Source organism: Archocentrus centrarchus, chromosome 6, assembly GCF_007364275.1.
Source record: "Archocentrus centrarchus isolate MPI-CPG fArcCen1 chromosome 6, fArcCen1, whole genome shotgun sequence".
Taxonomy (NCBI): Eukaryota; Metazoa; Chordata; class Actinopteri; order Cichliformes; family Cichlidae; genus Archocentrus; species Archocentrus centrarchus.
Genome location: NC_044351.1, coordinates 27,911,367 through 28,152,454, shown reverse-complemented (window position 1 = coordinate 28,152,454; position 241,088 = coordinate 27,911,367). Strand labels below are relative to the sequence as shown.

The 241,088-nt window shown below is 41.0% G+C and overlaps 7 protein-coding genes and 1 long non-coding RNA gene across 15 annotated transcripts; 1 reads left to right on the top strand and 7 right to left on the bottom strand.

Moving 5' to 3' along the window:
- Positions 1-16,099: 16,099 nt before the first annotated feature.
- On the bottom strand, positions 16,100-32,302 carry tshz3a (teashirt zinc finger homeobox 3a). 2 transcript variants are annotated; one of them, XM_030732489.1, is made up of 2 exons: positions 31,962-32,302; positions 16,100-20,286 (listed from the first exon to the last, which is right to left on the bottom strand). In XM_030732489.1, the coding sequence occupies exons 1-2, from the start codon at positions 31,999-32,001 to the stop codon at positions 16,973-16,975; spliced, it is 3,354 nt and encodes a 1,117-aa protein (XP_030588349.1). In that variant the 5' UTR covers positions 32,002-32,302; the 3' UTR covers positions 16,100-16,972. The 2 variants fall into 2 exon arrangements, with proteins under 2 accessions (XP_030588349.1, XP_030588350.1); XM_030732490.1 differs by lacking the exon at positions 31,962-32,302 and adding an exon at positions 29,912-29,965.
- Positions 32,303-69,623: 37,321 nt separating this feature from the next.
- Positions 69,624-170,363, bottom strand: LOC115782200 (neural-cadherin-like). Its single transcript, XM_030732267.1, has 33 exons — positions 169,330-170,363; positions 134,534-134,731; positions 128,801-129,026; positions 127,734-127,938; positions 126,401-126,512; positions 122,827-123,076; positions 119,197-119,339; positions 117,500-117,672; positions 115,650-115,818; positions 114,873-115,043; positions 114,381-114,553; positions 110,977-111,144; positions 106,963-107,212; positions 106,598-106,725; positions 106,073-106,259; positions 102,756-102,899; positions 101,118-101,401; positions 99,022-100,630; positions 98,198-98,291; positions 97,210-97,394; positions 95,211-95,440; positions 94,440-94,717; positions 92,268-92,482; positions 90,712-90,839; positions 90,403-90,530; positions 86,772-86,895; positions 85,484-85,667; positions 85,087-85,253; positions 82,520-82,784; positions 80,856-81,039; positions 78,026-78,273; positions 71,690-71,844; positions 69,624-70,604 (listed from the first exon to the last, which is right to left on the bottom strand). Exons 1-33 carry the CDS (start codon positions 170,327-170,329, stop codon positions 70,038-70,040), a joined length of 8,742 nt encoding a protein of 2,913 aa, XP_030588127.1. The 5' UTR covers positions 170,330-170,363; the 3' UTR covers positions 69,624-70,037.
- Positions 170,364-175,341: 4,978 nt separating this feature from the next.
- Positions 175,342-198,702, bottom strand: mtss1la (MTSS I-BAR domain containing 2a). Of its 5 annotated transcripts, XM_030732197.1 has the most exons (16): positions 198,131-198,199; positions 195,177-195,238; positions 194,997-195,070; positions 185,177-185,261; positions 184,877-184,968; positions 184,710-184,784; positions 184,273-184,281; positions 181,525-181,682; positions 181,285-181,392; positions 180,756-180,853; positions 178,796-178,928; positions 178,242-178,316; positions 177,863-178,018; positions 177,320-177,496; positions 177,008-177,173; positions 175,342-176,707 (listed from the first exon to the last, which is right to left on the bottom strand). In XM_030732197.1, the coding sequence occupies exons 1-16, from the start codon at positions 198,197-198,199 to the stop codon at positions 175,884-175,886; spliced, it is 2,361 nt and encodes a 786-aa protein (XP_030588057.1). In that variant the 3' UTR covers positions 175,342-175,883. The 5 variants fall into 5 exon arrangements, with proteins under 5 accessions (XP_030588057.1, XP_030588059.1, XP_030588058.1 ...); XM_030732199.1 differs by lacking the exon at positions 177,863-178,018 and having other exon boundaries at positions 175,884-176,707; positions 198,131-198,702; XM_030732198.1 differs by lacking the exon at positions 184,273-184,281 and having other exon boundaries at positions 175,884-176,707; positions 198,131-198,702.
- A 4,612-nt stretch (positions 198,703-203,314) lies between these two features.
- LOC115782156 (uncharacterized) lies at positions 203,315-210,702 on the top strand. The gene is made up of 5 exons (XR_004020119.1): positions 203,315-203,388; positions 205,915-205,960; positions 210,040-210,193; positions 210,290-210,479; positions 210,568-210,702. It is a non-coding gene; the product is annotated as an uncharacterized LOC115782156 (long non-coding RNA).
- Positions 207,645-216,210, bottom strand: mapk12a (mitogen-activated protein kinase 12a). The gene is made up of 12 exons (XM_030732202.1): positions 215,967-216,210; positions 213,478-213,607; positions 213,224-213,282; positions 212,982-213,093; positions 212,860-212,889; positions 212,663-212,710; positions 212,345-212,459; positions 208,852-208,923; positions 208,618-208,697; positions 208,374-208,452; positions 208,105-208,278; positions 207,645-207,934 (listed from the first exon to the last, which is right to left on the bottom strand). Exons 1-12 carry the CDS (start codon positions 216,083-216,085, stop codon positions 207,867-207,869), a joined length of 1,086 nt encoding a protein of 361 aa, XP_030588062.1. The 5' UTR covers positions 216,086-216,210; the 3' UTR covers positions 207,645-207,866.
- Positions 216,211-216,989: 779 nt separating this feature from the next.
- On the bottom strand, positions 216,990-224,513 carry selenoo1 (selenoprotein O1). The gene is made up of 9 exons (XM_030730884.1): positions 223,822-224,513; positions 223,450-223,653; positions 223,184-223,361; positions 222,678-222,808; positions 222,231-222,508; positions 221,851-222,019; positions 218,796-218,981; positions 218,448-218,604; positions 216,990-218,237 (listed from the first exon to the last, which is right to left on the bottom strand). The coding sequence occupies exons 1-9, from the start codon at positions 224,373-224,375 to the stop codon at positions 218,016-218,018; spliced, it is 2,079 nt and encodes a 692-aa protein (XP_030586744.1). The 5' UTR covers positions 224,376-224,513; the 3' UTR covers positions 216,990-218,015.
- A 1,994-nt stretch (positions 224,514-226,507) lies between these two features.
- Positions 226,508-231,894, bottom strand: trabd (TraB domain containing). 2 transcript variants are annotated; one of them, XM_030730885.1, is made up of 10 exons: positions 231,810-231,894; positions 231,221-231,261; positions 230,708-230,762; positions 230,053-230,219; positions 229,578-229,718; positions 229,033-229,143; positions 228,787-228,926; positions 227,627-227,799; positions 226,858-226,954; positions 226,508-226,743 (listed from the first exon to the last, which is right to left on the bottom strand). In XM_030730885.1, exons 2-10 carry the CDS (start codon positions 231,242-231,244, stop codon positions 226,572-226,574), a joined length of 1,080 nt encoding a protein of 359 aa, XP_030586745.1. In that variant the 5' UTR covers positions 231,245-231,261; positions 231,810-231,894; the 3' UTR covers positions 226,508-226,571. The 2 variants fall into 2 exon arrangements, with proteins under 2 accessions (XP_030586745.1, XP_030586746.1); XM_030730886.1 differs by having other exon boundaries at positions 231,799-231,874.
- Positions 231,895-231,992: 98 nt separating this feature from the next.
- panx2 (pannexin 2) lies at positions 231,993-240,883 on the bottom strand. Of its 2 annotated transcripts, XM_030731810.1 has the most exons (6): positions 240,809-240,883; positions 238,050-238,731; positions 235,655-236,769; positions 235,231-235,366; positions 234,054-234,239; positions 231,993-233,853 (listed from the first exon to the last, which is right to left on the bottom strand). In XM_030731810.1, exons 2-6 carry the CDS (start codon positions 238,276-238,278, stop codon positions 233,537-233,539), a joined length of 1,983 nt encoding a protein of 660 aa, XP_030587670.1. In that variant the 5' UTR covers positions 238,279-238,731; positions 240,809-240,883; the 3' UTR covers positions 231,993-233,536. The 2 variants fall into 2 exon arrangements, with proteins under 2 accessions (XP_030587670.1, XP_030587671.1); XM_030731811.1 differs by lacking the exon at positions 240,809-240,883 and having other exon boundaries at positions 238,050-239,079.
- Between the last annotated feature and the right edge of the window lie 205 nt (positions 240,884-241,088).

Below are 241,088 nucleotides of genomic sequence, written 5' to 3'. Positions count from 1 at the left end.
GTCTTTATGAAAGAGGACTCACAAGATACACTATATATCTATTGTTAAATGCTGAGCGCATATGAATTCCTTGCATGTTTTTATATGCTATAGTACAGTGTAGCATGTGTGCATGCGTGTATGTGTGTGTGTTGTGTGTGTCTGTGTGTGTATTTCAGTAAAGTCTACAAAACACAATGCATTGTCCAGAAAGTCTCAGGAGGGATTAGTTTCATGTCCCCTCCTCTTCCTCCTCCTCCTCCACCCTCAGGAATGGACGACTTTTCTTGTGAGAACAAACCTTTAATTGTCTGCCCCCAACGACGTGTAAGAGAAGTGATGCGTTATATTATATCATCAAGCTGCCTGACGCCCCCCAAATGACCCCAGAATTCAATGATTTGGCTAAATAAACCTATGTTAGCCCTACATTAATCTTAAAATTCATTCATCTGTTGAAATGTGTGATTTTGCGTCTATATTTTACTGAAATCACTAAATCTGATTGAGACTGACTCTGGCTGGCCCAGCACATCCTCTCCTACAGGCCGTAGTCGATGGAAAACATTCACCATCTTGGTCGAGCCTGAAACTATTAGTGCTCTTTTTCTTTTGTTCTCTATCTTTGTGGCTGCACCAGAGGGGAGAGCAGAAGAGGGACTGCAGCTGAGTGACAACACTGACTGAATTACCCTTCACCCCATGAGGGTGCAAGTTTGGGTCAGTTACTATTGACAAGCCTCTGCTGAGCTCTGGAGTAGCTGGAGGGAAGAAGCGAGGCATTGTGTCTTCTTTGTGCTGCTATTATTGGTCCAAATGTTGCTGCAGTTAGACAAAACACACAACACTACAACTTGCCAAAGAAAGTAAAGTGAGCATACGAATTCTCTGGAGCGGAGGGTGGAGGGGCACATCTTTCCAGTGACTGACAACTAAATCAGCTGTGGAATTACAACGCTATTTCTCCTTTTGTACATGTTTGCCTTACACAAGCCAGGCTCGTATTGGATAACTAATTAGGCAAAAGAAAGTTAAAGCGTGAAATTCTGCATTGCTGAAAGGTTTGAGAAGGGGAAACGGCAATGCATTCTCAGACAAGCGACTGTTTGGTGGACCTTATTGATTCCGAGGCAGAGAGGCAGAGATCAATGAAAAGAACAGACTGAGACAAAGAGTGGCATTTAAGGGTGGAAAAACCTGACATTTTCTCCATCACTGTCACAGCAGCAGCCATAAAGCAGCAGCAAATATTTAAAACATTTCTCATCTGCGCGGGAGTATTGGCAGCAGAAATTGTTTTCTCCGCGGTGTGATACTCAGGCTGAACTCCCAGTAGAATCCCCAGGGACTGCAGATTGGTGCCTGTGACATATCGGCACCAGCATTTACACACACCTGCCACTCATTCTCAAACAGCCCAGGAGCAGGGCTGTTGTAGGGAGAGGGAGATAGCAGCCGAGGAGGCTGTCGGTTGGACTGCTTGTCAGGTGGGTAGGTGTGGTGGAATTCATCACTGATAACACGCTTATGTTTGCAGGCCTCATAGAGTGCTTCTATTAGTCAGCAATGCCCTCGGCGCTTTATGCTGGTTATGCATATGTAATGAGCATGTGTGTCTATGTATGTGTGAATGATGTTTCTTATCTGCAACCATGGGTTCTTGTGTTTATTCAGCACCATTAGTGGAGAGCACAGGCATGTGGATAAAATATAATGTATGTTTATGTGTGTGCGCTAACCGTTGTACTGTAATTAGGAGTGTGGTCCTGTCCCTTCAAGTGCACTCCCCATAATCTTGAACTCTAGTGACACGGGTACTGCAGGGTCATGTGGTCTACTTTGTGGGATACATGATATTATGCTACACTAAGAGAATTACACAGATGGATGTCCCTTGGAGTCACCAGGCTCAGCAATCAGTCATAGTTACTTTGCTGCGTCTCTTAAGCCCCTCATATCTGTACTCATCCGCTGGTCTGATGAACGGGTGTTAAATGGATCCTAGACCACATCCCATCATTATGAGCTTATGATTTCAGCCTTATGACTGAAGCGAGAAGAGAGATGAGAGGGAAATGAAAACAACAGAGAAAGAAATTAAGAGAAAGATATCATTTAACAAATACAGAAGATTCATTATTGCACACTTTCTGTGTGCACAATCACACATATTTCCCACATCCTAACTCATAATCCCCTTCATCTCATCTCCCTGTTTTCATTCTCTTTTATCCATTCCTCCCATTTGTCTCCTCTCCTGCTCTGTCTTTTCTAAAACCTGCACTCCTCCCTCCCATCCTGGCTGGCAACTCTTCTTTCGCCTCCCTCCCTTCTCCCAACTCCTTCCCTCACTCCTTCGCTCTCCCTTGGTGGTATTTGATAGCAGTAAAGCAGGAAGCAGGAGAGCAAACAGCAGGTGAACCCACTTTAATACTCAGCTGTGCCATCTGCTGTGGTCACATGACTGAGCTGCAAAACCCGCTGTAACACCATGATGCCCCATCATACCTGACACATCGATCAATCATGGCCAAAGAGCAACAGAGAGAGAAGATGGCGGGAGTGAGAGAGAAAGTGAGAGAATGAAAAGAAATCAAAGCAACAGCGTGTACCATGAAATTCAGCCAGTTATGATTAAATATATAATCTTATTTTGACTTGCAATTTTGGCATTTAATCTGGGCTTTTTAGTGTTCTTAAAACCGGTTCTATGTACAGCAAATTGAATAAACTGAATGATTTTGTCAATTTATTTATCAAAATAAAATGTATATACAATTTAGTATATAATATGATTCAGAAAGAAACAACAATTTATGCACTTATTTGCAACGTAAAAGTTGTTTCTGAAAAAAAGGAAGTCTTATTGAGGAAGTAACAGTCGATGTGTGATTAACTGGTGTAATTTAGTTTTAAAGATAATGCATAATGATATATATTTCACAACGCGATCACTGAAATTCAATTAGGGGTACATCCATTCAACAAATACGCAAACAGATGCTAGTGGCAGAAATGAAGCCAGAAAAATTCTTATTTCACCAAACAAAAGAACTAATTAAAGGAAAACCAACAAACCTCTTCTGTTTCAATCCAAAGGTCTTGATCGGGTGTGAAGAACACATTCAATTACAGCACACAGTAGCCACAGGAAATGATTTCAGTCAAAGCTGTCCCTACCACAATTAAGCTGTGTTAATTATGTATTTCATTAAGTAAGTGGATTAGAAGCAGTGCTGATGAAATCATAACAGGGTTTGCTGGAGGCCAGGCCGCAGAGAACAGACAGGAAACGACTGATATCTCTCGCTCTTACTTACACTCCTCTGTTATACCCTGAAATAACCCTATAAATACTTAACACTTTTACCGTCCTATCTAGGTTGTCTTCATTCCTACAGAGTCACCTGGTCTCTATCTGCATACCACTTTTGTGCAGGACCATATAGTGTAATTGTGCCATAGATACTGTTGACATCCACATGCTGTTTGCAAGTCCTCTGGAAACGATGAAGTCTCTCAGTCTCATCTAAGCCAGTTCATTACCATTCAGGTGCAAAAAGGAGATAAAGCAAAATGCAGATCGCTCTCTCTGTCTCCCCCTCTTTCACACCCATACTCTCTCACTCACTTACATGCACTCTTTCATTCTATCTCTCTCTCTCTCCCGTTCTCTGTGTTCTCTGATGTTTTATTTGATATCCCACAATAAAGCCTCTCTTTGAACTGCCATCAATTGTGTATGGATTTTTCCTCTGAGGAGAAACAGAGAGCTGTCTGAAAGGGCTCCAGTCCCGCAGGCTGCCTTCATATTGATGCAGAGGAGTATTGCCATCCTCATTGCTGGATCAATCACTCACGTCACTGTTGTTTTATAGCTGGGGCCACTTCACAGAAAGAAGCCTGACAACATCACCGCAGAGGTTTGCAAAACGATACAGCTCTGATAGTTGAGGAGGGTGGAAGGGGCGGTGGAGAGATGCAGGAGGATTTCGGAGGCAATAGGGGATGAATTTAGATTTTGTAACTGTCACACACATGCACTTGCACATATCTCTCTTCTCTACAGCAGTGAGAGACTCTGGTTTATTGTTTGGTGTGGTTAAGTCAAAGAGAAAGCAGTGAGGCTATGGGATGCTGTCAAAGCTTGATGTGATCTGGGTCACCTTGTGGATGCAAAATCTCTGCGCTGTCTAACTCTTTAAATGCACTAAGTTCTTGTTCTGGTCTTAGTGCTTTTTAGATGGTGCTGAGTTTACTTGTATCACTGAGATGTTAATCAGCTAGCAGTGCTTGATATCTTGACAGTGTTTTGATATTTATTCCTGTCCTCTTAAAAAAACAAAAAACAAACTGACTACCTATCCAAATTCCATTTGAGTTAAACGGTCACAACACTCGCACCATCATGGTGATTGGGTCTGTGTCACTGTAGCGGTTCAGATGCTTGCATATACAATTCACAACTGTCTCATGTTTTCTATCTTTTCTCAGAGTTGAATATACTAAATGTAAAAAAGTTTCAAGAGCGACCTGTCCAGGGTATCTCCCACCTCTCGCCCTGTGACATCTGTAATTGACTCCAGCCCCTTCCAGCGACCCTGAACTAAACAGCAGTTTAAAAAAATGGAGATAATTAGAAAGTACAGAAAGTAGAAGTACAGTAAAGTACTTGATTCTAAAAGTTTCATTTATATTATGACGTAATTGTGCTAAACCATAGCCTTAAACGTGCAACAACATTAGAGTTTACTGGAAGAGGTCTGTGTCATGGGGAAATCACAAGCTTTAAAGCATAAAAATACAGCACTTAATGTTTGCAGCTGGTTGAGGTTGGCTTTAATAGGCAGTGCGGTCCAGTGGTTCCCATAGGATTTCGGCACTAAGATATAACTGATGAGTCACGATGTAGTAAATTAAAAGAGGAAAGACAAAATATCATCTAAATTTTTCAAGTTGCTGTCTCAGCTGAGAAAGAGCAGATTTTCCATGATCCAGTTAACGACAGTCTCAGTGCGCTGTGATCGAAGTCCAGCTCTGGATGTCCGTGGTCCAGTCTCAACTTGACCAGGCCTGTTCACAGTCAGTGAAGCCTGGTCTTTGAGGTCCAGCAACCAACACCAGAGTCCCTCTACAGCCATAAGTTAGTGCTCTCCCTTTGAACTCTATATGACCTTCCTCTCTACTCTGGAAGACTCGTTGGCTCTGTAGACTCTGGCATCTCCATACTCAGGATCTACTTCTTTATGAATAAATATTAATTCAAGAGTTCTTTTACCAGCACCTACAAGGTATCAGAACTGACCAGAAAGGAATAAAAGCAGGGTGAGAGGGAAGTTGTGAGGCCTGGCCAAAAAGAAGTGGAAGTCTCCATATCTGGTGAATGGCCCTTTAATTCCCTCTCCTGACAGAAGGGAATGGCAGCCTGGAGGAGGGTCAGGACACCAGTTGGCATGAATAGACACATTTTTTGTCTCATCTCAACTTTCTCTGCTCTGTGCCTCCACTGACGTACATCTCATTTTTTCCCCCAAGCTGGAAGTCTCAACAGCCATTCTCTTGTCATTGGAAGGCGGGCAGCAGCTTTCTGTCTCTTCACGCACAGATGAATAGAAAACATTGTGCCAAAAGCTTCAAAATCACAAGCTGTTTTCGATTGCATATAAAACACAGAATTCTAGAACATGTTTGAAAATGACAGGCTGATTGGCTGTGGTCATTTCAGGCTGTGTGGGCCTCATTTTTTACCTGTGTTTCATCAGTGGGTGCAGTCATCCATTCAGGATAGATTGAAGCAGTAGCCTTTAATAAAGTCACTAGGCTTGAAAATATATGAATAAAATGACATCCCTGCCTGGATGGATCAAATTGACTTATCCTGGTAATAGCCCAAGGATAATGTGTGCGTGTATGCGAGCGAAAATAGTGTGTGTCTGTGCAGAAAGAGAAAGGAAAAAGAGAAAAGGGCAGAAAACAGAGATGGATATAGTAGGTAGGACAAGGCAGGAAAGAATATCAGAGAAATAAAACAAACTTGACCTAAGGGGACAGAATCAATGAAAACCTGCAGCTGGACACATGGCTTGAATCTTATTTGTATTGGTGAAAGTGACCCATCTCAGGCGCAAGCATTATTAGGGATGCTAGGAAGGAGAAAAACAAAGCCATTAAAGGAGTGAGCACAAGAGAAAGAGTGACAAACTTGATCCTAACATAGTTAAAGGGTTATTCAAACACAAAACATCAAAATTATGAGTCCAATTTCTCCAATTCTGCAGCAATTTGATCTCGCTGAGCCACAGAGGATTCCCAAATCCAATGATAAAACAGAGGAGGCGTTGAAACAAAAGGAAAAGAGTTGAAAAAAAAGGAACCACGATGACAACAAAAGTTTCATGTTTCAGTCAATTACAAGAAAAAAGCCCTCTTTCTCTCTCTCTCTCTCTCACATGCACACAATCTCATATCTTGACCATCTCCTTTCCTACCATTTCCCCTATTTTTTCATGTTTGGCAGATGCGTGTCAGACTGTGGTTTTGATGGAGTATTTGTGTACCACAATAATGACAGTCAGAAAGCGATGGGCTGTACAAGGAGACACATGTCTGTTCTCTGTCTTCAAACATCAAGCTTAAACTCCTGCTATGTGTGAATAAAGAGGACAGGAAGTGGCAGTTTGGCAGCTTCCAACCAGGAGTGTCACTCTCAATTGCGTCCCCTGCCAGCTCCAGACACATCGCACGGCCGAAAGAGGTCATGGGTCTGACTCTCTCCTCTTTTTCTCTCCCTCTTCTTTCCCTCTCTTTCCTTTTCTCCCTTCTTTCATCTGTTTTCCAGGACATTCCATTTCAATGCAACCTACGCGTCGCATAACAGTCAGAAAGAAGACAGAATGATGTACGGAAGACACGAGCGAGAGCGACGGCGGCACATTTTTTTTCTGAACGCACCGATTAAAACATGAAGCTGGTCTTGTCAGATTACCCTGATACCCTGTGTCAAAATCTCTGCCATGTCTCCGTGAAGCAGAGAAGCAGATGTCCTGAGTTTGCCTTGCTACTCTGGACAGAGCTGTCAAGATTTGCTCATGAAGGACACTGAAGACACTACCAACAGAAGAAATTAGATCTCTGAAGTTTACCTTTTTCTCTGAATTTTATGATGGCAAATGGTAAACTCTCTGTTTTAAATGTTCATTGACTTTCTGTTACAGAGTTTTGCTTTTACGAAAACACATAGCTTAATGCTATTTTTTTTTTTAAAGTATTCTATATGCACATAACATAAACATAAAGTCTGTCAAACTGCCTTTTCTTTTAAGCATCACTTCCTTAATAAAGTCCCTTACTTGCCTTAATTTTAGGCGAGTGACATTTACTTGAGAAAAATCCCCTTAAACACGTCAATTTTACACAGCTGACATTATGACACCAAAGGGCACTACTGAAATGCGGGCAAATGAAAATTTTTAACAGTTAGTAGTATTTTAAATCTTAGACTTTGCCAAACTGTAAAAAAAAAAAAACATTAATTTACAGCAGCTATTTGACACAAATTAGTAGGTAAGAGGAGGTGTTATTAATGACATAATTAGGGTTCAGTTATATTTAAGTGCAGAACCTTAATTAATGTCATTAGTGACCCCTGTATTTACCTGCAATTTCATGTCAAAATAGCTGCTATGAAATACAAAATTAGGGAGAAGTCTCCCTCATTTCTTATTTTTTCCTTTCAGGGACCCAGACTTCTTGTCACTTTTTAAAGTGCCATTGAGGCGACTGTTTGTTGTGATTTGGCGCTACATAAATCAAACTGAATTGAATTAAAGTGGTATTGAGCAATAGTTCTAGCTAATATAGTCCAGTCCTTGTACCTAACCATTTTCAAAGGCACATTTTTTTAGTCAAATCTTTGATATTATTATTACCATTAAAACCAATCAAATAGTTTTAAAATCATGCTTAAAAAGTCCTAGATAGGAAACCAAGGCATATTCATCACATTCATAACATCCTGAGTAAATATAACATTTTAAGCTTTAAGAACTTACTTTGTATCTCAGATGTGTGACCTATTATTAAAATTGTTCAGAATATTACACCCCCACCTCTGAAAAGCTGAATGAGCTTTGCTCATACAACCAGAGCCATGAGATCAGCAGTTTTGAGGGGACTGTAAAGTTCCTACAAGAAATATGCTTTCTCTCAATCTGCCTTTTCTTGTAAAGCTATTGGGAAATGGAGCAAACTTCCTGAATCATTGAAAATTAACACATCTTTTCATTTTTTTTCTGAAAAGGGGGATTTTGAGAAATCAGATCTGTCAACAGTAATCGCGTACTAGCTTGAAATTTCTTTTTTTAGATTTAATGTTTATGATATATTTTTATATGTATTGTTGTATATGAATAGGGTATTGTATTAGGGTCTATGTGGTTAGGAAGCAATTTTAGTTAAGGTGTATAGTGGACTATGCTGAATTGCCAATTTGCATTTGTATTAACATAATTTGTTCCTTGATGATCTGATTTTTTGTGTATTCTTATTTGTTGTTTGACCTGCCCAAGTACTGCAGATGGAAATTAGCTAGCAGCTAAATGTGGTACAACACATCTCTTCTCTTAGGAGATTATTTTTTGTACATGATCCCTGGAAAATCAAAAAATACAAAACCAAAATACCAAAGAACTATTAGCTGAAAACTTGGCATGTCTCAGCATGGTGTGCAATGTATCCTTAAAAAAATCTGAGGAAACTGGACAAGTGGGAGAACAAAAGAAGAAATGGCAGGCCTAAAAAATCTATGTACAGCAGATGAACAGTCTACTTTGAATGTCTTTCAAGAAGCCCGGAGAACTATTCCAGAAACTTAAAGAAATTACAAGAAAGCTTGTCTAAAGAGTTCAGGCGGTGTTGAATAAAGATGGTGATACCAAATAGTGATGTTCAAGTTTGTTAGAACTGGGAAGCAGGGAAGAAAAGGTTGAGGTATTCCAAATTAGTTTGGGGGGGGTGACAGGAGGAGAGAAGCTGCAGACAGACATGTAAATTGCAACTCTGCTTCCTGGTCTCAATCACAATAAAGTCCATGCGACGCAAAGACGATGATTGTTAGTATTAAAGGAGGCTGAGGAGAAAGTAAACATCTGACACACTGAGCAGGAAGTGCGGTAGGGACAGGACAACAGTGACGTCTAATCTGACTACTTTTTTCAGTAACGAGTAATCGAGTAATTGCTATTTGCAATCTAGTAATCAGATTAAAGTTACTTATCCAAGTCACTGTGCGTTACTATTTCTGTCATTTTCCTTAGTAAAAAGTTATATTTTTGCTTTCTTCTTGCGTCTTGGGGAGTGACGTCTGGCCGACAATTAAGTCCCGTTTTCAGCATGAGGACAATAATAACACACAGCGACACCAACGTAAACAATGGAGGGAGGCGAGAGATGCGCGTTTTCTAGCTGGAAATACAAATTGTGTCAGCTAAAGATGACAATATCAAAGTTAGTTGTGCACTCTGTGCTGGCGACAAAGTGCTATCTAGCTTCAAAAACACAACGTCAACGTTTTAGCAAAATCTGGAGTCGCAGCACGGCACAGTCAAACTTACAGAGCAAGTCCCACCAGGTGGTGCGAAAGTGATTCCGATGTTTCTATGTGCTTTTATGTGTAATGTATTTGCTTATATTGGTAAATAGAGTGCAGTCAGCATGATTTATGAAGGGCTTATATATAAAATAAAACCTGTTTTGCAACAATCTTAGCAGTCTGTGTTATTGTACCTACATTATCCAGTGCTTTTTGGCCACTTAAAATATCTTTATAGAACCTTGATGCTATATTTGTTGTGATTTCTGCAGCCTTCTTAGCCAGATTTCTGTTTAAAAAGACATTTTTAATGTCAATGACAGTTTTTACCTTGATAAAAAAACCTAATATATAAAAGTAACTTTGCCAAAAATGAGTGCAGCTTCTACTTTGTGATAGAAATGCTGTTTCTCGCTTAAAAGGACTTGATATCATGAGAGATATGTTGGACACATGTTTGACAGATTATAGGTCAACAAGTCATTTACAGCCGTTTAAATACAGACGATCACTTGCCAGTGTTGTGCCAATAATTATTGGCACAACACTGGCAGCTGTTGAATGTAACTAATAAACTAACTTGTAATCTAACTTACCGTATTTTTCGGACTATACGTCGCTCCGGAGTATAGGTCGCACCAGCCAAAAAATGCATAATAAAGAAGAAAAAAACATATATAGGTCGCACTGGACTATAAGTCGCACTTTTTTTGGGGGAGGGGGGGGTTGATAGAATCCGAGACCCAGAGCAGAAATTCCATCTTGAACGGCAATTTAAAATAATAATGGATTAAAGAACAGGACGAACACGGTTACACCTACGTTATGCTAACGTAGCACATTCAGCTACATGACGCACAACGAACACGTGTTCGGTATGTTAACGTAACATTAAGTTATTCAGATAACCATAGCATAAAGAACATACTAACAAGTTAACCAAACCATCAATCCATTGAATTCTTCATCCTCGGTGTCACTTCTAAACAATTCCGTACACTCCGTAGACGAAGCGCCGCTTCCTCTTCTGTGTCGCGTTAGTCAGACTCGTCGTCAGCTGCAGTTCCAATTATTCCAGCCTTTCTGAATCCCAACAGGATGGTTTGGTTGTCACTGAAGCCCATGTATTCTTGATCCATCCAATGACTTCCAGGAAAGTTGGGTGGCACATTCTCCCAGTTGCCGTTAAGCTGTGCTCTCCATCCATCATCCACTGCGCCCACAGGTTACGCAAGACTGCCTTAAAGCTGCAGTTCACGGAGATGTCAAGTGGCTGGAGTATTTTGGTTCATGTATTATAAATGTCACATATACGTCGCTCCGGAGTATAGGTCGCACCCCCAGCCAAACTATGAAAAAAAGTGCGACTTATACTCCGGAAAATACGGTAGTTACTTCTAAAATTAAGTAATCAGTAAAGTAATTAAGTTATTTTTTACAGGAGTAATCAGTAATCAGATTACTTTTTCAAGGTCACTATGCCATCACTGCAGGAGAAGAAGCCATGCTGTTAGTGACCCGGCTAAGAGCTAAGCTAATAGTTACACAAAGCTAGCAAATGCCTAGCTATACAATAAATGAATAATAGGGACATAATTTACAGGTGATTCAGTAGAGAGTGTTATTTGGATAAAGCACATGAAGATTACACTATGAAATAAGTTCTAAAAGTTTTGTAATTAAACGAGCTACACAAAATACCACTGTGCGCTTTAACACAAACTGGAAGGGATGCAACACCGCAGTGAGAGCCTGTCAAACTGTGTTATCTTTGGCATTTCATTTTATTTTTAATTTTTGTGGATTTGACTAAAGAATGGAACACTTTATGTGTTTTTGCAACAGGCTGCAAGTAACAACTGCCTAAAGATACAACTTAAAATGGTTCTTTGTCAAGTTTCTGTTACGTGTAGACGCAATACTGGTCCATTCCTTGAGTTAGTTGCCTTTTTTATGCTTGAATGATTCATAAGTACTGTTAAGTGATTCAACAACAACAAAACATTCCTCTGATGGTCAGGTACAAGGCCTGGACTGAAAATGAGTAAAAAAGCAGCCTGTCCAAAGAAAAAGACCTCCAGAAAGACTAGAAAACTATTGCTCAAAATAATTAAAAAAAAAATGACAAGAAAGCCTTGCTCCTTGGTAGAAAGAAATGAGTCACATGTACAGTACTGTACATATGACAGAAAATTAAAAAAAATCTTAATAGGCCAACTTTAAATCCAGGAGCCTAGATAGTAATGCACTCATAAATGTCATTTGTGTCGGATAAGAAACAGTTCTTGATGATAATATGCCTTCGCCAAACAGAAGGGAAGTCAAATGGATTTTGATTCAACTCCAAATCAGTCAGTAGCTTCCCGCTAATGTAACTTGATCAGAGCACTCTCAAACACGAGCTCTGTGAAATGACAGTTGAGATTAATTTTGTCAGCCTTGTAATCGCGCCTTATTGATGTGTTTCCTGTGAAATGGCACATTGGAAAGAGCAACTTCAGCCACGGGGCAACTGTGTTTCATAGAGTAGTCATGGATGGACATTTGATGATGACCTCTTGATCGCACACCTTCATATCATCAGGCAGGCAGGCACGCACACACACTCACAGGTAATGCTCTATTATGCTGATTTATTGAAGGTTAATTTAATCACTCTTGTAATACCTGACCAGAGGGTGTTCTTACCCGTGAAAAACCCAAGTAGCAGGAAAAAACAGGAGGAAAACATGACAACAAATCAAAAAGTGATTTCATGAAGGTGGCACTAGAGACAGGCCAATCCATCAGAAGGGTGGCAGAGTGTGGACGTGTTGCCACGCGTGGTGCCAGGCGAGGTGCCAGGCGGTCCAAGGCACATCCTCCATGCCAGAGCCCTGAGGCTGAATGTCCCCGTCACAAGGACAGAGAGGTCGTTAGGACCAACTGCACTAAATCACGTACCTCCTCCCACCCTCTGTCGTGGCCAACGAAGCAGGTTGATGCAGAAATACTGGGAGAGGCAGAGCAGCTACTGGTGGAATCCACTGGTTTGTTACAACTAATGCACATCATACCCTCTTATTCCAATTGATACAGTGATATATGATGTTGTTATGACACTTCCCCTGCTTTTGAGAGCACCCCAATGTCAACAAGGCTTTACACCCAGTGAATGATTCCTCCTAAATGCATTTTAGAGTTTTGCACAAATACATTTTCAGAGCTAAGTAAACAATGCGGGCCATTATCTAGATGTATTGTTTATGCATTTTGAGCTCCATGGCTTGGATGAGCAAGTGAGCGAGTGAGCAGCAAAGAGAGGCAAGGAGAGACAAAGAAGCAGAGAGAGAGAGAGAGAGAGAGAGAGAGAGAGAGAGAGAGACACTCTTTCTCCAAAACACATCAGTTCTCTGAGCAGCACTGGCAGATTTTCCATTCAGTCAGCATTTTTCTTTACATGCTGAACAGATAGCTAAAGGTACCACTTAATGTGATGGGAGACAGGATCTAATGGATTGATACACAGGTTTTGACATGCTATTTGAGCATGGAGCTCGCTATAATTGGTCATGTCATTGTGCATTAAACTAACAATATATAGAGTACTGCCCTGAGACGAGTGTCTTTAGCAAATCTGTCAGATATCACACCAAAATACCTCTGACAGCTATCTCAGGCAATGCCAGAACGCTGCAACACAGCAGCATTAAAACTTCTTCCTGCAAAAGAAGGCACATTTGGAAATCTAGACACCTTAAACTCACTTTGTCTTTTTCCCTTGGTCTGCTTTCTGCTTTCCAATTTCTGTACCACTTGCTTTCGTAACCTCTGCATTTTGTGGATAACTCAAATCTATTTACTGTTGCTTTTTTAATATGGAGGCAGCTAAAGAAAATAGTTCCTTTTTGCACAAATGTTGACAGGGCAATGACCTCTGTATTGTTTATCATAGATGCGTGTGACTCCTCCCATACATTAGCGACAGGGGTTAAAGGTCCAAGGTGAAGCTAACTTGACTCTACCCATGACTCCTGCACTGCTGTCAGAAGACATTGTATCACCTTTGGTATGGAGGCTGTTTGAATAGGCCACACTTTGTCTTCCATCTCATCACGCAAGGATGTGGGGAGCTTTTTTGGAGCCAGCAACATCATATATGATGTCAGGTTAGAAACACTTTTTTTGTCCTTCTTTAAGTAATTTTATCCTCTTGACCTGTTGATATTTTAAGACTTTCTCTGATTAAAAAAAGAAAAGAAAAAAAAAAAGAAAAGAAAGCTGGCTTTTTATAAACCTTACTGAAATTGCAATTTCTGAATTTCCAGAAATGCACAAGCTGCAGCCTGGATCAGTTTAACTGTTCAAGCACACTGAGACAGGAATGATATATATCACTGTGCTCTAAAGACATCCACCACTATTTTGGCAGCCATTTTGTTTTCCTAAATACATAGTTTCTCCTCCTCAGCTGTCTGTCTGCTGGCACTGTCAGCCACTCTTGTGTGATTGGTCTGATGGTCTTGATGCTCATCACTCTGTCAGGCTAGGCTCGCCTTTCATTAGTCTGGGCCCCTCCATCCGCCACACTCACACAAATCACATTGACATCCAAACTCCTCAGATCCACAGAGCAATTTAACTGATATTCATTAGAGGGATGACAAGAGCTGATGGGAGATCTGTGGAGTGGAGGAGTGGGGGGACTCATTGTCCTCCTATCCTATCCCTGTCCTGTCCGCCTCCTTCCTTCCCCCTTCACTGCTGACTTTGTTTTAGGAGCATCGAGGCGCATCGGCGTCTGTAACTACCCAACCCTCAAGGAAAGTCAAGACAAAAGAACAATGGATAACACATCTAATCTCCTCTTTATTATTGCAGAAAAATACAACTGAGAGGAGGTTTGTGTTTTTCATGCTAAATAATTGGCTTTAGTAAATCTGCTGCTTCTACATTGCTCTCAAGCAGCCACTATAATGCTCATTCAAGCAGAAGTCCAATCATTTAGCCTTCTCCCTCCAGCCCCTCATTAACCCCCAAAGTGTCAACCATCTCATTAATGTCCCCAACCATCCTCACCCCAAGTCCATCACTAAGCCTAAAGCATTATCAACACATACAGTGGTGAAAAAAAAAAAACTGATCATGTCTGAGAGGTAATTTTATATCTGCAAGGACTCAGTAAGCTCTGGAAACTCACAAGATATTCAATAAGGCCGCTCAGCCTTTTTCATTTGCATTATCAATGGCTACCGGCCTGAATCCCATCTTTCAATTATCATCCTTTGTTAAGGGCTTTATTCTGCTTGTCAGATGTGAGTCATCGCTGGGTTCTCCCACAACGTTTCACCAATGTATCCTAAACGTCGGAGGGCTGGGAGCAAGTCTGAGGCGGTAATGAGTTTGTGTGAGAAGACGGGGTCAGGACACAGTGTGTGTGTGTTAATTAATCTGTTCCCGGGTGGGAGGAACTGAAGCGAGATGATGAGATTTAAGAGAGTAAATGGGTGTGCTGCACTCGAGCTGTCCTCTGTTGAGTGAACGAGCAGGGTTAGAGGCTGGGCAAATGGCCGTCACCATAGTAACCATATAACTTCCCCAGCCCTGAGTCACTTAGTCAGTCAGTCATGACAAGCAAAGGTGGGAACATCAAACACAAAGAACATGATGTCCCCAGGCGTCTTCAAATAAGACTAAGGTAGATTGGTCAAAATTTAAAAAGTAAATATGAGTGTGCGAGTATGCGTGTGAGCGCGTGTTTGTGTGCCTTCATCGTGAATACTGAAAAATATTTAAAAAAAAAGAAAAACCCTCTCATTACATGGCACTGAGCCTGAATTGTGACTACTCTGATAGCATCAACACCTGCCAGTAATATTGTTAGATCCAAAAGCCTGCTTTGAGGGAATAGCACCTGTCTGTGCATTCTGCACCACTGTCAACTTGTCTCGGTGCGCGTATATAGGATCCGCTTTATTTTTTTCAAGGGACAGTCTTGGAGTCCAGGTGTGTGCCAGATCTGCTGTCTATGCCCAGGGCTCCTGATGGCATCCAAGCCCCCGTGGTAATCAGCCCACTCTGCCTGCTGTTGCAGCTCGCCTGCCTCCTCCTCCTCCTCCAGTGGCTCGTTTCAGAAACATCTGGTGGTTTACATGCAGCACACACCACCTGCCAGACGCCTTGCAGGCAGTGGCACCGCTCGCACCTCTACAGTCCGCTCCACAACAACGCAACGACATAGAAATCACCATGAACACTTGACAAATTGTGGCTGTGAAGACGACCGCGCTGCAAAATGTTGAGGCTTTTAAAGTTCTCTTTACTGTATCTGCAGACGTATCCTCGTGAGCAAGCCAGTTTGTAAATGCTTAGTCAATATGGGACAAAAGAAGGGAGGGTTAAGGTTTTCTTTTTGCAAATCAGAATGATCAGATGAACATTTTGGCCAATACTGTGATTTTTTTTTTTTTTGTATTCATTTATAAACTGCTTCTATATTTAAAATGCACTCTGATCAACAAATATAAAAGAAAACAATGTACTTTTGCAGCAGTTAATTCAATTTAATCATAGAAGCACAAGGCATTAACATATCTGTATTGTTTTTTTTTTTTATCAAATAACATTTATAAAACTATTGTGCAAAACAGTGTCCTTTTTAATTTTCTTCAAAGGCTCTGCACCAGTGGATAGTCATAGTCCTCTTAAATTAGGAAATATAACAAGTATGCATAATTTAAACAGCAAATTGTAAGCTTACACACTATATGTACATTTTTACACAGACCTGGATTTTAAGTGCCCCTTAATCAGTGATAAAGAACAAGGCAGCTTTTACAATCAGCAAGAAAACCAGACTGCACAGAGAAAACTATAAAACAAGCAATGAACTTCTGTTGTTTGGCAGATTCTTTCAAGGAGCTTTCCCAGGCGTTTGGCTGTTTTAATGTGTTGATGACCAGTTTGGAAGGGCATTTTAAAATCTAGACAGGACAGGACTGTACAAACGGAACAGTAAAACATGCAGTCTACCAGCAGATCAAAAAACAAACTCACAAAAATACAAAATAAATACAATAAAATTAGTACATTTCAAGTTAATAGTTGACCTTTTGAGTCAAAAGTTTCACCGTGATCATGAAATAATCCGTCTCACAAAGGCGAACACAGATTGAGGGCGCTGAATAGCTTTGACCTACAGTATATTTTAAAGTGAAATGAACGTCTTTTGAAATACAGAGAAATCAGAAATGTGTATAGGGTGAATAGATGTAAACACCTTGTGCTGAAAATTTTTAACAGTAGTTCATGGCAATTTTGTGCATTACCACACTTTTCAAATATTCTGTTTTTTAAATTATTTTTTTTTTTAAACAGTCTGTCATTCTACATATGTTTTACAGTATTTCTACTGCTAAGAGTGATTTAACATTTCTCTGTTTCACACACGTATAGCAGATGGTCCTCTGGAGACTTCCCATGGCTCTTGCTGAGGTGAAGCTTGATGGCATGCTTAGTGGCAAACTTACGGACACAGAGCTGGCAGCGATAAACCGCCCCATTACTACTGCAGTCATCTTGTGACTGTGGAGGAAGAAAGGACTCCAGGGGCACTACTTTCTCAGTGAGAGTCTGAGAGTCCCTGACAGTCTGTTTGGGTGAAAGCTTGGCCAGGTCCCTGATTCTGAACCCCAAGTGGGCTTCCAGGTGGCATACATAAGCTGCTGGGGTTCGAATCTGTGAGGCACAGTCACTGCAGAAGAATATAGGTTGACCGGAATCTAGGTTCTTGAGGAACTTCGTTCTGCCCGTCCTCCTTAGCTGGTACTTGACATTGGCCAGCCAGTGGCTGATGGTGGTCATGGAGAGACCTGTGAAACGAGATATGTGCATTCTTTCTTGTGGGCTGAGGTCATTGATGATATATTTCCCCTCTGTTGTCTGCCTCAAGCTTGAGGCAAATTGGGCCTGCAGCAGAAGGAGGTGCTGTGGGTTCCAGTTGGAATGACGCCCCTTGCGTTTGTGGCCATGCAGGGACACATCATCATCGTCGTGGGTAGAGCCCACAACTTCAGTTTTATCCGTTATTCGTGGGCGTGAAGTTGGCTTTGTGACATGGTGAGATTGTGTCAGGTTTCTCAGCATGTCTGAGATATCTGACAGTGCATTTTCATGTAGCGGGCTGCTGGATGTGTAGGGAGAGACCACTGTTAGTTTTGCAGGAGTAACAAGAGAGATAGGGGAGACTGAGGCTGTGGATGAGGGTGTTAGAGGAGCTGAGTTTACAGAGCCCCCTCTATCACTTTTCCCTTTTGTAAGGTCCATGGGTTGGTCATCACTTGGCTGGCAAAAACTATTATCAGCTACACTTTCTTGCTTTTTGGTCTGTGATGGAGGAGCAGCCACAGCGGCCTTCTCAGCCATGCTCTGGCTGAGCCTAGAGAGGAGACTCAGGGGATCTTGGTTTGGCAAAGAGGGCTTGGCTGCTTTCCCCAAATGAATGTTCATTACTGACTGAAGAGCACTTAGAGGGTTGACGAAGGGCTGCTCTGGAGGAGTGTGACCAGTGATAATGGCAGTGCTGCCTCTCAGTGTAGAGGCAAGCGGGGATTTCACTGCCGTTTCTCTCTTGGGTTCAGTTGCTGGAGATGCTCTGTCACCATGGCTTCCCCTGTCACTATTGGTCGGGGTAACTTCCCTCCATTCCCGAGGCGAGTCTGCCTCTCCTCCCTTGTGTGATTCTCCGGCCTCGCTACTGCAGGGGGAGAAATGGTTCTCCCTCTTTGGAGACAACTGCTTAACTCTTTGTTCTACTTTTGCTACCTTCTCAGTGACTTTTTTCACCAAGTCCTCCATTGCCTGAAAGTTGTTGCTGGGAAAGAGTGAGGACTGACTAAGTGGTGGGGAAATGAGGGGCTGGTTCTTGGCAAGGGAGGACAGCGCTCCATCTCCTCCATTGAACAAGAACTTCATTTGTGAATTCTTTTCCATGCTTCCTTGCTTAAGGGCATTGGGGAACTGGTAGGCGGCATGGATGCTAGGGTAGCCTCCCCAGCTTGGATTGCCGCTCTGTGCCTTGTTGATGGCTGATGTCACAGTGTTTTCCAGTGATTTGAGAATATCCAATCCCCCTTTAGGGCTCTCTTTTAGGTCCTCTTCGGTAAGATAGTTATATTTTGAAATGTCATATTTTTCCTCCCTCTCAGTATCCTCCTCCTTACCAACAGTAACTGCAACATGCTTTTCATTTCCAGCTGCCTCCTGCTTAGTGCACTCCTCTTCAACCTCTTCCTTCTTGATCTCCTTGAGAGGAGGGGAGGTGGCAGGGGGAGTTGTGGTAGGTTGAGTTTGAAGAGGTGGAGGAGAGAAAGTAGAGGGTGCAAGAGGTACAGACTGGACCCGCTGTTCTGTAGGTGTGGTAACTCTCCTGGGATTGGGGGAGGTAGCCTCAGGAAGTGTTTTGATTCTCCTTCCCACAGAGCTGGTCACCCTCAGGAAGTGTCCTGTCACCATCATGTGGGTCCTCAGCTCTTGGAGTGTGTTATGGGAACTCCCACACTCCATACACTTAAGGATTTGAAATTTGTTGGATTCAAATTGCCAAGCATAGCTAGCACCGTTCTGGTGTCCATAGCGGTTATTTTGGGTGTTGTATGGGCTGGAGGAACGTTTCTGTGAGGTTTCTCTAAGTTCTGCTTGTGAGTGCTTGGCTTTAGGGGTTCCTTCTCTAGAACGTGGTGTAGCACTGAGGTCCAACCCCACAAGTCCCCTTTTCTTTGAAGACATGATTTTGGCTGCCACAGGGGCCATGGGCTCCTTCAAAGGCACTTTCTGGTAGTGTTTGGTCTTGATCATATGGACACTGAGGTCCTGGAGGGATTCAAAGGAATGGCCACAATACATGCACTTCAGAACTTTCTGGGCATCCTCTTTTCCCTCCATCTCCAACAGGGACCGCTTACGTGGTTTAGACCAGCGCTTTGCGCCGCTGCCTGCCTTGTCCTGGTTGTCATCACGGTAGTGGCCTGTATCATTCATGTGAACTGTCAGCTCCACCAGAGTGTCATAAGCAGCGCTACAGCCCTTACAGCGGAATTTACTGGCCCCAGTAAATATTGAGCCAAACAACTTTGGGTTTTGCCTGTGGAGTTGGACTGTACTAAAGAGGCTGGGCTCTGACTGAGCGGGGTGACGGCTCTGAGGAGGATGCTGTTGTAGTGTCTTTGCCACTGCAGTTTGGTGCCAGTCATAGCTACCACTGCTACAGCTACTGCTGCTACTAGTGCTGTTACTGCGAGCTGGTTTCTCTGTAGAAGCTGAAGACTGTGCCTGTAGAGGTGTGGAGTTAAAATTTAGTGGTGACCACAAGGGACTGGCAAGAAAGCTGGAGTAGATAGCCTTCATTTGTTCTAAGGTGTCCAGGCCTTTGGGAGGTGTCTTATTGCCAGCATTCAGAGATGCTGTGACCACGCTCCCCTCAACTTTTCTGGAGGGGCTCTCGAAGTCTGACAGACGGTCACTAGTCTCACTTACGTGTGACTCACTGTCCATGTCTTGTCCTGAGAGCTCTGTGGTCTCAGCTGATTCCTGGTCACATGGCTGCTCCTTGGCGGTCCCTACACTTCGCTCCACAAGCTCATCTTTCATGGGAAGGTCATCCTGAGGGGTTGAGGGCAGGTCGTCCGCTTCTGCTTCCTCATCCTCCACATGGTGCTCTGTCAGCTCTTCAGGAGAATAAGCTGCAAGGAGAATGGAGACAAAGAGAGAAGGAAAGAGATGAGTTAAATTGCAGAGAGTGAACACGCTATGTTAGAATAACTGGAGAAAAAGTTTCCCTGCTATGTGTGCCCGAGGACTCCCAGGGATAAATGAGCCATCTGTGTGGGAGCCTTTAAAGCTGAGCTGAGAAATTACAGTCATCCCATTTCACCTCATCAACCGTTGAGGTGTTATTTTCCTCTAGGCGAGCCTGTATTTATATACTACCCCAGCCACACGGAACTTATGCCTCCCCTCTTTTCACTCCTTCTATTGGAGGAAAACAAAAAAGAAATATCTTGGCAAAAACATAATGCACCATTTTATTTATCTCAGGGCGCAACAGCTTGAAATGAAAACTAAATCTGAAATTAATGAAGCCCAATCTCACTGTGGCATTCTCCTCTGGGGTAATAAATGAGTTGGATCAACCTCCATCTGTCAGTTAATATGTCTGACGCCTCTTCATCTGCCTCTTCTCTGATTACACACACATGCATAGTGACACACACGCACACAGGCAAAGAGCATGTCTTCAAGAATTTCAAGAAAGGGATGTCAAAATTTTGTTGGTGAAATGTAGATATGTTGAGTAGACATCTCACAGTTTCATCTGCTCTAAAGTAAGTTCACACATTTTTTTTTAAATATAATAGTTAATCAGTACTCCTGTTTCAAATTATATACCAGAAAAAACAAAAAACAAATGGGTGTAAAATGCCAAATATAATAAATCTTTCAAAAGACAAAGAAATGAACATAATAAAGGATGGAATAAAATTAGAATCAAGGGACGCAGGGATAAAGACAACGAGGCGAGACTGAGGATGGCTGACATGATGGCGATGCATAAGTGACCTGTCACTTTGCTGTTGGCGCCTACAGCTCACATGAAGAGAGATGAGTGTAGGTGTTAAATGTCTTTATGTGTATGTGTACCACTGCACACCCCACCCTTATGCACACACAAATTGACACAACTCCTATGCCTTGTGTGATGATGAGTCTACCCACGTAGCGCCAACTCACCCAGCACTCACCCCCTCTTCTGCAGTGTCACCAAGCCCCTGCTCCCTCACTTCCTGACCACCCCGCTTACAAAACCACTCAACTTAAGGAAAAACAAATACTCTCAGAAAATAGTGGATGGCCTGTGGACAGGTCTGAGGCCATTTGGACAATATTGTAAACTAAGACAAATGCAACAGCAAGAACCTTTAGGTATAGACTAAATGGTGTGAGCACTCACACACAGTCGAGCCTGTGTGTGGACACAAATGCACACACAAACACACAGACATGCGCTGTGACTAAATCCTTCATTCCCCCCCCCACCTCTCCATGCACTCACATCCAGTCTAAACAAAAATGTCATAGCTGAAATAACTCTCATTTCCAGTGCTAACAGCCAATCTCTAGGCAGCCATGCGGCTGGCGCTGGTCTGATTTGGGCCCTGGGGGCACAGTCAGCAGGCAGCCCAACTGAGAGGCCAGCCTAATGGAGACCTGGCAGGTGCGGCCCACTCTCCGTCCTCCCGGAGATTTGGTTTGTCACTGGGTATCCATTACCTGCCATTCTCCGCTGATAGGCCCCGACAGCCCTGATCAAAAGATGTCGTTGGGCCCCAGTCCGCTTGGCAGTCAGTGGCATGTCGTTTGTAAAAAGGGCCAAGCAGGGTGTAAATAAAATGACATGATCACTTCCCCGGCCCCTCATGTTCTGGACACAATTATGATAATGTGGACGTTGAAGGGAAGGGAGGGGTCTGGGAGGGTGGTGAAGTGGGTGAGGAGGTAAATTGCTCACCCTCAGGAAAACATGGAAGAGAGATATCTCTGTACTACCAGTGCTGAATAGTGACTTCCCGCATCCTCCTTTCTTTTGCTTTTGAAAGGTCACATCAGATTCTAATTCAAACTAAAACCAGCCAGAATGAGGTAGTTAAAACATTTTTGACTAGCTACATTGACTACATTGACATCACGCACATCACTTGACCAAGTTGTCAGGTCTCCTTTCTCATCCTTGACACAAAAACATTCCAGAAATGTCTTCACATTGTCTAGATATTTCAACAAACTGTCGCTTTAACGAATTCTTTGCCATGCTATCACATTCGTAACCCTTCCCAGGTCCCTCTCTGTTCCTTAACCTAGTAGTAAATGTTTTACATTTTATACTAATAGAGCTTCAGCCCTTCATTTGTCATGGAGCCCAGAAAGCACCGAAAGAGGGAGTGAAGTCCAAAAGGACCAACTATAAAAACCTATAGAGTCGAACCATGCTCCCAGGCAATTTAAAATGCAAAACAAAAACCATTATGTCTGAGCACTATCTGTTAATTTAATCCCCAATGACTGATAATCCATCACACAAGGCGACAACCACATCCAATTATTCTCCCTGCCTTGACTGACAACAGAGGTGATTTATCAAGCTAATAAAAGGTGATGGGAGTATAGAGGCTCCCTTAGAATAAATTATGAATATTATGAATACAACAATACTCTTGGATGCAGTCTTAACTAATATCTAAGCATATGGTGTAGGGCCAATGTATGAATTTTCCTTGTGTGCGATGGGTGTGAGAAAAAGAAAAAAAAAGGGATGTGTGTGTGTGTGTGTGTGTGTGTGTGTGTTCATGTAATGATAAACTGAGTTGAAGCCATGTGGGGGAAAGACAAGAATCATTAGGTTCTATGAATGATTCTTTTAGGGAGGGGAAAGGGGGTGGAGGGGTTAAGAGGGGTAGGAGGTGCACATTCACACACTTAACAGCTCAGTCACAGCTCACACAGAAATAGCAATAACGACTTCACACAAACACACAAACTGCAGAAAATCTAACTCTTGCAAGCAGAAACACACTTTTCACCTAACATACACAACCTCAAATACACCCCCACATAATTATGAACACTCAGTCAGTTATGACCCCCCCCCCCCCCCCCAACAAACACAAACACACTTGTACACGCATGTAGATGCAAGCGATGAGGAAAGACAGTGACATCTTGGCATGCAGGAGGCATTCCTGTGGAGTATCATTTTCATAAACATAAGGGCCGCAGACGAGGAGGGAGAGATCATCTGATAGAAATACTGCAGTGCTGCTCTGACGATCAGGAACAACAGAGAGGGCAGGGACAGGGGGTGATTAAGCAGGAAGGTGCTGTGGCTGCCTGTAAAGCAGAGGCTTTAAGTGTCTCTCTCTGTCTGTCTCCTTCCCTCTGTCCTTTGGGTTATTTCTTCTCAACTGCTGTTGAAAACATTGTTTTTGATGCTGTTTAAAACAGGCCATGTATGCATAAGGAAAATGCTGCATGCGTTCCTGCAATTTCACTGTATACATCTGGAAAGGAAGAGAGACTCAGTATAGCCTGCACCATAAAGTATTTATTAGCAAATGCAAATTTGTAAAAACACAAATAAGTCTTCATCGAGCTACAAATAAATCCAGTCCCCTTTCTTGAGTAACCCCCTTGATGACCAAAGGGAGTGTTTGTGATCTGGTTTTCACAGCTGGGGAAACAGTCTGGGAGCCGGATCACACCCAACACAAGCAAGGTAAACAGGATGTGTCATTAAAATCTCTACCTGTGTCTGACCCTTATACTCAAATGACTGCCTCGTCAAAAACACAACCTTGCCAGAGGCATCGCAGGAGAGTCCTTTGTGCGGTCATCGTGGGTACAATATTTCATCTGTGCTTTTTTTTTTTTTGTACTAAAAAGGGCACTGCGTGTATAACAGATGTCTGTAAATTGTAGGACAAATGCACTGCATCCTCATTTCTTTTCCAAAAATTAATGTGCTAAACTGCTACTATTAGAAATAAGCTGTAAAAATTATGTATTTTTTTGGTATACTACAAACTGATTTTCCTCTCTGCATTACATTAGTGTGTATATTACATGGTATTACTTAGACAGAAAAGAGAAGTAACCAGTATAATCTTAACATTCTTTCTCAGGAAAATCTAACAGAAATTAATCCTACTGAAGGAGCATTGTTTATGTGGGTTTTATAGCTAGATCACCTTTAGTGCACAAAGACACAACCGGGATCCAGGGAGGGAACAGGAAGTTGTCCACATGAGTGGTCTCTAATAGTTTACAGTAAAGGAAAAGTTTTGCAGTCTTATTCAAACAAAAGGCTAAAAGTAGCTTCAAATACAAAAAAGATCAGAAAGCGCAGCTCTGAAAGGAGAGGGTTAAATCTGTATCAAAATGTGGCGTGTGTGGCTTGACGTGTCAGTATTTTAGCTGGAACTTGACATACTTAAACCAACACAAACCCCCAGCGGGGGTGCTCTTACCAACAGGAAAAACCTCCAGCACATTGAAGAAGAGGAAGTAACCTTCAACAAAACCCACAAACCACTGCCTTTTGCGCAAGTTTTGCAGTGATCTAAATCTCTTTTAATAGATTAGAATAATTTAGTCTAAAACAGCCCCATTCTGTCAAAATAGCAGCAGATCAGGAACATACCTAAAATGCCTTTCTCTTGTACACATTTGTCAAAGTAACACACTCAATCAAACTTAGCTCTCTTACTCTTTTCCCTTTGATCCTCACAAGCTGGCTGAAAGTCCCATGAGGAAAAAAATGGAACAGGTGATGTGTGATTATTTTAAAAATTAACAAGCTCTGACATAAGTCGCTATTTCAGATATGACCAGAGAAGACTATGTTGTGCTGCTCTCTTTTTGTAGGTTTTTAATACCTTGCTCTGCGGCTTCATTGTGCTTATGCAGGCTATCGTGTTACAGGCGATCGTGGATGTCTTTGTCAGTTTTTATTTGTGTGTGTTCTCTACCCCCTGATGGCATTGTGAATACATTGTGTCCGCCGATTGTAGTGCAGGATGTGTGATATGGGAGATGGGAAAAACAGAGAGATCATTCTGGCCCCAGGCAAAGCTTAGGGCTGAACCTTGTCAATGCACATGGTAAGAGGAGGGAGAGAGAAAGTGAATAGAGTCAACCCTCAGCTGCTTGTTGTGTTATGACTGGACTTCAAAGCTGCCAGCTGCATATACAGACCTACAAGACCTGAAAATTCATCTAGTTTATCTGGAATGAGGTGAGCCACAAGCACACGAAGGCCTCCTGTTTCTTACTCTAATCTATTTAATACAGAACAGAACGAGTTGACCAAAGTTCTATTTCAAAGCAGCCACAATAGGTGATAACATTTTAAAGAAGAGAAAAAAAATATGCACAAACTGCTTCCACAGGCACAGATATAAAAGGCAGTAATAAGGACTGAGGCTCCAGAGGAAGGTGATGTTCCAGTCTGATGTGCACATCAAGCCTGTCTCGTCTGATGATACGTAGTCAGTCAAACTTCCTCCAACTATCCCACATCTCCCCTCATTCTTTCCATCATTCTTTATATATGCCTTACTTGAGCAGCTCTCAAGCAAAGTTTCACGAAGCAGAACTGCTGCTCATTCCCACATTCCTTGAACTGTTTAGGCCTCATATAACAATGTTGTTAAAAGGTCACTGGGCTGTGTGAATGGGGCAAACAGAAAGACAGCTGAAAGCTGGACCAAAGCTAAGCTAAGGATATCAAACCAGGCTCAAATACTGGGGCAACTTTAGTTTAGACTTTCTGACATTTTGGATTTATTGCTGATTCCAATTTATTTCTGCAACCTGCAACAGTTTTTTGTAGTGAGGGGACGTGTCCTTGCACCTGAACCTGTAGCAAACAAACCGCGGTTATCTGTAAATGTAGTTCAGTGTACCGGAACGCTTGCTTATAATTCATTCATGTCATTCTATTGCAAGACAGTACGCAGTAAAACCACATTAGGACGGTAGATCAAAGCTATAACAATTTGCAATGGCTAGCTTAGTTAATCATTTTGATGATGATATCACTCTGACATCACGGCAGCGCCACCCCAAGGGGCACATGCATGTAGTTTTTTGTTGTTGTTTTCTTGCTTCATTGCAAGTAGGTTGAGTTAAATATTTACATGACTGGACAGAAAAACTGACTTTACAGTCTTGAGAGCCTGCTGTTCAATGAGAGTTAAAAAGATACACAGTTATTTTAGGCTAAATGAAGGCCTAATATAGGTACAAAGAGTGAGAATCCATACTCTCGAGCTAAAGGACGGGCTCTGGGAAGTTTTTAGCTGGAGCTAAAACTAGAGGCTCTGTTTAAAGTTGAAACTTTGGGTACGGGCACAAGGTGAAGGGTATAAAATCAGGACGGGGGGAGTGGGATGACCAAACCCCTCTCACAACACACAGCTGCTGCCATGATCGCCTAGCAACGAGGAGGTGATGGACGCAGCCTGAAGATGGATGGCCACCATAAATCACAGGAGTGTGTAGGAGGAGGAGGTAGGAGACACAGAGGAGGCAACATGAAGAGGACAAAAACAAAAATGTGTTTTTCACTTTTCTGCAGCAGCAGCAGCAGAGCTGGCTCTACTTTTCATGATTGTTGGGGAATGATGTGGGTCTGGGGACTCTTCTGGGCAAAACTAAATGGAAATTTTTGGGTAATCACTACACTCAGTTATACTTGATCCAGTGGATTACTGTATAATGCATAATTGCAATAAACTCTATAGTGGCTTTTACCTGCCCTTTAATGTCTGGGGAGTTTTTTCTTGATCCAACTAACTTTTTTAAAGATGATAAAAATGACAGACTATACCTTTCATAAAGCAACCCTTCAGGCAAGGCAATCTGGGTAGTGTAGTTGCGGGATAAACATCCCTGGGCTATCTGATTATGGCTTACTGCAGCGGCACTGGTGTCTAGTAACACTCAGAGAGAGCGCTCAGCCATCCATCACACAGTGAGTGTCTGTCTAAGGCTTTCCACCCTGCTTCTTCTCGTCCTGGCTCTCCAGTTACAGCCATACACGGCCGGCCTAAATAATATTCTTCATGATAAATGGCACTATAAGCCTGGTATCCATCATTAATCTGATTTTTAAAGAAGCATCCATCTTGGAGAGAGCCTGTTAGGGCCACGGGAGAGCAGAGCAGCTCGGGTTCATTTAAAGGCCAGGCTGCTGCATGAGTGATACCTGTCAGCCCTGTTCATCAGGGAGCAGCACACACACTCACGCAGCATTAAACACTGGCGCCATATGGCCACATCTGCGCACAGACACACACACACACACACACACACACACACACACACACACACACACACACTCACACACCTCTACAATGCCTCTATGCATGCTCGTTGTGCATATATTATGAGTAAACAACACTAACACACTTGTCGGACTTGTATACTCACAAAGCATATTTCTCCCCTTCATTCAGACATCCAGAGATGTGTCATGGAAGAACATTCTGTCACTCATCAAAACACAACTCAGTGTAACTCAATCCTCCCTGTCATCTCGAAAAAATCTCCCCTCCCAAACGCTTCTCCTTAAGGGTTTCAGGAAAACTCACTTTTCCCTGGAAAAATTCTCTCCCACTCATACACAAACAACAGTTTGTGTGTCAAACTTCACTGACTTTACACCTCATACTCCTTCTCTTTGTTTCTCTCAGTGCAATCTCTGTCTTGTTTTCCTCTCTTTCACTCTCTCTTTCTCTCTGCCCCCTATCCACCTCCCTTCTCTGTGTGTCTGGTAAAGCCCGTTTGATAAATGACACACGTCAGCGTGTCAGAAGCGAAGGGTGGGTCAGTGATAAATGACTCTGTTGAAAAGGAAATCGGCTCTCTGGCATGGCCGGGCTATTCTCCTCCTGGATTGGGTTTCAGGACCCCTGAAGACCGGAGCAGCTCAGTTTCCCCGAAAAGAGCACACATCCCACCAGGCTCTAACGCTCTCTACCTCTGGGAGGGGTGGGTGTGTGGTGGGGCTGGAAGGATCCAGCCTGTCCCAATTGTCGCCACGGTGCAGCTGCATCTATCACAACAGCAGTGGGACTATTTTTACAAAGCCTCCAACTCGGTGCCCAGACAGCAGTCTCAGCTGAAAACCTCGGCTGAAAGCGCACTGAAAGCTGAAAGGGAAGAGTGGATGGCTAACGGTTTTCTATTTGTGACACTACTACAGCACTTACACTCTTCTTTTTCTCTTAGAGCCCAACCCAATGGGTTGACATCTGCCAAGTGTGTGTTAAAAAGGAGAGAAGGCCCATTTCAGCGCCCTTGCCCCCCCCCCCCCCCCCCCCTTCTCCCAACCACCACTACCTCCTCCCCTTACTCCCCCTCTGCCCTCGTTCCCTCTTCTCTTACACTATCTCTTTCAGTCACTTGCTGGCAGGGTGGCACTGTTATCATTACACAGGCAGGATTTATGGAGTCAAGGCCTATGGCAAAAACAAAAAGGCGTCTGTCAATACCTGTGGGAAACATTCTGTCAGCCTTCCTCCTCCTCCTTCCACTGGTGCTCACAGCCTCATTAGGTATGCACTTATCAGACACATAGATCACAGACGTGACTCAACCTCACCGGAATCCAGCCACAGGACTTTCATTAGCAACGGGCCCTGCAAGGCCAAAACACTTGCCTTGCTCACACCTGCAAACAACGGCAGCATAGGAGACGTATTGTTGTTCGAGCTCGCTAGCGCTGTCAGTGCGTATGTCGGTTGAACAATTAAGTCCAAACTTGCGGTCCCCTGCTGCTTCCAAAAGGGCGTGCTTTTCACACATAAACAACAGGAAGGCAGACAGATATAAAAGCTTACTTCATTTGACTTGCTGCTTTTACAACCCATTCAGAACATATGGGCGTGTGTCTGCAATGTGTGCTGTAAATGCTTGTAGCTTAACTGGAGTGTGTTTGTTGTTTTTTAAGCTGGCATACACACAGATGATGTGCTAAGACAGAGGTGGGAAGAGAAGAAAAAGTGGAGACTTTCGGGGGCAGCCTGCAGGGTTCAGAGAATTACAAACTGACCCCAGCAGGTGGTTTGTAGTTACCATTCCTGTCATTAGTATCACAAGCCAAACCACACACTCATTCAAACCCAACAAAGTCAAAAGGTGCATGCCCACTTATTTGAGTGTATACTCACTCACCCGCTCATAGACAGACATAAGTGATGGCTGCCAGTCTGGCAGCTATAACCCTGACCCTGCAGAAAGAAGAAACTGTTGCTGTGGAGGCCTGTGGAAATCAGACCAACTTCCCCACCCTTCTCCGTCTATATCAGACTCTCCCAGACTCACTGTTACACAAATAAGCAAAGCACAGGGTTTTGACAGTGAAAAGGGCAGGATGGATTTCACTGCAGCGATGTGACGATGCACTGACACAAGCTGCAAATAGCTGCGTCTTTGCCCACATGTTGTAACGCCTATGTCGACTTCCTGCTAAATTGATGGAGTATTTCAACTTTCTGAAGCCATTTCAAAAGACCCTGAGCTTGTGGCAAAGCCAATCATCAGCCACTAAGGAAAGCAGTCTGTATTTCCACAGCCGGGAAAGTCTCACTCTCTCATGTTTGCTCGGCTGTTTGCGTGGCCAGCTGCCCTTGGCTGTTAAGAGCACTCAGACCTGACCCAGGTACGCAGGACCATTTGTCACCTGCAGCAGAAAATTGAGTTACAGCACAACCAAAGGCGAGCGGCTCTGTGTAATATCAAGTTGATTACATCAAAGTGGTGGCAAACCTCATTGGGCTGGGCACCCCGAGCTTGTCATCTCCAATCACAGGGCCTGTCAGGACTCCATCAGCCTCACGGCTAATTGGACCAACGCTAATGAAGCAGGCAAAACAAGTTTTCTACTGTGGAGAGAGAAACCCTCTCAGACAGGAAAGAAAGAGAGGGAGAAGCTTAGAGAGTGTGTGTTTGAGAGACAATGAGAGAGAGCAAGGCAGGGTGGGTGTGTGCGTGTATATGTGTGTATGAGGTGGGGTGGGGGGGTGTGTGTGTAGATTTTTCATGCAAGTCTCAAGGTTGCAGTGGGCTGACTCTCCCCCTAAGTCCCTAATCAAGGCCCATCATCTGTCATCCTTTTCTTTGCTCTCTCTATCACCATGCTCTGTGCTGCAATCAATTCATCATCACCCTTTGTGTGCCACTGAACAGTTGACAACTTTATAACTTGCAGCTGCACGGGCTGACTGACAGGGGTGGAAGGGGAGCATGAAAAAATGAAGAAATGAATAGATGAATGAATGAACAAAGAAGCCTGGTTTCAGGGAGAAAAAGTTGTTTTCTAAAAACACAAAACGATCTATATTACAGCCTTTTATTCCCTTTCGTCAACAGAGAAACAGCAGTGTAGCAGGGACGAGAGAGTGAGAGGAGAGGAGAGGAGAGGAGGAGATGAAAAAGAAAAACATCCTTCTCACTGATCTGAAATCAGAAAGCTTTCAGTCATTCTTTATGTGCTCCCCGCGGCCACTCTGAGCCAGTGAGCATGTACATTAGGCTGGGGCATTTTGATGAAATAAAAGCCCAGGCCAGCTTATGGCTAAACAGAATGGGAGCACTCACTCAGCTTGTCTCTGATTGACCATTAAAGCCATTGATGAATGGGCCTGTCAGGGGAGAGACAATTAAATCAAACATGAAACAAAGCCGTTGTGACGGCCCGGTCTGACAGAGCAAACCCATTCCTCCCCTCCATTACATAGCACACGGCTCCTTTTACAACCCCTAACCCACTCCTCCCGCCTCCTTTACCCACTGTATGTGTGTAACTGTGTCTGTGTATGTGTGTGTGTTCAAAGTGAAGAAGTGAGCATGTGCACATGGAAGTGTGATGTTCTCTGTTGGAAGTATGTGTCTGCTTGTGTGTGTGATGTCTCACTGTGAAACCACTTTGTCCCCCCTTCTTTCACTTTTTTTTTTTTTTTTTTGTGAGTCACTTGACCATCACAGTAATAGAAACTGTGTGTGTGTGTGTGTGTGTGTGTGTGTGTGTGTGTGTGTGTGTGTGTGTGTGTACGAGTGGGAGCCAGTGTAAAAAGTACACAGGGCCTTTCAAAGTGGTTTAAACGTGACGTCAGGGGCCTGCAGCACATGGTGGGAAGTGATTTTCTGATGCAAATCGGGAAGGATCAGATCAAAGCTGCATGACAGCCAATCAATCAACCGTCAAATCAGACATGGCAACTGTCGATTATGGCTCCTTCCAGCCCACGAAACCCCATTGTCTGCTCTCAAATTGTTTATCTTATCCCAAGAAAAGAAATACCTCAGAGGTAGAGCTTTTTTTCGCTTGTGCAAATAAGTTATGTGCTCGGATCAAATGCGCACAAAGCCCTTACGCTCTTATGGCACGCCTCGGGCACTCACCATCAAGGAAACGCTGCTTATTTCTAGAGGGTTTACTCTTAAAGATCACATTTAGATGGCATCTAGGATCATGGATTCAAGTTTGGAATAATAGGAAGCGAAAGTTTACAGCAGCCGACTCATCCGACGGAGCTGCTCAGCTTGGAGAGCGAAAACGCATGATGTTCTATATAAACTATACATCCGCTTTATATAGGTAGTAGTTTCTATTAGATCTCACAAGAGTAGCCAAGAGTGACAAAGCGAATCGCTGGAGGAAGAAAAAAGAAAAAAAAAAAAACACACGAAGTGAAAACGGAAATGCGGTGACTGGAAAGTGAGCTTTACAAAACAAATGAACCGCAGCTTTTGCCACAGCGAGTCTTATTTTACGCACATAGTATCTGGATACACATACCTGCTGCGCGCTTTGGCGCTTCTTGTTTCCTCCGTGGCATTTTTTTATTTGTGGGAATTTCCGTGAGAAGTCTTCTTTTTATTTCATATAGCTGCCCCCTCGCCGTATCCGGGAAGATCCACCTCTACTCAAAAAGATTCACGCCTTCGTGTAGTAGACTGCACAACATCGGGGAGTCCGATGAAAAGAAAAACTAAAAACCATCGTCACTGGGATAAGATCATGCACTGGGAAGTCAGCGGGAAAATACATAAACAAGGTGAGGGAGCATATTTTGTTTTGGTGTGATCGCGTTAAGAATGTCAGCGGTGATAGCCAGCGTCCACCTCGGCTGCCTGGTCTGGCAACAGGCAAAGTTGAGGGATAAGAGAGATGATCGCGTCACTCACAGCAGGAGAATGGGCAAACCCACCGCTCCGTTAACTCTTTACTTCTCAGAGAGGGGCGGACACCACACACGAGTGTCGTCCTACCTCCGATTTTCATACGAGTCAGAGGTTATTACACACAGGCGGCTGATTATTACAAGCCGAAAAAAAAAACACAACTATGTGAATGATTCCTGTAATACCACCAGACATCAGTGGAGCTCATAATCACAGAATTTAACCTTCATCACGTTTTAGTTTTAATCTGTCATAGAAGAATTTCTGCGAAACGCTGTGACTTTGTTGTATTTGTTGTTTATTTACGTAATTATATTTTTCTTGCCATAATGATTCAGTTTATCTGTTATACTGTAATCCATTCATCTATATATAAAACTTTATCTTTTTATCAAGTTCTTATGAAAAAAAATCACCTTTTCCCCCCAATAATCTCCACTCTGACTCCACCCACAATTCAGTATTTATTTTCATATTTGTGAGTCAAACCTGAACAACCAAGAAATGCAAAATTCATATTATTTTAAAGTTTTGAGTCCATAGTTTAAAATGCAATGTGGTTAAACCTTTTTATTTTTGCAAGCCACAAAATAAACAAAATGTAGCATAAAACATATATATAATATGTGTGGGGATGAATTAATAATGCAATAGATTAAGTGCAATTATATGCACAGCGTCAAAGAAGACAATAAGTACAGTGAAAAGTTGATGTACAGTCAATTAAATATAAACAACAGGATATAGAAATACAGAGGACAGTGGCTCCAGGAGTCCTTTGCACTGCGTGTTGCTCACACAGTCAAAATTATTTATAATTGATGAAAGAAAATTGTAAAACAACCCCCCTCCACACAGCCTGAAAATGTAAACATGCCTGATGCCTCTTCCACAATATTTTGATGTGAACAGTTAAAAATGTTAGCTTTCATCACAGTAAAAGTATTCCTTCTCCCATATATCTGCATTAGGTAGAGATCAAAGCCAGTTCAAGGGAACACCGTCAAGTCTTAAGAGTCAAGGTAATGAGCTCTTTTTCACCATTTGTGTCTTTCTTTTTTCTCGAGCCAGCAGTATCTCTGCAGAGTGGGACGGTCCCGGGTCTCCTCCTGCGTCTCTGATGTGTGTTGACCCCTGCCAGCAAAAAAAGGCACATACAAATACCAAAACATACTGTATGCGGTGCACTCAACGCCACACACGCATTTTGCAGACACACAAATGCAAGAGCGTGTGCTCAGACTCAAGGATCTGCTGACACAAATGACAACATACACACACCCTCTTTTCCTCTCGCTCTCTCTGTCTCTCTCTCTCTCTCTGTCTCTCTCTCTCTCTCTGTCTCTCTCTCTCTCACACACACACACACACACACACACACACACACACACACACACACACACACACACACACACACACACACACACACACACACACACACACACACACGCGCATCCAGAGAACAAGAATTAAAGGCCTCTCTGATCAGGACTTGCCTCAGTCTCTGTGTCTCTAAGAGCACAGAGGCTGGGTCCCTGTCGCTTTAACAACATGAAATTACAACCCAAATGGGATGTCAAGGGTTAGCAGTGTCTGCTGGAGAACTATGCGAATATATTCCCTCCTATGGACTTGGCCCCACTGTGACCTCCCCCAGGAACAAGAAGTAACCCGGTGATTGGCGTTTTTACAGCCAAATTAAACTGTCTTGGAGCCTGCTGAAGGCAGGAGGAGAAAGCAGTCACTCCAAAATTAGTGAGCCATCATCATGACAGAAAGTAGCGGGGACATGGTGTCATCCAGCTACTGTATCGATTAACCCATAAATAGTATATGGCCTCCACACTGTGACTCTCCCAGGCTTACACTGTAAACGGAGGTTATCTCAGCTGTGCATCTGTCTTACTTTCATCCGTGTGCTAAAGCTTTGAAGCTGAGACACTTCAATCTAGCTGGGTGTTTAGCACATTCAGAAAAAGAGGACATTATGGGTATAATTAGAGTGATGCAAATTGTATCTGGTATGCTTCCAGCATTTTAACATTATTGCAACTGATGAAAGTTTGAAACTCATCTTGAAGTATTTTATTAAAGAAAACAACTGCATAGAATTTCACAGGCTCAAGCGCTCACCTTTTATTAAGATATGCAATTTTATACAGGAAATTTGGATATTTTATTAATACTTGGATTATTTCTTTTTAAGGAATATGTGCGATTCCTTCTTATGTCAGGTAGCCCTGCTGTATTTTTCCTCTCTTCTTTCTCTTGACACCAGGATTATCATAAAAGAGGAACGTCTGTCAAGCCTGCATTGATTTGCGCACAAGTTCGCCCAATCAATCTCAAAGTTGTGATTAAAAGGCATGAGCAGCTTCTATTTTTCTACAGAAATCTTTTGGCAAAAAAGAGAGAGGCCTTTCAATTTCATAGCCTCCAGAACACTCAAGTATTCATTGCGCTCTACTTTTTGCTTTCAACCTCTCCGCAGGAGGCAGGACTCATGACATCTATGTATGCTGCTCCTATTCACAACGCTATTCAGCCTTCCGATATGTGCTGCAAGTGATCCCTCAGTAACACCAAATCGCTCTTATTGGCCTGCGCCGTTATGGGCAGCACAGTTTAGAGCCAGAGTGCAATCTGACGGTTCTGTTCTCATGAGAAGTCCCCACTGGCAACGCTTTGTACAAGAAAAGGACCAATCTTTTATAATATTGCAAAGTTTTTCTGCTATTCTTAAAAATGCTTTGGAATAAAACTTAAAAGGCAACAAATTTGCAATAAATAGGTTTCTCACTGATTCCTTGCAAACAGACACTAGGTCTGTGCATGTGCTTTGTCTGTGCATTCATGTGGCTACGTTCACGTGTGAGTATGGGTGCATAATGCATGGCCATGTTGAGAAGAGTGATTGCTTTATTCCTGCCTTGTAGGTGCAACGGGGGCCAGGGCAGTGTCTTTGGGCAGCTGTATGGATGGCTTGAGGAGGTCTCCATCATTCATAAAGCGCACTCCTACATGTAGAATTGATCTAGCAAAGAAACAGGGTGGCAATAGCAGTTCATCAGTCTTCCCCGACCACAAATCACTCTGTGGTGTCCCCCCAAGGGAGAGGTGACACCATTGTCAGCGCAGCAGTCCCCTCGGACAACAAAAGGGGCAGGGCAGGGACACTTGCTCAAAAAGCGACCCCGAAGTGTCCAGTGAAATGTGAATGCCCTTTGTGTAAATATACTGTATTCATAAGAATGGTTAAAAAAAAAAATCTTTAATATAAAAACGTGAATGAAATGGCTGAAGATGCAGCTAAACTAAGCTGTAAAAATAAACAGCTGTCTGACTCCTATTATCTGAATGCACATTTTGTCTCTTTTGTCGCTGTCACTAGCGTATATAGAAAAGATAAAGAGTCACAAGTGTTATATGAACTAATTTTTCAAGATTCTGATTAATTTTGAAAATGCACCTACGCAGCAGGTGCTGAAGTCAAACAGGTTTTATAAAGGATGCATAATTAAAGTTACCTTTACTCATAGTGTTTAATATATGCACCTCTTCCTATTAATAACCCGGGTCATTAATTTGTATAAATCAGCTATGTACGGCACAGAGTAATTTCCACTCCTGTAAAGAAAATTGGTGAGATGAAGCTCTTGCCTTTGGCCTTGGGTTGCACATTACACTCATCTTACATTAGGCCACATGATACTCCTGTTCTCCTCCTCCTCCTCCTCCTGCTACTCCTCCTCATACCGTTTGGACTTTGTCATTGATCTTCATTCTAAAATAATCTCTTATCATTTCTCATTGTAAGCCTGCAGAAAAACCTTTTCCAGATCCCAATTCATTAGCTTCACACTGAAAATAGAAAAGCTCAGGAAAAGGTGGACATGTGATGATGGCTCAAAGTAAGCACCTTTTATAACATATCAAATGAACCACCTTAAACACTCATGATCTTTGTTTAAGCTTTTGACATACAGATTTTCTTTTTTCGGGCCGGTGGTGCCCTAAAGCATGGCTGACTTAAAAAAAGAAACTTTAATGCTGTCACTCTCTTTCCCCCTGTTATTAAGCCATTTCGTTTGCTTTTCACTTCATGTCTTCATTAATAAACATTAACATTCACAAACTGAATGGGTCAAGCATTGAAAAGGTCTCCTTAACATTTCTCAGTGCTTCTCACCAGACAGCCGGCGACCAACTCTTTCTCAGTCATTGTCCAGACAGGCAAAGTGAAGCATATGGGAGACGAAAGTAGATTTTATATTTTGGGGTAAATTATTAGGAAAAATCGTTAATTTGATATGGTTCATCCGTTAGGGGTGGTAGACGACCCCACACCATTTCAATTAGCGCACTTCTGATTGTAAAGGCAGAACTCAGGTGATTGATCAAGTCTCTCTCTCTTCTCTTCTCTTCTTCCCGGGCTTCATTGCCTAAAAGACCCTTTTAAAATATTCAGGTAGATTATGAATTGTTACACCCCTATCTATTTATATCTCCTTTATTGACAGTATTACATTTATATGAAGTCAAGGTGAGGGATTTAATTTAGGACTCTTGCTGAACTGCTCAGAATATTTAGAAAAAGACTGATTAAGGGACGATGATGTATATGATTAACACTTTTCCGAGGAAAAAAGTTTTACACAGTTGTAACTCTAATGCGGATTTGCTGGGTTTTTAACCCTGGATGAACAATTCTGAACAAATTCAGAAATATTTCAATAAGTTTTAGAAGCTATGGTCTCAATGAGTGACTAATAATTGTGGTGTTACCTTGTTATGGAAATTCAAAGCTATGTCTGGCACATCGCTCCTCTGATGTCACGTCAGTCTGCTTCGAGCTGTCAGCATGTGTTTGAGAGAGGGCTGATTTCTCTCTTTCCTGTTCCTTCTCAGGCGGGGAACATAAAAGGGAGGATGTTTATGATGGACGGGCAGCTTTTTAAAGAGAAGCATCACAGGGTGTTGGATGGGAGGGATCCGAATCAGGACGTCTGTGATGTGACGAGACAGACAGGAACATCCTTCTCCTCGTGTCGAGATGTCAAGCAGGGGGAGTCTTAGCAGAGTAGACAGTATCATCACTCTCCAGAGTGAAGCAGGAATTCACAGGGGAGAAGAGAAGTGGAGGGACAGTGGTGCAGAGCGGGCACCGTTGGCCTGACTTTTGTGTCAGGTTGAGCTTTTTTTTTTTTTTTTTTTTTTTTTTTTACCTTGCTCATTTGAAATTCTGGAAATGTAAGTTCACTCAAAAAAAAAACATGAAGTAAAATGCAATGGAAATATATAAAATCAAAGGCTTATTTATTTAAAATGATTAGGGAAAAACTGAATGTATACCAATCAAGTAAATTTAATTTGACCAGATTCCATTAAATTTAACATTTTACATTGTCCTTATGTAACAAAATTACACAGGAAATTTACATGTAATCAAACTACTTAAAGTAAGCATTTTAGACATAAATATTTTTTGAGTTGGAGTTTGTTGTATTAATTACATGTTATGTTGCACATTAAAAGCTATTAAAAGAAGCAGTAAAAAGAAGAAATGGTCAGAGTCCTTCTATGCAGAGTCCGTTCAATCTCTAATCATCCCACTGAACCTAAACTGGCTGCAGTTCACCTGGAGGATGCTCGCAAGTTAAACAGTTTTAAGTTCATCAGGTGTTTTTTTTTTTTTTTGATGTGTAGACTGGACATCAAATGTGTAAAACAGAGAAAAATTATACTGACACAGAGCTAACAGCTAAATTGAATCATGGATTTTATATAAAAGATGGATGTAGCCATTGTGAAGTCATCCACTGGTTTCTGAAATGCCATTTTTAAGACCAGAGTTTGTCCATCACTAGCTTGGTGTTTTGAAAACAGATGTGACAAATGAGGTATGGATCTGACTGAGAAACTGTGTGCCCACACAGTGGGGAATTTGAAATTAAAAGGTAGCCAGACCTTAAAGAAAACTGTGCCTTATTATCTATTTTACTCTAAAGAGGAGCATAACCTATAAAATGAACAACATTTTGTGTTAAGGAAGACTTGAAACTAGCGAGTGACAACATATGCTCATTGGGAAAGTGTTTACTGAAGCCATATGCCATGTCAGCAGTAGGGTCATTTTCTTGTAGACTTTATAATTGCAACCAGAAAAGTGCCCCCTGCTGTCCATTGCAATGAATGCAGATTTAAGGTACTTTGTTATTAGGTTAATTTTCTAGACCAAGAGGCTGCGTCCATAGTTTATACACAGTCACTTCTGAGTATAATAAAAGTAAAATAAAATAAGATCTCTGATACCACTCTCAAGCTTGAGAGATGAGGCTATAGAGTGGTAAATAGTTAGCATAGCTTAGCATAATATGAAATATAAATGTTATAAAGTGACAAACCCACTCACTAGTATCTCTGAAAGCTCACAAATTAACACAATATATCTTTTTAAATATTAATTCAATCTGTACAAAACAAGTATAAAATGAAGAGCTACACTTTTAGTGACACCATTACCTGACCACTACATCCGGGGAGGACGTCAGGAAGTCACTGCAGTCAAAAGACAGTTTGGTACGTAACTCATTCCAGTCTTTATGTTAGGCCTACTTCCTAAAGATTATGTTTTCACATAACTGAATTCTCAACTACATTTCAAAGGAAACATGTTTTCTCACAGACTACATTTGTTTGGAATGTGTCAAAAATTTGTTATCAACATGCACCGTGTGTTATTGCTTTGCTATTTGTTTTCCTGCAGCTGTGCATCATTTGAGGAGCACAACTAACAATGTACTCATTATTTTTTTTCCTGCAGTCACAGGACTTTGCAATGTGAATTTCTCCCCCTGGGTCATACTGCCAAAGGGCAGTTGTACACCACACATCTTATTTTCCACAGATGTGACTCTTTGCAACTTCATTTTGATGCACTGGATGAGATCCAGCAAGTGAAATTAGACAGAACAAATAAATAGGATCACTGGAAGAAGTCCACAAGTGCACAAGGAGACTAAGTTGAAGAGGACAGCATCCCCATTTAAATCATCCATCCATCCATCCATCCATCCATCCATCCATGCATTTTCTGACGCTTATCTGGGTCCTAGTCACAGGAGCAGCAGTCTAAAGAAGCCTAGACCTCCCTCTCCCCAGCCATCTCCTCCATCTCTTCTGAGGAGATGTGAGCTCTCCAACATGTCCAGGGTTCACCCCAGGGCTTCCTCCCAGTAGGATATGCCCAAAACACCTTACCCAGGAAGTGACCAGGAGGCATCCTAGTTAGGAGGGAAACTCTTCAGCTGGCTCCTTTCAGTGTGGATGAATAGCTGCTCTATCCTGAGTCCCTCCTCCTCAGTTCCTCACCTTTCAGAACTGCCCTAAAGTCTTAAGCAACCTATCATTTCTTTGTATTTTGCCAGGAAAATGGGAAATAAGTTCAGTGCTTTACTTCGTCCTCAAAGTTGATGCGCTAGAAGCAGGAAAAATGGGCAAGCTAAGGATTTGAGCGAGTTTGACAAGAACCAAATTGAGATAGTTAGACGACTGCATCAGAGCATCTCCAAAACTATAGCTGTTCTGGGGTGAGCCCAGTCTGCAGTGGTCAGTATCTAGTCAAGGTTCACTGATAAACGTGGGGAATAAAGGCTGGCCTATTTGGTGCTATCCAATAGATAAGCTACTCTAGCTTAAATTGCTGAAAAAGTTAATGGAGGTTCTGATAGAAAGGTGTCAGAATACACAGTGCATTGCAGTTTGTTGTGTATGGGGCAGCATAGCCACAGACCAGTCACGGTGCCCATGCTGACCCCTGTCACCCACTGAAAATGACAACAATGGGCCACGGAGCTGGTCTGATTAATCACACTTTCTTTTATATCACGTGGATGGCTGGGTGCGTGTGTGTCGCTTACCTGGGAAACACCTTGCACCAGGATGCACTATGGGAAGAAGGCAAGCTGACGGAGGCAGTGTGATGCTTTGGGAGCTGTTCTGCTAGGAAACCTTGGGTCCTGTGATCCATGTGGATATTACTTTGACATTTTCCCCCTTGCCTAACCACTGGTTCAGCCTTTCATAGAAACACTATCCCCCGAAGGCTGTGGCCTCTTTCAGTGGGATAATGCGCCCCTCCACAAAGCAAAAGTGGTTCAGGAAACAAAATATAAAGAAATGAGGGTTGGCTTGAGACTTTTGCACAGTGCTGTATATCTAAAGTAGAGCCCAGACACCCTGTGGCTTATTTCTACCACTTGTAGCCACAGTCTTCTTCTTTTGGTCACTAGATTGTTATCCTTGCGAGGAGGGGCCCTGGTAACCATGTCTTGGGTGGGGTAACTTGGTCCTTTGCTCTTGTAGTCTTCATAGGGGTGCCAATTTAAGTCAATTTAATGTTTCTGCTTTTCATGCCTGGAGTTACCTCTTTTGCTTTGCACCTCATATTTTTCCACAAAACATGATCTTTTCTAAACCTACAGTAACCAAGCTTTGTTGCATAAACCAAATCAAACTGTGTGTGAGAGTCAAAAACCATACAAAACAAAGTGAAAGGATAATGGCCCCCGCACTAGAGTCAAACCCTAGTTTCCTGGATGTCACTGTTGTAGATTCTGCTTTTGCTACACTATCTGCCTGCTTATGTGGACTTTGTTTTGTTTTTTGAAGATATTTTGTTGGCAAGAAAATATGTTCCCTTTTGCTCCCCCCTTGAGTGACAGTTCAGTTAAATTAGTTGGGAATGTCAAATATACCTATGGGTTTAAGAATCGTTTTTTATTATTGTAAAACAGGTGAGGTGGTATGAGAAAGTAAAACCTCCTTGGAAACAATCTGTCATTGTTTTATTCATCTTTTAGATGAAGTAAACCAAAGGTAAGAATCAACAGTGACATGCTGTTAAAGTTTGCCAGCTCCTGTCTATAGATGCACATCAAGCTTCGTCCTCTTGAATTACAGTTAAAAGACATTCCACTCTTAGCAATAATCTGCATAAATTTACACCTTTTAAAAATATGAATGTGCTGTCTTTCTCCTCTTCTGCCTCTTATCCTGTTTGGTAATTAGCCTTTGACCCCCCTGGGCTCAAGCAGGAGCGAAGACTGAAGGACAGAGATAGTTTAAGCGATGGATTTGTCATAGAAATTTCTCATCAGTCTGAAATCTTGAGGGCAGAGCTCCCAATTTATTACATTACAGAGCACATCTTGCAGCACTATCACTTAGGAAGGAAGTGTCAAGCAGAATCTGGCTTTGATTGTCGTGCCAACTCCATTTGCCTGGGTTTTACAGCGTGCCCCTTGACTTTGCCATGTGTGGAGAATCACTAGATGCTGGTGATGGGCAGTAATTCCCTTGCCTATATGAGTGAGTGATCAGAATTCATATTAGCATCTTTACACGCTGATGGCAGCCTGTCACTCCAGGTGCCAAGTGGTCTCCTTGGACCACAGTCAGTCACTAACAGGGAGGAAGCTCCCGTTTAATCCTGCATGTGTGGTTTCATTAATTCCATTTAAAGGACAGAAAAGATATTTAAGAAATGAAACCAGATTTTAGTACAAGCAGGTTTTATGTCTCCAGACTTGTGTGTATGTATTTATATACACAAACACACACACACACACACACATATATATATATATATATATATATATATATATATATATATATATATATAGCATAACATCCTTGTATATCTGTGTATTTAGAGGATTTCTACACACCGAAAGTGAACACATTTTCTGTTAGCAGCTCGTGATTCCCTTGTATTGGTTTCTCTTTCTGTAATTTCATGAGATTAATGACACTGTCACACACTTGTGAAGCGTCCTTAACTAAGATTCAGCAGCATAATGTCCACTCTATCTTTGTTTCATTTTTTTTTTTTCTCCCATTGAAATGGCATTCCAATCAGCGTAAAGCCATCTTGAATCCCTCCTTGTTCTGGCTACTGCACAGTGATGGTGCCAGTGTTGGGAGAATGTTTTTGCCAAACAGATGGAAAAGCATCACTGTGTTGCACACACTCAGACACACATACTTCTCTCTTGGTGATTTCATGGCCTGCACTGACATCCAGTCATTCATTACAAAGTGAATTAATATGCCAGAGTTGCAGTTTTCCCTTAAAAACAGATGTCGGCGGAACATCTAATTAAGCCACACACCAAATCACTGCAGCTCGGTCATCTCCAGCTTTATTCCTCCTGGGTAAGAAAGTCCCTCTCAGAAGTGTACAGTAAAGCTGTATCAGGCCATGTTGGTGTTGTGGCTGTGACCTCAGTGCCCAGTAACCTAAATCACTATTTAAATTATTCACACGATAGCGACACCAGGGCACTCCATTATGAACATTATTGCTGAGAAATAGGCTGAGCTGAGGTGAAGGATGAGTCTTATCTTTTGCTGTCAGTCGGAGCATTTGTCATGGTAACGGGTTCCTCAGACCTGTGTTAGGGGTTTTCATTGAACTTTACATAGCAGATTTATCACAGATCAATGGCTCGTGTCAACGTCCTAACAATGAGATGAGATGACCGCCTAAAGCTGTTTGGCGTCAGTATTTTAATTTAAGGTATGTTGATGCTGTGTGGACAGCGACCTGTTTAATGTAGAAGTACATATGGAGTAAAAATCTTGGCAAAGATACATGTCATGGTATAGTGAGGGTGCAGAATTCACTGAGCTGAATGACTTTGACATTAACATCTACATTTCCTGATGCTCGCGAGTACATGAAACTAAGCAGACAGAAAAACTTCCCATTTGAACCAAACAAGACAGAAGAACAGAAACTGTTTTCTCTGTCATTGCTCTTTTTTCCCTGTCAAGAAGCCAAACTCAATTTATGTCAAACAAGGTTTAAAGGACCTTGGGATTAAAGCCATAAACTGGCTGCTGTCAGACCTGAAGCCCTGCTAACAATTTAGTGCCAAACCAGCGTTGTTCAATATCATTTCATATTATATCATGTCATGACACAGTGACAGCTACACATCAGCCCAGTCACAGCTGGTTTGCCCTGAAGAACTCCTCCGATGTCGGCTTCAATCGAAGCTGACTCCACTTTGCTCTGATCTAAAATGGGAAATCTATCTGAAGTACTCTGCAGGGAGCGGCCACAGCTTTTGGTAACGAATGCTAACAGGTCGATCAGGTAATGAGAAGAGATATTTGGGGTGGGTGGGTGGGGTGGGATGGGGCTGGGGATCCTGTAATGGGCCTGCCAAAAGCCTTCACTAGCTCCATTATAACAGCTAGAGACAGTGCTAATGGAGTACTCGCCTATATACAGAAACAAAACAGCTACAGTAATATCTGCAGCACACAATTGGAATATTGCTTTTATATTCTCTCTGCAAATGTGTTGTGATGCCAATTCAGCTCAGTCCTATTTATGGGTGTCAAAGCCCACATGCCCACTGGTGCAGATGCATTTTGTAAATGTCATTTTCTGTTCACACCTGCAGTTTTAAATGGTTTGCTTGATCTATGTACACCAGAAACACATCGCATCTTGTGACATTTCAGCCACAGAGCTTTCTGTGTTAACAAGAATGATGAAGCAAGCAATATATTTAACAAGAGATCACAGTGCAATTAAATGTCTGGAATCATATGATGAAAACGCCAGGATTTGAAATCGAGGAAACAGTAAACACGTTTAAGTTTTAAAGACAGGGCAAAGGAATTACATTATCGTTATCATACAGTATGTCTAAATATTTGTGTTCCAATATGCATAAAAAAGTTATTTTATATGCCAACATGAGTACTACATACAGGGATTGCTAATAACTAAGAAAACAGTATGTTTGCAGTGGGAGGTTAATTGTAATTATAGCTTAAGACGTTTTTTAAAAAATGTAAGAATTAGGAAGTCTTCAGTTATGCAGTTAATCTGAAAAGTTCAAAATTTATAAAATTGCAGATGCACAGTTCTCTTTTGATGATTATATTTGTTATTTGTTTGTTTTCTTACATATAATAAATCATGTCAACATTGTAATTTCTTTGTGTTTTATATAAGCAGTAACTATAAACCTGTTTTTTTTTGGTGCTAAAATACTCAAGTCCAATTAATAACGTTTTGAAAATGCGATGAACACGTTTCATTTATCAGTATATTTCATACAAAGGGAATAGAAAAATGTAAATAAATAAACAAACATCACTTCTTTCAGGTACATGAGCCGTAAATTGTTCCACCTGCAGGTCTCATGTGGATTAAGGGTGTCTCACTTCCTTTTGTTTCTTTATGCAAGCCCAGATTTTTAAAGAGTGCTCTTTTAGGCCACATTTTCCCTAAATTAAAATGCTATATGTAAATGAATGCTCTCATACATGTTTTGATTCATCTGTGTGCAAGTTTTGATGAATTCCTTTCCACTGTTTGATTAATTTCTGCACAAGATAAGTGCATACAGCAAGCCAACAACACCAGATCAGCCTTTCAAGCCAAATCCAGGGAGGAGACTACATAATTAATAAGACATATCCTCCCCTGAAAACATGATGTGTGAATTTTTTTTATGCATTGCTCAAGTATTGTGATATGGTTCTTTTATGATTCATTTCTGTTTATTGTATACTGTGTGCATGGAATAACATTTTGCGTACTCAGTGTAGTGAAATGTGGCCTAGAAATGTATGTTTTTTTTCTCTGTGTTCATTGGCTGCCTCTGTACAGGCTGGCTCAGTGATGGCAAGAATCTGAGCATCTAAATGCCTAAAAGTTTGCCACCGTTCTGCCTACCACTACAAGCTGTAAATAATTAGTCTTTAAGCAACAAATGTGGTGTTAAATGCACACATTATTATTTTACATATTGAAATATACACCATTTATAATCTTCACAATGAAGAGGTCTGGATGGATGTGGTTTGAATCTGGTAGTGTTTTGTCTTCATTCCATGAACGATTGTTCCTTTCTGTCATAGTTATGTGCATATTTATGTCACCTATTTCATCTCAAAAAATGCCTTTAATTTAATTTCCACACATTTGTTTTGTTTTGTTTTGTTTGTTTGTTTGTTTGTTTTGTCTACAGGCCTCTCATTACATTGTACATTTGTTTGCGCAGATACAGACTAGAGACACAAATCTTGGCTTGGCACTTCCATTGTTCTGTACATCACTCTGTGTATACGCTGCTATCTGTACGTCCCTTTAAGTACAACCTCTTGAGCGGAGAATGATAGGAGAGATGTGAGACTGCAGGAGCAGAAGGACGATGGGACAATTTGTACAATTGGAGGAGAAGGCAGAGAAGGAGAGTGACAGAGGGAGGGTGAAACCTCCACGTGTTTGATGGTGATTGGAGACATCACTTACACAAACAATGAGGCAGAGGATGACAACATCTTCTGCATGACGAGTGTGTTTGTGAAGGCTGTCCTCACACAAGGAAATGGCACTTTGAATCATCCTCACGCCTCAGACATGTACGTACAATGACACGCACAAACACATCTGAAGTCACATGCGCGCACAAAGAGATTTCACTTCACATTTTCCAGACTGATGTCATATAAAGTATGTAACTACAAGAGGTGGGAAGGAGACATAAGGTCACTTTGTAAGAGGAAGGAATAGGCCTTGTTTGTCAATCAATACACAACCACTCAAAGGTGAGGAATGAATGCTGGTCTTTGGAAATACGGCCGCATCTGCAACCTAAGATCACTAGATTGTTTTAAAAGAACTCTGCGCACTCTCCTTTCTCCATCATCGCTCATTCCTTTCTCCCTCAGACATAAACGGCCTTGACAACTCACTGGTCTATGGCCATTCCACAGCGCCGTCCTTTCATCCCCCTTTTGGGTAATCTGATTTTGCACTGTGGAAGTGGAAGCTCGCACACATCCGGTACTGGCATGTCACTGAGCTGAGTAGACAGGCCAAAGTGCTCCACAAGTGGCTTTTGTCTTAGTAGCAGTGTTACATATGGCTAACACTTTGAGAGGGGTACAAGAACAAAATCTAGTGAGCATAGTTCTCAGTAAGGTCTCCAGACAGAATTTTGAAGTTGTAAAACTGCAATTCCTCTCTATTATCTGAAAATGTGTCAATTTCCTTGAAATGTTCGAAAGTTTTCTCTTGGCTTATTTTGACAATTAAAAAAAAGAAGAAGAAGAAGAACACACACACACGCACGCACGCACACACACACACAAAGAGACAAAGAACAAAAATCAATTATAATAAACTGAAAAAACACAATTCATGATACAAAAATATTTTAGCTGGCACAGTAGCTTCAAGTCTCACAAAGGGCTGATATGCAGCTTCTTGATTAAAAGGTCTAGATGTGATAAGTTGATTTGAAGTATTAAAGCATTTCTCTTTGCTTGCAGCCTATTTCTTAGTTATTATTTGCTAGTAGAGCAACAATTCTAGTTTATCAGAACTCTCTCTGTTTGGTTTAATCGTATATGCTTGGCATCAGCAAGCAACCCATCTGAAATCCAACCTACTTTAAACCAGTAAAAAGTTCCAAAAGCGGCAATATTTGATATGGAAAAATTGTCATGAGTCTTACTTCAGTAGGAAAAAACTTTAACTTAAAGAGACTTCCCTTTTGTGATAATTATTATGCTCTAAGACTTTATTTTTAAAGTTTATTTCTAAGCTTCAATAAATCTCAAAAACAGTGGCTTTTGTATCCTTCACACATGGTAATAAGATTGAAAATAAGCACAAATAAAATTCATTTTACCTGCTTTTGTACCATCTCCCCGTTCATATTCTTTAATGACATTGTTATAATAATGTGTTATTTTGAAATCCATTTCATTTATTGTGATTAAAGAAAGGGATTATGTTATTCTACTTATACCATTACTATTAGTTGTGATTATTTTTCACTCAATAATAAAATCTACAAGAGGTGCTTTCAAATGCATGCGATTCAAAGCCCTTTCCAATTGGAGGTCAAAGTGCAGTCCCACAGACACACACAAACACCCACACACACTCAACAGCACCACTGGAGGTGATCATTTTTCAGTGCTCAGCAGAGCAGATGATGCAAACATGAGGCTTGAGCACAATCCTTAAAGTAAGCCTACAGCACATTTTGGGATCCCTGGTAATATGGATTATGTTGTAGATTGAATGTTTCTCTAAGCAGATGGCATACAGCGCAGTTAACACAGCATATTTCACACTAAGTCATGACTGCCTAGTCCGGTGCCAACACACATGCTATAACATGGCTCCTCCTCAGGTGTGGTCTTCCCAGTTACAGACCATCAGCTGTGCAATCCACCATATTCTACTGCCAGGCTAATAAATGGCTCGTGTCAGAGGCAGTGTCAGTCTATTGGTTGCTCATTTTGAGTTTGTTGGGGTTGGAGAGTAGCTTTGCATTCTCTGCTGCTCTGCTCAATGACTGGCAAAGTCCTGACTTTATTGATTTCTTTCTTCACTGCTCTTTGTCAAAATATCCAACTGCAGACCTTAAAGACCTCCGCCATTGCTCGACATCTGCAGCCACACACGGCTTCTCTTATAATGGTCGGCTCCGGCACTTTGTTTTTTGAAGGGGGAGGAAGGGATGATAGGCTGTGTGAGTGGAAGATGATTGGAGAACACAATCTAAAGCCTCTGCAGCTCTCTCTTTCTCTGTCTCTCTCCCTTTCTCTCTCACTATTTTTCTCTGTATCTCTCTCGCGCTCTCTCTCTCTATCTTTCCAGTCTGACACAGAGAAAATATTGTACACTGACTGGCTCCCATTGAATCCACGTTGTGATTCATCGCCCAATTTCAAACTGCCAAGCAGCTAAATTGCACCAGGTCTGCCAAAATTCATCCCAGGAACACGCAGGAGATGTGAAAAATTAAATGTCATCGTGGCACAGTGGAAAACTTTCACCTCTCATCGAGCAGAATATGCTCGCTTCATTCTGTACTGATGGATGATGGCCTGGGGCTATACTTAACCTACTTAGTAATGTCATGTACCGCAGAATGTGTTTACTTTTGAAAAATAGTGAGAAAACATAAACTCTATCAGCGCTTGACATCTGCGCATTCTTCCTCCAAATAAAGTGGCTTTTTATGTTGATGCGGGAATGAATTTTCCCCTTCATCAGACTTGTTTGCTGTATATCATGTACTAACACTGGATGTGTAAAATAATGTATGCCAGCTGAAAAGACGGATACAATTTCTAAATAGTAAGAGCTATCTGTTAGGCTTCACTGCTTACTGCTAGATCAAAAATGTTCGCACATGGATACACTTTAGCTGCCAATTTGAAGTTTTATCAAGGAAAGTTCAGGCAGTCCAGACATTTTGAAGAGATAAAGGTACATTATTGAGCGTGAATTAGAGAGAGGGCGAGAGACAATGGGTTGAAAACCAGAGAAAGGATAAGGTTGGGAGGCAGGGAGAGGGTAGGAGGGCTGAGCGATGACTGGCTACTTTAGCAATTAAAATGTGGGGCAAAGACACAGAGGCTTGGTTTGACCGAGAGACTGCACCATTCATCATCCCAGCTGCCATAAAGCAGCAGTAGATGGAACCTTTGATTTGAGCTTCACAGGAACATAAATCAAAATCCAAACCATGGCCTGTCAGGGCCATCGCCAGAATAACCCATTTGAGAGAGGGAGAAAGAGGAAGAGAGGGGAGGTAAGGTTGGAGAGAGTAAAGGTAGTTACTTTTCTGGCTTTGCACTCCATCCCACACGCACTTACACACAAAGACAGATGCAGTTTACAGACACACACCTTTGTCCCTCCATATGTATTTGATGTTCAGACGCAGCTGCCTCACACCTCTCCACAATATCGAATCTAGGGATCATTGATCAAGTGGCTGGGTCCTGTCAGTGGCCAGTGGTGTGCCTGACCCACCCCGCCCTGCCAACATCTACCCGTCCACCCCCCTCCTATCTTCATACCCTCGTATACAAGGCAGAGAACAAGGAAGTGAGGTCATGCCGCGTGTACATCCATCCATCTAAATAGCACGACAACGACAGCTAATAAATCATTCATTCATTGTTTAATCTATTGTCTGCCAGGGCAAAAGTCATGTGGCTGATATGAAGACAGATTTACCCCATGCAGGTGGGGCCCGTTGGAGAGGGATTTTTACTGTTACTGGTTTCCTTATCAATTAGTAATGTGTTCATTATACCTTGGAGCAATTAAAACCACTAATGATTGAAATAACATGGAGGATCTTTTATCAAGCGAGTGCCAAAGTAATTTAAGCCAATTTAGTCATACATTTTATTTTCGCTGTAGGCCTTTGGGTTTCAAGCGCTGTGATTGACTAATTTTACTGAGTGAAAGATAAATGATTACTCATCTACAAGTTATTTCAACGTTACATTCACCTGCACACATGCACAAGTGACTCTAATAATATATTCATTTGGGAGGGTTGTGGATGAGGCTCCTGACTCACTAGCAAGGTCAGGGAAGGTTCACTTTAAATGCAATGCGCAATTCCAGAAGGATGAATATTTAGGTTCATCTTCTCCACTGTGAGCCACATTTAATTTATTATAATTACAGAAAGTCTGAGTGAAGGTGGCGTGTTATGAGCAGAAGTAACAACCCTAACATAACCCTATTATGGAAGAGGTTATGTTCCCCCAGTGCAGAATCAATGTAAAACACGTGACCTGAAACAGCTCAGGACAGGTTAATGAGGCTACGTTTGGGACATGCATCTCATTAAGACAGCCAGAGGGAAGGTCACTGAACATCACTGTTTACCTAAGCCCACCTACTAACAGAAGCATCTCACAAAAGCAGGATGAACTGCTTTTAACACCAGAAAATCATCACATTGTTATGATATGACTCAGACACAAAAAAGCACCAAAGCCCACATTCCATTTGGGAAAGGTCATGAGCTCATATTCAACAACAAACATGGCTGCCATGTTTGACCTGTTGTTAAAGTGACAATAGCAATTGTTTTATGCCAGGTGACCCTGATACACAATATGATTTAGACGCCATAAAAGCCGATGAGGTAGCGTTGATCTCTCAGACGACTATCAATGCTGATGAATGACTGAGCTCGGGAAGGGCTTGAAGTTGGGAGACCATAAGAAGATGCGTGTTCATTTATGTGGCGGTGTACGGCAGCCAGCAAGCGGTGTGTGGCACTCCTGTCTGTGCCCGCATGTGGAGCGTGGCATTAGTCAGTGTGTAAAGCCCTACCAGTCAGACGGGAGATGGGTTGAGGGAGATGAATGGGAGGCAGGTTCACTTTATTACTGTCACTCTGCTCTCTCCCAGTCTGCCTCAACCTCCCCACTACCACCCATCCATTAATCACATGTTACTGCCTCCTCCCTCCCTCTTTCACTGTCTATTTCTCCTCCCTCCACCTTTCTGCTCCTCCTCCATCTGTCCCTCTATTTTCAAACTCTCACTTACTGTACCTTCTCGTCCTCACGTTCCCTCTCTATCATTGTATCAGGTTCAGTCTCTAGTTTGCCACATCCTGAGATCTGCTCGTCACCAAGCCTATGCAGGCTTAAAAAAAAGATACATCAGCATGAATAACTGACTCTTCTGGGTAATAACGGAATTTCTTATGGGACTTACTGTATGCCTGTTGTCCTATTTCTCTCTGCTCCTTTCTCCTCCCTCTCTCCCCCAACTGGTCACAGTGGATGGCTGTCCCTCCCTGAGCCTGGTTCTGCTGGAGGTTTCTTCCTGTTGCCAAGTGCTTGCTCATAGGGTGATTGTTAGGGGTTTCTTTTTAATATTGTAGGGTAAATAGAGCACCTTGAGATGACTGTTGTTATCAGTTGGTGCCATATAAATAAAATTGAATTGAAAAAGCAGAACTGACAATCAGTTTTACTAAGCTGGGTTTCACCATTAAATGATTTTGATCACCTTGATTTTAGCATTTTGGCTGCTACCATCTTCTTTTCTTTTCTTTTTTTTCTGGAGCTACAAGTGGACAAAAGAGTTGAATGTTAAGTTATGAGTTAATTACAAAGTAACAGACTAGATATAAAAATACAAAAAAAAAAAAATTAAAATAAGCAATACAGTACTGGAATTTTACTCACCATAACTGGAGCATAAAGTTCTCAGACAGATAGTAGAATAGACTGCACAGTAAGCTATAGTATTTTTGCATAGATTGTTGCACTGAGATTACTCCAAAAACTACCACTGGCCTTGTCAAGAGGTTCAGTTGTGTAACTGAAATTAAGTGAGGAGAAGCCTGGCAGATAGCTAGACTACAGCCACCTGTGTCAACATCCACCTATAACTTATAGTGACCGCGCCTCAGAAAAGGCTAAACAGAGTTCAAACTGGTGAGTTATCGTTGTTATGAAGTGGGAAATCACAAATAGAAATTAAGTCTCAAGATTCATTGACATTAGTAATCTCTATTTTAAGTTTTAACAGTGACCTGGCCAAGAGAACAGAAGACATTGTAGAAGTTAAAAAAAATATACACAATGGCATAAATACAATTTTACTTTCTTCTCTGTGGTTGGGTGGTTGGGTTTTAACATGGAAGTCTTCAGCGAGTGCAACTAGTGTCCACCTCAAGTGGCCATTCCAGGAACTGCTGCTTTTACCACTTCCACCGTGGCTTCTTTCTCAGCCCGGGAGAATGCTGCTTGATTGAAACTTTAGAAATATCTACAAAGTAAGTAAGGTTCTTACATATGAATTTAAATTAATATACAAAATAGATGATATCTCAGGTCAAATATTTAAAAAATTTTACGTGCTTGCCTCTTCAAACAGGTAACATTAGCTAGTAGCTAATTTCTGTTGTTAGTGAGCGCATTATATAACCAGGTTTACACTTACAACAAGCTGATGCAACTGGTTCCTGGTCCATAAGCATGTACACTGTTATAGCTGAGACACTACAGATCAGTGTGGAGCAGCAGCATTACCCAACCCCTGCAGTGATGCCACCAGCTTTTCCTCTGTCCCAGCAGCTATCAGCCTCTCTGCAGCTCCCATGGGCCACATGTCAGACAGTAGTGCTGTGCTGATGCTTTTGCTACACACTATATGTATATATATATATATATATATATATATATATATATATATATATATATATATATATATATATATATATATATATATATATATATATATATATATATATATATATGTGTGTGTGTGTGTGTGTGTGTGTGTGTGTGTGTGTGTATATATATATATATGTATGTATGTATAGCTAGCTCTTCCTCTCAGGGGTACCTGGATCAGCTGTGTGCTATGTTGATACCAGGGCTGAGGGGGAGTAGGGAGGGAAGGAGGAGAGGCCCCCATAGGCTGGCCATGCTGCTGTTCCCCCGGATCCTATCGGCTAATGGGTCGGCAGGGATTTGGGGAGGGGGGTGGAGGTGGACAGAGACGGATGGCTCCTGACAAACTCACACTGACAGTCAGTGAATACAGGGCAGCCTAGCAGAAAGGTCAGAGCAGGGATGGATAAAGGACCGCTTGACTTTCAAAGTTTCACCCTGCTTGGTGCCACCGCACTGTCAGTGTGGGAAGAGAAGTGTTTACGGCTCGTCAGTTGGTTTTTCTGTCAAGCTAGCCCTGTGTCTTTGCTAACCGCCTTTTCTTCACACACATAAAAGTTTTAAATTACCACAAATATTTATCCTATGCAGTATACAAACACATTTGCACTAACGGGCAAGAAATTATAACAATTTCCAAAGTGACACTGTTCAATTCAAAGTGCAGCACATATATGCAACAGCACTGACATTCTCATTAAGCCTTTAGTAAGCTGTGTACCTTCAAGGAGAAAGAATCAAACCCTCTCTAAATGAACTAATGGTGTTCACCCTGGAGGCTCAGTTACTGTGTGTGGATGTGTTTGTGCGTAGGTGATGTGTTTATTGACTCCAGTAGAGGAGTGGATAAGAGGCGAGGCTCTGACTGAAGAACACTGATCCAGTCAGATGTCACTGGCCCTCAGAACTGCCTCTAATGGGGCCCCAGGGACTCTCTATCTCTCTTTCACCCTCTTCCTTCTTCTCTCCCTGCCTCACTAGCTCTCTAAAGCCAATCTCTTTTTCTGTATCTGCCCCTGGCATTCTGCTTCTATTACTTTGTGTATCACTTTGTGAAGCTCCTATTACATCTGTGAATTAGTGTATAAATCTACTATGCAATACAAAGTCTGCCATCAAATGTTCTCAGACAAGGCTGACTCTTTTATTAGAACTGTCATATGTATTAAGATAATACTATGTTATAAATGAATTGTTTGACATTTTTGTATTACCTGTATTTGCTTTTGTTGCAGAAGATATTTTAGATGTAGCTGAACAGTTTACTGGAGCCTGGCTGCTAAATATTTTTCATCTAATTTCCAGTAACACAGTGAATAGGCATACAGTATGCATATGTGTACAGTTACAGATGACTATTCAGCTTCCATCTTTCAGAACAGGAACAATAATAAAGTTTGGCCGATGTCCTCTTCAGGATCGTCTCCTTGACCGTTCTAAGCATGGCTGTTATTTCATTATATTTTATGCTGGTTGTACCATTTTTAACAACTTTCACTTGCGCGTCTGTGATTACCACCGACTTCAAACTTGTGCTGAGAGCAAACATTAATGTTGGCGTCACACTGACCCAACTTTAATGTTGAGGTGACAAGAGCTTACTCTCCTCCTGTTACAAACCGGAGATCAAACAGCAGTTTTCACTGACTAATGAGACTACTTATAAGGTGCCACATTTTAATCAGGATTTTTATTTATTTCTTTATTTTTAGGAATGTTCTCATATAATCTGTTTTACTTTCCCCATATTTAACCAGCTAAAAGACATTTGAGATTTAAAAAAGAACACAAAACAAAGGGATGACCTCCTATCCCAGGGCAAAAATGCCCTCAGCAGTTCCCAATTTAACTTGTTAAAAAAAAATAATATAATACTACTACTACTACTACTACTACTATTACTACTACTACTACTACTAATAATAATAGTAATACCCCCACCACCAAAAACATTCAAATAGCTAAAATGGTCCTGCTATGAAATGCCATGCAACACTGTAATTCAGTTATCAGTAAATCCACTTTATTCATTCTTTTGACTGAGATGTCACCTAACATTTTATATAAAGCACATTCTGCCCTGATTACTCATGAAACTGTCCACACTTAACAACATTTGATTGCTTACTTAGTGTGAGCCTCATCATGCAAAATCAGCGAGGACACAACTCGTCAGCAGACCGGAGGAACCGGAAGGGACAGTTCCCGGCAGGACATCCACTCCTCCCACCGCTCCCAGAAGGCCATGCTTCAGCCATGTGTCCATCATCACTGTCGGGAGGCGTCCATTTTTGAGTCCTCCCGTCCTCCGTCTGAGGCACCCCTGTCTCTTTGACGAGTCGTGTGACCTTTTCCCCACATCAGGTGTCGTGCTCGGTTACGTCAGGGTGGCGGCTGAGTGTCAAAATGTGGTCCTGTTTGTGTCGGTTGGCTCTGTTAATGGTTTTACCCAAAGAGCACCGCTTTGGAGTCAAACAGGATCTGATGTGAGATGACAGGGGTGACAGAGACAAGGCCGGCCTGGCTGTGTTCAACGAGGTGGCCCTGGCTCGACGGGAAGCGTCCTATTAAGACACGACACACTGCTCATTATCCGCACAGTGAAGAGCAGATCTCAGGATGAAATAGTGTACCTGCGCAAGTGAGTATGTGTTTTCGACACTTCAAGACAAGTGGAGGGCACTGAGGAGGCAGCAAAGAGGTCCAGAGAATCATTTTTGTGATACATCCTTCAGATCACATGTAAAACCACCCTGTAGAAATGCAACAGACTAATGTAAGTGTTAGAATGCATATATTTGAGGGGATATGTCTGATGCTAGACATATAGTATAAGTCTCTCCATTGCGTCATAACCTCTTTTGTTCTCCCTCATTACATTTCTTAGAGTGGATCAAACACACTGTGCTTACACACCATTGCCTGATCATGTTGAGTTGACTGGGACACCAGAGCTAGCATCCACTGGCCTCCCCTGAGGCTTCCTTCTCACCCCCCCACTGTGACTGTACAATCACTGGAACAGGGATAAACCAAATGCTCCATATTTTCCTGTAAATTAGCAACACACTGTAGCACTCAGGACCAAACAGCCTCCTTGAGCACTATTCATCATTATTCTTATGCCATGATTTTCTGGGAATTGCATTAAAAGGGGCCTTAACAAAAATGATTTGAGAACACAGCTACTCCTCTGTGTAGTTTATTTGGAGAAATATTTGCTCCAGTGAAACACCTCTTAAATGGTGGGTTTGTTCCAGCATTTAAACCTGTTTGAAAGACCTGTTTGAAGCCTCAAACATTCGGCGTTAATAGGGCAGAACGGCAGGGTGTATTTGATAACCACAGCAGCTACAGTATGACATCCACAGCCAAACGATGGCTACCAGCTCTGCAAACAACCACCACACCCTCGATCCATTTTTATTGTATTTGAGCAGCAGTGTTATATTTCCTGGCCTCCCCTTAGCACCACACACACAGGGCACTCCAAACAAAAAATCCATACTATCGACCCGCCAATGTCACCACAATTACTCTTCCCAAACAGCCATTGAGGACAAATTACATCTGCACTGCCTTTTCACCCGGTCACTATGGCTGAGCAGTAGCCCCCTCACGCCACCTCTTCCTCTCAGCCTCTTGTCTCCGTCCCTCCATTTGCCCCCTAACTGAAATCTGGATGGCAAAATGGAGAGAGGGGTCGCAACAGGGGATGGGGCAGCAAAACGGCAAAAAGAACTAGCAGCTTCCACTACCTCAACACTTCATGAAATATAGCTTCAGCTTATCAGTGATCACACAATTTCAAGCCCTCCAGGCAGCTGCCACTAAATGTGCAACAGTTATTCTGCCTGAACACTCACTCATCAAAGCAGAGATTTTTCCCTACATTGACATCTAGCGTGGGCAACCAAAAGAAGAAAAAAAAACTGCCTGATATTTGCATACGTCGTATTAGAATGGGTGATGTTCAAATATCATCTTCCTGCCAGTGGCAGATTCAAACTGAGAGCTGCATCTTCCTCTGCACCCGGGCAGGCCTCCAGTGGTGAGAGGTAATCTCGCTCTGAGGTGTGAAGAAAACCACTTCCCATGTTTACATGAATACAGAAGCCCAACACCACAGAAAACCCTCTGGTATTGATTTTTCTGTCTGTATACACTGCCAAAATCATTTATTCACTATTGGCAGCAGTACTAGCAACAACCAGCGTTTAATGCTCTTAGCTATTAAGTTTCTTTGCAAGTAATCTCAGAGAACGTTGTCCCCCCTCCAACAGCAGACAGGGTGATTGAATTTTCCTGATGTTACGATGGCCCAAGAGGACATTTAAATGACTTCTGGTGCAGGTGGCGTATACCTAGGTGCTGGAGTTTGATTCTGTTTCAGACGCTGTGTAAGGCCCCCATTCTGAATCAGGACCATCAGTCACCGCCCACACATACACACACGCACACACTCACACTCTCACATTGCCTTTTACCTTCATCTTAAACAATGAAAGGCTCTACACTCTTTTAGCTGTAATAGCTCCAATGCCATCTACTCAGTATTTCTCCTCATAGGAGCAGTCGTGCAGAACTCTTTCTCTCTGAGGCACATCAGCCGTTTCGATGATATTTTCTACAATTTTTTTAAAGACTTGTGAATCAGAGAAGGTTTTTATTTAATGCTCCCACATCTGGAGCAACACGCATAGGTGTTTCCGCGGCGGCCAAATGAGACGGAGCATTTAAAAAAAAAAAGAGTATTAATATTTTATTCGGCTTTTCAGGGATAAATATCCTTAAAGTCAAGCACCAGCTGTGCTTACACATATAAATGTACTCCACTCAAAAGGCATCACTTTGCTTTGTAAGAAATAAATACTGTAAAGAAAGAAAGAAAGAAAAAAGTGAAAGAAATAAATCTTTGTTTTGGTGGAAGATGTGGAGGCATGAAGTCATACATCAACAAAATCTCATATCCCTGAACGTGAAATATTTGAATGACACAAGTTATTTGACAGTGTCACTTTCAGAAAAATATATGTACAGAACAGTCACCAAGAGATTTTCATATTCCAGAGGGAAAAAGATACAATTGTATTTGTGCAGATACTTCTGCCACGTTTAGGCTTGAGATGATGGAAGCAAAGCCAACGTTTGAAACAGTTTTGTACAAAATATTTATCCAAATAAATCAAAGCGCTTCCAATTCACATGACAACCTATTAAGCTCCCTCTCTAGATTTTGCATTAATGCACAAATCTGCATTGTAACAGTAAAGCTCCACCTATCAAGAGCTTGTGCGTGTGTGAATCATTCATGCATCTGTAAGTGTGTATCTGTATGATATATGGTGATCAGTCACAGGAGGGGTTTTTACTGCGTGATTATTTCTGCTGTGACACTAACGAGCTTCGGCTGCAGATCCACTGCAGACCAATTACACCGGAGAAGAGGCTGCTTGCTTATTACACTCGGATAATCAGTGGGTTTTACCCTCCATGTTACAGCTCCTGCTACACACATGAACATTTGATTTTTCTCAGGATGTGCATCACTGACGCATTCATATTCCTATATATATATGTGTGTCTATCTCCCTATGTGTGCATATATTACAACCCTGCTATTCAGATAGACAGCAGGCCATTGTATGTGATGCTGTGCTGTCTACATCGTGGAGCTCCAGCTTGTTGATTTATCACTTCTGCATTTTGTGCCAGAGCTCTCCACTCGATTGTGTCTTTGGTGCACTAATATGCCACCTCTGCATGTGTCACATTGTGACCGAGTTCTATATGAGGGATTTGTGACTGGAGGGGAACCTTGCAAGCAGGAGACCTATGAGGACAGAGAAGATGAGGGGAGAAAGAGGGATTAAAATCTCTCTGTATTCAGTGATTGGGTTATTCTGGAAAGCACTGTCAGCACTTTCCACAAAGAGTTGCAGAAAACCAAAAAGGGGGGGTGGAGGAGATCTTTTGATGCACTGTATACTGTACCCGCGTGTGTGTATGTGTGCATGTGACGCACTCTAATCACCTTAATTATTTCCTCTAATTACCTGCAAACAGCTAATGAATTCCTCAGGAATCCTATCATGTTGTGTATGTGCTCACATCATCATCCGTTTTGCACGGCTGCCATTAATTTGCTCATAAACAAATACAATTAGCATAAAATGTTTCATTACAGGCTCATATATCTGGTTTAGTCTCTGGTTAGGGTATGAAACAGCTCAACAACAACACACACAAAAAGACAGCAGTTTTCTGCATTTCCTCTCGTGCTTAATAAATGGTTTGATGAAATGAACATGGATTAGAAAAATATTTCATGGTGTGTGTGTTTGTTGTCCTTGTGGAAGCTGATGTGTGCACTGGTATCCATGTTTGTGCACGTCTGTGTTTGTATTTGTGCGTGTTGCTTATTTTTTCTGCTTTATAAATTTTCCATCCAAGGTCGTCTGGAGAAGAGGGACAATGGACTCGGTCCTGGGTGGACTGATGATGAATGTGTACATTTCATGACAACAAAAGCATAATGACCTTATTCTATAATGAATGGATTCATCATTAAAAATCTCTGGCCTGCGGCAAAGTCTTTTTTGCATATTCTGATGTCACCTCCTCTCTGAACATCACATGCATTTGTAGTCTACGCCTCTGGAACAGTGTGTGTGTGTCTGTGTGTGTGTGTGTGTGTGTGCATGCACAAGTGTCTGCATTTTTATTTGTGCAGGTATGCATGTGCGTCTCTTCATATGTGTGCCTTTGTGGTGCACCAGCCTCAATATGTATCGGAGCTAACTACAGCACACATTCCCAGCTTAAATGGGCTGGTGTTCGATCCCTCTTGTCATACTCTGGTTTATATAACTAATTCCTTCAAGATAGGAAAATCTATATGCAGCATCCTTCCTGAGACAATCAGTGATGGAACCTCCAGCTGAGACTACACTGTTTATCAAATATATTGAGAAATTTCCATTACAATTTACAGATGATCTGAAGTGTTAAAATGTTTTGGATTTAACTCTACTAATAAAGTATCATTGCAGCTATTTCACAACATATTTCTGTTTTTTCATTTTCTTTATTTTTATTTTTTTATTGATTAAGACCAAACTGCTCAGGCTGTTTCAAATCACAGATTTGTTTTTATTTTTTCTCATGTCTGCTACATGTACCTAAAACCTGAATATCAAAAAAACAAAAAACAAAAAACAATGAAATGAAAAAATCCATTATTACAGATTTAACAACATACACTCTACTGCCAGAAGTATTTGCTCATCTGCCTTCATATGCATACAAACTTGAGTGACATCCCAACAGCTTCAGCTCTTCTGGGAAGGCTTTCCACAAGGTTTAGGAGTTTGTTTATGGGAATTTTTGACCATTCTACCAGAGGCACATTTGTGAGGTGATGCTGGACAAGAAGGCCTGGCTCACAGTCAGGTTCAGGTCAGGGCTCTGTGCAGGCCAGTCAAGTTCTTTCACATCAAACTATGGACATGTGCAGTGCAGGAAGGGGCCATCCTCAAACTGTTCCCACAAAGTTGGGAACATGAAATTGTCCAAAATGTCTTGATGCTGAAGCATTAAGAGTTACTTTTACTGGAACTAAAGGGGCCAAGCCTAACTCCTGAAAAACAACCCCACACCATAATCCACCCTACACCAAACTTTACACTTGGCACAATGCGGTCAAACAAGCACCTTTCTCCTGGCAACCGCCAAACCCAGACTCAGCCATTGGCTTGACAGATGGAGAAGTGTGATTTGTCACTCCAGAGAACACATCTCCACTGCCCAGAGTCCAGTGGAATTGTACTTTACACCACTGCACCCAACACTTTGCATTGTGCTTGGTAATGTAAGACTTGGATGTAGCTGCTTGGCTATAGAAACCCATTCCACGAAAGTCTCTACACACTGTTCTGGAGCTAATCTGAAGGTCACATGAAATTTGGAGGTCTGTAGCGATTGACTCTGCAGAAAGTTGGTAACCTCTGCACAGAACGTGCCTCAGCATCTGCTGACCCCGATTTATGATTTTACATGCCCTAGTACTTAATGGGTGAGTGCTGTTGTTCCCGATTGCTTCCACTTTGTTACAATGTCATTAACAGCTGACTATGGAATATTTAGGCTTGTTGCACAGGTGGCATCTTATCACGGTACCATGCTGGAATTCACTGAGAGCGACCCATTCTTTCACAAATGTTTGTAGAAGCAGTCTGTATGCCTAGGTGCTTGGTTTTATACACCTGTGGCCATGGAAGTGATTGAAACCCCTGAATCAGTGATTTGGATGGGTGAATGAATACTTTTGGGAATATAGTGTATAATTTAACTATTACTACAGTAGTATCAAGCTTTTTTTATATTAATGCATTAGTAATAACAGAATAGAATAACACTCAAAAGGGTCATTATCTGCATAATTATATGTCAATTTTACTGGAGATACTACTCAGCAGAACTTTTACACATAATAGAATATTTTTATATTGTAGTATTATATTTAGTAAAAGACTTTTTCAGCCTACCTACCTACCTGCATTGATCCCAGCATGGGCCAGCCTGAACCCCCCCGCCCCCCACGCCCCTTAAAAAAAAGAAAAAATAAAGACACATTTAAAGGCTTCATAAACATAGTGTGATTGATTGACAATAGTCAGTTATCAGGTCCTCTCTGTGCTGTATTGATCCCTGTGCAAGATTGGTATCTTTTTCTGTAGCTCTCTGTCCTGCAGGTCATGTTACATGCTTTGACCCTGCCAGGGATACAAATGGCATATACATCTCCTGAACCGCTCCAAATGTCACCTGCCAGACAGGCACACAGAGAATGAAGAGTTGAGCCTTCTTTTCTTTTCCATTATTTTTTTTTGTGTGTGTTTTTGCTAGGTATAGTGCAGAACAGACAGATTGACAAGAAACATAAGGAAAGAACAGGGAGTGGCATGCAGTAAATGACCAGATACTCTGAGGTTAACCATTCAGCTCTCACACCACCTCCAGCTAAGAGGGTTTTGGGATAAACATACACAATGCAGAATACCCTCTCATAAGTGGAAAGGATCACAAGCAGTAGCGATGTCGCTTGTAATACAATGACAATTATTTCATCTGACAGTCTTGCATCTGCTCCTGTTTTAGGACATTCCAGCGTCAGGATTTTTGCCCTGCAGGTCTACATTTTCAAGAGGTGAATCAGGTAAAGCACATTCAATTAGGCTATCTAACACAGAGTGACAGTCTTACCAAGGGCTCACGTACACCAGTGCACAGATTGGCCTAAAGAAGCCTACTGAATTTAGAAGCTACAATGGCTGTACTGTACAGCAGCTGGGGGGGGGGGGGGGGGGTGTTGCAGTAGAGTCCGGGTGCCAAGCTGAGAATTCAGAGCTTTTCCTCTGTCTGTAGTCAGGTGGGATGACAGGGGGCGAGTGCTGGTTGGTGGCTCTCCGGCGGCTCTGACAGCCTGTCACAGGGAGATCACTGCCACATGCCTGTCTGTCCACAGCGCTGACGGCTGACCCGTCCAACACGGCCCGGCCCGCTGGTCATGCCATCCCTGTCTGCTGTCGGACGTCTCTGACAGCTGACAAGACACCTGGGACACGGCCGGCAGGGGCCAGAGCGCTGCTACCTGTATAGACATCAGGATTTACTGCTGCCAAGGAGAAGAGTGTGGAAAAGGAGGAGGAGGAGGAGGAGGAGGAGAGAGCATACACAATTTTTTTTTTTCAAAGGAAGGATCACATACTCTGTTTTCTCAACTCTATTAATAAAATAATATCAATTTGCTTTCAATTAGTGAATTTTTTATCATAAAAAACAAATGAAAAATAAAAACAGGATAGTTAATGCAGCATTTTCTTAAAACTAATACATGCATGTTGCTCTGTTTGTACTTGTGCATTCATTACATTTTTCACAGCATAGCTCCCTTTAGATTTGGAGACAAAGGAGGCTGATGGCTGGAGTCTAGGCTACTGAAACATATGGGCCATGTCATTTATCACGTCTGCTGGTGAAGGAATGAGAGCCCATCAGTGGCCTGGCATTGATCCCTGCATGGGCCAGCCATTGTTTCCAGCAGCACCTGGTGGAGTACTGTCTGCAGTAATGGGGAGGAGGAGACGCACAGAGGGTAGGAGAGGATTAGTTTGGGGAGGGAGGCGTTAACGTTTTCTGGGCTACTCTTTAAAAGTCACAGAAAACTGGAAACAAGAATGAAGTCTGACTTTTAATGCTCAAACGCTTTCTTCAAATAAGGATCCTTAGGATTTCAATCCTGCTTGTTTTGGCAACACCAGTGGCCTAAACATTATGTCACACTCATACACATTCTGCCTCCTGCTATAACTTGGATGGACTGTGCTTTATTTATCCTGTTTTTACCTTGTTTTTTTTTTTAACCCTATTTTTAATGTTGTTTAATTATTTTATTTATTTTGTCTTTTTTTAATGAGCTTAAAAAATAAAGTATTTAATCCTTCTATAAAGCATTGATCTAATGCGTTAATACTACAGCTCACAGAATTTTGAGGGCTGGAAACCCTCCACAAGAAACTACTTTTGTCAGAAATACAACATAAAAGCAACCAAACAAAGTCACATGGTAGATATAAGGAACAGTGAAAGCTACAAGGCTAATTACAGAGAGTAAAGAATGATTTCTGCAACAAATGTGCCAATAATTTGATTTTGATTACAATCTGAATGACTTTAATTATTTATTATGTGTATTTTACAGTAAATAAAACAATGATAAACTCTAGCCTCAAATTTCTGTGTGCATAGGTACATGTTTGGTGCTGTAGTGCGACACTCAGTGTTCTAACAACTTTAGTATTATGACTTTAAATCATATATTTAGGACTGATCTGTTGTCTTGCACTAAAATGTAAGACGATAATTAAAATAAAGAGTAAAGAAGCTGGTGGATTTTTTTGAAATACGTGCATTATAATAAAATACTTTGCTTTATGCTGTTTCCTGGCAATGCCCTTGTGTACCAGTAAATCAAGTTTACATTAATACGGCTAATATTATGATGTGTAATGCTCTGAAAAGAAACTAATATTTTCACCTGGCTTTGTTATAAAAAAAAAACACACATTTGCTTGCTCAGCATTGTTTGTCTGCAGTAATTCATCACACAGGCTTTGAGCTATTGATGGAGGCAGCATCCTATAGCAGGCCCCTGTCAATGATTCACTCACTAAGCCCATCTGTCAGGCGCCCTCTGCTTCTCCCCCTCTTCCTCTCAAACACCACTGCTGTTCAGCTCATCCCTCCTCTTCCTCAGTGATGGATGGACAAAGTCCTAGATGGCCACAAACGGCCACATTCAACGCAAGAACACCTCACCGACTCATTTGTCGTGTAATCCTGCCTTAAAAAATTTCAGTTAGTTCTTGTCTCAAAGTCACCTGTGGCGCAGACCAAAAACCATTTACAACACTGAAAGCCTTTGTGGGAAGGTGACTTCTGGAGGTGATTGGTAACTATTTGAGTATTCGCAGCTTAGCTGAGGAGAGTGATCAATAAATCAACTGCTCTCAGAATCCATCACAATTGTGCCACTAAATGCTCTTAATGCAGTCAGTGATAAACTATGGCCAGAGCATTTCTGGGAGGCTCTGGTGCATCCCTGCAGAGCACATTGCTGGAGCACTGAACCACATGGTGAGGGGATGAAGTAACTCTCTGGGACTGAAAAGAAACCTGAGGATCCTGATGTAAGCACAGATCAGTGGCGTGGGTCAGAGCTCAGGTGTGGCAAAGAGTGCCATCTGTGGGCAAATTATAAGAACTGCATAATGGGATCGCATAAAAACAAACCAGACATCAAGCAAAAAACTTTTCTTTTCTGTCACTATAATTCTTAATATTAGAGTCAGCAGCTGGAAAATCTTAACACAGCAACTGTTTAGTGGTGTTTCTGGAAATTTTAAATATATGACAAGAAATTTTTTCAAATAAACTGCCCACCTTTTTCTAAACACTTTAAAAACCATTCGCTCATGACGGTTTTATGTTTACTCCTGGCCTAGAAACCTGTGCATAAAATTGAGCTATATGAAATTACAAAATACACTATAAAAAAAAAAATAATTAAGGGAACACCTAATCATCACATATTTCTGACTGTTTAGTTAGCAACTGAGTAGCCTGCTGCAGGTCATTTTGTAGGTCTCTGGCAGTGCTCCTCCTGCTCCTCCTCCTTGCACAAAAGAGCAGGTACCGGTCCTGCTGCTGGATCGATGCCCTTCTATCACCATGCCCAGCTCTCTATATGTAATGGTCCATCAACACACTCAACACACCCCTGAGACTGTGTTGGGAAACGCAACAAACCTTCTTGCAATGGCATCAATGAATGTGCCATCCTGGAGGAGCTGGTCTACCTGTGCAATTGAGTGGGCTACAGGTACGGTCATCATACGGGCATATTATAGCATCATAAACTATATATGATGCTATATATGCATGCTATTTATGTATGTAAACATTTAGAGATTTTTGTTGTAGAGCATTTTAGTATTTTAGTATTTTCCTCTCAGATTTTATCTTATCTTATCTTATCTTATCTTATCTTATCTTATCTTATCTTATCTTATCTTATCTTATCTTATCTTATCTTATCTTATCTTATCTTATCTCTGTTTTTGTTGTAGTTTTGTTTAGTCTATTCTTATTCCATTTTACTTATTTAATTAAACAATTCACTTTTTGCGGGGTTGCCTTCCTCTTGCCTTTCCAGTTTACACCAAAACAGGTGAAACTGATTCCCAACGGTTCATGATTCCTAACTAGACTGACATCCCTGAAGTTTAACTGACTTTTTCTTATACTGTGAGGATTAACTGTTCACTTAATTCACCTCATGGAACTCAGAAAACTGAGTTACATGAGGCCAAAGAGAGCCAAGGGTTGCGGCTAATTCGAATATATAAATCTGCAGACTACATATTTATTTATTCATCATTAATTTATTTAAGATGTTGTCAAAGTGTAGAAAGTTAAGGAGAAAGTGTAAAGCAGAAGGTGAAACAGAGGCAAGGGAGTTGACATAGCTGTGTGATTTTCATTTGTTTTTATTTCTTGCATTTTTTGGGGGTTCAGTTTAGTTTTCATTTTGTTTTCTTTTGTTTAAAAAATGTTTAGTTCTATTTTTAAAAATTTTTTTGCTATTTTTTTTTACTATAATGTGTCATTAAACACTAAAGCCTCCTAAACAGTTTTAATGTTGATAAACTGACAAAGGCTAAAAGTAAAAACAATTGTTACATATTTTTCTTGATTTCAAATTTGTTTACATTATTTGACACCTAGCTTTTGATTTTTGTTTAATTTTTAATAAACTATACTAAATTTCCCAGCTGTTTTCCGCGAGAAAGAAAGATCAAAATTCCCGCAGTACTGATCTTGTTTCGCACAGTATGAATACATTTACCTCTCAGTTATAGGTAGTTTATCCCCAAATATGACTGAACACAAATGGAACACATATACAGAATTGAAACTGGTTGTTCCTTGTTGCTCCTTACCTTATTGTTAAATAAGAACTTGACCCCCCCCCCCCCCCCCCCCCCCCCCCCCCCTTTCAGATTTATATTTTACTGTAAGTCTCAATAAATCTTAATTCTTCTCAGTGTCTTCACTTATTTGTTAACAACAGTGTTGCAGTGTGTGGTGATTAATTGATGCCATACATGGTGTATTTAAGAACCATGTCAGCAGACCTCTTAACGAAAACAGGTTTTCCTTCCATCCATTTTAAAACAAAAGACTGTGAGTGAGGTGAAGCATAGTTGCTGCATCTCCAGCTGTGCAGAGATCACTGCGGCTTTCACTCACCCTCTGAGTGCCTGGGCCCTCAGCAGTGACCCCCCTCGCATCAAACTTGACTGCTCATGTCCTGTCTGAACGCCGAGTTGTCGTGTAGGCTGTGTCGCTCTGTCACAAGACATGTCCCACATTTGCAGCCGCCATCGTTGGCCAGCAGGATGAGAGCGTCTGTCAGGAGAGCTGACACGCATGCCACTTTACTGGGCGACTGACAGAGGGCCACGCCACACTGTCACTTCTCCCAGATCCATTGCCTGAGGATAAACATGGACACACACACACACACACACACACACACGTGCATGCGCGCGCAAACACAGACTCACACATGTTAATAACACAAGAGTAAACAGAGCTGGAATCTCAGAGAGTGACTGACTGACAGGCTGACTGGGTGACCAGCTAGGGCTGAGGAAGCTGGAGCTCTGTGTCAGCCCTCATTCTTCCAATCTCCAGTTGTCACATCAAACGCTCTGCTCCTGTGTTGCTCCTCCTACAGACTCGGCTCTACCACCTTCTCCCACCCCCCCCAACCTTGTGTACTGATACTGCATCAGAAATGTACACTATAGTGCAAAAGGACTTACAGTCCCAGATTATCAGCCTTGATATGCACCTCATAAAGCATCATTTAGCATAAATAGTGTCTAATATGGTTCCAGCCTATTCATTCTGTGGGGTTTATGTTTCCTGTGGTGATTACAGACTTTTCAAAGGCTGGATTTCAAGTTCCAGTTTAAAGCCCATCACTATTACAGTATTGCATCAAACACCTTCAAAACTCTTGAACTTTGAAAACTTTGCTGAGAGCTTAAAACATGATGGCTTTCCCTTAAGGAGCTGTCAGCTGGATGGCAACATACTGCATCATACCAATACCATGTAGACTAATGTGCATTATACCATTAAGGATGCTGGCTTTTAAATTGTGTGTTCACTTTACAACAACACTTTCTTCTTCTTTTTTTTTTTTTTTGCATTATGTCATTGTAACTTATATTTATGTATGTGGTTCTGAATTCATGCAGTGACTTCCACTTCAGATGTCATGGTGGTGCAGTGGTTAGCCCTGCCATCTCATAGCAAGAGAGTCCTGGGTTTGAATCCACTGACTGCCTGGGGTCTTCTGTGTGTGGAGTTTGCATGTTCTCTCTGGGTACTCTGGCTTCTTTGTGCAGTCCAAAGACTGCACGTTAGGTTAGCTGGTGATTATAAATTGACTGTGAGCGTGAACGGTTGTGTGTCTGTTTTAGCCCCATGACAGACATGATATGCTGGGATAGAAACAGGAGGAGGAAACAGGAATGTATAAAATCTTTTTCATGTGACCCTTTACACAAGGCCTATCCAGTTGGGGAGCCTTAGCTAGAGTCTGAGGCTCTGAGATAAAGTCTGAAATCTTTTTGAGAGAGCCCCACCAAAAAAAATCCCACAAAATCTTTGTTCAAAAAGAAAAAAAAAAACACCCTGATTTTTAATAAAAACTTAAAAACAAATTACGTAAATCCAAGCAACAATTGAAAGCATTAGCCCCTACATTTGTTATCTAGCAGTAAGCCTCTATGATGGCTTATAAATCTAATCCTTTTCTGTACAGTGAGGGCCTTTATGTTTATATAAGTTATAAGTTTATATAATACTTATTCATTTTTAGTAAAGAAATTAGCTCAGTGCAGCTTTTGTTTCTTTTTGCCTTCTTTCTTTTGGTGGTATGTGTGTATTGTAATGTATTTTTACTTAAAGATCTAGATACACTGTCTAAATTTGCAATAGGAACATATTTCGTCACATTTATTTTGTAGTATTCAAGCCATTCAGTACTGTTTCTCCATCCATCACCTCTGGTTTTTCATTTGTAAACGCCCCTCAGATGCTGCTGCAGTTTGCTCCCGTCTACCGTGAGACTGCTGTTGTGTATGGACTAAGAGTGTCCTCTAAAGGCTGAAAGCTAAATTACATCCACTGAAATAATTCATTGAAAGGTGTTTCTCATGCTTTCTTTCTTTCTTGTTGTTGTTTTGTGTTCATTAAAAAAAAAGTAATGTTGACAACAAGGCAATATTTTCAAAAACCTCATATTCAGTCTCACTCAGAAACTACAGGGATCACATCTGTGGGACAACAGGTAGCAACACTGAGGTGTTTGGAGATTTAAAGCCTTGAATCCTGGAATTCCATTATGATGTCAGAATGCTGGAAAGGGCTGAGAAGCCACTTTGTGAGTTTTATTTTTCTTTTTTTATCCAAACTTAACTCGTGATATTTAACTGTTCATTCTGCAGCTGGGTGGAAAGCACTGCAGAAATGAAATTAACATTTTAAATTTATACTCATCATGCACACAGTACTTAGTTGACTTTTTTTTTATATAAATGGAGTAATATCAGGGGCAAATTTAAAATCATGATACCAGAAATAACCATTCCCAGGATAACAACTTGTGTGCTGTGCAGAAACTACATCTGGAGTAATGAGCTGTTGTGTCAAAGGCAGTGCCAGGAGGTTGCCAGTAGATGGTAGTGTGCATTTATGTAATGCATTTATCTTTGACATGAGCAAATAACAGCAGAGCAAGTTTAATTTAGTAATAATAATATTAACAAAGAGAAACAGATGTAGTGTGACATGTACGTAACATGCATGAATGCAACAATGATCTTTACGTTCACATAGAGATATCTGATATTTTATGTGTCTGATGAATAGGACTCAGACTGAATACACAAAATGGAAAAATGTGAAACTTCTTAAAAACCTACAGGGAATTAAACTCACCCTCTGAACCTCTCTTATCTCTTTGCATGAACATTATGTAGGTGTGTAGACAGGCAGGAACATCAGCCCCGAGCAGCAGCTCTGTGTGCCTCCCCAGCGGCTTGCTCTAGTGTCACAGTTGTTTAACTCTGGTAATGCTGGCCAATTAAGTATGATGTAGGGCTGCCTGCTGGGACCCCCACACTCTGAGTTCATTCTGGAGACTCCCAGAAGCTCAGGTCAGGAGGCTACAGGCTCTGGACATGAATGATTAATCCTAAAATTGACTTTGTTCTTCTCATCAGAAGCCCCAGTTGCTGGCAATAGCTGAATAAGACAAGAACAGCTGTTCCAGTTTGTTGTAAGCCTCATCATCCTAATAAAGCCAGGAATAAAGGAAGAGTTTTCCATGTGTAGGCAATAAGAAATCTTACCTACATCTTACTTTAGTGATGATGAAAGTTAGCCTGAACTTCAAAAGCCGAAAACTTGAGCATCACTAATCATGAACTGGTGTTTGAACAAGATCAACTTTGAAATATTATCAAAGATATTCATTTATTGAAAAGGAAATAGATAATACAAATGAACCAAAATCATTTTGTCACATAATTGATTTCATGAGTCATTGACAGCAAAAAGAATCAAGTCATCTCACAGGGAAACTCATTTGCCGTCTTGCTTGCCGACATTACTCTTATGAGTTTTATGACATGAGTAGTTTTGACACAGAGTGCTTCCAAAAAGTGCTTTCTGCAGAGTAAATACTGTACAGTGCAATGCCAAGTAAACAATACATCACATCTGATCATTCATTGGTAAACATAGTTTATATCAAAGAACAGAAATGTTCAAAGTTTCATCAATACAGTACATTTATAGCAGACTTCACAGAGACCATGGGCATCCTCCCAGTCTCAAAGTATATCACATTTAATTATCTCCCTTTGGATTTCCACCACGACTTTTGATTTACGTTTTTTTTGTTGCAACTTTCAGTTCTGTTTCTGTGAGTGCAAGCTCATCCGCTTTTCTCACAGTTCAGCTGCCCTCTGCTCTCCTTCAGTTTGTCTTTCTGGCCCTCCGGAGTCTTGGAGTCTCTTCTTAAATCACTAACCACTGCTCGGAGGGTTTTGAACCTGTCCAGCCGAGTGCTCTGGGCTGCCTGAAGCCTGACTTCTGAACCCTGAGTTGCACTTAAAGAGCTGAGAGAGCGCACACCCGCGAGGCCGCGCTCCTTTCCGGCGGGACGGCGTGGTGTGGTCATAGTGCCGAGATCCTCTGGGTGCTCCATGTCCCTGATGACCTCACACAGGTAGCGGGCCAAGTCCTGGCTGGAAAAGGAAAGGGTTTTCTGCGAGCGTCGGAAGGTCAGAGGGGACGGCAAGGTTTCTGTCTCTGAGGGAGGGATTGCCAGACGCAGAGCAATTGCTGCACTGCCATTTCCATTAGACATGCCATTTTTGTTGTTGTCCTGGGTAGGCTTTGTCTGTGGGTAGGAGATGATGCTTTGTGGATAACTGTATCGGAGTGACTGTGCTGGGCTTGGCTGGAGGGAGCGCTGTAGCTCCACCATGTTAAAGGCATTCTAAGAGGCCAACAGAGAGAGAAGCAGGAAATGAAAAGAAAGAAGAAAAGGAAAGCTACATTTTCCCTCCTTTGTAATCTTTTTTTTTTCTTTTGGAATTTAAGATATAATGAAAAACAACATTGGCACAACAACCATCTGAGCAGTGCAACTCAGCTAATGCCTCTGCTAGCTAATTAACCCATTCCTAAGACTGAGACAAAGATTCAGCACATAAGAAGAGATTTTGGCAACAACATGACCATTGATCAGCCAAGTAATTAATTAACTAATTGCAGGGAGGAGAAACTGCTACTATCAGCACTATTAAAACAGAGGCATTAACAGCTATTGGTATCTACGTTCTTAATTTCTGCTAACTGACTCATAGATCTGCAGTCCATGCAATTTACACTTTCAGGAAATAGTTTGTGAAATGAGACTAACAGGATTTCTTGACTGATGACTCATACAATGTGGCTGAATCTTTATCTAGGTCATGATTACACAAAAAAACCCACACACACAATCTGAGGGTACAACACAAAATTTGTGCTTCTCATGTCTGAGAAACACAGAATAATTAGTCAAAGTTCAGGCTTGAAATATTAGGTGAACCTCTGTGCTAATTTCTTCCTTTTAATTTTTTTCTGCCAGGTGCTCCAATTTAGAAACTGTCACTGAAGAAAATGCGGCTGACACGTACAGGTGTCCGCTGCAAGAAAAACACTGAATAAGCACCTTTAGTCGAAGCACACTACAAAGAAAATTACAGCTCTCCAAAAAGACACTGCACCACCTCTCAAGACAAGAACCACACCTGACCGCATAGATAATCCAACATTTCTAAGACAAATTTCTTAAGTTTTCGGAGGATAAAAGGCGCTGGACAATAACACTGAAACTCCATCCCAACTGGGAAGCACAGGTGAGGGAGCATCCTGTTTGGAACTGTTTTTCTATTGACTGCAATCATTGGGGAACAATGAATTCAAATTACATCAAGAATTATCCATTTATTTATTAAATACTTAAAGAAGTGCTATATAAGTTTACTTTTAATTTAATCTTTCTGTGTAAATGCCGGGATGTGTGTGTATGTTTACCTGATCTTGCTCTCCTCCACCTTCCTCATCATAGTTGAGCACATTTTCTCGGATGTCCTCCCACTCGCCATGATGTGCAGACACATGGTACACACCCTCCTTTAAGCCCTTGTGTCTCCTCCAGCAGGAGTAGAGAAACAGGCCCAGCATCAACACTGAGGGGTGCCAGAGAGCAGGTTAACACAGCAGGGAGCACTCTCAGATAATTAACATGAGATTCTGAGCAGGAAAAAAAAAACACATATTTGGGCGTATATGAAATTGACAACATGGACAGAAAGTTAAGAAATAAACACTGAAGTCCTAGGAAATAATTCACTGGCTGCAATGAGAGTAAAATATATGTAATTCAACAGCTAAAATCATTCAAAATAAATAGGTAATGCAGACTCATAATGTATGACTGTAAACACATTGTCCATCACACTGATTTGTCCCGTAAGGCCTATTAGCTGCACTGACTATATAGTTAGGATATACTAATAGAAACACACGTGGAAACAGAGACACCACCTTTCCACCTATATTCCCTTTGATGTTACCTCTCTGTTTCCTGTCTTATCAAAGACCGCAGTTCCTCGGAAACCTATTAACTGAATTTGTACTCCTCCCAGCTTAAACTCAAAGCCTCAGTGGCTCGGCAGAACGCAGAGAGGAATGCAGTGGGGGCTGAGCAGGAAAGGTCCTAAAGCATACACATCAATCACAGCTATTGTGTGCTGAATTATACAACATGCTGGACTGACCTTTAAAGTCCATTAATCTCAACCAATATTTTTCTCCCATCTGCCATCCTTCTCTTTCTATTTTTTCTTTCCCCGCTATCTGTTTTTACAAGTTCACAACTTGACTCTCTTTCTTTTTTATCTCTGTAAATTTTTTTTTTGGTCTCTATACATTGGAGCTTGCCTCCGTCTTTCCTCTTCCATTCCTCACTCATTAAGTCTCTCAGTGTTCCTGTTTTTCAGTCCCTCTCTGGCCTTTGCCTGGCCTTGGCTTTTATCTCTCACATGAGATGGGATCCATTTCAACTAGAATAGTTTATATGGTGCGAGTCAAGTATCAGTTTAATTGGAAATCTTCTGAGAAATGCAGGGTAATCACATTAGTCTGGATTTTTCAAGTAATTGCTTTGAAAGAGAATAATGCACCAATGACTCGTGGGGGGAGGGGAGGGTTCACGCTAAAAGGTACTCATAAACAAAGACAGAAAAACAAGTCCCAAGAGCTAATCTCCACCAACTTCTCTTCGTCTACTACACTTTTCTGCTTCGATGCTGCACTCAGATAAAAAAAAAAAAAAACAGAGTTTGTAAGCATCCCCCCTCCCTCGATCCCTGGCTGACCCTCCTCAGTATGGGGTAGAGGGTAGAGCGGTATTGATCAGCTGACCTGGCTTCTTCACTGTTACGCCAGAGTACCCTTGCAGAAAACATCAGAATTTTGATAAGGCCCGGCACCAACCAGACACTAGCTCTAGCCCTTGCCTTGAGAATTACCTGCTCTGAGGTGCTGCCTACAGGCCTGCGCTCACCTCAGCCCTCAAAATCACCTGGGTTGATATGAAAAGCATCTCTAGAGGGGAGGAGTTCGATACACAGCGCAGTGGAGCTGAAGAACACTCCCTCCACCACACAAAAACACACAAAATTAGGAACAGGTAAACACTGACCACACCACACACACACACACACACATTGCTTTGCCCCCTACAACTACAGCCACTACTGCCTCAAGTTGTGTAGATGTGTGCAGCTAAACTCCAGTGAGATCAATATCACTCAGGGTGGAGAACAAACATTACACTCATTCATCAATCCATAACACCACTGCTGCCTCTTTGCCCTCTAACAGTTACTATGGACAGGGTATGATGATATTAGTCTGTACTGGACTGTGCATTATGATTGAGTACGGAGTAAACTACAACACAGCCCGATCTGAACACTTAACCCTTCCACTGTAGCTGGACTGGAGCTCTGAGGTTAATGAGGGGAAAATGAGCTGCCAGACAGATGAAACATCAACGGAAGACAAGGGAGAAAAGAAAAGTGATGAATGAGCCGAAGGAAATGAGACAGGTGAGAGATGAGGATGAGTTGGAAAAAATTATTTATTTATAAATGTTTCAGCGGATAAAAAGGACAGGCACTTTACAAGATCGTTTGGCAACCAGAGCCCATATGGAGAGCTAATTTCTTCTATTCATCAAGAAACAGAAAGTGAGATCTGATGCTGGATTAATGAGGATTGGTCAGACATTGGCTCATCTGGCTCTGTCAATAACACACACTGAACTCACATTCTGGTCAGCTTGTGATGGCTTATGCAAAACTTAATAATGGATGATGATTTTAACTTTTAATGCATGTTGAGGCAGAGCAGGAGTCCCCCTTTAATTTAGCACCCAGCTAGTGGTCTCACTTTGTGCATCGAGCGTGCTGCATGTAAGTGTGTTTTTACGCGAGCAGTTCCTGTGGTGATGGAGGTCATCATTAAACAACTACATACAGTAAAACCAGCTGTTCTTTGAACTCAAGCACCATTGTGGCTGATCACGAGTCAGAGCTCTGGCTCCTCTTTTTTTCCCCTTTAGGTTTTCGAGAACAATTTGTTTTTAGTTTATAGTGTGTTTTATTATTTTTTTTTTGCAAGGTGTGAAAATGCAATTACACTCACCAAAGAGTACTCACTCTAATCTGAATTGCATTAAGGAACAGGTTGTAATTCTCGGTGAGGTGAAAAGTTTGAGCCTTGAATATGAATGCCTCAGCCGTGACAGTGGACAGGCTATTTCAAATGGACCTCTTTTGCGTTAGCATGCAAGCAACACATGAATTTTCATGATAGATGCCAAGGCCACACTTCATCATCTTTGAATTCATTATCAAATATTGAAGACTGCTTTGTATGTTTCACTCTCATGTGTCAGAATAACTGATGTCCCAATACTAGCCACATGCCCTGGAGGGAGCATGAAGTTAGTTATAGAGGCAGGGACAGTGTATTGAATTGCCCAAGCGTTTTATAAGCCCGTATGTGACAGAAAGACTCATAAACAGCAATGTGGCACTATAGAGAGAAGTGATTGCTACAACATAGATACACACACAGATTTTTTGGCTCTGTGAACAGCAGAAACAAACATAGTTCCTAAGCTAGAAACCCTTAAAATAATGCAATTAACTCATTCCTTTCCTAAACATTAACCATGAATTAATGGAATCGTCCTTCTTTTTTGACACAATTGTCGAGATATCAATGCATACGCATTTAAAAAGGCCCCGCTGGCAGCAGATGTGGGTAGATATTGAATCTTGATTCTATTAGATCTTAACACAGCTTATGAGACCATCAACCATGCAGCTTTATTAGACTGCTTATACGAGCGGGCCAATGCCATCAGTACTTAACTGCTTCAAGTCTAGAGCTGAAACATTAGTTGAATAATGAATTTGTTGATCAGTTTTGATGGCTGATCAAGCTATTTTCCCCCAGTTCATTTTAGCCTCTCTCTCATTTTTCTTTTGACACCGTACGCCGGCTATTTTTAGACTCTCCAAAATGTGATGCATTTTTTATTTTCTGTCATTTTACAGACTAAATGATTACTATCTGACTGACAGAGAAAACAAACAAAGCTATACCAATAATTAAAAACTTAATTTTTCATCATTTTGTGTCTTTACTTCCTTTTCTTTAAAATTTCTCATAACATTTCTGAGAAAAAACATTTCAGAATTACTCAGAATGTTCTTCATTGTTTATTTATAGGATTTATAATAGTCACGTAATGCAAAGGAATAAAATTTTTGGCAATTTTAAACAGATTCACATTTGTGCCTTCTTCTGAAGTCAAATGTCATGGTTGTCCTTTTGTGACTTTTACTTTAAAAACTGAATGTCATTGAAAGTTTCTGCACTCTAACAAAACCAAGAAATAGTTTCTACTTCTCAGACTTTCCTTGACTGAAAGATTTACTATATTTCTAACCTATTACACGCCTAGAAAAGTTTGCCATATATGTATGTATACTTGCTTCAATAATGCATGCATTCAGGCATCAATCATGAACATGAAAATGTCACAAATGAGCAGCTCGGTTCTCAACAGGCACACGGGAAAGCCAGCATAGCCCTCATCTTATGGTTATTGATTTTAAGATTCTCCTCCTCACATACAAAACAGTCAGTGGTTGTTCTCTGGTATATGCTTCTAAACTTATGACCCCTCATATGTCAGAGCACAACCCACCAGATGAGTCTTCAAAGGGAAGCTCTTTCAATAAAGGCTCTTACACTTCATCACTCAAGCCTTGATTCTGGCTTTCTTTTAAAATATTTTCTAAAACCTCTCTTTTTAAAAAGCGAGGTTTAATGGGCTCGACACACGGGGAGCGACAAACGACAGCGACGAATGGGTCGCATCGCCACTGGGGTGAAACCGAACACACGGGACGCGATAGCGACGGCAGCTTTGCGAATCGCGCTCTTACGTCACTCGTCTCCAAGAAATGTGATTGGTTATGAAACTGGAGGGATTTAGACATTTTAAAAGCAGTCCGTGTCAGACACGGCAATAAAGATGAGGAGTCTGAAGATTTTATTGGAACTGACAGAAATCTTGCTGTTAAGTCTCCTCTACAAAAGAAAAAGACAACCTCGCGTTCATCCTATATTAGCACAAAAGTCCTCTCTATCCGTCTGTTTAACGTTAGTCTTGCACCAACACGTTCTCATATGGCTGCCTTTTATGTTTAACTCGATAATCACTGCGTGAAGTGTCATATAATATAGGAAAGTCAAACACAGCTAAAACGATGCTTTCCTTCCTGCTGAAAGTGGTTGCAGTGTGTAGCATACTCTTCGCTCATTGGTCAGTCAATGAAACTCTTGCTGATTGGTTTAGTGCCACGCGACAGCGACAAAAGAACATTTTCCAACTTTTTGTGTCGCGTCGCCTGGTCGCGTGTGCACGTCTACGTGTACGAGCTCGAAATTTCACATGCACGAATGTCGCCGGTCGCTTAGCTGGAGGAGGGCAAGCGATTGTCGCCTCATCGCACAAGCTCCATAGGAAATGAATGGAGAGCGAGCGACGTCGCTCCCCGTGTGTCGAGCCCCTTAAGGTTACTTGATCAGTTTTTCCAGCATCTTTATAAATGCCGTATGCATGATGGATTAATCTGGTGGTCATATTTTGTGTATTATATAATAGCTTAATATCCACAATGTCACTGGCAAACAATTCATCTGTAGGGTTAATGTTAGGTTACCATCTAACCTGTCTTATGAAATTTCTGCATAATTGGCATAACAAAATTGAAAAGATTAAAAAAGAGGAATTGCAAGGCCAATTCATTTGAAAACTAACCATCTCTACTTTTTGAAATGATGTGCATTTAGCATGTAGATTCAGTTTTCGCCAATATGTACTTTTGTCCAACACCAAATAACCTGTAATTCTGTGAATCTAAGCAAAAGTTTAAACCTTAAGCCTGAGAATGATTCTGACAAACTTTATTTAGGTACAAATATTTGCCTAAATCAGACCCTTACCCTTGTATCGACCTCCTGAAGGTTTGCCTGTTGTGTGGGTTTCCTGATTACAGCTCCACACGCTGTACGCTACAGTAAAGTGCACACTTTGGTCATATTAGGGTCGACTTGGAGAAACAGTAATGTACAGAGAAATGCGGACAGAAAAAAGAAAAAAAAAAGAAAAAAGACATCAAGGGAGCAAAATGAGTGGATGGTGGGATATAAAATAAGATGGAAAGATAAAAAGTAAGGCTGAGAGTGAAATTGACTCCTGAAGTCAGAGCATAATATTGGAAGAGACAGGGAATACAGGAGTGATGAGAAATATATATATATATATATATATATATATAAACAAAAAAACACACACATAAAAAACAGCCCTTTCCTCCAGGGAATCTTACATGAATTACAAAATCCAACATACAATGTTTCTCCCCCTGCTTCTCTTCCACTGTAGATATTTGCTTCATGTTTCCAACAACCACCCATGGAGAAATCACATCCTGGCACAACTCAAGAGATCAATAAAGCTACAAGATATCTGTGCGAATAGATTTCACAGGACCAAACCTGGGTGGAAAACTAACAAAACAGTGGATGTTACAGATAAAACCATAACATGATGATAATTATAGCATGACAACAACAAACAGAAATAAAAGAATACATCAGGATGGAAAAAGAAACCCCCTCAGACAAAAACTAGGAACAAACAAGCAAGCAAAACAAAACAAAAGATGATGACAGTGTTGGGTTACCACAGGTGGAAGAGGAAATAGTCGACATAGCTACCCAGAAAGGCCATGACACAGATACTGATGGCGAACATGGAGCTCAGGCTGAGGCTGTTGCCATCCTCGTGGAACATGGCAAGCGTCACCTCGCAGTGCCGTCCCCGGTAGCCCTCGCTGCAGTGGCACGAGTATCGGGACGGAGAGTGAGCGACACAGGTGCCGTGGCGACAAGGCCGGCTGGCACACAGCGTGTAGACACAAACTTTGCCCGAGGAGCTCTCTTTGGTCATATGGCCTGGAGGGCACCTGTGCAGAGAAGACACAGCAGTGTAATGCTGAGACCAGAAACACTTGGGAAGCTGTCAGATAAAAAAGAACACTGCACTCTACAGAGTTATGAGACCTAAGCTGACAGTGTAAAAATAATACCCTGAGGAGTTACACTTCTTATATCAGATTCAAAGATATGCTCTTTGAAGGTTACAGAGTGTCGACTGTAACTTGGGGGGAAAAAAAAACAGTAAAAGAAATTGAGAAGCTAAGATTGGCTTTGCGGTAGTAGTTCCTCAGTATATTTGTACAAAATATCCCCTGAATATCATTCACCCCCTACCCCCTGCTTCTCTCACTGGTTTGTATCCTGAGGCAGTGCAGCAATCACAGAATATGGATGTCAAAGTCCCCACTGGCTGTAAGTTTCAAAATCACAGCCAGGAAACTTAGTGGGCCTGCAGAGTTTAAAGGTGCAGTCAAGACTCTGACAGTCACTGCTGTTATACACTATTCTCTCAGGTTGACACACTATTAGGCACACAATCTAACAGGCATACGCTCAAAATAGCTGCCATCTGGTGGACACTTTGACTTCAAGCGTATACATGAAAATGGGGTTTGCACTAATATGCATCAATTCTGTGTGTCATGATTTATTGTCACGGCTTACTAGGACAGTTAATGGAGTCGAGCCAACAAGTCAAAATGTTCGTCACAGAAAGTGTTTAATATTGAAACTGGCAGAGTCTGATATTTTTTAATGACTTCTTTTTAAAACTCTTTTTAAAAGACCACAACAAAAATCTTCACATTACTATGTTAACCTAAACTCTATTTTTCTACTTCTGATCTAGTGTCATTTTTCCTCTGTGCTCGTGTGCCATGTTCCTGTTTATTGCATTATAGTGTTTTTATGTTTAATCTGAATTTCCCAATCATGTTTTAGAAAAGTTGTTAATTCATCACTGATAAATACTCAGGTGGCTCTCTTTTCTTCATTTTATAATCAACAATTCATAAACACTGCCGTAAACAATAACGCATCAAGTACTTATTGTGAAGGAAGCCATGTGTGACCAGGTCAACCGAGGAGAATAGCAATTCTTGCTGAAACATGTAAAGCCATTCTCCATTGTGAAAGCCAATCTCGATAACAGAGAGCAGATACGCAAAAAAAAAAAAAAAGCCATTCATGTGTATTGCACATTTCTCTCGACAGTTTACACTCTGCATACGAAACATTATGTATGTGGCAGGTCTTAAAGGGAGAGATCTGCTAACTGTGCAAGGTATTTCTGCTTAACTTAGAAAACGGGAGCTTTGCGAGGCCTTGGATCATATGCTGAGCCCCTTTTCACACTGTTCCTCCTGACATTTCTTTTTGACATATTTAAATATTTTAATAATCTTGTCACAGATGGCTTCTGGAAGTTTCCATCAGTTGCTGCTTTGAAACCTGACTGCCAGAGCTTGTTTATAAAGACTAGCAAAATGTACATTTAAATGGATTGTATTTATATAGTGCTCTTCTACTGAATTTGAGCACTCAAAGCATTTTCTTACTACAAGGTGCTTTTTTTCTACACCTAAGGGCTTTGTCATTCACACACACACATGCAGACTCCAATGGATGCATCAGAGGTAACTCGGACTTCACTATCTTCAACATGCAGACTATGTCACGGACTGAAAAATAAGGACCCAAATGCAGACTCTCAGGCTAAACAGATGAATCTAAAACTGACTTTTGGGTGACTTTGAAACCAAAGTGCATGGGCACAGGGCAGGAATGATAGACGCAATGACAAAGGGCAGACTGGGCTTATATACACACACAGAGGGCTAATGGGGAATAAGACACAGCTGAGGAACTAAACACACCTAAACTAAATCAAAGTAATGAGACACAGCTGAACTAATCCATGATGAAAAGACAGGGTCAGTAAAACTAAATACAAAACACAAGAGACAGGAGACTACAAAATAAAACAGGAAACCCCAAAACAGGAAAACACCTAAACTGAGACAGAGACTTAACAAGAAGACACAGAAAACACAGGGCAGGCAGGATAAACTGAAATAAGGAATTAAATATAAACAAACTAAGAGAACCCAGATAGCTAAATTAAAACTAAAAAGGCCTGAGAATATGAACATAAAGAAACCAACCAGTAAATATCTGCTGAGTGGATAAGAATGCAAAACTCAAAATACCACAAACACAAGAATCCAAAATATAAGAACTCAAACTCAGGCACAAAACCCCAGGGTTCATGACAGACGAAGGCAGTGAGGGATCAAAACACCAGTCTTATAATTAGTAGACAGTAGCTCTACCTCCCGAGCCACAGCCACCCCTTTTGTGCCCCTTTTTGTGTTACATTTCAAGTACAGGCACTTGCTGTTGTCAGTCTATATTGTGAGCTTGGGTCTCGATGTTGTTTGGTAATATGATTTGCAAGCTCAGTCCTTGCATTACTAATTATTTATTATAAGCAATCAATAGCTACCAATTCCTTGTGTGCCGATATGAGTATAAATATGTAAAGAATATGCTGCCACGCTGTAAGGTCTTGTTAAAATGCCACGGTTTTATTACTGTAAATTTGCAGCACCTGCACTCATGGTGTCTCCAGAGGTCCACGCAGACCAAGGGAGGGGAGCAGTGGTGCTTCTTACAGGCGTCTGAAGCACAGCCGACAGACACCCCCTGCGAAGTGACCACCTGAATCCCCTCTGAAGGCTGCTCCTCATCCAGGGAGATAGAGCGGCCATTAAACCTCAAATCCCGCAAGCAACCTGGTGTAGAAAGGAAAAAGAGGAGAAAGGAGAAAAAAAAATAGTTTACAAATCCAAAAACACACTAAAACCAGTCCTCAGGCAAAATCTTTTATAGATACACATTTATACCGTGGCAGGGGTGTAAAGTCAAATACGCAAACGCACATGCATTAAGGCACAGAGGCAGCTGCAAACCACTACTCAGATATGCTCCCACACAGGCAAACACATTAACAGCCTCAGGCCAGGTTGTCATCATGTACTTTATTTTTTTAAAGGATATTTTCTCTCTGCTGGTTAGTTTGCTTTTAGTTGGAAGCACGAGGTTCAACACATTACTTACATACAGACCAATGGCACTTGCTCAGTTCTCTCATCTGCTGGAAACCATGACATCAAAACACCAGTACCAGTACCCCTACAAGTACCCCTTAATACTGCCAAAATTATTCACTCGTCTGCCTTCACATGCATATAAACTTGAGTCCTCAAGTTCAGCTCCATTCTTAATACTCCACAGGGTTTAATATGATGTTGGCCCACAAGGTTTAGGAATGTGTTTATGGGAATTTCTGACCATTCTTCCAGCAGCACATTTGTGAGGTCAGACATTGATGTTGGATGAGAAGGCCTGGCTTGTACTGTCCACTCCAATTCATCCCAAAGCTGTTCTGTCGAACTGAGGTCAGGACTCTGTGCAGGCCAGTCAAGTTCTTCCGCACCTAACTTACTCATCCATGTCTTTATGGATCTGCTTCGTGCACTGGTGCACAGTAAAGCTGGAACAGTAAGGGGTCATCCACAAATTGTTCCCACAAAGTTGGGAGCATGAAATTGTCCAGAATGTCTTGGTATGCTGAAGCATTAAGAGTTCCTTTCACTGGAACTAAGGTGCCGAGCCCACCTCCTGAAAAACAACCCCACACCATAATCCCCCCTCCACCAAACTTTACACTTGGCATTCCATGAAGCTCTCCACATACTGTTCTTGAGCTAATCTGAAATCTGCATGAAATTTGGAGGTCGGTAATGATGCAGAAAGTCAGCGACTTCTGCGCACTATGCAGCCGCTGACCCCGCTCTGCAATTTTACGTGGTCTACCAAATTGTAACTGAGTTGCCGTTGTTCCTAATTGCTTTCATTTTGTTATAATACCACTAACAGATGACTGTGGAAAATTTAGCAGTGAGGAAATTTCACAACTGGACCTGTTGCACAGCTGGCATCCTATCACGTTACCACGTTGGAATTCACTGAGCTCCCGAGAGCGACCCATTCATTCACAAATGTTTGTAGAAGAAGCCTACATGCCTAGGTGCTTGGTTTTATACACCTGTGGCCATGGAAGTGATTGGAACACCTGAATTCAATGGTTTGCACGGGTGAGTGAGTACTTTTGGCCATTTAGTGTATGCATTTGACCACTAATTCATACATAATTTAAATGATCAATTCATTTTCCCACTCATCACTCAAAATAGCTACACAGCAACCTACCCACAAAACTCCTGTTATGTCCCGAGGGAAAAGAGTTTCCAAGCATCACCACAGAGGGGTCAATAATGATCTCCTGACTTTGTCCAGGTGAGGCCGTTACCTCTCGTCGTCCTCCACCTCTGTCAAGTCGCAGGGTGAACTCTCTTCCATACCGGTCCAGCTCCACTGCATGCCAGTCGCCATCATCCAGGCGATGGTATGGCAGTGTGATGTTATAGTCTCCATCTCCAAGGTTGTAGAAAACAGCCAGATGACCCTGAATAACCTAAAATGCATGACAATGTTTAAATTAAGATTTTGAATTTCAAATAGAGGAAGCCTCAAAACTCTACAACTGCAGACTTAAACATTTTTGTATAACACAGCTGGTCAGTTTTGTCATTAGCAGCAGAACACTTCTTTGTGTTAGTGCAAACTTTGTAAACTTCAGTGCTCGTGATCCAAACTGTACAACGGAGTCACACAAACACTGATAGTCTAATAGTCTCTAATAGTCTGAGGGACCTGGATTCCTGCCATACTGTGCTGTGTTGATGAGCAAAAACACAGAATAGTATGGCATAACTATATTATAAGAAGTAGGCCAGCTCCCATGGCAAAGAAAAGGCATCAAAGGTTGGGTTAGGCAAGTACTGTGAAATTTAACTATCTGGACAAGTAGCCTCTGTTTGGTGAACAAGCCAGAAAAATGGCATGGACATTTCAGTGGTAAAAATTAATTCAGTAATTTCGCAGCCATGATGCTTTGCAGAGATGCCGCACAAATCACTGCATGGCAGAGGCCAGAATCATCCCGAAGGGAAGGTATACAAGAAACAACAATTATCTTTAGCAGTTAAGGATGAGCGAGCAGAATGGACTCAGCCAATGAGCGGCTCCCATAACTGCAGCTTGTACATGTCCACAGCTTAATTGGAAACAGTGGGGCAAGATAATTCACATTCAGTGCAGCCTGCATTAGCTATTGCTCCCTCAGCATGAGTATCTCAAATGTGTCTCCCTACTGGTCAAAGACACACATGCGCATGTGTGCACAAAGTAAAAGCTGACTGTGCTCTCCCTGCTTGTTGTGCCCTCAAGTCCACAACAAAAATGAGCAAAGGACTCAATCAGTACTTAAAGGAAAAAAAAATCTGATTATATAAACTTTCCGCTGAGCCTCCAGAGATCTTTGCAATCACCACTTAGCACAAAATCTTCAAGCAAATGTCTGATGCCTGAACATTCACATTTCAAATTACGTTTAATAATAAAAATGCCAGAATCTTTTAGTTTTACTGTTTTGGGAGCATAACTGATCTTTCAGTAATGTGGTTCATGTCTGTTACTCCCCAGAAAAGCTTCTTTACAGAGTGCATTAGATAAATGTTTTCTTTAAAGAGACTCCATACTCCTCGGAGAGATACATGCTGTTTATATCCAGTCAGTCCCTCGTAACCTTTGTGGGAAAGTGTGGTTATTTATTCAGTGTGCACTCTATTCCATATCTACCCTTAAGAAAAAAGGGCAGAGAGACAGCCCTTTAAATTAGAGCTTGTTGTCAGAAAACACACCAGGATTGTGCTCAAGTGTTTCTAAGAGCTTTGAGACAACTGGGCTGAAAATGTTTCAGTGTGCCTCCGCAGACAGACATCAGATACTTTATACAGCTCACCAATTCAGCTCCAGAGAGGATTTCACAGAGAGGCTTCATAGCCCAGATATGGTAAAGGCTACAGCCTTTTCCTTTTCCTGTCACTGTGCTACGGCAACAAGGGAAGAAGACAACATTGTTTTTCGTCATGCAGTGTAAAGACCCAAAGAACAAGAGTTGATTCTTTAAACAATGCTGTCGGACAAATAACAAGCATGTTTTCAACGACAGACCAGCGGTGTGGAAACCACAGAAATGGTGACAGGTTCACTGCAAACAGGTGACCTGTGAGTTCACCAAAAGTGGCAGTCCTAACAGAGATGTTTACTTCCAGGTGCTGTTCACACATGGCCTGTCAGTGAGTGAGACAGAAGGCTTTGACAACAAACACTGGCTCCATATCCACTCAGGCAAGAGAGGCATGCTATTATGGAGGTTTGGCAAAGTGAAGCAGACTTGACTCGGTGTGAGCACCTTTCCACCCCAGCTGTGGCACAGCAGTAGCATGTTTGCAGTCATCACTTTGAGCTGCCCACTTGAAGTAAGCTGTGTCAAAACCCTAGTGCTCAGAGCAAGGGATGTAACCTCTGCCTATTACAGTAGAATCTGTTGTTCTCTTGCCATCCTAAATTGTGCTTCAAATATTAACCAAAGGCAGAAATAAGCTTGAACAGAAGAGGCATCATTTTTTAAATAGCAGTCTCTCAATAGGAGCATTCTGCAGACTTACTGAAAGCCCTTTTTGAGAACATACATATGTCAATCACCAGCCCCCTCTGTATCCACCCCTATGTCTCAAACCCTGATATTACTCACTCTCAGTCTGACAAGCATTTTCAGCAATCATTGTCCGGGGCCTAATCATCATTTTAAGGCTCATAAACAAGACAATCACAGCTGTCAAAGTTGAAGGGAGTGACCAGCCATGACTCACCTCTAAACGTAGGTATTCATTCTGCTCCTGGGAAAACAGACTGAGGATAACACCAATGGCCGCACGTGTTCGCACTCCAACCTCGAGTCTAGTCTGTCGTGCGGGCAGGGACCACAGAAGGTGGAACTGAATGTGGCTCCGGCCGTCAAAGGAGAACTCTGGAGCTGCTTGTCAATCAAAGACACACAAAGCTTGTTCAATTAATTCAACTGTCATAAGGGAAATACATGAGGTTATCGCAGCGAGGGCATGCTGCTCTGCAAAAACACTTTATGCACGGCGAGGTTATCTTCCTACAGCAGCAACTTTCCAAATTGGTTTGTACACTTTGTAAAGTTTTAGATGTAAAACTGACTGGAAAACTCATAGTCCACTGAAAGCAATCCAACGTGCACACCTTGATCACACTGCGGTCCTGTAAAGCCTATTTCACACAGGCAGCTTAAAGAGCCCCAGTCCCCATGACAGCGACCCCTTTTGCTACAGGAGGAAAGCTGCTCCAGGCTGGCGCAGTGGTCATCAATAAGAGTGCAGCCTGGCAATGTGTTGGAGGATTCAGCAGGGGAACCAAGGTCATATAGCTGAATGTAAGAAGAAGAAGAGGAGAAAAATGTGAAGAGAAAGAAAATACAGCGAAGGCAGGAGAATGAAAAAGTAGAAGTATCTGTCCTTGTTATTCTAACAGATGGGATGAAAAGAAATGACTGTACAGACCATTATCTTATTAAATGAAGGACACTAAAGCTTTATATCTGATTTCTTATTGTTTAATGATATTTTTTACTATGAGAATCACTACTAATCCCTACGCAGGAAGGTCTAAGGGTTACAAAAGGTAAGAGGTACTATAAAAAACATAGGTGTTGTAGAACTGCTGTGTTGATTGCTAAAGCACAAAAAAATCCTCAATCATGTCACATGGATCAATAAAAAAAAATCTACTTGACACCTGGATTTAGGTGGCAGGCAAGGTGCCTTATATCTGCAGACAAAAGTGTTAGCAGTACGAGAATGAAGGTACTGCACTTACAGCAGCCAAATAAATGGGTGTAAAGTTTTTCAATGCAAAGAAAGTTACAGTTACAGTTTAGTATTACTATACCAGCAGCTGTTATCTCTGCTGAGTCCATGGATTAGTAATAATTCCATTTATAAGTACATTTTTAGATATTTGTACTTAAGCGTTTTCATTTTTATGCTTTTTTAATGCTTCTAGCTCAGGATGAAATACTGCACAAATCATTAACAGGTGCAGTCACTTGTTGCTTTTCAGATTAATATTTTGCAGTTTGCAAAAATTACTGACTAAACAATACAAAAATGTGCAAAGCAAATGCATTTAGCTAGACTGAACTAATTACATAAAAAGACTGTTAAATGATAATTCATCCATGTAATACATAATAAAGCGTAACTAAATATAACACTGATAACATTCTTGATCACGACTGGTTCATGTATGTTTTAACGGTAAAGACAACAGAAGAAAAAGTGATAGGTAACCAACATCAACATTCATAAGGTCTCCCCATGCAGCCTTGAGGACACATTTACATTCTTATTGAAGTGGAGGCCTCCATCACCTATCTGCCCTGTCATCCGAATGGGTAAACAATAAAGGGGTACAATATAGTAGTCTATTCATCCAACTACCCAACCAGCTTCATGGTTGCTCCATACTTTACCTTGCTGTCCACACGCAAGTTCCTTATACATCCAGTATAGTGTTTGTGCTGTAGCTGGGGATATTCATATGATATGTTCTCATTGATCCCTCCAAGCTGCAGAACATGACTTCCATTGAAATACCTGGAATGCAGGCAGAACAAAAACTGAAGAACGTGAGCAGGAGAAAAGGAAATAGGCACAGTAAGTTCTCAAGGCTACAATTAAAAACACAACTCTCAATATAAAGAAGGACAAAATAGTTGAAGAAACACATAGTCAGCATATTATCCTTTCATGGTTGAGAGTCACAGTTTAATTTGATTCTTTCTGAGGCTGTCATCACTTTTACACCTTCCTGACAACAAATGCGACATCTTATTGTTCCTTTTCTATTATTTTTAAAATATGCATGATGGGTAAATTGCATTTGTCTGAAACAATCAATACACTAACTAATACCACAGTACTGCTGGTATTTTCAAAACAGGATGTACAAAGTGATCATTTTAGCTTGTTAACCTGTTACCTGACCTGTAAATGTCATAACTATTTAATCTTCTCTATACAAGCCACCATACCTCTATACACGCACTGAAAATGTTCTTAAAGGTTCTCAAAATTTAGAGGTTGTTACCAGCAATAGAGTGGTACAGCACTGTTAACTTCACAAGCTCACAGCTTAATTACACAACATAATAATGAGCACAGTGACAGGCCAGGGCCACGATACAGTTATACAAATGTATAACTGTAACAAAGTAAAAGCCGCTATAAACAGAAACATAGTGAAAGATTAGCTGGCATTTTAAGGATATATTATATTATATTATATTATATTATATTATATTATATTATATTATATTATATTATATTATATTATATTATATTATATCTGAGTCCTTTATTCAATAGTTCCCCCCTCCAGAGAGGCTAGCAGGGTACATGGAGAGATTGAACACTTTTGCTCAGACTAGTCTGAGACACTATCTGATTTCATTTAAATAATACTGCTTATTCATAAACATAATTTCAGATATTATTTACACAACATGAACACAATTTCATTTGCACAACTACACCATAACATACCACACAAAAACATGTTAATTTTTTTACATTTATTTTGCAGAAATAGTGAGGAAACTGCAAATGAAGTTTTTAAATTTCAGAAATGCAATTAGTCTGATTTCCAAGGAGCGTCCAGTGGGCACTCACCAAACTGCCTCAGGATGCAATCTGATAGATGTACAACTAATCAGAGCACTGAAGCATGATGGAAAAATGTAAAGGGACTACAGCACGCAGAGATGTCAGTCATGAGAACAATTACTGCGATTGGCCCAGCTTGGGCAAAGCTGGTTGGAAATCTGCTTCACTGTGAGTGGGGGGGGGGGACTCATTCTTTCTGAGTAAATGAAACATGAACTTTGTCTTTTTTCCTTGCTAAGATATTGAATCTGAAACATTTAACTGGGCTGAACAGAAATTTAATCAGCAACAACTTTGATTTTGATAGCAACGGTTTAAATTATTTATCTTCCAAAACTTTTCAGAAGCTCCAGCTGCTTATTTGATTTGGTGTTCTCACTGTTTTACACTGCATTACACTGGATATCTTTTGGGTATAGATTGCTGGCAGGATTTTAAAAAATTGCAATCAGATTACACATTAGTGAGTATTGCAAATGTCACCAAGTAAGTGCATCATGTCAAACCCAGAAGCCATCATTAAAACGCTACTAGCTTACCAGCATGCAAACACACATCTTTATCCACTAAAGCTTTCAACTGGACAGTTTCAAGCAACGTTGGCATGCTTCAAATATCGTTATTTACAGTGTACATCTACACTGTAAACCCGGATAAGTTGAATCTACTTAAAAAAACCAAGGTAACTCGTTGCCTTAAATTTTTTAAGTAATGAAACAGTTTATTTAACTCAGCCTGTTAAGTAAGCACTACTCCATTTCCAATTGAACTAAATTGTATGTTCTAATTGACCAAACTTAAAAATAAAATGTCTTTTGATCAATCAATTCCCCCTATCCTTTTCATGGTTGTGTGGGGGCTGGAGCCTATCCCAGCTGACAAGGCAGTAAGATGCAGGGTACACCCCATACAGGTCACCAACCTGTTGCAGGGCTGACACAAACAACCATTCACACCTGTGGGCAATTTAGAGAGACCAATTAACCTAACTCCAGTAACTGAATGTCTTCAGATTGTGGGAGGAAACCCATACAGACACAGGGAGAACATACAAACTCCACCCAACAAGAGTCCCGGGCTAAGGTGGAATTGAACCCAGACTATCAGATAGCTATTCTAGCTGTGAGGCAGCAGTGCTAACCACCACACCAGCATGCTGCCCAGGAACACAAATATTTTTTACAGTGTTGAACTGTGTCTGTTTAAATTTGGTAAATAAACATGATAAAACTCAGCCCTGCTGAATGCTGGTATATTAACATTTACAAATAACATTTGTCCATGGAACAATAAAAAAACTATACGAGAGAGCGTTGTGAACAAAAACACCAAATGTCAACTATTCCAAACAGCAAGAGGCCTGGACCAAGCCGGAATTGAACCCAGACCTTCCAGATGGCATTCTACCTGTGAGGTAGCACTGCTAACCATCATGCCACCATGCAGCTGTACATTAGTCCAGTCTGTTGGTATAAACGGGTATAAACTAGATTTTTAGCAGGTGCAAAACTTGATGATATTAAGTTGTTTGAACTCAAACACATGATTACAATAAGATAGACCATCAAAAAGTACAGTCTACTCACCATTAACAAGTAATGTTCACATTCTAGGCAATTTTAAGTAATATGAACTCAATATTTTTAAGTGGAATCAAAATCTGGGTTTACAGTGTAGTTACTAAAAGTTAATGACATGCAGTATATATATCATGGTGTGTGTTCTATTCTGTTTCTCTATTGTGTCTCTTTTTCTTTTCTCTTCCCCCCCCCCCACCCACCAGTCAGTCTCAGTAGCCTCTCTCTGAGGCTGGTTCTGCCAGAGGCTTCTTCCTGTTAAAAGGGAGTTGTTTTTCTCCCCACTGTCGCCAAGTACTTGCTCATAGGGGATTGTTTGATTGTTGGGGCTTTCTCTTGAATACTGTAGAGTCTTTACCTTGCAGTATAAAGTGCCTTGAGGTGACTGTAATTGCGATCTGGCACTATATAAATAACCCTGAACTGAATTTTATGAAAATTCCATATAAACAATTGTGTTTATTTCTGGATTTTTTTTCCCACAATATTGCAAACTGCTGTTGCTGTTGCTTTTGTTATTTAGTCCTGTGGGAACACTGGGCATTTAGACACCATCCCACGGGCCACGCAGAGTTTTGGGTTTAAAAGCAGGGAACCGAACAAATGGATTAGTATTTAAGCAACCCTAAAAAAAAATTTACCAAACTTGATTGTTACTTCAAAACAAGTACTGCTATGTTTTTTCTGTGTGTACTTGTGTACTGTTAAATATAATACATTATTACTGTTAAATATAATACATTAATTTATTTATAAGTGGTGGCTTATTAAGACTGCCTCCCTTCAAAATTCAAAGGAACTACTTCATTTGTTATAATGTGCAGTACTGGTCACACTTTCTGTATTTAATTATTGATCTTACTTTCCCCTGTTGGGTGTGACTCCTCGGATTTCACAGGATGAGCGGTCCTCTGTCATTGCCCATGAGTCTACACCTTCTGTCTCCATGACAATTGCAGTAGAACATCGATCCAGAGTGAAGCGCACTTCCTTTAAATTGGGGGAGAGTGAAGAGAGAGGTCATCTCTAATTCATGTGTGGATGTGTGAGCGTACAGTCGCCTGGCACTCTCTAAAAATTGTGGTATGTTCTAATCGGACATCTGCTCTGTATGCAGGGAGAAAAGAAGGATAACATGCAGAGGCATTTGGCTTAAATGCGCTTCTCTTACTTTACTGTTGCTCCTCACATCGAGGCGATGCCAGCGTCTATCAGCCACCCCGACATTATTTGTTAACTGGAGAACCAGGGTCCCAGAACCGTGGTTAATTTTCAGACTAGGCGTCCCTCCAATCAGCTCTAAGGAAGATAATGATGAGAATTCACACCAACTCTTCTGAAGATCAGTCTAAGACCTCAGAAAAAACTGAATATGAAACAACTTAACTCGCTAGAATAAACAAAATCTAAAGGCAGAGTAAATAAAAAACTGTGATGAAATGTACTGCGCACAAAACAGGCAGAAAAAAAAATGCAAGATGCAAATAACCAGTTTGTGTATACACAAGAAAACCCAAGGGACAAATGAAAGCATCTCACTTCAAAACACACAGTATGAACAAAAACGGAGGGTGACAATACAGTAACACAGCTCAACTATAGAATGGAATCTGCACCAGAAACAAATAGTTTTAAAAGAAGTTGTCAAATTGGAAATATAAACAGCTAAATGGTTGGTTTCCCCAAGTTACTATTCCCAGTGAGCTTTGTACATGATTTCTGAAATTAGATGTTATTTATTTTTACTTATTTTAATCTAATTTTTAAATGATGTGAGTCCTGCAAATGAATATTGGTGTGGCGGTATAAATCTGAGCGATAAATATCTCAAAACCTGAACAAAAATATGTGCATGGCTGGATACCAGCAGTGGTAAATCAGAGTAGTATATGTGTTTTCTTTAATTTCAACCCCTTTGAGTAAAATACAGAATTATGGGTTAAGTAATTTGAAACTGTATGAGTGTGAGCGGGTTTATCACAGCAGCATGAATATTTATACCACGATAGCAACAGCACTGTCATAAAAAAATACAATTTAGACTGATTTCTATTTTATATCTACTAGTGTTAACTATAATTTATTACAACATGAATATTCATTACAAAAATTTTCAGCATCATCAACATAATTTTAATCACATTAACAATAATATGAATCACTGTAGTAACAAGGTTTTCAGTTTCATTACCATCCTTCTTATGATACTGTATCACTTTTATTATAAATACTGTATACTGTAAATATGAAGCTTTATACATAGCTGTCCAAGTACCCAATCACCTGTTCAGTCTGATGAAATATTTACTCCTGCCCTTCACCTTGCAGATTGAGTTTTGAGCCTTTGTGTCAGCAAGAATAAACCCCACTGATGTGTCCTTGAGTGAGACACTGAAAGTCTACCAGCCACAAAGTCTGTTCAAAAGCTGAGCCGCCGCTTTGACGCAGGGGGTAAGCAAAACAGAATTTGTTATGGCAGACGGCAAAGCATTACATACACATTAAACAGCCAAACTGGGTTTCCTGTGCAGCGCCACATTAACTGTATAACTCAGTCAAGTGAGTGCTCCTATCCCTCAGCGGTGCACTAACGAACAAAATTTGCCTCGTATATCTGATTAGCTACCACCCAGTAATTAAACACACAAAATTAAGTTGCAAGTTTGAGTGCAGTAACGGCCCCGAGGCCCCTTGGCACACATCTAATTATACAGACTCTTTCTTTACCTATGGCCATGTAGTCCTCACTATCCCCAGGCTGAAGAGTGGCCATTGGGCCAGCATATAGTAGCAGTCCATCATCTTCCTCAGTCATAAACTCCAGTGAAAGATGGCTATCAAAGCAAGGCCTTATGGGGGGAAACCAGGCATAGCCGTTGCCAAGGAAACTAACTCTAGTCTGCTGACAGTCTGGCCCCTCAAGCTGTGGGGGGCAGTGGCACCTGTAGCACCAAGGAGAAAAACAGTGAGGAAAATCAAGGCAAAACAAGGAGAAAGAAACAATCAGTGTCATTCAGTTTTGAGATCTAAGAAACCTTCACGCTGTCCAATCTCTGGATAAGTGCGTGGCGACTTTTCTCTGGCATACGTGACAGCTTTGCTGATTCACACAGATAAAGGCTTGACTTTGCTCTAACACGCTGGCTGTCAAGAGACAGCCGGCGAAGTATTTTTTTTTCAAATCGCGTGCATTAGCCACAAAGCCCTATATATTCAACTCAACATTAAATCAATTAGCTATGAACACAACATTACTCTGATCTATTCTTTATCTATCACAGCTGTCTGATCTGAACCCTCTGGAGGGAGTTCCTGCTCGGCACATCACATTTCCTTTGTTAGAAGATAATTATTTCCATTTCTCTCACTTTTCTCTGTGTCATAGCACCACAGATTTTCTCTTAAGGTATTACAAACTCTGGCTTATAACTGCGCAACTGCCTCTTCTTGTAGTTATCTGCTTTGATTAGGGATTGAGTGACAAGGATCACTGCTCTTGCATAAACTGGAAATTAAATGTGTTTTGTGATCCTGTTGACTCTGTTTGTGTGTGAGACTGCAATGCTAAACATAAATAATCATATATAAACGCCATAAAGAAAGAGATATATGTACTGAAGAGAAACAGCCCATTCACTACTCGCGATGGTGAGGATTGAGGGGACCAGCTGATTTCATCCTGTCCTCGCCACTGCAGGCATGTGAGACAAGCTGGCTTTGCTGATAATGTCAGAGCCATCTATTTTCATGCGGTGTCTGAGGAAGGATTGTGTGTACTGAGACTGTTAAGGGATGTTTCTCCCATTGCTGTTTATTCTGCAGAGGGGCAACACATGTCAGGAATACTGATCCATATGCAGCAAAAGGGGCGGCTTAGGCAGAGTGCAGCCTTATGCATACATATGCACACGCCAAGCACAATGCACCTCACTCTTTCACAGTTCCTTCACAAGAGCCATGCCAGCCCAATTCAGGAGGTGCATGGCATGTTTTTCTTACTTGTGACTGACAATATCTGATCAGCTGCTGTCTGAGGTTTCCTGTTAAGCTCCTTCGACAAAGAATAGAATCAAAAATTGGATTTTTTATGGCTGGACTGCATTCACGGGAGGGCATATATGGCACATACGGGGAGATATTACAGAACAAGGGCTCCTTGCAGCAATATGCAGATCAACTGGAAACAATTTAAAGATAAAAGAAAAAAACTGACATGCTGACCCTGATGGCTATGCTTTGACAAACTTCCATGTTAATGTAAATGGCATTAACTGAGATTTTAAGAAATTGTGAGCATAGAGGGGGAAGGGTTAATCCCCTTGCCCTATATTTATTTAATCCTAGTATAAGTATGTGCATGAAATGAAGTGCAGGCTGTTTCTTCTGTGATATATGCCTGCAGAGACCTATGCACTTCAAGTCCTATATATTGACTAGAGACATTTATCAGTACAGACCTATGACCCCGATATGGCGTTTACATTCACCATTTGCAAACCATTACACACTGGAACCTTTAGAAATTTCAACAACAAGCTTTAGTGATACATACCTCATTCTAAAATCCTGGCAAGATAAATTCAGTTTTTAAAATCATGCGCGCACATTGAAACACTGCTTCTATGGTACACAGATCCAAGCCTTTAAAAAAATTAAGCTACTGTACATTTAGCTAACAATACAACAGAGTTCCAAAAGACTTTCAGTTCTTTTAGTTACAGCTGAAGAAGATTTCTCTCACAAGGGATCCACAGTAATTCTGGGCTCAGTTTCCAAGGTATCACTCTAACAGTAAGTCTACTGAGACTAGAAAGAAGACTGCAGCTCTTATTTCTGTTAAATATCTTTTAAGAGCCTATTTCATCTCAAGTCCTTTACAACTGCAAAAATGCCTCTCACCTGTATCCATTCTGGGTGTCAATGCAGGTTCCCCCATTAAGGCAGGGGTTACTGGAGTAGGAAGAGCAGCGTTGGTGGGTCATTTCTCTGGCAGCGCAGCCACACACAGCCACGGATGTTACTTTCACTGAGACCAGGGATAAAGCACCTGAGTCTATCAAGGTGGGTGAGTCACTGATGCTTAACTGTGTGGAGCAGCCGCCCGATGTCTTGCAATCAGTGTGCACACACTCATCTACTTGCACCTGGTTCACATTCGCACGCAGTGCTGACTGCAGCTGCAGAGAGCAAAGGAAGAGCGGAGCAGATGAGTGAGACAAAAACGAGAATTACAATAATTGTCGCCGCAGATAACAGGGATTTGTATCACCAATGCTGGCGGCCTGAGGGACACAGTGATTTACATTTGGTGAAACAAAACAGCTTCATGAGTAATGCAAAAGAGCAAGGCAAGGTCTTCACCATGAATGTTTTAATATTCTAACTGGCTGATGTTTAAGAATCATGATATGTCATTGGGAATGACAGATGAATCACAGTGATGCATAATGAACGCACAGAAACAAAAAAAAGAAGGGAAGACAAACACAGCAAATAAATGGGAGAGACAAAGAGACATGACAGGGGCAGGCAGTAAACAGACACAAAGTTGGTGTGAAAATAAAAGGGCAGATAAAAAAGCTCTGCTATCTGTTTCCCTCAAACCCCCCAAGTGTATCACTTGATGTATGAGCACTGATGACTATCTATCCTACATGATAGTATATGTACCTTCCTTTTATGTGCGGCGAGGACACCGTGCAATTTCTCTGGGCGTAGGTAGCCATTATCAGTTAGCACATAGAAATGGATGTCCACAGTTTTCTCCTCCCTGTCCGCGATGCTGAAAACGTTGATACTCCCTGGTCTGACAGACAGGGCTTCAGACAGGAAGTCCCAGAACGCCTCAAGCCGACTCTTCCCTTCGACACGAGAGTCGATAAAATCTCTTGCTGTAATGCCTTCAGGAGACAAAGAGAAGGGAGGTTCATGAAATAAGAACTACTGACTTATCAATGACAACTACTGAGTTGATCAAAGTCTGCTAAGTTCCTGATTCCATTAGCATGAGACATAGCCCAACATCCTTCTCTATTGATCCTATTTCCATACTGAATCACCCGTAAGGCGAATGACTCATGATGCAGATAATAAAATTTTTTTTTACTGAAACTGTGTTAAGATTCTTGACAAACAGTCTGGTACAAGACATTTTAATGACCACAAAATCAATCACATTTGCGGTTTCACCTTCCAGTAAAAAGTGGAGAATGCGAGCAGTCATCTTTAATCTCCCAAAAATGATAACAACTTGGAGTCAGAGGCATCCGTAATAGCCTTTGACTCCGTTTGCTGAATGACTTTTTAAATGTCAAGGACTTTACCTGAGACTTCCAAACTGACCTTTATAACTCAGATGTACTCTGAGAGACTGTCAAAAAAAATGAACACTCTGACATAAACTTTAGAGTGTTGAAGAAGGAGGAGGAAACGATTATCAACAAGCAGTATGAATGGTTGCTTTACAATGCTTAGAAATGTTAAATAATGCAAGTACAGAAAATTCTTTTGACAGCATATTATTTTTGTGTTAACTGGATTGACAACCTGATAATCATTCAATGAAAAGTACCAATTTATTCTTGCCTGTGGGAGATGCTGTCTTTCTCAACATCAGCCTCAAACAAGAATTTAACAGCAACAACAAAGAGCATCCTTTTTTTTTCTCCTGTGGAGGATGACTGAGAACAAGAATCCAATTCAAAAGTTATTTATTATATAATATGTTTTGTTTTGTTTTTTTTTTTACTTAGAGTCCTGGGGTCATGTACAAGGTGCAATCAAAATGTTCCGTTACACCACCCACGACAATCAAAAACCGTAAGTGGTTTCAGTTTAGCCAGTCTCCCCTTATAGTTATTCTCCCTGGGCATTACCCAGGGAGGGGCGTGCCTGCTATTTTTAGCTCGCTTCCTCAAAGTTCAATTCCTGTCCCTAGCATGTGTACAGAGAGCATCAACTTCTGCTTTAAACTGATCCAGCTTTAATTCGAGGATATAAAAGCTACAACCTACAGAGACCAAAGGGGAGTTGTTGTGAAAAAAAACCCAGAGTAGACTGGTAAAATGTTCTTCGTTGTTTCAATATTCATGGGATTATGCAGCAAAAAATTGAATTTGTCCCATTTGTACACATTCATTAGAAACCACAATTGTTCCACTTGAATTTCTGCAACTGTGCTTACACCATTTTATTGAAAAAGCAGGAGTGGGTTTATTTTTTTGTTTGTTTGTTTTTTTTGCTATACTGACACAATTGTTGCTTAGATTTGATACATTTGCCTCCCAGTGAGTTGGTCCGCTTCCCCAAAATGAACTTAGAAAATGAAATATGAGGGTCACAGTTTTATTACACTGTAGGAGATCCCGTACACATTATTAATGCACAAAAGCAAATGGTCACAACAGAGTGATATTAAAATAGCAGCAGTGCCAGAAGCGATGTGGTGCTTCCTAAATAGACCGCCTATGAGGTTAGATCAGCCCAATTTGAATCAGCTATGTGCTTTGATTTTTTAAGGGTGGAAAATTTTGATCAGACCTTGTACTGATAAACTAAGTAAAACAAAGTGCAACACATTTTTAACTGCTGTGCTGAAGGCACTCAGGGCTTCAGAATTAACACACAACATTCATGCCAACACGCAAGTCAGTGCTGGCGCAAACGCTACCGGTCAAACGCAGTGAGGCAGACGATAGGATGGCCTTTTCCTCCAGCTCCCGGACATGAACTCTGACTCCGGAGATCACATCAGGCCACACTTTATCAGACACCTCAACCCTCAACCAGTAGCTGCCCCCTGGAACATTCTGTCGCAGACTTAGCTCTCCTGAGCTCTGGTCCAGACTGAAGTACCTGAAGAAACAAAGAAAAGCTATTAAGCAGGAGACAGTTGCTTTAGTATAAAATGAGATAAAGAGAAATTTAAAAGCAAGGTTTCTTTTGTTTCTCAGCTCTTGTCTGAAGAAAATATGCCAAACAGATGGCAGACAGACAAGTAGAAAATTGGTCAGAGGTACCTGGATTCACTCCAGCAGGACATGAATGTAAATTAATGCTAAAAAAACAGAAAAACTCAGAGAAACAGATAAACAAAAACTGCCACGACAAAAGACAGATGACAAATAAAGTAAAACTCTTATGCTCCCAAAACTCCTAAAAGGGCTTGATAGTTGTCATGGTAACTGTCAAAATTTGTTACATGAAAAAAACAAATATGCAAATTGTTATTTCTAATCTGATCTAAAGGATGTGAACGCTGAGTAACAGCACAAGGACCTTATAAAACAGCATAGTAAGAATCTCAGGAACACCACAAGATTGCTCATCTTTTTTTTTGTTTGTTTTTTTTGATTCTATATTCCAGAATGCCGATCACCGATGATGGCAATGATTAAAGCCTGTCAGAATGCGTAGCTTATATTAGAGGCCAGGGAAATGGAGCTAAGATTAAGAAAAGTAACTGTAAGACGTGTCAGGCCCAGTGAGAGAATCCTTGTTAGGGAAATACGGCTCATTGCTGAATCCACATCCTCTTTATTTTTCAGTTTGGCAGTTCGTCTGATACGGCATTGCTTTAGCACTTGTACCGCCGCTACACATTTGAAGATCAGCACGTTTTCAGAGAAAATTAGATGCATTTAACAGTGAGCTCTTACTTAGCTGCACTCGTCTCCAGAGTGTAGGTCTTGTTGTCCCAATCATCTGGATCTGGGGCATACACCTTCCCCAGTGCCGCATTTGCTATCCTTCCTGTTCAAGGTAAACACACATGCACACACACACACGAGCACACAGACACACATACTGACTCAGTCTGGACAGAATCTGCTGATGCCAACACTTATCTTTTTCGTCCCTCTCTTCTCCTTATCTTGCATCCTTGTGTTCTGTTCTACTTATTATGCTCATAACTGTGGAGTCCCACTGCTGGAATGAATAGGCTCTCAGTGCTCCACTTCAGAGAGTGTGGAGCTTAAGGAAGCGAGGCTATCTCAGTATGGATTATGTTATTATCGACCTGCAGTGCCAGAGTACTGCAGCTGGGTAAACAATGGCAGCCTGGATGAGTCACGGTGCTCCTGTTTTCCACAATTACCAAAAATGTCATGTAGCCGAGTGTGTGATCAAAACACTAACAAGCCAATGTGCCTAACCAACTTACCTGGAGGGTAGAAACACTATAAAGAGAGAAGAATCATGATTCTTATCATATTGTGATGTTCAGATGAGCTTTAGGCAAAGGGTTGGCAGGGGAAGAATCTGCTGGGAGCTTGAGAAAGGATGTGACAATGATATTACCATAAGAAAACACTTTTAGAATGTAACAGAAAGAAAGCAATTATGAATTCCAGACTACTCCAAGCACGTATGGCAGTGAAAACTTTCCCCTAGGGCTGTAGCCTCACTTTCCCCTCTTGATTCAAACTCTCCTTGCTCTGTAGCAAAATCAGGGGCAAAGAGAATAGAACAAGCAACTCACCCTTGTAGCTGTGTACATAGACATCCTTCTCTCCTGCCTGATGGACGTTATCATTATGGTCGCCAATAGTGATGGTGAGCGTGTTTGTGGCTGTCATCGGTGGTTCGCCACTGTCAATCATAATAACAGGCAAGTGGAACTCACTCTGCCTTTCCCTGTCGAATCTCCGCAGAGCGGTGAGTGTGGCAGAGCCATTCCCGTGGTCCTGTAGGTGGAAGTCAGTGGAGTACACAGAGGGCAGGGAGAGATAAAAAGGAGGCCCTTGCTCTGGGGAGTCTTTGTCAGTGACATACAGCAGAGTTGAGCTCCTATTGAGCCAGACCACTTGAGGCACCGGACTGTTCTCCCATAGCATGGGAATGTAGGTTGTCTCCAGGTCTGGCCCGTTGTCATTCACGTCTAGCAATGGCAAGCGGACCGTGACACTGCCAGTCAGCACCGGGGTACCCTGGTCTGTCGCCATGACGACCAGCTCATAACCTGCCACTGTCTCTCGATCCAGCGGCCTAGCAACTGTGACCACACCTGCGCTGCTCACTGCAAAATGTCCATATAGGTCAGACTGGGAAAGAATGCTGTACAAAATGTTTCCATTTGTGCCCGAGTCAGCATCAGAGGCCGCGACCTGGATGACGCTGGTTCCTACAGTTACATCCTCAGGCAAAGGAGAGAGCAGGTACGAGCTTGGGGTAAACACAGGGGCATTATCATTCTCATCCTCCACCAGAACCAGACAGTGGATGTGGCTGGAAAAGTCAGAGTCCTCAACTTTGATGGTAAGATTGAACCGTTGCTCTCCCAGCTCCTCAAAGTCCAGCTTTTTCTTCAGCCTCAGAGTGCCCGTCTGCTCCAGTCTATGGCTAACCATGTAGAATCTCTGCTCTGAGTCTCCTGCCACCACACTGAAGGTCAAGTGTCCATATGAGCCAGCATCAGGATCCACAGCACTCAGTTCCAGAATAGGAGCATCTTCATTTGTGCTCTCAGGTACACGAGCACCACACCAGTCCTCTCTAAATTTTGGCACGTGGTCGTTGATGTCCGTTACCACAATAGTGACGGTAGCTGTACCCGTCATGCCCCCGCCATCCCGAGCCTCTACTACCACATGGTGTGTGTCAGCACGCTCCCGATCCAGACCCTCTGCAGCCACAGATATGGTGCCAGTGCTGGAATCAATCACGAAAAGTTCTGCACTGTCTGCATTTTGTGCATTCTCAGTAATTCTGTAGGTGAGGATTGCATTTTGGCCTACGGCTGCGTCATCAAGGTCTACAGCCATCATCTCCACAACTAATGTTCCGGCAGGAGAGTTCTCAGCTACGCTACAGTGGCAATTATCAGGCGCACATGAAAAAGTGGGGGCATTGTCATTGATGTCCCACACGTTGATGATAACATCCGTAAAGCCCGTAAGTCCCTCGCCCTCTTCGTCAGTTGCCATGACAACAAAGCGCCAGACAGCCCTTTCTTCCCGGTCCATGGTGCGCTGGGCATACATCTCCCCCGTGATGTCATTGATCATGAAATATGACTCCGCCCCTTGACCATGAATGGAATACCGTATGGCACCCTGATCTGCATCTTTGTCTGGGTCAGTAGCTGTCACCTGCAGAGATAAAGACAACTTCTTAAGAAAATGGATATTCATTCATCCAGTCAAACCCAAATTACCGCTTCCTCTTATCTCTCCTCAGCCATCACCCAAGTCTTCTTTGCTTTCGGATTTTTTAGACAGCCCATTTAAGTGTTTGCACTTTTCCCTGACCACCCAAATTAAAGCACTAAGCTCTGATCAGGCATGTTCCTTACATCTGGCCTCAGAGTAAGTCTGACAGTCTTACTGCTGAGTTTCCCCACACAGCATCTATCTCTGTAACTTAAATGAAATTTCTATAATGTTTCAAGCTAGGGTAAAGCACTAACAGTAGATAAACTGAAATAACATGTCACATTTTAAAATTGCGAGCATTACTTAGCCGCAGCATACGGCTACACCAAGAAAGTGGTGTTTAAAAGATTATTACAGATATATGAATTACAGTGATTACTGAAAACAACACAGTGTGTGTGTAGTAATCATCTGAGCCTCATACCTGTAATACAAACACAGGTGACCCATCAAGCTCCTCCGTGACAGATCCGTAGTACTCATTCATGGAAAACACAGGTGCTTCGTCATTCTTATTAACCACAGTAACTACCACCGCAGCGTAATCTTCCCATTTCCCATCTGAGGCTAGGACCAGAAGCTTGTACCTCTTCTGCTGCTCATAGTCCAACGGCTGTGCAATGAATATTGTCCCAACCTCTGGCTCAATGTCAAACACGCCACCTTTGTTGCCAGATGTTATCTGGTAGCGCAACTTGGCATTGGCACCTGTGGCAGGAATTAAAAATGCATGTTTGGAGTATCATTTTAACAAGGGCAAAGATCATTTTTAGCAATGTAGTAGAATTCACAGTGGGTTTTGTTCATGTCATTATTTTTTAAGCCTCTGCATGCTGATACCTCACTATCGTCCCCTTTTCGTTTGTTGCTGCATTCCTGCAAAAACAAAAGGGTGTAACCACAAGGGTATTACACCTCATTTCCTCTAAGACCTGAACATTAGTAGGTTTTCATGTCTTCCTTTCTTCTTTTGATTACTTAATTAAATGGAAACCTTGTACCTCGTCTCCCTGCCTTTAATCAGATACTAATTAAAAAAAAGAGTGTTGAAAAAAGCAAAAGGGAACATGAGAGTGAAAAGCAGCATAATGCACTCTGATAGTTCCCCCTAGGGAATGATTGTGAAGCTTGGGAGAGGGTGGGGATGGGGGTGGGGGGGTGTAGTTTAGTGGAGAGGAAGTCAATATCTGAAGATATCTACTGTGTCGCCACGGTCAGCATCCAGTATGGTGGTTTAACATTGGAATATTTAAGATAATCCCCTGGAATGAATAATCTTTGCTTTCAATCATTTTGTTGGGTTAAAGTAGCTCCAATCCCATGTAAATACACTAATCTGTACTATTAACACAACCCTTACTGACAAAGTGCTCCCAGTCTCCCACAGGGCTCTGGTAGGCTTATTGCGGTCAAACCCAGGGTGGAGTTTTTAAACAAGACAGATTGAGCAGAGCCTCTTAGGCGCAAGTGCAACAGTATTGTAACTTTAATGATGGTGGTTGGAGTTATTCTACAGCTATTCATCATTAGTGTTGCAGCCCAGCCTAAGCTGCACCCCCGCTCCCCATAAATACTTGATTAACGGACCTAAACATGTCTGATAAAGGGATCTTAGGCTACTGCAATACAGAGGATGAGCAACTGCTTTATTGCTTAAATCCCGCCCACCTACTGTGGGGGAGCGTGTCACTCTTTTTGGAACATATGTGCCACAGTGCATTACCAAGCACTTAAATGACTACTAAATCTAGCACACCGCTTGATTTCAGCAGTATGATTTCAGCAGAGCTCAGGCCAGATTGGAAAGGACTGCCCACAGGGTAACTTTATGAATACTGCTACAAATGAGGAAATATCTTTAGTATTTCTGCTGTTCGCAGAAAGAGCCTGGTCAAATGGCAAGCTAGAAATGTCTACAAAGTAATAACAAAGAAATAACATAAAAAGAAGTAAAATTAAAAACTGGTTCCTGTTGGCTAGCTTCTTTAACCGTTACTCCTAGAAAGTGAAATCAGTGAAATCTCCTTGGGACTTCAACAGTCTGCTGTCTTGTCAAACTTACCTTCATCCTCGTCATTAGCGCTAACAGTGACAACAGCCAGGCCCACATCTGCATTCTCATCGACACCAACTTCATACAGTCGCTGAGCAAACACCGGTTTGTTGTCGTTGACATCGCTGATGAAAACCCTCACATACGCTGTGTCTGCAAGAATGACAGCATGGCAGGAGATTAAACGACACAGCACACACAGGCAAACATGCACACACACGTACTTGAACCAGGGCTGTATGTGTGTTACTCTCATTCCATCTGTTTATTGATTCTACAATTCATTGTCACTGTTTAGTGGGAAAGAGGCACTTAACCCAGCACAATATTCCTCAATGACATATAAATTAGACAAAACACTATTCACAGAGATTTGCTGTAAATTACATGAATTATTCATTGTGTCAAGACTTTGGACTTTTTATAGGGGCAACCGTTCTGAACCTCGTCAATGAGCTACTTTCTTTTTAACAGAGAGTAGATAACTAGGAAGGTTAAATATTTATAAGATGACAAGTGTTTGTGTCTTATCTGTGGGCTCCTCATTACATTGTTTATTTCTTTAGTTAGAAAGAGTAAATTATCTGTTCACAGAGCACATGGGTGACATGTTAATTTGGAGCTTCCGCAGTAAAAGACAGTGGAAAGTGGCTTTGTTTTCTTGGCTTGTTTTTACATTTCCCTCCTCCGTTTGGTGTGTCCCTGGGGTAACAGAGAGACAGGTAATGTTTGCTGGCGAGATGAGCCCTTCTGGATGAGGTAGATATGTAGACACAGCTAAGGCTCATCGCAAATGCTAAGCAGCCCAGGCAACCTGAAAAGAGGGTTTTGCTACTCCAAAACACCGCCCTACACTCCTAACACCTCTGTCACAAACACAAGCAAATACCCCCGTCTAAATACAAATGTCATAGCACGTCATTCTAGATGCACAGAGATTCTATTACTGCCGAAATGTCACACATGGCAAACAAACAAAGACCTTCATGGTTAAATAGTGAAAAAAGAAAGCTAAAAGGCAGAGGAAAAAGCAGATTGCTACAAGAAAGAGTTAGAAGAAATCTCAGAGCTATTTTAACATGGAAGAGAGTGTTGCTGTCTGGTCATAGCAGTGGAATAAATCAAATTAAAATTCACTTTTCAAAGTCAATCCCAAGGTGTAAATGAATGTAATGCCAATGCAGCCTTTTTAAAACACAGTGCACAGAGGAGGCACTCCTCAAGGTTTAGAGTTTTGGTATTGCCCTGTAGGCATATAGGGAAAGAACAATGCTGCTTTTTATGAATTGAACATCACACCGGGGCAGAGGTCGCCCTAAAGTTAACTCTGCCAACTTTTAAAGTTTCGTAGAATGCCACAATAGCAAAAAACATATTTTTGCATCACTTTAAAAGATAGGGATACAATGAATCAGAAGTAGCTGTCGCTAATTATTTATGTCATTATAACAAAGGAGTAATTACACAAAGCTGGGTTCTTAATTGTCTGGACTAGTTTGACATTTTGGCATACATGCGTTTCTTGCTGAGAGTCAGACGAGTCGATTGAACCCATCAAGCCATTATGTTAAATACAAAGAGAGAGACAGAAGCTTGATCGTTTAACTCGGGAAAAATGCAGGAAATGAAACTACCCACATCTAGCCACAGGTAAAGAAAATCCATCTACAAGCAACTTGAAAGTGCAACAAAAAATTTACAACTATCTAAAAATTTAACAGTTACAAATTGCTGTGGCACATATATGCCTGGCTCTTTTTGGCTGCCTGCCATAACAGGTTTTTGCACAGAACAAATTAAATACTACATTTTAATTAGTGAACTCTCGGGGTTATGATAAGCAAATTAGTCAGCTAGTTCAGCCCTGAGCAGCTACAGCATTAAAACCAGGTAAACTGAACATTAACGGTGCAATGCAATGTTGCTCTGGGAAATCATGGGGTCCTGCCTTTCATTTAGATGTTACTTTGACACGTGCCAACCAGCATGACAACACTGTTGCAAACCAAGCGCACTCCCCCCCAGTGGATATGGCAAAAGTTTTGACTTGGCCTCCAAACTCCATAGATCCCAGTCTGATCAAGCATTTGTGGGACAGATCACAACTTCGAATGAACCCATTCTATGGAGGCCCCACCCGGAACAACCTGGTATCAAAGTATATAATACAGCCGCCTATCCACCGTGTCCATTTCATGCTTTGCATCTTGTAGGTGTGAAATGTACAGGCAAGCTGAAATTGCAGGAAGTTGCAGTAACTTGCAGTACCAGCAGGGTGCGATATTTAATTTCCAGCTTACAACTTTCTATCACCTTTCTGTAGATTTTCAGCCATTTAAGTAATACTACATTATGAATATTGTTTAACAACAACAAAAGACAACACACTAGGTGTACGGAGGCCATTTTTGTATTCACATCAGCCTGCTGGTGTAAAATAAAATATCACACCCTGGTGGTAATGCAAGTTACTGCAACTTCCGCTGCGTGTCACTTCATATCACGACATCCACATGATTTCCTGGAGTGGATAGGCTCTATTACCATGATACTGGGTTGCCCTGCAACCTAAGGCACACAAAACGGCCCAGTGATAAAAACTAAAGTTGTGTTAGTGGATGATGATGATGATGATGATGATGATGGGGATCGGTTGATAGCTCACCGAGTCCATCTCCACATAGTATACCTAACACTTGTAAGACAGATGTGCCTGTCGTGGCATGCAGAGAAAAGTTTATGCTTGGACTTTTGCATGCTTTGAAATTAACGTGTGTGTGTGTGTGTGTGTGTGTGTGTGTGTGTGTGTGTGTGTGTGTGTGTGTGTAGCAGCTACACTGATCCATCATCCTCATCAAATGAGAGAAAACAGGATATTTCTGACTGATAATTTCCTTTTAAAAATTTGAGCATAATAACACTCCACTGGAAGAGACACTGTTTTAGCTTATCTCTTTCGCTTTAATTTTCACCAGTGTTTGTGTCGGTGAGAAAGTCCACAGTGTGCAGGGAGGGCAAGGTAAAGACTGGAGCAGAGATCAGTGAGCCATTTTATCCATGTAAATACAGACTGGACAAGCTAGTAGAACTACGCAACAACACATAAGATATTTCCCAGCTCAAGCTGGTATCAATTGTATTCATTTATAATGTTATCAATAATGCTTCAGTGCTAAACTAGTTACTTCAGATTTTAAATTTGTCAAATGTCTAACTATTTTGATGATACTGGGACAAAATTTACTAAATTTATCAGTTTTATGCTAGATGAAAAGCTATTACCCACCCACCCACCTATCCAACCAGCCATCCTTATAATTTCTAACCTGTGTTGGGCTGTTTGTTCTTCCCAGGTCGAGCTGACTCCTGGCCATCTTCTGACTGAACTTCCAGTAAGTAGGAGCTACGGGCCTCACGGTCAAACACAGCTTCTGTGTAGATGATCCCAAGTTTTGGGTCGATACGAAACAGACTGTGGTCACCACTGCTGTCACTCAGCAGTGAGTAAGTGATCTGTGGAGCACAGGGAATTTGAAAATTAAGCTAAAGTATACTTTCAAGCAATAACTTGCAGAAACAGCAGAAGTAAAATGCTCTGTGGTTGTCACAATGTCACAAGGGCTAAACAAATCAATATGCTCTGTTCAACCAATATCAGACAGCTGATGAAACAGTTCCCAAACCCACGTCTAAAACTTTAACAACAGTGAAGCAAAAGCTTCCGCACTGGTGGGACTCTGGTGTGATGTTACATAATACATAATAATTGGGAAACAGCAGTCTCTGGATTTTTGCAAAACCTTTTTTTTTTTTTTTTTTAACCTTCACAACATCATCATGACACCACAAACCTCTCCATTAAGACCCAGGTCTTTATCATGGGCAGACACTTGCAGAACTGAAGTCCCGATCTCGGCTCCTTCTGTCACTGAGGCCTCGTAAATGGATGACGTGAAAAATGGCACGTTGTCATTGACATCTGAGTATAGAAATTACATCAGCAAATTGCCAATGTGTTAATTTCCTGATACCACTCACATATCCTTTTCCTGCAAAAATTCCAATGGGCCTATACTGCTTGGTACCTGTGTAAATGGCAATAAAGTCTATCTAATCTAATCTAATCTAATCTAATCTAAAATATGATATAATGGTACAATCTACCAATTAAATATAGTAAAGGACAAAGACAGAGTGAGGGAAGTAGAAACTATACCTGTAATATTCACATAAACTCTTGTGAACGCTGCGAGAGGCACTGCAGCCACATTTTGCGCCCGGACCTGAAGAGAGAAAAATGGTGTGGTTTCATAGTCCAGCGGCTCAGACACCAGAATGGATGCAGAGCCATCTTCCCGGTTGGGGGAGAGGTAGAAACGAACAGGCATGTTGGTTTCAGGGACCATCCCATCCTCAAGGTTGTAGGTCACTCTCGGGTCACCCAACTGAGAGGTTGCCTTGACCGTCTGAACAGGATGAGAAGTTATATCATGATTTTATTGAAAGAAACCCTGGATCTTAGGTATTGCAGTAATTAGTAGGAGCTTGTACGTGAGGCAGAAAATGATAAACTGAGCGAACAGATAAATATAAAAAAAAAACAAAAACGGGGAATCTGTCATACTGTGATCTTTCATGTCAATTTTGGAAAATATGTTTATATGAGGAGTAGCACTATTTCTGTCCACTGTTCCTTTCTGTCCCTTTTAATTTCACAGTTGCATCAATGTTCTACGAGGTCAATGAGTCAATCCAAGAAATAATGAAAGTATTTAAGAACTTCCAGCTAGACATTTTTAAATCTCTGAACAGAAGCTAATTATTTTATATTAATTAATTAGTTTTAAGATACTGGTAAGCACATTTTGTGGTCTATATGCTATATTTACTGGCTCTAGCTTCATTCTGTGATATTATTCTGGGCTTAAAAGAAGTGCTTTTTCCCTTTTTTGCTGAGGGCTATATGATACCACTCCTATGGCTGTGTAGAGCTAGGCTGAAACTAGCTTAGCATAAAAACTGGTAAAACAAGAACAGTCTGTCAAAGCACACAAGATGCAGTCTGTTAATTAGTGTGCCTTGTTATTGCTGGTGGTAATACACTGAGTGACTGCAGGGGGAGAAGGTGGGAGTGCTCCACTGCTCAGTAAAGGCAAAGTACTGGGCTACTTTTTAACTAGACTACAAAAACAGATGTCTGTCCCTGACTTATTGGCTTGCTGACCATCTGAGCAATTAAATTACTCTATTGGTCAATTTATGTCTTGTGACTAAGAGATTAAGATTCAGTAAAGTTTCTTGGTGTGTTTTTAAGCTAGGTGGAAAAATATAGACAGAGTACAAAAAGTTTAATAGCATCCTGTGCTTATCTTAGATTTTACTTCATTATTCTTTCAAGACTTAAGAACAGCAGGTTGAGCAAGAATAATTGGTATGATCTGTAATAGTCTTAACTAAAATCTGTGGTTAAGAGGAAATTGTGTTTGAATAGGTCTTGTATGTTGTTCTATAGCACTCCGTCTAATTTATGGTCATTTTCCTCTCATTGTGGACAAACATGGTATTAAGACAGTGCACCTGTCGGTATCAATGGTGGTGCTAACAATTTAATAATATAAAAAATCTGGCAGCCACCAGTGATAACCCTCAGTCTCCTGGCAGTAAAATTTCAAAGATTTAAATAAAAAAATCAAATGGAAACATCAAATAAACAATTATGAAAACTGAACATTCTCTTAAGTGTAATTATGAAACTGTAATTAATGCTAAAAGTAAAAAACAAAACAAAACAAAAAACAAAAACAAAACTGCTGAACTGTAGAAAATGTGTCCCATGAGTCTTTAATTATTTTTACCCCTCACCCCTCCCCTCAGGTCAGAGGTCAAGCTTTCTGTGAATATTTCTTGTGAATGCCATAATTCAAAAAAGAAGTCACCTAGGATTTTTAAATTTATACCATAGATGCATCTACTAAAAATCTCGGACAAGTTCGACTCTTGTTGGCCTCGACCTCAAGGTAAACAATGCCACAGGTGCATGAAGGATATCATATAGGCTTTTCATACTGATAGCTTAGCTGCATCTACTGACAATCTCTGACATTTTAGAATTTGGCAACCTTGATACAATTCATACATTTTTTTTATTTTCAGGTTTCTCAGTGGTGCAGTATAATATGTAGCTATTCCAGCGCCACTGTTTCAGTCTTTTGACAAAATGACATTCACAGCTTTTTCCAAATTTGTGATCAGTGAATTTTCATAATGATAATAACCCTTCTACTGTCAGATTGCTGTAACTGTACTGATTTTCAGGACAAACATAATTGTACTTACTTTACTTTTTTTTTTTTTTACTTAAGTAGCTTCCTAGTAGGACTTTTTCTTGTAGTCTTACCATGTTATCTCAGTACTTTCGATTTAACCCATTTAACACATAAGTGGGTCAAAAATGTGGACCACACAGTGTCACCCCTTAAGAAGATGATTTTACACATCAAGAATGGATACATGTATTATTTTCATTTTTTTTTTACATCAGAAATGTATGTGCATTCATGACTATTGTGTGAAAGTGTGTTTCTTATCATCTGTCATCAGATTTGCCTATTTTATAGTTTGTGATCCAGCCTCAACTATAAGCTTGATCAAAAATGAAAAGTATTAAGCCTAATCTTAAGAATAGAGAGGGTGTTTGCCTCTTGAATCTAAACTGGGAGCGGAAGGCTCTGTGTCCCATTCTTCTTTTAAATACCCTACAAACCACAAGTAAGCCAACAGTCTGAGAGCAAAGTGCTCTTTTGGAGTGATATGGTAAGATGAGGCCTTTGAGAAATGGGGCCTGATTATTCAAGACCATGTATTTTAGGACAACCAGGTAGTAATGAATTACAATAGCCTGGCCTAGAAGTAATAAATGGATGAATTAGCTTTTCAGCGTCAGGCTGAAACAGGATGTTTCTAATGTTTGAGATGTTGCACAAATGCAATAAAACTGTCCTATGTATTTGCTTAATACGAAGGACCAATATTCTGGTCAAAATTAACAATGTTACTGGAGGTCAAGGTAATGCCATCCAGTCAATATCCATGTTGTGCGCACACACACACACACACACAAAAATGCTGAAATTCTTTTATTGCTTTTGTGTATTTTTTTCTTTTCAAAATGTTTTCAAAATGGTGAAGTGAAAAATAAAAAACATAAAATAATTCTTGTGTGGGTCAAAATGTAATACAAATGATCATTCTTAACCAAAATAACAAAAATGGCATAAAACACATTGATTCAAAGGCAATTTTTAATTTTTGATCCACTTATGGAAGAATGGAGGGTCTAGTCACTCATGAATATAAGGGTTAAGTAAAGTCTCTGAATTATGTTTCCATTACTGGGCAGAATATATTAGAGTGGTTAATTATAACTGACTTTATCAGAAATCAGCCCTGAAAATGTCCTGCTCCCTCTGTTGAGAGTTAAGCTCCACCCCTGAGCTGATGGCCACATTTTTTAACTTTGGACAGAGCCAGTTTAGCTGTTTTTCATTTCTTTTGCTGAGCTAAGCTTATCCGCTCCAGGACACGACTCAATAACTAACCCCTAGTGCTATCAGTCTGCTCATCCAAATCAAGAATCCATGCCAGCATATTTCCCAAAATGCCAAACTACTACTACTTCTTTGAGAGTGGTCAAGTAACATTTGTTCACATGTAACAGGCTATAAAAGAACCAGGTCAGACTGCAGTAGGGGACATCAGAAACACAGGTTATGTCAAATTTGGATTAAATTTTCTTTCAGTGATTGACTATCCGAGTAAGACATGTAGTAGGATGAAAGTCAAACTTGCTGTCTGAGCCCTGAAATAACCTCTTATCAAGAAGTGAACTGTCTTTTGAAGACCTTGAACAAAAGGATTTTTTTTTCTTAGACTGACAGCTATAAATTTTTCACATCAAAGGAGACATTTTCAATGAATTTATTAAGTCTGGTGTCATAAAATTTGCTTAGCACATGGGATTCAATGTCATCTTTCTGCTACAGCATCAAATTAGAACACTTTGACGGATTTTTTTAGTGCACTTAAGAACTTTTGAAGGCATATTTTTAGTCCAGTAAGAACACAATGTCAAAATGGTCAGATAATAGCAATAATAACTGAGATATAGAAAGAGAAACCAGCATTATAATATAAACATTGTACCAGAAATTGAAGTTACATGCATGCTTACCACTATGGGTGTGTCCCTGGCAGTGTTCTCAGGGATGACAACACTGTAGCTTTCTTTTTCCCACTGTGGGGGCTGGTTCTTCACATTGGTGATGGTGACTGCCAGCTCCACAGAAGTGCTACGATTTCCCCCATCAGATGCTATGATATCCCGTGTAATATAGGTCCGCTGTGAACAAAGGGAATAGTTCAGTGAGGGAAATTATCATCATATTTGTTGTTGAAATGATTACTACCCTGAACAGCATGTAGGATATTACTTTAATCTTGTGAGTCAATGTGTGAAAATGTGGCCCTGTTGACACTGGTAGCAGAAATTACCACAGTGGTAGTTTTGTGTGTTTTCTGTGCACAAATTTTTAATAGTATTATAACTTGCATTAAAAAAAAAGTTACCATCAGATCTTTGGTCAGAGCCATTATTTGTTTACTCCTTCACTTACAAGAAATGTGTGAACATTGACACTGTTGTCACAGTTTTGTGTCTGTACTCCACCACAACATATCTGAAATAAAACAATCAAGATTTTAAGTAGCTGCAAACATATTGCCTTAACTGTTACTTTTCTTATACAGTCACCTGTTGCCTTCTGTATAATGTAATATTTATGCTAACCTTGAATAATAAATTGCATCATTGTTACTTTTAAAATCCATTGTGGTGGTGTACAGAAGCAAAACTGAGAAAATTGTGTCACCGTCCAAACATTTCCAGATCAAACTATTTTTGTGGTGCAAAAAGTTTAAAAGTTACACCTTTATGTGACTCAGGAGTGGCTGTCTCTGGACAGAAAGCAGCACTAGGAACCAAATGTGTGCATCTGGGTGTTTAGATGGATCTTTATACCTGAGCAGATACAAGCAGTGATCAGCTCAGTGGAGGACCCAAAGTTGGAAATCATTTAGTTAGGCTAAAACAACAAAAGCAGTAGGATAAGCCATACAAAAATACATTAAGCCATAATTCAGACTATACAAAAGCTCCTCTTTTGCTACTGTGCCATAATTGAATTCCAAGGACATAAGGCAGTAAATTTGACTTGGAGACCATATTTCATCAAAGTGAACGCCACAAGAAAAAGTGAAAAGAGGCCATTAGAGTGTTTGAGTCCATTTACCTAAATTAAACAATGAGTAACATTAAAATTGCACTCACGCCAAAGTGAAGAAGAACATTTAGAAATACTTCTTTGTTGCCCACACATTCTAATTGTATTTCACAATAGCCACTAATTCACAGTTATAGAGCTTAAATGAAAAACTGTTCACTATTATTTCACCTTGAATTCAATTGTTCAGCTTTAACATTTTGACTATCAGCTGCATTATTCTATCAATGTAAATCAGGGCCAGCAACTCTATTATTGTGCTGCAGTAGCCAGATAAAAACCAATCTCACTTAAGTTCAGTATTACATTTTCTATTTGTGGGACAATCTGATTAGTATTTGTGACAAAATGCAACTCTTTTCTAAAGCTTGAAACCAGAGAACAAAGATTGTAATCTGTGATGTCAAATATGTACCCAGCAGCTGCTGTTTTTATATTAAATGAATATCTGACTTGGTAATACAGAACCAAAGCTGGAAATTATATTCTGGATACGGTCATAGCAACCTTTTCCATCTTTTCCACTTAATTCTCTGCAGAGCTGTACTGTACAGTCTGTTGACACGGGATGAGGTCAGCTCTGGCTGTGCATGTCTTGGGGCATAAGAACATTCATAGTTGCTCAATGGCATATCTCTTCCTCTAAAGTGCTTCAAGTCAACTGGGAACAGTGCTTCACATTTTACTGTGAAGTGTGGTTTGAAAATTTAGCCTTAATTCTCATTCAATGTAATCAGAAACTGTGATGAGAAAATCAAAAAGAACAATGTCTCAGACCAGCTGAGACATTTAACATTTAATGAAGTGCTTTTATAGTTACAGCACAAAGATTGTTGCATGAGCCAAATAACTTCTGAAACCATCCTAAAATATGCAGCAGCTTTGTTAGGCGAGGTTTTGTGCTTAGCATTATCAATTTTGCATGAAGTCAGCAGCAAAATTGCCAGAGACTTCCGACACCAGTGCAGTAAAAAGTATGCTAAATAATAAACAGCTCTATAGTGCAATAGCAAGTTTCTGGCTGAAGACCATCTCTTCTTTGAATAAATGAATTCAAAGCAAGAAGAAGACCGTAGTTAGGTCTGAGAAGGACTACAACATACCTATGAAAAATGTAAAAAAAAAAAAGTATTCCATCACTGACAGTGACATTATAAATCACTTAAAGTTAGTCGACAACATCGGCTCAGTAAATTTTAAAGCTAGCATTTTTAGCTAGGTTTCATATTGAACAAACTTATTTATGCATGTGTTTTTCAAAAAAAAAAATGTATCTTAAAGGGTATTATTATCTTTATATTTAATACCTCTCCAAAGATTGTGGCTTAGTGTTTTCATTTTTCAGAAGCTGTTAGCAGTGAGGTTAACTTTGCATTTATAATCTTCCTCACAGTGTTTCAGGTAATCACTTCAAAATACATGAATCGTTTGTTGGTGCACACTGTCAGTCTTTTTATCAAAGTCTCAGATGATAAATGATGATGAAAGAAAGTCTTATTTCCAACATATCAAAGCCACAATACTTATAATAGACAAAGAGTTGCAGTGTGTGATAATTAGTTGCTTTTAAACCTGTGCTATTCATTAAAACACTTTTTTGACAAGCTACTGCAGGTAAGAGGATGTTTGTGCACATTTAAAGGAAAAGCCTTTGTAACAGCGCAGTAGAAAAATGCTACTGTAGCTATTAAACACAACCAGAGGAAACACAAGCTGCTAAAATGTATTTTAAATAATTTGTTTAGACTGAATAAGTCTCCTTCCCTCTTCTTTCTCTGTGGTATTTCCACATGCAGTACCTTTGGGAGTAGAGCTGCTCCAGACTGGTAGTGGCAGTTAGAGGCACTTTGAGGTGTCTCATTCATTAACTTTGTTGACACAGACCCACAGGCCATGTGTGTGCGCGCCGTCCTGGTTTAACTGATTTTGTGGGGACCTCATTTATTTACGCAGTTACGTTATGAGGACATGCCTATATTATAAGGAAAAAAGTAAGTCCCTATAAAAAAATTTTTTAAATGATGTGAAGACATGGAAATAAAAAGTCAGGGAAAGGTTAGGTTAAGGTTATGGTAAAGGTCAGAGTTAGACAAGTAGGGGTTATGTTTAAGGTTACAGTGAACCTCTGGGAATGACTGTTATTCAGTGTCCTCTGACATCATAGATACATGACTGTGTGTGTGTGTGTGTGTGTGTGTGTGTGTGTGTGTGTGTGTGTGTGTGTGTGTGTGTGTGTGTGTGTGTGTGTGTGTGTGTGTGCGCGCGCTGGCTGACAGAGACCCTGCTGCTGACTTGCCTGTGATATGGGCTGGTTAACATAGACCCATCCAGTGACGGGGTTGACCTGCAGATACTCAGGCTGCTCCAGAGACATGGAGTAAGTGATAGCTGCATTAGTGCCAAAGTCATCATCGTGAGCTGCCACACGCAGAAAACTGGTGCCGACCAAAGTGTCTTCCCTCAGAAAATCTGCACAGGATAGAAATAATGTACGTGTACTCACTTTACTGGTCAAAGAACTAAGATTATATTAGCTGAGGGCAATGACTGATAAAGATCCTTATGGATCTTAGGGACAAATATAAAACTGATTAGGTTCTCTACAAAACATCCTCAATTACATCAAATTACTAACTACAGATACATAAAGTTAATCAAATCATGTCATGACCTATATCATTTTGTTTACTTCTGCTGTTTTAATGGGTCCTGGTTGTGCCCCTGCTTTAGTAATGCTATGTATATTGCATTTGGATAGCAACATGCATAACATTTATCCCACACTTACACTCATAGCGCAAATTCTCAAACTTGGGGCTGTTATCGTTTTGGTCCAGTATTTGAATGGTTAGCTGACAGATTCCAATGAGTGGCTCCTCTGCCCAATCAGTCGCCGTTACTGTGATCGAATACTCTCTCTGCCGCTCCCTGTCAAAGCGCCGGGCTGTCACAATCACTCCTGTAAATACAGAACAACGATCAAACGTACACACAGCAATGCATATATATATTCATCCATATACCTAGTAGCTCTGCACCCCAGAAATATCCATCATCAGTCCTCAGATTTGGTAAGTAAGTAAACAATTATGAATTTATTCTGAGTAAGTTGAGCATTTCTTTCAAGTGCAGTGACTTTGTTATTAAATCTTGAGATGAAGAAGACTAAACATAAGCTCAAAAGAAAATGACTGACAGAATAACATGTTGACTGCACGTGCTAGGACTCCTGAACAGCTTCTCTATTTGCTTCTCCCTTAATTATGTACACTCATTTTTTTACATAGTCATGTTGAGCTCCCAATTTATTGACATGTTAATCAATATACAGGTTTTGGCATTTGACTTATGTTCCTAAGAATAACAATTTAATATAAGCAATTTAATGTGTAACATTTGATCTCATATCAGTATGTATCCTCCTCACGTCTCCACACTTCAGCTTAAAATTGCCATTAGAGATGACAATTACCATTTAAATACAGCACAGACTATCTACAGGAGACTCTGTGCTCCATGTCTAATTGAGACCTATTTTACCTCAGACGAACTCAGACTGCTCTACCTGTGTCTGGATGGATTCTGAAGGCAGGCATTGCGCTGTCTCTGTGCATTAGGCCATATTTGACTTTTCCATTTGCTCCCTCATCTGCATCCACGGCATGCACTTGCAACACAAAAGTCCCCGTTGGCTGGTTCTCCAGCACCGAAGCCTGTTCACGATATTGCTGGCACTGAGATAGAGAGAGGAAGGGGGAACAAAGAAGGAGAGATAAATAAATACAAGAAAGTACTCGTGTATAAGGGAATATATTGTCAGAATATGATATATTAATAAGAAAAAGGGGATCAAAGAAACTAAACTAATTAAGCAGAAGGTCACTACACACGCCACACAGGGAGATTCTGCACATGAAACACAATATAGCAGTTATAGGATACAGTAGCCCACATCTATGGAAATGAAAACACTTGAACTGATTTCTTTTGAAGAGCCAACAGCGTTGTCTTAGCAAAGAATTCAATCCATTTCCCCTAATGAACATATGCCCCAGATAAAGAGCAGCTCTCTGGAGTCTTTCTTTTTTGTAATCAGATATAAAAGCCAGCTACTCTTTCAACAGAATGACCATGAAAAAAGAAAAACAATAGACAAGGAGGAGCAAGAATGAAATGGAGGGAAGGAGATGGATCAAAGGATGCGAGCAAGCAATTAAAAGAAGAATAATGCAAGAGTTCATGGGACGTGATGGCACAGACAGCATGGCCGTAGGCAGCTGTTCATAAAAATCACATAATATAAAGCATAAGGTCATACTAGCCCAGGTGGTTCTGAGGCATAACTTGATATTCAAACAAATCAAGTTGCCAAGAGTTCAAACCACCCAAAAGACCCCAGGAGCTCCAGCTCAGCATGAATGTCTACTGCCGAAGTTCAAGTCATTCCTAATTAAGGAGGAAGTTAATTAAACAGGTACAGTATATTGTGATGATATTGCAATTTTTTCATAAATTAATTGAAATCCCAGTAGACTGCCTAAAGATAGAGTGGGTGTGCAGGGTAATCGGAACTCATGGGAAAACAGAGCGGAGAGAGACGGAGGCCAGAGAAATGAGAACACCAACGCAAAATATAAGAGCTAAAGAGTGAGGTGAGAAGAGGGAGAAAGGAAGGAAGGAAGGAAGGAAAGAAGGAAGGAAGGAAGGAAGAGCTGAAGTGCAACGAGAGGATAAGACTGAGAAAAATATAACAATACATTATAAAAGGTTCGTGTTGACAGCAACAGCAAAAGAAGGAATGCTTGAAAGGTCTGACATTTTGGGAAATACACTTACAGACTGTTTTGCTGATAGTTAGTTGAAAAGATCGATACAACTCTACTTGTATGGTCTGCATTGTGAATATAGCTTGAACCAGTAAACAGCCTGAAAACACATAAAACAGGGTGCTAGTCCAGCACTATCCAAAGGTGACAAAAAGTCTGGATAAGAAACTTGTAACCCCTCCCCAATAAATATATCTGTTTTGAAGGTATTACTTTTCTTGTTTGTCTTTGGTTGTTTTACTTTCTTTTTTTCACCCTTTGTGATTGCCTCACCCACTGCCAATTAGTTACACCTGTTCCTTGATACCCTGTCTTCCTTGTGTATTTAATTTGTCTTTGCCAGTCTTTGTCAGATTGTCTGAGTCCTTCACCCACCCCTGAGCTCCTTGCCTTTGTCCATCATACTATCTACTCTGGTATGTGCCTTATTTTCTCTACCTGTATTTGTATTAAGTTTCTGTGTGTTTCTCAAATGTCCTTTTATTTAGATTTTTGTTTATCTTGCTGGATCGGGGGTGGGGTGGGGGTGGGGGGGTGTATGGATTAAGTGAACAAGATGTCCTAAAAGTACCAGGGTTTTCTTCCTCACCTCCTCAAATATGGGTTTGTTGTTGTTGACATCATCAACCCCAACGATCACCCGGGCAGTAGAAGAGAGAGGGTGTGGTCCGCCCGATGCATTGTCATCTGTGGCCGTTACGTTCAGGACGTACTCCAAGCCTTGAAGCTTGGGCAGCGGAGTAGAGCGAAGGCGAATCAATCCTGCAAAGAGCACAGACTGTTTCAATTACTACTTGTATAGTACAGTATATGGGCTATACCAACAGAGCACATACAACCATTCTATAATTGTTAAATAGGATGTCATGATGAACTGAATGCATAGTGACGGATCTGCTATCAATAAAAACACACTAGAAAATGCATACTGCACACTGTTGTTCTAGACATCGGAAGCAAGATAGCGAGTGGTGAAAATTCACCTCTCAAGTCCACAGAAAGGTAGAAATCTGATATACAGACTAAATCCAAAAACCAATTTCACAGTAGTGATTTTGTCACATTTCTAATCTAATAATTGCATGCTTTCCTCTAAAGATGCCCATCCAGCTCAAGCACTTGAGCGAAAACATAAAGCAGTACAGTGAATATGGTCAGAAGTTAACGAGGCTCAGCAGATGCCTATTAGCTGTTCCTCTTGCCCCCTTTGTCTGCTTTCATGTAACAGTCAAGATAAAAGGTGGGATAAAAGGACGGAGCATCTGAGTCAACATCTTTCTCGTCAACAGAAATACAAAAACATCAGAGGTTGCAGAATGAGCAAGCAGCCTGTGATGTGGGGAAAACCCATTGAAGTGGGAGCATGGGGAGGTTTTTTATTCTCTTGTTGTGTTTCTATTCATCCCCTTCAATGCTCTTGATTAAAGACAACACAGCATGCTGATACATATATATGGGAGCGGCTGACTTCCCTTTCTCCCGTGTTACTTGTAATTCTGCCTGTCCACAGAGCGGAGAAGGATTCAAGGTTCTAATGACAATGCATGACACTGACATTGCTGCACCACTACATTAAAATTCGTGAACTGTGGGAAGTACACAGTAATTCCCTTCCCTTAAATGTCAGCCTTGTTTACAAATACAACACCAGCTCAACCAACTATTCAGTGAGCCAGTATTCTTCACATATAGAGGAAGAGGGAAACCATATAGTGATTTCCATGCACCCAAAGGATATCAGCCTTAGCATTTTTTTTTCTCAGAGGATACACAGAAAGGGTGGAAAGAAATATAAAACGATGACACAAAAGAAAGAGGAGGTGGCGGAGCACAGCCTGGAGATTGCGAACTATGATAGAGCAGTTGTTGTGAAATTGAATTGAAAGGGTTGGGCGACAAATGTCACAGAGATTGCCACTGGTTTCGGATCAAAGGGTAAATAAAAAAGATAAACTGTGCAGTCATCAATGCTAGAAAGCTAAGAAACGTGGAATATTCTGCTCTGTACATGCAAAAAGCCAAAGCAAGGATGGAAATTTCCCAAATAATGTTGTAGATTATATTTATGACCCTAATAATGGAAAGAGCAGCACTTGTATAAGAAAATACAGCTTTTAATATCAGCTTTCAATATCTTTTTACTTTGAAAATAGAGGCTGTTCATTGCACACCACTGCAGCAAAAAAACGTATTAAAGAAAACTGAAAGCGCGGTTTGACGGAAAGCCCGCCGATTACAATGAGAGCTGAATATATGACGTCTGGCTGAGAAATGAAGAAATATCACCTTTCTGGCTGTCAATGAGAAAGTTTTCTTCCTCATTGCCTGCTGTTATTGAGTAGATTATACCATCGCCATCAGGATCTTTGGCCAGAACTGTTGCGACAAGGGTGTTGGGACCTGCATCCTCAGAAACAAATGTTCGGTATCTGCAAAGAGGAACTCAAGTTTAGAGAAAGTGAGAATACATACGCAGTGGAAGTCAATAGTTGAAACACACACATGCAGACTGGAGATATGAATCATTTACACAGTCCAAAGCATCAGCAAGCTGATTAGACTTATGGTTGTGGCTTTTACTTGTCACTATGATTTAACCTGTCCTCTTAGCTGGCCAGACCAGAGACAAATGATAATGTCTACTGGGATGTTGAAGCCATTGAACAAATGGTGCTTCCACATACCCTGCCCACTGTGGGCCATTTGATCCACTGCCTTTTAAAATGTCAACAGTGATTTGCTTGCTCTGTGGTGCTGGGTAGCAAAATGTCCAGAGAGACACAGGAGACTGATATACCGCTGTGGTACAACACACAATGGGGAGGAGATTAACTCTGTGACTAGGAGGACGCAGAGATGAAGAGAAATTGTCAAAAAAAAAAAAAAAAAAGGTGAGAAAGGAGCAGCCAGGTGACAAAAAAAAAAGGCTGTCACTGAAATGACAAGTAAAGTGATATGTGGGAGTGAGAGAAAAAGAGCGAGAGACGGGAAAAGAGGACGGCTGACAGAGAGGAGCAGGATATAAGAGGGGGCGGTGTTCTCACAGAGTTCGAGTTGATTCGTCAGCAGAACTCATCCCCTGTGAGATTTTGTGCTGTATCCTCTTCTAATGTGTGTGTGTAAGTATGCGTGTATGTGGGGTGGAGCTGCGGTGTCTATGGTGAAAAGTCAGAGGTGATTGATGGTTTACAGAAGAACGCTGATGGGTGATTCATCTCCGCCAGCCTCGGCAATCTCCGTGGCAACATGAGTGACCTGTAATCTGTCACCCGGCTCAGAGGCCACCTCTCCGCAGCTCTGAGGGGATGAAACATATACACTCCCTCTGTTTTTCTTCCTGAAGCATCTTCCTACATTTCACTGAACTGTGAAGTTGTGCTCAGACACAGTACACCCGCCTGCCTGTCTGTCTGCTAGCCTGCATGTCTGGACATTTTGCATTTCCATGGACTCTCCTGCTGTCTGCCCCTCACTTCAATCACTTTTAGCCTCTCTATGGCTCGTTCAGATCCAAACTGTGAGGACACGCAAAGAAACATTAGCCTGTCCACTCAACTGTCTGACAAGTATCTCAATTAATCTGAATTTAAGAATCATTTGTTAAATGTCAATATGCAACACTCTACCTCCACATGAGTCTCTACGCTTTTTTTTTTTTTTTTTGGGGCACTATGGTCCAATTCTAATCTGCAGCCTACAGCCTCTCACTTCACTTGTGCATTTACATGGTGGCTCCGCCACATTAAGTGTCATTCCAACCCTGCTAGCCTTAAGTGTGAGTGGGTTATGAATCCCTCCAACACTGAGACCGCATCAATGCAGGCTTATTACCCACAGTGCTGAAAGGTGAAGTGCCTGTTTTGTTTCCTGCATGAAGGAAACTCCACACATTTACAAATTTGAGTTATGTGTGATTATTTCAGAAAGATTACACCTACAATAAAAAAATGAACTGGCTTTCCTTCAAACAAAAGACTTAAAAAAAAACAAGTGAAAATAAAATACACTTCTCATAATAAATTGATGAGAGTAAACACAAGTTTTAAAAAAAAAAAAGAAAAAAAGCTTATACTAGAATAATGTTGCCTCATTTGTTCTTTTTACTTTCGGCAAACAAATCTTAACTTTATTCTGCTGATTTATCTGAAATATTCTGTTCAGCACTTTGTACTTTTTTAAGTGCTTTATAAATAAAGATTACTATTTTTCATTCGGGTTATAAAGGTCAACAACAAGTTGAAGAAAAAAATGAGGAAAAGTAAAAGAATTTCAGCAAATGTTGTTGGTGCCTGTGCTTTAAATGACTGAATGCAATTCAAATGGATAACACACATTTTTCCCAGCAGATGATAGACATCATCTTAATAGTCCTACTTGGCATATCCTCACACAAAGTACTGTTACTGTTAAATAATGGCAGGTCTTCCCAAAGCTTGCTGGTATATTTCACTACCCCTTAATTAAGAGACTCTCCCCAGACACAAGTGTGACTCAGTGCAGAGTTTTACTCATCACTGAGTTGGAGGAAGAAGGAATCCGAATTGGGCCCATGCTCACTCCTCTCACAGCATTTATCTACATCTCAGAAAACCATAGTGTGAAGAAGCGCCTAACACATGCTACCTGGCAAAATGTCTGCATTTCTAACTATGTGTCTGCTGGGAAGAGTATTTGCCTGAGTGCCGACAGGCTTCTCTGTTTATCTGCATATCTGACTGGCTGTCTCCTGTCTACTCGCAGTGTATGTTTTGGCATTCTTTACTTGCTTGCCCTGCAACTATGTTTCAGTGTGTTTTTCTTTTCAGTTTTATGTTTGTCTGCCTATATCTCCACTTTTCTGTCCACCTCTTTGTTTGGCTGTGTCTAGCCAGTCACTGAGACTGACACCTGACAATGCAACAAGAACGGGTAACAGAGGTCTGCAACAATCTTCTGTGAAGGTCATTGAAACATGACTGACAGGACAAGCAGCTTACTCATTTGGGGGAATAAATGTAGCAGAGCCACAGTGACAGTTGCTGCCCACCCACTTATACAGCTTTGCCAAAAAAGCCACTCTGGGACACACTGGATTGCATCCATATGTCAGTTTACTGCATACCTTTGGAAAAGGCCAAAAATAAAACCCAGAGAGTGTGAAGTGAATGCTTGAATTTACTACAATATTGGGCAACAAACATTTCAAGCTATCCACCAGAACATGCTGTGAAACTAACAATGTCACACTTGGTGATTAATGTGAGTAACAGACCGTTTTGATGCCAGATGGCCGTGATTAGCACACCAAATAAAACATATTGGGTTTGTCTTACTGATAGTGGTTTCTCTCCAGTAGTTTGGAGACAAGTTGGCCACTATTCACACCAGGACTCCCAGCATCAAATATTATTGCAACGGATAGCCTGAAGGAAGGCAGGTCTGTGATGTGTGATGTAACAACCCATATGTCTGTGATGCAACTACCTTGATGCTCAAAGAGTGAAGCTTTGATAAACCGAAATATGATCAGCTGGTGGATTAGAATTTAAGCAGTGGCAGCAATGGGAACGTTATTTAAACTTTGGTTGGTTTTGGTGTTAAACTGTTTTTTGCAGCTAAATTTTGGGTATAATTAAGACCTTATCTAAAGAAAATTCAACTACAAAAAGACATAGCATATTTTTTGCAGTAATTTTTCAATTTTCTTATCACACTTTTGTATCTCAGCCTCACTTTTTTCATTCTCTTACGCAGTCTTCCAAGTGCTATGTTATGAAAGAATATTTGCAAAGTATGAAAATAAACCATTGATTTTAGTGTGTGGTTAAAAAAAAAAAAAAAGCAATCACACTTCAAATTAACTTCAAATGATTAAATGTCCCAAAAAAAAAAAAAAAAAAAAGAAAGAAGCAAAAAGAAGGCAAAGAAGCTACTCACACAGGCTGGGAGAATTCGGGGGCTTCATCATTGACGTTTGCCATCCTCACACGGACCGTGGCAGTGCCAGAGTGAGGCTCGTCCCCACTGTCCACCGCCATCACCACAAACTCATACAGATGATTAGGCCTCTCGTAGTCGAGCCGTCTTGCTGGAAAAACAGTCCCATGGGGTGAAATGCTGAAGTCCGGGCTCAGGGTGTAATAGGTGAGTTCAGCATTTAACCCTGAGTCACAGTCCGTGGCTAACACTGGGAAGAGGAAAGGCATCATACAAGGGCCATCAATTAACAGTTAATCGAAAAGGGCTGATGAGATGGGACCAGCTCATGAATATGTTGACATCTGTGTAGATCATTATCTCTTTATGGCCTCGCTAAACATGTAATAAATCATAAGCTATGACAGCTACAATTACTATAACAGAAACAGTGCCCCTCCAGAATGATTACCATCATTTCAGAATACAAGCTTAAAGACAGCAAAAAGACAGAGTGAAATGGACAGTGTTTGTGTGTGAATTTGGAAATGATTTAATGTCTGTGGTAATTATACAGAAAAACAAGTAGATTTGTTTCCAGTGTATGGTGATACTTTCTCTAAGACTATAGTCATAAACTCTGAGCTTCACTTAAAATCACAGTTTCACGCAGATTGCCTCAAGCTCATAACAATTGTGTACTGCATATTCTTTTGATGTGTATATTTCCTGTGTGTCAAGTATCTGTGCCAGCAGCCTGTGCATGTCAATGCCATCTCAGCATCGTGTAATACATTTCAAGACAGGTAATTTACTGTACACTCTGTGTATTTAGCTGTTACAGTGTGACTGACTCATTAAAAGTTAAAGGCATTAAATCTCCTTTGAACCTCGCTGTAACTAGCTCTCCACAGCTTTTATCTTCTTCTTTTTTATCTTCTTCCATCACGTTCAGTAGGTAAAGTTGTAGTTACAGTTTGGTCCATGCATTATTGGACAATGACACATTTTTCTTTGTAATTCTGTCTCTGTACTCCACTACAGTGAATTTAAATCAAACAACCAATATGTGATTTTATACATGGTCCTCCATTTTCAGAGACTCAAAAGTAATTGGACAAACTAATCTCATTATAAATAGATAAATGGCTTCAATACTTGGATGGAAAATCCTTTGCAGTCAATCACTGTCTGAAGTCTAGAGCCCACTACCATCACCAAATGCTGCGTTTCCTCCCTTGAGATGCTCTGCCAGGCCTTTACTGCAGCTGCCTTCAGTAGCCTCTTGTTTATGTCTCTCAGCCCTCAATTTTGTCTTCAGTAACTGAAAAGCATGCTCTATTGGGTTGAGATCAGGTGCGTTATTTGGCCAGAATATCCCATATCTTTGCCTTGAGAAACTCTTGGGTTGCTTTCACAGTGTACTTTGGTTCATTCGATCAGTTTTACAGTAGAATCTGAGCAGAAAGTAGAGCCTTGTAAAATTCATAATTAGTCCTGCTATTTATATCAGCAGTCACAACTTCTATAAACAATAAATGTGACCTGGTTCCACCACCAGCCGTACATGCCCATGTCATAACATTGCCCCCACCATGTTTGAGAGATCATGTGGTTTGCTTCAGATCATGAGCTATTTCTCTCCTTCTCCAGACTTTCACTTCCCATCATTCTGGTACAAATTCATCTTGGTTTCTACAGTTTTTTTTTCTCCAGAACTGTGCAGGTTCTTTTAGATGTTTCCTGGCAAAGTCTAATCTTGTCTTGCACCTTATCTGGTTTTCCATTCATGAAGACTCTCTTTATTGTGGACCTCGACAATGACACAAGAGTGTGTGCTTGACTTGTTTCGATGTTGTGAAACACAATTTTTTCAACCAAATAAAGAATCCTGTCAGTTTCAGGCCTTTTGGTGTTGCTGATCTGGCCAGTGCATTCTTTCATTAGTACTCTAAGAATGTTCCAGATTGTTGATTTGGCCACCCATTAATTTTTATGCTATATCTCTGATAGGTTTGTTATGTTTTTTTTTTCAGTCCAATGTGACCTCCTTCTCTACATGACATCTCTTTAGAGCACATATTGAGAGTTCCAATGAACAGCTACCAAAGACAAGTTTAACACTTGGGATCAACTCCAGATCTTTTATCTACTTAGTATTCCATGATGTAAGAAGGGAACAGGCCTCTCCTGGCTGTGAATTGGCTTGTCAGTCAATTGTCCAATTACTTTTGAACCTCTGAAAAAGACTCCCATATATAAAAATGGCTGACACAGATAAATATTAGACCATAAACACAGTGGTGCTGGGGTGCTGTAATAGGGGTTTCACTCCATCACTTTGACATTTTACTTAGCTGTGCAATTCACAAGTTTAAGAAGTTAAATGTTTTTCTTTTTTTTTTTTCCCTTGTTTACCTTGTCAATCTAAATTAGGGTAGTTTTCACTGAATGACAAATTCCTACATTTGCATCATGTACCAGCTATGGTCTATTTGCAGCTGTCTCCCTTTCATACTTTTACTTTTCAGCTCTTTCAGAAGACACCCCTGTTTCCATTTTCTCTCCATCTTTGATTCCTCTACTGCCACCACACTGGTTGTGTTGTTTTTTGCTTGATGCATCGGTTTGTATTGGTTGCCATTTTCTCCTACCGCTGGTTTTGCAGTGCCAACAATCTTTACCGCTCCGGGCTGTTTATTCGAATGTTTTTAGATTAAATTTGTTCCATTTTTCTCAGTCAGAATGCCCCAGAAACAATTGCCCAGCTTGAGATTCCCACTGTAGCCAGTGGGGTAAAGAAGTCCCAGAGGCACAACAACATTTGACAAGAACTAAAGAGTGAGCATTGTGAAAGGCAAAACAAATATGCCCGATTCATGGGGTCTTTTTTTTTTTTTTTTTTTGCACATCATGTGTCATGTTTAAAATTTCAAGGGTTAATTTGTGAGTGAATTATCAGACATGGTGAAAGCATGTCAAATCCTGTTCAGGTACTTTTGTATCTGTGCCTGTGGCTAAATACTGCAACCAATCTCATTCATGCAGAATCCTAAAACGCTCCGATCCCAAGAGTGCAGTTAGAAGTGTAATTTTAAGCACCAGTGACAGAGGCAAAATGTTTCAGAGATACAGGGTCACACATTATGAACCAAACAACTGTATCTGATTAAAAACCGACCACACTCGGTTTCTACACTTCCCTCATTGTGTTCCTTAATTGGTATGTATTTTCACAGGTTAAGCAGTGAAGACAGCAATACGTATGCTTTCAGCCTCACCTCATAATTAAAAATCCTAAGCTGGCCTCATGCAGTAATAGATAAACTGCCATTATTCATGCAAAATGTAATAATTCAAAACAAATGTATGGTGTGGTGTTTTTTAGGAGCTACGCTGGTTCAGTATGTAACAGATTATGATGTAAACATGCAAGATTTTCACAGGGAGACTCAAGGTCAGACAAGAAACTTTTCAGCTAAAATTCAATTGCTGGTTTCCCCTAGAAAATATTGGGCTTTTTTAAAATAAACTTTCTCTCTTTGATTCAAAAAGAAACAGATGGACGTGACATATGGGGTCATAGGATTCTCACCCTGCAGCAGGGATGTTGCCGTGGTTACAGTCTCTGGGACTCCATCCACACTGTAGATGGACTGAAGAAACTCTGGGACACAATCATTCTCATCCGTTATCAACACCTGAACCTGATTAGTGCCGGCATGATGGGATGAGAGGAGAGGAGAGGAGAGGAGAGGAGAGGAGAGGAGAGGAGAGGAGAGGAGAGGAGAGGAGAGGAGAGGAGAGGAGAGGAGAGGAGAGGAGAGGAGAGGAGAGGAGAGGAGAGGAGAGGAGAGGAGAGGAAGAGAAGTAATAAAATTAGTATATAAGAAGACAAAATTAAGCTCTCTTTATCAACTCTCAATTCTTGAAAACAACCATATGAAAGTTTCTATACAGGAAGCTGACCCCAAACCGTAATCTAAATTGCATTTTATAGCTCCCCAAGTTGCAAGTTCAACACATCCTTTATCTTCCACTCCATGAATTTCTTGAGTCAAAAATAGAAATGTTCTTAGCATGTGTGTGCCTCACTATGTGCATTTGCGACAAAGGCCCTTAGCCGCCCCTCCACCCTACAAGCTCCCTGTCACCACTGTGTGTAAAGTGTGAAGTGACAGCTGAGTAATAGTCCTGAAATAGCTGGGATAGGTTTTCCCAGTTTCCATCTCTCACTCCACAACATGCAGCTGAGCAGAAGGAGGTTGTGCCGCTAAATCTGCGGCGCAAAGTAAGTGCCTGACATGATAATTGGGCAACAAAATCTTTTGAATTAATTATTGAAATGAAGCCGAATTCATAAATAGTTTATCCAGAATATTCATTTGTGAACGATATTTTCAGATGTTGATTTCTTGTGCCTGAGAGGGTGCTATATTTTGCATAGTTCCAAGATCACAGTTGACAAAAAGCACTTACTGAGACGCAAAACAGAAAAGTGAAACCACAGAACAAAAAAAAATCACTGAGGTCACCAGTTTACTTGTTAACATTTAAAAACCATTGAGGCATGCCACTGCTGTAGACAGTTACAAACTCTGCTGCTCCTCTTTTGTGGTTGTTGCCAAGCAGTGTGATGTCAACAGGTCACTGTCATTAAGTAGCCTTGCAAGCCGTTATGAGCCATTTAGATGAAAACCTGTCTGCCTTGGAGCGCTGTGACAGTCCAGTGAGAGAGTGCGACACAGAAAATCATCAAAATGGCACTTTTTTTTTTTCTTCTTTCAATTCTCCACAGTAAAAGTAAATGCCTGTGTGACAGTCACAAACATTAGAGCGGACCTCAGCTTTAGCCTCAGATTACTAGAGGACATGAACTCTTAGATGACTCACGTTTGGTGCCCGTATCACTCTCTAATTAAACTAACCTCTGTTGCAGTGCTGAGGCTGCCTGGCTCTTCACTGGCTCGCACCATCAGAAGGTAGCGTCTCTGGTCATTCTCATAATCCAGCGTTCTGGTCAGGCTAATCTCCCCCGTCTCCTGCTGAATGCTGAAAAGGCTACTGGGATTGATCAGCAGGCTATAGCTGATTTGATGCTTCTGGAAGGAAATGGCAAACACCACCAGGAAGCTGCAGAACAAAGAGAAAGTGATTAAAAGAAATGGGAACAAACAGTCTTTATTGTTTGATTTTAGCCGCACCCGTGTTGAATTACAATCAAAATCCTTTTTTTCCTACATCAGCACTGCACTGTAATGAAATCAATTACTGTATGGCCCATTGGCTGTGTGCTATAAACACAGTCAATCAATGATCGTCAGTTCTGTGTAATAATCTGATACTATTATGTAGATATCGGTGTTTGTTTTGACAGTGAAGAGAGTTCGCATTCCCTAATAGTGTGCGATGATAATAAGTCAATTCATGCTTGAGTGCACTGGTGTGAACAAATGAATATTTATTAACAAATTCTTAACAAGTTATATTTGAGAGTCGGCACCTTTTGTGTTTTTTTATGCATGTCTGCATTCATTATTGTAGGACCTGTGTTTGCACTGCAGAGATATACATGCCTAAATTTCAGTGATTTACATTATTATGCTAAACTCCACATGTGTAACTGTCCTCATGTGAGTCCATGCTCTCATGCCTGCATTACAGTATACTAAAAATATGCCACCTACATTGTTGCATTTTTAATATTTTACTTCATTATATTATATTTTCGCAGTATCAGGCAATTAAACACACTGAGGCAGCAATAAAGAATCTGACAAGACGTATTTGCTGATAACCAGATTGTAATAGATAAAGATATGTGTGTAATTATAAGAAATGACTTCTTAAAGATATAATAATTTCAACTGAACAGAATAAGTTTGCTTACACACTAGAAGAACAAAAATATATTTCATGATGTTTTGCCACTGCTGCACAGCTAGAATGTATCCCTGTGTGCTTATAAGTGGTTGTAAACACATGCAGTACTCACGGCTGTCCTTCAGGTGTGTTTTCTGGTATTGAGATGGCATAGCTTGTGTTGGTGAACTGCGGCGCTCTGGCTCCTGCCACCACAGAGAGCATGGCAGGAGCACTGCGGCTTCCCATGCCATCAAGAGCCACAACGCTTAACAAGTACTCTCTCTCCCTCTGAAGCACCAGGCCTGTGGTCACCACCTGGCCTGTCTTCTTGTCAACAGCAAAGCAGCCGTCACCGCCTACAGGGAAGTACAATGATATTGTTTTCCACAACTGGATCCAAACCTGAGTGCCTGAATGCAAACTCAGAAATGTTACCTGAATAACCTTTTTAAATAGGAGTTTCTGTCTTGCTGTGTTTGCATTAATGCTCACAACACATGTTGAGTTTTAACAGAATTTCTAAATATGATTATTGTATAAACACACAGGGCAGCACGGTGGCGTAGTGGTTAGCACTGCTGCCTCACAGTTAGAATACCATCTGGAAGGCCTGGGTTCGATTCCACCTTGGCCCAGGCCTCTCCCTCTCTCTGTGTGGAGTTTGCATGTTCTCCCCGTGCTTGCGTGGGTTTCCTCCGGGTACTCCGGTTTCCTCCCACAGTCCAAAGACATGCACTTACTGGGGTTAGGTTAATTGGCTAATCTAAATTGCCCACAGGTGTGACTGAGTGCGTGAATGTGAGTGTGAAAGGTTGTCTGTCACTCCGTGTTGGCCCTGCAACAGGCTGGCGACCTGTTTAGGGTGTACCCTGCCTCTCGCCCTATGACAGCTGGGATAGGCTCCAGCCCCCCCGCGACCCTTAACAGGATGTGCGGAAGCGAATGAATGGAATGGAATGGTATAAACACACATTTAAATTATTTTGCTCTTTGCAATTCATTCATCATAATAGTCAAAAACTGTTGATACTTATAATACTTTTTAGGCTTTTTAAATTTACTAATATTAATATCTTTCAATAGTTTAATCAATGTCAACAAGAACCTAAATTACTTTTTAACTCCTATTTGTTTTCAGGCATTCTGACAAAATATTTCAAAGTGACTATTTTGATTTTGCTCATACTTCTGTCTAAATTAATGTGCTAGTGACTAGCACTGTTTAATGCAAACAGGAAGTAGAAGGTAGTGTAAAATTATTTAAAAATGGGGAGACATTCTGATGAGTTTTAACTCTTAAAAATTATTTTTTAGTTACTATATAGTATTTTAGATTATACTTGCTCTTAAAATTTTGATTTTTGTGTAGCTAGGCGTTATAATCAGAATTAGAACATACTGAGAAGGAAACCAAGCATAGATCCTTGAGGTACCCCGGGTGGCATGAAGTGATGATTACATTCTTTGCCTTGTCATTTTGAAAGAACACCCTGTGAAACTAAAGAGCAGCACTGTACTCAAAATGAAGATGAGTTTGAATAGAGTGGCCAGGAATATTTGGTGGCTCATCAAAAACCTTATATATCAGAAAGGTCAAAGCTGATGACTGGTCTTGCAAGATGAGAACTGATGATGGGAATCAGGCCTAACTGACCTCAGGCTTTCCTTCACTGACAGCAGTGCTGCTTTGTTTGAAATTTCAGCCCTCAGTAGCTTGCTTGTACTGAAAGCAAATACTGACTAAGAATCAGTTCCACCTGCCACAATTCAAATGGTAATGAGTCATTTTCATAGTCAAACTGCCAGAAAATCTTTTCTATGGAACATAAAAAAGAAAATAGCAGACTTTTTTAGTTACCTTATAATAAATACTTTTATGTCTCTTTATATATAATATGTTATATAAATAAATATATAAATATCCTTTCATGTCTTGTGTATATCCTAAAACGCTGTAAATGTACAGGATATGCATAGTATATGGTTAACTGGCCACTACGATGTATCTGCTACACAGATAATAATAATTTTATTCAACAAATTTCCAGTCTTGACAGCTTGCATCATGAACAGTGATGAACAGATCAGCCATAGTTACTCATCAGTCATGAGTAGTCTTAAAGCTTACTTATTACATTAGACAAATTTGTTGTTGATACTGGAAAGTTCTTTAAGGTTTTGTTAACTTTTATCATTAAATGATACATTTACACCCCTTGATGGAGGACCATAAAGGTACAAGAATAATGTCCACTTTAGGCTTTTTCCAGTTCAATATTTTTTCTTTCTCACCTAGAGTAGCTTTGCATAACTCGCTCTTCAGAATTATCCTTATTTCATTTGTGATAAATTATGCTTGGCAGCGTGGCTTTGCTCTGGGACCTCTCTGCCCTTCAACTTGTTTAGATGACAAAGGATTTAGGGGGGGGGGGGCCAGCAGTAGCAAAATGCAGCACAAAACACAGTCAAATACATTATGATGGGAGGAGCCAGGGTGGAGGTGGGTTGCAAAACAGGGCGACTGGGCAACAAAAGACTGGAAAAATAAGTGGTTAGCCAAAAGAAGCAGCTGGTGGAACATTTTGCAACTAATTAGGTTAAGTAGCAACAGGTCAGTGATGTGATTGGGTGAAAAAAAGGCGAGCCCTTAGAGAGGCAGATTCCCAGAAGATGGGCAGAGGTTCACTATTCTGCAAAAAAAACTGCTACAAATCCTGGAACGATTTCAGAATAATGTTCATCAACATAAAATTGTGAAGACTTTGATTATCTCAGCATCTACAGTACAAATCTCTGTGTTTCCACAGGCCGAAAACCAATATTGGATGCCCATGATCCTCAGGGTCTCAGATGGCAATGCATTAAAAACAGCCACAAGTCTGTCATGAAAATCACTGCGTGGGCTCAGGAACACTTTCAGAAATTATTGTCTGTGTACACAGTTTGCCGTGTCATCCACAAATGTAGTTCTATCATGCAAAGAGGAACCCATAAGTGAAGATAATACTGATCCAGAAACACTGTCACCTTCTCAGGGCCAAAACTCGTTTGGAATGGTCTACGGCAAAGTGGAAAACTGTTCAATGGTCAGACAAATTGAAATTTGGAATTTGTCTTTGGAAAACAATGCCATCACATCTTCCAGACTAAAGAAGAGAGGGACCATTGGACTTGTTATCAGCACTTAGTTCAAAGGCCTGCATCTCTTGCGGTATGGGATTGCATTAGTGCCATGGGAACTGGCAGCTTGCACATCTGGAAAGTTACCACAAATCCTGAAAGGTATATACAAGTTTTAGAGTGACATATGCTCCAATCCAGGCTGTGTCTTTTTCAGGGAAGTTCTTGCATATTTCAGCAAGACAATGTTAAATTGCATACTATATTTGTTACAACAGCGTGGCTTCTGAAGAAGCCTCTTGGATGAGAGGCAAAATGTGTTCACAAACCTAAAGATGTTTAGTTGCCTTCTTTTCAAGCACTTGAGATGCTGCACAGTGGTAAACAGGGCCCTGTCCCAACTTTTTTGAGACATGGTACTCCCTTCAAATTCAAACTGACTTTATTTATATATTTTGTTAAAATGTTTTCTGCTTTCTGTGTTCTATTGTGAATAAAATATGGGTTTGTGAGATTTGCAGATCCTTGCATTCTGTTTTTATTTGCATTTTGCACAGTTTTCTAACTTTTTTGCAAGTGGGGTAGTAGTAATTAATAGGTTTATAATATTCAGATTGTCAATAAATCTTATGAAAAACCAAAACCAACACAGTGCTAGTCTGTCTCTCAATAATATAACTTCCCTATCCTCGCTTTAGCATTCAGCCCCAAGCCAATTTGTAATTACTGGAGACAAAGATTTTGAAATGATTCAGAAAAAGAGGCATAAAATTGGCAATAAAAAGGCAATAATTTCTTAAAACTGTTTTGAAAATAAAAACTCAAACAGCATGTATTGTTTGGGGGTATTTTCAGATTAATACACATTACAGCAACAGAACAATGTATATGGGAATGACTCAAAATGAAGCACAGTGCCACTGTTTATTGTAACAAAGGAACATGTCTCCCCCTTCCACAGTATGTCTTAATGACTTATTGATGCTTTTTAAAATCATTTTAGAAATATATGAGGGGCTTGGGATTAGAGGAATAAATCAGGCAGCAGTTACACAGACTATTTCTGATAGGATTTGTTGGAATTATGAAAAATACAGACTTATTCTTTATATACACTTTCATTGCCATTCTTGACTTTCACCTTCTAAACATTACATTAAACATTATTTATTATACTGAAGAATGGCTACTTTTATTTATTTTTTCCTATTTATTTTTACATTATGCTATTTCTACTTTTCCTTAAGTTATGTTTTTCTGACTGTGGCGTTTGTAGAAAATTAGATTAGCAGCGCTGTGGAGAAATGTTTTAATTAGTGAGTCCCAGTTTTGTTAGGATCATCCTGCCATTGGTTTCCCACTCTTCCACAGACTGACAGCTGGTAAGAGCAATGCATCAACAAAGCTATCAATGTGCCAAAGGCAGTGAAGGAAAACTGCTAGCAAGCAAACATGGATATAATCAATGTAAGACTCTAAATGTTTTAAAAAAATGTGGGAAGAAATCCATCCAACACTACTGTTATACGCACCATGCATTTGTATGAGGAGCACTGCATGTAAATATAACTTATGTTTCTTTACAAGAAAACTCTGGAGGGTACCTTATTTTTTCCTGCTGCTGTTGAATACTAAAGACATCAGGTCAGACAGACTGACCTTGATCATCAAAGGCCAGCTACTGTCATCTCATCTCGTCTTGAGGTTTTAAAAGTTAATCACAGGATAAGAGGGTTAAATAAATTCGCATGAAATCTGAACATTGGGTCTATATTACTTTAAACGGTAACTGTGTGTGTGTTTTTTTTTAAATGTATTTCAGATAAGTTTATGTGACAAATGTCACCGCTTATATGGGTTTTCAGCAGCGTCATAAAGACAAGGAAACAAGGGGTACTTTGTAGTATTTGTGGTTTAAGTCAAAACATGGAGCTGTGCGATGTACTAATGCGAATCAGAGGGAAATCGGTAGTGTTTTGTAAAGCCCCACTGGCAAGATTAGCACATCCCCCAATCTCTGACATGTGAACAAACCTCTATCTCCTCAACCACCAGGGGGTCTACTATGGCAGACTTCCAAAAGCCAACTGCGTCTATTTTAGCGTGTGCACAATTTTCTGTGTGTATGCAACACGGAGAAACAGACAGACAGACAAGAGTGCATGATAAGTGCATAAACAAATGTGTGAAGGCCTCTGGCTGTGTGAGTGATTGCTGTGATTGTGTCGTGTGTGTGTGGTGTGTGTGTGTGTTATATATTATATATATATATATATAATATATATATATATATATATATTATATATATATATATATATATATATATATATAAAAATAATATATATATCTATATCTATATATGTGTGTGTGTGTTTATATATATATATATATATATATATATATATATATATGTATGTGAAAAAGAAAGAGGGACAGAGACCCAGAAGCAAAGAGAAATAGGGTGACAGAGAGAACTAACGGACACCTAAGAGTCCATGAATGCATGAATGAATGTGTGAATGCCTCTGGCTCTATTGTCTGAGAACTGGTGTCTGACTACTTGCATTTATTTTCAAGTTCTATAGCCTGCCAGCTTATTTTAACAACAACACAAACTATTTAATACAACTTCCCTTCTATGCGTGTGCGCTGTGTGTGTGTGTGTGTGTGTGTGTGTGTGTGTGTGTGTGTGTGTGTGTGTGTGTGTGTGTGTGTGTGTGTGCGCGAACAGCAGAAAGCTTACCATCTGACAAAAAGTATTCCACCTCTCCACTTTTACCCTCATCCCCGTCATGAGCCTGGAGCTGGTAGACAAACGTTCCCGCAGGGGCCTCAGGGGATACGACAGCCAGGTAAGGGTACGGCTTCATATTCCACTCAGGGACGTTGTCATTGACATCAGTGATCTTCAGCTTCACCTTGTTCAGGTACCAGTCTGGGCCTGGGGGATAGTGCAGAGATAGTGATGGAGCTCTGGTTACAAAAAGTGACAGCTGTCATGTAACTGAATGTGCAGCAGGGAGACAAGCTGCCAGGGGAATGTGAAGCACCAACAAGCACAGAGTCAACTAAGGGTACAGGTATGTGAGATATAAATCTTCTCCAGTAGATCGCAAAGACCAGGGCTGCATGATTAAACTAAATGTTAATAGTTTTTTTTTTTTTTTTTTCTGTGCCTGTACTGTGAAACTGATACTGCTACAGTCTCAATTCAACTCAAAGGTCTGGCCAAAGTCAATTACCACACTATCTTTAACTTAGCAATTTAACAGCTATCTTTCTACTTCCTTTTGCTTCGCCATAGCTGTCAGAAGCTCAGGAAATTGTTGTAAGTGGATATCAGGAGGTATGCTAGGGCCCAGGATTGAGGATGGTGGATATGACATCATCCATCCATTCTCCATCAGGGTTTCCATCCAGGCATCCAGACACCTAGATTCCCATGGGAGACAGCCTCAGCCACAGACTCATCTACGATGTCTGGGTAAAGCTACCTTGATCTTCCCACAGGGGCGTGGGGATGATGCCTCACGACTGCAGGCACTTTGTCGCCTGCACACTGCCTCACTGAAGTGAATAAGAAGATTCCAGGAATCCAATTACCAACTCGCTCAACCTAAGCCGGGGCAGACAGCAAGGGAGCACAACAGCACCCAAGGAGAAGCGGTGTAAAACTGTGTCTCTATGACAGAAACATAGCGTGACTTTCCTGGAACTGATAGTAAGGGATCGTTATCCACATTAAACAGAATGACACAATCTGGAAAACAATGTTCACCAAAAAAAAAAAAAACCTCCTGACACTGTCACAGACCCCAATCTAGGACACATTTTATGCAGAATCTATTCCTGCGATGTGGAACAAGTCACAGAATTGTAAGCTAAGACACTATTTTCACAAATATTGGCTGTGATCTTGTGTCAACGTGGCATGAAGGAATATGTCAGAAGAGGTGCCAAACAGTTCAGTAGACTGCAATACACAGAGGCCATCTGCCTCACCCCAGAAAAGAAGAGCCCCCTGCCAGGACAAACACATTCACATGCACAAATACGTGCACATACAGATATGAATGCCAGTGCAGCAACCCTACAGACAGGCTCAAACACACACACACATGCTTGCACACTTGCATGTCGCTTTCTATCTTCCTGTCTTTCTCTTAAAAACACACACCGTGGACACTTAGGCACAGAGGTGAGTTACCTAAGGGCTAAAAGTAACTATGGATTTCAAATCCCATTATGTAAAAGGTTTCATGTTTGCATCCACAGGCTATATATGTACTTTTTAATCCAAGACAAAAGCAGCAGGAGTGTGCGATGCATCCTTTCACTACCTGAGGGCTCGCTCAACAGATGCGCTGTCTGTATAAAGCAGTTCTACTTAGCTGGTTTCCATAATATTCTGCAACATAATACCTTTCCAAAGTCTATTATAGCTGATAATATAAAACTATATACCTCTAATGAGTACATGCACACGGCAAATGGTATAAAGTCTTCAAACTGTATGAATTGCTGAAACAAAACGTTTGACAGCACCTTGTGTTGGCTCAAATGAGTTGGAAAACAGAAAGTGGATGCTGAGATCACACTTCCTATTTCATTTTCTTTAAAACCTCTTTTACAGTTAAGATGTGTTTTGATGAAAAATACGTGTTACACTCCATACTAGCTGTGGAGTGTTCACAACTGAAACACAATAGCTGTAAAGTGTGTGACAGCTCCTAAAAGGATTGTTAGAGGGATAATAACGGAGAGAGGAAGAAGCTAGAGGAGCGAATTAATCTCGCTTTCTGCTCAGGCTTTAAAGTTGCTCTGTGGAGAGGAAAGTTCTGACTGGGATCTGACGATAGTTCGTTTTGGATAAATAGCCACTGTATCGTGGGGGCAGAGAAACTAATCAATGCTCAGATGCTATCTCCTAAAATGTTGACAGCGGCAATTTATGCGCTTTAAGCCAGATCATCCTGCTCTGTAAGATGGAACAATCCTTTCGTGATGAATAATGAGAAAGGATAAAGATTCTATTGCAAAGTAGAGGGGTTTAAAAGGCACTTAATCAAAAAGAAATCAGAGCTCCGGCACTTAACATTTAGTTGACTATCAAATCTTTGCAGGGAGTGTTGCAAGACACATTCCTCGCCTCCTGCTTGTTGGTGTCTTTCCCAGGCATGTCTCTGTGGTAATGGTGGTGATGATTTTACAAGGCTCCATCTAATTAGCTTGTTACAGAGAGACTAATCAGAGCCAAGGCAGATAATTAGAGCCTATCAGCTCTGGAATGATAATGAAGAATGCAGTAGTAAGTGTGTATGAGTGGATGTGTTTGTGTGTGCAAGGTGAGAGTCCGTACATGTGTATGGGCAAAGGAGAGTGCACGCTGCACGTTCCGAGGCCGCAAATGTGTGCGATTTCTCTCTGATCTGAATAGGGAGATGCTGTGAATGATGCCCTGTGAGCACTAAACTGACACGAGCTGCCTCACCTGACCAAGACAAAAGATGTGATCAAATAACAGGCAGGGGCTCACAGGCTCCACTGGATCTTTTAACGTCAAAAATGGTTTCTGTGCTCAGCGTGATGAAAGCCTGGTCTATATTTTACAATAGAATCCCATATGGATAAGAGCATATGCTGGATGACTAACATAATAACGTATCATAAAAAGTTGGATGGCAGAGGTGCAATGTGTGGTTGGCAAAGGCTCAGTAAGTACAATGGTGTATCTCCAAGTGCGTGTGTGTGCGTATGTGTGTGTAGTGTTGTGCATGTGTGTTCTATCACTGCAAGCCATTCTGTTGATGTTTCCTGCTGTTAATCCTCTCCTTGGGTACTTGCTATATAAAGCCGCTAAGTGGCTTGCCTGTATGAAAAAAAAAAAGTTGTCTCAAGTGCTTCTGTGCACATATACGCTGCCCACAGTACAAGGACACTGAGTGTGTGTGGGAAGGGGATGAGAGGAAACAGAGTAAAGGAGAGAGGCACAGCTACAGAAACACAAATATCTATATAGAGAGAGGGAAAGAGACAGAGAGGGGGTAGCAGCAGGCAGCCTGGTGGAAGGAGTATTGTGTGATGCTTAGCACACAACGTAAAATAACATTGCAGAGACAAGAGCACAGGGGAAGCACAGCAAACAGCGTAGCACAACAATAGATGGTGGGAGAATCTATGTTTGGAAAGAAAACATACAGTAGCAGACCACGAGAGTAGAAAATTAAGACAGAACACACAGTATAATTAATAACACATGTTTTTTTCCAATGTATCCTGGTTCCCTCTACTTCTATCGAGGGGGGAAATTAAGATACCAAAATTTCTGTGTGGAATTAAGCAAATTGCATCTGCAAGCATAAATATCAATGGCCCGTATGAGACATGGAAGTTCAGGGGTGCTTTTTTAGCAGCAAGTGAATGGAAAATGAAAATCAGCTCAAAGGGGGAGTAATGAGGTACATTAGCCAAATGTTTGCAGTGTTTAAGGAGGCGCTATTCAAAGCCCCCCCCCCCATCTCTGTGCTTAAAGCAGAGTGTGAAGCCATCAGCAGGAGATCAACACGCTAAAAGCACTGGGGACAAAAATCTATTAACTCAGGGATTCCAGCGCTGCACACCATGGACTCTGCGGTGGCTCAGAATGGCTGACACACTAAGCATGTAAATACTCATGCAGGCACTTTCATCCCAGAACAATTACAAATGGTAGACGACTTCAAGTTCTGCTCATTTTTCACTCCAAATCTGCATCACTGCAGAAATCATCAAAAACTGTGATCAATGGAGGTGTCAGTATGTTTTTTTTTTTTGTTTTTTTTTATCAATTATATGTGCAAATACTGTAGCACATCTTTTAGGTAATACACACCCAAAATATACCTACAAATAAAAAACAGCATTAAAATTAAAAAAGTTGATTGCTTGCTATAGGATTGTGTATTTTTATTTTTTGCGATGGGTATTAGGATTTGACTAAAGCCCATTCCAGGTTTTTTTTGTTTTGTTTTTTTACAAGACAGTCACGCTCTGTTTGATTTGATTTTGTTTTGTCTCTACAGACAAAAATCACACACTTAATAATATTCCTCCACTGCCTTTGAAATGAAGTGTGGGTCAAATCCTGTCCTCGTAGACTTGCTGGGGGCTCAGCTTTAACACAGCAGGAGAGCTGCTAGGGCTTGCCATCAGAGTTTCATACATTTGGGGTCGGCATCTGTCCATCCATGGTTTTAGATGGATTAAGCTGCTGGAAAGCTTTTATGGCACTCACAGAAGGTTAACAAGACTCCATAAATTCAAGTTACACCATCTTCTCTTCACCCTGTGTCTCCTCTGCTGTGCATCTGAAAGCATTTCCAGCATTGCTCATTTTTATACCACTTTTCCAGTTTTTTTGTTGCCTATGTCACAACTTTTTGAAACATATTCAAAATGGCCATAAATTAAAAAAAAATTAGTATAAAGAAAGTCAGTTCTTTATACAAAATAAAATAAAGCTAAAATAAATCACACTACAGTGTTCTTTTGGAGTTTGTAGCACTATTTTACATGAGACAGGCTCCTTAACTCTCAACTTTAAAAAAAAAGAGGAACTGTATAAAATATAAATAGATAATTTTCAAATTATTTATAGTCTAAACTTAATTTAAAAAATAGTACAAAGAAACATATCAAGTCCTGAGAAAATATTTAGTGTGTGTGTGTGTTTTTTTTTTTCAATTTAAAAAATGTAATTGTCTTGATTCTAGGCTATGTTAATTGCATGTTGGGATTAACACCACTGGGGTCTCATTAACCTCTACATGAACTGAGGAGCCATCCAGCTTTACTAGTGACTAACTGGGCTTAATTCAACAATATCAGTATTTATGATGTTTGGAAATAAAAAAAAAAAAAGATAAATATTAATAATTAATATTAATACTAATGATTTTTCAGACAACCACTCACACCTATGGGCAATTAATAATTAACTACTTGGTCATATTACCTTAGTAAGGACTCATAAATACCTTCACATAACAAATGTTAGGGAAATTTGTTATGTTTTAATGTGTCTAAAATAAATATCAGCCAATATGTTGGATTTTTATATCACCAAATATCGGTTTCAGTCTTAAAAATCCTATAGGATCAGGCTGTGAACACTGCCTAAAGTCAGTATCACGATTAACTGTCACATTTACCTTGAAATCAAATATTAATATCTTAAGTATTGCATGTCTTTGCATTTTCTCATCAAGGCACCTACCAAATTAAACATGATGGGGTGAATACCTATTTAATGGAGTGATGTTCATAAGAAGTTGGACATGCATCCGGAATGTTCTGTGACATGATCGCATTGAAGATGTTGGAAGTAATTGGTTGTGTGTGTGTGTGTGTGTGTGTGTGTGTGTGTGTGTGTGTGTGTGTGTGTGGTGTGTGTGTGTGTGTGTGTGTATGTGTGTGTGTGTGTGTGTGTGTTATGTGTGCATGTGTGATTTTGATGCAGTAACTTTTTGATTACATTATTTACATAGCTTTTTTCCTCTCTGTGTTGTGTTTACTGAAGCCAAAGGGTGTCCACATGATTGCAACAGCCCCTCCCTCTCTCTCTCTCTCTCTCTCTCTCTCTCTCTCTCTCTCTCTCTCTTTTGCAGCAACTTTTCCTTGTCTGCATCCATGACTGCTTCTGTTTCCCTGAGACTGGGCTGAATTTGAGGGAAGAGGGGGAGAGGAGTGGGTGTGTTAAGGAAAATAAACAGAAAACAAGCAAACTAAGGTAACCAGTTTTACACACACACACACACACACGCACACAAATTGAGTCAGAGTGCGAATCACATATACTGAACAAGCTCCAAATACAGCAGAAACTACAAATTTTCAAGCAAACACTGAAATATTTCCAAAAGAAATGAATAGGGATGGGACACACTTGGTGCCATGTTATGAAGTCGACTAGTGTTGGACAATAATGAAAGTATTTTTCAAACGTTTGTTTGTTTGAGCACAGAATTCAGACATAATCTCAGTTACTTACTGTTAGCCCTGCATCCTTGCAGCATTTGGTTGTGTTATCTTAGTTTGCCTGCTTTTCTGAGTTTGTTGTCTATTGTGGGGTTTGTGTGGGCATCTGAACAGTAAAAAAAAACAAAAAACAGCAGCACACTCTGACAGTGACTGGTTGTTTGTGTTACAGTAAGTGTAAGTGTAAGACTAATTGTGTGACAGAAATAATTTAGCAAATATACCGTGTCATTTATTATTATTCAATTAATTGCCCAGCCTTATCTTGAGGAGGATAATTTTTTTTGAAAATGGATGGATGGATGGATGGCCCCTGAAAGCTACAGTCTCCTTCTGGTGCTTGGGCTCATGTTTCTTGTATTTCAGCCAAAAGAATTATAAAACTTATTCAAACCCTTTTGTTTGTTGCTTTGAGCTGAGAAAAATGTGCCCTATTCACTTGCATTCACCCGCACAAAAGAGGAGGATTTAGTGAGGCGCAAGTGTTGAATAGAGATATACGGGTCATGCACAGCCCTGTGGGAAAGGAAAAATAAATAATTAAGCTAAATATTTTTCAATTTCACTTAAAACAACTGTAGCTCAGGAATAAGAACATTTCATATGTTTAATTGTTCAAAATTGCTTAAAATTTTTTTTCATGTCTGCAACCAGCTTTCATATCCACAAGTTATTTTTCATCTAATTATTTTCAAACAGTAATGCACATTAAATAATTAATACCACAACTCTGCAGTCTATTGAATCATGAAGAATAACCTCAACCAATTTCAGTGAATACAGTCTTTAAAACACACACACACACACACACACACACACACACACACACACACACACACCACACACAACACACACACACACACACACACACACCCACACACAGGCTGACCTCTGACCGACTTCATTGCATGCTATAGCTGCTGTTTTTGACCAGGAGAAAGAGTTATAGCGTCATATTACCCTCACCACCTCATCATTTCTCTAGTGATGTGTGTGCTGCTCTCTAGAGCCACAGGCAAGGCCAGACAAGTAGCTTCCCAGCATTCACATGATGAGAGCTATATGCATCATACACTTCTATCTTTGGGATCCTCCACAATGCTGCAGCTTAAGGCTTAAACCCCCCAGCAAGACCTTGCATTGCAGGCAGTGCCCACACACACAGCCAAAAGCAGCCAGTGTTAACAAGACAATATATAGTATAAGGTGAGTGCTATACAATCATAACATTCATAGTAAATTTTAACTAGCCAAAACCATCCTTCTCCCTTCCTCTCTTGACATGCCAGACTCTGCAGTTAATTGCTGACTAAATCCAAAATGGCAGAAAGAAAGTCTTTACAAGATATACCTTATTTTTTATAAGCACAGACCCAGCATAGCCTGGCTGTAGATTTGAAAGGTGTCTTTAAAGCATTTGTATATACAGCTATTTTACCAGTTGGTTTATCATTAGATTAAACAAAATGCCACAGACTGTACATAAATAATGGAAACAGGCACTGTGACATTATCCCGGTTTTATTGTTACTGTGAAATAAGACAAAGAGCCACATGCGAATCTAAAAAAGTACCCAAGGACTCTGTATGTTCTTATAACTCAGAAATGATACCTTGCTTTATTAACTCTTTCATTCTAAATGGGACCCTAATTTCCAATGTATACATCACGCTGTGTTAAATAAGATTTGAAAACAGCAAGTGACAAAGTAAACTCATTAGGAAATTGTTTATTGAGGCGCTTAATTGAGTGAGAAGATGTTCATTGTACCATAGACTTCTAAACAATAAGATTTCTTTTTGCAAATAAATGGGGGTGGCCATTTGAAAGAATGTGGGTTTAAATCTCTCTTTAAGTCCAGTTTCTCCATGGATTGTGTGAAAATTAAATGTTTAGCCATGCAGTATATTTTGAGGATTTTTTTTTTTTTTAATTTCTGTATTCATAGTACAAGATCTGTAAACTCTAAAATGGGAGAAACAGTTTTGCCTAAACTTTTGTACAGTACCAGGACCTTGGAAGAAGAAGAAGAAGAAGAAACAGCCTTTATTGTCCCACAGAGGGGAAATTTGGGTGTAACAGCAGCCGCAGTTATTATAAATATAAATAAAGATATAATAATTCACACTATTAAGAAAAGAATATATATAAAATCAACAAACAATATTAACCTTAATACTACTAATAATAATAACACTATATACAATGTGCATGATGTGACGGACTATTTACAGTATATTATTATTATTATTATTATATATTATCCTACATTGTGTAGGCTATTGTGGTTTTTGTTGGGAGCAGTGATGGTTATAAAGTCTTACAGCTGCTGGGAGGAAGGATCTGCGGTAACGCTCCTTTGTGCATTTAGGATGCAGCAGTCTGTCACTGAAGGAGCTCTCCAGCTCAGCAACAGTTTCATGCATGGGATGGGAGACCTTGTCCATCAGTGATGTTATTTTGGTCAGAGTCCTTCTGTCTCCCACCACCTGCACTGAGTCGAGAGGACATCCTAGGACAGAGCTGGCTTTCCTGATGAGCTTGTCTATCCTCTTCCTCTCAGTTGTAGACAAGCTGCTGCTCCAACATACTGCTGCATAGAAGATGGCTGATGCCACCACAGAGTCATAGAAGGTCTTCAGGAGTGTCCCCTGCACTCCAAAAGACCTCAGCCTTCTCAGCAGGTAGAGTCTGCTCTGACCCTTCCTGTAGAGCGCATCAGTGTTATGAGTCCAGTCCAGTTTATTGTTTAGGTGAACACCCAGGTACTTATAAGAGTCCACTATCTCAATGTCCACTCCCTGGATGTTCACCGGTGTCCGTGTGGTGGGTCTGCGCCTGCGGAAATCCACCACCAGCTCCTTGGTTTTAGCGGCGTTGATCAGGAGGTGGTTCCGCTGGCACCAGTCCACAAAGTCCTGAGTCCACTGTCTGTACTCTGAGTCATCCTCACCTGTGATGAGGCCAACTATGGCAGAGTCGTCAGAGAACTTCTGCAGATGGCAGCGTGGGGAGTTGATGGAGAAGTCTGCAGTGTAGAGGGTGAAGAGGAACGGTGCCAGCACAGTTCCCTGTGGGGCCCCCGTACTGCAGACCAGCCTGTCAGAGACACAGCCCTGTGTCCTCACGTACTGTGGGCGGTCAGTGAGGTAGTCCAGTATCCACTCGGAGATGTGGTGGTCCACTCCTGACAGTTCCAGCTTGTCTCTCAGAAGTCCTGGCTGGATGGTGTTAAAAGCACTGGAGAAATCAAAGAACATGATCCTCACAGTGCTTCCAGGCTTCTCCAGGTGGGTCAGAGCTCGGTGCAGGAGGTAGATGATGGCGTCATCCACCCCGATGCCAGGCCGGTAGGCGAACTGCAGCGGGTCCAACGAAGACGACACCATGAGGCGTAGATGGTTGAGGACCAGCCTCTCGAGGGTCTTCATTAGATGCGATGTCAGGGCTACCGGCCTGTAGCTGCTAAGATCCTTTGGATGTTTGGTCTTTGGTACCGGTACCACACAGGAGGTCTTCCACAGTTGTGGTACTTTCCCCAGCTTCAAGCTCAGGTTGAACATGTATCCCATGATGCCACACAGCTGATCTGCGCAGCACCTCAGGAGCCTGGAGCTGATGCCGTCTGGACCAGCAGCCTTTCGCACCTTGATCTTACGTAGCTCCTTCCTCACATGATGAGTTGAGAGGGACAAGATGGAGGTGGGGGATGGGGGTTGTGAGATGGAGTCCTCAGAAGTGAAGGGGGGTGGGTGATGGCTGAGAGCTGAGAGGTGTGAGGTCCCAAGAAGAAGAAAGGTTGGCAGTCATTAAAGATGGTGGGGCTGACAGCAGGGGGGGACTGGGCTGGGGGAGGGGTGGGTGGCTGGTCAAACCTGTTAAAGAACTGGTTCAGGTTGTTAACCCACTCTAAGTCTCCCACAACCCTAGGGCTTGGTTTGTGGCCTGAATTGAGTTCAAACTCCTCCAAACCCCACTGATGTTGCTCTGCTGTAGCTGGTCCTCCATCTTCTTCCTGTAGATGTTTTTTCCATCCCTGATTTTCCTTCTCAGATCCTTCTGCACGGCTCTCAGCTCCTCCTTATTTCCTGATCTAAAGGCTCTCTTCTTCTCCTTCAGGAGAGCCTTTATTTCAGAGTTGATCCAGGGTTTGTTGTTTGAAAAACACCGTACCCTCCTGGTGGGCACAGTGTTTTCCACGCAGAAATTGATGTAATCAGTGATGCAGTCCGTGATGCTGTCGATGTCCTCCCCATGAGGGGCACAAAGCTCTTCCCACACAGTGGAGCTAAAGCAGTCTCTCAGAGCTTCTTCAGTCTCCTCAGACCATTTCTTCACTGTGTGTGTCACAACTGGTTCTCTGTGTACCAAGGGTTTGTACACAGGCTGGAGATGAACCAGGTTGTGATCCGAAGTAGCACACCCAAATGGGACACAGCAACCATTAATGTTATCAGTTAAACCTGTACATTTGGGAGGGGTGTGTTTGCAAGGCTGCAAGACCGGAACATAATGTGTTATAAGGATTTCAGTGTCAATTTTAGCTGAAAACAAAATTGCAGCTAAAACAAGTTGTCAGAAAATAAAATTTTTTTTAATCATTTTGATCAGCTACATCTTAAATGAGAGATGACGTTGATTATTGCAAATATATTTCTGCAAAGTCATATTGCACCGGTAGCCACAAAATATGGTCTACATAATGAATAATTTCAAGGCATTTAATGATTCATATACAGTGTCATAAATATGGAACTACAGGCACCCTGTTGCCAAAAAGAAGCTTCCAAGACGTCCTAATGGGAGGAGTTGCATACATTAATGTAAAATTAAGAATTGCACTTACTGCTGAGTAGCCATGAGCAAGTATTTTGGGGGTTACAGCACCAACTACTCTGATGGTATGTGGCCTTTGCTGTTCCAAAATATGCAAATTTCATAAGCCTGATGTGTATGCTCCATCTGTTAGCAGAGTATGTTAGAACATTAGACACTAAAAATAGGATCATGAGTGATGCCTGTTTGGGACATTGTTTTTCTTAATAACTCTTGCTAGATTTTTTTTATTTTGTTCTGTTTTTGTAAATAATTCTAATCTTTATTATTTACACAAATTCTGCATTTTTAAAGCTTATTGAGCATCAGTTATTATTCTTCAAGCATCTTATGTTATTCTTCAAAGTTAATTTGTTCTTCAAAGTGTTCTTTTTTTTTTATGTTGTACTAGTTAATGAGAAACTGATGAAAGCCAGAATGCCCTCAGAGGGTCAACCATCTTCAAGGAAGGCTGGTATAACTTGAAGTCAGTATAATGGTGTATGCACAACTTTAAGTGGACATAACTTAAGAATTTGAAGGCTACAGATGGATCCTTTTGGTGATTTCCTTGCTTTCACTTGTATTGTCTGGTGCGAAACTGTTATTTTGTATTAAAACGGTAATGCTGCCCGAAAGAGAATTAATAATAAATTCTTCAGCATTTGTATTTAAAATAAAAAAAAAAAACATCCATGAACACAAGTGCAGGTTTGTAGTTTTTTGCCTTCCAACACTCAAAATGAACCATGCGACGCTTATAAGTAGTAACATGCTGACCAGATATCATTTGAACATGAACTGACAGATGTGAGGAGAAGCAAAAAATACATTCATGATGGGTACATTAGTCACATTCAAAATGACTCATCAATCCCTGCAAGCGATAATTCGAGACTATAAATTTGCCCAGCTGAGGTAATCAAAATGTCATGTCTTTATTGAAAAACTTCTTCCTTCCTTCTATCTGTGGAACCTTTACTGGCTTTATCTCAGTAACTGGTAAAAAAATATATCTCTGTCTACAACAAAATGTAAAAAAAAAAAACAATGTCAAGAGTGTGCCAAAGCAAAAGGTGGCAATGATGAGATGTTGGCCAATCAGAAGTATGGGGGGGGTATTGGGCGACCAAAGATGGCGCCTGAAGACGTGAGTCGTTTAGACAGACAGTGAGGCTCCTTAGCATCAAAATGTAACTATACATAAAATCTCTGTCTGTGTGTGATGTGAGCTGAGCAACAAAATTTGGCACACAGGCGCATCCTCGGCCCCTGAAGGAGATATTATGATGTCATCATGTTGCCTAGCAACCACCTAGCAATGGGCTAAAATGGTTGGGTTTTAGCCATCATGCATTTACAACACCTTATGCAAGCATTGTATCATTTTAATTTCACAGCCAACAGCACAATGCGGTCGCATGGGCATGTTCTAAGACGTAATTATATATAAAAAATCAGAAACAATAACTCAGCATATATTCTGATATCAAAAAAGGACATCAATGCGCGCACCTTTGACCTTTCAAGATTAAATCTTACTTTTCTTTGTCCACTCGTAATAATAGAAATGGAGTTTCTGAAAGTCTTCGCCCTGAAAGGGGGTTTTCCAAAGCTCTGTTTCCAGTGCAGTGACCACATGTGGATAGCAGTAGGGTAAGGTTGGTAAGGTTTAAGAAAATATTGTGATTTGGATTAAAAAAAGAATGAGTTAGAAGTGAGACTAACACTGAGAACCAGCACCAAAAAAACCCACCTTGTGCTTACCCCTTAAACACAGTTAGCTTTGACAAAACTTGGAAACTCTGACAAGGGTAATCATTGACAAATACATAATATATTATGAAACAAAATGAAATCTTTACAATATGTTATCAGCTATGATACAATATATAACAATTACTAATAATTTGTAAACCGTTTCAGTGTTTGTTAATAGTCAAATAACTATTTCCTTAAAGTCTAATTAATTATAAATTCAATATTTATGCTTTATCATTTTGCCCACATTATAGTATCCCAAATACATACATGTTTTTAGTGGGGTACGTCCAGGACTACTGCTCAGTTCAGAATAACGGGTTCAATCAGTTGGGAAAGCCAGTAGGTTATTGAGTACAGGCTAAAAGAAAGTTTTGACATCCAAAAAATTCCTAAGCAATACATAAGTCATCAAGGCTGATCAGGAACTCTACTAACCTTTCATACAGTCAGAGGGTATTTTGTACTTTGAGGCAGAAGAAATCTTATTTTCTAAACCTTGGAGATGAAAATTTCATACCATCTTTAATCATTTTGCTATGCAATCTCCTCATAGTTTATTTAAGCACAAGTAAAGGGGAGATTACTTTCAAGTCAATAGCTTTAAATTGAGCCAGTTCCGATTTCCATCCTAGCAAAATGTTTGGCATGTTCTTAAAAGCAGTGTTAGTCATTCTGTCATGGATCTTTTTAGTCATGCTGTTATATTCGTCACATAGAAAAGTCCAACACACAAAGAACTCCTTTAAGAGAAGATGCATTACATTTGTTTTATGGCTGATTTTTGTTTGTTTTTTTGTTGACGTAATCTAAAAAGTGGTCTTATACATGACGTCAAAGTGTTGTGAAGCTGCCAAAAAATTTGGACCTTATAGATTATGTTCATAATGACTTAGATGAGTTTCTTTTCTTCCTTCCTTAAGTCCTTTATGTACAAAGGACACTTTATTGATCATTGACTTTGTGTCCAGATAATCAGTTTGAAGTTCCTGGAAGTCTCAGTGGAAATAAGTTTTAAATTTGTTTGTGAAAAGAAGCCGGCTACCAAACAAAGCTTTGCAGTAGGAGGATTCTTTGCTTTACTTTTACACAAGTGATCATCATTAACTGTGACACACAAACTTCATAGACACTTAACTCTCCTGACAGTTTTCTTTTTTCCCCCACTTTTGCCATGGCCAAGAGAAGTTATTATTCACACAGGTAATGACCTTTTATACACGACTGGCTTGAAGTCCCTCAGTTTTACTTAGATTTAACGAAACCATTTACAGTAAAATATTTTTACATTTTAATGAACAGTCCTTGACATTGCCCATCTCATAACAGGAATCCACCCATATGTGCCAACAGTTATTTAACCCTGCTGCAATACCATATGGTGTGTGTGTGTGTGTGTGTTTTTGATCAGTACAGAAATTTTTCTTTTATATTGAATGAATAATGTGCTGACTTTTACAGGGCTGAGAAATTGTGGATGAATACAGATAGAAGGACGAACCTTTGTCCTGTCAGTACAGCTCAGGGAGCTCAGAAAGGTCAGTGGACCTCATTCACAAACAGTGCATACACACAAATGGTAAATGGACTGGTTCTTATATAGTGCTTTTCTGCACTACATGAGCATGCAAAGCACTTTATACAGTATGTCTCATTCACCCATTCATACAAACACTTTCTAAGTGCTTTCTATCCCACTCCGATGAATGCGTCAGGAGCAGCACCAAGAGCACCGATCATCACCGCTACTGTTGTAGTTTTCATGTCCCACATTTTCTCCATCTCTATTTCGAGGTCTTTATATTGGGAGAGATTTTATATAACTTTCACAGAGGTGTTTCTTTCTTTCAGTACGGACAGACATGTTGATAAGCAGACAGGTTTTCTCCCTCTTGAATTTCACTACTAAGTTGGCTCTACTGGTCTTGATTTCTTTTTCAGTTTGTATTGACATATCCCATAGTATGGTAGCCTCATTGCTTTCAGTCACGGTTGATGGTTGTGTTCATAATAATATTTATCTGCAATCAATTTTTGTTCCTCTAGCATAGCTGGTGGTTGGCTTGCTTTCTGTTATCTGTATCTCTGCCATGTTAAGGTCTCTTCTGCATTTAGCAGCTTTGTACTTTTTTTGGTCTCTATCTATCTTATCCTCTTTGTTTTTGAGGTATATGTCCTGGCCAATCATTGTAGTAGTATTAATAATAACAATAATAATATTTATTTACAGTTTCCAAAACACTATAAGCCACAAATGCTCAGAACTGCAACTTATTTACAACAAAATAAATACAAATAAAAAATGAAATCACATGTAAACAATACAAAATACTAAATCAATTTTCTCATCTCATTTCATCTTAAATTATCTTATCTTTCATTAAAAATGACTTCTGTCATCACTAACAGTCTTGGTATCTCTGGGTAGTGTCCCACGATGCTGAAGAATCTGTGTATTTTGTTTCATCTCGGGCAGACAGACCACATGCACCTTGTCCTCCACCTGTTTTCTTCTTTTTTTCTTGTAGTTTGTTATTCTTTTTTTAACATCAACTCTGATTTCCAAACTTTTTTTTTTTTTCTTTTAACTTTAGCTACTAAGAGTGTCTCAGAGGAAACGATATTCAGAACCTCTGCTGTTTCAGCCCAAGTCCGGCTTTATTTATTTTAACCAGCCTACTTCCATCTACATCTACACACAAGACTCAACCCTTTTCTTACTCAACACAGCACACAAGTTCTGGTTCATGCCCTGGTCACCTCTCACTTGGATTTCTGTAATTCCATTCTCTCTGGTCTCTGCAAAAAAACTTCTTAATCTGTCCCAAATTGAAGAGAATTTTGCAGCAAGGAACATCACTCACACCACCATCTAAGTCTACCTATTATTATATTACACCTATCATCCAGCTTTACTGGCTCCCTGTTCTTCAGCAAATCCAATACAATATTCTGCTTGTCGCTTTCAAAGCTCTTCACAATTTGCCCCCTCTTATCTATCAGACCGCCTTCATCCTCACACCCCTTCCTGTGCCTCAGCTGCTGTCCTGCCTACCCCTTGTTTCAGACTTGGCACCACGGATGCCAGAGCCATCATAAGCTAGACTCCATTGCACAGTTAAAATCTCAGCTCAAAACCCACCTGTTCGCACTCTCATGCTTCATACATTATTCCTGGATTTTAGCTCTTTCTAGCTATTGTGTTATTAATGTTGATGTTGTTGTTAATTTTGTGTTGTAAGGCAACATTGAGTGAAAGGTGCCCAAAAAAAAAATCACATTTAATATTATAATGATGATGATTATTAAGTTGAAAAGCATCAGCACTGACCCAAGAAACAACAACAAAAGAAAAAAATTATATTCCTCTTAAATACCCTCTGACAGTGTTATCTGTGCTGAAATTCAGTTTTCAGTTCACACACATAACCACCCAAACAGCAACACCACTGAGCATTCATTACACGCTACATCAGAAAAATGAAAAACACAGTGTTCAGGCCATCTAAGTCAAGTCCTTCCACCCTCATGATGTGGCTGTTTTGCAATTCTCCACAAATACAAAAATACACATGCAGTAAAACCAGTTATAGACTTTAAATCCCATCCACTTCCCAATCCCAGTCTTCTTTATATTGACAAAGAAATCTGTCGAATCTCTAAACATCTGATGTGCTGAAACAGCTGTACATTAACCATTCAAAAGTCTGGTGGGCACAGATAATCTGCTGAGGCTGAGTTGTATTGCTTCCCTCATTGGGAAATAAACAAGGTTGAAAATTCCCTTCACATCACTCATGAATTAAGAGTCTGGATCCCTTGTTTGTGATTAATGATTAGATTAGTTTGTGTTGCTTTCTTTAAAACATCAAGTTGATGCCATTTAAGTTTTCTTATTTCAGATTGAACTTATGACATGCTGTCCAGTTCTGCCCTATCTCACAAAGAATCCTTGCAAAACTTCCTTCATCCAAATGAACTCCAAAACTTAGATTTTTTTTCACAACTGCTAAGACACATTTCTCAAGGGATTCCAGCCTTTTCTCAAAACTGTAAACACAAAAGTCATTTTTCAGACTACATTCACAAAACCTCTGACTCCCACTCACATCAAAACAGTTTTATCTGCATTCAAAACCATACATTTTCAGAACACACACACAGCCTGCAGAAATAATGACACTACTGAGCATTCATTATATACTACATCAAAAAACTGAAAACAAGGGGTATGTAGCTCCAAAATGTAACCTTCTTTCAATCCAATAAAAATTCAAGGTTATGATGGCTATCTGCTGATAATAGGTTGCATTTTTATCTCTCTTTATTCAGCTTCCCATGTTCCTATATGTTATGTACCATTCCTATATACTATTATTTCATCAGGAAGATGGCTATTTTCTTATTTATCAATGACAATGATAATGCATTACATGCAAGAATGCAATGCATGAAAAATGTAAAAGGTCATGGTTTTGTGAGTAAATCAGCGAATGAAGCCTACACGCCTTGATTAGGTATATATATAAAACATCAACATTTCTTTTTACAGGAGGGAGTGGGACATTATACTTTTTCCTCTTTCTTTTTTATCTGGATTTTCATTCCATGAACATGTTTCAGCATGTCTTAAAATGTGGTTATAGTTTTGCAGAAGGACTAAATGGAAAATTTTGCTAAAGTTTTGCCAGAAGAGTGAGTGATTCAATGAACTGGGCACTGTGCATTTGGGATTTTTATATTTTAGAAATTCAGAAAAACTGTTGCTCTCTGGTAGCTTAGCTTACTTCTTGCCTCTAGCGACAAAACTGTGAATTTTGATCCTAGCAATGGCACCTTATGGCCATAGATAGCTATATAACTGGATTCCAAGTGCAATGAGGTTTTTAAGGATTGTGCCTTATCAAAGATCAGCTCAAATAATATCAGTTACAGTAAATCTAGACAAATAGCATCAATTGCAAAGATATAAGCTGAATGATCTTAATTTTGTGTTTTATATAGGTATAATTTCCAGCCAATTCCCCAAAGGTTTGCTGACATACTGTTTATAGCTTTGTTGCTGCCTGCTGTGGTTGAAAAAACAAACAAACAAACAAAAAATGCTGATTCATGCAACTTGAAAAAAAAAACAACAGTTGTGCTATATTTGGAAAACCAAAAAATAAAAAAAAATTAAAATGAGTGGAAGGTCACTTTAAACTTTCTACATAGCTTTTTTTAAAATGTATATAAATATATTGATCATAACCCCTTATCCTTGAAATAAAACAGTTTGCAACACATCAGCAATACCACCGATAGTCAGAACAGACAGCAAGGAGTACCACCAAGAAACATGAGAAAAACAGGACTACAAATCCTCCTAACATTTCAACAAATGTTAAATACACCATCAAAGCCAACAGAAGCCTGTGCTTCCAGTAAATCAATATTAGCCCTGCAGCATAATGAGGGCAGTAACAGGTTGACTGTTGAATGCAAGATAATTAGGTTTTCAGTCGTTTCTTAAGAGAATGTACAGTGTTGCTGTTTGCATTTCTTCAGGCAGGTGGCTTCAGTGTATAAAGAGCCTGGCTGAAAATATTTTTTTTTTGCGCCTTGTCTAGGCTGTGAAAGAGTCTAAACAAAAGCGCTTCTCTTTAGGTTTTCTCGAACATTACAGAAGAATGGAAGTTAAAATCAACGGGGGCTAGAGACAGCCCATTTATTGTGTGAGAATAAATTGTTAAAGCATGTCTCTTCTCCTTTCTATAAAGACCTGTCTTCTCTCCGTGCTTTTGATGGGCAGATGAAGAAAACTAAACAACTGGAGCTTCCTGGTGGATATTTGAAAATGGAATTCAAAGTCCAAGTGACTGACAGTGTGTGGGATACCTTGTATTTTCTCAAATTAAACTGGGGGGAAAATAACTGTACACAGTGGTATTAGGTTAGATTTACATAAGCACTGCATTAGCAGTCAAGTGTTGTATCTTCCCAGCTATGTGTTATATAGATAATTAGAGCTGGCTGTGAAGCGTGCTTTCTATTCTCAAATTTGAGATGGAAAGATGTGGCTGCATTTCAAATAGACACTTACGGTGGAAATAATATTTACTCAAGCATATGTACAGTACAGTTTACAGTGTTCTCACCCACCCTTCCACTCAGCAACCCACCCCCACCCCATGACTAACATGATGCACAGTGGCACATATGCATGCCCTGCCACAGGGTTCACAGTCATTTGGAAAGGTGGCAAGGAGACTTAATCTAAATGACACTGCAAGATGGAATATTCCAGTGCAATCTCTCAGTAAGAGGATCTGATATAAATTCTTTGGACTGTCAGTGCCTTGCTTCGCACCTTGCTTTGGGCTTTTATTTGCCTGCCTGGAGCAAGGAATATGCGATGTGTGTATTTTTCCAACTTGTACTCACCGTACATGCATTTTTGTGTGGTCTACACAAGGGTTTGTTTGGAAATGTCAGAATCTTGTGTGTTTGTGCATTCATATGGTGTTTGTGGGCTTACGTGTGTGTGTCAGACTGTATGTGCATATATGCGTGGTGCTTCATTTTGGTGTAAGTAATGCGTGTTGTCTTCTTATGTGTAACAGCAGCTATGCACCATACATGTGTGCTTTCTACTGAATGCACACATGTATGGTGCACACATGTGTGCATTCAGTAGAAAGCAGATGACTGATACACACCAATCAGCTCACACTTGCCTGAGGTCAAGTGGAAAGTATATAACAAGTTCCTAAGCAATCCAACTATAAAATATAGTCTTTAAGGTAACAGGGAGAAGAGAAGAGAAGAGAAGAGAAGAGAAGAGAAGAGAAAGAAGAGAAGAGAAGAGAAGAGAAGAGAAGAGAAGAGAAGAGAAGAGAAGAGAAGAGAAGAGAAGAGAAGAGAAGAGAAGAGAAGAGAAGAGAAGAGAAGAGAAGAGAAGACGAGGAAAAATACCAGTTGATACCAGAAAGGTGCACTGCTCATAGCAGAAGCTTTCATTTGGTCATTAGTCTCTATCAGCTCCCGTCTGTTAGTGTTAGTATGTGTCAGAGAGCTATCTTTCTCGCTCTCCAAGGTTTGATGATGGAGAGGTAATTTCAGCTTTATGGTGGTGTGACTCTAATGATGAGGCAGGCATAGCTGAGAGCATGCAAGGGCAGTGAGAAATGCTTTGTGTGTTTCTCCACGTGTACATACAAAAACACACATCTGTGCTTTTTCTGTGTATACACTAAGTGTGTATGTGTGGATACAAGCGGGGAAAGGTTCCAAGTTGTACTGCTGTCCCTATCACTGAATAGGCTTTTAATGGAGAGTAATGAGGAGCACTTTTGTGGCAGATGTGCCCTCCCTGCAACAGTGTTTTACCCCAAGACTATAAAACTGACCCGAGTGAGACATCAGCAGGCATGCAGCCTCTCCCAGCTCTGTACGTGATGCAGGAATTTGAATAGCCTGTTCACCAAGTTTGCCTTGTGCTGCTGCACCCAAGGAAGTAAGAGTGAGTATCATTTCAACATAGCACCTAGACTCACATTAAATGACAAAAGCCCTAGCAGTGTTGGCCAGGCCCAAAATCTGTTACAGGGCCATCTTCTTCACTGGAGTGTGAAATTATTTTAGCTCTCTCCTCATTATAGGATTTTAAAATGCATTATAGTTAGGGCTTTTATGGTGTGCCGCAGCATTAATTCAATTTGCCCCATTCACGCTTTCTTATTATCACTCTCAGTTCAAGCTACAGGGAGAGGAAGCTGCTGAGCAGTGCTCCCCAGCCTTATCTTTAAAGGATATAAACTACACTACCCAGCTCAATCAGAGCCAGCCTGGACGGTTCCATCCATTCATCCATTTTTTTTCCCCCCTCTTTCCTCCCCCTCGCCTCTCTCCCTCTTTCTGGATGCTTCTTTCTGTGGTGACCTCCATCTTTCTTTCCATCTTCTATCCCTCTTTCCATTTCCTTCTGAGTTGGTGATTGATGAGGGTGGTCCAAGGAGCACTTTCGATATCTTTCCATAGACACACTCGTATAGGCAAACAAACAAACACACAGCCCATGCACGAGCTGAGATGATACACACACAAATACAACGCAAAACCTTGGCCAGGCAAAAGCAACAGAAGCAGTCGCACAGGTTTAATGGGAAAACAAGCCATGGTGTATGGGTGAGACAGCATTAATCTATCACTGAAACCAGACCTGGGTCTGTGTTTGTTTAGCACACATAGAAGGAGGCATTCCTGGAACACCCCATCACTATCTGTTATGTACAAAGGTACAATAATGTATTGAACACTGCAAATGTATTCCGGTGGAAGTACAGCAGATTAGTATGGAGCAGCTGTGTGAAGCAGGACTTGAGCTCTGACAGTGTTTCTCCACTCTTAGCCCTGCACACTTGCATGAATGCACTTCGATTAACGCACATGGACATGATTCGTCTATTGTGTGCACTGCACAGACAAAGATGCACACAAAACATGCTACACACTATGCTAGTCTACATGCATTAAACTGTAGCTCAGCATGTGATTGCAGGCTGGCTTACTGGTAATGGGGGAAGAGGAAGAGAGGATGAGGATAAAGTCCTCATTTAGATATCTAATCCAGTGAGCAGTCTGTCCTGTGTGGACCATCATCTCCCGTCATTAGCAGCAGGCCAGCAAGATTAAAAAGATCAATGTTTATCACCTACTGTGTGCAAGGGAATCCAAGTCTTAAACCTCCTATGTCATTACAATTAATCACAATATCTGCTACCACAGCTATGTTAACAACAGAAATCTATGATTATAGTAAATTATAATCAACTTTAAAGCCCCAAATCTGTGATAATGTTCACATGCTCACATTGGATGAGCTCATACTGATATTATTAAAAAGTAACACTCCATTAGTAGGATTTAGTGTAAATCTTGCACTCAGTCCAAATATTAAGACAAGCTGAGTGATTCATTTGTAACTTTGAACACACAATTATTCATGGGGCGGACCGAACGTTTGTGGTACGATCCTCAATTTAGTGTTTGACAAACGCAGCCATTTCTCAGTTAGAGATATCCATCAAAACCAACTTATCACACATTCTCACAATTAATTATTGAAATTACTCGATTAAATGGCAGCTGTGGTGTCAGGGCATAAAGGGCAGAAGTAATTATGAGTTGATAACTTGTGAAAAATGACATGCAAAAGTGTGGACAGAGTCTAGCCAACAGAGTTCTTGCAGACTAAGAAACTTGAAGGAAAAAACAGAATTGATCCCTTACATACCATTTTTTTTTAATTTCCTTTATTTCATTTTCAGGAAAAGGTTTTAAGGGCTGCACCAAACTTAATTCTAGGTCTTGATCCTTAGTGCATGGCAGTCGTGCATGCTTCCCTGTTTCCACGGCAAGGCTGGCACTACTTATGACACCGTAACATCCCTATCCCATCCTTCTCAGCACATCATAAGACTGTGGAGACCATATGGTCTGATTAGTCGACAGAATTAAGCCCTACACTGTCGAGGCAGCGAGAAAGATAGATGAGGAGAAAAAAAAAAAAGCCTCGCACATTCAGTGGTTCCACTGAGAACAGACACAAATTCGTAGCTGGAACACACTTAGAGAAAAAAAACACATGCTCCACAAGCACATGACTGAGCCAAGTTTAGAACAGATAAAGCAGAAATGTCCAAATACAGATAGGAGGAAAATAACAAAAGCACACAACAGACAGATCAGGAAACAATCAGAACAAATACTGTCTTTTGTTTGTCTCCCACAATCTTAAGATCCTTTGTCTGCATATCTTTCGTCATATCTGCAACCCTCTCAAACGCTCATTTTAAACATCCATATAACAATGTAGCATGTAGCTGCTCTCTACTGCTCTCCCCCCTTGATGCCCATCAGCCCTGAGAGGCACTACATTATCACTGCATCCAAGACACCTGCTCCTGTAATCAGTTGCACACTATCTCTCTCTTTTTTCTGGAATGGATTAAATAACCGAACCATGAGATGGGCATCATCTTCAAACACATCTTCTAATATGGGCCTCAATTCCCTAGTCTTCTCCATAGTCTTTTTGATCGCCAGGCAGACGAAAATTTTGCAACTCTTTTTCTTCACTCTACCATCTCATTTTGCATGGCAGTGATTTTCATCTTTTTAACAAAAGGATGTGCAAATTGGTTCCCCGCAATTACTGCAATTTCTGCAATTTGTGCACTTTACTCCAAAGCAAAGTTCATGGCTTGTCAAAACATCTCACTAGGAAACTTGGCCAACCATGTGATCTTTTGCACTGCATTAAAAAATCTTCTTGTTCACAGTTCACCCAGCAGAGCTTTCAAAGATGTCCATGTCCTGTGTGTTTTTCAGTGCCTTCTTGAGCCACCGAAAACAGGACTGCAACCATTGTTATGCTCAGTTAATTGGACCTTTGGGTACAAAAGGTTGAAAAATTCAAGACCAAATAGATAAATAAGCACAAGCACTGAATTCCCACGACATATCCCAGCGCTAGCTTCAATTTTCCCTTGCCCATTCTAGCCTATAGTCAGGCTTGTCTGAAAGGCTGATTCATTAGAGTGCTTCAGGACAGTTCTATCAGCCCTTCGACTCAATCACACACCTACCTCTCCGTGAGTTTGTAAACTATCAGCAACAGTCTGTCACAGCCTGTTTGGCGACATATAAATTGTTGTTTAAAGTGATGTTTTGTGACTGTGAGCAAAACTGCTCCTAGTTAATCAATACCACAAAATCAATTGAGCTCTCTGGGGAAATGTCACAGAGAGACTACCCAGCATGCAAAGGTGGGGCAAAAACAAAAGTTTTAGATAGATGGGGGAAATGGCAGATGAGGCAGTGAGCCATTCAGCTAAAACATAACTGTTCATTACAAATCATTACACATTTAGGAAAACACAGCAAACACAATAGCAGATGATTAAATTATGTCAACAAAACCCCCAAACTCACACCTTTGTTTCCCGCTAAGCTGGTGTCAGAGCATCATGGATTAGATTTATTAAAACAAAAGCTTCTCCGTTGGTGATAAGCTTCTTGTTCAATGTGTGAGCCATGCTCATTTATCACACAGGTAGACATCAGGTTGCACAGAGGAATACTGAGAATCTGTGGTACTGGAGGTCAGCAAGACATTTACCTGACAGCGGCTGCCTCTGTGCAGTGGCTTGAGCTGACAATGTCTGTGGTAATGGGCATCAATAATGCAGACCCTTGGCCGAATAAAATCTCGCTGTCGCCATGACTATCCTCACAGCTCTGTGAGACAGCACATATGCTTGCACTCATCTCGTGCTACACGACACACAACTTGTGTGATATATGAGTGTGGGTTGAGGGCCTACGTTTCTGCAATTGTAAGATAGCCCATAGAATAACAGAAATAGCCCTCGTTTATTGAGGTCTAATTATTTTTGGGGGATATTTATGTCAACCCTGGCATCAGGGGACACACAATAAAAATCTTCTCTTCCTCCCATTTCAATTTGCTCTGGTACTGGGGATTTACCAATCTGACTCCAGATCAGAGGAACATGTGATCTTAAACATTAGGTCAGACATGACCAAATCACATTAAATGCAGTTACTACCATTTTCACAATACCGCCACTTTGAAAGTAAAAAATGTAGCAAACGTGGAAGTGCCAAAAACTGCAGTTCTTAAAATGGCCACTTGGGGGCTGGTTCCAAGAGCAATTCTATCCACATAGAGGTCAATCTTAAAATGTCCAGCAGATCTAAACATGTTTACAAGCTGGTGCAAAAATACCTTTTTTGGTCTCCAGTTCCTCTTAGTGACAGTCATCCCAATTGTAAAGGCAGTTATGCAGTCACCTTAACCCAGCTGAACATGGATATTTTAAAGAAGCTAACAAAGGCAAAGCAGCTAAATCTAAAACTACCCAGAGCTCAGAGCGAGCCAGAAGCCAGTGTGAATCTTAGGTATGAGCAGTGAAAAGATCAAAGCAAAGGAAAATTAGGAAAAAAGAGAACAGGGTGGATGTCTTGTTATCTAGTGAAGTTCTAATCATACTCGTAAATGATGTAAGTAACTGACATTTGTTTTGTTATATAAATCTGTTGCAATTGTTTTTGTTTGGTAGTGTAAAATATGTCAAGGTGAGTGTACAGCAACAGATATTTAATTAATTACTTGTACTTCTTTCTAGCAGCAAGGCACTTTATTTTAAGTTGTTTCAGTCAGAGGGGATCCTGTAACTTACTGCAGTCTGGGGGACATTGTGAAGTTTTTATTATTACCCTGCCCCGGAGGAGGGAATGGTACGAAGGAGTATTAGTTCCACATTGAGAAAAAAAATTAAATTCTGCATTTTGAGAATAAAGTCAAAATTTAGAGAAAAAAAAGTCAAAACACTATTTTGAGATTAAAGTCATCATTTCAAGTTGAACAACTGACACGGCCGCTATACCCTCTACAAAATGCCTTGGGTAGATGATGCAACTGGATCAGCTGTGTTATTGTGTCTTGTGATTCAACAAATCCTCTCAGTACTGCACGAAGGTGCAACCATCGCTATCTTTGCGTCTGCCCATTGCCAGTTTGTGTGTGTTTTTCCCTTCTTTCTGCACCATCTCTTTAATGTCCTCACACTTATCACTACATCGTGTTTATGTATTAAAACAAAATAATTTCCTTGTTACTAAAACAGATTCTAAAGTATAGTTTCACTAACTCGTCTACACAAGACATTTTGGAGATGGTATAACAGTTGTGGTGTGGCTGTTGTTTGACTTGAAACGACAACTTTAATCTCCACATTTTGACTTTTTTCTCGAAATTTGACTTTATTCTCAAAATGAACAATCTAATTTTTTTTCTGCACAGCCTGCACCTGGAGTCTTGCCTGGTGTGGTAGACCACTAGTAATCTTGTGATTATAGCTTGTTCCTGTGCTGCCATGATTAGTGCCTATGTACTGGCCTTCAGTTCAGTTTTTGTCCAGACCTATTGTTCAGATCTAATTTATTTACTTACAAAAATCGAACTTAATCCAAAAAAATAAATGCCGCAAATTTGTCCTGTGGAATGTCACAGTTGATATGAATGGCCGCATTAAGAATAGGTGAGTCAGAAAAATATTTTTAACACAAGAAATATTCACACAAGTTTTACGTGTGTGTGTAAAGGCTTTTAGGGTGCTGGATATGGGATGAAACCTTCCATGCATGGTAAAGACCTTTCTTGTCTTGATGTCAGTCACGTCTATTTCCTCCTTTTGCCAGCTTATTATTCTAGCAGGGTATCTGATGACTGGCAAATCCAGGCCTCGAGGTCTGGTGTCCTGCAGGTTTTAGATGTGTCCCTGATCCAACACACCTGATTCAAATGGCTGAATTACCTCCTCAGTATGCAGTCAAGTTCTCCAGAGTCCTGCTAATGACTTCTATATTTGACTCAGGTGTGTTGGATCAGGGACACATCTAAAACCTGCAGGACACCAGACCTTGAGGCCTGGATTTGAGGATCCATGGTTTAGGTGTTGATTGCCTAGATCTTGTTCTTCCCATTCAGCTGACTCCTCAGCACTTACTGTACTTTCTGCAGGTATTCTGCAATTGCAGGTTTCCTAGTGGCCTCATCATGGTTCCCATTTGCCTGTGGGATTCCAAGGTACTTGTAGCTACACTTCTCCAGTCCAAATTACATTCCAGTGGTGCTGCTGTAGATCCTAGTGGTGTGGATTGGTAAATAGATGTTTTGTTCACTCCTGGCATACAGATTGATGTCATCCATGTAGAGGAGGGGGTGATGTTTGCTCCATTTGGTAGTTGGTATGCATAGCCAGTCTTGTTAATGATCGGGTTGAAGGAATTCTGGCCTATGCAGAACAGCAGTGGGGACAGAGCATCTCCTTGGTAGATTAATGGTGACTTGTGCAATTGGCTTGAAGTTGGCCTCTAGTCTTGTTTCCCATCGAGTTCCTGATGAAGGCTCTTAGGGTCCTGTTGATCTTGTACAGTTGTAGGCATTCCAGGACCCATGTGCCAGGCATTAAGTCAAAGCCTTTCTTGCAGTCAATTCAGGTGATTCACAGGTTGGTCAGTCTGGTCATACAGTCTCAAGTGACTGCTCTACCTACTAGTAGCTGGTGTTTTGCTCCTCTCTAGTATTTCTGCCAATTCTTTTCTGGGCCCCGCTCATGTATTGAGCTGCGTGCCTGCTCATCTTAGCCACTATAATGCCCGACAGGGGTTTCGATGTTGTGCTGAGGCAGGTTATTGGCCTGTAGTTGGAGGGACCGGTCCCTTCTGGGGATCCTTATGGATCAAGTCTGTTCAGCCATCAGTCAGCCATTCATGGTGCATCTCATCCATTAACAGCTGGTTCATTTGTGTTCCCAGGCAAACATGGAGTGCAGTTAGCTTGTTTAGCTAGTAGGTGTGAATGATGTCAGGGCCTGATGCTGTCCAAACAATTTATGCATAAGATGCAGGATTTTTTTTTTTTCTGTATTGCAAATTCTTGGCAGCCCCCCAAAAAAGGACTTTAGCAAAAAGAAAACTCTAACGTCTTTTTTTTGGCAGGCCAAAAGAAAGGCATGTTTTGTCCTTCATGTGGGTGCTTAAGTGAATGTGAAGACTATTAATAGTAACACAATTGTTTTAACCAGTTTTGTTAAAACAATTCTAGATGTTTTTATTTATCCCATAGCATTTTTTTAAATCAACAATTAGAAACAACAAGAAAAGGCATAGATTTAATCAGACTTGTTAACTTTACTGGACATGGACTAATTGTGCTCACTGACATTCCCCCAGAGGTCCATTCTGAACCAGGAAAAACCCTGTGCTCCTGTGATTTATGTATTCGATGCAAGTCGCTTAACTGTTTCATACGGAGGGCTTCTTGTAGAACTCTTATCCCACCCACTATAAAAATGATCCCACTTAGTCCCACATTTAATTTTCTGTTAAAGACAGCAGTAGAATAGGATCAGCAGAAGGCTCAGTATCTGCAGATACCCTAGCTTAAGGTGTTGGACTTAGTTCTGAGATAGAAGAAATCCACCTGAACATCTTTGCTTTCTCTCTTCATGCCATTCCAAAGGGCAAGTCATACTTTTTCTCATCTTCCTTCCATTTGCCCCCAACAATCTTCAAACAAATATGAGCACACATTGCCCTTTTCGCAGCTTTCGCAGTGCTGTATTTTTTTCCCACCCCCCTGCACCCTGTAGCCACCCATTCGGCACTACAGGCTAGAGTACATGCACACCTCATTCCCCTACTGCCACCTCAACAGTTTCTCACTTCTGCCCTCTAACCATCTGACAATTATTTTTCACCAAGCTGACCTCTCATCAGCAGTATACAACTCCCTGTCTCTCATCTGGCTGCCCACTACTTATTTTCAGTGAAGCTTAAAGGGGTGCAGAAAGCAACAATCTCACACAGTGGCATGTATTTACGCACTTCCTCCGTCTTTTTTCTGCCTCCATGCCTCTCCTCCATGCTTCTTTTTTTTTTTTTTTTCCTGTTAGGTTTTCACACCTTTGCCTCACTTAACTTTCATGATCTTAAAGCCACGCTCTGTGGCCATGCCCTTAGCATTTAAGTTTGTCCTGACCTTTCTGTGTCCCTGAAAGTAATGTCTTGTATCCACATTAAATATCGCTTCTAGATGTGCAGTAGAGCTCCTTTCCTCCTTCACTCTGCTCTTGTTCTTACTACTTAATCCCATCTTTTAAAAAAAAAGTGGCACCCACGCCCTCTTTCTTTCTGGTGTCAGAAACATGATAGGACTGTAGAGAAGAGAGGACAGCAGGGATGTTGCTTAGACACATACATTTGATATCTGAGAGACCACAGAGCAGAAATATAATGCTGCAGGCATGTTATGGCTCCAAAGCATTTGTCAGAAGCAACAAATCTGAGAATCTTTTCCATGGGGAATCTGGATACTGAAAAGCCAGTCATAAGATTTAACATGAAACAGACTGGTACACAAACAAATTTACACAATTAGATGTGTAGATGAAAAATAATCCCCATGTATATGCGCACGCAACCATACACATGCTCATGATCGCCTTGAAAATCAAGCATAATCACTAGAGGCAATATTTTTAACGAAATTTAATAAATGCAGACAGCTTTTTGTGAAATTGTTTTCTACTTACACAAACAGCCCCTCAGTCACAAATTACAAACAAAAATGAGATCTCTACTCAATTCATTTCACATCACAAGGGGAATATGCAAATATAGCTTTTGGCGGGGGGGGGGGGGGGGGGGGGGGGCAAGTAGGGAAAAGGGAAATTGGATTAAAGACAGCATGAGGCAAGATGCTGACTATGAGACAGAGACAGGAAGAAAGACGAGGAGAGAAAGAAAAAGTGCAGGAGACAGTTCCCTTACAAAATAGGCTGAGAAGAGGTGATTACCACAAACTGAATGCCACCCTTCCCACAGATACCCAAAGGAGAGGGAGAAACCACTTCAATATTCCCCATTCCAACTCACAAAGGAATGCACCACTTGCTCAATACTCCTTCTAACCCGTCAAATACCATTAACAGATTCCCACTCAGGTGCAAAGAAAGGGATTCTTCGGATGGGACAACCAAAAGAAAAAATTCTCCACCACAAATCTAAAGTGACGTCCTCTGTGGGCCAGCAAAAATCCTTTACAAGTGGAGCTGCAGAGGTCCCTCACTCCCTCTTCACAAAACAACACCACATAACCAGTTTCAGTGAGTCATGAGTCATGGCCTACTTCCATTGCTTTTACTTTTTTTAACTTATACTGCTGGTTTGATACATAGAGGCTATGTCAGAAAAATATCATTGTTTTCTCTGGGGATTTTTGCTCCGCTGAATATAGTTTAGAAGGTAAATATTTCTCCAACATTAGCAGGGGATCTAGTCAAGGAGAAAGCAAGGATGCTTTGATTGGCCCCTGAGAAAGAACAAACTTCATAAATAAATACAGTGATGCCACTGTGTACAAAATGTGATGCAACACGGTGGAAGGACTAGTGTCAAAACTTGTCCTGAAATCCTGCCTATGTGAATGCAGTAAGGCCCAAATGTGATCCTAATTTGATCTATGTACATACACTCTCCATACATAACGCTGATGGTGAGATACACAAATATTTCGCTTGCAGAGTTAAATAAATTTTGGAGTAAGTATAATCAAATGAAAAGAAATTATTGGAAAATGTTTTCTGATTGTTTGCTTTTACAAAACATAAAGTAATTCCTAACTTTGTGGGCGTAATTAAAAAGTAAGTGGTGTAATGAACCACAGCACTATGATGGTAATACGTAGTATGAGGATATTTCTTCAGAAATAATAATAAACAAGTAATAAACAAGTCCTAACTTGTTAAAAAAAATGGAAGCATCCAGACATGACAATATGTTGGATGATTACATTAACTTTTGCTGCAGAAAATACCAATCACAGCGATAACTAATTACATGAGATGAGATCACAGCACTAGTTATCAGAAGGGTAATTTCAATTGCATTCATGAGACTCAACAGCATTCGAGTTAGGATCAGTGGGTTTCCACTACTGCCTGCGATGTGCCATACTGTGTGGAAAAGCCAGAAAAACAAAGCTGTGTAAGTTTGCTGCTGGTGCAATGAGAAAGAGTAGTAAATTATTTAGTAATTATTGAATATAAATGGACAGATATCAGCTTAATAATAAGGTATACATTACCATCAAAAGTGTGTCCAAAATTTTTGACTGGTACTGTAAATGTTAAGCCTTAACAGCCTATCTGGCCCTAAGCGAAAAAAAAAGTAATTGCCCCCTAAATCTAATAACTGTGTCACCCTTGGCAGCAAGAACTGTAATCAAGCATTTGTGACAACTGGCAATGAGTCTTTCACATCATTGTGGAAGAATTTTGGCCAACTCATCTTTGCAGAATTGTTTTCATTCAGCCACATTGGAGGGTTTTCGAGCATGAATTGCCTGTTTAAGGTCATGACAAAGCATCTCAATCAGTTTTAAGTCCAGACTTTGACTAGATCACTTCAAAACCTTCCTTTTGTTCTGTTAAGTCATTCAGAGGTGGACTTGCTGGTATGTTTTGAATTATTGCACTGCTACATAACCCAGTGCTTTGGGGATCATTAAGCTGGTTTTTTGGCAAATGTGAGCCAAGCCTTTGTGTTCTTTTTGGTCAGCAGTGTTTTCATCTTGGAACTCTCCCGTGGATGCCATTTTTGCCCAGTCTCTTTCTTATTGATGAGTCATGAAAACCGACCTTAAATGAGACAAGTGTGGACTGCAGTTCTTTACGTGTTGTTTGGTGTTCTTTTGTGGCCTCCTCCTGGGAAGGTTCACCACTGTTCCAATTTTTGTGGATAATAGATCTCACCGTGGTTCGCTGCAGTCCCAAAGCCTTAGAAATGACTTTATAGCCCTTTCCAAACTGATAGATGTCAGCCACTTTGTTTCTCAGCTATTTTTGAGTTTCTTTCATGGCATGATGTGAATCTTTCTAAGATCTTTCAGCCTACTTCACTTTGTCAGACAGGTTGTACTTAAGTGATTTCTTGATTCAACAGGTCTGGCAGTAATCAGGCACTGTAAGTTCCCCCAATGTTTTTGGAGCCTGGTGAGACTTCAAATAAAGTGGCAAAAACCCTGTCATCATATTCTCAGGTGAAAAACTGTGGCTCCAAACTGTATTTTGCAGTAAAACAAATTAATAATAATCTCAATTTAAAACAATATTCAACATTCATCCAAATAAAAAATGTTCTCATTGCTGCAAAAGTCAAAGCATTATACTCAGTGTTCAAACATTTCGTGTCTTAGGCTCATGGATGGAGCAAAGGCTAAGTTTTTGGTCAACGTATGCTCTTCTGGGTAAATATGTAGGTGAGGATGGACCCCTGCTGAGAGTAACCAAGAAACACTGTACCATTAATCTGCAGTGTGCCAGAATAATTTCTCTGAGATGCATTTACATTATCATTTCATAAAATGAAAAGGATCACCATCCAGACAAATGCTACAGGCCAGTTTCAGAAATAATGACTCGGTGCTAATATGTTTTAAAACACACAGATCATCACGCAATCATGCACTGGTCATGCATGTGCTGGTTCAAGCAGAGCACACAGGGTTGTTTGTTTTTGGAAAAAGCTGTGAAGGAAGAACAGCAATTATATAAACGCTGAAGATTTCTTTGCTCTGACAGCTAGTAAGGTGGAACTGTTGCTGAAAGCAATACACGCGTATAAGGCGGTCATGGCAGTGTAAAAGCATAGATAGGATGTTGTTCCAAAGAAAATACAGTGACATATTAGATCAGTACTGAAAAATCCTCCATTGGCAAAGGAAAGCCATGACATTGGGAAAAGAGTACCTGCACAAGAAGGATGAAATCACAAAAGGTATCTGAGCTAGCGTTAATGTTCTGGTTTATTTTTTATGACTGATAAGACCCAGTCAGGAAGCAATAGGTGTCTGCGTGATTGTTTCCAATAGGCTGTGTCTGCCCATCCAGACCAAAACAAAACCCCAGCTCTGTCAAAGTAAAACAGCATTTTACACGTTTTAAAACAAAAACGCAGGGGGACTGATGTAACCTAAGTGTCAAACTAGACTTTTTTATCTCCATTTGAACAGCACTAATAAAAGCTCTTCTGATGTCTCTAATCATAAGGCAGTACCCACAGCAAATTCATTAACATAAGAAAGCCTTACACCAGTGTGATTAGCGTTTCATGGCCACATTAACCAGTTAATGGACACATTCTCTACACATTTAGAAAATCTGCATTCCCCTGCTAATGATAGTAAGTACTTATTATCCCACGTGGACTTTAACCTGTGTATTCTTGGAATTATCCAGTGGAGCACATATTAAGCTGTAAAAACACTAAATAAATCACACATTTACTCTACAAGCAATGGCTTATGGTGGTAATGGGAAGAGCAGTAGTTTTTTTTTTTTTTTTAAAAAAAGCAAGTATAGCAGTATTAGTAGTGTTGTTCAAGAGGATCAGAGACTTGACGTTTTCATGGGTATTGGTACATCCATATATGTTAGAATCAAACTGATGTTATGCACAAATTTAAAACAAGAGAATAGAATCTCTGCATTGTCAAAGAAGTAAAGAGCTATCTGTACCATTAAAAAAAAAAAAAGCAATGAAGAACTTCTTTGTACAGTTTGTAAGAAGCATTTTTTAGCTCTGATACTCATTTCCAGGGCCTTGATTTTTTCCAAGCTGCTGATTATTTTGTCCACACCATGGACACTGGGCCCATCTATGTGAATACTTGCATTGCTAGTTTTTTTTAAAGGTGAGCGCTGAATGTTGCTTCCTGGAATGCTGTTTGATCTGTTTATTAAACTGCTGTCTGACAGGGCATTCTATTTGACATTCAGCAGGTGACTGTCAGCACCACAGATGGCTCAGTGCCACCGAGAGTTCAGTAAGTAAAATGACTCAAGATGACACAACACATGGGGCCTCAATAAAAATGCTGATATTGTGCCTGGGGTCAGTCTTCATATGAACATCCAGCCACACAATTGCATGTAAAAGTCTACAAAATGTGATGCACAGTTAAAACATCTCACTCCTCCTTTTCTCTAAAGACTCCAAGAGCTCTCTCCTTTGACTCTGAGACAGAGTACTAATTTACTGCAGCACCAAAGCAGACCCTAATGTAAAGCCACACAGGAGATTAGGTGAAACCTCTTAAAATAAAAAATGGACTCATTCTATCACAGCTATGTGTATGCAAGGATTTGGAGCGAGACAAGCAGAAGAAAGGCCTGTCCTCCCAGACTGCCATCAGGATTCTGTCTGGGAAGCTGTAGTCACAGGATAAAGGAAATGCCATGCCTTTGATCAGGAGAGGAGAGTTTTGCAGGTGAGAGAGGTAAAATGGAGGAAGATCTGAATATCTGTCAGACTAGAGTGGCTGAATTCTGCTACGCATCAGATTTCTGACTGTTTTTGCTTGTTCTGGGGGAAAAAACTGCAGACACCCTTTACAAGAATGTGTCCCAATCAGGCATGCAATTACCATCTAGAACATGCTGTGCAATGAAGCAGCAGCAAGCAATTCAAATGAAAACAGTGCACACTGTTTCCTGCTCACTGTGCAGCTCAATTACAAAGCAAATCAATTTGATCCCTTTATTTTTTTAAAACTTGTTTTCAAGCTTGATGGTAAACTTTTGGAGCAGCAAAACAGAACTGAAATATCTGATGCACACAAGAGTTTCACCTTTCCTCCAAGTATTTGAAAGGTTTCCTGACTGTGGCAAAGCTACTTCAAATCCCTGGGACTAGAGAGTGAATGAGAGGAGGATTAGAGGGGTAATGTGAGTAGATGAGAGAGGGTGGGTCACAGTGATTTGCCACTCTGCAAGGATTAGTTCTGAAAACATCTTCACAGTAACAAACTATGTCAATCAAGGATGTGATTCAGCCACTCTTAAAAAAAAAAAAAAAACCTTTACCCTAAATGAAATATTCCTCCCTGCTACAAGGGTACTCCTACTGCTCTACATTGTTAAATATCCATATCAAAATTAAAGACTCATCTAACAAATGTCTCCACTCTGTGTGTCACTAAAGGATGATATTTCAGGTACATGGATGATTAGATGCCATTGTGGCACACCTGTGGAATAAGCCTATAGGCTGCAGCTACACCGACTGCCCTGAATCAATGTACTCCAGATGTCAGGCCTGTTGAGGGGGCTCCTCTGATGAAGGGTGAGCAGGTCCAGATGGCGGCACAGTTTTACCATGTGCTGGTAATGTGCAGCATTCCGTTTAAATAGGGCATCATCACCACAATGTAAATAATTACAGGGAAGATAAGGGTGGGGGTCCGGGGGGGGGGGGGGGGGGGGGGGGGGGGCATGGCCTAAGTTTAGTGCCGATTAATAGAGGAATATTCAACGCACCTCGTTTATCCTGGATCTTCACAGTGAGCTCCACGAACGGCTCTGCCTCCCTGTCCAGCCTCCTGGTTACTGTGATATCTCCGCTGTCGCGGCCCACGCTGACCGGAGCGCTCTCTGACTCCGGGTAAATCAACTCGTAGCCGGCTGACTGAAATCTGGTGGGACCCAGGCTCGTTATGACCGAGCCGATGCTGGCGTCTTCAGACACGTTAAGAGAAACCACGGTGCCAGGGTCAAGTAATGCCCTCGGCGAACGCCCTGCCCTCGCTGACCCCGCTAATTCAGCAGGACGCGTAGCCCATCGCTGTGGAGCGACAGTAACCAGTACAGCCTTACTGGTCAGAGGGGGCCATCCGTGGTCTCTGGCATAAACACAGAATTTGACTTTAGAGGGGAGCCCCAAGATAGAGTCAACCAGCAAAACTTCGCCTGTTTTTGGGACAACATAGAAACTGCCATTTTGGGGGATAGAAATATACGTCAACTCTGCGTTTTTTCCACTGTCTGCGTCGACAGCCTCCAGCCTGTAAACTACACTACGGAGAGCAGTGGTGTCATGTAAACTTATGTGAATGTTTTCTGCGCTGCGAAAAGTCGGTTCGTGATCATTGGTATCCAAAACGTCCACTTTTACCGACGCAACCTCGAAGACGATAGACCCAGGTGCGCAGGTCTGGCAGCACAGACCTAAGCTCAGCAGGTATTCTGAGCGAGTCTCTCTGTCTAAAACCCTGGAAGTTCTGAGCAATATATTTCCCCGCTTGTGGTGGGCGAAGGCTCGGAAAGCTTCACTGCCGTTCCCGTACAGTTTGAAGTGCATTCCGGAGACCGGGCACCATTTTTGCGCGTTGATGCGCCTCACCGGAATAATGAGTCCGTTTACTTTAGAACATACCGGCGAGTTCTCAAAAACGTGCCCGTAAAAGAAAGGCAGTCGCTCTTGTGTTTGATATCCAGCAGCTGGCGTCAGGAGGCAGCATAACAAAACACCCCAAATCATATTGGTGGCAAGTTATGTACTCCCGAGCTGCTTGGAGGGGTTGGTAGAAAATCCTTAAAAAAGAAAGGAAACACACTTGAGAAACATTTCCTTCATAGTGATCCACGGTGCGATCCTTCGAGGAGAGCCCTCTGAACTTTAAGCTTTTTCATCCTGGGAGATCCGCTTTTCGGCTCCATGTAACACGGCTGCGTGCAGGCAGTCCACAGCGCTGCAGGCAGTTTGTTGTATTCGCACCCAGCGTTCAGCACCAGAGCACCGGACAGCGCCAAGCGCGGGGGCGTGGCGGCGCACGGGGACGGAGCTCCTCGGTGCACCCCACCCTGTGCGATGGTCAGGATGGTCTCTGCCTCAAACCTCTTCGCGGCGGTTGAGCACGAGCACACGCAGCCGTACGAGCTGTGTGACACATAGATCCACTCTCTTGATTGAAGGATAATCACTCATGCTTCCTGTCCAGAGAAAGTCGAGAGAAGGCAGACGCACCATTTCCCTAGACGCTCTGCCCGGAATAAATAAACAAGTCTTCAAATACGGCAGTTAGAGGTGCCTTGCTCAAGAATACTGCCGCGTTAGTTGTGAGAAATTACTCGTGCAATGCACTCATCTTTTCAGTGCGTAATGAACCCACAACCCTCCGTTCACAATTCTTCTCTGAACTTTAGTTTACACTTCCTACCCCAGCATTACATGTATGAACTACTCACCTCATAGCACTCATAGAAACAAGAGAAACAGCAAATGCTCCGATATGAATGCAAATCGCACGATCTGGGCTGTTAAACTGTGTAAACATGACTGATTTAAGACGGGCTATGCTGCGCCTTTGCTCCCAGCGTTATGCACACCAGAGTTCAAATTAACACCGTCACTCTAATTGCTCTTCTTTCCCTCCCCATTCTGCTAGTGTGTCAAACACCCACAGCACTCTAAACCTAATCTGTAGGGGTCTGCTGCTAATTCCCCTCACCTCTCTGTAAGTGGCAAGTCAGAAGAGTAAACACTGTATGGATGGGAGAGCTTTGAGTTGTCGAAAATAATAATAATGGGCTAGAGAGCACACTCTGTTGAGCTTGTCTCCCATGTCATGTCAGCCTTTTACCTTGAAATGCAAGCAGATCAATATTCATATGCCTTGGGGGTGTGATGTTACACTGGGTATGTAATTCAATGCCATGCAATGCTTCTGTGCTCATGCTGTTGGCAGAATCTGTATTCAGTTTGAAAATTCATCAAAGCTCCCACTGAAAGATTCTTATCAATTCAAAACCACAATCCATCATAGCAATTTTAGCCAAATCCACTCTACAGTAAACTGTTCTTTTCAGGCAATAACTCTGGTAACTGGAAGCAAGCCTCCAGACAATTCTGAATCACAGCCTGCAGCTGGAGCACAAAGCTCATATTGGTTGGTTGTTGTATTCCTTTATGTGGCACAAGCTTTAGGCTCTAGGCTGTGTCACCAGGACACGTGAGCCATCCCACACTCTTGCTGGTGTTTTTACAATCTCTGACCACAGGAGGGGAAGGCATATCAAAATGTGTCCCCCAAAATAACCCCAGAGCATCCAATGACAGCGAGCCCATTGATGGGAAATGACCTCATGCAACATTATCAGTGTTTCCATTGAAGGTGAAATTGTGATATCTGAAACAGACACTGTCAGAGAGGATTCTGTGCGCTCTATTCTGTTCTGCAGCTTTTCTTTGAACTTCCTAAGTGCTTCATGAATGCAAATCAAATCCTGTCTTTTATCATGTTGTCTCACATGGTGAAATTCACCGTGACTGCCAGCATGGGAGATAGCTGTGGCAAAGGCTAATTCAATCACAGGGGCCAGGCCAGAGTGTGAGGGATAGTTTACTTGAGGGTTGCAGCAGTTATCTACTGAGATGAAACACCAACATACAACACATCAAAACAACAAAGCTGTAATGAATTTAAAAAAAATAAATAAATAATGAAATAGTCTCATTATCCCTCTACTCTAACAGATAACTGAGAGCTGCAGGGTATTTCCAAAAAAAAAAATGATGTTGAAGAAAGCAGCAAGTTAACATTAGAAAGCTTCATGCTTACTTAATGAATAATTGACCATATCAATTCCCGTCACTCAAATAGAGACAGACACAGCTTTTGAAGGCAAAGGTTGCAGCCTAGCATTTCAAATATTTTACTTTTTGCTCCTCAGAGACAAATGAAGGATGGGGCTGAAGGAAAGGCAGTCCTATAATGTAACGCATGTTCTGTAAGTTGAAGGATGTCTGTCATCCTTCCTGGAAAAATGGGCTCAAAACATCACAATAAGATGGAAGTTACTGCTGAGAGGACTTAGTACGAACATCAGTTAACAGGCAGTTTAGGCCAAACATGAACTAAAGTGGCTAAAATGTTTTTAAAAATAAGCCATTCAGCAAAAGTCGATTACATAATTGCCCGAAATAGGCAGGTTTATTAAGGAACGACAGGACAATTAAAATGAATGACTAAGCATTCAGCTCTCAGATTACTAATCGTTAGTGAACATTCAGAGTGAACATTTATGTAAACGCTGCTCCACAAGTTTCCCTGGAAAAGAGCCATTTCTGGAAACACAATGACACCCAACAGGAGCAGCAGCTCTGTGGCACCGTTCATTGAAGTGTTCCTGCATATATGGGACCCTAAGGACATTTTCCCTCATCACAACCTGAAGGCAAAAAAGCAGTTAAAGGAGCTGGATAAATATAAAAACATTTCCCTCATGTATTAGGTACGGCTAATTAGATTTGATCTGTGATCCCCTTAAGGCTTCTGCCCCTTAGTGTAGGATTTAAGCTCTGCTGTAGAAACTAAAACTGTTTATTAATACAGATATTAATTATGGAGCAACGTGTGCAACCAGGTTCAGAAGTTACCTTCACCAATAATAATACTGCAGGTTTTGAAAATGTCAAATGAAAACAGCAACAAAACCTCATTCTCAGTCTCATTACTGACTATCTGTTCTGAGCCTTTTAACTCACAACAGTGTACCGTAAAAGCCGACGTTTGTTCCCAGGATGATTCAATAAGTTTAATAAAAGGAGTACAGCAGCAGCACACTTTGAAGGAAAAAAGCCCCCAAATAATTTATTGATTAATGCATGGCTCGTTGTTTTGGTGGAAACAAATCGAGCAACTTCAGGGCCACATCATGTCTGGGGAGACATTTTATTATATCTACATTCTGATTAGTGGGGCCTGGGGCTTCCCCGGTGATTAGCGCACTAAGAAATAATCACCGAGTCGAACTGTATCTCCTTGTAGCCCGGAACAATCACGACTTTTTATTAGCACATTAAAAGATTTCTCACACCACGAAAAGACACAGGAGATAGTCATTGAAAATAAAAGAAAATGAGCATTGCTCAATAGTCCCCCTCACTCTGCCTAACTAAAAGGTGAGATTTTTAAGAGGCAGTGATGTTCTCTTTGAAATGCAGTTTGGAAAGCGAGAACATTACCTTGGATGCACACTGAAGCTTTCAGTTCTTTTTCTCAGTTAATTATCCCAGCAGGCCCCCGACATTAGGCAGGTTTCCATTACTCGTCCAGTTCAAGGTAATGAACTGATGGTGTACATTCAATAATGTGCTATTTATGAAGCTGAGAGGATTATGAGCGACCCATTGGGGAGAATATGAAAATACTGCAGGCTTCATAAGGAGAGTAGACTAATAACTTCGTCAGCCATGGCGGTCCTGTAGCATCTTCTGTTTGATTTACAAATGAGCCCAAAACCATAGACATGCCCACCCCCTCATTATCTATGATCAGACTTCGACCTTCAACTCTATGAAAACAGGAAAGTCTTAAACTATATCTCAGCCTAGTTGTGTTCTCTCTCCTATTTTAAATCATTAACTCTGTTTTTTCAGTGTAACATTGTTAAGTGGTGTCTTATTAAGAGAGTGGCTTTACATGTACTTCGTACCCATACATTATACAATATTACCTTCTAAAACAGGTCCCTTATCCAAAGCAGAGGCCCTGCAGTTCATCATCACTGTTTTCCGGAGGGAAGAAACGTTATACACTCAGTTTAGGAGCTGTTTTCCAGCAGGAACTATCATTTAATAAATAATGAGAGAGACTTTCTGCAGCTACTAGAACATAAATTTCAGCACAGGTTTTACAACATGCAGACTAAAAAGAAAACCTGCCCAGAATGAAGACGTTTGATTAATTCTGTATGTGTTAGTCTAAAGGTGACTGTCTAAACGGCTTGTGTGGGTCTTTTTCCTCTCTGCGAAGTCAAAAAGCGCAGTTTGACTTTTTGGAGGGTTTTGTTAACCTTAAAAGAAGTGAGTGTGCTAGCATACCTACTGTAGGTATATTTTGTTGGTTGAATATGAATGCTTTTCATCTTGGATGCTGTAAATCATCCTTTCCTTGCTTGTTTGTTCTTCATCCCTCGAACTATTCATCATTTCAGCCTGCCAAATATCTTCACCGAGGCAGTAATGTTAACTGATATCCCGCATTACAGTTCATTTTGAAGCCGCAGAGTATGCTCAGTCACAGTGAAGGGCCTAAGGCGCCCCCATCTGTGTTTTCAGAGTGCTGCAATGTGGTCAGCAGTCCTGCACTCAATGACTGTGAGCAAAGTAAGTGTAAAATTAGGAGGAAAAATCCTGACACTTAAAAAGTAAAAAAAAAAAAAAAAAAAAAAAAAAAGAGCTGAGGAGGAAGAAACTACACACCACCATTATAAACTGTACAAATTAAAAAAAAAAAAAACTGACTGGATTGCAATCTAAAGTAAGATCCTGAGGAGATATACTTGTAATAAAACTAAACCTTTTAAAAAGTGGAGAAAGCAATGAAGCAACAAACTCCAAAAGGCTTAGGGAAATAGCTGAAGCCATTTATATAGCTTTTACATGTATACAGAAGCTAATTTATATTGTTAGATTATTTGCAGTGCTTGCAAATATCAATATATTTTTCTGACACAAAGCAATCAAGTCATTTAACAGTAAAAAGCCTGTTTAATTGCAGAATATATTGACAGTACAGTACAGCAATAAAAAACTGCCATAATGCTTCTATTTTTACATGACTTACACAGCTGCTGCTCAACTTATCAAACAGAACAGTAAGAGGGTACAGTACAGTAACAATGACAATGACACAACACACAGACAGGCTCACAGAGCACTGCACCCGTCACTCTCCACGGGCTAGGGATTGGGAAATGTACAATATAATAATAAACATAAACCAAGACACAGGGCATTCAGTGATTGGGTTTAATAGGGTCTGGGCTGAATCAGGTTGTCACACAGGGAGGAGAAACCACAGCCACCAAAACAAAACAAAAAGTAAGAATAAAAACCAAAAAATATGGATTACTTTGTCTGTATGCAATTCATACATAACATTAAATGACTTGACACTGTCCATGATCACTCATGACTCTGACTGGCCTTCATTCACCACGTTTCAGCCTCTCTGTTAACTTGTGCCTTACTTCATGTATTGCATAAGCGGTGATGTACTTCACTACAGGACTTCAGTTTGTCCCCTCAACTACCGGAGGATCCTAGGAGCAGACCTGTCATCTGTTACTGTCTTGCGGAGCTTGACCCCCCGGCGTATAGATACCAGCACATCCACGTCCTCCTGGGTGACAGAAGACAACTCCTGGGGTGCACACTTAGTGGGATCCCCTGGCACTGAGCTAGGGAAGGGGAACTGCCCCTCACCGAGGGCGTGGGCGCTGGCTGCCAGCTCTCCTATTTTCTCCACCAGGCTGTGGCGGTTGGCAGCAAGCATAGGGTCCTCCTCAATACCATGAGTGGCCATTCCGGGAGCCTGCTGTTCGTAAACAGTCCTGTCCGCCCCTCCTCCTCCTCCTCCTCCTCCTCCTCCACAGCCCCAAGCTGTGTCAGGAAGGCTCATCCTCTTTGGAGGAGCCCTCAAATTGTCACTAGCTGAAAGGTCATCACCATACAGAAATTCCTCACTGCCTGCACGATGATGAGACGGGCTAGCATAACCTGGAGAGTCTGGCACTGTTGGGGTTTTAACTGGCACGATGGGAGGCCGGATGGGAATGGGACCAGATGTAGATGGCGTGCGTCTCACACCAGTTTTGGAGGATGGCGTCCGGCGTATAGTGGCTGTACCTGAAGCAATGGCTCCAGAGCCACTTCCCCCAGCACCGTTCAGAGTTCCCTGCACAGTCTTACCTGCAGGCAGCCCTGCTGTACTTGCAGGTCTCTTTGTTTGGATCATGCGACGGTAGCTCTGAGCAATGTTACTATGGCGTGGGATGGTGGAGGATTTGTCAAAGTCTGCCTGCCCTTCACTGTCAGCATCCCCATTAAGTGAGTAGCACTCATAATCAGAACCTAGAAGTGCAGCAGGGAAGCAAGTCATGAGAATCTGAATTTTCAACACTGAGCAATAAAAATTCTGACAGCAGTTGTTTTGAAGGGTTAATTAGCAGCTGCTTCATCACATAATAATTTACAGTAATCAAACTGGAATTTGAGGTAACTCATACTGCTTTATTCAAATCACACAGTGCAAAGATTCCCATTAAAATGGGGATGGAAACCCAACGAGAAAATTCATAAAGGATTTGCTATACATGGATGCTGTGTGTTTAATCACGAAGGAGTGTGTACTTCCTGAGGGACGAGTGTTACCTTGAGAGGGTATCGTGTCCTCAGAGCAGGAGGGGGTGTTGGTCTGGGTGCTATAGCCACTGGAGTACTGCAGAGAGTCTCTGCTGCTCTTTTGCTGCTCCATGCTCAAGCCTCTGGTTAGAACCATGGCTAGAGTACTGGCTGCTGGAGAGAGGGGCTCACCATGCTTAAGCATACACATATATATGGACACAGACAGGCAGAAAATACATAAAGATTAGCATACATTTCCATTTCCATCACACTGCAATCTCTACAGCATACAAATTGATACACTGGCATTTATATTTTTACTCCCTGAGGACTTTTTACCTTGGTTATAATGGTTCCTGGGCCACTTCTCACTCTGTGTGGATCATCGGCTTGCATTCCAGAATACCCCTGTGGACTGGGTGGCGCCTCCAGTTCTCTCATCTTATCCACAGACTCCCTCCTACGCGGTGGGGTGCTGGCCAACGACGGTTCGCAAGAATTCAATTTGGCCCAGTCCTGCAACAGCAGACTGAATAATGAGACCATCTTCCAACTGTGCATCTCCAGTGTTTCACTATCCAAAAGTTGTACGGTCAGTTAAACACAGAAACTGCTGATTTGGCTCATAAACTGGTTAGATGCATGGCAGATATGTGCAGAATACAGCAGAGTATGTCAGTGCTGTTAAATAAAAGAGCCATCTCAGTTTAGCACATCTTTATATGGCAACATTAGAAAACTAAGCTTGATGAGTCACAGCAATACAATGATTGTGAGGTTAACCTACAGAATACAAAGTCTGCAACAAAACACAAGAAGCAAAGAAGCAACAAAGTCTCAAAAGAGAGAACCCAAAAACCAAAATTGCAAATAAAAACAAACCTTCCAGCTAGGAACCTTTGATGTGGGTGAGGGAGTGTTGGATCCAGGGGAGTGGTTAAATGTGGGGGATGCAGGAAGTATGACAGATAGAGGCCTGATGGTGCCAGTGTGTGAGAAAGCAGGGCGGAAGGTACCGAAGGATGAGCATGAGCCAAACTGCAGAATGGACAGACAGGTCTGAGTAAGAGTGCTCAACATGTACGAGTAGGCCACGCTAAACCTAACAGCAGCTGTCATAATAGGCCCGCGGGCCTCTTTAAGCTATAGATAAAAATGATTGAAATGCACAGCACATCAGTGTGCAAGTGTGTATTTCTGCTGATGTGTGTGTGTGTCCAGCAAAGCAAGTACACTGGTAAGAGATGCATGCATTACTAACCGCTGTAGGAGAGTTGCACTCGCTGACAGACTGGCAGGTTTCTGAAGCCTCAGAGGAGGCTGAGCTTGTTGATTTCTGGGAAAGGAAAGATGGTGTAAAGAACAGTGGAGATGGAGGTAAAATGGGGAGAAAAAGTTAGATGTGAGAGATGCATAGGAAGAGGGTGAGAGCTGGAGAAGAGTGTTGATGAGCTTTAGAAGGCGGGATTTTTTTCCTCTCTGAGGGGATCTATATTCTATTGCCCAGATTGAAAATAAAGTAGCCTGTAAGATCATTTATTCAGAAAAAGAGCATTGCATCAGTTGGTGTGCTGCTGAGTATGTTCTGTATACTGCAATCTGTTCAGACTGTGAGAGTGTGAATAACTTTCAGTCCAGGGGGATAAAAATTAAACGGCAACTGATAGAGCTCTAGTGCAGACCCCCCCCCCCCCCAAAAAAAAGTTCAAGCTCTTATTATGGCTTTATGTCTGGTTTGGCTGCAATAGAAAAAAAAAAACCCTCTTTCCCTCCTGATAATAGAATAAAGCTAAATATCATGGCTGAGACCACTACCTGGCTTGTGATATCAGAGGGCATGGGTGATGGAGGCTTTGAATGGGTGTTGGCATCCTGGGAGACAAAGCCTGAGTCATGGGAGGAGACGCTGCTCAGCCGATGGGCTCCTGAGGAGGGCATCTGTAGGAGACTGTTGGCAAAGAAATCACATCGGCAGAAAATTCAGCATTTAGTATGCATAATAATCAGGATTTGGATTAATATGATCACATTTCTGGTTTTCAAAATTAAAAAAAAAAAAAAAAAAGCGTAAAGGGTTTATAAAAAATTTATCACAACAGCTGTGATCATGAAGTTTAAATGATTCCATTCTTCTAATTCTGGTGCATCAAAGAGCATTAAAAAGTTATCACTTTCTTTGATTTTTTTCTTCCTTTCTGAGTGCCTTTCTGAGCATTAACAGCTGTCTTTGTGCTTTCTGTCTGCTGCGCTGTCATTTTCACTCAGAGATGCTTCTCGTTGTCACCCACGCGTTATGAAATGTGCAACTTGCGCTTCTCACCCCCACCCCCCCCACTCTCCCGCACCCCCCTTCTTCCCCTCTCCCTCTGGAATCTATCCGAAGTTAACGTTTCTCATTAATCTTCATTCTCTTGGATGAAGCTTAAGGAGGATTGCCAGAATAAATATGGCAAATTAAATACAATAAATCATTTAAAACCAGAGACGAGTATTAAGCTGTCCTTTTTTCTCTTTTGAGTTTTTAATAAGTATGCTTGTATTTACTGTTTCTTATCATTAGAGCCTTTGATTGTTGATCACATTCTTTCATTTCAATACGTGGCTGTGGCGCTGAAAGGTTATTTCAGAAAAGCTAACATCTGGAAGATGTATGGCTTCACTAATCATAACTTAAATCTGTGTTAAAATTAGCCACTAACTCAAGGAGTCAGTGGATACAGTGGGAATAAATACTAAGAATAGGATATGGTGTTAATTGGAACAAGTGTCAGGCAGGTTCTGGTGTTACTGTTACAGCAGTAAATAAAAAGTGAGACGGTGTGATATCTCTGCAGCACGACATTATGACCTAGGATGCCACATTTGTAGAGAAACTTTTGAGCTCTCACCTTAAGTGAGATGAATACGTGGATTTTGGTTCTTGTGTAGGCTCATGGCTGTCAGCTGGTGATATTTGACAGCTTTAAACCTTAATCTGCCTGTAAGAAGCTTGAGAACTACAAATATATACCAGGAGCAAGAGCTGAGGAGCTTGCAAGATATCGCTGTATGTCGACTGTCACTGCTAGTCAGGCTGTCTAGTGAAGAAGGCATGTCACAGCTATACTCATGGGTTTATAATGGTCTTTAAATGTTTCATTTCTTTGCTAATATGTTATTAAGTAGGCTGAAATAATTTAAAAAAAACAGTGAATGAAACATATCACAACCTAATGTACAATTAAAATCTTATATAATATGGCACCTCTTCCATTCAAAACTGTGCTGTAGTCAGTGTTAATCCTGGATGTCTGACCTTCACAGTACAGAATTATGCAGGTTTGATATGCAGGTTCTTTGAATTTGACATTTGAAGGGTGTTTTCAAATTCTTCTGTTAAATGTAGAGGGCTTTTCTGAGCTCATCTGAAACAAGAATTTAAAGCATATACTTGCAAACATGAATTGCAAATTATAGCTTGAAGATTTATTACATCTTAACCCTTATGCCCTCCTCAAATTTTGCACCCTCTGGACACTTTTGTGGCAAAAATGTACACAAATGCCCGAGGAGGGCATACGGGTTTATAGATTCTAGGTTCTTCATTCTAAAAGAGAAGACATCAATGTCATCTTACGATTTTCTACCAACTGAAATAGAAAATAGAAAACCATCAACAACATGACTTGTTACTCAAACCAGAGTACTTTTTTAATCTACTTTTGGATGTCTTAAGGGGCTCTTTAATACAAAAGATAACAATGTGCAACAAGTTGTGTGTTTTTATAGAACATACCTGCACATACTGCTCTTCCTGGAGCCTGTGCTGCTAGGGGAGGAAGGAGGGGTCTGGTAGGACCAGCTATAGTCAGAACCTTTTAGGTCCCGGATCACCTACAGGAGCACAATGAAATGGTGACCTAGACACTCACAACTCTGCTTTTACATATAGGAAAAAGTTGGGAACTGACAAGGACACAACATAATTACTCAAATTGATGAGTACTGCAATTTGTAGTAAAGTTTAATTCAAACTGAATTAACTGCAATTTGCAATGTGGACCGATACCTATCTGTTACTCTAGCAAGTACTTTTAGCAGCTGGATGGAGTATGAGCTATGAAACAACAAGCTGCTTATATTATGCTTTGGATTAAAACAGTTTCAGTCATGCTGTTCATAACAAGAAACATGAACATTTTTTAAAGTTGGAATGCAAACATGCAGAGCAATTTAAATTCTACTCTTAACAGCCTGGCCACCTCTGTGAGGAAATGCGCATGCCAGCGGCACTAGATGAATTTGTAGTATTACACTCCTGTTACCTGCTCACTAGCTGGTGGCAACTTGTGTGGGTCTTCAGTCAGCAAAGTGAGGTCATCAACAATGGCCTGTAAATGTGTTATTTCTCCCAGCATGGCGATCTCTATATTCTGGAGGGGAAACAGGATGGATTAAATTAAACAGCTACCACATCAACAAGAGGCAGCAAACATATTTCATATTGTATGTTGGTGGTCTTTACACGCACAGCCTTCCATACTAAAAGGCTTAATGTCCCTCACCACCACAGGCTGAAGCAAGTTGATGAATGAACAGTAGCGTCCTCTCTCCTCCAGGAGGGCTCTGCGCACTGCCTGCTTCTCCGTCTCCTCCATTAGCAGGTACAAGTCACTGACATCCTGCATGGCGCTGTCCAGCTGGGGGCGCAGATTACCGCGGCCTGTGCAATAGCAGTGGGTGCAGAGGCACAGAAAGGCAGGAAGGACAGAGCAAGGGAGGACAGAGGTGAGGGGAGTTGAGTAAATAAATAATGAGAGGAGAAGGAATGAAAACAGAGATTTGGACGGGAGGTTATGAAAGTGACAGGAAGTGTCCACAGTGCAGGGGGGGAGGAAAAGAGTAAAAGATTAGAGATGATTAAAACAAATAATGATAAACTGCTGTTTACTAAAGGTCAACGCACTGAAAAACATTACACCAGAATGGATAATGGCCATGGGAATGAGAAGATACTGAAACATGTCATCAATCAGTGCAACTGGAGATGATTTGCAGACCCTGAAACGGATGAGATTGGAAAATCACTACTGTATGGAATGTCAGGTCATTCAATACTGCATACCACAGTGATACTTGATGATGGAAGGCTAAACAATGAAAGAAGGATGAGATGACGATGAAGATGAAAATGAGATGCCATACCATTTGCTGTGACTGCATGCTTTGTACATACACTGCCAGTCATGTTGGTGAATACTTTGGTGTACTGAGCCTTAGCACACTGAAAGCATTGTTCAATTAAAAAAAATAAAAAAGAGTCCAAAAAGTAAGCTGTGTTTGGTTGTTTATTTCTTTGTCATAACAATGCTTTTTGGCAATAAATTGTACCACTGGAAAGCCTGTTTATTTCCCCTTAAATGGTGCCACATTTGTAAAAATGTGAACATGAAAATGCATTTATAGGTTGAGGAGCAGAGTTGAATATGTGGGTTGCGCCCATGAAAAACTTGCCAAATCTTCTCTGCCAGTGCCAAACAGCTTATTCTGCTTTTGACTCGTTTGGTGTTGTTTATTGGACTGTATGATTGAAGTATGAAGAAATAAGACATACTGGCAATTTAACAATTTATTCATTTAACAAACAGGGGCCTCGGTAGCATGTGGAAGAACCATACACAACAGCCTGGCAGCTCCTCCTCATGCTGGTCACACACTGCCGTCAGATGGCATCCCATTCTTCAACCAGCATTTGTCGTAAGTCAGCCAATGTGGTTTTGTTGGCCACTCTGGCACAAACAGCACACCCATGCTGATCCCACAAGAATTCAATAGGGTTGAGGTCAGGAGTGAAGGCAGGCCATTCCATCTGCTCCACTCTCTCTATGTAATCTCTGATAAACCCCACTCTGTGAGGTCGAACGTTGTTATCTTGGAGGATAGAGTTCGGTCCCAGACTGTGGCGATACGGCATTGCCACTGGTTGCAGAATCTCATCTTTATACCTCTCTGGATTGAGATTCCCTCCAATGATAACAAGCTTACCATCACACTCCCTCCACTAAAAGCTGTTGGCTTTGGCAGAGAAGATCTGGCAAGTTTTTCATGGACACAACCCACACATTCAACTCTGGTGCTCAATCAACAAATGCATTTTCCTTACAAATGTGGCACCATTTAAGGGGAAATAAGAAGCTTTCCAATGGTATTAGATTTATTGCCAAAAAGCATCGTTACAGCAAAGAAATAATCGAACGAACACAAATTTCCCTACTTTTTGTGCATAAGATTATAATGAGCTAAACTGGTGTGAGCAAATTTAAATTTGTATCACTCTATGTTGGCAATTGCCTTGATGAAAAACACTAACTAACTAGATTTGTCTTACAGCTGCCTATATCTTTAGCACATCCAGCTTAATGAACAAGTCTTTCGGCGCACCTGTATTTAATAAGGCACTAATTAATTGAGTCCCATAAGGATGTGGCAGCTTGCAGATTTATGGGTCCTTAAAACAGGAGCCGCATTCAAAAGGATGCTGAGACTGCTTCCAGAGAGCCTGTAATTCCTAGCAACGAGTCTCACCTAAGGAATGAGCATGGAAAACTTTCAGATCAGCAGTTCAGATCGGGAAGGGACAGGAACTTTTACCACAGTGAGGGGGTGTGGTTGACCCTGATGCTGTGAATGGCATATTTTTTTTAAAAGGTGACGCTTGACTGAATTCAGTCTCCATCTAGCCTGCAAAATGTTTGACCTACTTACAGACCTACTTGGACAGCATACATCTGCTGAGCTTGTTTATTTACCATGCAGGTAATTATAGTATTATATTAATCATTTTTCTATGACGAAATAAACAGTATCACATCATGAGACTGCGAAAGCAATCTAACTGTTTGCGTGATCACCTGGTGATGGAAAGTAGAGACAGGCTCAAGTCATCACTATTATACTGTTTACCTTTTTCTGTGTTGTCATCACTATTACTTCTAGCATTAGAGAGATCTACTCTGTGGCATTTCATTAACTCATTTTCATTAAGCTTTTGGAAAATACTTCTTTGGACTCCATGTTTTTGTATCATTTTCTTCTCTGTTTAAAAAACACTTGCGTCTCCTCCCAACTCATCACAGCTTTTCACCTTAGGAGCTGACTCTGGTGTTAAATTGGTTTGTAAATAATAAATGTTCCACCTTTCCAGCAAAAATGCTAAGACAGATGGTGTTTTCTTTGACTGGCAGGTTTATGTAGAGATGGATTTAAGGTTTGAAACGAGTATGAGCAGTTCTTATTTGTGGCAGTAAACATACCTAGAAGCTCTATAGCCAGGGTAAAATGCCAGAAAAAATAGAGGGTTTCAGTAAGAGCCAGGGGGGGTGGAGAGACAGAAGAACAGGCAGTGTTAGCTGTATTAAATCAGGGCACATTGCATCTTTATGACTAATCCGTACCACTGGTATATTAAAGAAGTGTATGAAAATAGGAGCTTAATTACAGCCAGCAGTGGGGGATAATGCAAGCACAGCCAGGAAAGAAGTTAATTTCTTTGATTTATAGGGTAAACTATCCAAAGCTGGAAAGGAGCCTCTGAAATTTTGCCAAACATTTTAACTTGATAGAGTTATCATTTCACAATCTACACTCTAGGTGGTGCTATTTCACTGCTAGACAGTGCAGGGCCCAGCAGCAGACTTAATTAATCTAATCCTTAAAATACTAAAAAATATATCTTGAGAGTCTTGCTAACCTTTTCTTGCTTTTTTCTGGAGTTTGATGGTATCCAGTGACTTCCTTTTGATTTCCTGACGAGATCTCTTGTATTCTGTAGAGAGCATGTGACGGCGAAAGAAGTATAAATTTCCATCCAATTCACACTGTGCAATTAATGTTATTTATATTATTGTGGTTGTTCACCTTTGGCATGGTCTTTGTCCAGCTGATTAGCTGTCTTCTTCCATTCCTCTATCCTGTCCTGGAGTGGCATAACCAGGCCTTCCATAAGAGCACTGCAGCAGCAAGGAGAGCCAATAGTCAGAGAATGAAGGGTATAACAAATAGCTTTATTTCCACAGCACAGAAACTGTTAGTGAAGAGTAACAAAATGAGAGAAAGGTCAACAGAAATAGGATGGGGATGGGAAACATAATAATCCCCTCGGGACAGGACAAGAGAGAAAATTGCAGTGGAGTAAATAAAAACAAAAGAGACACTTACTTGGTGAAGTGGCGTAATTTTGTCTCAATGCTGCGGTGGCGCATACACATCCTCGTCAGTGCTGAGCCAATGTCCCTGGTAGCACCTTGTAAAGACAATATCAAAAAATAAATTGTCACCTACAATATCAGAGTTTGGCATCAGAAATCTAAAATACGCCTAGAAAAAATGTATTTTCTATGAGAGGGCAATACACATGTGAAGTGTTTTGAGAGGTATAATTCTCTGCTGTCAAATGGACAAAAGGGTTTTTTCCTCCCTCTTTCAGCTAGAGAGGCATTTTTAGTTGCAGCCACTAGACATACTGGACATATGCTGACTGTAAAGACAGAGCCTGTAAATGTCACATTTGTTTGGGGAAAGCAAATGCTCCACAGTGCCTGTAAACTAAAACCTTGCACTGTCTCCTTCCCTCCTGACACAAAATTTTTTTTTTTCCTGTTGACACCTTAAGGTCGCAATGTGTTAATCTCGCTGTGCTGAGTAAATAACAGCTGTGTGAATTTGTTACTGTACTTTTTCTCTCTGCTGAAGTGTAATTAAATGAGGTCTTAAGCCCCCTAAAGCCCATGCTGGTCCACTGTCTCACTGATGGTTCATAGGCCGATGTAATATGTGGCAGCACTGATCCTGTTGTAATCTGGGCCACATAGGGCTAATCTCAGGGTCTCTCACCACAAACACACACACACACACACACACACACACACACACATGGAAAGAGAGAGGCCACCTCTTACCAGCAGTGTGGAGGTACGTATGACCATATGTGTGTTCATGAATGATTGCTGGAGTGTATTTGCAGAGGTTGGTTTGTGCGCACGTGTGGACAGGTGGTGTGATTTACCAACCCCCACACCCTTTCCGAAGTTCTCACCCTTTTTTATCCTGGAGGAAAAAGGAGGGAACCCTGTAAGGGGATATCCCTCTATTCTTCCCTGTCTGCTCTGCCTTTCCTGTTCTCTCTGTTTCCTAAACACCATTCACGCAGGGCAGGCAGAGTTTGAGAGAAAGCAGCTCTAACCTTCACTACAAAAACAGGCTGAAGGAAAGAGAAAACGAAAGGCACGATTAATATAGCGGGTCTAAAATGAGATTCTGCGTAAGAAATGCTCCAGATTGTTGTCCGGTGAGATCTGTGCTCTTTTCCAGATATCGGATAAAGAAACTAGGTTACTGTCTCCCATTGATATCATGTCAAACTGTCAGACAAAGACCAGTTTACTCCAGCATTTGGCTGTCAGCTTCACTAACTGCTGCACCAGTTCAAAGAAACTCCGCAACAGATCTGGGCCCTGTGTGCACTGCTCTTCTAAGCGAGAGAAGAGGTGAAAGGTCATCCAGCTGTATCAAGCACAGGTATTAAACATCAGCAGGAAGTGATTTAAAAAACATGTGGAACCTATAAGTTGAGCTCTTGATATAAGCAGAAAAAAGAAGTGTCTAACTTATTTAAAAGGACTCGGTCATGTAAGTGGCTCTTTGTTTTCCCCAGTTCATGAAGATCTCTGAGAAATACAGACATGCACGTAGTACACATGCACAGTGATTTTGCCTTTCTCCTGCTAAAGGCATTACAGGAGACATCCACAGCTGCATATCACTTCTTGGATGGAGAAAGACTGAATGATAGATGCAGGAGGCGGGAGAGAGTAATGTGGGTGCTTATATCTCTAAAACAGACCTTCCTAATGTCACTGTCAGCTGGAGAGAGCCCCCCCCCCTCCTGTCCCATTCACACCTGCCAATATCCCTCCTGCTCCCCACCTCTTCCCTCCTGTCTCCTTCCCTCCTTCTTCCCTTCCCAAAAGGGGATCAGCTGACAGCTACATCCTGGGGAGGCTTCCTGGCCATGTCCAAAAGCCTTGCTGGCTTATGGCCTTGACCGGATGGACAGGGACGTGGTGATTCACTCCCATAGCACCCTGCACTGACTCACAAGCATGTAACAAACATACACAAGCTGGGGAGAGGCTTTACCTGGCTCGAAGGACAATTATTCTGCAGAATATAGCAACAGACCTCTGTCCTTCTTTATATTTTCCTCCAAAGGTGGAGATTTATAATATTGTGTTTAATAAATAATAAACCTTACATTACAAAACTAAAACCACTATTCTCATTTAAACAGAGAAATTGCAGTTATTAACATTAGGTAAATTTTGACAAGATGCATTTTCATGTCTAAAATGCCACTTGTTCATCAAAACTTTGATATAGCTATATCCGTACTTGACATTATATCAGCATGGTAGCTGATGTGTGCAAGAACTGGAAAAGTGATTATTAAGCAGACCCCTGTGGCTTTGGGAGGATCTTGGTCGACCTTGTAGCAGACAGCAACACGTGCATGAATGAAGCAAAACACAGACCACAATGGAAGAGAACTGTTATGCAACATATCCATATATCTTACAGCCTGGAGCAAACAACTGGGAGCAACTGAACAGTGGACAAATCTGTGGTTCATTACAGAAGCGCTGGCGTGCATGCATCTGACGCTTACAGCGCCTGGCTTAATACACAGGCTGAACATAAATATAAACTGTCTCAAGATCTGCTGTGTATGTTGAAAAGTACATGGGGTTGTTGGTGGGAAGGTTGTGGCCCCATTGGTGGCATTAAGCTCCAGTATCCAAGACCAGCACAGTGTAGTCTTAAGCATTTACTGAGTGGTTCCATCCAAAGCTCTGGTTCTGATTAACTCCCCTGATTCCTTGGGGAGGGAGGAGCATTTTAATAGGCCTGCTTTATTGAGAGTTCTCCTGCCAGGAGTCGGGAGCCAGAGGCTAAACTGCCACAGGCCTAACTCCATGATCTCTTCAACATGGGGGCTCAACGTAGCTATCTCTCTTACTCAGCATCTAAACCCTGGTGTTCAGCTCAGATTTCATTAGTGCTCAGACGGCCGAGCTAGAGCGACATTCTGCTGGAATTAAGGCTGGATGTGTTGATGCCGGTTTTCAAACTGAACTCGGCTCTCCTCTTCTCTATCTTGATTTCTGCCTTCAGTGTCAATAAAACATATTTATGTGGACTAAAGGTAGAGAAGATCTTTAAAGTTATGCTTCCAGGAATATAGTCCCTTTTTGTTTTTGCTAGACTCTCAAACAACCACTGCCAAGGTAAGGAAGTTCCATCATCCGTGAGACAACAGTTATTTCTCACATTGGCACCTTGACCACTGAGCTGGCTGCGGCTGGCAGAGACAGTTAAGCCTCCTGCCTTTACCCTCCCTCACCCCTTTTAAGTGAGGCAGAGTGTGAACTGGCAGAGACACAGAGAAGGCCACTGATGGATGAAAGGCACTGTGGGGTGAGACGGGAGGAGGGGGGAGGATGAAAGAGGACACACTGCCGAGGTGACGGTGGGTTCGGCCTGTCAGAATGGAAAGGAAGTGCTATATGGCTGCTGCAGGTGCAAGAGGCACTGCCAGGACATAATAAAGGGTTTAGAAGATTTAGAAAATGTGTGTATGTGTTTTGACATTAATGCAAACATTACATTTTCTAAATCTTTGAAGAAAGAAAGAAAGAAGAATATTAGGTGAAATCGCTTTGATTTTGACAGCTTTACTTGTCTTCTTTAGATGGTAGTTGAGCAAACATGAAACTGAGATTTCTGAATTCAAAACCCGATTAAACATCAAACATTCACATCATCAAGACATTGCTTCAAAGCACAGCTTGAGTTCTGGTGGTGCAGCACAGTGGAAGCTGTGCGTATTATAAATAAAGCAGCATCTATTCCATCTACTGGTGAAGGAGCCATAAGTTGCGAAGGAGGTAAGAGTGGCAGATAAAACAGCTGTATTTGGACATGGATTATGAAACAGGAGTAGGGTACTGTACGCCTGCAGCAAGAAAACCACAGATCTACATAATTCATGTTACTTAAATATTAGATAATAGACACACATACAGTATGTGTTTTTTGAAGTGCTTTCCCAAATCTCTTGAATTTAAAATGTGAGTTTGTTTCTATTCTAAGCTCGACTAGAAATTTAATGATAAAGATGGGTTTTTTCACTATATTCACAGTTATAAGAGAAAAAAAAAACAGGAACTCCTAACATTTGAAAAATCTGATATAAATCTAACTGTTTTAGGATTAACACACAGCGTGCTGTATATCTGTAGCAAAACTCCATTCCAAGCCTTTGTGTCACTTCCTTATACGTGGAATGCTTTTTATTAGAACAATACAACCAAAAGGCAGAGGAAACAGCCCCTGTGTTTTAGTCTCTCTCTCACACACACACACACACACAGTCAAACATACACTCATCCCATTGTTGCCTGTCCAGACAGCACGCACAGCAAGTATCACCTCTCAGACAGACCCCGGTGTGTACTGATGTGGTGTAAACATGTTCTGGTGTGCATTAGAACAAGACTTTAAAGAGGAGGAGGAGAAGGAGGAGGAGGAAGTGATATTTCTCTGCTGGAGGAGCTTCCTGTTCAGGGGCATAAATGTTGCTAAAAATAATCGCCACCCCTTGTCCAGATGTGCTTTTCATTAGAGATGGAAAAAAAAGGACACAGGGAGAGAAAACAAGAAAAAGTACAGCAAAGGGAAGCAATCCACAAAGGACTGTATTTGCCTCATGCCAGATGGGGACATTTAAATCTCAAGAAGATGGATTTACTGTTCCTTTAAAGTAAAAAAAAAAAGAAGAAGAAGCCATGATAGCCAAAGTTCAACAAATGTTTAAGTAGCAATCTTTCAATAACTGTGCGGCATTTCAATCGGCTCAAGCTATCCTGTTTTACAACCTCTGCAATTTTCTTTATCTTAGCTGACAATAGTCTGCCCCGTCTTTTGCCCCACCTATGTAAATGCTCCTCTGCTCATTTGCACAATACTGCAAAAACGGCTGACAATACTGCTGGTCTTTCTGCTTTACCTTGAGCAGGGGTTTATTATATCACCCAGTTTCCTCTGGACTAATCATCAGAACCTATACATCAAATATAAACTGCTTTATATTCTAATAGGTTTTAATACAATGAAAGTAAATGATATTATTGTATTAGCCCTGTGAGTGTCTGTACAACATAATCTCCTCTCTTGCATTCCTCTAGCAGCCTCTCTCGTGTATTTTCCATCCCTCTCCAGCTCCCTCTCAAAGCCGAGTTCATGTTCAGGATGTTGCCGAACACAGTGTTCCCCTCATGTTTGGCTTCTTAGTTTGGTATTCACCCTCAGAATGAAAATTATGCTGAACCAAAAGATTTGTTTTCGCTCCCATTATTATTTCTGTGTTTCATCTGTTTCTCACATTATTCCTGCACCCCCTTCACCTTTTACTCGGTGCATTTAGTCATTACAATAAATGGAAAACATTCATTTGGAGGATGACCACATTGAGTTGAAGCCCATAAACTCTGGCATGAATCATGAAGAACTGTGTTGGAAACTGTCTGATGGACAAGGTAGGAAGCTGAGAGGAAAATGAGAGGCTCGTGTTGATACGTGACCTTGTGGTTTGAAGGTCATGAAATAACTGAAGAGCCTTGCATACAATTAGCAGAATGGCACAAGCAGATGGTACTTTATCAGCTACTGTATTCATCTATGTGATTCAATGAACATGCAGGTCCAATCTAAATCACTTAAAATCTATAAGCTAATTAAGTGCGTGAGCTGCAGATTCTAACCTCTTGGTTCTGGTGCGGAGAGTGCAAAACGGGGTTATATCAGGCTTGCACATGGAATGCAAAGCTTGATGCATGTCAGCTTTGGTCTGATGGGTACACTTATTATTTGACATGTCTGTAAAAATAGCTGCACTGCTGGGATAGCATGGAATACATTAATCCTCTGATCTCGCTCTGCACTAGGCCACAGCCGCATCTCGTCCATGCCAGGCTGTCCAGATGGCGGGTAGGGATATCCGTCCCATCTGCCAACCCAGAGAAGTGCAGTAGCCAAGCAGATTAGTGCTTCGCTGACACACTGATCTACTAGCATACCTCCACTGAGTATGGACTTCATGAGTAAGAACGAAAAGACACAGTCAAACAGAGAGGGCTTGTAGTGACCCACAAAAACATTATTTCCATGTGTGTACATGCAATGGAGTGTGGACTCTACTGGCTTGGATGCACATGTGTAAAGTGAGAAAGGTTTCATCCGTGTTCAGTATAAACTTGCATTATATGGCTGTCTGGCCAGTGATCCCAGAGTGTAAATTTTTAAAGCTGGGGGTGGCTGATCAGGAAGAGAAGAGAAGGCAGTCTGTGTCTGTGTGTTATAGAGTGGGGCTAAGAGGATTAGCTAAACGCCTCTGCCTAGCCTGGATACCCAGAGCTGTGGAAATCCCACTCCAATCACAACCCCCACCCAGGTCAACTAACCCCCAACTACAGCCAACTCACTTTCTGAAAAATATGGAGACTGTCATACTCTGATGGACCATTACCCATGTCTCTTTAACATCTATCCAAATCAACTATGCCCAAAAAAGGAGAAAAAAAACCTTTATCAGTTAACATTCTTCTAAAACAACATGTCATACAGCCAAGCAGCAACAATGTAGCACAGACTCCACTTTTCTCCACTCAAGTTTGATCTTTTTAAATGTCCTCACATAACACTTTAATATGAGTGACAAAAAAAGGTCTAGACGGCACACCAAAATCCATTATGCTGACCAGTCCAACAAAAAACAATCCAAAGAGCTGCATGGCCTTAAACTAACTCACAGGAAAGCTTGGTGTTAAAATGTATATCCTTAAAAACCTAAAATTCTTCAAATATACCATCTAATATAGACTTTGCGGCTTGAAGACCTTTATTGAACCCAGATGCAAGCCGTGAGTTCACAGAGACAGACATGCCTTCAGACATAGCTCCATCAGCACAGCTTAGAGAAACAGCACTGTCAAACGCAGTGCCAAAATGCCTGGCAGCCAACTCCTCCAGCTGCTTCATAAAAAACAGATGCTGACACCATAAAAGCCACCATAAACTCTAAAAACGGACAACACAAGCAAAAAGAAGCCTGAACATGAACATACAGCGAGGTAGTTTGACGCACGTTTATGTAGACGGAATGGAGGTTGAGTAAAGTGGAGACAGAATGGATACTTTCACATATCATATATCACACAATTACACTTAAATACATAAAAAGATACCCTTCATTCACTGTCCTCACTCCCTGGGTCTATCAATAAGCTATCAGTGAGGTGAAATGCTGCTTTTCTTGGCAGGGAAGTGTTTACAGTCTGAAGAGAGTGTATGAAAGTAAGATGGGTGACTGGGTGAGTGTGTCAAAGTTAGATTAAAGGAGGTAAAAGAGGAACGCGATGAAACCTCCAGCTGTGCCAGCAGCTGAAGCTTGTCCCCAAACACAAGCATGGATTGGAGTGACAGCAATTGGGGCCAACAGTTCATAGCCAAGAGCCTGCCCCCTACGGTGCAAATCAGCCCTATAAGGCTGTGCAGACGCTGAGACAAACATGATCACTGCAGGCAGACACACGCACACACGAAGGGATACAGACAGAAAAAGAATAAAGAGAAACAGCTACAGAGACAGAAATAAATGCTTACTATATACTGACCATCTAATCTAAGAATTCCCTTTATCTTTATGTCCCTAAAGAGTCTTGAGTTAGTAAGAGTACAACCAAGTGGAAAAAGAACAACATCTGGATGCCATATAGTAAAGTATAGTTTAAATAAATTGACACTGCAGCTGCTAGAGGGGCAAAGTTGCCTAACAATGTCTGTGAACCAGTTTAAACAGCCTGAGGTTTAAAGGTTATCCCTGTGCACCACGAGCCAGCTCCAGAAAATATCGACATTCCTCCAACCTAATTAATTAGTGGGTTTGGTTTGGAGCATGCAAAGACTAACACAGCTCACATGGGATAAATGGAAGTGAAATGGCAGAGCACTGCACAAGATGTTTACATTTCTTAAACATTCTTAATTTTTTAAAAAGTTGACTACTATGTCCTTATTTTGTAAAAACAGTCAAAACCAGTTGTCCTAATATTAATGTGAAGCCGGACCACAGCAGAGCTTTGAGCGTAATGCTAACAAAAAGGCGCTGCTGCTACAGCATGATTTGATGATTATGGTCACTATGTGTAAAATGTACTAATGGCTATCACTTGCTAAGAAGCTGTATTCACAACAGCTACAGGCCTGATGAGAATTGATTTTTGCAGGTTTAGTCATACAGCAAATTTTGACCTGCTGATACCACCACGTGAAAATTCAGTAAAGCCCACATGAAATATCACTGATATTTCATTATTGACATGAATCGAAAAATTACTGAAAAGTAAAGGAAAAAAAAATTACCATTATCATTGTTCCCTAAATTATGTTGTCAACAGTATGTAAGAAAATCATGACAATCTACCTAATGGGAAAAATAATCTTATCAATCAATTAACACTGACTACCAATGAAACTGATAAGAGGAGACTAAAACTAACATAAAATAATGAGATTTTAGTATGAAAAAAAAAGATCATCATAGGTTTCTGTCCAAACCACATTACATTAATTCCTCTTTAAGTGCCAGTCTCTGATCACTAATGCAGTCTGTGTCCAGAGAAGGATGGCACTAATCCTAAACCCGAAATTAAAATGTGCCTGGGAGAGAAGCAGAAGAACAAGTGGGCGTATGAGTGTCATACTTAGATTTTATACAACATTCTGCAAAACTCTTGCTGCCCTTCTCTCTCTTCTCATCACTCTCCATTCCATCAATCATTCTGCCATTTTCCCTTTTAACAGTGATTTTCCTTTGAAGTCTTGCCCTTTATTCCTACCATGGCCTACCCCCTTTACTGAAGCAGGCTGCCAGCTGCTAGAAGCCAGCAGGCTGACCCCAGTCTACCATGCTTCATCTTACAGAGCTCATGTGCACTCACACCAGGAATCATTTAACATAGACTGATGTATTGTAATGGCAATAAACTGTTCCTGTAGAGTCTAGGGAATTAAAACTGGTAACAATGAGTAAACACTGAGGCTCCTGTGCTATTTTCTCCAGCAGTAAGTGGTCAATAAGGGGCGGTGCAAGTGGAAATAGTTTAAAAACCTGGAATGTGACCTGTAAGGTCAGGTGACCAGCTACCAGCTGTCACTCTTTGAAAACAGTGCATCAGTGCGTGTTTGCGTGTGCACGTATGCTTCTGTGGGTATGTGATTGCCTTTTTGAGTATGTCAAGAGCCTCATTGGGGTTTGCAGGATTTTTTTGACCTACATACTGCTCTCAATGATCAACTCCAAAGAAATCTGTGTTAATCAGTGGCCTCTCCAGCCAGCCAGTCTGCTGCCACTAGCATGGTGACAAAGCAGATCAGCAGACCTCATTAAGACCAAAGAAACAATAAGCTTAGATTTTCATTTCTCTGAGCCGCCACCATCCAACCTCCCCCAGAGCTGCCACCACTCTGGTCATCTCAGTGTGACAGAATGGTGCCGTGAGAGCCAATACGCTTTCTTAAGGATGTGAAAAAGCTAAGTCTGTTTATTCTATTTGTCCCTTAACCTGTATGATTCAGAAAGGGGAAAAAAAAAAAAAAAAACGTGTTACTGAAAGCCTACCAGCTGCTTGAGGATCTGCACAGAACAAAGCAATATGCATGCAGACCTCAAACACAGTGCAGAGTTATACTAGTATCACATCTAGGTATGCTGAGTAAAAATTTGCAAAAAGATCCAAATAATCAACTTGCAACTCCCTACGCAAAGGTGGCTGACATTATTTTGCTATCTTTCCACCACTATGTACAGATGCTTGACTCCACAGCAGGTGAGCCTGAATTTATTGAAAAACACTCCTCTTACCTCTAGAGTTGGTCGCCATGTCCGCCACCTTCTGAAAGGCATCTAAAAAGGCCACTGCTGCCAGAATTGTGGTCCTGTAAATACATTGGTTCACTGCACTCCCACTGCATAAAGAGTCTGTAAACACTGCACAAGAATTTTCCTCACTGAGGTTCACTGTTCACAGGAACTGCTTCTCACCTGAGTTGAGAGTGTAGTTTTGTGGCCTTGGCACTGAAGTCTTCCCACACAGGGTAAGAGCTCTGATAAGAAAAGGGAAAAGTATTAAACTGAATAAATATCTCACCGAGGACATTAAAGTTCACATGCTTTCATACAAACAGTATGCATACAGCTTTGAGAAGACATGATGTTCACTCTGAGAGGATAGAAACGGTACAGCTTGATAAAATTTCAATGATATCTTTATGCACAAAAAAAAAGCATTTTCTTTTTAATTTACATGGGAAATACCACATTGAAATCTAAATAAGGGTGGTGTATAAGGTCCCTGTGCTGACTTTAAAAAGGGGAGTGTGATTTTTTTTTTAGTGTATTCTTGCAGTTGCATTCTTGCATATTTAAAATATGAAATACTAGGGGTGCACATACTGTGAAAGTTGCACTGTGATGTTTAATATTGGCCAGTTTGGCCGACAGAGCGTGCAGATGTTTGCATGTCTGGTGTACAGGCACATACTGTGTAAGCCTTTATATCATTACTATTTATGCACACAGGCCAGGTAGTACAGCTTGTCTTTGAAAAACCTGGATTAAATTTACCCCAAGATCATCACAATGGTCGGCTTTTATAGCTCACTGCCATGAGCTATAAGAGCCGACCATTAGAGCAGAGCTTGAGCCCTGGAGTAAGGAGAGGAAGGGCATAACCTCTGTGTGACTCTTTGATGGAGAGAAGCCAAAAGGGGTTACACATCTTGATTACATATTGCTAGCATGCAATCAAGAAAGAGTCTTGTGCTGCATCACTTATAACCTCCATTCTGGCAATGATATGGTTTAACTCCCAGGTTACCTCAGATAAAGCCTCTGCCTTAGAAAGTGATTTAGGAGCCATCCCCTCTTTTAAAAAAAAAATTGTTTGCCATGAACCTCCCAGTCTGGCTGTTCCCACTTGACTTCAACAGGTGTCTAATTAGCCTGTGGGCTCTGTGACTCCAAGGGGCAGGAGGGATGTGCTGCCAAGACAGCTGAGGGTAGAGGGTGAAGAATCAGGCAAAGAGGGCTATGTGCAGTGCAGCTGGGGGGCACACTTTTTTTTTTTTTCCCATCTACACCTAACAACATCCAGGGAGCAAAAGGTTGGGTAAACAGAGAGAAGCAAGGAGAGAAAGGCTCTTCCTCCCACAGCTCATCCTTCAGGTTAAAAGCATTATCCTTGGAGCTAGTAGGAAAGGTTTCTCAATGACATTTGGTTACTTTCCTACAAAAAGAGGCTTGAACTAACTTTCCCCATTACTCTCATCAGATCAAATCTAATTGCTGATGTAATTTTTGACTCCTGATCTAATCTTGCAGGATATTCTTTTTTTTTTTTCTTTTCATCCTGCACCTACTGTTCTAACACCTCCTACTCATTTGTTTCTTTTCCTGTTGCTTGGTCAGACAGTTACATAACCAACAGGTGCAGCTATTATCCACACATTTTGTCTGTTCAGTACAACACAGCACACAGGAGGTTGTATAAGTACTCTCGTGTATGTCATGTAGGTAAGTGCATGGAATAGATTCTAACATTGTTCACAGGAAAGCTGTGCCATTGCGTTGCTCCCTGGGGGTAAAGCTGGTCCAACAGGCTTGCATGGCACAGCCAGGCAGCAGGAATGAGGTCAGATGTCTGTCTCAGGCAGTGGACACTGATACTGTGCTGACTAAGGGATTCAGCTTCATTCATCTGTGCTGCTTATCAATACACAGACTGCCTCTTTCTAAGAGCCCCCGTCTCTCTCTGGCCCTGGCGTGATCACAACACAAAAGGGAAATATATGAAACCAAACCAGCACTGCAAATAGAGAGCTGATTTCATTGGAGCCTGACAAATGAGGGGTCCATAAATAGTCTGTCCTAAGGCGCCATAATCCTCTGAGCTAGTAATCAATAAGAAATCTGTTGGGCTGAAAGGAGTGCATGATGCTTGACTTATTCGCTGTTATAAACACTTTGCTGCATCATGAGTCTCCCGGACAATGGGAAGACTGGGTGCTTCCTCCAGGGCCAATGAACGCATTCACACTTTCCATCTGTTGTCATGAACAGCAGACCACCCTGGTTCAACTTCCTTCACTTGACCCCTCCCCCAACACACCCAAACACAAACACTTGCATGTAAGGAATACATAATACACAATAACATGCATACTATTCCTGCTTAAGACATTACTTTTAACTAAAAGACAGAGAGCTCCTGTTTCATACAACTTCATTGCAAGGCCAGACAGTTCAATTACTAACTTAAGGTCCAGATCTAATGTATATTAAACACCATATTCCTGTTGCCAAACAGGAAGAGCAACAACTAGTATCTTAAAGCTGTTTCTGTTCAGGAGGTTGAGGTTATGGTGCTGTTATTTTCTTCCAGAGCATCCTCTCATAGCTGACACTTAATCTAGAAAACACTGGAGGCTGGGATAAAGAAGGATCAGTTGGTTGGGGTCAAATGGCACCAATCATATGTGTAGTATGACTTCTGATAACAACGTGTTCTTCTGTCCTCATGGTTTTGCTATTCAAAAAAAAAAAAAAAAGGGGGGGGGGGGGGGGGGGTAACAAATGAAATATTTTTTATTTTAATTGTGAAGCCAGGATTTGACCCTTGGGCCATACAACAACAAACGGTGGTTTTGTGTTAAAGACAAAGACTGTTTTGCAAATGTTTCCATGTAAGCAGTTAAATGGCAAACAGACTGGCACACACGCTAAAGTACTGTTTGACCCGCTGTACATTATAACGATAACACAAAGGGAAACGTTTCATCTCACAGTTTGTCCTACAGCGGTGTTTCAAGTGGGGGAGGACCCGGTGAAAGAGACAAAGGCAGTAAAAAAAAAAAAAAAAAAAATATGCGTCTGATCAGCCGCTGTACAATCACAAAGGTCACATAAAATCCATATCTACTTTAAATTATGTGTGATACCTTCATGTCGTTCACAATGGCCTGGAATAATCCACCCAGCGCTCCACACTCCTTTTCCACCGATTCCATGGTGTCAAAACCAAACAAAAAAAAAAGCTCGCAGAAAGACAAATATCAGATAAAATATCCCACTGTTGTGGTTTCAAACATCAGAGGTGTAGACCTTTGTTTACTTCATCTGTCCTTCGATGGCTTGCCCTACAACAGCGTAGCCTGCAGCGAGGAGGATGCGAGGACGCACAGTCCACAACCAGCAGCCTGCGGAGCGCACAGACAAAAAGAAATGTGCTGCTCGGTGGCACCGGGTGCTCCTGCTCGCTCTGCCGCCAGTACTCGCCTTTCGGTGGCACAGGAGGGCTGGAGCAGGGGCGCGCTTCGGCCAGGTTGAACTACAGCCGGGCAACGTGGAGGGCACATGAACGGTGGCTTCTCATGATCACCGTTTAAACACAAACAACGGAGAGAGCACTACTCTAGGGAAGAGGGCAAGAGGAGGTGGAGGACGCGGAGGAGGGGTACAATGGGAGACGCGATCAGTCGCAACAGACGCGTGGACGCGCTCCGTTGTTAATAGCAGAGCAGATGTCTCGGAGGTGGAGACTCCCGTAATAAGATCCATGGGAATGGAAAGGGGGCTGGTCATTTTTTTTCCCCCTTCAGGAGAGGCGGGGACAAGGGGGAACACCCACTCCTCCTTCCACCCCCACGCAAACAAAAGTGAAGCCCTGCCTTGCCAGCGAAGCGAACGACAAACGTGTAAAGCAGGATTTCCTCAGGTTTAAATGTGTATTCACACACGCGTCTGTTCATGATCATTGAGCCACTCTCAGTAGGTATTAACTGTTTTATGTGGATCATTAACACCTCATTTAGCACGAGTCTTTGGAATCAACAAATGTTAATTCAAGTTAAAGTTATTTTGACTTTAAGTTTACATGTTTTCTTTCCCAGTCCAGAAGAAGACCGATAGTTGGAGCCCATCAACTTTAGTAACTATGTTATTATACTTGACTGAAACTAGAGTAAAGGTTTGAATAAACATTTGTAAACTGAACTGGATTTTTATTTAAAAATCCCGACTTTAAAACTAACTCAAAAAAATTTACAATGCCAAAATAAGATTTGTCAGGAGCACATCCATGACGCGAATCGCCATTTCCACCACATCCCAAAGGTGCTCTGTTGAATTGCGATCTGGTGAACTCACGGTCATGTTCAAGAAACCAGTTTGAGATGATTTGAGCTTTATGACATGGCGCGATATCCTGCTGGAAGCAACCATCAGAAGACACTGTGGTCATAAAGAGATGGACATGTCAGCAACGATACTCAGGTAGGCTGTGCCATTTAATCACTGCTCAGGTTTACTAAGCACTTGAAAAGATGTACCTTAAAAAGAGGCCAGTGACTGTATATGAAGTTATTTCTTGCAGCTAGCTAGATATAATATTATTAAACAGAGCTCCTCAAATTTCAAATCTTAAAACCACAAACTATGCCTACATGGGGGCATGAGTTTCATACTCAAAAGATAATTTATTTGCTCAAGATTGCCATCAAGATAATAACTTGTGCACACAGGATAGAAAATGTTACCTTATGGGGATCCTTATTATTTGGTTAGTGTTGGCTACACACAGTCTGACAGTCAGAGGCCACCTGAGTGTACAGTCATGTGAAAAAGAAGGTATTCACAGGACATGCACAAGGTTCATCCCATGATTCAGTAGCTTGTAGAACCACCTTTAGCAGCAATACCTTGAAGTAATTGTTTTCTGTATGACTTCATGGCCCAGTTGGATGACCTAATTTGGGCCATGCTTCAACTATCATACAGATGGCCTCACATTTGACTCTAGAATACTTTGGCATACAGAGGAATTGTAATTCATTACTTTCAGGTTGTCCTAAAAGCTCCCTGAAAAGCCTTCAGCCGATCCAAAATGCTGCAGCAAGAGTACTGACAGGGACTAGAAAGAGAGAGCAGATTTCTCCCATCTTGGCTTCTCTTCATTGGCTCCCAGAAAAATCTAGGATTGAAGTTAAAGTCCTTATTTTCACATACAAGGTCTTGAATAATCAGGCCCCATCTTATCCTAAAGGCATCATAGTACCATATCACCCCAACAGAGCACTTTGCTCTCAGACTTGTGGTTCCTAGGCTATTTAAAAGTAGAACGGGAGGCAGAGCCTTCAGCTTTCAGGCCCCTCTTCTGTGGAACCAGCTCCCAGTTTGGATTCGGGAGACAGACTCCCCCTCTATTTTTAGGATTAAAACTTTACTTTTTGATAAAGTTTATAGTTAGGGCTTGATCAGGTGACCCCGAATTCTTCCTGTTAAAGGGGAGCTTTTCCTTCCCACTGTCTCCAAGTGCTTGCTCATAGGGAGGTGTTTTGATTGTTGGTGTTTTCTCTGTATTATTGTAGGGTCTTTATCTTACAATACAATGCGCCTTGAGGCGACTGTTGTGATTTGGTGCTATATAAATAAAATTGAATTGAACTGAACTCAACTGAATTGAACTGAATTGAACTGAACTGAACTGAATTGAATTGAATTGAATTGAATTGAAGCGAAGCGAAGCTCATGGTTGACTCAATGACTGCAAGGTGCCTAGGCCCTGTGGTTGCAAAGTAAGCCCAAATCATCTTTTATTGAGGTGTTCAACTTGCTGGTGATCAGTTCATCAAGTACATTACATTTGTAGTACATTTGATCAGCAGCACCTAGTTGCTATTTACCATCTTAATCACTATGGAAGCCTTAAGGGTGTATTTAGTTTTCCACAGGATTGCATAGAGTCATGTGAAACTTTATTTTTCACATGGCTATGTTTTAGCTACATTATCATTTAGCTGCAATGAGGTGGCAATAAGGGACTGGGGTCACCCCACAGGATTCCTGATAAACATCCTGTCAATCTATAACCCAGCACATGTGCCACGCAAACAGCTTCCTCTCTCGTTTGTCAGCTTTGTTATTATTATTTTTTTTAAACATAGCACATCAACTCCACCTTACTGTCAAACATGGCTCAGTCAAGCCAAAAACTGCAGCCCGTGTCAGCAGACAGTCTGGCCCTGGAAAAGAAAATTTATACTTTGCCATTTTTATGTGAGATTATTTTTACCAATTGTGCCTCTCTTTTACCACTACCACTCCCTTGGGGTCATGTCAGCAAAGTTTGGTTACAAAGCAATTACATGATCAGGGTTGTGTCTTGTAATAATATCCTCAATACTTGTTATACAGTAGAAAAACATGTGGGTATTTATAGAGCAACCAGATACTCAGTATTGTGTCATACGACAAGAGAGCCAAGTCATAAACATGAATGTAGGAACAGAGAAAAACCAAGAGTAACACAAAGAAAACAAAGTCATACTGTCTTTTTATTAACTTGCAGTGACTAGATTTAGAAACTATGTCTGGTTTGGTATCTCCTGCCCACGTGGGCAGACATGAAGCAGAGAGACTGGGGCTGCAGCCCAGTTCCAGGGCTCTTACCACAGTACTCACTGGCATCTCTGAGAAAACAGCCATAAAACAGAGAATATCTTCAACACAGATGCTGACATTCCTCACCACTACCATCACACACCCTCTGGAAAAAAGGGGGTTTGTTATGTTTTCTGCCATACCACCGGCGCATGTGTTTTGGAGAGAGTTTCCTTTATTCAGCTAGGATGGGTATTAGTAAGGAAAAAATGTGAAGTTTTAGCTCTTCCAGCAAAGACGTACAACTGAAAGCAATCATCAGCTCTAAGCACATCAAGCTGAGCAGACTGAGATGATTCTGATGGCTAGTATAACCAAGTTTAAGAGTTTTGGCTTCTGGATACATTTTCATTCACCATTGTCGATAACGCCTATTTATTTTTCAGCCTTCAACAAAGCCTCAGGTTTCACCTCATTCATGTGAAAGACAGGAAGACAAACAATTTATGTTTTTTTTTTTTAAAGCAGGGTAAACACAGTGGAAGCAATCTGGCACTGACACAAGTAATTATAATGTGAATGCTGTTAGTTTTGAATATTATGACACCCACTTATATAAGCTTAAGATGTAAGAACTTTAAAGCAAATAACTCCTTGTTTTTCTAGTCTTGCCTTATTCTTTACTTCTGGGTATTTTAACTTCCATCAAACGTCGACCCTGCCACAGAAGCAGCTCCCTTAAAATCACAGGTCATGTGATATACTGTGACCTCTCACATCTGAGCTCTTACCCATGGCTCACCCAAAGCTGTTGTCTTGACCCCTAAAAAAAAGGCCATTGTTAAGGTCATTTCTGAGGGCTCATGCTCACTTGACCATAAAATCTATCAAGTTTTATTATCCAAAGCTGACTTTTATCAAACTTTACTTTGCCTTTACTTTGAACTTTATAGAATTCTCACCTCCAGGGCATCATAAGCACATAAGCACACACACAATTGAACATGAACCAGGCCTCTGGTTCTCCTTAAGATAAGATAAACTTTACTGATGCCACAAACTGAGCGTGTAGATGTACAGAAGAGAAGTGGAACATATCTGGGAAATTCCTGTGGGTCTTTTGATTCTTCTTTTTTTTCCACTGTGAAAACTTGTCACCATAGGAATCCATTTTAGCAGAATGACTTCAAGCTGCACTGAGGAAACTACAAACTTTTAACAGCTGCCTTTCAAGCCTGCGGAGGGTGGTGGTAGGGGGCTGATAGTGAAAAGAACAGTGGATTTTAGAGCATTGCTTAAGCTCAGTCTGGTACACGGCATATTTTTAGCGCTATGTTAACTGTCTTACTGCTGCCTTTATACTGACTAATGAAAGTGAAACATGTCTTACGAAAGCTAATGACAACTTCTCAAAGAAACATTGTAGGCGATTAAAAAGTTTTGTGGATATAACCTCATTTTTAGTCTGTAGTCATTTTCTGTATTTCACAGTGTAATACTGCCAGCTGTTCCCAGCATTACTGTAAAGTGTAAATGCATGTCCTCAGCTATACTCTGAATTCATGAAATTCCCATACTCCTTGCTAACAGTGCCCGTTTGTACCTTTAACCACTATAACATCACAACGTCTGACAATAAGATAAAGATGCTTCTATATTGGCTTGTTGCATGTAGTGCTTAAAAGCAAGCTGCAGTCAACACAGTGTCCTAAAACTGAAATGATTTGTCTCATTCAGTGGCTGGCAGTCTTCCTCTCTGAACGTGACACACCACAGCCCATACGTCAACACATCACAGATGGATCCACAGTTGTCCCTGGTGAGAGAATGCAATCTGTTGTAGACACTCTTAACATTGCATATATTCCACAGAAGTCTTCAAACAAGCTGTGGATGGCTAATGAATGAGCTAATGTAAACTAAACTGCCCCTTCCCTCGGGCCTTCTGCACGTCTTGCAGTCTTTTTCTTCATCTCCTCTTCCTTTACTTTCATCCAGACTGGCCTACCCTTCCTTTCTAATTTCACATCTCTTTACTCTTCCCTTTGTTCCAATTCTTTACTCTTCCCCCTGTCTTTTTTTTTTTAACCCACCCACAGCCTAGTGGGTTCAGTGAGTTGGAGTATTCCCCCCAGTATTAACAGTGATTCCATGTGAGCCTGTGGAATTTCCTTTATACTGTGTACAGCAGGTCCTACTCTTCTCCTGAAGGATCCTGTTGACATGTTTTCTTGCGTATACAATGATCAGGGCAATATTACTGAAGAGGGAAAAAAATGGAGAAAAATTGAGGGTTAGGAACACAGAAAATCCTCTTATTAGTGAATTGCATGATTCACTTTTATTAGGGTTTCAGCTTGACCTCCACTCATACACATTGAGATGTGCACATATACACAAACACTGGGACAGATACACAGACAAAATAACACTGAAGCTAGAAAATTATAAACACAAGTATTAATTTGCTAAAGCAAACAAATAGAAAACTTATTAACATGTCAAGCTTTGGATTTCCTCTCTTTAAATTTGGAAAATATAATTGGATCCACTTCAATATGATCAAGCCTACAAGTCAATCCACTGTTTTCCAGCTGGTAGTTGCAGGAATATATATATGCTAAAAGTGTTTATACTGTCATCCAGAATTTTTGAGTTTTAACAATGTCCCTGACATATGTAGCCATGTACAAGAAAATACAGACCTCTTTAAATATGCCGGAGAGCAGCAACAGCCACACAGATTCAAACTGACATGTGGAACCAAGAAAACAGTTGCATGGTGAACATCATGTACACAAATACCCTGCTGTTTAAAAATAAAATATGTGTGTAAAATCCCTCAAACAGACAATGACAAGGACATTCAACAAGCTGGCAGACTTTCACTTCACCTCCTGGTAAAACAGAGATCAATTTATCGTCGCTGAGCCCTTGAATCTGTTTATCTCCAGCAAGGACGTGCCGACTCAGATTATCTGGAGAATAAACAGTGTATTCTGTCACTGTGGGTTATTTCAATAAAACCTGATGAACTTGGATGCATATAAAGAACTGATTTCATTCTTGTGGTGACAGTACTGGCTCTTATTTATCAAATATTTAGCCGTCTGAGTTTCTGCTGCAGAACAAATGATGCAAACTGTAGAGTTCCTGAGCTCATCAGTGTTTAAAAGGCCAGTCTTTCATACACAAGAACTAAAATTAACTCGAAGGATCTCAGCAAAGACAGTGTTAATCCTCTCACCATGGTGAGATTCATAGTGATGTGCCTCCCCCAGACATATAAAATAAACATACTTATAAGTTATGACTTCAAGAAAGGAGAGTGACCTGGGTCAGATCAGTGTTTGGGCATTGCTGTCATTCCACACGTGCTCCCTCTTGAGTCACTGTTAGTCTGACTTGTATAAATGTGTGTGAGACATATATCCAACTGTGCATGCCAGGTGTATCTGTCTGTACGTGTGCACACATATGAACTCTATACATGTGTGTCTTTGGAAATATGCTGCTGGAATCCAGCACACTGAAAATAAACCACAGGCTCAACAAACAGGAGAGGTCGTCGATCCCTGTGCTGCTGTGTTGGAGAGGAGGCATTGTGGGCAAAAGAAAATGTGCTACCCCCTCTGCTTTCCTGTCTGCAGCGGGAACAGAACGCTGTGACTTCTCAGTGAACCATTCAGCATTACCCCAACCTCGTGTATGAGGACGCAACATCCAGGGTTTGGTTTGGAGACGCTCAGGCCCAGGAAGGAAGCTTGTCCTTTGGGGAGTCACCCTTGGAAGTCAAGGACCTGGAGTTCACTCAAGACAAGCCTGTTAACTTCAGCACTCTCCAGCGGAGGGTTGTATGGAGGAATGAATAGGTCTAAAGGCAAACATGCATTCTGCAAGAATGTTAAAACATTTGTTTCTTGAGATTATCAATCCTACTTGGTACAAAGTTGTCAGTGTTAACTGCAGTACAATAAATCACTGCAACAACTACCATAACAGCTCATTACTGAGAAGTTTGAACATTCAAATTAAAATAATAAGTGTGACCTCATAGATTAAAAGGCTAAAAACAGCATGTTCTCATGCTCACTTTGACAGTGGTAACATGCTGATGTTTACCATATGGGTAACATTTTCTTCTTACCATTAAACATGCACATAGGGTGATGGAAATCCCATTAGTTCTCCAGGTATTTGTCCATAAATCAAAGGTTTGATCTGTTGGTAGCACTAAAGGAGAAGGTCAGGGAATCATCAAAGCCTTTGGGATTTAATGCCTGGAGACTTTCTGTTGGAAATCTAATGGAAATGCTGGTAATAACTATTTTTAAATCTATTTCAGTCCAGACCAATGGGATGAGTAAACCAACATCATGGTTTTCAGAGCTGTAAGTACAACCTTGCTGTTGCTTTTTACATGCTGCCCCCTGGTGTTTTTATTTATATGTCTATTGAGGAGGTAGACTTGTTGGTTTTAACAATAGAAGTGCCAACCTGTTTTTGATTATTAGTTCAATTTTGTTTATTAAAAAAATGTTTTCATTGTATATCCCTAAACTGAAAATACAAAGGTCAGTTTTCAGAAACTTTAAAGGTTCTGCACTTTCACTTAAGGTTTTGTATATGACCGGACAAAATCAGCGGTTTAAACAGAAAACATCTGTTAGGGAGAAAAAAAAAAAAAAAAACATTTTCAAAGAAAATCTTTAATATGCAAACTGCACAAGTGGTATAGAAACACATTTGTTCACAAATAACTAGAAAATTTGTGTTTTTCATTTTTTATAAAGTTGAACATAATCAGAAACCTTTGGTTAATTAAAATGTGAAAGTCTGTGCATACCCTGCTGAGAGATTTCATATGCATGACGGCTGCATTTTACCAAAAACAGAGTGCTTGCACACACGCGTGCGTGCGCACACACACACACACAGTATATATACACAGGTATACATACATGGTTACATATAAACATATAATTACCACCATTTTTTAAATTGTACTTTTAAATCTAATACAAACAACTCAAGCAAATTAGGACATCCTATAAACAATGATTTTCACCAGGATTCTTTTATTTTAGAAATTCTTACTTCTAAAATCAAATGTGTTTGGAATACTTGATTTGTACCTCATACCAGCTGATAAAGAGTAATGGATATTAGAAATCATATATGTACCACTTTAACGGAAATTGAATTGAAACTTAAATTTAACTTGGTTAAGTATTTGAAATAATTTCCCAAATTTTAAAATGTTTTGTTAATCAAAAAAAAAAAAAAAAATCATTCATTCAGTCTGAACCTTGGACAGTTCCATTATTTGTTTTCTTTGTTGTTCTTCAGGTTCTGTGCTTCAGAACAAATCTGAAATAAATTATTAAATACAACATTAAAATGCCAAGTCTCAGCTTTAAGTTACAACAGGTTTGGGAGTGGCTTCACATTAATCTGAAAGTGTTTTTGTGAGAGAGTGAATTGCATCTTTCCACAACCAGTGACCTGGTTGTGGAAAGATGCAAAAAAAAAAAATGGACAAGCAAATGCTCACATGTGACCTTTTAGATTAAGTTGAGGTTGTCTATCAGTACAAAGAATAAAGTGATGAAAGTGATAAGAAAGGCGGTTGGTTTGCCAAAGTCAAAGGTTAGGTATAACAGAGGCATAAATCTTGCTAATGACTGGACTTCAAGGCTCCACTTTACTTCATGGCAATGCTCTCCAGGATGCAAGCATATATGTTTCCTTGTCACCCTTCAAATTTTTCCTCCAGGCCATCCTTGGCTTAAACTTAATCCCACTGAGAACCATTCCACTTACTGAAGATCAGACTAAAGGCAGGGGGACCCCATGATAACAGCTTATAAGGCAGGGCTGTAGCCTAGGACAGCATCACTGGGGGAGATACAATTTTCTGCGGATGTATGTAAGTTAATACCTTCATTAACTTTACCACAAAATGCTGAATAGTCACATTTATCTGTCCAAACAATTTTGAACCTATAAACTTTGGCCAGCATGTGTTCAAATCTTGCACACAGTTCTTTAATATGCTACTATAAACCCACTTGATTTGAAGCTGAGACTTTGTACTTTATTGAAGCATCTATTATTTTAGAACAAACAAAGTGTCTACTTTAGGTCTGAACTGTCATGAAAAATCCCACAACAGCTTGCACTTAAAAAACTAGGATCAGTTTACATTCATTAAGCTGAGTTGTTCCAGTTGTGATGGCCATGAATAGATGCATTAGTTTGTTCTGGTCCCAGGTTGCGCTGGCAGCTCTTTGTACCTTACAATGAGGTTTCCTTGGATTCCTGCTTTACAGGCTTGAAGGTCAAGATCTCTGTGAAGGTGTGACCTAAAGAAAGGAGCACAGCAGGATATCAAATAATAACACATAACTCACACTGTCCACCTCATTTCCTCTCTAGCCATCTGAAATTACATCCTCAGTACTTCTTTTTTTGTCTTTTTTTTTTAATCCATTAGCCAAAGACTTCATTGGCTCTTTCCCCCTTTTACCCTTACGTTTCCACTGGTCCAAAGTCAGCTCTGCGTTGTCTAGTGAGTGATCATATGGCTGTGCTTCCGTCTCCTCCTCTGGGTCTCTAAATTCAGTGAAGTAAGGCAACGTGAGAGCTTCTGCGGCAGTTACCCGTTTTTCTGGATCCAGCAATAACATGCGCTCCAGCACGGACACGGCTGAGTGAGAACGGAAAAATGAGAACAGAAAATCCAATTGGAATTTGTTTACCAAAATGAAAGCACATCAAATTAAAGGGCTGAGCATGTAATACCTTGTGGATTAGTTGTGGAAAACACCTTCTGAATGTCTTTTTTTTCCATTTTTGTAAGACCTTTGAGGTAGGTTTTTGCCTAAGAGAAAACAGAGAAGACAAGAAATAGGCATATAGATATGATTCCTTATTGTATATGAGTAGTGTGTTTAAAAACATAATAATGTACCAACAAATGCTGATAAATTGTCCAAATCTGCCTCTAATTCTGAGGACCACAAGGTTTTACATTTTTTGAACTCACATCCTCAGATTCTAACTTTGATATAAATTCCTGTGATGGTGTTCCTGTGAACTTCATGATCTCAGTCAGCTGATCCAGGTCTGAGGAACAGACGTCAAGGTACAAATAATATAGTTTTATGAATCACAGCAAAAGAAAAAAACTAAACAAATTACAGATTAAACAAAAAGCAAAACTATAATTGTCAGCCTTATAACTGTATAAGCCTTGAGGGTCAAAGAGATAAAAGGATACGGTCGCTGCCTCGAAAAAGAGGTTTTCCTTTCAACATCTCTGCCATGATGCAGCCCACTGACCAGATGTCCACTGAGAAAGAAGAAATAAAAAAACAAAGCTGATAAACACCATACATTCAAGACAGGTCTGTCTTCAGCAGCATTATGTACATAAATGCATTCTAAAACAAAGTGTTAACAGAGCTCCACCTAGTGGATCATACCCAAGTTTACACCTGGCTTACTAAACACGTTTTCAAAAGAGTAGGGACATGGTAGGATGTAACAGACAAAATATAAATGAAAAATAAACAGCACTAAAATATTATTTCTATTCTTGTTACTCTTCTGTTACTTGGATGTGTATTTTTCATTTAAAAAAAAATCTACAAATGTATTGGCCACTCTCTATTTTATCATACAGAATTCCACAAAGACAATCAGCCACTGAAGAATTAGCAATACGTTACTCATATCTGGTTTGATAAAACAAGAATGCAATGTAGCTGTGAAACTCCATAAAAAAATCAGTCAGATCTGAGAAAATTTCTCACCTAAACCTTTCAGAATCTGACAATTCCTTTTGTACAATAACTTTAGTATATTTAATGGAGCCATGCAAGATTTCATAATTCAAATTAAATTCAATTTTATTTTATTTATAGAACAAATTCACAACAACAGTTGCCTCAAGGCACTTTGTCCTGTAAGATAAAGGCCCTACAGTATTACAGGGAAAACCACAACAATCAAACAATCCCCTGTGAGCAAGCACTTGGCAACAGTGGGAAGAAAAAACTCCTTTTAAAGCGTAAGCGACCTCCAGCAGAACCCGGTTCAGGGAGAGGCAGCCATCTGCCGTGACAAATTGGGGATGAGGGGTAAATTGTCCAAGTGACGGGCCCTTGAAGGACATAGGTTAATATCTGGAACTTTTTAAGTAGCCTTATTTGTTCCAGCACTTTTGTTCCCTAATAACACATTTAAGCTCTGTGACAAAACTGCAATCAAATTGATTTTAAACACACTCCAAATGTCACAAGTTAAAGTCAGAATCTTGCTTTTGTTCAGCAACTGAGCATTAATAGGATATATCATAGTTTTAATATCAAAACTACTCAAATTTAATGTCTATGATGTAGAAAAATATCTAAAAAATGTCAGGTTTGGGGTTTTCTCTGTGATTTTTCTCTCCTCGTTCCCACAGGTGGAGAACTGGTCTGGTCTGTGCTCCACCCATGAGCAGAGCTGCTGTTCCTGGGCTTGTATCTTTGCACCTGCTGTGGTTCTACTTATTGTGGCTGTGTATTTAAGGACCTGCTGTGGCTGTCATTCTTCACCAGTTTCTTATGTCCACATTGGTAATAACTTGGCTCTCTCAGTCTTGTGTTTGCTCTCATGTGCTTCGACCTGTAAACCCAGTGTCTTTGTCTGCCTACTGTCCTTTGGGAAACCAGCCTGTGTTCCCTCAAGGAGTCAGGAGTTCACAGCCGGTCATTGATCGCTCTCACAGCCAAACATGCTCTGTGGATTCACACCTGCTGCTCACCTGCCTGCCCACTTTCCACCGACACTCTGCCACTCACCTCAGACCTCCACCTGCCCACCGATACCCCCATCCCAAGCTCCGTTCTCCCGTACTAACAAGTAAAACTGCATCTTTTCCACTTTCTCCATTTTGGTAATTCTCAGAACTAGACTGCCTTTATCGAACAGTCTCTCTTCTTTGTTCCAGATGCCGCCCGAGGTCTCCAGTAACAATTAGAACTCGCCCCTTCTCCCCACTGTCTGCCACTGAACTTTCCTGCCTTGTAAATAAACCTTGGCTGCAAGTCTGCTCCTTGGGTCCAAAAATTGTGAAATTGTGAAAATAAATAAATAAAAAATCTGTCTGTACAGTTGTCTCTCAAATATATCCAGGTACCATCCACTGTCATAGACAGCAGCCACACAGTGACCAATGTTAACTGGTAACACTGCTGGTGTAGTCACAGTAATATTGCCCAGGCAAACTGGGGCTGGCTGCAAGTTTGCAATCATTGCTCCAGGCCCGTCACATAAGCCTTTTCCATGGATTTTTTTTCCCCCCACAACAGGTCATCTTGTGGCACACATCCTTTGTGAAAACACCAGAGCACAAAGCTTGCTGGGTGTTGACTCTTTATATTATATTCCCATGTGGACTGACTTCATTGCACCAGCTAAGCTTCACGTCCTCGTGGCGATCAGATAGGAAAACCCTATTTTCATGACATCTTGTTTTATTAAGACTGGGCATGCTGCTCATGACCTCAGCAAAAGTTCAAACTTAATCTTGCAAAGCACACCTTTTAAAACGTTGTATACATGTATAGTGCTCGCTCACTCTGTATTATAATGGTTTAATTCCTTCAGTAAATAGAATGTGAGTAGCAATGTTTGGTGTTAAAAAAAAAAAAGATACAAGATTTTTGACACAGAAGGAATCATAGACTAGGGAATGTGCCTAGTATCAGAATGTAGGTACATAGGAGAGCTTAATTTAATTTGACTAGCCACCTATGGTGATAGGGTCCTTGAAAGTTTACCCAAAATGCACTTTTTGTCATGGTCCTTCAGTCCTCCTGTGTTGGCTCACCCATTCTTTTTGTCTCTCCTCCTTGCTTTCTCTCTTTTCTCTCTCTGTCTGTGTTTACTAACCACACCCTGTGTTTCAGAGGTGGATCCTTCCTCTGCTCCTGCCCTTCAATCCTGCACACCTGGAGTTGATGAACTCACTTGTGACTAATCATCTGATTGCTGTTTGGCTATTTAAGATGAAGGAGGGCCTTCAGCCAGCACTGGATTGTTAAACTGGAACTAGTTAGTGTGGTTGGCTCCTTCTTACTAAACATTTGCTTTCATCTGCTCTGTGACTGTTTGCTCTGTTTGTTCCAGCTCGGTCTATGAGCGAGTAACCGAGTCAGGATATTGAGTCCAATCTGCTCCACAGACTATAACACTTTATGTCGTTTCATGCACTGAATTATCAGAAATCAGATCAAGCATTCAGGGTACAAAGAGACTTGGTACTCTTTATGTCATAGCAATTGAATTGGTGCACTTTCTGCTTTTGAAAATTTAATGGGACTAGCTCCTGTACTTAAGTTATAAGGGCTCAGAAATGCTGGAAAAATTCAGCAACATAAAAAGCACCAGATTTCAATCCTGCCCACGTACTCGGAAAGGGAGGCATTCACTGATTTTTAATAGAATGACCCAGCAGCAAAACACCTCACAGTTTAGGGTTAATTTAAATGTAAAGCTAGACAAACTCATCTTTTCTCTGTTTTTCCTACAGCTAATCCACCTACAAGCATCGGGCACAGTTGAGAGAAACATCTAGGAAATGGAGTAAATCACACTGACTAAAACAACCAATTCATGCTATTAATGATTCAGTGCTAATAGGGAGCACTGAGCTTGACACAGAGATGAAAGATCACAGTAACGAATGCTTTTTTTTTTTTGCCCCTAAATGAGCTCTACATTACCCGTCTGAGTGTAGTGCATCCAGTTCAGGATCACCTCTGGGGCTCTGTACCAGCGAGTTACTACGTACCCCGTCATCTCGCTGTCTGCCTGCCTCGCTAAACCAAAGTCCAAGATCTGAAAGAGGGGAAAAAATCATTAAAGTAAAATATCAAAGTCCTACTGGGGAATTAATATAAGAATATACAAGTCGCAATAAGATTTTTAACTGTGAATTTATCAGTGTGTCATTATAGAACCCAGTTTTGATTGTAGATGTGAATAAAACAAATAAAAATTGAGACATGATTGTTCTCTTATCATGGTGTGTTCATGTGTACCTTGAGCTCGCAGTCTTGGTTGATAGCAAGATTTCCTGGTTTGAGGTCCTGCAAATGTTGATATGACAGACAAGCAACAATGCACCATAATAGGAAGAAAAACATCAAAAACCACTTAGATTAAAAAAAAAAAGTTATTAACACAGTTTTTATCTCACATATATGTATAGTGAAAATACATATTAAAGAGAGCCTACCCTGTGAATGATACCAGCAGAATGGATATACTGTAATAAAGGAATGCAACAAGGATTCAACCAATTGAGTATTTAAATAAAGTAATAATATACTGGCAGCAGATCAAAGTAGAGCTCCTCACCTTAAGCCCTTTAAGCATCTGATAAACCAAATACTGAATTTTTTCTTCTGAGAGCGTCTGCAGCTTCATCAGCTTCCCCAGATCCGTCCCCATGAACGGCATCACAAGATAACTTGGAAAAAGAACAAATAATCTCGATTTTAGACTTTACAGCTGCCTTTGAAGCTTTTTTACCAAAAGCTTTGCACAGCACAAGTTAATATCTCCCTGCTCCCTGTCAGAGTGGTAGAAAAGGTACTTACAAATCCCGAAATCTGTCCAAAGAGAGGTCAGCTGTAAACACATCTAACAGGCCAATCACCTGCATCAGAAGGAAATCACATCAAATCAAAGTTCACCAGGCATATGCTTTCAAAGTAGTTCATTTTAACACGTTCTGATTTTTTTTTTTTTGAGTATAAGAGTACCTGAATACTTAAATGTCCATATTACATCCTTATAATACTAAACATTGACTGAAAAAGAAACTGTAGAGCGTGTTAATACTGTGGCTCACATTTTCATGTTTCATGTGCTTGAGAAGCCTCAGCTCCCTGTAGGCCCGTTTTGCAAAGATGTCAGACTGGAACGGTCTGTAGAGCTTCTTGATTGCCACCTTGGCTCCTGTTCTGGAGTCCAATGCAGAGCTGAAGGAAACATAAATAAAATATTGTGCAAAGTTTTGAGATGCCTCTTTTTTTTTTTTTTTAGATTTTCTAATAAAATGGGAATTTGGTGCATCTATTTATTGAAACATACAAACATAAATGGAAATACAGTATATGAGGCAAAAACAGAGTTTGTACAATTCTAACAAGTTTGAAAGTCAATATTTAGTATCAATACTTTTTTTTTTCAACACAGCCTGAACTCTCTTAGACAGCTTTCTAGCAATTTTTTCAAGTAGTCTTAAGGAATAGTTTTCCAGGCTTCTTGAAGGACATTCAAAGCTCTTCTTTGGATGCTGGCTGCCTTCTGTTCTGTTCTCTGTCAAGACGATCCCACACTGCTTCCATAATGCTGAGGATTGGGCTCTGGGGAGGCCACTCCATGACTGATAGTGTTCCATTGTGTGTTTTTCTATCCACGTATGTTTTTACTACATTGACAGTGTATTTGGAATTATTGTCTTGCTGAAAAATGAATCCACTGCCAATCAGATGCTTTCCAGATGATATTGCGTGATGGATCAAAATCATTTCTGCATTCATAATTCTATCAATTTTGGCAAGACCCCCAGCGACACTGATTGAAATGCAACCACAAACCATGACACCATGTTTTACAGCTGGTTGCACCTCTCTATTGACCTCCTCCCTATTTATTGCTGATTAAAACCTGTGCCACTGAATTTCAGTCCAGTTCTTGTGTCATTTGGCATACCTCAGCCTTTTCTTCCTGTTTTCCTTCCTTAAGAATGGCTTCTTGACAGTCACCCTTCCACTGAGACAATTTTTGATGATGCTTCAGCAAAAAGTAGATGGATTAACTGAAGAGTCAGATACATCTCTTAGGTCCTATGTCAGGACTTTGCTGGATTTCTTTCCTGTTTCTTAAGGACATGACTTATGTCGACATAGGCCACGTTTTCACCTAATAGCACTTTAGGGATCACCTTGTTGGTGCAAAACCACTATTTTATTGCTATAAAAATGTGTTATCTTTCGCATTTTTCTTAGATTCAGCTAAAGAAATAGGAACAAATTATGTGGTTTTGTGATACACCTTAAGATACAATTTAAAACTGGTTCTTTGTGAAATTTTCTGTTATGAGTAGGCACAACAGTGGTTCGTTGCTTGAGTTAGGTGCCTCTTTTATGCTTTAATGTAGGGGTGGCCAACTCCAGGCCTCAAGAGCCAGTGTCCTGCAGGTTTTAGATGTGTCCCTGATCCAACACATCTGAATCAAATGGCTGAATTACCTCCTCAGTATGCAGTCAAGTTCTCCAGAGTCCTGCTAATGACTTCTATATTTGACTCAGGTGTGTTGGATCAGGGACACATCTAAAACCTGCAGGACACCGGCTCTTGAGGCCTGGAGTTGGCCACCCCTGCTTTAATGGTTCATAGGTCAGTGTTAACTGGCTTAACAAACAAAAAACATCTCTTTGAAAATGGTTAGGTACAAGGCCTGGACTGAAAATGAGTGAAACAGCAGCCAATGTCCAGTGAAAAACTTTGAAAGACCTTCAGAAAGCCTGGAGAAGTATTACTGAAGATCATTTAAAACAATAAAAAAAAATAAAAAAAAAAATACAAGAAAGTCTGGCTCGTTGGAAACAAAATGTAAAGAAATGAGGAGTGACCTAAGACTTTTACACAGTACTGTACATAAGCGATGGCGTGAGACACGTTTTAAAAATAGCCCATTATTATTTCCTGTATGAGGAAATCTAGACAAGGAACTGTCTTTTGATAAGCAAACGTATTCTCCCTGTCCTCTGGTTTGGCTCTGTAACTTTTGATCTTCGGTTGAGGTATTGTCATCTTTAGTCCAGATCTGTGTTTACAGGCAAACACCTACATGCTCTGACGTGGCTCAGGAGTGATCGCTGTCTGAAACGGAGTTGTTCATGTGTTATTAAGTTGTATTCAGTCGGTTAGAGCAGTTCAGTGTCCGCCCAAGACGTTAATCATTGATAACAAAGGCTCCGCATGCTGCGAGATGCACAAAGGTGCCTGAAAGGCAGCTTTTCATGACCGTGTTTTAGTAGCGTTGCTATTTCACACGCAAATGCGCTGCTTATAATTAAGCTCTGTGGCTGTCAGGGTGATTATGGAGAACGCACAGCGCTGGTATTGCTGCAAGTGTCTCCATCATACAAGGAAGTGAAGCAGCATGTGTTCAGCGGGGCGCAGATACTTTTTCTTTTGTTTGGCTGTGGCACAGTGCGGCCGTCTGTACGGCACCATCTGTTCCGTCGCTCTCTTTGTTTCACTGCTCCAAATCACTCAGCAGCTCTTTCGGTTTTTAGTTTATTCCAATTGCTTTAAGATTTCACTTACCATACCGTCCCGTACGCTCCGGTCCCCACCTGCTTCAGATCCCGGTACCGCTCCGGAACTTCCCATAATGTTTTGTTGATTTCCAGGCGGTGATAGCCGGGTCTAACTCGCATAGTCATCTTATCTATTCAAAACTCAATAAGCAGTACAACAGAGGCTCTCTTTTTTTTTTTTTTACTTGTTTTGACTCTTCCGGCGTTACGCACTCATTGTCCCAGATCCCACCTATGCGCTCACCCGCGATCATTGCGCAGCTGTACTCAGGACGCACCCTGAGGTCGCCAAAAAGCCACTCCCGAGTCAAGACCTACAATTAAAAAAGAAGAAGCGACTGCAATGTGAGAACTGACTTAAGACGTGGCTTTGAAATGCTTTGCGCGAGTATAACATATGCTTAACAACCTAAAAGACGGCTTTAATAATATATACAAACGAGTGACAAATTAAAGGTAAAACCGCAACCCTTGACCTCTGCAGTGAGGGGATTGTTCTGTCCATAGCATTTTCCTGGCATGGCTTGGGGCCCTTTGGGGCAAAGCGTCACTGCAAACCAAATAAAAAATGTTGAGAATAAACATGTTCACCTAATGAGGCATTTCTGTCCAAATGAGAATGGACTCTTTCAGGATGGCAATGCCCCATCGATAGAGCAGAGGGAGTCACTCGGTGGTTTAATAAGTATAGATTTGATGTGACTCGTATGCTATTGCCTTTACAGTCCTGTTGCCTTTGTCGCTTGTGTGTTTGTGAAACAGTTACCGCAGCCCACATTTCTCTGTGCTCCTAGGAGTAGCCTACAAAGAGCAAACGTTTCAGGCTTGTTGAGACATGAACATTACTCAAGCCTAGAAGTACAGCGGTGTGGTTTTAGAAATTCTTGAACGTGTCACCAGGTAACAGAAGCAGGAAATAAACATAGCAAACAAACTGGAAATGCTACATTGTCACGTGCTCTGTGTGACATTTATACAAGAGGAAAAGATTAACCAGTATTCGTAAATAAACAAAACCAAAAACCCACAATAACTATTGAGCACTCAGTTTATTGATTAGGTTAAGGCTAAAACTGTGGAAGAGCTCAAACATACATTTCATATAATGTATATTCAACAAAAGGTGCAACATGATGTGTAGTGCTGATGCCTACACAATACAGTTAATACAAATCAATGAATGGTTGTGAATGTCTTTTCCTCTTTGTGGCACACTCTACAAATAACTTCCTCTTTCTGTGTGGCCACAACCCGAAAAAGTAAAATGTAACATCCTGTGTTCTCATTTATCCTTCACTAAACTTATTAAACACCCCCCCCCAAAAAAAAGATGGATTACAGCTGTGGTTCTATACCTATGAATGTCGACAGATGCAAAAGACAATGTTTTCTATTACAGATATACACATATTGTGCGTGTTTATCAGCTGTATATTGTGCATACTTATCTGATGTGGCTTTTTAATCAAGTACAACACCACCCTTGTACCCACAGATATAAAACCATCATTACACTCTCACTCTCGAACACACACTCGCACACATTTTTTGGTATACGTTGGGCTGACACCTCACAGTTTGTCAGAGCCAGACAGGTCACTGTAGGACTTGTTGCCTGACTCATCATTTACAGCTTATTAAACACCAAACAGATGGGAAAAAGTTGAGTTTGAGTTTCTGTAAATGAATTGCTTAAACTGCACATGTGAGCAATATTATATATAAATTCATATCTCTTGCATCCATACAATTTTACCCACTTATTTAAGGTTGATTTGGAAATGTTAAACTTATTTAAGGCTCAACAACTTTAAAACATATTTTAAATTTTATGTATTTGCATGTAGAAACAAACTCAACACAGTGCCTCTCTGTTTCGTGCCATCTAGCTTGCCTATGAGGTGTTGTGCCTCATGCTGACTTCCTTGATGCTCCCTGCCAAAATAACAGAGTTGCATAGCAGTTCATAAAAAGGTTAAAAAAAAAAAAAGAAGTGTTAAACACCTTTACACTCTCTCGTTAGTTTAGGCAGGGAAGCTTACAGTCAAGGAAGTTACTACGAAGATCATGTGACACAGATTTCACGGGCCCAAGCTGGGGGCTTGCTGTCATAGGGCACGGGATTTCTGGCCGTACAGCTAGATGCTCCTTGCTGTTGCTCCTCTCCTTCATCCCTTTCTCCCTGTGCGGTGGTCCCACCTCCGCCAACCCACGCAGGGAGCTCCAGACCTGACTGTGAAGAGAAAGGCTTCTCTAGAACCTTGAGGACCTGCTGGACCTGCAGCACAGAAGAAGTGAGAACAGATGAACACCCCGAAAGCAAAAAAGTGAAAAGGGAATTAAAGGCAAATGAAGTACAGTGAATACAAAAAAAAAAAAAAAAAAAGTTCTTCTAGGGAAGCTGTCAGTATTTTTCTAACAAGATGTACAGCAGACAAACAATTATGTTTCTACCCAGTAAAAAATTCACAGCAGACCAGAACCTGACCTCAGAGAAGTCACCATTCTCAGCAGCCTCTATGGCATTCTGGGCAATGTAGTTTCTGAGTACCACACGAGGGTTGGTGCTGTCCATCACCCTCACTCTCTCCTCCTGCACAGCCTGCACATCACTCTGGCCTTCCAGCTCATAAGCCAGACGTTTCCTGTGGCAGTGATAATCAAAACACTCCCTCAGAGAACTGCAGTCATGGAACAACAATCACCTCGACGCACGTTTCCTCTTTTTTGTGTCGGCACAATTTAAAATAAACCCTCTAATCTGGTCCATGCAGTTCCTCCTCTGCTCTTGTTTTCCATGCTTTTCTCTCTTGCTAATAAAAGTTACTTGTCTCACCTATACTGAGTGATCCAGCATGTCCACTCCTCAGCCTGTTTGGTTTTCAGCTCGTCCTGGCTCGTCTCCATCAGATCTTTTAGTTTGCTGAGTCGCTCCAACTGCCGTGCTATTGTCGCTCTGTCTGAGATCATCTGGAACAGCATTGGGTTGCTCTGAGCCATAGAAAGCAGCATTGCCAGTTCACTGTGGATACAAAACATGACTGTTATAATCCTTGTTACTCACTCACTTAAAATTCTGTGTTTATATTTAGTTTAGTCAGTGATTAGTTTGCATGCATAAAGCAGACATTAGAATTAAGACACAGACTTAAATATTTTCTCTAGAACTGGTTCACTTGCCAAATAATGACCTTAGCTAGCTTTGTGTGTGCATTTCAGCTGCAGATTCTTTCCACCAAATTTTCTCTCCAGTGTGCAGAGACTGGTTGCTATTTGGAGAAAACAAAACACTGCAAGCAGGTACTATTACCCTTATCGTACTTCAGGAATTTTTAAACAAATTTAATCCATTCAAATCACATTTTAACAAAGATATCTGACTGCAGTCATTCAGACCTAGAATGTCAACAAAGGCCTTAAAGCTGCACCAATTAATATTTTAAATAAACAGAGAGGCAAACTCCAGTTTTCCTTATAAATAAAAGAAGAAAGATGCTCCAGATAAGCATTTTAGCACCAGAATGAACACCATGTTAAACAGGCAGTAGAAGCAGAATAAAAATTACAGCAGCAGCTGTTAGTAAAGACGGACAAGGTCGGCAATGCCTATAATTTATCATCCATGTTGAATTCACCACTGTTGATATATTTGTCTTCTTTAAAATGGTCATGTGATACGGGTGTGAAGGATCTGGGAATGGCATATGGTTACTGTTAAGACCCAGCAGGCAGCAGACATGGGTGTCATTTCCAAAAGTCTCAGTTTCTGCTTGCCCAGACTAAAAAGAACAATCCCAGTGCGTTCAAACCCAAGCAGGGCCAGAAATGCTTCCAAAAGCCCTGCTAAAGCTTTAGAGCACCTATTTCTTACTGTGATTCTTTTACTTTGTCTTCAGTGGTGAGCACTGTCGCCTCACAGCAGGAAGGGCCTTGGTTCGTTTGTAATTCTCCCTTTGGCTGCATACCGGCTACTCCAGCTTCCTCCCACAGTACAAAGACAGGTAAACTAGTGATTCGAAATTGGCGGCAGGTGTAAATGCAAGGATGACTGGTTGGCACTCTGTGTTAGCCCAGTGGCAGACTGATGACCTGTTCAGGGTGTACCCTGCCTCTCGCCACATTACATACAGGATATGCTCCAGCCCCCCTGCATCCAGCTAAGAAACTGGGTGAACTGAAACATTAATATCAGCATTTGCATCTTTTTCTGCTGCCTTCAAGTGACCAAAAACGTGTATTAATGCCGCTCTACGAAACCTCAGACTGATGCACTGTAATACATGTATTTAATTTTTCCTCCTCCATGTATCAAATAAAACAATTATATGTGAAGCACTGAGAGTGCAAACTTCCACCAAGGCAGTTTACTCTGAGCAGTGTTGATTTTTAAGGGAATAGTTTAGTATTTTGTATATATTCATTTTGTGTCCTTTGTTCTTTTTAAACAAGCTTTAAGAAATTTGTAGCGCAGTAAAAACAAGTACTGAGCGCAGGCTTTTGTTAATTGCTCTGTTGAACCCATTTTAATATATTTTATATAATTTTGAGTATAATAATATTTTTGGATTCATTCTCTCTCTCTTGAAAATAGTTTCTTTAAAGATATTTTGAGGAAAATGAAGAAAGGCAGTTGTGAAATGTAAAAGTGAGATCAGAGGTCAAATATGACATGGCATTTGGATGCAAACTATAATGTGATATTTGGAATCCCCATATACCAGTATCATTTCCTAAATGTTGACAATACTAACAATGACATTAAAAACAGTTTTAAATAGCTCTATCTAGCATTATTATCACTTTGACCTTGAGCTCAATCCATCAACCTTGAAGGAGAGGTCAAAGGTCGAATGTGACGTGATATTTTAAATCTTTATACAGTACTTTCTATTTATTCATAATACACACCACACTTGTAAAAATCATAGCTTTAATACTAATAAAATTATTAAAATGACCTTGAATACCTCGGTTATATGTAAACCAAATTTTAATGGATTGTTAACATGACCCCCCACCCCCCCACCCCAACCCCTTTCAATGCTTTTTGAGCTATCGTGTTTACAGAATGACATGCAAACACTACCAAAAACATAACCGCTGTGGTGGCAATAATAAAGCCTCACTAGTGGCACCCAGAGGCTGAAATGTGCACCACAGCGAATAAAGCTAAACATCTGACAGTCTCACCAACCATTTTTTTTAATATTCTTATAATTTTTAAGTGATAAGTGAATTTTTCCATAAAAAGGATCTTTTTTTTCCTTTTTTTTTTTTTTTTGAGCGTTGTGCCAAACACAGGTCATCAGTGCACCCCCGTGGTTTGGGGTGCGTGAATTTACAAACTCATATAAAAAAGGTACTTTACAGTACTTTACTGTTCTAGTACTTTTTTGCCCATTATTTGCAATTTATTTCTGGTCTCATTTTGTGTAGATTATAATATTAATTTATGTTGCACATGAACTTGTGCAAAACTAGTTCATGACGTTACATAATTGCGTGTATTATAGAATTATTTCATTATCAGAATGGTGAGAATTATGCGTCACACCAAAAGAAATGTGATTCATTTTCTGGCACACATGAAAATAAACAGCGTTTTTAATGACTTATTTTCTAGGGTCCAGTCTTACACTAACATGTAGATGAGAGAAACTTTTTACTCTGGCAGGTACCATGAACCACAAATTTCCATACTAAATAATCATAGTACTCTGGCTAATGCATTAGATGTACTCCAGATGGACACAGTGTCCAACTCTGTTATTAACATGTACCTGCAAGAAACTTTACTATAAGTTTCATTTACAATGATTTCTGAAACCATCTGAAACAGACAAAACACACTGGGCTTATGTATGCAGTGGTATGGCTATCAGCTAGCTCACCGTGGATCCATTGTTGGCTTGTTGGCAGCCTTGAGCTCCTCTAGGGAGGCACACTGCTCCATCAAGAGATCTGTGGCTTTCTTGACACAGTCCTCTTCTCCCTCACCGTCTCCTTCAGTGGGACAGGAAATCTGACTCAAGCTACGGAAGGTGTTTGTGAAGTCAGCACCTGTAGGAGAGAGGCATAAAAATGTTAGATACGCAGTGCTGTACAGTAGCAGGCAAAGGTTTGGACACCTCTTCTCATTCAATGGTTTTATTTTTTTTTTCCCACCACATTGGATGACAATGCAGACAATTTTTAAATAATGAAAAACCACTGGATTAAATGATTTGTCACATCAGACTCTCTTACTAAGCAGTATACAGAATTGTCCCACCTGTGTTGTGCATTGTCTGCAGCAGTTTGGTGATCAGGATCTCATCCTCAGGGTCTTCCTTCTTCAGCAAACCCAGCTTCTTCTTCATGTTCTCCAAGTAGAAACAGTTATAAAGATCCATGTATTCGTCCAGAACAGCCTCAGCCCGGTCTGGTGGCAACTCTGGAGCAAGAGCCTCTGCTAGCTTTACAAGGTTCCACCTGCAGATAGCCGGCTGAGCTTGGTAGGAATATCGTCCAGAGTTGTCAGAGGCATTACAAATAAAATCTGGATCAAATCTGAGAGAGATAAGAAAAGGTCAAATAATGTTGGATTATAATGATTACCGATTCACTACCCCTTTGAGCATGATGGTGATGAATAAATTGATCTAACAAATGTGAAGGGTATTTAACTTGAATTTTTTTTTTTTTAAATGCATACAGTCAAACACACCAGATGTCTAACCTGTCCATAAAGCCATATGGACCATAGTCCAGTGTGAGTCCCAGGATGCTCATGTTGTCTGTGTTCAGGACACCATGACAGAATCCTACACACTGCCACTGAGCCACAAGTCGAGCTGTACGAAGCACCACCTACATACAGGAAGAGATGAAACAATCCCTTATTACAGATAAATAGGTGTCATATTTCTACAATCTAAAAACATCCCTTAACAGAAAAAGATGATGTCTTTCTACTTAATGTGAGAAACCTAATTCCTTGTTTATAACTAATCTCATCTAGAGCTGAGGACACAGACACTCAGCACAGGGAGTCACTGAATCTAAAATCTACAGCAGGTTAATAGGATATGTGGATACAAATGTCCGTGGCTTCAAATGTTATTCCCACCCTTCAGTCTGCTGTGAAATGAAAATCTTGAGTACATACTAAGCTTTGATTTACAGCAAAATTTCACAGTTTGGGATTTACACATTGACAGATGAGAGTGTCACTCATAATCTGACCTCTCTAAAGAAAGCCACGTTCCTCTCCACCCGGTCTGGGTAGTTCTGTTGGATCTCAGGGTAGAACACCTCAATGACATAATCCATCATTTGACCTCGGATCTCATCGTGTCCATAGCTGGGACCCTGGCGGCCTGTGAACTCATCAGCTGGCTTGAAGATCTCAAAGGATCCAAACCTGCTCGGGTAGTGCAAGACGAACAAATCCCATGTAAAGATCAGGAGAAACTCAATATATGTGAGAAGGGCACACAATGTGCACCCACCTGATGAAGGTGGGAGCAATGCGGAGGACCACAGAACATCTCTCATTGCTAGGGTGCCCATTGTAGTACACATCACGTATGACCCTGCTGTCAGATGTCACTACAGAGCCTGCTCTGGTGGTGGGCACACCCAGAAAGAACATTGCCTCGCTGCACAGGAACTCTCTTATACTGGAGCGCAGGACCTTACGGCCATCAGCTTGTCTATGGAAGAGAAAGGGACTTTTTTTAATACGCAATCTTTTATATTTTCAACTCTCTGGTTGTAAAAAAAAGAAAAGACAGATTAAGTAACACTTATTCTAAACCTAATAAATTCAGCATAACCTTGCAAACACAACCCAAACTGACACGGAAAGCAACCCTTTGTACCTGGAGTAAGGGGTTAGTCCAGCTCCTTTCACCTGAATCTCCCACCGGCCACTCGGATTTTCTCGGAGCAGTTCGGGATCTTGGCCAGGCGGGACCTTCACCTCTCCCAGGTAGCAGGCCGCCCCGTCGCCCAGCTGTCCGGCGAACTGGCCGAACTGGTGGCCGCAGTAGCAGTGTGCGGCGGGTTCAGAGCCAGGCATGACTTTGGATCCGCTGAGATACTCTGGCCCGAGAGGATCGTTCATAACTTCCTCTCCGTCCAGCCCTAGCAATGCTATTGCTTGGTGGGACACAGCCACGAAGCGGGGCTTGGTCAGTGATTGAGGCTTCACCCGGGAGAAACACGCTCCTTTCACCAGCCGTACCCCCGGCTCTTCAGATGGATCCAGGGGAAGTTTCTTGAGGGCGACGTTGTCAAAATCGAGCCGCTCCAGCGAGGAACGACTCATGGCTGGACCCATGTCGTCCATCCCAGCCGAGGAAAGAAGTCTGAATGCGGATACACCGGGATGAAAGACGCGTGACGATCCCAGACGAGGTCCTAAATAAGCCATCCAAACTAGGCCATCTATCTGCGTCTATCCGCTGGCGCAGTTGAAAAGTAATCACTAATCACGCTTTCATAATCCTGCAAGCTACAGCGGATGTTTGCGAGACACGGGGTCACATTACTATTCGGCCGACTGGAAACAAACGAAATACGGAATAGTGTTTCCCGGATCACGTTATTCCGTTTTAAAATAATATTTTATTCTCACTGATTAGCCAAATAATAATAACAATTTGGATAAAATTAAAACGACTGGACTACAACAGTTTTGAGACAAATATAGTTTTTCTTTACTTAAAATGTTTTTAAATTCCATTACTAAATCAAAAAACTCACCGTTTGGTATGTTTATATTAATGACAATACAACAGGCTATGGGGAAATAAATCTTACAAGAAATACAAGCATTCATACAGTTTTCATGGCAGTTACAGTAGACTGGAAGCTATGTGGGAGAGATACAGAGGACATACTGCAGAGGAATGTCGAGCCTGGACTATATCTGACATTTTCTTTCTTGGTTTTATGTCTGTGTAGGTTTTCAGTCATCCAGGTCATTTCTTGGTTTTCTTATCAGTTGGAAGACAGATTATGCGAGTTACCCAAAATATGGATAACATGCACAATCTAATTATATTTTCAAGTTCACGTTAATCCCTCATATCTTTACCTCGAAATGAATGTCGGTACAGTTTGGACTCCTGAATTATGATTACTAGAATATCTCATATGACATATTTTAAGGGAATTTCATGTAGTGAGTGTTTACAGGTACAGTAAGAAGCTCTACAAGGGATACAGCTCAGCATTGGGCAATGTAAGGATCAAAGGCAGCAGTGATAAAAGCATAAGGCTTTATCTCCCAAATCTGACCGGCCTCAGTTTCCATCATAGTAAAACAGTCATAAAAACATGACAGTTCATTTGAGTGAAAGAAACATATTTTGTGATTTTCATCATTTCAGTCCCTAGTTTAATTTCAGACTGGGAAATAATAATGCATATATTCTAAAAGTACAAACAGTTGGCACTCTGAATATCAGATGTTTTCTCATAATGGTTTTTGGAGACTGCTCTCCTTACATGGTGCATATATTTGTGAGGGTGCCTCAAACTGGAGGTATAATCAAGTCTAAAAATTACAAGCTGATGCACTGCTCTTCCTGAGGCATATTTAATCCTGTTCTGTATGAATGCGTGATGACAAAAAAAATGTAGGATCTCTATGGTACTGTTTCAACTGCAACCAAGTCAACACAAACCTTTTAGTATTGAGAAAATAGGCAGACCATGTAATATCAGAAAGACATCCTCTTTTTAATCTTGCATTGGCCTTTTGTATGTGTAAGATGCATGTAACTTTTTTTTTTTTTGCAGTTTTATTTAGTTTACCAGCTGCAATATGAGGCACTTGTCTGTTGATGTTGGCAGGACTGTGCACATAAGAAATCAGCCAAGTTCTTCTTATGCTAATTCTGCAGGAGTTTGTTTATGCAAATATATTGAAAAGTATCGAGAATGAGCAGAATGACGGTCAATGTGATTCAGACATATTTTAGATGTTCCTTACAACCTGTGGACTAGTCTATGCACTGACTATGTGTAGTATTTTTTCAATTGTTTGTTATAGTTGCAACTGCATTTATTATTTATTTTTAACCTTTTTTTTCCACCTCTCCCACCTACTGCATGTACAGAACAAGACTCAACCAGTCTGTAATAAAGTGCTGAACTTGAAACAGGCCAATTACCAACAATACTGGTGGGGACTAAATGAAGGACTTAAACAGCATGACTCCAGAAGAGGAAAAAAAAAAAAAGCAGGGGCAGGTGATCAGGTAATCAAATGAAAACTGTGCCTGTGAGTCCTTTGAAGGAATGGTAAGCAAAATATAAATGTACCCAAAAGGAATTATTGGCCTTTGTAAATTTTACAAAAATGCATTATTTGCACAAAATATGCAAGGTATATAATAGTACTGTCATGGTTTCTTTGGCAGTACAGCCCTGCTGTGTCTACAGAGACATCAATATGAAGTGGGGGGGCTCTGAACCCCATGAGGTCCTTGTTAGTTCACAATATGGGCTGGGGAAGCCTTTTCCTCCAGCCTCACCTTCTGATTTTAAGGCCATTGGTGATAGATGCATTGTTTTAATAGATCAAAATGTTTCACAGATGGCTTAGAGAAGATCAGTTGGGTCAAGCAGGGAGTGGCCGCAGTGTTTCCAGTAAAGATTGGACTGCAGGGAAAGACAGCAGGGCTCTACCTAAACTTCCACCGGCACGATAACAAGCATATCCCAGCATTCCCATCATGACGCCCTTTATGACTGTGCACAATACCCAGCCAATGCGTGAGGGAGGTGCAACACTGAGGAAGACAGAGACACACAGAGTTGCAGTCATAATGTCAAATCAAGAACAAGTGGAATATGTTTATGGATTTATGGTGTAATTCCCGATGTCCAAACAATATGAAACATACCTCATGATTTCATTAATGTTGAGCTGCTTGTCCCAATTTCGTTCTATGCCAGGGACGTGACCCATCCCTACGACTCCCACCACCACAGCAGGCACTTCTACAAAAAGAAGAGCAGCAGCATAAGCAACATCTACAGTCTGAAATGCTCATGCATAAAACTATAATCCATTTCATATGGGACTGAGCACATCCCCACTTTTACATTTAAAAATAATAGAATTATTCCAGGGTAACAATCCCCAAATGTACACAGTTTTGCCTACTTTTAACCATTCAGAAATTTCTCACTACAGCAGAACAAATGTGTTACTGCCAAGCTACAATATCCATAAGCATTGCTGCAGTTTCACAATAAATTCAGATTTAGTTTTGAGGTTAATTAAGGGAGAAAAAGGTCATAGAATGACCTACTGTTCTTAAAAAAAACATGACTAAGCATTTCCATTAAAAGCCTTTACCATATGCAAACTACACTGTCATTACTGGTCAGTTGATTACACAACAATTGCGCAACACATTTGAGGACAGATATATGCACAGGCCTTGGAAGAGACACTTCTTATTTTCTAACAATATTTAACAAGTAAAATACAGTTTCAGCCCTCCAAAAGGGACAACCCCCACTAGGGTTTAAATTCCTGTGACTCTCCAACTTTTGGTTTTAGAACTGAAGAAGCCTCTTGGATGAGAGGTGAAACATCTTCAAAAACTTAAAGAAGTCCAGTGGCCTTTTTTCCAAGATCTTAAGACTGAGCAGTGTAATACACACTCTGGGCATTAGGGGGGGCCTCCACACAGCGTGTAGCCTGGCGGAGGGTGTGTGTGAGGTAGATGTCTCTTTCAGCCACAATGGTTTGGTGAAGAGCAGGAAACTCTCCGATCATCTCTGACATGGTCTGCTCGAGCAGGTCCTTCTGTTTGCACTTCTCTACGTCCTCTTTGCTGAAACATGACACACAATAAAATACTCAATTTAACAGTCAAAAGGAGGTTGTGTAGGACAGAATACAGTTTTGTTTTCTAACAGCATTTCATTATGGCACAGTGAAGAAAGAGATTAACATAATTTTTTTTTCTCTCATATGGAGCAGTTATTTGCCTTTTAGAAACACTCCCTACTTTAAGTCTTTATATGAGGTGCAGACAGCACTTTTCCTTAGATGCATTTAATTTTCTTATTTATGTTTAGTGCAAAATTAGCAGAGTTTGGATGAAAGCTTGCATTTAGGTTTTTCAGTATAGAGACCAAAAATCCAGTCCCTGAAGTGTGACACGGTAGTAAGTGGTAAGCTTAACTAGGCTTTGTCAGGCTGTCAGAGTGGTCTCCCAAATCAGCTTTCAAGTGGGTATTTGTTTAGGTCTCCATAATTAAGAAGACCATTTTATAGATTGGAGAATACAATAATAAAAATAAAAATCTGCATCTCAGAGATGCTGGAAACCACATTCATTTTAAACAGAAACCATTCAGTCATATACAGACATCAGCAGTTAGAAAAAAAATGGTTGGGTTGCTGTTATTCTGTACTCACTGCCTAGTTGTACACAAAACACAAAGACATCGACCCATGATGCTCACACATATAGACTGTAGTTGCATTTTTGTCCAGGAAAAGACTGCTAAAAACAAAACGTTTCCACTGCTTCACCAATTTCCACAAATTTCACCATTAACGTTTAAACGTCTGTTTAACAACTTTGTTTTTGTCCATTTCCACAAAACTCAAGTGTACTGAACCAATTTAGCAAGTGACATCACCCTTCTTGCCAAAAGCTCTTCCCACTGAATGTTGTCTTTCCATCATATTCAGCATTATTAATATTCTTGGGCAAGTTGTGAAGGGATGCACATTGTCAGCTGAAAATTTGGTACTAAAAGAGAGTCATGTTGACACTGTGTGACAGAAAGTGATCAAAATCAATTTATACCTGATTGGGTCTGACAGAAAGCAAAGACCCCATGCCAGGCGGGCCTTCTGCCAGAGACTGAGAGCAGCAATGGCTCTCTTGAACGTCACAGGAATTGGCCGATCCCCGAGGTGAAATTTACAAAACGGTACCCGCCCAGCCTGTGTGGAAAGAAAAGGTTCAAGTTTAAAAAAAATAAATAAATAATAATAATCCCCCCCGATAAGTTACACTCCACTATCTTGCTTTGGTGTGTATGTGCATTACCTCTTTGAAGGCCTCCCTAAACTCTCCTCCAGGTGCCATGCCCAGTTGCTCTGTGATATGAGCTGAAACTTTGAGTAGGAGAATCTGCATCAGACCCGACATCAGTCCATTCTGACAAACAGAGAGAATAAATTACCACAGACTTGCAGGCGTTCAGTGTTCATTCTTTAAGTATGCAGTAATCTGACAGTAGTGCAAGTCACTGAGATTAGCAGGGCTGAATCAAGAGCAACTCTCAAAGAGGTTTCTTAAGTTCTGAACCAATGAAGCCTCTGTTACATGTCAAGCATCTAGGACATTTCCAACTGCCCTCTGATTCAGTCTTCCTTCTACAAGTTTATCAGTTTTGTAAACCAAGACAAAACAATCAATAATATCAAAGAAACTGAGCTTCAAATATCAGAACTGGACATTACTGTTTTATTCAGAATATATGTACTTTCACTGTCTTAGTTCCATTGTAACCCTTTCCACCTCTCTCCATCTATTATTGCTGTTTGTCACACCTCCACCACTGTTGTTTCCAATCATTTGTAAAGCTTAACCTGTTTGATGGCCTGCTGAACCTTATCCAGGTTGATGTCTTTGGCTTCCTTTAGCAGCGTATTCTCGTCCATCTTCAACATTGACACCCTGTACTGGCACAGCTCCACCACCACCACGTCTGGCTGCACAGCGCGGATCGTCTGCATGAGGGACAAGGAGCACAGCGGGTATGAAAAAAAAGAAACAAACACAGGATAAGAAAGCAGAAGAGTGGAAGGTCAAAGCAAATGAGATGCGAGGAAGGAAGCAAAAATTAAGAAAAAAATAAGGGCAAGATTATGCTTGCCGAAATAAGAATATCAACTGAAATAACATTTACATATTTGGGTCTACACATTAAGAGTTCTGCTATGTAACAGCACTTCTCCACATTCACAGAATTACACACATTATTTCACTTACAATTCACAGCATATCACATTTTAAAAGGGTTTAATTGGCTTCCTGCGCTGTAACCCCCCAAATTTGGCTCACCGTGGCCACGTCCTTTTTGCTGCTGTCACTAAAATGGGCAGTGCCCACCAGGTATAAGATGCTGCCATCGGGTGCAGTAAGACGGGTCACTGTCTCTGGGAGTTCGGGAGACGACTGGCGACGTTGGGCTCGCAATTGCCAAAGCAGCTCCATTGCTTCATTATCCGCTATACAGGAGTGGGAGAAAAGCTTATTAAACTGACAGAAAAATATAAGTAGGGAATGTAGAGGAAGTCACGTGTAGCTGTAACCATAATTTTATGTGAGGAATATACTTTTATTTCACAGCAATTTTCCATAATGTACCACCTCAAATTTAAAAAGTGCCTTAGTGATGAGTGGACTAATAAAATCCTTAGCACATGCATTAAAATAAGGAAAAAGAGAGTTCTCAATGTTACCAATGGAAAGTTATTTGGAGTTAATACTATGAAGATTTACTTCAATAATGACATGTCTGCCGCAATGCCCCTGCCAGATTGATGCATTAGTTGGTATAAATTTTTTTTTTTTTTAATTTAAAAATCATTAACATGAATGTGAGAGAGAATTACATAATAGGCGGTAACTTAAAAAAGAGGAACTGCACACATTTTGTGATGAAATACAGTGCTCACAATGTGTTTTGAAGGAAACAAAATTTAAAACAGCTTACAAAGGTCTGGAGGTAGACAAGGCAGTCCTTCCTCTGAAGGGCCGACTGAATCGTCCTGAGAGACAATGAAACAACAAAGCCAAATGTAGTGGGGGTTATTCACCTCAGCAACAGATTAAAACATTATTCCTATTGCCCAAGTCTAGTCAGTTTAAGAAAGGTGGAGCAGCTGCACATAAGTGGTGATTGAGAAACAACACAGACTAATCTCTGGAGCTTGAAAAAAAGGGCGACTGGACCTCTTTTTGTTTCTTGAAGACGTTTCGCCTCTCATCCGAAAGGCTTCTTCAGTTCTCAAACGTCTTCAATAAACAAAAAGAAGTCCAGTCGCCCTTCTTTCAAGCTCCAGAGACTACTATGACCTGGAGGACTGAGAGCCTACACAGTCAACACAGAGTAATGTTACACCACTCTAAAAACTCACAGGCTGAGCAGGGTCATCTCCCATCTGCTAAAACACCCCATTCTCTCAGCCTCTTAGCCAGACCAATAAAAACGTGTTTCTTTACCAACCTCCGAGTTGTTATCTTGGTCCATGCTTGCAGCACTGGGAGCTGTATGTGACAGAGAGCAGATCGAAGTCATTGGTGGTCACAGTGAGCGGTGATGCGTTCACTGACAGTAACGTAGACACAGCACAGCGTCACTGGCTGCTGACGTTGCTTTAGGTGTAACAGCTGCTGACTTCTCTAAACACAGTTTAAACGCTAATAACGTTGGCTAATGCAGTTGCTGTCGCTGATTTCTGAGAATCAAATTAAAGAGGTAGCGTTATTTACGACGAGGACAGTGCATTATCAGTAAGAGTAGGAGTCCTGCGCAACCAAAGAAGTAATTAGTCGGTGGAAGGTCTAGAAAGGAACCAAACATTACTTCCAGGTGTAGGGCTGCTAAATACTGAACCTTTACTGAAGGATCCTCGGTTTGGCTAGCTACCATTACTCAAGCTAATGTCAGCTAACAAGTCTGCCAGGAATTTAGTCTTAATTAGAGAAAATGAAAAAGGAGGATTTTTAAAATAAATGCAGCGAATCTCAAGTACCGGATACGAGGCACTATATACGATAGTCCAGAAGAAAAAAAAGAAATACCTGTTACTTACTAAGTCGGCCCGTCTGCCAAAATGCTCTCCGCTAAGTACAGCAGCACAGTGTTCGGCTGAAACTGACAGCCGCGGTGCATTCTGGTACATGTAGTCATTGATTGGTGAGACGCTTTTTCTTTTTTTTATTTATTTATTTTTTGTGGAAATTATAAGAAAATGCTTTTAATCCGTTGTCATGAACATTTCACTGCAGCGCAGCAGTCCCAATGTGTAAATCAACACAGAAATCAGGATAAAGAGCTGTGATACAATGTGCTCTCACACTAGTACTACTTGTCCTAAAGTGCTTTTGGATGTATTTAGTGTGCTTAAGTAGTCTAACAAGGGGAATTTGAGCCAGCCTATGGAGATTAAGTATCACCAAGACTAAAGATTTCATTTTAGTTTAATGCCCTAGAAAAGAAAGAAGAAAAAAAAAGTAGGCTGTGTATGCATAGGTCTACCTATTCTTTAGGTAGGCCCCTGAAAACAAGACTAATGTCTTCTACAGTTGATGTAGAAGTCCCGTTGGTTTCTGAGTCAGTGCAGGCTGTTCCTTTCTTCTAGTTTCTATACCTTAATGTGTGAAGCAGCAACAAATGCAATACATTTAGATTGTGTGACGTTGGCAGATAATGAAAACCTTATTCATCCTTATAAACCATTACCCTGCTCATCAGTACATTCACTGCATATTACAAGACTTCCACAAGAAGCCAACAGAAAAATAAGAGGTCATATTTTACCAGTGAGTCCAGCTCCCTTCATCATAGAGCTGCTATTAAACTCTTCAAGAAGGACACACATCACTGTAACTGCCTTCTTTTTTTTCTTTTTGCTGGATCAAAAGATATCTACTATCAGTTTCTCTAAGCAGTATTGCAATTCTACGTTGTCTCACAAAGTCACACTTTCAGTGTTGAGTCTGCTGTCCCTCTATAAAAAGAAAAAAGGGATTGAAAAAAGCCAATTTTAATGCCGTGCAAGGATAGTTACGATCTGTGTTCTTATGCATTGTGAAATGGCAGTAATTAGCCATGAAACATGTCATATTTAAACACCCCACAAGCAGTGAGTCATATACAGTGTCTATACATGTATAGCGTGTGGAATAAGATGTTCTAAGCGCAGACATTATTGCCACAATTATACTGTGATCTTTTGCATATTAATTGTGCAGATCTCAACAACTGTATTGCACTAGCTACCTTTCTACTTGTCTATTGGGATAAAGGGACTAAGCGTTATCATATGTTTAAAATACATTTTGTTTGATGCTGCAGATTTGCATTTCGGATGTGTTTGCCTTTTTTTAAATTAGGAAATTCACTCATCTCTCTTTACCCTGTCTATATACTTTTCCAGTATAGCTGTGTGACCCTGCACTGTAGCACCCTGTTGAATTATGTCACTGCTGGTTTCATTGGTGGGTGATTAGCTATACACAGTCATCCTGAGACATGAGTGTGACATCATTTCCTACAGTAATAAACTGGTCAGCACAGGTAAATAAACACATTTCTCTCAGTTTATCCTTTCTAAAAGTTCAATTTTGCCACAAGAGTTTTTCCAAGTCATCACTATTCCACCTCTGCTCCAACTATTCCGGAAGTGTAGAAGTTAATTAAAAGAGTAGAGGTGACTACTGATAGGAGGTGATTGGCATGGCGGTTATGTGCGTAGAGTGCAGTTGGGGAAAATAATCTCAGTCACTGTTCCTCTTCCGCTTCTTCTTCTCCTCTTCTTCAACATTCTCCAGCAGCAATGAGCTCCCCAGGCCTCTCTGCCAGCCTGTCCCTCCTGTTTTCATCCTGTTCTTCCTCAAAGAGTGTATGATGCATACTCAGTAGCTGGTGTGTCGGGGCTCTTGTTAGAGAGGGTGGTTGAGACTCAGTGTTTTCCTTCTGAGTGGGAGGCGCCGATTGTGGAGGGGAGGACTTGGGACTGAGCGCATCTTCACTGGAGGGAGGGTTGGGGCTCACTCCATTTACATATGTAGTGGTGGACAGGGTCTCTGCAGAGAAGGCAGTGTTGGTTGATTCTGGAGAGCGAACCTTATTCTCTGAAATCAAAATGATGGAATAAAAGAGGAGATAAAGAGAAAGAAAGTCAAGATCTAAAATGTAAAAAAAAAATTATTACTCTTAGATGACTAGCCATGCAGCATAAGCATCATATGCAAGTGGTTTGTATGCTGTAAAAAGTCATACCCACTGTCTGCAGTGGTATTTCTGTCTCAGGCATAAGCATAATGAGATTTACCTGTAATTGCACCAGACACATGAACAACAGTGTGTGTGCCCTCAAGGTACACTGTATCCATGTTGTGCTCTGAGGGTAGAGGTTCTGTGGTTGTGGTTTCCACTTTGGGCTTACGAGTTGTCAACATGTACGGGTGGACATCCAAAGAAAAGTTGCGCGTGTGCTTTTTCTCCATTCCACTTATGTCTAAAATCAGAAAAGAAGTAGAAGATTACAGCAGACAGGCAGAGCATCAAGAGTAAACTGTCTCAACTTGTTATGGGTTTGTTTGCCCCAAATTTTGAGGGTTTTTTTGGACTTTCAAGCTTTGCTTTTGTAAATATTTGATTAATTCCTTGGTTCTTTAGCATTTTCCTTCGCGTATTTCTAGTATGTTAGGTTTTGTTCCTTGTTTCCTGTTGCTGTAGAGTTTTATTCCTCTCTCAGTGTTTTTTCTTCCTGTGTCAAGTCTCTGGTATTTAGGGTCTCTGTTCTCCCCATTTAGTTTGCATTTCCTGCCTTATTTTGTGCGTTCCCTGTGCTTTGCCGTGACTTTTGCTTCCTTTGTCTCATCTCCTGTGATTTAGTTCACCTGTGTCTCGTTCTTTCCAGCTCTCCTTTTCCCTTAACCCCTTAACTGGCAGCAAAAAAATCACCTGACAAAAACTACATAACGCCTTCTGGTTATTATTGGCTCTGAAAAACCCATTTCATAGCCTATTAATCGGCTGCGTCTGGTCCGCGGGCCGAATGAAGTGCATTTATATGGCAGGCTAGACCCGCCCATTTTGACTGACACCTCATTCGGCCAATAATGTTAAGAAATGGGTTTCCCAGAGCCAATAATACTCAGAGGGCGTCACGTAGCTTTGTCAGGTGATTTGGTGCAGCCAGTTACATGATTGGCCGAATGACGTGTCAATAAAAATGGGAGGGTATAGCCTGCCATATAAAAGGGACTACAAACGGCCCGTCACCGGGCCCTTGCCAGTTAAGGGGCTACCTGCCCTTCTGTTTGTATATATTGTCCGTCCCGCCTCATCCTTTGTTAAAGTGTCTGTCCTTCATCACCCCACCACCACCCCATCATTAATGTGCCATGAGCTTTTTTAAAAAAAATAAATTTATTAACTTATTTAAAACTCATTCTAAAAGCTTTAAAATGTCTTTCTTACTATGGATTAAAAGTACCTGATACCTTTTGTTGAAGGATGTTGTGTGCTCTTGTTATCCAGAAGCGGCGCAATAAAGCTGTCTGCCACTATTTTTCGCCTGACAGGCTTGGGTTTTTCCGGCTTGGTGTTGTTTTCCAGGCGCGTCAGGGTAAGAGGTTCCTTCACATTGGATAGAAAACAAAAAAAGGTCATATCATAACTTTGCTATAGTTCAAGTGGCCAAAGCCAATGGATGAAGTGTTCTTACTTGTTTCCATATTTTGTAAGTCCTAAATGAAAGCTGCTTCTTCTGCCTCTTCAATGAAAAAGGCCTTTATCAAGAGTTACTATTATCCCATTTGAAGGATTATGGTCTAGAGTATGTGTCCTCCACTGAGCCATCATTTAAAGTAAGTGTTATTCTGTTTCTAGAGGATAGTAAATTTTGCTTTCAAAATGTTGCCTTACCTTAAATGGCTGAGGAAGAGGATTTGAAGTTGGGATCCATTTAATCTTCTTCCGGGGTCGTTTGATGACCAGCGGCTCACCAGCCATCTCTCCTACCCCGAGATCAGAAGGATCCATATTGGGATCAATTGTTTGGATCCCAGATTCCCTCACAGTGGGTGTGGCATCATGGTTGGACTGTGCAAGTGCAGCCAGCAGCTGCCTGACCACGTTGTCATACATGAGGTCACTCTCATTGGTGATGAAGTCCAGTCGGTTGAGCGACTTGATGTGGTCCCTGTTCTCATTGCAGAACATGGCCAGGATGTTGATATCGCAGAACTGAGACTTCTGCCAGCGTCGCCGTGTTTTAATTCCAACTTTATGCAGTTTGTCAAATACAAAGTTGGACTTTCGCACCACAAAAAGATGCAGCAAATTAACAAGAATGATGAGGTTCATGGTGCAGAGTAGGGCAATATCTACTGCTGCCATGATGCGCTGCAGCTGCACAGCAGGCAGCTTACAGTTGACCCTGAGCTTCAGCTCTGAATAGCTGCTAATATCTGGGGGCTCACCTAGTGCACAGGTGAACTCATTCTGCCTTTGGCGGGCATAGTAGGTGCTCAGGTAGGAAATGGGGATTGAACTGAGGCAGATAATAGAAAGGTGGCGTGCCAAGTAGATCTTGGCCAAAAAGTTGCTTTGGCCTCGTCTCTCCAAATATTTCTCAAAAAGGTTTTGCTCAGGGCTCTTCTCTTTCTCTGCATTCTCTATGATCTCCCTCCTTTCCCGCTCAGTTATGCCCGGTCCTTTGGACTGGATTTGCTTCTCGATCTTTGGGGCCCGGCCCTCAGCAGCTCGATGATAGCAGTTATCAATCTCTTGAAGCAGGAAATTGAGCTCTGAAGTGAGCCGTGTAGAGGCAAGGAACTCCCAGCCCAAAGCAGGAATGTACATGATTCCAGCAAAGGCCAGCAGGGCGTAGGGGAGGAACTTGTGCTCAAATAATGAAGGCCAGTGATCTGGCTCCATACCAGGTAGAGCATCACGAAGCTCTGTCCAGCAGTAGCCTCTTGCATACAGTGCCTGGTCTCGAGTGAAGTTGTGTGGTGTGTAACAGTATATGGACTCCTCTGAGAAAAGCACAGATAAAAAGAATCAGTTCAATCATTTTTTTATTATTATATTTCATAATATATTGTAAGTGTTATAGCTAAGAGAAGAATTCTGGTTCTTATTTTCATATTTCTTTCAGTAGCATCTTTGTCTTAAGATTCTAATAGCAAACTGAGTAAATCACACCTAAGATAAGACAAGCATACCTTTAATAAAATCAGCTGTGAAACAATGGTGTATATGCTACTTATTTAAAGGTGGAAAAGGAAAGCATATCTATAAATGCATGTGCTTACAATATTCAGTATTAGGAGTAAAAACTGAAACATAACATGACCCTGCAAAATATTGCAGATACTTACAAACTGTTGTAATAATAACTCTTCTTTGTTTTAATTCCAAATAGTTGCTAAAACAAAATAGCTACAACTGGGATTAGTGACTCACTAGATTCAACTTTCAATGATTTATTAATTTCTGTAGGAAATATCTTGCACATTTTTCATGTTTAATTTTTAATCAGTGCTCTATCTCATCTTTTAGAATCCATTCAACACAAAACACTGTGTCTCTGATCATACTCATGCCACATTTCAAAACGAAAGAAGCACCTTTAAGGCTCACATCGAGGAAATGAGAACACCCCAGATCAGTTCACTGTCCATTGTGTACAAGCCGAAGTGGCTCAGGGTTGCAACAGTTCCATTTAATCTTTGGAACTAAGTGCTGTAACATCTGATATTATCAGTGGTTATTAGATTTTTTTTCTTTAATAAACATGCATTGTGTTTTTAATATGGATAAAGGTAATATGTCGACTGTCAATACTTGTTTCATTCACAGAAGGCGAGGCACCTACTTTGTGCTGAGTTGTATCAAAATTATTAAACTCATCTGGACATCCACTGTCTTGCTGTTTAAACACATAGTCCCAGCTGGTTACATGCTACACAGAGCCTGACTCTGCAATAAACCAGCATCCCTTCCTGAGTTTTCACTTTGCCTTCTATCTAAATCCTCTCTTATTTCCCAACACTACAATCAATTTCACTATCTCAATTCTCCGGTCTGTTTTCTTCTCTCTCTAGCATTCAAAGACTTCCAGCTCTCCCTTTCTGCTCTTTCAGTGTACTGCTTCCTTCTCTTTTATGCCTTGTTTCCTGCTTACACCTCTTACTACTGCATATAATTTATGTATCCAAAAACCCTGACCATCCTATGCTACATTCTGTCTGTACCCGGATCATAAGCAGTCAGAGGGCAAACAGATACAATGAACACACCTCTGGCACCTCACCTGCAAAGTTCCTTGTGAAGACGAGGGTCACCAGGAGGATGGGGATGATGACCGTCCCTATAGTAACAACACGATCAAAAGGAAGCTCCAGTTTGAGTTGCACCATGAGGCCAGCCAGCGCCCCGCCCTTCTCATCCTGAGAAGAACCTGGCAAGATCAGCTCCTTCAGCTTCTCACCTGCAAGTAGAGCTGTGGCCATGTCTAAGTTTTGATCGAGGATGTTCTGCATCCGGAATACAAAGAATGCACTACCACAACCCCCCTCTGGACTAGAGGGGAGACTGGTCACTCCCTGATGTAGTTAGAGACTTGTCAAAACAGTGCACACAGCCCCACACACACACACACACACACACACAGGAATGTGTGCTCAGCTTCAGCCCCTGTCACCTTGTGTGGAAAAGTAATGGGTCATACTGTGCAGTCTGTGTTCTTCAGAGCTCAGACTCTTCTACAGTTGCATGCAGCTCTTCTGTTGCAGAAGAACAGATGTAATGCACACTGCTCACTCAGCCTCTCCTTTGTGCATCCCTGTGTTTGTGTGTCTACGGCGTCTGGTCTCAGTCCACACACCCTGTGCTGGAGGTTGAGAAATGAGCTGAGTTTAAGGAGTTGTTCTTGCAAAACCCAGGGAGAGTTGTAACATGAGCTTGGGAAAGGAGAATCTGTGACCAGTCCTTTCCTGAAAGACAGACAGCCAGTTAAGGGCAGGACAATGCGTTGATTTCTCTAAAAGTACACCAAGGTACAAGTTGTTATTAAATGTGCAATAGAATATTAGTGCAAATTAAAAGAGCAACAGTCTGATTTCATATTGTCTCACACCTTCTTCTGGAAACCTCTCTGTTCCCATCCATCGTCTTCTTTAATGCAGTCATGAGCCCAGGGATTTATAATCCTCCCTCTCTGACCAGTGTGAGGAGGATTTTTGTCTTTGATCAAGCAAGGACACTAAAGGGCAACTTCATACTCTAGGGACTATGCTAATTTTAAACTGTTTAAAGCAGATTTTACTTTACTGTTTTGATGAAGGGTCTGTTTGTGTTAATATATTAAAAACCTTATATTTTGGAGACTGACTCTGTTTCTTGCACATTTTTCCCTGCCCCTCTCTGGACTCTGTAGAACAACATGTTCACACAAAGATGTCAGATGAACCCAGACACTTGTCAGTGACATCAGAGGGTTGTCTTATTACGTGTGTCTGAGTGTGTCTATTTGAGATTGGATGCATGCATGTACAGGACTGTAATTGTTGAAGTGTCAAAGACTTGTCTGATGCATGGCCATTTCACAGGGAGCTCATGCGAATGCCCTTCATGGGGAGTTTGAATACATCACCACTTCCCATCAACAATCCCTCTGGTGCCTGCTTTTTTTTCTCCTGCCATTACTCCCCTTGGCCTCTTCTCTTACCTTTCATTATGCAAAAAGCTCATGTAGGAAATCTTTAAAAGACCCATATTGGGGCTCAAAATATTATACCTAATATCTGGATGAGGGGAATCTCGAGAATGTGGTTTCATGAGTAAAGGGGACAATTAGCTGTCAGCTTTGAAATACTCTCACATGCTTAGTGGTGAGAAGGATCATAAGAAGATGATTCCTTTGAAATTACACTAGAGTATAATATTCAAGGTTGGATAGGTTAATGCTGAGCTTATTGGTGCCATATCTGAAAAAGAGAAGATGTCTCTCATGGGGTAACAACATATACTTTAAACTATTTTCTCAACTGCCTCATGACAGTCAAGATAATTTTTATCTTCATCCTCAAAGACTGTCTCATGGAAGATCAGAGGAGAAGTAAAGTTTGCATAATTTAAATTTAAAGGGGCAGAACACCAATTTCAGGGGCTCAGCTGGAGGCTGCACTGCCGTCTATGAGCCACTGGCACAGTTCCAGTCCGACAGATTATACTCCTCAGCTGGGCGATGTTTAGAGAGGGAATTCCACATTCCTTGGCTACTACAGCATCCAATTCGAGTTTGACCAGTTCAGCCAGCTACAAAGAGATAGAGCCAGGCTCCGGGACAAGAGCTGGAGGAGAGGAGCTCCATTCATTCATTATTAATTAATAATGGCTGAGGAGGGAAGAACTTTCAGGAATGATATGATATGTGTTCTCAGACATTTTGGATTACATATGTGATCAGATAACAGTCCAGTGAACAGAGTTTAGAAAATGCTCACTATATGTCTCAAACAGTATACAGGAGATGATGGCATCACCCTTACTATTTCCTCACTTGTTAAGTCTCTAATGGAAACACCTGCAGAAACATTTATTTGGGTTGAGAAGATCATTATGTCCTCAGCTGGTGTTCTGCTGGGATGCTTTTCACTGCTGTGTCCTAACTAACAGGTCCAAGACACTGGGAAAAAGAGGACACTTCAATCACAGACATGGCATTGCAGTGAATTGCAGCTGCCTGCAAATGACGACCCGTTTCAGCACCCGAGCGGCGGATAGTTCCCGAATAGCCAGCCGGAGACGAGCAGCTAAACAACATCAAGTGTAGCGATTCAATGTGCGTGTCAGAGGAAGCGAAAGTATATGTGTGTGCTGCTCAGTGTGTGTGAGAGACAGGGAGAAGAGGAGATGCTCAGGATGCTCAATACCTGTATGAACTATGTACCTGTCCGCACTAGATGAACCACCGCTAAATTTCCTCCTCTTGTGCTAAAAAACAGAACAATGTGCAAGCAGTCGGGGAAAAACAAAACAAAACAAAACAAAAGCACAAAATTCACTCACCGTCTCTCGTTGCATCTCCCGGCACGGTAAGAGTTAATCTGCAGTGCGGGCGAGCAGCTACAGCATGTATCCGAGGCACACCGGTTTGTTCCGCCTTTTCCCCCCCAGCTCCAACCCTCTCCTCTTCCCTCCCCTCCTCGCCCTGCCTCTTCCTCAGAAACAAGAGATGAGAAAACACATTAAGATTCTGTAGTTCATCACATCACCTCTCTTTGAATCGCAGAATTAAAGGCGCATTTACGAAAGACAGGCGGGCTGAGATGCTGAAAAAAAAATCCAC

Coding starts and splice junctions, on each gene's coding strand:
- tshz3a (XM_030732489.1), bottom strand. CDS start 32,001: ATGCCACGGAGGAAACAAGAAGCGCCAAAGCGCGCAGCAG. Junction 20,287..31,961: donor AGCGCCAAAGCGCGCAGCAG/GTATGTGTATCC, acceptor TTCTCCTTGCAG/CTTATTCTCCTGAAGAGCTG.
- LOC115782200 (XM_030732267.1), bottom strand. CDS start 170,329: ATGATTTGGGGTGTTTTGTTATGCTGCCTCCTGACGCCAGCTGCTGGA. Junction 102,900..106,072: donor GAACAAACAGCCCAACACAG/GTTAGAAATTAT, acceptor TCATTCTTGCAG/ACACAGCGTATGTGAGGGTT. Junction 86,896..90,402: donor GTCACACCCAACAGGGGAAA/GTAAGATCAATA, acceptor CCTGCATTCCAG/GTATTTCAATGGAAGTCATG.
- mtss1la (XM_030732197.1), bottom strand. CDS start 198,199: ATGGAATCGGTGGAAAAGGAGTGTGGAGCGCTGGGTGGATTATTCCAG. Junction 195,071..195,176: donor AAACTACACTCTCAACTCAG/GTGAGAAGCAGT, acceptor ATGTATTTACAG/GACCACAATTCTGGCAGCAG. Junction 184,969..185,176: donor AAATTACGCCACTTCACCAA/GTAAGTGTCTCT, acceptor TTGCTGCTGCAG/TGCTCTTATGGAAGGCCTGG.
- mapk12a (XM_030732202.1), bottom strand. CDS start 216,085: ATGACTATGCGAGTTAGACCCGGCTATCACCGCCTGGAAATCAACAAA. Junction 212,460..212,662: donor ACCAAGACTGCGAGCTCAAG/GTACACATGAAC, acceptor CCCCTCTTTCAG/ATCTTGGACTTTGGTTTAGC. Junction 208,698..208,851: donor TCTTTTTCGAGGCAGCGACC/GTATCCTTTTAT, acceptor TCTGTTCCTCAG/ACCTGGATCAGCTGACTGAG.
- trabd (XM_030730885.1), bottom strand. CDS start 231,244: ATGGACCAAGATAACAACTCGGAG. Junction 229,719..230,052: donor GCAAAAAGGACGTGGCCACG/GTGAGCCAAATT, acceptor TCCCTCATGCAG/ACGATCCGCGCTGTGCAGCC. Junction 226,744..226,857: donor AACATTAATGAAATCATGAG/GTATGTTTCATA, acceptor TGTCTTCCTCAG/TGTTGCACCTCCCTCACGCA.
- panx2 (XM_030731810.1), bottom strand. CDS start 238,278: ATGCAGAACATCCTCGATCAAAACTTAGACATGGCCACAGCTCTACTT. Junction 235,367..235,654: donor CTCTTCCTCAGCCATTTAAG/GTAAGGCAACAT, acceptor TCCAATGTGAAG/GAACCTCTTACCCTGACGCG. Junction 234,240..235,230: donor ACAACATCCTTCAACAAAAG/GTATCAGGTACT, acceptor TTCTGATTTTAG/ACATAAGTGGAATGGAGAAA.